Source organism: Pelmatolapia mariae, linkage group LG10_11 (assembly GCF_036321145.2).
Source record: "Pelmatolapia mariae isolate MD_Pm_ZW linkage group LG10_11, Pm_UMD_F_2, whole genome shotgun sequence".
Taxonomy (NCBI): Eukaryota; Metazoa; Chordata; class Actinopteri; order Cichliformes; family Cichlidae; genus Pelmatolapia; species Pelmatolapia mariae.
In genome coordinates, this window is record NC_086236.1 from 38416829 (window position 1) to 38675416 (window position 258588).

Below are 258588 nucleotides of genomic sequence, written 5' to 3' on the forward strand. Positions count from 1 at the left end.
CATTGCTTTGCTATGTTTTACAGATCTCACAGCTTGTGAGCTAAAATGCTAGACTGTTCCTCAGCACATACGAGCGCTCCAAACATGCCTAACAGTATGCCTTTGTTTTGATACCTTTGTCTTCTACAGCGTGTCACCTACATTGTTCCCTCTGTTCTGCTTGTTCTTGTATCTGTTGAACTGCAGGGCATTCTCAAATTTACTGTCATCTTTGAATTCTAACATACTGGTGGTAATACTAAAACAATGATCCAAATGAACAGAAACTCCTTCTGGAATATCCTTACCTGGATTACTGAGCATGCATCACCGATCATACCCTAATTTATTTATGAAACAGCTGGGAAAAATATGTTTTAAAAAAATACATTTAACAAAGCATGTCTTTGTTTCTTTGATAAAAAGCTTGACATATACTCAGTCACATTGTTAGGTACACCTTGCCAGTACTTGTTTGGACCCCCTTTTCTGTTTATACAAGCGTCAACTCACTGTGACATAGATTCAGAAATGTGCTGGAAACATTCTTTCACATTACTCAGAGTGTTTATCGACTACATATCCATGATACAAATATCCCACTCTACTTAAGAAACTGAAACAACTGTGTTCAAAGAGGAAGCCAGAAACAGTGCATGCCTTTGCAACACTAGCAGCCTGAACTGATGATACGAGGCCAAATTGTGACCCTCCCGTTTTTTTTCCAGTATTATTTTGTCCAGTTTTGGTGAGCAGTGTTGGGAAGGTTACTTTTAAAATGTATTCCACTACAGATTACAGATTACATGCCCCAAAATATATTTTGTAACGTATTCTGTTATATTACTCAATGAGAGTAACGTATTCTGAATACTTTGGATTACTTAATATATTATCATGCTGTTTACAACTACATGAATGTACTATTGCTGTGTGATTTATTACTATTACTGAAGGTTACTCACCATACCAATACCAACTAGATGTTTAAATCTTAATATAAATGAGTAACAGTAGGTGGACATTAGGTAAGGCTGCACTTTTTGCAGCGATCTTGTATAGAAAACTATTCCGCGCGTATATAAAACAGGTCCGCGGCTCCGAACCGTAGTAAAGGGACCTCTGGCTAATACGTCGGGTTCCGTGTCGGGCTCGTAGCCGAAAAATAGCTTTACTTTGTTGTCTGGGTCAACTTTGCTAGCGAGAGACAGAGAGAGGCGTTGAAAGGCTGCTCCAACGGAACTTATTGTTTCGGAGGAAAACACGAACACAGTGTACAGTCGAGTCTTAATAGCTTACTTACAGCTGGGCTACACTGCCCATGAGGCTACATTCTTTAGGGCGATGCCTGTAACACTCTGCCTGTTGCCTTCATATTAAATAATTTTTGAACAATAATTTTTAAAAATATTTCTTCACGTCATTATGCGGCCGCAAGTAGAGGTGACATGGACCGCGAGATTGAGACACAGACATTAGAGCCTCTTAATGCCTGTTTTGTTTTGGTTTCCACCGGCGTGGAAACCAAAAATAGAGAGAGCATAGCCTAACATATGAAACAGGAAAAGACGGCCATGTAATCCATTTATTTCAACAAAGTAACTGTATTCTGAATACCACCTTTTTAAACTGTAACTGTAACGGAATACAGTTACTCATATTTTGTATTTTAAATACGTAACGCCGGTACATGTATTCCATTACTCCCCAACACTGTCGGTGAGCTTGTCCAAGTTGCAGCCTCAGTTGTATTTACCTGAACAGCACCTGGTGTGATGTTCTGCCACTGTAGCCCATCTGCTTAAGGTTCAACGTTTTGTAGGTTCAAAGATGCTAATCTGAATACCTTGGTTGTAACCAGGGGCACCATTAGGGGGAGAAACGTGATAGATTCTAAGGCCCGGAGACTGACAGGGACCCTAGAAAACATTAAAACAGTCAAATAGTGCATTTTGTTTCCTTTCCTTTTATTTTCGTTTTTTTTTTTTAATGTAAATTATTAACCTGTCATCTGAAAAAAAACATGAAAACTGAAACAGCTAGAAATTAAACTCATAGCAAAGTCCACATGAAAGAAACTTCTTGACCTTCTTAATATGTATTAGCTTATCTTATTTCTATCAGAACACAACGTGTTTGTGTTATTTTAGCCAACATGTACATATGTACACTAAATCACTTATCTGTCGACCTGCTTACAGGCCAAACAGCTCAAACCTCTGGCTCACGCTAAGCTGTCTCACTCCCATCTTCCTGACACTGAATCAGCCCACTGATATCTGAAGAAGTGTGTATTGCTCTGCTTATATTTTGCACTCTGCATGTAATTTTTGCAGGTGTTGAGAGCTTTCAGTAAGCTAAATTTATTTAAAGCCTATTTGTGTTTCACTAGGACTCAGAACAGAGACGTATTTTAGTTGGCTATAATTCATTTCCAATGGCTTATTTAAGTTATATTTGCCAATACTTAATATTATAAATAAAAGAGTAAAGTGAAAACAAATGTACGCAATTTTATAAATACGATTTTAAATTTACTTCCATCTAAAAAGTTCAGATGTATTTTATTTGTATTTGGTGTAAAGTACCAATCAATGTTAGTAAAAATAGAAAATATAATAATGTTATGAAAAAAATATTAAAATGCAACGATGGCCTGCACATATCTCGTCAGTCTTTCACACAATCAAAAACATCTCTTTAGGTTGAATATTGATTCATGCACAGTATTTTAAGGCGTAGCGTGGTTTGCAATATTAACGTGTTGGGCCCTAAAGTGACATTTTTTATTTCACAGGGCCACGGCTGTAATAAGTGGTTGTTTGAGTTACTGGTGCCTTCTGATCAACTCAACCCAATTTGCCCATTCTCCTCTGACCTCTGGCATCAATAAAGCATTTTACACCTAGAACTGCCACTCCCAGGATATCTTCTCTTCTTTGGTCCATTCTTGTGAACGGTGGAGATGGTTGTTAGTGGTGTGCGGATCAATATTGAAATATCGATTCTTCCAATACCAGTCATTTATGTTCTAGAATTGATTCTCACATTAAAATATCAATATTTTAGTACTTTGGGGTAAATTTGTAGTTTTTCATTAACAGGAACACAGTGGAAAGAAACTATATCATTCAGATCGTCTAAATTGGAAGGAACTACTTCCTCTTCCGCCTTTGATAGTCATATGCGAATGTGTCGCAGCCCCTGAGCGTAAACGGAGTCATGTGTGGAAGTATTTTACCTCCACAAACAGCCAAGACGCGGTTTGCGATACATGTGGCAAAACCACTAACCTTGTCAAACACCTCAGAGTAAATCACATCACAGAATATGATGAGCTTATGTTGAGGGGAACTGAAGAAGAGGAGTGGAACAGGTGCTGCTAGGGCGAGACAGATGTCTCTTGCGGAGTCCTTTAGTGCTGCAGGCAGGCAACGTGTTCAAATAGCGCACAACTCCAGGTTTTTTATTTCTATACGATAATTCTGCATTATTAAGCAATGAGAACAAGTAGTCTGATGTTCTCTAATCATTATGAAGCTATGTTATTACAATTTCATAATATAATTATATATTGTATTATGAAATACAATGAAACGTTAAGTTTTTGTACAGAATATCGGTATCGGATCAGTATCGTCAATACCACCCTGAATTTTACTTGATATTGGATCGGAAAGGAAATCAGTGGTATCGCACATCACTAATGGTTGTGCTGAAAAATTCCAGTAGATTAGCCATCTCTGGAAAACTCCAGCCCGTCCGAACAACCATGACATAGTCAAACTTCCTTAAATCACCTTTCTTTCTCATTCAAATGCATGGTTAGAACTTCATAAGATTGTGTTGACATTGAGATTGTGTCCGTGTGCCTGTGATTGGCTGATTAGATATTTGTGTTACAAACAGGTCAATGGGTATACCTAAAAATTCCAAACGTTATAGGAAGCTCACTCTTGCTTTATTACACTGAAGACAGTTGACAACTGACATTTGTGGCTGCTGTCATGGTTATAACAAATATATTCTCATCAATGACTGCAGGTGATTGTAATGGGAGCAGAACAGAACGGCTTGCCAAAAGACTACCAGGAGAAACTTCGAGCAATCAAGACCAACATGTATGAGGGTCCCCTACCCATGATGGCTGAACTGGAGCAAGCCAGACGAAGAGCCAAAGAAACGTTCAGTCATCGTTCTAATGATGCCTGATTATCCAATGTAAACCAGGTCCACTTTTTACCTTAGCAAATACTTTATTGATTATAACACTGTATTTAAGCATGTTGTGCCTTAGTTAGCTGCTTCACCTAATGGTTAACCTTAATTATAGGAGCAAAGTTTATGATTCTACTACGGTCCATTGTCAGCCACAGGTACAATAGAATATTAATGACTTTGTTGTCTAATTTGCCATTAGGATTTAATGAAAACTTATTACAATATTCCTTAAGAAACAATATTACATTTATTTATTTTATGTAAACAGTTTTACCTTCATGTGTTGTGGTGAAGATATATTTCAGTACAAAAAGTCCAGAGACTATGGAATAATTCTATAGTTGGAGAAGTGTTTAAGAAAATGGATGGATGACAGTCGGTCTTCAAAAGGATACATATGGAATTACACAGAAACATTCGTGTCATATTTTACATTCTTCATACTCAGTGAGATAGGTGTTGGTGTTGTGGGAAACATTGTGCCAGGTGCTGCCTGAGATTGTGTGTAGATATCCGACAGTGTTACCAGGAAAGCCGCCTTTCTGACATTATATTGAGATGTGTTATTATCAAATTATTTTTGAAGCATTTGACCACAATCTTTTCTACCAAATATATTCTATATATAAAAGAAAAGGAAAGAACTTTGAGTAAAGTGTATGTTTAGTACATATTTTATCTCTCATGGTATTTATATATTTCTTACTATAGAATAAAGCATGAAGGAAAAATTATTTATAAACAATGCAGGAAAATTGATTTTCTTTTAAATGAACTCTTTTATGAGTAAATTATAGCGCAAAACAGTTATACACACACACACACACAAACACACATACGCACATGCACACAGAAACAATCGGAGCTGCAGAAAGGTGCAACAAAGAAGGTGGCTAAGACGTACAGCAAGCTGCCCATACCTGAGACGTCGGAAACTGCCAAGCAAAGACTCAAAGCCTTGGCCAGCTGTTTGAAGAGGTACACCAGAGAGATTGAAGGCAGGAGAATAAACCAGCTGTTCTCCAGAACCAACCAAAGTGTACTCTCAGTGGCAGGGGAACAATATGAGAACAGCACCACCAAGGCTGGAGACAGAGTAATACTGGAAGAGAATATGGGAGAAGGATGCAACCCATAACAGCATTGCTCAGGGGCTAGTGGATCTAAGAGCAGACCACAGCAAGCTCCCTGAACAGGGACCAGTAACCATCACAGTAGAAGACAGTAAAGGGTCTCCAGTATGAAGAGTTGGACAGCACCAGGCCCCAACATGATTCATGCCTCCTGGCTGAATAAGATGACTGCACTCCATGAGCATCTGGCAGCACAACTGAACCAGCTGCTAGTTGACAAGGGACACCTGGAATGGCTAACTGAAGGCCGGAGCGTCCTGATCCTCAAGGACCCCCAGAAGGGACCGGTCCCATCCAACTACTGGCCAATAAGCTGCCTAAGCACCATGTGGAAGCTCCTGTCAGGCATCATAGCGGCTAAGATCAATAGGCACATGGGTCAATACAAGAGTGGGGCACAGAAAAGGATGGGAAAGAATACCAGAGGCGCAAAACCCCAGCTACTGGTAGACTGAGCAGTCAGCCGAGACTGCAAGACTAGGCTGACCAACCTGTGCTCTGCCTGGATTGATTACAAGAAGGCCTATGACTCAATGCCCCACACATGGATCCTGGAATGCCTAGACCTGTACAAGATCAACAGGACCCTAAGAGCCTTAATCAGGAACTCAATGGGGATGTGGCGGACAACAGTAGAGACCAACTTCAAGCCCATAGCACAAGTCACCATCAAGTGTGGGATCTACCAAGGAGATGCTCTGTCCCCACTGCTGTTCTGCATAGGCCTGAACCCCCTCAGTGAGATAATTAACAAGAGTCCCTAGACCAGGACTTCTTAGACCAGGAAACTCCTTACCATGCATGGAGGGTTTCACCCCAAGTCCAGCACCCTGAGGCTGTATGCTAAGTGGAAGGAAGGAGGCCGAGGACTAGTGAGCATCAGCACCACAGTCCAGGATGAGGCAGTGAACATCCATGAATACATCAGGAAGATCACCCCAACCAAACGCGTGCTCAGTGAATACCTCAGGCAGCAGAAACCCAAGAAAGAGGAGGAAGGCGAGGAACCATCATGGAAGGACAGGCCCCTGCACGATATGTACCACCGGCAGATAAAGGAGGTGGCTGATATCCAGAAATCCTACCAGTGGCTGGACAAAGCTGGACTGAAAGACAGCACAGAGGCACTAATCATGGCAGCACAAGAACAAGCTCTGAGCACAAGATCCATAGAGGCTGGGGTCTATCACACCAGGCAAGACCCCAGGTGCAGGCTGTGTAAAGATGCCCCTGAGACAATCCAGCACATAACAGCAGGGTGCAAGATGCTAGCAGGCAAGGCATACATGGAACGCCATAACCAAGTGGTCTGCATAGTGTACAGGAACATCTGTGCCGAGTATAACCTGAAAGTCCCGAGGTCAAAATGGGAGACGCCCCAAAGGGAGGCGGATAATGACCGAGCTAAGATCCTGTGGGACTTCCAGATACAGACAGGCAAAAAAGTGATGGCTAACCAACCAGAAATAGTGGTGGTAGACAAACAGAATGTCAGGGTTGGACGGTTCCCCGACCGGTCGACCTGCCTGTGTTTGTGTGTGTGTGTTTTCCTCTCTCTTTCCTTTTTCTCTCCGGCTCCGTGTTGATTGTTTACTGAGGTCGCATGGCAACGAGTGACCTCCGACCCAGATGTGCTGCCGCTCTGGAGCCACCACACCTGCAACTGATCCAGCCACCAGCTGCCTTTAATCATCCACCATCTTAGGCAGAGCTATTTAATGGTGTGGCCGAACGACAGTCGGCGCTGGAGTATTGCACTAAGCCTGGTAGTATTCTCAGACCGTTTGCGTAGTTAAGTGTTGCCTGCCAGACGAGTAATTAACTGTTTGCTGTTCTGTGTGCGACTAGGAATAGGGATGGAGGAGAATCACGAGCATGGGAGTCTACCTGGAGGAGGAACGAAAATTCACTGCCACGCACTGTTTGAGCACGGGAAGGGGGACACGACTGACTACTTTGCACACTGAACTGTTGTTAACCTTTTACCACTGTAAATAAACGCACTGCCTTGCATTCAGAGCTCCATGCCTGGGTCCTCTCTTTCTCCAACTGTGAAGAAGACGGCCGTAGTGATAGATGTAGTGGTTCTGAATGACAGCAACATCAGGAAGAAGGAACACCAGAAACGTGAGAAATACCAAGGGCTCAGAAAAGAATAGGAGAACATGTGGAGGGTGAAGGTAACAGTGGTCCCGGTGGTAATCGGAGCACTATGTGCTCAGCAGATCCCAGGAACAACATCGGAGATCTCTGTCCAGAAGAGCGCAGACCTGGGAACTAAGATACTGCGCAGGACCCTCAAGCTCCCAGGCCTCTGGTAGAGGACCCCAGCTTGGAGGATAGACCACCCGCAGGGGCGGGATTGAAATTTTATATATTTTACAAACATGGTTTTCACAGTTTCAGTTATTCCTTACAAATTTTTAGTTTTCCTATGTGGATGCAGCCTTAGCTCATGGGAGGAGTTCATTAAGGTCATAGAAGAAGCCTTTTGGTCAGCCTCGAGGCAATTCCAGCAAACCATCAGGCTCTCAGTGTGGGTTGCTGACTTCAACCAAGGATATAGTTGGTTGGTGTTAAGACTACTTTTCTCAGTCCCACTGACATGCCTTCTATTGAAGAAGCATAGTCTGGGGACGAGACAGACAACTTCCGGATCAATGGGTCCAAGGTGAGTAAGGTAGTTAAATAACTCCTTAGTGGTAGAGCCCCAGGTGATTTGCCTTGAGTTACTATAGGTATATCTTGGTTGACACACCTCTGCAACATCACTTGGAGATCCAGGGCAGTCCCTCTGGATTGGCAGACTGGGGTGGTGGTTCCCTGTGTGGTCCAATTAGAGGGGGATCACACTACTCAGCCTCCCTGGGAAGAAAAGTCTATGCCAGGGTACTGGAGACGAGTTTGTCCATTATTCGAACCTCGGATTCAGTGATTGTCATCCTGGTCATAGACTGCTAAACCAGATCTTTATCCTAATAAGGAAATTCAAGTTTGAATGGGACTTACAGTCTACATGTGTTTTATGGGATCTGACCGCATCCCTCGAGACATTGTATGGAAGGTGCTTTGGGAGTATGGGGCATCTAGCTCATTGTTAAGGGCCATTTGGTCCTTGTGCAACTGCAGCAAGAGCTTGGTCTGTGTTGCTGACAATAGACTCATTCCCAACAAGTGTTGGGATTATAATTATGTTCAAAATTTTTTAAACAAAATTTCTAGGCAGTCTTAAGTAGCAAAAGGCCTCCCCTCTGGTTGTCTCAGGATCTCATCTCTATTTTTTGTGGTTCTGTTGGCTTCATCAGGTGGTGGCATCCAGCTTGCACATCAACAGTTTGCAGCCCAATGTGAACCAATAGGCATACCAATTAGCTCTTTCAAGTCTGGGGCTTGAAAGTTCTTAGCAAGAAAAGATTGGAGAGCCTTCTTGGGGTTAGGGACAAGTTGTTGCCCCAAATGGAGGAATTCAAGTATCTGGGGGTCAAAAGTGAAGAGAAAGGAGAGCAGGGGAGTGACAAATGGATTGGAGCCATGTCTGCAGTGATGCATATGCTTTACTGGTCTCTTGCGGTAAAGAGAGATCTGAATATAAATGCTAAGGTGTTGATTTTACTAGTTGATAATGTCCTCTACTGCCTGGCCATCCTGGCCCAACCCTCAGAGCTGGGTTTGCCATTCCCCACCTGCCGTGGTCACCTGCAAGCCATCAAACAGCAAACAGCTGTCCAGTAGTTAAGATGTGCGTTGACTTCCACACTCTGCTAGACCGTCCACTACCCCATGGTGGTAACTTGGCTCTTGCACACTTAAATCTTATAAATTTTCTTTCGTATAACCTGTCTCCTTGTGTTTTTCTTTACCTCTGACCAGAATCATTACCCACCACACCTGCAGCTGATTCTCGCGTTCTGGATTCATCTCTCCTCTCACCTGAAAAAGCTCATGGACTAGCTACTCCGACAGCGTTCACAGAAATTCCCTCTGCCTGCCCTGCTGCCTGCCACTCACCTCTGGATCATGCAAATTGGCTGGATTGCCTCACTCTCACCCTGTTGGACACTCACACCATTTCCTCCCTCCCTCCGGACCCCAGTCTCTCATCTAACCAGTAACCTGTAATTTCTTAATTCTAATTGAGAAAAGAAGAAAATAAAATTCCTCCCACTCCCTCACTAATCCCTCTCTCCCTTTGCTTCTAATGACTGCAACATCTGAGACCCTCACCTCTGTCACCTACCCCCCAAAGTTCTCCTTCTTTTTTCCTTGTGATTAAATAAACTTAAGTTCACTGTATCTCACTAGTCAATTGAGTTTGCTTTTGGGTTCAGCCCTCGTACCAGCCTAGTGGCCCCTGACAGATAAACATCCCTACCCTCACCTGGCTAGTGACCTGAAGTATGAGATTGCCGATACAAGCGGTGAAAATTTTGTTGTCTCCAGAATGTGGCTCAGTTCTCCTTTAGATATAGTTTGGGAAATTCAGTCATTTAGGAGTAGGGAAGGGTACCGATATCTGGTGCCATTATGGCACCGGTTCTGACATAAACCGTAGTAACCAGACCAAAAAGCAGCGCACATTTCGGCGCTTTATTTCGGTGCTTTTTTTTTCCTGAGATGTCATACACTTTGGACTCCAGCCAATCATTTTACCTTTCCAAGGATAGTAGGCGGGCCCAGGTACGTATGTTCTTTTAGAGCAGAGCTACAGATTAAAAATGCCCAAGGCGAAGCGGTCAAAAGTCTGGCTGTACTTCACAGCAAAAGATGCAAACTCAGCAGCCTGCAACAAGTGCTTTAAGGTGATACTGTGCAAAGGAGGTAACACCTTGAATCTGATGAAACACCTGGCGACGCATAGCGTTTTTTTAAAAGCCGAGAAATGCACCGTATTTGATAGCTTGACCTCACACTGAACAAATCTACTGCAGGTGTGGCAAATCTCCATTAACGGGATCGCCCCGTGCGTGGGGCTGGACCGTGCTTATCATTTTGCAGAAAAAAAGAGACTGCTAAAAATAAAAACATAAGAGGTTTTTGGACAAAGTTTGTGTTCTCCATTCTTTATGCACCAGTTCGAGCACCGTTTAAGCACCGGCACCGTTTCAAAAGTACCGATTTGGCACCAGTATCGGATAAAACCTAAATGATACCCATCCCTATTTAGGAGGGACCTAGACTAAAGCCGCTACTCCTCCACATTAAACTGTACCAATTGAGGTGGTCTGGGCATCTGACTAGGATACCTCCTGGCCACCTCCTGAGCGAGGTGTTCTGGGCATGCTGCAAAGCTATAGGGTATTGAAGTATGGCACTGTGAACCCCTTGAGCCTGCTGTACCGCCCCTCCCTTGAAGTTGAGCCATGGACCACACCGCCACCACAGGCACCTTTCTTTGATCACAAGTGTCATGGCTGTGTGCAGGCAGGCAGGATGATAGACCCAAACGCAGGCCTCATGGAGACAAACGTGAACTCAAAAACCTCAGCTTTATTTGTTGGCAATTACTAAACAGAAAACTAAACTGGTGAAGCTAGAAACATGTCAGTTTCTAGCTTCACCACATGGGCAATTATGAGGTTACGACACGACATAGGTCAAGGAAAACACAGGGCTAAATACACACTGGAGTAACCAGGGAATGGGAGACAGGAGGGAGACACAGCTGGGAGAAATCAGACTAAATGAGACAAGGGAAGCAAACCTAGAAGCACTGACATGAGACACGTACTTTCAAAGTAAATCAGGAAACACACCGACTTAACTCAAGATACGTAAACTTAACAGAGACCCGGGAGACAGAACATAGGAACCTGAAACGTGGGATAGGAGGGCACAGAGTAGACAACACAGAACACAGGGAAGCCACATAACAAAACCTAAGAACTAGTAATCACATAACAAAGAATTAGAGAGCTAGAAATACTGAGAAATAAACCTAAATACTAGTAGTGATAACAGTGATAAAAAAATCAATGATCAAAAAAACAGAACAAAATTTAAAACACTGGGTCACCAACCCAAGACCATGATAACAAGCTTGTAGAGAATAGCCTGCCAAAGGCAAGCCTCTAAGTAACAAATTTGAGGATTTTATAAATAATGTTAAATGATTTCTACAAAACATGAAGTGTGCCAAGGCTGAAGAGGCGTCTATAATAGCACCTCTTCTTCAGATAACAAGGCTAGGAGAATCCGATGTCCTCCGAGTCCAAGTGAATCTCAGGTCAGTTCTCTCAATCTAAATACTGCTTATTTAAGTTAAGTAAGTTGCAAATTCAACAACTCATTTTACCAAAGACATTTGTTTATGTCAACAGAATGACTACAAAAAACCTAAACCTCGTAGAGACTGTCTGCTTTCAGATCACAGTCAAAAATGAAATACCAGCAAAAAAATTTGTAATTATGACTTATTTCGATTGTATGAAAGAATAAAATGGAGTGCTGGTTTAGCTCAGTGGGTGAGCTATATGCCGTATGGCAGGACAGCATCTGGCCTGGGCCAAACCCGAGGCACTTTGCTGTGTGTCCTCCTCTCTCTCTCTCAGCTTTACTGCATTTATCTTCACTGCACCTGTCCCAAAAAAGGCTAAAAGCCAAAAAAGTAATCATTTAAAAAAACAAAGTAAGCATAAACACTTACGAGTGTTTCATTAAACTTCAGCTTTTTCTCCTCAACTTCCAGTTTTATAGAAATCTGTTTGGAGGAAGAATATTCTAGTTTAAATGAATCAGTAATAAACTAAGGACATCGACAGAGTTTGAATTCATTTGAATACCTGACTTAGCCTTTTATTTGTTGTTATCAATCGTCTGTTTGGCTCTTACTCTTACTCATAGTGTCTATAATTATTTTATCTGAACTGAGAACCAAATCAGATTTTTTAAAAGTCTGGGAAATGAGGTAGAAACCCTTAGAGTAAGGGCCAAGCATATGATAGATAACAACAAATGAAACAGTTCTTTGTTTGTTTGTTTGTTTAAAGGACTTCCTGTCTGTGATGCAGTGAGCATTTCTTCTCCACTCCTTATCTATTCTCCACTGTAGCATGTCATTAAAGTTTTGCCTTCTCCCTTAGTCTCTTTTTTGTTGTGTCTCCTCATGCTCGCTTTTTATTTTTTATTTTCTTCTTTTCTCGTTCATCCAACCCCCAACGAGTCACAGCAGATGGTCGCCCCTCCCCAAGCATTGGGTCACAGAAAACTGGGAGCTATCTCATATTTATATGGGGAGATAACCTCACATCTGGTGTGGCCTGAGATTCCCAGAGAGGTGGAGTCTAAGGCCCAACCTGTCACATAAACATAGACAAACAGCCACACACAGACACAAACATGCATTCCTACCCTCATGCACACATATACAAATACTCAGCACTCGCTCAACATGGAGACAAACAGAAATTAACCCTGTACACACACTCACACTCCCCAAATATACTCTATACACCCAGGTCTAGGCACCATCACCCCCAGCCCCACGCCTCAGATGGCAAACAGAGAACAGGGGTTTATCATAGTTTTATCATAGTATAATCTTCACGTGCTTCATCCGAAGCACACTCGCTGTGTACTCACTACCTAATTTATAGCCAAAGTATTCACTCACTGTCTCTCTACTGTTTCGCTAGCTTAGCTTAGCTTGTAGGCAACTCGCTAGCAACATGGCCTCTTCACCTGTCCCTCCTGCACTTCCCTGCTCATTGTGTCAGATGTTTAGGTACTCCTTGGCAAATGTAGCATATTTGCAGCTCTGGAGGCCAGGATTACTGAATTGGAGACTCAGCTTCGCACCTTTCATTCACCCGTAGCTAGTCAGGCCCCTGTAGCTGGTGCAGCCGAAGATAGCGTAGGCCCCGCTAGCTGTTCCCCGGCAGACCCCAAGCAGCTGGGGAAAGAGGGCGGCTAGGTGACGGTGAGGAGGAAGCATAGTCTTAAACAGAAGCCCCAGGTACACCACCAACCTGTTCATGTGTCTAACCGTTTTTCCCCACTCGGCGACACACCCGCCGGGGGTCAAACTCTGGTAATTGGTGATTCTGTTCTCAGACATGTGAAGCTAGAGACACCGGCAACCATAGTCAATTGTCTTCCAGGGGCCAGAGCAGGCGACATTGAAGGAAATTTAAACTGCTGGCTAAGGGTAAACGTAAATTCAGTAAAATCATAATTCACGTCGGCAGTAATGACACCCGGTTACGCCAATCGGAGGTCACTAAAATCAATATTGAATCGGTGTGTAACTTTGCCAAAACAATGTCGGACTCTGTAGTTTTCTCTGGTCCCCTCCCCAATCAGACCAGGAGTGACATGTTTAGCCGCATGTTCTCCTTAAATTGCTGGCTGTCTGAGTGGTGTCCCAGAAACGATGTGGGCTTCATAGATAATTGGCAAACCTTCTGGAGGAAACCTGGTCTTGTTAGGAGAGACGGCATCCATCCCACTTTGGATGGAGCAGCTCTCATTTCTAGAGATATGGACAAATTTAATAAACCCAACAAAATATGACCATCCAGTAGTGATGTGTTGGTCGCGAACGAAACGGCTCTTAGAGCCGGCTCTTTGAAGTGAACGACGCGAGCTGGCTCCTTATTGTCAGCCGTGGTTTTTTTTTTTCTTCTTTCTCGCACACTCTCTCTCGCACTTTTTTTCCGCTTCGCTCTGCACGCGAGCCTTGTGTTTTGTGCTGGGAAGAGGGGGGAGGGGCGGTAGTTACACTCGCAGTAGCACAGGAACAGAGCAGGAGGGAGAGAGAGAGAAAGAGAGCCAGGGACAACAACGTCACATTAGAAAGGTATAGTAATCATCCACAACTATTTTCAGTTGCAGATGATAAAGGATTCAGAAAGTTTAATCATGCAGGCCCATATGACAGAGAATATGCATCTTCTTTTTGTTTTCATATTTTAATTTATATTTAATTGTGTTGTGGTTTGCAGTGTTTTGTGTTGTTTCACTTTAAATTTGTTTATAAGGAAAAAGCTGAAATTTTAAATAGCTAAAAGTTGAAATGTAAATAGTTGGTTTTTGTATTATATGATTAATTTATTACATTTTATGTGGAGTGAATAAATAAAAGTAAATTTACGGTGGCCCCTAGAGACAAAGCACGTACAAAACACAACAGCAGTGCTCCAGAATGCTAGGGGGCAGTGTTGAGCTTTTGTTACCTAGTGGCTACACAAGCCAGGAAGCACCAACGACCGGATTTGGTGTGTGGTAGTAACAGGTAAATGAACTTTTTTTTTTTAATTATTTGAATATATATGAGTGCTTGTGTATAAATACACAAACCATACACATATGCTTTCAATTGTGTAATTTAAGTGATCTAGGTAGCTCTGTTTTGGAAGTTCAGTTAACGCCAGAAATGTGTTTTGGAGTTTGTACGTGCTTTGTCTCTAGGGGCCACCGTATATATTTATATATAAACATATATAAATAAAACCATGTTTTTTACATTAGTAATTCCTTTTGTGCATAATTTTATATTGTTGTTAATGATAAATTAAAGCAACAAAACAACCTGAAGAGCTGGTTGGGAGCCGAAAGAGCCGGCTCTTTTTAGTTATCCGAGCCGAAAGAGCCGGTTCTCTAAAAAGAGCCGGAATTCCCATCACTACTCTCCAGAGTTGGGACCAGGAATAGAGTTGCAGTCTTACACGCCTCTCTGCAGCTTCTCTCCTCCCCTTAGAGATTGTGTCAGTGTAACCACGGTAACTTCTGACCCCACTTCCGCCAGTCCCTTTATTGTGGCGGGAATGAACCCCGTATAAGTTCCGGGTCAATCAGCTGCATGTTCCCTGCTCCTCTGGCTGCTGTTGTCCCTGTGGTTGGCGTTCTTGTCAGATATTGACAACTTTTGCACTACATACTAGTTGACAGCGTGCAATAACCCGGCCGATTCATTCATCTTTACACCACCTCACAATCGACTCAACGGTGAGTTATTTGTTTGTTTTGTTTGGTCACAATTAATGAAAATGCGGCGCCGCGGTCGCGCATTCTAAAACGCCGGTAAGCTAATGCTAGGCTAGTGACTGAAAATACAATTACTAGTTTTATTTATCGAATGTTGTTGTTTTTGTTTATTCCACTATGGCCGAATGTTGAATTAACGTATCAAGAGTTGAATGAGTGATTTGATTTTTGTAGTTTTGTCCGTTTTGGATGTTTTTTGTTACTTTTCTGATTAAATGCCAAAGCGGCCTATGAGACTTTTGTATTGAGTTAACTTCCATTTCGATTATTGATCTTGTTGCGCAACACCTGTGATTAAATGAGTTTTGTAAATATATTTGATTAACTTTGGATAATGTTTATTAGCTTTATTGCTGATATACTTTGATGGGACCCATGAGAATGTTTTTTCTAAATTGGTATTTTGAATTATATTCATTATAAGAGATGACGACTATTGGTTTATTGATTGTTGTATAAAATACGACATTAATTATTTGACTTTGTTATTTATGGATTTATTTATTTATTTTGTCATAGCAGTAGAATGCTGTTTCATTTACTTCTGTGAATGATAATTTATGTTTTTGACCTTGTTTAGGTCAGGTTTTTTTTTCCCCGCGATCATCCCTGATCAGCGCGGGATGGCGAGCCACCCAACCACCGCTACGTTGCGGTAGGACTTGTAATCCTATGGATTAAATCGAACTGTTTCCACATGACCTATCACAGGTCAATGAACCTAAACTGATCTCATACCGAACTATACCTCATCCCACCTCCTTTTGGAATTTAATAAGTTGTTTTGTATTGTCAACATCATTATCGTTTGTGATATATATGCATATATTTTTTTTTATCTTTTTTGTACATCTGTCTATATAATTCCCATAACAAACATAATATATATATTTTTGAGCTCTATTTTTGTTTCCTGTGTTTTATTCACACACTCAGGCTCCATAGCTGAAGCTACTTCTGATAGCTCATTGTCTATGCAGCTGCAGTCAGGCGCTCTGGTCCTTTACCGCGTTACATCAGCTCCCAAACAGACAAAAAACAAACTAAAAACCAGCAATAAACGACTTAAACATAAAAAATCACAAAGAAAGAACAATCCCACATAGCAGACAGGTCTGGCCAGGATCTGGTGTCAAGCTGGCACTGCTGGCTGACTTCTGGCATAGTAAGTGATATGTCATCCAGATATGGGCCAGGCACGGCATAGATGGCACTGTTTATGTGATGGCATGCCACATCTGGCCCGATTATGGTTTGGTTTATGTGGCCCAGGCTCATGTCAAGAGTGTGAATGTGTGTGTGAATGTAGTTAGGAAGCACACAGTTTAGAGAAAGTGTGTGAATGGGTGACTGCGGCATGTTGTACAGAGCACTTTGAGTAATCCGGGAGAGTAGAAAAGCGCTATATAAGAATCAGTCCATTCACTGTCCGAACAGAGTTTCGTCATGTTGTGCTGGCCCATGTGTGGGCCACCTCTGGCAAACCAGATCTGGGCCACCAAAGGGCCATCATTCTTTGCGGTATGTGGGCCATATGTAAGCACATTGTGTGGGCCAGATCCGGGCCATACGAATTTTGCTATCTGGGATACAGTATCCACATCTGAACCAAAGAGTAAAACAGTGAAATGTGGATTATTAAATATTAGGTCTCTCTCCTCCAAGTCTCTGTTAGTACATGACTTAATAATTGATCAACAAATCGATTTACTCTGCCTTACAGAAACCTGGTTGCAGCAGGATGATTATGTTAGTTTAAATGAATCAACACCCCCGAGTCATTCTAACTACCAGAAACCTCGAAGCACAGGCCGAGGGGGCGGTGTGGCAGCAATTTTTCACACCAGCCTATTAATCAACCAAAGACCCAGACAGACTTTTAATTCATTTGAAAGCCTGATGCTTAGCCTTGTCCACCCCAGCTGTAAAACTCAGAAACCAGTCTTACTTGTTATCATCTATCGTCCACCTGGGCCTTACACAGAGTTTCTCTCTGATTTCTCAGACTTTGTATCTGATTTAGTGCTCAGCTCAGATAAAATAATTATTGTGGGTGATTTTAACATTCACGTAGATCATGGCTATTCAACTAAGAAGTTAGTTGGGCCAGATTTTCAAACCAAGGGGTTTATCTGGGCCAGATATTTTTTTGCAGCCAGTAAGCAGCAGATCATGATCAATTTCAAACCCACACAACTGTATTGAAAGACAAATCATTTTTTTTATTCCTTTTCCCCCTGTAAATCTGGTGACCTCTCACAAATGCACACCAAAAGGTCCATTTAAAAAAAAAAAAAAAAAAAAGGGAGCTATAACTAAACTATTATTTTGCACATTTGAAATAATAATAATAATAATAATAATAATAATAATAAACATTTTGATAATTCCTTTTAAAATTAAAATAAATATTTTGCTGACCACTCACTTTTCCTGCCATGGATGGAGCCCCATCCGTCACAAGTATACAGACACGCTTCATATCAGACCATTTTCCTCAAAAAGAGCTGAAATCTTCTCAAACATTATTTCGCCAGCTGTGTGTCCCCCTAACGGTAATAAGCCGAGCAGTTTCCCACCCAAAAACGGACATATATGCACAACTGTGCATTGTCAGTTCTGTCTGTGAACCCATCTCCTGCTATAGACATTACATCAGTTTTCTTCAGGTCATCTAACAGCATTTCAAACTCGTCTGAAGCCAGAACTTCAACTCTACAAATATTTGAACTGTCTGACAGGGGTACGTTTTTAATAGCAGATGTCACACTTACTTTAATTTTTCGTCACTTTTCACCGCATCCACCACGGCCAGCATGCAGTATTTCACTGTTTCAGAATCTGTGAAAGGCCTTTTCTTCTTCGCCAAGAAGCAAACACGAAGGGAAGCTGCTGCAGCTCTCTCTTGGGCTGTACAGGACCCTCACCATGGTAGTACAACTCTGGTTGTAAGATTATTAAACTCGCAATTAAACTGTACTTTTGCAGCCCTCTCCTGAGATTGCTCTGGAAAGTTTGTGTAGAAAGTCTGGTGTTTGTCATTGTGGTGCCCTCGTAAGTACCGCAACACACTCACTGCAAATTAAACACATAGGTTTGGCATTTGGATTTGGCGGTAAAATGAATAAGTATTTGTCAGTCCAGGCAGGGTTAAACTGACGGTTTTCATTGTCAATTTTACGCTTTTGGACTGAGAAAGACATGCTGTTGTCGCATCATATATTAGGATGATAGTTAAATATGTTTACATCACGGTGCATTGTGGGTTAAATATTGCTAGGCTACTAGGAGTGTTGCATTCACAGTCTACACTACTCTGTAGGAATTTTTAATTTTTTTAAATCAATTAATTAATTAATTTTCTCTGTGTTTCTGCCAGGACCACAGGCAGGGCCACTCGCAAGTTGTTTCTGGGCCGCATGTGGCCCGCGGGCCGCCATTTGAATAGGCTTGATGTAGATGCTAAAAATGACAGCCTCAACATTGCATTTAATCTGTTATTAGACTCAATTGGCTTCTCTCAAACTGTAAAAGAACCCACCCACCACTTTAATCACACTCTAGATCTTGTTTTAACATATGGCATAGAAACTGAACATTTAACAGTGTTTCCTGAAAACCCTCTGCTGTCTGATCATTTCCTGATAACATTTACATTTACAATAATTGATTACACAGCAGTGGAGAGTAGACTTTATCACAGTAGATGTCTTTCTGAAAGTGCTGTAACTAAGTTTAAGAATATAATCCACCCACTGTTATCATCTTCAAGCAGAGCAGCTATCTGAACGCTACTCCAACAGAGGTCGATCATCTTGTTAATAATTTTACCTCCTCACTACGTACGACTCTGGATACTGTAGCTCCAGTGAAAACTAAGGCCTCAAATCAGAAGTCCCTGACTCCGTGGTATAATTCTCAAACACGTAGCCTAAAGCAGATAACTCGTAAGCTGGAGAGGAAATGGCGTGTCACAAATTTAGAAGATCATCATTTAGCCTGGAGAAATAGTTTGCTGCTTTATAAGAAAGCCCTCCGCAAAGCCAGAACATCTTACTATTCATCACTGATTGAAGAAAATAAGAACAACTCCAGGTTTCTCTTCAGCACTGTAGCCAGGCTGACAAACAGTCAGAGCTCTACTGAGCCAACAATCCCTTTAACGTTAACTAGTAATGACTTCATGAACTTCTTCACAAATAAAATTTTAATCATTAGAGAAAAAATTACCAATAATCATCCCACAGATGTAATATTATCTACAGCTACTTTCAGTACCATTGATGTTAAGTTAGACTCTTTTTCTCCAATTGATCTTTCTGAGTTAACTTCAATAATTAATTCCTCCAAACCATCAACGTGTCTTTTAGACCCCATTCCTACAAAACTGCTCAAAGAAGTCCTGCCATTAATTAATTCTTCAATCTTAAATATAATCAACCTATCTCTAATAATTGGCTATGTACCACAGGCCTTCAAGGTGGCTGTAGTTAAACCTTTACTTAAAAAGCATCTCTAGACCCAGCAGTCTTAGCTAATTATAGGCCAATCTCCAACCTTCCTTTCATATCAAACATCCTTGAAAGAGTAGTTGTCAAACAGCTAACAGATCATCTGCAGAGGAATGGCTTATTTGAAGAGTTTCAGTCAGGTTTCAGAGCTCATCACAGCACAGAAACAGCTTTAGTGAAGGTTACAAATGATCTTCTTATGGCCTCTGACAGTGGACTCATCTCTGTGCTTGTCCTGCTAGACCTCAGTGCAGCGTTTGATACTGTCGACCATAATATCCTATTAGAGCGATTAGAGCGCGCTGTAGGTATTACAGGTACTGCGCTGCAGTGGTTTGTATCATGTCTATCTAATAGACTCCAATTTGTGCATGTAAATGGAGAGTCCTCTTCACACACTGAGGTTAATTATGGTGTTCCACAGGGTTCAGTGCTAGGACCAATTCTGTTTACATTATACATGCTTCCCTTAGGCAGCATCATTAGAAGACATATCATACATTTACACTGCTATGCTGATGACACCCAGCTCTATCTGTCCATGAAGCCAGGTAACACACACCAATTAGTTAAACTGCAGGAATGTCTTAAAGACATAAAGACCTGGATGGCCGCTAACTTTCTGCTTCTTAATTCAGATCAAACTGAGGTTATTGTACTCGGCCCTGAAAATCTTAGAAATATGGTATCTAACCAGATTCTTACTCTGGATGGCATTACCTTGGCCTCCAGTAACACTGTGAGGAACCTTGGAGTCATTTTTGACCAGGACATGTCCTTCAATGCACATATTAAACAAATATGTAAGACTGCTTTCTTCCATTTGTGCAACATCTCTAAAATTAGAAATATCCTGTCTCAGAGTGATGCTGAAAAACTAGTTCATGCATTTATTACTTCCAGGCTGGACTACTGTAATTCATTATTATCAGGAAGTCCTAAAAACTCCCTGAAAAGCCTTCAGTTAATCCAAAATGCTGCAGCAAGAGTACTGACAGGGACTAGGAAGAGAGAGCAGATTTCTCCTGTATTGGCTTCCCTTCATTGGCTTCCTGTTAAATCCAGAATTCAAAATCCTGCTCCTCACATACAAGATCTTAAATAATCAGGCCCCATCTTATCTTAATGACCTTGTAGTACCATATCACCCTATTAGAGCACTTCGCTCTCACACTGCAGGCTTACTTGCTGTTCCTAGAGTATTTAAAAGTAGAATGGGAGGGAGAGCCTTCAGTTTTCAGGCCCCTCTTCTGTGGAACCAGCTTCCAGTTTGGATTCGGGAGACAGACACTATCTCTACTTTCAAGATTAGGCTTCAAACTTTCCTTTTTGCTAAAGCATATAGTTAGGGCTGGACCAGGTGACCCTGAATCCTCCCTTAGTTATGCTGCAATAGACGTAGGCTGCCGGGGATTCCCATGATGCATTGAGTTTTTCCTTTCCAGTCACCTTTCTCACTCACTATGTGTTAATAGACCTCTCTGCATTGAATCATACTTGTTATTAATCTCTGTCTCTCTTCCACAACATGTCTTTATCCCGTTTTCCTTCTCTCACCCCAACAGCAGCAGATGGCCCCGCCCCTCCCTGAGCCTGGTTCTGCCGGAGGTTTCTTCCTGTTAAAAGGGAGTTTTTTCCTTCCCACTGTCACAGTGCTTGCTCATAGGGGGTCATATGATTGTTGGGTTTTTTGTCTGTATGTATTATTGTAGGATCTACCTTACAATATAAAGAGCCTTGAGGCGACTGTTGTGATTTGGTGCTATATAAATAACTGGGACCAGAGGTGAGATTGAATAAACAGACCGTCCTCTGGACGCTGTTTAGTGTCCCCACCCCAACAGGTCAAAGTACCCTCTCCCTGGAGCCAACTCCCCCGTTGACCCCATTAGGACCCCCCACTCCCTGGAATCCACCAAGGGCAGGAGGCCCAGGGCCCACAGTAGCAGCAAAACCCCGCAGAGCCTGGGGCAGCCCACCCAACCCCACCGCACAGGAAAACTACACCCACCCCAACATTCAATTAATTCCCAGACCACATGAGACAATAAACACCCAGGTTGAGTTCATCCTCAGCTAGGTAGGGGGTATCTAGCAGAGTTACCCCTATAGGCCCCCCTCGCCAAGGCTGGGTCCCCGTGCATGCACCCACTCACAACCCCAGTGACACATCAACGAGGACCCAAGGCCCAGCCAGAGCCCCAACCCGGACTCAGAGCACCCCCAGAACCCCAAGTCCCCAAGCCCACCCCAGACCCACCCAGGGGCAGCTAGGCTACCAGGCCGGTAACCTACATCCGCTGGCACAAACCCTCCCCCAGCCCTGCTGCACACAGCCGCCAGAAAAACACTACCCAAGAGCCACCAGACCCCATCCAGGTCATCTATCAAGACTAATATGATCTATTAGAATGTCTCTAAATTAGTTAGAATTAAGATTATTTTTATTTTTCCGGTTCATGAGGAGTGTGGTGGATTTTTGGATGGCATGTATATCTATAACTATCTATAAGTATATACACTATATATCTGTCTTCACTGAACATTGTTACGGGTCCGAAATTGGTGGAGAGTACAAAACCAGGACAGTCCAGAAGATTTGGGTCAAAGTAATCTTTATTGAAGTTCACGCGCGGGAAGACAATCACTGCATACATCAGCAAGGGTCTTCGCCAAAATTATACTTCAGATTGCTTTTATATCATCAGAGTATTATGACGCCCCCTCTTGCGTTTACAATCACATAATTTGCATGTACAGAACATTTATGTATTTTAAGAATTAACTGCAGACACAGGAGTTCCCCTTTTGGCATCTTCTTCCAAAGAAGGCAATAAACTCAGGCCTCTGTGGTCTCCAGGGGCTGGTCTTCTCCACTCGTCACCTGTTGTCAAGACAGAACCTCCAGTGCAGTATGTTAACTGAGTGCCTTCAGGCCTCTTCTTAAATCTGTTTCTAAGTTATATGTAATGTATATATGTGTTTTGTAAGCATGTGTGCAATCTTTCTTAAGCTCCCCATTTCCTTACCAATGTATCACCCAGACATCGCGCTGGATGAAGCTTGTGACCTTTATTTACCTGGGAAAGCTTCAACTCTTTAGGTCATAGAGCTGCACTATGTGTGTAAGGATATAACAATATAAAATGGTTATGACTGCACCTGTGAGAGATTAATATGGTGTCAGTATGTTTAAATGTTTCAAGGCCATCTTAAAGCTATAAGCTATGTGGGTAATGCTATGACAAAGCTATGAAATCTATTGTAATAATGAAGCAATTTTCCTTTATCCTCACAATCCTCCTTTTGACCTCTTCCAAAAGAGGTCACCACACCATGTGCTGTGTCACTCCTCGGCCCTCTCAGTCATTTCTACGTCCATCAATGGCATCATAGACACCGGGGTCACCGCCCCGGGGTCCACTGCCCTCGTAATTACCTTTTCCAACAATCCTCTGACACAAGGAATGAGACAGCATCCGCAGGTGACCAAAATCCCTAGAAAAGCAGATACAGATAGCATGGCAGACATTACAAACCCTTTCCACTGGCCAAACACGGATGTCATCCAGCCCTCAAAGGGATTCTCAATTCCAGAATCTTCATGCATGGTTCTTGACAACGTTTTAAGACCTTCCAGAGCTCGGGTAACTGAGCCATCTGGGGCAGTGTTATTGGGAATGAAAGTACAACACAGGTCACCAAACATAGCACAGACCCCTCCCCTCTCAGCCAGAACCATGTCGAGAGCGAGTCTGTTTTGGACCCCCATTAATGAGGTCGGGCCCAACTGCTCCGCCACTCCCTCAAAGGCATCCCTGGTCAGGTTTGAGAGTCTCAGCAGGTTATAATGGACATAATTTATTCTATCCACATTCTTGTTTGGGGTCACTGGAAAAAGAGCAGAAATGATTGGTAAGTTTTCAAAACCAGCTGCTACTTGATCTGCCAGTTTATACTCGTTAGGAACTCCCCTGGGCACTCCTATGGAGTCGATCCAGGTGGGTGAATTCATCCTAGGATCATATACATGTGTCCCCTTACCCAATACATGTCGCTTACGTCTGGCTGCCAGTGTGCGTGTGTTACTCTGGGGAATTGCTGTCACTCTGTTGCCGATTAATATCAGTTGAGCACCCAACCTTACCATTGCACAGGTCCCGACACTTCCCATTGGAACACGGACCAAAAGAGTTCTTTCCCCACAATAATAGTACAACCCACTTCTAGCCCAGGTACCTATTACTGTGTTCGAGTCATTCTTAGCATTGGTGGTTCTTCCTGTGAGTGTCGTAGCGCACCAGCTGGGATCGATATCTCCCAGCTTGTATTTCACTTTGTCTGTGGAGAACTTAAAGCAAGTATAGTTATCTTTCTTGGGTCTAAATGGTCCTACCTTTGTACCTTTATCAATTGGCGGGAAGAGGCTGGCCAATATTGAACAATTGCCAGTACTCACCGCTTCTCTTGTGATTTGTAGCATGCAGTCATATCCCCATTTGTCCTCTGGATACAGTGGAGCGGGTTCTGTAAACAAACGCGGCCTAGCTGAAGCACAAGCAACACAGTTAGATACATCTTGTTCTTTTGCATTTTGAGCCACCCAGTCCAGCCACAGGTTACTGTCACTGAAACCGGTGGCGCGTTCAATTAAGTCCTGAGGCTTCAACCTGGTGTAATCCACAATCAGGACTCGCCGCTTTTGCTCCTCACGGGCAACAGTTACCGACCCGTTTCCCCAATCCCCTGTACTATTTATGACCGGAGGCTTGGGCTTTGGGTTTACTAAATTCACTCTAATCACACCTGTCGGGTCTGTCCCTGAAACATCGACCCCAATCACCAGGTAGAACACGCCTCCCGGACTATTTGACCTGGGCAAAGAGCTCCATGGCCCCAGAGAGAGGGTGATAGGGTTCTGTGAGGCAGAAAAGTCCCTCTGGATGGCTATCCCTTTCAATCCTTCAGGAACGTGTGGCTCCCACTTCACTCCAGTCCAGGCTACCACCTTGCTCCACCCAGGGATGCACCAGTGCCCTGCGGTATAAGACGCTAGCACTGGGCGGATTCCCTGGCTGGAGTGAGGGTTCCCTCCCCGGGTACAAATATCCGGGTGACTGCAGATCCACACGTCATATCCCCTCCAGCTGCTATTTGCGCCTTTGCAGTTAATCACTTCACACAAATCAAAAGAGTATGAACTCGTGGACCCTTTAACGTAGTCCAATTCCATGCCATTATAAGCGCTGAGACACCCATCCCTTTTACCTGATACCCCTCGTTTGGGCCTCTGTAACGGCCACATTTCAGTGTTCTGTTTTTCAGTCAGTGGAGGGCTGGGCTGACCTCCGTGCTCGGGTGGGCTGTTCCAGGCTATCTGCCAAAAATACACAAAAATACATATTAGCAAAAGTAATACTATCTTATATAACAACCATGTGGTTGTGAGGAGCATTTTTACCAATTTTCTCTCCTCACGCCTCCTGCTACGTGCCTGTATGTCAAATGCGTGCATGTTGTCGTGTGAAACTTATACTTCTTTTATCAAAATATATTTATTTAACTGCTTTCCTTTTTTTTTTTTTTTTTTTTTTTAAATGTGTTACCACTCCCTTGCGTTGGCGTGGGGATCTCCTCCTTTGCTGTTCTTCTTGCTTCGGCCTCCCAGGTAGACTACTGTTCGGCCCGTTGCACGGGGGAGAGGATTTATTCTGCCTCTGGCTGTCGTCAGCTCCCGTGTTCGGTGGAGCTAGGTCGCTGTCCACCAGGCTCTCGTCTGCTGCAGCACACTGCGTCCAGTGATACCAATTTTCACCTTTTCCTTTCAGACGGACCGCTGTGGCCGTCCGAGCCGTCACCTCGTAGGGTCCGGTCCAACGAGGCTCTTTCCACTTCCTCTTTATGACTTTCAGCCACACTGCTTTTGCCTCTGGAACCTCTCCTTCTGCCGTGGGCCTCCCGGCGGTCACCTGTTTTGTAAAACTGGACACAAGAGCTTTTACTTCATTAAAATATTCAGCATGAGACTTGTTACTTCTCTTAGACTGTTCTGTCGCTGGAACCACCGTCCAAGGCGCCGGGAACTGCCGTCCTGTCAGCAGCTCGTAGGGCGTGAAACCTGTGGATTGGTTAACAGAACATCTTATGGTCATCAAAGCAATTGGCAGGGCTGCAACCCAATTCAACCCCGTCTGTGCACAGATTTTAGCCAATTTGTTCTTTAAATTTAGGTTCATTCTTTCTACTTTTCCTTGGGACTGAGGGTGGTACACTGTCCCGAATTTATGCTGGACCCCCAACATTCTCTCCACCTCTGCTAAATCCTTATTTCTAAAATGGGTCCCATTATCTGATCTAATTCTCTTGGGAAACCCATGCCTTGGGATGTAGTGGTTAATCAGACATTTAATCACACTTTTTGCATCCTCTCTTTTAGTCGCCCATGCCTCTGGCCAGCCGGTCAGAGCATCCACACATACCAACAAGTACCTCAGTCCTCCTGGTCCCCCATCCACCATGTCAGTGTAGTCAATCACAATTTCTTCTCCTGGTCTCTCTGGCATGAGGAACTTACCTGGTTCTGGCTTCACCGCTGGTTTTGGATTGTGTGCCCCACAGATCAGACACGTTCTGGCTTTTTCTTTTATCATGTCTCTCAGGTGAGGGTGCCACCAGTGACACAAGTTTCTCTCCATCTGTGCCACACCCACGTGACCAAGTCCATGTGCCTCACTTACCTTCTTTTCAGCCAGCTTGGCTGTTAGAGCCGGTCGCCCGTGGGGCCCTCTCCACAGACCTCCTTCTTTTCTGGCTCCTCGGGCCTGCCACACCTCCTTTTCTTCCTGGGTGACTTCTTCCTGCGCCCTTCTGGCTTCCTCCAACACATTAACGGTTGGCTCTTCTTCAGCAATAACCTCCACCATCTGTCTCCGTCCTTTGTAGCCTGCTGCTTCTTTGGCGGCTTCATCTGCTTTCTGGTTCCCTTTTGCTACCATTGTGTTTTCTTGAGAGTGTGCTTTACATTTTATGATACTTACCATGTCTGGGTCGTTCAGAGCGTCTTCCAGTTCCTCCATTTCCTTCTTATGGCATATTGGGGCATTGGTTGCTGTTCTGAAACCTGCTCTCTTCCATTGAGCGAGTTCCACGTGAGCTGCCCCGAATGCATAAGCTGAATCAGTGTAGATGTTCACCTTCATGTTCTTGGCCAGTCTCAGGGCTCGAGTCAGGGCTATTACTTCAGCTCTCTGTGCTGACTGCTGACCTTCTATTCTTCCAGCTTCTTTTACCTCATACTGTCGTCCTCTTCTGGAAACCACCGCGTATCCTGCTTTCAGTCCTTCTTCATCCCGGTGACAACAGCCGTCTGTGAACCAGTCCTCCGCACCTATGATAGGTTCTGCTTTCAAATCTTCTCTGACCTTCTCTTCAGCTTCAGCTCTTTTGGCACAGTCGTGTGGTTCCCCTGACCCCATCAAGTCTGCCATGTTTATGCCCTCATGTGTAAACGTCAAGTTTGGAGCATCCAGGACTTTGCTCAGTCTCTGTTGTCTCAGTGGTGTCATTGTGAAGGCTTGTGAGTTCACATATGCTACTACACTGTGTGTGGTGAGCACTTTAAGTGGATGTTCTCTTACTACATGTGCTGTTTTCTGAATGATTTTGGCTACCCCAGCTGCATGCTGTGTACATGGGGGATGTCTGGCCTCTGTTGGATTTAATCTTACACTGACATACATAAGCACATCCCTGCCTCCTCCTTTTTTCTGAAACAAAACGCCATTCACAATCTCATTTGTTTCAGAAACATCAAGATAGAATGGTTCATCATAGTTGGGTGTGGCCAGATCTGTTGCTCTGGACAGGTCTTGTTTCAGTGAGATGAATGCTGTCTCTGTTGGTGGTGTCCATGGTAGCTCGGCCTTAAGGTTTCGAACGCCCACCTTTTTGATCAGGTCCCTTAATGGGGCCGTCTTACCCGCATAGTTCGGGATAAACTGTCTGCTGTAGCCTGTTAGGCCAAGAAAGGAAAGTAGTTCCTTCACAGTTCTTGGTTTTGGGTGTGTCAGAATCTGGTCTCTGTGTGTGTTCATTAAACCCACTGACCTGTGTGCAATGACTCGGCCCAGAAATGTTACTTCCGGTCGGACCAGCTGCAGTTTTTCTTTACTTACTTTAAACCCACATTCTGCCAAGCGGTTCAGAACCACCAGAGAGGCTGCTGTGCAGGCGGATGCGGACGGGGCTGCTATTAACAAGTCATCCACGTACTGAATGAGTGTACAACCTTCAGGCAGATGGCACGGTGACAGCGCGTCTTTCAGCACCTGGTTGAAAATGCCTGGAGACAAGGCGAAACCCTGTGGTAGGCGTGTGTATCTGTACTGCTGTCCTCTGTATGTGAATGAAAAAATGTCCCTGAGTGATTCATGCAGAGGGAGACAAAAGAAAGCATTAGCAAGATCAATACATGTAAACCACTTTTGTTCCCACGAGATGGCAGTTAAAGCCGTGTATGGGTTTGGTACAGGCACGGTGTCTGTACGTAGTATTGCATTAATCGCTCTCAAATCATGTGCCATCCTGTATTTGCCTGTCCCGTGCTTTTCTACTGGCAGAATAGGTGTGTTCCAGTATGATAGAGAGGGCTCGAGCACACCTACTTTCAACAACCCCTCAATTGTTTCTGCAATTCCTTCCTCAGCTTCTGGTTTGTGTCTGTACTGAGGTCTCTCAATTGGCACTTCCGATTTCAGCTGAAACAGGACGGGTGAACAATTGGCCAGGCCAACATCCGTGGGCCCTGTTGACCACAAACAGTCAGGGAGCTGTGAAAGTGCTGCAACTGCGTCAGGGTGGTCTGTTTTTTCCCTGCCGTGTGTTCTTGAAATTTCTTTGTGTTCTACAACCACCGCGTCGTTGGACAGACAGGTGATTCGGTAGGTTTTGCACTGTGGTGCATACCAGACATTTGGGATTTGAGTACTTTGCCACCAGCTGTTATCCAGGGCTCGCTTGACCATCGGACCCAACTCTCTGGCCTGATGACCGACGTGGACCGCCAAAGTGACATGGGGAGCTGAATCGGAGCCCATCTCGTACCAAAGCAGTTGTTCTTCCGTCAATTTCGCAGCCGCTGCTACCCCTTCCGGGCCCACATAAATGTTATGGCAACGCACACTCCAAATTTGACCTTCGAGGTCATTTTCAAAATTTTCTCGGTACGTGTCATCGTCGTCCCTATCATAAAACAGAGTGACGTGGTAAGGGTCACGCGGCGGGGTGTAGACGGCCAGGCTCATTATCCAGGGTCTCCACAGCTCATATTGTCTCAGAATGCCGTCTTCCACCAGCCTCCCCCAGTAGATGTCGGCTGTAGCTTGTTCAGAGTCTTGGATCAGATATTGAGTCTTTGTGAGTGTCCCCAGGCACGGGAACTGATTTCCGCCTGGCAAAGTAACCGTCAGGCCATCCGCGGAACAGGTGATGGTAGCTCCTAGCTTCACAAGCAGATCCCTGCCCATGAGATTTACTGGTACCTGCGGCGACACCACATATCTGTGCTTCAAAGTCTGTTTTCCCAGCTCCGTCAGTGCTGGATCAGTTAGTGGCAGAGTCATTGGAACCCCGGAGAAACCAACCACGCTCACAGTGTGGTCAGAGATGGTTGCACTGTTTGGTGTGGATATAAGCGTGGAGTAGGTCGCTCCAGTGTCCACCAGGAAGGTCAGTGGTGTCCCTTCCACAGTCATTGACAGCATGGGATCTGCCATTCCCACACCGTCCGGTTTCTCAGGGCCCCGTCAATATTGCTCTTCCCAGCCCCAGTCTGCCACTGGATACTGGGCGAGTGGCGCTGCACCTGGGTTAGGAGCTTGGTGTCCACCTCTGTATACACCTCTTCCTCTGGGAGTTCCCCGTGCCTGGGTTTGGTAGCCTCGCCCACGGTAGTTTTGGGGCTGTTCCGGGCAGTCTCTCGCCCAATGTCCCTCTGCTCCACATCTCAGACAGGCATTCCATGACGTATAGCTGGGATTCCCCGTCCCACGAGCCCTTTGTCCTCTCCCGGCGTAACCACCACGCCCTCTGTACGGTCTCGCCACCCCCCAATTCCCCGCGGGTTGTCTCTGCCTTGGTGCGTTGGCGGGCCAGCGGTCATCAGGATAAAGGTTGGGGTCCAGATCTGGCCACTCAGGCACGGGATCAGGCTGTGGCTTCGCCACCATCATTTTCTTTGTGGCTTCTTTGGCTTCTTTCTTTTTCTCATCTACTTTAATTCGTGCCTCTGCCAGCTGATATTTTACGAGCGCCGCCTGCGCTTCCTCCAGCTCCCTTTTCTGCTTGGTCACATCGTCCCTTTCCAACATCAACCGATGCGTTACATGCCTCTCCCATTGGGTGGAGTCGGCCACAGCAAAGTCTGGATTTTTCTCCAAATCAACTCTCACCTGCTGAGGCAGCCCTGCCAGCACCGCCGCTCTGAACCAAGCTCTTGATTCTCCTTCTTGGCCAGGATGTATCCCTGTTTCTGACATCCACTGCTCTTTTGCTCTTGCTAGAAACTCTAACGGTGTGTATTGTGGATCCCAGACTATTTTAGGAATGGCTCCCGTGTTTGGGGTCGGGTACTTCTCACGCACTGCGTCCGCTAGAGCATTTCGCACATTGCGATATGGCATGTTGTTAGCGTATTCAGTTGTTCCTGCCATTTCCTCCACGTCAGCCAGCCCGCAGGCCACCATCGCTCTCCCAGCGAGGGCGCGGAAGTCTCCCAGCGCAATCTCCTCTCCTTCCGTCAACGCCCCCAGCTTCCTCAGCCATCTTGCTCCTCCTTCTGTCACGGGAGGTAATTGTCTAACCAATGCTTCCAGATCTCTTACCTTATATGCTCGGTATATTGGTTCATGTTTGGGTCCCATTATCAGCGGCAAGTTACGGCTTGGTCTTGGGGCTTCATCCTCAAATTCCACTTCTCTGCTCTTCCCATTCTTTCCTGAATTTCTTGACGTGTCAAATATGGATTGGCGCTCCCCTTTGACGGTGGGCCTAGGTTTTGTATCTGGGGCTCTGTACACTGTTCTACTGCGCAAATCCAGATTTCTGTCCTGCTCACAGGCGCCTTTTCCTTCAGTCTCCTCATGTTCTTCGTCCTCCTCTTCTTCCGATGAGGTCTTGCGATCTTTTATGTCCTCCTCCATCACTCTCCTCAGTACTTTCTTCCCTTTCCATCCAGGCTTGAGATCCTTCATTTCCTCCTCCGCAAGTTCCTTCAGGGCTTTTTGCTTTGCGGCGGTCAACGTTTCTACTACCGCCAGTAGGGCGTCTCTGTCCTCGTGCATACGCCCACGAACTTGCCCGTCCCAGAGGTCCTTCTTCTGTGTGAACTGATTGCCTGGGTGGCTCACTCTCTGTCCCATGTGGAACGGCAACTCAGCAAACTCTGACCTTCTTTCTTCTTCATCTGGTGAAGTCACCTCTTCAGTCGGGGCAGCAGGTGAGGCTTCGGTGTGAGACACCACCGTCGCTGCCGGTTCTCCTGCTGAGTCCTGCATCGTCCGGGCCAGGCGACACGATACCACACCTGGACCTGCGGTACAGGCCGTCTGTGTCCCTGCATTCTCCATGTGCTGCTGTCCCACCGCCGTCATTTCCTCAGCTTGTGTTGCCCCGGGCATGCTTGAGTACTGGACATTTACGAGTCCTCCGACCGCAATGCCAGTTTGTCCACCAGGGCCATGCACTTGTCCTCCTTCTATGGTCATTACCGGCATCACATAAGGGGGAGGAGCCTCGGCTCCACCAGGCTGTGGCGGGGCACTGGGAAGTTGAGTGATCCACGGATATATTGTTGGTGTGTGAGGGTTATTCACTCCTTCGCTTTTTAGCGTCAGTTTTATCATTTTGTCCTCCAACTTTTCATTATCTTCCTGTAATTTCTGCATTAATTTCATTATACTTGCCATTTCTTCTTCCTTTGCTCGATCATAGTCTTCCACTTTTTCCTTCATCCAGGACGACACTGCACTGCACATCATCATCCACTTGCAGCAGTTCCCATGCATTGCCTTCAGGGCCGTCATTTCCTTTTTTGTTTTCCGGTTGACTGAGCGGCCTCCTGATTGCTCCTGTAAGTTTTTCAGTATCTTCTCACATCTCTCTCCCTCTGTTTTAAGCACGGCGTCCAGTGGTGTCCTTTCATCTAAACCTTTGTGTTGTAATTCAAGAATTTTGCTTACCTCTTCTTCCATGGCTCGACACTCCTTCTCAGCTGCTTTAGATGAACCTGTACAGGCCATCCTTATGGCCTTTTTCAGCTCCTCCATCTGGTCTTTCAATGTTTTGTAGCGTCTCTGTCCGGTACCTGAGCTGTCAGCCATTTTGTGTCTTCCTGTAAGACAGCACTTACCTCTTCAAAATGGCTGCTGTCGGCTCCTCCCTTTCAGTCACCCACCGGCACTTCCCAGTTCAGCTCAGTGCTCGTCCGTCCGCTCTAACAGTCACTTCCTCTTTTTAATTCTGCTTGGTGACACACACACACAGTGAACTCATGATCCACCACATCATTCGTATCATCAGGCACCCATTCACCCCTTACCCAAAGGCAGTCAGCATAGGAAAATATAGAAAAAGTGAAATACCTACCACTCAATTAATCATTGTTATGTTAGTGTGTTTGGTTTGGTTTTGTGTGTAACAATGTGAATAAAACTATTTCTGCACCCCTCAAGGGACCTCAGTATGCCTGTCAGGAAACAGATGCACTGCCATTCACGCACCAGTGAGCAAAGGGGAACCACACCCTAGCTGTCTAGGGACCAAGCATGTCTTCAGCACATGTCATCTAATAATACATCAGACGTTATCAGCTAAAGCAATTATGCACAAGCTTCAGATCAATATTTCAAACTAGCACGTTATTACCGCAAATGCAAGGCTACTAAAACACCACCTTAACATTATTACTGTCACTCTCCATGTCCTTCATCTTGTGATGTCTCTGGGGAAATCTGAACGTCCTCGCACAAATCCACTATAGCACTAAATAATGAAAAGCTCGTGGTCAACCACCAGACAATTTCAGCTTCTGTAATAGTTGTGGCCACTTCAATATCCACAGGGTCGTCCGGCGCGTCTGCCCGTTCTCCATGGAAAACCCGACTCGCCCTGTAGAGACCCTCCCCCAGAGGAATAAGTTTTATGCTGCAGTAACCAAAAGTGAACATCTTCCTCTTTCAAAGTATTATGCGTGTTCTGAGAAATAGCAAACAAAATTAATTGACTTCCTACCATGTGCTAGGCTGCACAGCACATGTAATGAAGCTGAAAATGTAAACTAGACATATAACAGGAAATTAAACATAGGCCTATTACACAACAGTGGCATATAGCTCTACAGTTCTGCGGCCTCCTCGCTATTGTGTTCTACAATCTCCCGCAGGGAGGTTACCAAACGCAGGCAATCATGTAATAGCAGGGGGAATTCTGTTTCAGTCAAATTAAGAGTGATACTGAAGTAATGATCAGTAAGACCAACCTCACAGCAAACCCGCAGTTCAGTTTCTACCCACCACGTGTCACCAGAGGTCACTGGAGTCAACACCAGACTGAAAGTGAATCCAGTCATATTTCTACTAACCGACTCCAAATCAACATCTTGTGTGTCCTCCATTAAATGTACGTGTGCTCTTTAAGACTGACAGTCCAATGTCCTACACACACAAATACAATGCGAGCTATCCCGTCCACTGGAAGTTAATGTCAAAATCCTGAAAAGCGCGCTCACAAAGGTCCGGAAAGTCACGTTCCGCCTCAACGGGATTAGTATAGGGATTACAGTATAATTCCAGTGCCCGAAAAATAATCAGACTGCGATTGGTAAAGTCTAATAGGAGTTGTTGCGAATTTCTTATTACTGCAGTTACTAAAAAACCATAACGAACGTCTGAAAGCAGAGCTTCACAACGACAGGTGACGTTTGCAATATCACCTGTCCATGTATATTCAACCACACAAGAGCCGCTATCAAACATGCGAGCTAAATGAGGCAGGGAGTTATCCCCGCCACTCAAACAGAATGTTAAAGTCCCTGAATGCCGTTGCACAAAATATAGCAAAGTCCCGTTCTGCGTCAGTGGGGCTTAAGTTTATATGTTCTCTACAGTACAATCGAATAGCAGTAAATATAACGACACAACTGCATGCAAAGTCTACTAATCTGTCTTCTGATCTGTCTATCAGTGAGGTAACTTTAAAACCGTAAGTAATGTCTGAAGAGACAAGGTGACATCGACAGGTTACAACATAAAACTCACCTATCGGCGTATGTTGAAGTAAGCAATAGCCAGAATCAGGCATGTGTGTATGTGTAAAGTGTATATTATATACTTAAAATATTAAAAGTACAAAGAAACTACAAAACGCAAGTGCTATGAAGTACATCAAGAGTGAAATAGTTCCGGTACGAGAAAAATAGAAGCTAGAACAATGCACAATAATTTTAACAACCGTAATATAAACAAAGTAAAATAAAAGTTATTTCCTTAAAACACCATATAGAACAGACGTGCTAACAACCAAGTAAAAATTAAAGTAATTCTTTCCTTAAAACACCAGCAAGTCGTTTTTGAACCCAGGCTGTGCAGGCAGTCATTAGGCACTCATTAGTAAACCGGAAATGTAACTTCAAGTAAGTCAGAGACACCTAATTTACATAGACACAGACACACACAGTGTAAAAATAACCCGCTTGTTGCGTTGCACTTGGCAGGCAGACAACATATACAAACCCAAAATTACAGTAAAAATCTCACACACAGACGTCTTATAAAAGTCATATATACAATCATATATACATGGCCTTAAAAGTGCGTACCCTACAGAATTTAGACAAATTTTAAATTAACCCTCCAAGGGACAAACTCCAAGTTTTTGATAATCAATGACAGTATCAGGTCCAACCTGTATCTGTTCTAATTCCTAAGGTTCCTAAGTTAATTTAAAAGCGTCCAACGCCCAAGGTCCAACCTTTGCTACCCAAAAAAGTGCATAAACCGTTCCAAACGGTCAACTGATCCAATCAGTAGCTATTTTGGACCGTCCTCAGTTGTCCACGATTGCCAATCGAACTATCCCGTCCAACGGAAAATCCTGAGCGTCCCCAGGAAGTTGGGAGCGTCACCTCCGAACAATGCACTTCTTAGAACTCCCAGAGTTCCGTTCTACAGAAATTTAATTACTTTTGAAGACACCCTATGAAACCACCAAACCTACTATAATGATGTCCAAGCCCAGCTTTATAATCAATTAAGACTGTATTACCATATACAGATTTCAAATGACCTATATCCTAAATTCAGTAGTCCAACTACTTTACTTTGTCTTTTTCCTATTTCCGTTACTTTTACCTTTTCTTATTCAGCAGTCCAACTGCATTTAACTTATCCTTTTCTTATTTCAATGTATAAACTACACAACATCAGAACCTAAGAACACAAACAGTCATCAGTAATCTAATGAGTAGACATCAATTTCAATCATCCAATTCGGCACGCTTCGGAATATTTCAACAGGTAGTGCCTACCTTGTGAGATGGGCTGCCCTTTGTCCACTCAAATCGATCACTGCCTCCTGATTGTGCGACCCCCTCGGACGTCCACAACGCCACTCTCTCCTCAACCAACACCGGCCAATGCACCAATTGTTACGGGTCCGAAATTGGTGGAGAGTACAAAACCAGGACAGTCCAGAAGATTTGGGTCAAAGTAATCTTTATTGAAGTTCACGCGCGGGAAGACAATCACTGCATACATCAGCAAGGGTCTTCGCCAAAATTATACTTCAGATTGCTTTTATATCATCAGAGTATTATGACGCCCCCTCTTGCGTTTACAATCACATAATTTGCATGTACAGAACATTTATGTATTTTAAGAATTAACTGCAGACACAGGAGTTCCCCTTTTGGCATCTTCTTCCAAAGAAGGCAATAAACTCAGGCCTCTGTGGTCTCCAGGGGCTGGTCTTCTCCACTCGTCACCTGTTGTCAAGACAGAACCTCCAGTGCAGTATGTTAACTGAGTGCCTTCAGGCCTCTTCTTAAATCTGTTTCTAAGTTATATGTAATGTATATATGTGTTTTGTAAGCATGTGTGCAATCTTTCTTAAGCTCCCCATTTCCTTACCAATGTATCACCCAGACATCGCGCTGGATGAAGCTTGTGACCTTTATTTACCTGGGAAAGCTTCAACTCTTTAGGTCATAGAGCTGCACTATGTGTGTAAGGATATAACAATATAAAATGGTTATGACTGCACCTGTGAGAGATTAATATGGTGTCAGTATGTTTAAATGTTTCAAGGCCATCTTAAAGCTATAAGCTATGTGGGTAATGCTATGACAAAGCTATGAAATCTATTGTAATAATGAAGCAATTTTCCTTTATCCTCACAACATATATATACTGTAACTTTCATGTAGACTCGTAAGCACACCATGGTTTATTAAGGTGGTACAGTAACAGGGCAGTTAGTGCCGGGGAGAGTTCTCCTGAATAACTCACTCTCCAGCTCCGGTCACTTACCACGCCCCCAGTACACACTCATGACAGACATGTCTCTTAGAAAATTGTAACATTGTAACAGAGATACTGAAATCATCACAATAAAATCACCTGAAGTATCATTATAATACCACATAATCACACAAACACACACACACACACACACACTACACACTGGAATGTTTTATATATGATGATCACCATGTTACGCATGTAACCTATGTAGTTTAAGTATTATTCACATGTATTATCACTTCCGGCGCCCCCCGTGTGCGGCAGCCTGTTACAGCAGCTCTGCTCATTCCGAGTTTCTTTCTTTCTTATCTTTTCTTCTCGTAATTTTTCTATAACTAACGTATTAGTAATTAGACTCTGCAACCATGTTCTACCGTTTTGTGCTAGTTCTGGTCGTTTTTCTTAGTTTTTTTCTACTTTTTTCACCCGTGTGTGGGGACCCAGAGCAGGGATCCTTTGTTTACAGTAAGGATCAGCTGTCAGCGCTGCGTCCCACAGCAGTACTGCCGGCGAACAGACCCGACATTCCCAGCGAGCTGAGGAGGAAAAGACGGGGGTGTCGTGCTGGGAAGGAGTGCCGTCGCCCGAGAAGGAGACGTTATCGACCATCTCTTCCTTCTGTAATTATTGGAAATGTACGGTCTTTGCACAATAAATTGGATGAGCTCACGTCGCTAACCTGGTCACAGAGGGAATACCGGCAATGTAGCATCATGATGCTAACGGAGTCGTGGCTAACACCGCTAACTCCGGACACGAGTGTGACACTACCGGGATTCCAGCTGCTTCGAGCGGACAGGACAAGAGACAGCGGTAAGAGGAAAGGAGGGGGACTGGCAGTGTTTGTGAATGACAGATGGTATAACCCTGGGCACATCACTGTGAAAGAACAACTCTGCAGCAGAGACATTCTGCTATAGTCGGCCTCATCACTGATGGGGACGACAAGGAGTACAGAGGACTGACTCAGGACTTTGTGGACTGGTGCCAGCTGAACTACCTCCAGATCAATGCCAGTAAAACCAAGGAGCTGGTGGTAGACTTCCGCAGGCACAAACATCCTCCACTGCAACCACTGAACATCCAAGGTATGGACATTGAGACTGTGGACAGCTACAGGTACCTTGGTGTTCATCTGAACAACAAACTGGACTGGACTCATAACTCAGACGCCCTCTACAGGAAAGGGCAGAGCAGACTGTACCTGCTGCGGAGACTCAGGTCGTTTGGAGTGGAGGGCCCACTCCTGAAGACCTTCTATGACTCTGTGGTGGCCTCAGCCATCTTTTATGGTGTGGTCTGCTGGGGCGGCAGCATCTCTTCTGGGGACAGGAAGAGACTGAACAGGCTGATCCGAAGGGCCAGCTCTGTTCTAGGATGCCCTCTGGACCCAGTGGAGGTGGTGAGTGACAGGAGAATGGTGGCTAAGCTGTCATCCCTGCTGGACAACATCTCCCACCCCATGCATGAGACTGTGACAGCACTGAGCAGCTCCTTCAGTGGCAGGCTGCGGCACCCACAGTGTGGGACGGAGAGATTTCGCAGGTCTTTCCTCCCCACTGCTGTCAGACTCCACAACAAAGACTTTAACTGATCAAACACACACATCCACAAATGTGCAATAACACAAATGTGCAATAATCTTTCTGGCACCGTTGTATTTTTCACTCTGTTGTATATAGCATTTGTATTCTATTTTTATCCTATTGTATATTTTATTCTATTTTATTCTACTGTATATAGTATTCTATTTTTATTCTATTCTGTACAGTTGTGTACTGTATTTATTCTTATTTTATTTTATTCTAATTGTCCTTCATAACTTTTGCACTGTCCACTTCCTGCTGTGACAAAACAAATTTCCCACGTGTGGGACTAATAAAGGTTATCTTATCTTATCTTGTATATGATAAGAATACAACAAGCAGTCCCTTGCTGACTGCTTGTTGTAAGATTTAATAATTAGGAATCATGTGTGATATTTGACTATGTTGTGACCTGTTGTGATAAGCCAAAGCAAAGGGTAACCAGAGTCCTGATTGGCCCCTGACCAGGACCTTGGCCGGTACCTGAGCCTGTAGCTGCTGTTTTTGGTTGGAGGACCAGGGGAAAGTTACTCAGCAGCAGGGGGCGGGGCTACTGGTCCCTATATATTAGGGGGACACCTTTTTCCTGCTGCTTCTGTCTGTCTGTCTCTGTGTTGCCCTGCTCTCTGTGCTTAGGGCATGTATTTTCTTGCTGTTTGTATGATTCAGTGTATTCAACTCTTTTCCAAGAATTTGACTCTTTTCCAGAGGATCGTTTTGAGTGCACTGATTTTAACTGGATCTAAAAAAGTTGGATCTCCAAATCATTGGTCTGATAAGGTTATCATGATGGCATGTTGGTGAGAACTATGTGGGCTTTATTCATCTTTGTAGTAACGTAACAAGCAAACTAGAGAGGAGGCTGGAATATTACATTTCAGACACTTTGATAATTTGTCACACATCCAGCGTCAAAACCTCTGAATTGGTGGACAGAACCAAAAAGCGTGGATGTAATTGTCAGGTGTATTGCCTTGACCGTGTGAGCAGTTGTTAGAAGATGTAAAACCTGTCTTGAACATCCGTTAACCTGTATGTGGGGAATTATAATTTCCAAAACCAAAGGGAAAACCAAATTTATGTAAAGTTGCAAATAAAAGTTTCCAGTTAACTCTATCAAACGCTTTTTCTGCATCTAGAGACAATATTGTGGTTTCAGTGTTTTTACTACATAAGTAGTCTATTAAATTAAGTAATCTATGTGTATTTGTTGATGAGTGCCTACCTTTTATGAAACCAGTTTGGTCAGGATGAATTAAAAGGGGGGTTATCTTCTCTAATCTCTTTGAGAGAGCTTTGCAGATTATTTTGAGGTCTACATTTATAAGGGATATTGGACGATAGCTTGAGGGAAATACAGGGTCTTTGCCTAGTTTTAGCAGGAGACTAATATTGGCAGAATTCATATTTTATGGTAGTCTGCCATTTTCTTTGTTTTCCTGCAACATTCTGTGGAATACTGGTGCCAGAGTTATCCGGAATTCTTTGTAGAATTCTGCTGGAAAGCCATCTGGACCTGGAGCCTTATTATTGGGCGTACTTATCAGAGCTTCCTCGAGTTCACCTGGTGTCAGCGGCGAATCCAGTGCCATTGCTTGACTGTCTAGTAATTTTGGAAGAATTACGTTGTCAAGAAACTGCTCAATTTCATTATTATATGGGGTTATTTGTGGTGAATATAAAATGTTATAAAAATGTTGTTTATTCTTTCAGGGTCATATATTGTGTTCCCAGATAAATCTTTAACAGCACATATAGTTGTTAATTTATTTATTTATTTTAGCTGGTTAGCTAGAAATCAACTGGATTTGTTACCAGGTTCAAAATTTTGCAAGCGAAGTCTTTGTACTAAGAATTTGGGGTTTTTATATTATTAATTTCAGTTATTCTAGTTTTGTTTTACTTATTTAAATATTTAATTTTTACCCAAGTGTACCTTACTGAATATTTGTTTCATCCCCCCATCATACGCTGCTACCCCCTTTATTTTATTCTATTGCACAATACTTTGTCACTTTCTAGAATCGCCTGCACTGATAGTTATTTATTCACCAGGATATAGTTATATATTTTACTTCGTTTGAGTTATTTGATACCATGTCTTGCACTATCCTACTGTATATTACTGTACACTACTATTCTTATTGTATATATTGTATATCTTATATCTTATTCATCTGTTCCTCTGTCTCTCCTGCTGCTTTGAGCATGTACATGACAAAAGAATTTCCCTCGGGATAAATAAAGTTATTCTTATTCTTATTCTTAATACAGTATTTCCTGATCTTGGTGGGACACGTAGGCTCCTTCTAAGGATTTGATGTTTTTTTTCTAATTCCTGAATGTTTTTGTTTTCTCTTTTCTTTTTATGTGATGAGAACGAAATTATTTTACCTCTCATCACAGCCTTCCAGCTTCACAGAGAACAGACGCTGGTCATTACAGGCTAAATATAAAGTACACTCTTTATTAAAATATTTAATAAAGTCTTCATCTTTAAGCAGTGATGTATTAAATCTCCAGTTTTTATTTGGCAGAATGATCTTCTTATGTATTAGTATTAGAGATACAGGAGCATGACTGCTGACAGCTATGGGGTCAGTCTCAGTGTCTGAAATGTCACTCAGCAGTGAGCTGCTGATAGGAAATGATCCAGACGAGAGGAGTGATGGACATGTGAGAAGAAAGAATATTCCTTACTGTTGGGGTGAAGGAAGCGCCATGCGTGGCAAAGTCCAAATTTGCTCATGTACTGTTTAACTATATTTGTGGACTGCCAGTTGCACTGAGTTCCTGCTGTACTGAGCCTGTCCTTTTCTTCAGTTAGTCCAAGGTTGAGGTCGCCCCCAAGAACAAGTGAACAATCTAGGTGTTCACTAAAGGCAGTGCACAAAAAACGTGGAAGAATGAGGGGTCATCAACATTTGGGGCATATATACTTACAATACACAATGTTTGGTTAAGTACAGATAATTTAATGATTAGAAATTTACCCTCTGGATCTATAACTGCATTGAGTACTGTGAAATGAATATTTTTATGTATTACAATTGCTACTCCCCTTTGCCTAGAGTTAGAGCAGGCTGAGAATACATTAGGAAACTCAGGTGTTTTAAGTTCATCTGTAGCTGTGGCAGGTCTATGAGTGTCTTTGTCATTGTCTGGGCGGGTCTGAGAAACTTTCCACTGCATCGGCTCCCCTCCTCTCGGTGGAGTCCTTGTTGTTCCTCATTTGATGACAATCACACCAGCAGTGTTTATGACCAGCGCACACAACTGGTCTTCACCAGATTATCTGCTAACCTTATTGGCATCTGGAGCTCACCTACCAAGTCTCACCATAACAAGCTCTCCTGGATTCTGGTTTGCAGCCACCAGTAACTTCTTTCCTCCCAAAACTGCCAGCCTCTTCTGCCTGCCTCCCTGCATCGCACTCAGTACTTACCTGGACCTTTGCCTCACGCCTTCCCCTCCAAACAATCTCCAGCTGCAGGCACGTAAGGCGGCTCAGTGTTATAATTATCAGATTAGCTTGTCTTTTTGGTCCCTCTGATAGCTTACCACTACAGACATTGTGAATAAAGATTCTTTCAAAAGACGCTTCTGCACAGTTTCACCCTTTAATTCACAAACAAATCTGTCCCGTAGAGCATCTTCCAGATACGCGCCAAAGTCACAGTGTTCTGACAGTCTTTGCAGAATCGCCACATACTGTGTGACTGTTTCTTCTTCCCACTGATTCATCTTGTGGAACTGGAAACTTTTGGCTATGACCAGTGGCTTGGGAGCGAAATGAGCTTGCAAAACATCCACAATATTTTCGCATTGATCTGGGCTTGTTCAGAGCTACCACATTACACAGCAGGCAATACGTTTTGGGTCCCATCACACTCAGCAGCACCGGCACTTGTTTCCCAGACTGAATGTCCATCCATCCATCCTAAGCAGCCCCGAGGGCCATAACAAGCTCTGGTTTCTTTGCCTCACTTTTTTAATGGGAGTCACATGGAAATAAATGCCTGATACAGTGAATTTTCTATTACAAAAACAACAGACAGTATAACAAAAGTTACTCTGTTAATAAAGTTAAAAAGGCATTTAGTCCTTTATTCAAAATTTCACAAAAAAGAAAAAAAAATAGTTTTCTTATTTTTTCTCATTCTAATTTTTATTCGTCATCCTTTACTTTTAATAAGCAAGTCAACAGTTGAAAGTCGGCTTTTTCCATCTTTGATTTGTAGCAGGCCTGAGTTTTATGTGTCTGCCTACTTCTAACAGGTTTGTGTCAAGGCTGGCTGTGATGCAGCCTGTTTTTGCTGTAAAAACCAAACACTAAATATGAGGAAACAAAAACCTAAAACTAAGGAGGAACTAGGAACTGAGACTGGAACTGAGAACTAGGAATTACAAAGAAACCAAGGAGCACAGAGGAAACACAAAGTGGGACGATGTGATAACAAGCAGAAGAAGTCAGAGGACTAGACTAGATAGACAGAGGACAACAAGACGATGGGAAACAGCTGGAAGTACTCAGACACAATGAGACTGGGAGGAAGCAAAATATGCTGAACATTAGACAAGAGACTGTAAAAACAAAACAGGAAACACACTGAGACACAGACTAAAAGACAAAGGCTGAGACCAGGAGAAAAACAAGGGGAGAGCAAGACAGACTGAGGAGACAGAGAGACATGACAGGCTGGGGACGAGATCAAGACAACCAGAGCATGGAAGGGAACAGACGAAATCAACCTGAGAACTAGAAACACGAATGATTAAAGTAGGAAGAGCAAGGAAATGAACAACACTAAATCCAAGAATATCAATGAAACCACAAAAGCACAGTGGGTCACCGAGCCAGGACCATGACAGTTTGGCTCCATGTGACAGCTGCTGGGCCCAGTATAGTAATGCATGGCTTAGCCTAGCATTTCATTTTCCCTGGGGTGGGCCAGTCTGTCACAGGGTTGACACAGAGAGACAGAAAACTATTCCCACATAATAAGTTTCAGTGTTATTCTGGTTAAGAGTTTGTTCTTAGGTGCCTGTCATGTTTCCTGTTTTACTTTGAAGTAGAGCTGGGCGATAGAACGATAACGATATGTATTGCGAAATAACTTTTTCTCGATAGAAAAATTAAACTATTGCGATAGGCCTCATCTCTCTTGTCCGCTTAAAAAAAAAAGAACAGCCAATCCAAATTAAGTAGCGCAGAGCCGAACCAATCACAGCCGCAGCGTCACGTCACGTGACTTGTTACGTAGTGCCAAGGCGCACATGTGTATTTGTTTTTGCAGCCGGGCTGCCCAGGTAATGGAGGAAATGAGTTTGCCGACTAGAGAAAAATCAACCGAGAGCGTGAGCGAAGGTTACCGAAGAGAAAAACGATGATGGTTCCAGTTCCGGAGATCTTGTCGAACGGAAGGGCCATAGATGTTCCGTAGTGTGAAGGTATTTCGGTTATTTCAAGTCTGACAAAAAACAGAGTAGCGCGCACTGTAAATTGTGCCGAAAGCAAGTCTGGAAATACAATAAACCGGTGCATGCTCAATCTCTGACTGAAAGCACTAATTCGTCATTCGGCTTTTGTCAGACTAAAGTCACTGTTAAAACTGTTTGAAAAGCTAAGCTATACAACAAGGAGAGATTGACAATTTCCTTTTAGTTCTCAGTTTATTTGATATTGACAAAAGTTAGTCAATTTTGTCTGTTCTTCTGTAAAACAAACTAAGATTTATTTTTAGAATTAACATTTTGTTTCTAAGTGGAATTGACAATTTAGTCTGTTTTGTTTGTTCTATTTTGAAACTTAAACGCTTTAGCGGCTGCCTTTTGTGTAGTTTGCAATATTTGCCTTTATTTATCTGAAACTGAAGTCTCACGTTCCTTAAGTACATCTACCCTGTTGAACTTATTATGGGAAATAAATATTTAAATCAAAACAAGCTGCTGATTATTTCACATTTTACTCGTGAGCAACGGCACATTTAAATCTTACAAATATAGTTATTTGGCTTATATCGTGATATATATCGTTATCGCCTGAAATGAAAAAAACATATCGTGATATGAAAAAATCTTATATCGCCCAGCTCTATCCCAGGCTAATGTTATGAGATGTCGTGCGTTACCCAACTAACAATCCAAAACACTCAAAAGTAGAAAAAAACATGTCAAATCAAATGTGAATCAGTGAATATTTCCATAAAATCTTATTTTGTTTTATGCAAATGCACATGAGCACGTACTGTAGGTGACACAACACATTAGTATTCTCCCAAATGACAGCAGGTGGTAATGGGCTAAGATGCTGCAAAGACAGTTGAGAAGACGACTGAGAACAAGTAAACATTAATATAAATACTCGTGAATTTGAAGGAGGATTAAGAGGAAGGTCCCTCAAAGGTCATGTATTTTTTCGATGTGCACCCACTCAGATGTATCTTTCATCGTGAGAGTGTTACATGAATCTGGGCTGGAGTTTTGAGTTTAATTTTGAGTGTTGCTTTCCCTGTTTTAGCTCTAGATGTACCTATGAATCTGACTGTGACGGCTTCCACGGACAACACCATCACTCTGAATTGGGGCATAGTCCAGGGCCCCATTGACCACTACAAGGTCACCTACACATCAGCCTCCGGCGTCACTAATGAGTTAAACGATGATGAAACGATAACCGTAGCACAGTTACTGTAAATGTATATGTCCAATCTGGACCTTGTTTAACTCATCTTCCCTGTTCTAGCTGACGGTGCCTAAAGACATCAACACCACCACTTTGGAGGACCTGGAGCCTGGGACCGAGTACACCATCACTGTAGCAGCAAGAAGAGGAAGACAGCAGAGCACTGCGGCTACCATAGACGCCTTCACAGGTAGGGAGCGTAGTCTAATTTCATATAGTGAAGGACTAACTTTAAAGTTTGTAATGAAGATCAGCAGAGACGTGCATACAGATAACATAATGATGAGATCATTCCCTCGACAAACAGTCTCCCTTTGTCTTTTCCATTGCAACAGCTTCAACTAAACATTCCTAAACAGCACTCATTTAATCCGTTTAGATTTCATAAAGAGCTCAAATAAATTCACTCATGAGCGTCTCTGCACAGACAAACACATGAAAGATCAGCCCAATACTACAGAAAGCTGGGAACACTTCTAAAGACGGTATAGGGTAGAGCTGGGCGATAGAACGATAACGATATGTATTGCGAAATAACTTTTACTCGATAGAAAAATTTAACTATTGCGATAGACCTCATCTCTCTTGTCCTCTTAAAAAAAAAAAAAGAACAGCCAATCCAAATTAAGTAGCGCAGAGCCGAACCAATCACAGCCGCAGCGTCACGTCACGTGACTTGTTACGTACAGCACAAGTGCCAAGCCGCGCATGTTTTGTTTTTGCAGCCGGGCTGCCCAGGTAATGAAGGAAATGAGTGTGCCGACTAGAGAAAAATCAACCGAGAGCGTGAGCGAAGGTTACCGAAGAAAAAACCGATGATGGTTCCAGTTCCGGAGAGATTGTCGAACGGAAGGGCCATAGAAGTTCTGTAGTGTGAAGGTATTTCGGCTATTTCAAGTCTGACAAAAAACAGAGTAGCGCGCACTGTAAATTGTGCCGAAAGCAAGTCTGGAAATACAATAAACCGGTGCATGCTCAATCTCTGACAGAAAGCGCTAATTCGTCATTCGGCTTTTGTCAGACTAAAGTCACTGTTAAAACTGTTTGAAAAGCTAAGCTATACAACAAGGAGAGATTGAGAATTTCCTTTTAGTTCTCAGTTTATTTGATATTGACAAAAGTTAGTCAATTTTGTCTGTTCTTCTGTAAAACAAACTAAGATTTATTTTTAGAATTAATATTTTGTTTCTAAGTGGTATTGACAATTTAGTAGTCTGTTTTGTTTGTTCTATTTTGAAACTTAAACGCTTTAGCGGCTGCCTTTTGTGTAGTTTGCAATATTTGCCTTTATTTATCTGAAACTGAAGTCTCATGTTCCTTAAGTACATCTACCCTGTTGAACTTATTATGGGAAATAAATATTAAAATCAAAACAAGCTGCTGATTATTTCACATTTTACTCGTGAGCAACGGCACATTTAAATCTTACAAATATAGTTATTTGGCTTATATCGTGATATATATCGTTATCGCCTGAAATGAAAAAAACATATCGTGATATGAAAAAATCTTATATCGCCCAGCTCTACTTTGAAGGTCTGTGTCTCATGTTAGTGTGTCCAGTGTTACTCTCCCCTGTGTTGTCATTATGTTACATTCGACTCAGCTGTGTCCTCATGTGTCGCCACTTCTCCTGATCACCTCATGTGTGTATTTAAGTCCTCAGTCTTCCTGTGTTCAGCGTCGCGTCGTCTGTGTGACCTCGTTTCATGTATTCATAGTTATCATAGGTCCTCTGTATCGTCTCTGTTGGCTCAGTTATCTTAGTTTTTCCCAGTGTAGGTTTTCAGTTAGCTCTCTCCCATGTTTTCCTTCATTTGAGTTGTATTCATGTTATCAGCCACAATAAAGGCTCGTTTTTGATTTGCAATTCAAGTTCAGTCTCCTCGCCTCTGTCTGCTCCTGGGTCCACCTCACTCACTCCTCTCGGTCGGAAAGCTGGAGTAGCTGGTGAGAACCCACACAGACACGGGGAGAAAATCCAGACTCCACACAGAAAGGTCACAGCTCACCAGTGGGTTCACATCCAGGTCCTTCTCACTTTGAGGCAAAAATACTCACCGCTACACTCCGACGCTGCCCAGAATACGCATCTGGGAATAGATTTTTTTTGGCACATTTTTCTGAAAACATCATTTAACTGAAATTGATGGAACTCATTAAAATGAACATTTATATTGTGCTTTTCTACTAAAATGCTTACACAGTTGCTTTACACAATTTCTTTTGACACCAGACGCTGCTAGTGTAGCACTGTGTGTGGACACAGACCCTTAAACCAAACCCATCACAATTAACTGACTGCCTCTGGGTCAATGGTCCATGTTTTGAGGCACACTGTTGTCAGTGTTTATCTGCATGCAGCCTATGTGTTTGCTTAATACTAAAGAGGTTCTGGTACTAAAAACTGAGGCTGCATAATTATGTACAGATATCCTTGTAGAGTTTATTTTAAAAAGCTAATACCAGAGTTAACACTGGTCTGCATTATTTTCTTTTTCTTTTTCTTTTTTTTTTGCCTGTCCCGTTTGGATTTTTTGCCATTAGAATTATTGTCTAAAGGCGAAGAAAGATGCCCAACGGATTTACTTTACCAAATGGACCATCCCAGCCTTGCCGTAATGGTCCATTTGATTCACCTTTAATTGTTTATTTTATTTTTACTTGTTGTATGCGGGACAGACTTTACTGGGGGAAAGAAAGGGGAGAAAGAAAGAGGGAAAGAAAAACAGCTGGGAAGAGGGACGGGGAAAAAGGGCAAAAAAACCAAAAACCAACAAAATAAGCAGACAAAAAAAAAAATATACATATTGACCACCTGGATCACCTGTTGAGAAAGAAAAAAGAAAACAAGCAGAAGAAAACAAGAGTAATAGAATAAACAACATCACAATGATATATGGGAATATGGCAGTAAATATTAAATGTTAAACATTGTTGTGCAGCACGTAAGATTGACAGCGCACAGTGTGCTTTGAGGTAGGAGCCAAAAAGGGTGTAGTTTGTGTGTGTGATCACCTGTGTGTACACCTGTGGACATGGACGCGCTTGATTTTTTTAAAAGGTTCCTTCATGTAATGATCTGCTAGAGGGTGTGGGGGGGCCACTGCCCCGTCCTCCAGGGCATGAAGCAGGTATGGAGGAGATCAAAACTCCAGACATCCAGAGGCCCCCAGAACACAAGAGACCAAGGAAGACCAACAGAGGGGCAGCCGCGCCTCCAAACCTTGGAGGGCCTGAGATGTCCCCAGAGAGGTGGCGTCTGATACCCAACCCGACATATAGACACAGACATACAGGCACACACAGATACAAACATCCATTCCCACCCTCATGCTCTCATAGGCAATTACTCCACACTCAGCCAACGTGAAGACAGACATAGAGAGACACTGTACACACAATCATACTCCCCAAGCGTACTCTAAGAACCGGGTCTAGGTACCCTTGCCCCTGGAGGGGGAAACTGCACCCAGACCCAGGTGGTGTTACCCTTTTCCCTGCGGTGGAGAGAAGCAGACCGCCCCGACTCCGCAGCAGCAGGGAGGCCCCACATTCCAGACCCCAGTCGGACGGCCAACTCCTCCTCCTAGCCCCCCCCCCCCCACTCCAGCAGGCCGCAGAGAACGGGGGTGTGAGAAGACTCCAAACCTCCCTCCGCCCGCTCATATGTAGTGTTGATGTATATGTGTTCTAAGGTGCAATTAAAACCCAGGAGGGCATGGAGCTACCTGCCAGAGAGCAGCAGGTAAGCGCATAGCCCCTCCTGATAGCCCTCAATGTCTACGTGTATTTAAAATTGAGAGGTGGGCAACGACGCCAGGGGTGAGGTGTACACCCTGATGGTAATTTGGAGTCCGTGTTGTGAGCCCACCCCCAAGATCCTATATGTATGTGTTATGAGAGTGTGAGTAATGTGAATGTCTAAGTTGTGAGATAAAATTGAGGCAGAGGCAGCCAGAAGGGGACAGAGGGGGGGGATGTCTCCTCTGCACCCTGGTGACACACCCCTACCCCAAGGCCCTGCATGTGTGGGTGATTGTGGTGGAGTGGAAAGAGGGAGGCAGCTGGAGATGGGGAGGGAAGAAAGGGAGGGGCAAGTGATCCCTCCCTGGGGCCAGCTCCCCCGCTGACCCCAGTAGGCACCCCCATACTCCGCAACCCGCCAGGGAAAGGGGGCCCAGGCCCATCCGGACCAGGGCCCAGTGCAGCAGTGCCGCCCGGCCCCACAGAGCCCGGGACAGCCCACCTGACCCCACTACAGAGAAAACTGCACCCACCCCATCATCCACTCATCTTCCAGACTACACAAGACAATAGACGCCCAGGCTGAGATCTTCCTCCACCTCTCCTATATCTCCCCCTCCTGCAGAGAGAATTCCTGAGGAGAGGAAAGCTCCTGCAAGATGTGACAACCTCCCCCACCAGTTGAAGAGTCCCCCAGGTGGCTCGATGCACCGGCGGCACCCTGCGCCAGGGCTGGGCCCCCATACACCCACCCGCCCACAACCCCGGCAACACACCAACCAGGACCCAAACCCCTGAGGCCCGGCCAGGGCCCCAGCCCAGAGACGGAGCGCCCCCAGAACCTCACGCCCGTCCCGGACCCACCCAGGGGCAGCCAGGCTACCAGGTCAGTAACCCACGTCCGTCAGCACAGACCCTCCCCTAGCCCCGCTGCACGCAGCCAAGAGGAAACCGTCACCTAAGAGCCAACAGAGCCCTTAATTGGCCATGACCGCTACCCCGGGTTGAGCCCCCCAAGGAAGATGCTCCTGGGGAACCCCCCGACGCCCTAAGCCTGTCCCTACCCCCACACCAATCACAACAGTGAAGGTGGGACCAAACTATGGCCCCCCACCCCCACTAGGTGATGGAGCTGATCAAAGGAGCCCAGAGCAATTGATCTGATGTGGTGGCAGAGGCTGTATCAAGACTAATGTAATCTAATAGATCATTTCTATACTGGTTAGAATTAAGATTATTTTTATTTTTCCAGTTCATGAGGACTGTTTTCTTGGCTATGCATAGGGCAGTGAAAACCATATGGGCTATATTCTTTTCCGTAGTGACATTATCTAAGCTGCCCAACAAACACACTAAAGGAGAAGTTGGAATGTTACATTTCAGACACTTCGATAAGTCTTCACATATCTCGCGCCAAAACTTCTAAACTGGTGGACAGAACCAAAGAGCGTGGATATAACTGTCCGGTGAATTGGTTTGGCAGTGTGAGCAGTTGCTGGTAGATGTAAAGCCCATCCTGAACACCAGATGACCTGTATGGTGCACTCTATGTAGTATTTTGTATTGAATTAATTGAAGACTGGGATTTCTAATTAGATGAAAGGTTTTTAAGCAAATCTGAGACCAGAAGTTTTGGTCTAAGTTAACTGATAAATCCGCTTCCCATTTTGCAATAGGAAGTGATATTGATTCATCTGTTTTAGAAAGCATTCTGTATATTTTGGAAAGTAATTTGGGGGTTTTAAGAGTAAGAAATTGAACCACACTTGGTGGTGTTTGTAGTTCAACTTGACCCGGTTTAAATTTCTTTTTTACTATGGATTTAATTTGTTGATATTCTAAAAATCTTTTCTTGTTGATCCCATATTGTGTAACTAGTCTGTCAAATGAAATAAATTCTGTTCCTTCTAGTATATGTTCTAAATATTTGATTCCTTTACCACTCCAATCTGGAAAGTTTATCATATTATTGTTTTGTAATATGTCAGGGTTGTTCCAGATAGGTGTACGTTTGCATGGGATTAATGAGGACTGTGTCATTTTTAGAAACTCCCACCATGCTGTCAGAGGGTCTGCATTATTTTCAAGATAAAATGGTCTCAGCTCTCTCTCTCTTTTCAAGATTAAGTGTGCGTGAAAGGCACACGAGAAACTGTTCAGGACAAAACACTGGGCTTTGTTTTCTTCTGTTCAGTTACCAAAACACGCTCCCTGAGTCCTGCTGGTCATACTGACCTTTCCCTTTTCAGAAAAACGTTGTAAACTACACATATTTGCACCTTGACATAATTATTGTTGTCAGGTGATGTTGAATTTATTTGAATTAACAGAATTTTCTGTTTGTTTGGCCTCATAAACACCCGAGAAGAGAAAACAATAAATAAACAAAGTTTATTTACATAAGGCTGTGCCGTCTGTGGGGAACAGGCAAAACATATTCTTCTCTGGTTTGCAGCTGTAGTTTCTCTTCACAGAATCACATGACTTCTTTTCACGCAGACCTACAGTGAGGTCAGAGACCCTCGAGTGTGACATTTACAAAGTGCTTCTCAGAAACACATAATAATCAATAAAAATCAACAGGAAATCAACAGGAAATAAAAGCATAAATCGTACTCAGAGTGTCACTAAAACTGAGTGACCTGGTTACATTGTTTATATGTTTGTTAAAGGTGAAACTAGACTCAAGTAACGCACCTAAGTTTCTGACAGCTTGCTTTAAATGAACAGATAAAGGGCTGTGGATGGGATGTGATGCCCAGTTTGCGCTTGCCTCAACCAATGATGAGAATTTCTGTCTTATCTCAGTTTATTCTTCTTCTGTTGTTACTTTCTTTATATTGGTTCAACAGTCTGTAAGACTGGGGAGCAGCTACCCCCCTCAGACGGATGGTGCCATGGTTCGGGGTCTTTGACCCAGTTTTTGTGTTATTTCTACAGTGGTGTTTCTTGAGCTCTGTTTTCCCAACACACTCCTCTGTGTCTCTCAGTCTTCCCAGTCATGTACCCATGTCTCATTTGTCTGGATTAGTGTCAGCTGTGTTCCCACCTGTGGTCTATTCCCTCATTATCCGCTCTGTGTATATATTGTCTGTGGTTCCCGCTGCTCTCTGTTCTGTCCTCCCTCGCAATATCGTTTCTGTTTTGATGCAAAGGTTTGATTTGTTCAATTTGAATACAATGTGAGCAGAGAGCACAAACATGTTGAAGGATTGGCTGTGTTAGTATCTCAATTCAATTCAATTCAATTCAATTCAATTTTATTTATACAGCGCCAAATCACAACAAAAGTCGCCTCAAGGCGCTTTATATTGTACAGTAGATCGCACAATAATAAATACAGAGAAAAACCCAACAATCATATCATATGACCCCCTATGAGCAAGCACTTTGGCGACAGTGGGAAGGAAAAACTCCCTTTTAACAGGAAGAAACCTCCGGCAGAACCAGGCTCAGGGAGGGGCGGGGCCATCTGCTGCGACCGGTTGGGGTGAAAGAAGGAAAACAGGATGAAAGACATGCTGTGGACGAGAGACAGAGATTAATAACAGATATGATTCGATGCAGAGAGGTCTATTAACACATAGTGAGTGAGAAGGTGACTGGAAAGGAAAAACTCAATGCATCATGGGAATCCCCGGCAGCCTACGTCTATTGCAGCATAACTAAGGGAGGATTCAGGGTCACCTGGTCCAGCCCTAACTATATGCTTTAGCAAAAAGGAAAGTTTTAAGCCTAATCTTAAAAGTAGAGATAGTGTCTGTCTCCCGAATCCAAACTGGAAGCTGGTTCCACAGAAGAGGGGCCTGAAAACTGAAGGCTCTCCCTCCCATTCTACTTTTAAATACTCTAGGAACAGCAAGTAGGCCTGCAGAGCGAGAGCGAAGTGCTCTAATAGGGTGATATGGTACTACAAGGTCATTAAGATAAGATGGGGCCTGATTATTTAAGACCTTGTAAGTGAGGAGCAGGATTTTGAATTCAATTCTGGATTTAACAGGAAGCCAATGAAGGGAAGCCAAAACAGGAGAAATATGCTCTCTCTTTCTAGTCCCTGTCAGTACTCTTGCTGCAGCATTTTGGATTAACTGAAGACTTTTCAGCGAGTTTTTAGGACATCCTGATAATAACGAATTACAGTAGTCCAGCCTGGAAGTAATGAAGGCATGAACTAGTTTTTCAGCATCACTCTGAGACAGGATATTTCTAATTTTAGAGATGTTGCGCAAATGGAAGAAAGCGGTCTTACATATTTGTTTAATATGTGCCTTGAAGGACATGTCCTGGTCAAAAATGACTCCAAGGTTCCTCACAGCATTACTGGAGGCCAAGGTAATGCCATCCATAGTAAGGATCTGCTTAGATGCCATATTTCTAAGATTTTCAGGACCAAGTACAATAACCTCAGTTTTATCTGAATTAAGCAGCAGAAAGTTAGCGGCCATCCAGGTCTTTATGTCTTTAAGACATTCCTGCAGTTTAACTAATTGGTGTGTGTTACCTGGCTTCATGGACAGATAGAGCTGCGTATCATCTGCATAGCAGTGAAAATTTATGCTATGTCTTCTAATGATGCTGCCTAGGGGAAGCATGTATAATGTAAATAGAATTGGTCCTAGCACTGAACCCTGTGGAACACCATAATTGACCTTAGTGGGTGAAGAGGACTCTCCATTTACTTGAACAAATTGGAGTCTATTAGATAGATATGATACAAACCACTGCAGTGCAGTACCTGTAATACCTACAGCATGTTCTAATCGCTCTAATAAGATATTATGGTCAACAGTATCGAACGCAGCACTAAGGTCTAGCAGGACAAGCACAGAGATGAGTCCACTGTCAGAGGCCATAAGAAGATCATTTGTAACCTTCACTAAAGCTGTTTCTGTGCTGTGATGAGCTCTGAAACCTGACTGAAACTCTTCAAATAAGCCATTCCTCTGCAGATGATCTGTTAGCTGTCTGACAACTACTCTTTCAAGGATTTTTGATATGAAAGGAAGGTTGGATATTGGCCTATAATTAGCTAAGACAGCTGGGTCTAGAGATGGCTTTTTGAGTAAAGGTTTAACTACAGCCAGCTTGAAGGCCTGTGGTACATAGCCGATTATTAGAGATAGATTGATCATATTTAAGATTGAAGAATTAATTAATGGCAGGACTTCTTTGAGCAGTTTTGTAGGAATGGGGTCTAAAAGACACGTTGATGGTTTAGAGGAAGTAATTATTGAAGTTAACTCAGAAAGATCAATTGGAGAAAAAGAGTCTAACTTAACATCAATGGTACTAAAAGTAGCTGTAGATGATATTACATCTGTGGGATGATTATTGGTAATTTTTTCTCTAATGATAAAAATTTTATTTCTGAAGAAGTTCATGAAGTCATTACTAGTTAACGTTAAAGGGATTGTTGGCTCAGTAGAGCTCTGACTTTTTGTCAGCCTGGCTACAGTGCTGAAGAGAAACCTGGGGTTGTTCTTATTTTCTTCAATCAGTGACGAATAGTAAGATGTTCTGGCTTTGCGGAGGGCTTTCTTGTAAAGCAACAAACTATTTCTCCAGGCTAAATGATGATCCTCTAAATTTGTGACACGCCATTTCCTCTCCAGCTTACGAGTTATCTGCTTTAGGCTACGTGTTTGAGAATTATACCACGGAGTCAGGTACTTCTGATTTGAGACTTTAGTTTTCACTGGAGCTACAGTATCCAGAGTCGTACGTAGTGAGGAGGTAAAATTACTAACAAGATAATCGACCTCTGTTGGAGTAGCGTTCAGGTAGCTGCCCTGCTCTATGTTGGTACAGGGCATTGAAGATGATAACAGTGGGTGGATTATATTCTTAAACTTAGTTACAGCACTTTCAGAAAGACATCTACTTTGATAAAGTCTACTCTCCACTGCTGTGTAATCAATTATTGTAAATGTAAATGTTATCAGGAAATGATCAGACAGCAGAGGGTTTTCAGGAAACACTGTTAAATGTTCAGTTTCTAAGCCATATGTTAAAACAAGATCTAGAGTGTGATTAAAGTGGTGGGTGGGTTCTTTTACATTTTGAGAGAAGCCAATTGAGTCTAATAACAGATTAAATGCAATGTTGAGGCTGTCATTTTTAGCATCTACATGGATGTTAAAATCACCCACAATAATTATTTTATCTGAGCTGAGCACTAAATCAGATAAAAAGTCTGAGAAATCAGAGAGAAACTCTGTGTAAGGCCCAGGTGGACGGTAGATGATAACAAATAAGACTGGTTTCTGAGTTTTACAGCTGGGGTGGACAAGGCTAAGCATCAGGCTTTCAAATGAATTAAAAGTCTGTCTTGGTCTTTCGTTAGTTAATAGGCTGGTGTGAAAAATTGCTGCCACACCGCCCCCTCGGCCTGTGCTTCGAGGTTTCTGGTAGTTAGAATGACTCGGGGGTGTTGATTCATTTAAACTAACATAATCATCCTGCTGCAACCAGGTTTCTGTAAGGCAGAGTAAATCGATTTGTTGGTCGATTATTAAGTCATGTACTAACAGAGACTTGGAGGAGAGAGACCTAATATTTAATAATCCACATTTCACTGTTTTACTCTTTGGTTCAGATGTGGATTCTGTGTACACTAATGTCTGCATTTTGATTTTGTTAAATCCGAACACAATGATAGCTGCCACGTGTGTGGCCAGACAGAGAGGACCAATGTGTCTATTTGGTAGTTCAATGAAAGACTTCAGTTAGTTACGAATGTGTGACACAGGACCACGTAACACACACACACACACACACTGGCGTTATGTTTGGGCACCAGCCCTTTTATTAGTAGCAACACAAAGTGCGGTTTTGTTAGCCTTCCAGCTCAGGATGCAGACACTCCTTTATATTGTAAGGCAGACCCTACAATAATAACACAGAGAAAAACCCAACAATCATATGACCCCCTGTGAGCAAGCACTGTGGCGACAGTGGGAAGGAAAAACTCCCTTTTAACAGGAAGAAACCTCCAGCAGAACCAGGCTCAGGGAGGGGCGGGGCCATCTGCTGTGATTGGTTGGGGTGAGAGAAGGAAGACAGGATAAAGACATGTTGTGGAAGAGAGACAGAGATTAATAACAGGTATGATTCAATGCAGAGAGGTCTATTAACACATAGTGAGTGAGAAAGGTGACTGGAAAGGAAAAACAAGTCAATCAACCTGGCCAGGCACACCTGTTCCCACCACTGTGTCACCCCTCCTCTGCAGCAGGCCAGAGACAACAACTCTGCCAAAAGTGGGAAAAGAAAATGTGTTCATGTTTGCAGTTTTGTCTTGTTATACAATATTTGAAATTTTAAAAAAAAAATAAACACTACATTTTCAGAAATATTTGTGGCTGGGTTTTTTTGTTTGTTTTGTATTCCTTGAACACTAAAGTGGCCTTCACATGAGATGACAGTGCCAGCAGTGGCCACAGCTCATTTAAGTTTGAGACCCCTGGTTTAGACAGAGGAGGAGACACAGAGATATCACTGCAACCTCTTTAAAACATGGAGAGAGGCTGAAACCACTTCTCTGATGAGTCTAGTGAAGGAAAGAGATTTGTTGGGTCTTCGGATGTTGCTGCGTTGCAACAGCGTTTTTGCAGATGTGTTCTCCCCCCTGCCCAGAGCATCGTTTTGAAACATGCCCTGGAATGACAGTGTGATCACAGGCCTACAAATGACCTGAGCATAAGAGCCAAATTGTTCACAAGGATTTGGCTGAGATGCTGAAAACTGGAGTAATAGAAGAGTTTCACAGTGTTGACGAGCTCCTGGTCCGGTTAGGCATTGCTCGCTTTGTAACGACACTGGATTTAACCAAGAGCTACTAGCAGATTCCCTCGTCTACAGAGACCAATGAAAAAAAAGAGCTTCTCCACTCCGATTGCATTGTACCTATTCATCACACTTACTTTCACCTTGTTCAGAGCATCCACCCCTTTTCTATGCCACATGGACCGGGTGCTGCGTCCGCATGCTACTGCAACACAGCATCCATCATCCATAGTGACACCTGGGTGGAACATGTGCACCAGCTGGCCATGGTCCTACAGTCTCTGAGGCGAGTTGGGCTTATTGTGAACTGGAAGAAGTGTGCGGCTAGCTGGAGGGGGAGGTACAGTATCTGGGAAACCACTTGGGAGGCAGGCAGGTGCGCCCTCGGATGGAGAAAATGGCTGCTGTCGCATCCTGCCCGTGTCCCAAGACCAATGTGTAGAGTTATTATCGGACAGTGACAGGAGGCTGGCAGATCACACAAACAGCCGGGACTGATTGTGTGATCATGTACTCGCATGTCAGTAGCCAGCTGGGACCCAAGAGGAGAACTGCCACGGGAACAAGTTCACTGAAAAAACACTGTAAATAAATGCCACCAACCCAACAGTGTCTACTCATTGGGTCCTTTGTGTCACACGCACAACATGGTGTTTGCAGCAGGATGACAGAATTACCAGGTGGAGCACTGTTGAGTAAACCAGGCTGGGTAATCTGAGCTGTGCATAAGCGCAAACAAGGACTCGATCCTTGATCTGAAGGCACAGGAAAACAACCCTCTCATTCACCGTTGAAAACCCAATGTACTGGCAGATACAAGAATACCTACCCTGCCTGCCGCCCCTCACCAAGGGCAGCTCCAGACCCAGACAGACTTTTAATTAATTTGAAAGCCTGATGCTTAGCCCTGCTGTGAAACTCAGAAACCAGTCTTACTTGTTATCATCTATCGTCCACCTGGGCCTTACACAGAGTTTCTCTCTGATTTCTCAGACTTTTTATCTGATTTAGTGCTCAGCTCAGATAAAATAATTATTGTGGGTGATTTTAACATCCATGTAGATGCTAAAAATGACAGCCTCAACATGGCATTTAATCTGTTATTAGACTCAATTGGCTTCTGTCAAACTGTAAAAGAACCCACCCACCACTTTAATCACACTCTAGATCTTGTTTTAACATATGGCATAGAAACTGAACATTTAACAGTGTTTCCTGAAAACCCTCTGCTGTCTGATCATTTCCTGATAACATTTACATTTACAATGATTGATTACACAGCAGTGGAGAGTAGACTTTATCACAGTAGATGTCTTTCTGAAAGTGCTGTAACTAAGTTTAAGAATATAATCCACCCACTGTTATCATCTTCAATGCCCTGTACCAACATAGAGCAGGGCAGCTATCTGAACGCTACTCCAACAGAGGTCGATTATCTTGTTAATAATTTTACCTCCTCACTACGTACGACTCTGGATACTGTAGCTCCTGTGAAAACTAAGGCCTCAAATCAGAAGTCCCTGACTCCGTGGTATAATTCTCAAACACGTAGCCTAAAGCAGATAACTCGTAAGCTGGAGGCGACTGTTGTTGTGATTTGGCGCTGTGTAAATAAAATTGAAAAATCCATAATGAACAAATAAAATAAATTTTAAAAGTATGTTCTTTTACTAACATAATGTTTAATGAGAACTGAAGAAGCCTCTTGGATGAGAAGTGAAATGTCCTTATAAAACTTTCCAAGCTCGTTAGACAACAATCTTGAATGAATTGAATAAATATGGCTGCTATCGCTCCATCAGTTCATCCACCTTATGTTTTGTTTTTATCATTTTAAATTTAAATTAAACTCAGTGGATACACAAAATACTACATCTGGAAAATGTTTTTAAAAACTCACAAATGCAGTTAAATGTTATGTAAATGTATACAATCACATAACTGCCCAAAATTTGCAGAGCTGTTGGAATCTTTTGTAAAGCTGTCAAATCTATAGCTCTGGTTCTGAGCACCTGGTCCTCATAGTCATAATTTGACTGTGCCTGGCTGTCAAGATGTGTTTGTCCCAAATGGAATCAAACAGCAGAGTCTGTCAGCTGTTATTACTGAAACATAGACTAATTGAATTCTTTCAGAGCTGGCTCCTTATGCTCTTATTCACTGGCAGAGTCTGTGGACTCCAAAGTCACCTTTAATCTCTTGAACCCTGATTTCTTTTTAATAAATTATGTAAGAACTGTGTTGTCCATGGTGTATACAACATATTATGCTTGTTCATGGAGTTGGTTTCATTATTTTGATGAGTATCCTGTTGTGTCACAGCCTATAGTCCTAACAGTTAAGTGGGACACAGCAAGAAACTGCACGTGGGCCATTACACAATCAGCTGCATCACCATCTGATAATCATGGGGACCAGCAAGGAAAAGATTCACTGTTTTCTTTGGAGCAGCGTCTTTAAAAGAGAGCTCAGAGATCAACAGTTGACAAAAGCTTTGGAGTTTAAAGCACTGGGGAGACAGTTTTCAAATAATGGGCAAAAGAACCAACAGCAGACTTTGAAAATCCTCAGATAAATAAAGATACAAATGATACTTAAGCCATTTTGTACCAAGCTGCAAGTATGGTTTTTAATTTTGCAGAGTTGGAAATTTTTAACATGGGTGTCTATAGGGACCGACCTCCCTCTGAAACCAGCTTCAAGCGGCACTTATGGATCTGCAGTTTTTGATTCTTCCTTGTTGGTCTCATTTTCCATCTACAGAGGTTGTCACTTGGGGACTGCACAGCATTTTTAAACCTTTTCCATCTACTCACAAATTGAAACAATGTCCCAAACTTGTTCAGCCTTTAGTTTACAAAAGTTCAAACAGCAGAAAAGATACTTTTCTATGCAATTGTCACTTTTATCAGTTATTTTTCAGCTTCATTTGGATAATACATTTCAATTGTGTTAGCAAACAAAAGAGCAGCTATAGCAAACATGGGAGTGTAAGACTAAGGATGTCCTTATTGGGGTAACTCGGAAAGTTACATTCAGATTAAAAGGTTTTCACTGACATGCTTAATTTCTATTTTATGTCTGTTTATCTTTCTTTTAATTTAAAAATGTCTCAAAACTCTCACAGCAGTGGTATCTGCCGATTGTTCCTGGGAAACAGACTCTTTCTGTATCTTCATAGCTGTTCTTTGCTGAAAATAGTAACAATTTCCTTGTATCTATTAGTCTTCACATCAGCTGACTGTGTACCTGTATTGTCTGGCATCCTGAAGGTATTCGCTCAACATCACCATTTCACATTTTGTTGTGTTACAGTCTTATTCCAAAACATTAAATTAATTTTTCACCTCAAAATTCTGCACAATACTAAATGAAGAAAAGTTTGCTTCACATTCTTACAAATGTATTAGTATTTTTTACAGAATGCTACATGTTACAGAATGCTACATGTTACAGAATGCTACATGTTACAGAATGTTACATGTTACAGAATGTTACATGTTACAGAATGTTACATGTTACAGAATGCTACATGTATTTACAGGCTTTGCTCAGTGGCACAATGATTAGCACTGTTGCCTCACAGCAAGAAGGTCCTGAGTTCAGTTCCACTACGTGGCTGGTCCTTCTTGTGTGGAGTTTGCATGTTCTCCCTGTGTTTGCGTGGGTTCTTTCCGGGTACTCTGGCTTCCTCCGGCTAACAATTTACAAAATCCTTGATATAAATATGGTCTTCTAAACCCCATGCCCCCCTTTAGATTCATCACTGCAATAGAAAGTGGAAGGCTGCCTACAGCCTGCATTTAGCAGCCTGATTTAAAAATCATGTCAGACTAAGTTAACAGCTCATCTGTAGATTTTAATATAACTTCAATAACTTTACTACAAAGCATCCATCTGAGCTCTTCTTCTGTGCTCTTCGCAGTGTGTGTGTGTGTGTCATGGTTGTGGTCAATAGCCAACATATACTACTGGAAGTCTAACTAGTAACAGAACTAATAACTCAGGGGAATATAAGGACAATAAAACTAAAAATCAGTCAATGGGGGTCACTTTGGCTGTGACAATGAGATTTCTGTCCACTGCACTAAAATGGGGAAATCCCCCAGTTAGCCATAATGTTCGGGGTCTGTAAAGCACTTTATGAATGAGGACTGTGTGGAGGAGCCTGTATGAGTCAGGTGACAGGTGGTCCACCAGACTGACGAGCTGCAGCCAGAAACTGATTGTCCGTTTCTGGCCGAGTGTACTCAGCAGTGCAATCAGATGAAATTTGTGTCATTTTTTTCTGTTCATTTAATAACAGGATCCAGAGTCCACATTATTATCAACATTCACCCTGCAGAAAAACTAATAAGGGAGACCATCAGGACCAAGCCGGGTATCTTGGGTCTGGAGGTTTTGGAGAAATGTCCTCCCTTTCTTTCATCACAGCTGTCCCATGGCAGACGTTCTGTTGACTCACTGAGAGAGACATCAGTTCAGAAACCCCAGAAAGACTGAAACTTATTGCAGGGATCAAGAAGGAGTCACAGTCTTTACTAATAACTCCCTCAGTCCTGTAGAAAGGTACATAATTATGTCCACAGTTGGTTATAGCACATTGGGCTTTGCTATTTTAATCCTGTTTCTTTTATTGTGTGGACAGCAGCTGTGTTAGTAACAAACTGAGATATTAGAAACTACAGGCAGTCAGTGAGTGAAGAATACTGTGAGAACATTTTCATTCCTCAATGATTCATCTTCAGTTAAAAGTGTGTTAATGAGGAGATATTGAGTGCAAGCATTTTTTTAATTTGGTGTTACTGTCCTTACGGTCGTCAGGAGAGACAGAAACATGCTGCTGTTTGCACATATTCAACAATCAGCTCTGCACAGGAGCTGAAAGAGAGCCCAGTCTGTTGTTTGACGATCTTAACACTCACTTTGCTGTGGAGGAGCAGTACCTCTGATCTGAGCCCCTCCCAACCTCCTTGCTCTATCTGTATGGCCTTACCACGTGTATTTGTGATCTTTCACTCAGTGTCCGCAGGTAAGACCAGAAACACAGTCTGACTGGTAAACAAATATTTTCACTTTTCATATTCAGCTCATTTCATCATAGCAGACTGCAGACACTGTACCCCCCTCAAAAAAAAGGAACTGCGTGATGTCTTCTCTCAGCTGCTCCCTTTAGGGGACACCATAGGGCAGGGGTGTCAAACTCGCGGCCCGGGGACCAGTTGCAGCCCACGTCACTCCTACTTGCAGCCTGTATATTGACGTGAAGAAATGCAATTTGGCCAGTGAAGTGACTTTTTTTGTTAGGGAGGATTTGTTTGTTGTTGAGTGCAATAAGTTCTTTAAAAAATGATTTCATATGAAGGCAACGTGAGCAGAGAGCACAAACATGCTGAGGGATTGGCTGTGTTAGTTCAGTGAGAGAGTCAAAATCTCATGTGTACACTAATGTCTCCATTTGATTTTGTTAAATCCGAACACAATGATAGCAGAAGTGCTGCTACGTGTGTGGCCACACAGAGCACCAATGTGTTTATTTGGTAGTTCAATGAAAGGCTTCAGTTAGTTACAAGTGAGAAAAAAGCGTGTTCACATTGGCAGTTTTGTCTTGTTAAACAATATTTGAAATTTTAAAAAACACACAGAATGCTACATTTTCAGAAATATTTGTGGGTGTTTTCTTGTTTGTTTTTTGTACCCCTTGAACACTAAAGTGGCCCTCCAATGAGATGACAGTGGCCCACAGCTCATTTAAGTTTGAGACCCCTGCCATCTGCCTGTTTCATCCTTTTTAGTCACACCAACCCTCTGCATGTGCTCCTTAACTACATCCATGAACCTCCTCTGAGGTCTTCCTCTTTTCCCGCCTTCCTACCTGGCATCTCTGTCTTCATCATTCTTTGTTCACTACATCCACTCTGCCTTCTCTGCACATGTCCGAACCATTTCAACCTTACCTCTCTAATATTGCCTCCAAATCACTCAACCTGAGCTAATGTTCTCATTTGTAGCCCACTCTGGTCACTCCAAGTGAAAATCTTCCAATCCACCACTTCCAGCTCTGCCTCCTACTTTTTTGTTGGTTGGTTGGTTGGTTGTTAGCACCACCATCTACAATCCAGCATCTCGTAGGCCTGCTAACCAGTCATATCACCCCTGACACTCAGTTCCACCCACTCCACTCTGCCTGCACTCTCTTCTTCACCTCTCTTGTCCACTGTCAGTTGTTTTGAATGGCTGAGCCCAGGTACTCGTCTGGTTTCACTAGCTGTACTTGCAGCTTTGCTGTTACACCTCTCTCCCTCTCATTCACACACATTTATTCAGTCTTACTAGTATTGTGCTTCTTAAGGACTTTGGTTTTTCTTTGCCCCTCTCTCTGCAGTATGTATGTATGTATCAAATAAAAGAAACATCCACCTGGGTTATTTTCCATGCCCCACCCCCTTTACTAACACTTTGAATAACAGAAGCTTTTGGCTCCGCCTTCGCTACAGTCACAGAGGGCTTATAAGCCAGGCTCAGGTTGAGCACAGCTTCATCCACACAGCAGACACTAATTCTTTTGCGGGCTCGCTGAGGTTACACACAGGACCAAGTCATGGAAAAAGATGGAAGACCCAACTGGGACAGCCCCATGCAATTTGTGCTGGCGTGTGTATCATATGCAGTCGGACTGGGAAACGTGTGGCGGTTTCCATACCTCTGTCAATTACACGGTGGGGGTAAGTCCGTGTGACCCTCTTACACCAAGCCATGAGCAGCCCTTTCTTGTGCCTTTAACTACGGAGGGAGGTTTACGGAGATTATGTTTTGTGTATTTGATTTGAAAAGAAAAATCTCAATACTCTCTCTCTCTCTTCAAAGATTCAGTGGAAAGCAGTGATGTTGTACATAACGGTTTTTACTCACCTCAGCTGGTAAACGACAGTTATTACAGTCATGTGTCATGTAAACGTCCGTTTATAATTTTCTCAATACCATTGATTGAATTGTAAGTAACGTAATATTCTTTAATTGGTGTGAAGAGTTGTTCGAATAAGATTTTATCAAAGGGGGCGGGGCGTTCTCGTGGTAAATTTCCTACGGAATCCTTATGTGACTATTGTTAGCTCTCTCACTGCTGAAAACAATAATCAAAGTAGATGACGTTCATTGACCGTTTGGAGCGAAAAGCAAATAATAATAATCAGAAGCGGTTTTGAAGTAGGCTTGTTTAAACAGACTCCTGTAGCACCGTGATGAGAGTGATGAGAGTGCGCAATTTAAAGACGAACTAAAATAAACACAACGCAAGCATTCAGACATTTAAAAAAAGAAAAAATGTTTTCGCTTCTTCCCTGGAAATGTTTCCAACATATGGCACTTTATGCCGGGAGTGTTTTTCCCGATGTTTCTCTCTGACTGCCAGAATCTGACTCTGTGCGTCACCCGTCATTTACTGTGTGGATGTGGAATTTTTCAGCGTACTAATACGTACGACAGTACTGTGCTAGTGACCGACACCATAACACTTTTTTTCTTGGCAACAAATCACCTTTGTGAGTGTAATTAGAAACTCAGCACACTGTGAGTTGCAGAAGGAACAACGTGAAAAGATGTTTCACACATACAAGGTTGACCATAGCCAAGCACAGATAAATGGTCTTCTGCCAAGTAGGGAGACTGGTGCCAGTTGGGTCATGGGTTTGTTGGCACACTGTAATTCTCCAGACTGCTCAGAAGGGTACCATAAAAATCTAATTCAGAAATGCTTGTCCTCAGCCACTTATGCAAAACACCTAAAGGTCACAAGAGTGTCAGGTGAGGACAATCACCCCCCCCCCCCCCCCCCCCCCACACACACACACACACACACACACCATTTCCTTTCCACATACACAAATATATGTGCGCAAATATATTAGTTGCCTCCCAGATGAAGCCATAAATATAGCAGTACAGGTGGAAACAGACAAGGACAGAAAGTGTTGTAAAACATGTCCACAGATTAGATATGGTGCAATAAACACACATCAGCTCTAATTACTCTCTTGATGTGGAACTTCAAAGCTAGAAGTATTCAGCATCTTTAACCCTTAGATGCACACGTGGGATCAAAAATGACCCCATGGGTTGTTTTTCTTCAAAGTCTTTAAAATGAAAAGTTGTAATATAATCATATTCCAGGTATTCCTCATAAAATATGTTTGTAACATGAGGCCATTTGCATTTTTATTTATTTTTTCATTAATTAAAAAAAAATGCAGTTTTTGTATCACTACCCCACTCTTCCACAAGTGGGGTCAAAAATGACCCCAAACAGTGGAATCTTCTATGAACCTTTCATTCTTATCAACTCCGACTGTCCCACTTACACTTCTGATGGATCAGGAATTCATTTTTACACAGTAACATACATGATTTATAGTTTTCTGTGCATTTCAAACATTGTCCTTTCTGATGGGTTTTTTAATATCTAAAGTAACATGGCTGCTATGAGGACAGCTAGGATCCCTGTGGACCTTGCCCTACAAATGATCCAGGACGGATGGGATGAAGAGCCCATCGGAGGCACTGACTCAGAATCTGACATCTCAGATATAGAGGACCCAGACTATTGTCCCCCCCACTGAACAAGGCCAGTCAGATACAGAGGAGTCCTCTGATGAGTCCTCTGAAGAGGAAATGGATATTGAGTCTAACAGAATGAGCCCCTCTTACTCTTCTAGCCACAATATTCTGAATAGTCGGCCGGGGCTTGCACCTGGGTTTACTGCTGTCTCCCCAATAGATGCATGGAAGATGTTCATGTCTGATAATATAATAGAAGAGGTGCTGACATGCACAAACATGGAGGCACGAAGAGTAGCCACAGACAGGGGAAAAGATTGGAAACCAAGTTTATAGCAAAATGCATTGATTTTATTTGGGGTCACTTTTGACCCCACTTGTGGAAGAGTGTAGGTAGGTATTGGTAGGTTGTGCATCCAAGGGTTAATATGGCTCCTATCAGCTTAGAAAGTGTGCTTCTGGTTTACACTCATGGGAGTCTTAAAATGCTATGGTTGCATATTTTTTATAATTATTTGTAATTGTGGTGATGTTTATATAGCAAATTTGTCCACTGTATAACATCTGTACTGTATTCACCCTTCATGCTTTCAGGGGGGTTCTTAATCCCGTATCTCATCATGTTGCTTTTGGAGGGGTTGCCCTTATTCTACATGGAGCTCGCCATTGGTCAGAAGATGCGTTTAGGTAGCATCGGGGCATGGACTTCGATAAGCCCGTATTTGGGAGGATTGGGTAAGTGCTTGATTAAAATGAAGTCACAATGCATTTACTGCACAGCTGTAGCTACTAGACCAGGGCTGGGCAATCTCAGTCCACGAGGGCCGGTGTCCCTGCAGGTTTTAGATGTGTCCTTGAACCAGCACAGCTGATTTAAATGGCTAAATTAGCTCCTCAACATGTCCTGAAGTTCTCCAGAGGCCTGGTAACAAACTAATCATGTGATTCAGGTGTGTTGACCCAAGGTGAGATCTAAAACCTGCAGGACACCGGCCCTCGTGGACTGAGATTGCCCACCCCTCTACTAGACACTACTCGAGGTGTTATAAAGGAGCACCAAGGAGAGCCTTTCTGGTGACAAAACAGTAAGCAGTTTAAATGTTGCATTAGAAGAAGCTAAAAAGGAGTCTGTGCAAAGGAGCTACAGGCAGAGCTTTGTAGAGTGCTGTGGCTTTGTTTAAGTTTTAATCTTTCAAATGAACAGTTTAATTTTATGTAGACAATTTGATTCCATTTTATTTATATAGCGCCAAATTACAATAACAGTTGCCTCAAGGCGCTTTATATGCATGTACCCTACAATAGTACAGCAGGTATAAGTAACAAGTGTCAATGTGAGATTGGTGATTTTATTTGCAGTTCTTCTCTGTTTTAGGGCTTGCTAGCGTTGTGACATCCGTGTATCTCTGTCTCTATTACAATGTCATCAATGCATGGAGTTTCTGGTACCTCTTTCATTCATTTCAAGTGAGCTGCTAATTTTCAAACTACTGCAGTTTTTTCAAACACATGCTACATTGTTGTAGCTCATTTGGACGTAACACATCTCTGCTGCTCTTCATGTTTATGTCAATTGCAGTCAGTCCTGCCCTGGGCGGTATGCCCCATAAATTCAAACCGAACGGGACCTACAGAGGAGTGTGAGGTGGCTACACCCACCCAATATTTCTTCTACAGGGAAACACTGAACATCTCTTCTTCTATTGAAGAGAATGGAGGCATTCATACAGGACAGGCACTGTGTCTCGTGCTTGCCTGGGCAATAACCTACCTGTTCATTGTGCGAGGAGTAAAGTCAACAGGAAAGGTAAGGAGACTAATGAGTTTGTGTGATGCATATCAGAAGTGGATATGAGCACAACAATCGCCATCATGAAAATGCCACTTCATAAATTCTGATGCTAAGTACCATATCCCGAAATGCATTGTCACATAATTAAATGGTAAACAAACCAGTTCTTATATACCGCTTTTCAACTCTGCCTGAGCACTCACAGTGCTTTATACAATATAACAAATTAACAGTATAATTAACAGACCCACAGAATGACAAAATTCCCAATCCTAATGAGAACATATATCTTTTTTTTTTAAAAAGTCGTATCAACACAAAACCAAAAACAAGGAGCACAAAGCTGAAAACCACTCAAGGCAGTCCTACATATTTGTTTAATATGTGCGTTGAAGGACATGTCCTGGTCAAAAATGACTCCAAGGTTCCTCACAGTGTTACTGGAGGCCAAGGTAATGCCATCCAGAGTAAGAATCTGGTTAGATACCATATTTCTAAGATTTTCAGGGCCGAGTACAATAACCTCAGTTTGATCTGAATTAAGAAGCAGAAAGTTAGCGGCCATCCAGGTCTTTATGTCTTTAAGACATTCCTGCAGTTTAACTAATTGGTGTGTGTTATCTGGCTTCATGGACAGATAGAGCTGGGTGTCATCTGCATAGCAGTGAAAATGTATGTCTTCTAATGATGCTGCCTAAGGGAAGCATGTATAATGTAAACAGAATTGGTCCTAGCACTGAACCCTGTGGAACTCCATGGTTGACCTCAGTGTGTGAAGAGGACTCTCCATTTACATGCACAAATTGGAGTCTATTAGATAGATATGATACAAACCACTGCAGCGCAGTAACATTAGATGAGTCCACTGTCAGAGGTCATAAGAAGATCATTTGTAACCTTCACTAAAGCTGTTTCTGTGCTGTGATGAGCTCTGAAACCTGACTGAAACTCTTCAAATAAGCCATTTGTCTTTTAAAATCACTCTTTCAAGGTTTTTTGAGATAAAAGGAAGGTTGGCGATTGACCTATAACTGGCTAAGACTGATGGGTCAAGTGATGGATTTTTAAGTAACGGTAACAGTTAACTGTTTTAAGTTTAATATCAGTAGTATAAAAAGTGGCTGTACAGAATGTTCCATCTGTGAGATGGTTATGAGTAATTAGTTCTCTCAGTTCACTGTACTTAATATGAATCTAGCACAGTTCTTTGAGGTGTGGTGGAAGTGGAGATGTTCCTAGATATGGACCAACAGCAGCAACTGTGTGATGTTATGTCAATATCCACCAAAATCTCTGAGCAATATTAACAAGCCTTCTATACCACACAGCACATGGGGTATAACCCATTAGTAGCAATGTGTACGTAATAGAGGATTTGGTGAATGTAATTTACAAATATTTTTTAAACCAGCAGACCCTGGTGCCTAACTAAAAAAATACTGTAACACAAAGTTACAAAGTTATGATAAAATTCATTAACATTCCATCATCACACTTACACATTTAAACTTTTCTATAATTGTGCTGGTTGGCTTCTACAGGTGGTGTACTTCACAGCTACATTTCCTTATCTGGTCCTGTTTATCTACTTGATTCGGGGTGTCACTCTTCATGGTGCCATCAATGGCCTCAAATACATGTTCACACCCAAGGTAAGAGTGTCTAGGAAATGTGCTATGCAGATAAGGCTCTTCAGGTTTCATACTTAGAGTGGTTTATCTTTTATGTGTATGTACATTTGTCTGCTTTTAGATGGCTGAACTTGCCAATCCTAGAGCGTGGATCAATGCAGCCACTCAGATCTTTTTCTCCCTCGGTTTGGGTTTTGGCTCACTAATAGCCTTTGCTAGCTACAACCAGCACAACAACAACTTTCAGAACCAGGCCATCGTTGTCTCACTTATCAACAGTGGAACCTCTATCTTTGCCAGCATCGTCACCTTTGCCATCTATGGCTTCAAGGCTACTCTCAACTACGAGAACTGCCTGGACAGGTATGTATGTTTTGTGCTAATGCAGGGTTCCCGCTACACATGCAAGCATGCCTGTAAATTTACAGGTGTGTCCCTATAGGCGTGATATATTATACGGTTCAACAAGTTATTACAAATCCAGGCATGCGTACTTCAATTTCCAAAATTCAGAATATCACACATGCTTTGTAACATGCTGTTATACTAGCTCATTTTTAAAGAGGCTCTTTGTGGCCTCAAATCCAACTGAGTAACATAAAAAATACCACAAACTTTATCTTTGAACCAGTATTTTATATGTCAAAACAGCCAAATTTGTATGTTGTGATATGATGTTACAATTATAAAATCAGGATTGTAACAGTGTAAAACACTGGCATGGAAAATGTCTTGTAAATGACTTCTGGTTTCCAATACAAGCTGCAAACGACAATATTTAAGGCAGAGTGAGTAAACTATTGGCCTTAATTGGCATCAAAATATCTTGAATAAATCTTTTTTCTCATCTCAGAGAAAATAAGACATGGGGAATTTTTTTTCTTTTATGATATTTGTGAAAATAACGTGTGTCAGCTATTATTTTTAAACCATTCACCAAGCTAATCCCATATCAATACTATCCACATCAGCACAGTAGGGTCAGCAACATTTATGTCTTGTGCAGGAAAAGTTTTAAATTCAGCATAATTCAGCATTCCCGGACCATGAAACTGCAAACGCATTTGTATGGAGGTCAAACAAGGCAGTCTACATCAGATTTTTGGACTAGCCGTGCACATTACATTAGCTTGTTGGAGATAATACCAAGGACGAGTCTGTTTTAAGGTTATAAAAAAAATGAAAACAGCTGGTGCCCCAAACCCGGAAGCATTTGAGGTTTTAGTTTTGTTTTTCTTGGGTTTTCTTTTCATTCAGAGTGGTTTTAAATACGTCATAGAAATCTTAAATCTGACTGACTTTAAGCCATAGAAACCCTGCATGAGCTTCATTCAAATGAAATAAAACAAAACAAACAGTATAAGTGAGCGTAGAGGTACATATAAATCTGTTTGGTTTGTTTTTTCACTTGGACCCTAGACTGCAGTTTAAACATAGCTCTGGCCTGTGGGCATAAAATCAAAGCTAACAGTGACATTAGCCACATTAGCCATTAGCCAAACACAATGGATTTTCCTATTGTTGTGGGGACATTGCATCAAAATAAAAGTAATCCACTGGGTCTTCAGTTCCTCAGATGCCGGGAGTGCGTGAAGACGTCTGTGTTTGCGCTCGCAGCCAACAACTGAACATTTGGTGAGTTTTGTTTGTCGCTGAGACATTTTAGTGTTAGTTAGCTAAAGCGACTCTAGCAAGAAGTTAATAGCAGTGGGTGATGCAGCTGCTCAGGGATGGAGAGTGGGTCCTGGTTGGCCATGCTAGGGCAATGTCTGAGACCAGTGGCTGCAAAGCTGTGAGATCACAAGCTTATGGAAGTGCAACAAGGGCTCCAAATGAACAGTGTTTATTACTGTCGTCTAAACATCTTCATGCAAGTGCTTCTAAAATGACATGTATTAGTGCTTTTACATTGAAACCATTTTTAAAAAGTCTTCTTTAGGATGAAGGTGAGGTGGTATAAACACATCAATCGTTCAACCAGGACGCTCGAGTAATGCCTGGACCAGTATTTTGGGACCATTGTAAAACTGCGGTTTAGTCATTGTTTGGTTAGGTTGATGAACCGAAACTACTTGGTTATGTTTAGATTTAGAGGTTAGCATAAGGCTTGGAGAACAAAAACTACCTGGTGAGGATGAGGAAAGAGTTTGGTTTTGATTCTGTTACGTTATTAACAAAGTTACAGACAAGCTCAACAAAACTTATCTGAAAATGACGACACCAGTGTACATTTTGCACTTCTCCAATAAAGATTACATTGAAATGAAGCTGTATGTTGTGATAACAGCTGACACCATGTTCATCAAGAGCATAGTCTGTCACAGGTGTAGTTTCTGAAAACAGGCTGTGTGCATTTCTCTGTCAGTTGAGTAATTTTGTACTTTAACAACATAGCATGTTGCTTTGCTTTATCATTGAAAAGAAAAACCCACAAATGTTCTTTCTTTTACACAATAGGACTTTGGACCTAGAATCTGGTATACAGAACATGTGTCCAGTGTTAGATCACTTAATAACAAGACATAACAACTCTGAACAAATATGTGTGGTGTGGTGGAGGGTTGGGTGGATGGGGGGATTGGAGTTGATAGTAGTTGGGGGTTAGTGGTGGGGTGGGGGCTGGTATGTGGTAGGGGTCAAAGTACCATTCACATGAATGCCAAAACCCAACAGAACATTGTATTTCATTAACATAAGTGTCATTCACTACACCTGCCAGTGGTTGGTAGCAAAACATGAAGTGAATAAATGCAATGATTTTACAAAAGTAATACAAAAAAGTAAGAATGAAATGGTTGGTTTTTGCAGTTGAAACAACTAAGAACCAAAACAGTTAAAACTGTCTCTCATCTGCCCCAAAAACATAAGTGGACTGTAAACTTAGTTCAGTATCACATCAGTTCCCAGTCTAATAAAGGAAACACTTTGTGAAATACGTCTAAGTTCAACAGGTTGCAAAATGGCCTGTGCAATTATTGTTGAAGGTCAGGGTTAATTTGTGCTCCTTTTTCTTCGTTTTCAGAATGCGCATTCTGCTGCTAAATACCTTTGATCTAGCAGAAGACGCCATCAGCATGGACGGTGTTCTCGAGTGGACTGAGAAGCTGAACACAACATATCCAGAGCAGTTTGCCCAAATTGCTGACAAAGTAAGAGCGGGAGAGTGCAACCTGGAAAAGGAACTAGACACAGTGAGTTACACTCATCTACATACGGTAACCACACAGGAAACACTATTCAGTTATAAAATAATGGAAAGTTGGAAGTTATTTAAATCGGGAAGAAAAAGAGAAACGATAAATGATCAACGTTTGTCACCCAGAGTCTGATCGTACAGTTGAGTCAATACGTTTCTGGACCATGACACAATTTCTGTCATTTGGCCTCTGTACACTACCCCAGTATATTTTAAATAAAACAGTGAAGATGTGATTGACATGCACATAACACTTCAATTTAAAAAAGCTTAAGATCATGAGCTGTTCCTTTTGTCTGTCCAAGAACAGTGCACGCTTTTTAGATGTTTTCTGACAATCTAATCTGCCCTTTCTGTTTTGAGGGTAACCACTACCGTATTTTCCATACTATAAGGCGCACTTAAAATCCTTTAATCTTCTCAAATATCAACAGTGCGCCTTATAATCCGGTGCGCCTTATGTATGAATTCTGGTTGTGCTTACTGACCTCGAACCGATTGTATGTGGTACACGGTGCTCAAAAATCTGTCAAAAATGTTTCAGTCCGACTTTGGTAAGCTACGAAGCTGCACCGCTTGATGGATTGTTGGAACATTACGGCTGCCGTAGTCAGGAGCCTCGCGGAGTAATCTGGGTCCTAAACTCCGTCTGCTCCAGGTCCCAAAGTCAAACAAACACTGCAGCATCACTGAGAGTTAAAAACTGTCTAAATTCTTTCATCTTTAATAAAATGATCAGTGTTGCTGCTTTACCAGGTGTAACAATTAAGTTTAACATCCAGGCATCCATGAAAACAGGATTTATTACATTTAACGGAGTTAGAAGTTAGCAGGAAGTTAGCTCGCTAGCTTCCACCTAAACATGATATAGCATGTTCTGACTGAGAGATTTCTGAAACATTCAAACGTACAGCTCTGCTATCACTTCCAACATAAATGAGAAGAGAAAACTAAACAGCAGTGACGTTTGTAGGGTTACTGAAGTTGGGCTAGCTGGTATATAATGATGTGCTACGTGATCGCTAGCAAAACAGCTATGTTAGCATAGCATAAAGACAGTGAAGCTGGAGGATGAACGCTAACTTTTTTCCACTCGAGTTAACGTGAGGGTTCCCGATGGTCAGGGACAAATGCAATCGCATGGCAGGATGCTGTAAACGGACCAAACTTCAGTCAGGAGAACAACTGAGATAATCCATCCACAATACCAGGTTAGTCATTAATATACTGCAACAACATGGGAATAGAGCAGCTGCCAGAGAATTCAACATTAATGAATCAATGGAAGTGGAGGAAGCAAGAAGAATGAGTTGAGTAAAGTTTGACTTATCTGACTGTTTTGTTTACCTCAATGCGCTTTATAATCCGGTGCACCTTATGGTTGAAAAATACGGTAGTTTGCACTTTCCTATAAAGCCTCTGTACATGCATTGATAAAGGTAACCAGGTGTACCAGATTGCTGATTTGACCACTCCGAAGTTTTTGCCGTCTCTCTTACAGTTTTATTTTAGTTCTTCATCTTAATGATCTCCTCCTTCAGTTTGGAGTTCAAATTAAATCAAATAAAATTTGTTGTTGCGAGGTACTAACTAAACTACAAAAACGCTATGCACCCTCTAGTGTCCAGATGTTGAATAGCATTTTAATACCTGAAACTGCCACAGTCCAACAAGAACGTTTAAATGACAGGTTAACAAATACAAACATAAACAAACAAGCGAAAAACTTTAGGGTTGGCAGTTTTTCTCTGTTTGTTTTCAATGCCATGTTTTAACAGATAGCTATTTTCAGCTCTTTACACGGACACTAGGGAGAAATGCAAAAATAGAGCACACAGCATGAGGGGATGTATGACAGCGATGTGACACTGGAGACTTAAAGACACACGACATAATTAGGGAGATGGAACACACCAGGGAACACAGATGAACTAAAACTGAACAAAGAGACAGACATAAGTACAAATAAGGACATAGGGACAAATAAGATGGGAAGTAACACACACTGAGACCCAGACTAAGACGTGAACTAGACACTGGGACTAGGGATAAACAGATACATGACAGACTGGGGAGACAAAGGATGAAACAAGACAAGAGAGGAAACATAGACAGGTAGACAGAACACAGACCAGACAGAGACATGACTGAGCTGAGGGAGAGAGACAGACACAGAGACATGAAATAGATGGGTAAATAAACACGGAGACGAGACTGACTTTCACAGGAGACGCTGAGGAGAGAAAAACAGGCAAGACAAAGACACAGAAGGAACCTAATAATATCAAACAAGAGACCATGAACCAGAAAGACCGATAAACCCAGAGACACTAAAATAACTAAACTCAAGACTAAACCATACGAAGTTTGAACTTCAATCATCTTCTGAATGTAAAGGAAAGAATCATGAATCCAAAATAAAACTAAACACTGTGTCAAAGACCCAGGACAGAAACTGTCTGCCTGCAGGGCTGAACACTTGTGGGATTAGTTTGAGTCTGCTGTTCATGCCAGTGACCAGCACGACCACACTGACAGATCCTGGTTGAAAGTTTGAATGCCATCCAACAGCAGTGTTTGACCAAGCTGAGGAAAAGAATAATAATTTATAATAAAATAATAACATGCTACTGAGGCCCCTGTTTGTTAACTGTCAGTATGTGTTGTTTCTTTAATCATCCGTCCATCCAACCAACAACACCAAACAACTCAACTCAACTTGACTGCTTAAACCACAAATGTATTATTTTAGACTTGGTCTCTCCGTGGTATTATATCACTTCCTGTTCCTGTTACAACACACGGTGGTTTTTTGTGTAGTTTTTCTGTGTAGCCCATTTAATTAAAAACCTATAGCTAATGACTAAAATATACCACTTGTGCTGCCTGTCTGTACAACCCGATATCAAACACCCCGATCCACAGTGCCCATTTCACGCTTTGCCTCCAAAACGTAAAATCTACACGTTGCATTAAGTTGAAATAAGCTGCAGTACCAGCAGAGGGAAATATCTGATTTCAAGCCAACATGAAAATAATAACAGGAAAGCGTTTAAACAGATAATATTAACACATTCGCATGTATATCCATATTAGCCGCTTAATCGGGACCGTGATGATGCTGGGAGCCTGGGATGTACTTTGTACGTTACGATTTTGTGACGTTAAATATATTTTCTCCCCCTGCTGGTAATGCAATTTCTGCATGCAGTAATGCAACTCATGCATGTTTGTCTCTCTCACGTTTTAGAGAGGCAAAGTGTGAAGTGGACACGGTGGCCCGGCGTGTCTATTACACGTTTTGCTATGATACTGGGTTGGTACTTTACATATTTACACTCCACCCTGGCTGAATTGTAAAATATTTTTACTTATTTAGGTTAAAAAATATTTACTATATTACCAAAAATTGAAAACACCTCAGTACACTGTATTTTTGGAAAACTGTGCATAATATTTCTGCAGGAAATATGTTCCCCATCAGTATGATATATGATACAGTACATCGTCTCCATTTTCACAGACATGAAACCTCTTTACTGTAATTATAATTATTGAGATAAGGTTGTGGCATGTGCATCCATTTATAGGTATTTTATAAGAATGAATGATCTCTGTGAAACGTGTGTCTGTATAAATAATAAAGAGACATTTTGAAGTCATTTTATTTGACATATGAATGTAAAAAACTGACACTAAATTCAGTTTCTGTTTCAACTATAAACTCCCGTTATTTTTGTTTCAGGCAGTAGAGGGGACAGGCCTGGCCTTCATAGTGTACAGTGAGGCCATTAAGAACATGCCTTTGCCCCAGCTGTGGTCTGTACTGTACTTCTTCATGCTCCTGCTGTTAGGAATGGGCAGCATGTTGGGAAACGTTACAGCCATCATCACCCCGTTACGTGATTTCAAGATTATGTCCCGCATGAGCAACGAGTTGTTCAGTGGTAAGATCCGTACTGATGTTGGTGGAGAAGGTCTTCGTACTTTCTGCTGCTATGTATTCTCACTGAACTATTGCCACACTTTTCCTGTCTGTCTGGTTGGGTTACAAACACACTGACTGTGGTAAAGATCAGCATTTATGTTTATTGCAGCTTATAAAACTAGTTTTCAGCTGAGTGCACAAAGTTAAATAGAATTCAAAGTAGTAACTTGTGATGCTCCTACTTCCTACGACAGGCCGTGCAGATATTATCAAAGTCATTCTTTATGGTCCTACCATTCTGAGAAGGCAGATGTCTGGGAATACCAGGAGCTTTACGCTGTGTGAGAATTTGGCTTTTAGTAAAAAGAGCTTTGAGTGTTCAGAACAAAAAGGCTTTATAATAGTTGGTGTGTGAAGCAGGCAGGATTGGACCCAAACGCAGACACACAGCTTCATTGCTGGGATGCCAGAAATACTAAACTAAACTAAACTAAACTGGAATACAGGAACCTAAACTAAACACAGGGAGTAACACACAGCTCGGAGGAAGAGGATGGTGGGAGACGCAGACATAAATATGCACGAGGGCAAGCGAGGGAACAAACCACAGCAGGGACCACAGCTGAACATGATCTAACTAAGGAGACAGGGGTATACAGAGCATTTATGCATTTACAGTACACATTTAGCTGCAATACTCAAACGGGACCTTCATAATTGGTAACGGGCGCAAAGGTTATCCAGCTGACACTCCCCATCGCTGCACATCCTCCCAGATGCTCGGCCAATAGAATCAGGCCATGATTCGATTCCAGAGTTTTATCATATCCCACGTGACCAGCCGTCAGGCTGTAACGAGCCACCCGAAAAATCATTTCCCTCCAGCTTTTTAACACTTGAAACTGGTTGTGTTCTTCTGGTGTCTCAGTCACTCAACACAATCTGTCTCCAATGAACACAAAGTGCGGAAATGTTACTGTTACATTAGGGCACACTGTTTGACCATCAGTTTTCATGACTTGGTCAAAGGCTGAGTGTAGGGTGTTATTATGACACTGCTGCGGTGGAAAATCTATTGGAACCAACATGATCTCCTGTGAAGGCCCTGCTACGTCGGACGACCCCACACCATAGCTGAGTGCAGCAGAGACACCGCATGCCTCTACCAGCTGTGAATGCACCACTGCGCACTGCCCCATTAACTTACTGAACCCGGGCCAGTCCGTTCCATAGCGGGAGACGCCGAGACACAACAGAAGAAAACAGATTATTGGAGGCGGCGCTGGGGACTCTTGGGGCCCTCTGGGGCCAGGACCGGCCAACCTCCTGCCACTGGCTAAACAGTCATGGCAACCTCAAGGCTTGCCTGCCAGTGACTGCAGACCCACTTCGCTGTTGCCAGGAGCTCCTCCACGAATCGTTCTGGGAACACTGTGTTCAACAGCTGAGCTGCTCCTGGTACAGGGCCAGGCTGCAGCCACCTGACCAGGATGTGTCCTTCAGTGTGCATATTAAACCAATATGTAAGACTGCTTTCTTCCATTTGTGCAATATCTCTAAAATTAGAAATATCCTTTCTCACAGTGATGCTTAAAATTTAGATCATGCATGTATTACTTCCAGGCTGGACTACTGTAATTCATTATTATCAGGAAGTCCTAAAAACTCTCTGAAAAGCCTTCAGTTAATCCAAAATGCTGCAGCAAGAGTCCTGACAGGGACTAGAAAGAGAGAGCAGATTTCTCCTGTTTTGGCTTCCCTTCATTGGCTCCCTGTTAAATCCAAATTCTGAAAAAAATAATTCTGGAAAAGAAGGGAAAAAAAGGACGTGCCCACTTTTGTCCCTAATCCTCTTCCGTATAAAGCAGCTCATTGTGACTGGTGTTGTAATTTGGTGCACCAGTGACTGAGGTGTGAGCTTTTCTTGCAGGTTTGGTGTGTGTGTTTTGTCTGCTGCTGGGCCTGGGCTTCACCACCACGTCAGGGAATTACTGGTTTACCATATTCAACGACTACGCAGCCTCTTTCTCTTTGCTGTTCATCGTCCTCATTGAGGTCATAGCTGTTAGTTACATCTATGGAATTAAGAGGTATGTGTTGTCATTGTGATTGTTTCCACATTTGTTACTGTAGATTAAAACCTTTTTATTCTGGCTATAAATAATGTACTACTACTCTACTGCTGTAAAATTCAGTAATCGATACGAACATGTTTTCTACTCTCTTTAGGTTTGAAAAAGACATAGAAGACATGCTTGGTCATCGTCCCAACTGGTACTGGAAAATCATGTGGGCAGTAACCAGTCCCTTGCTCCTTATTGGCCTCTTTATATTTTACATCATTAACTACATCCAAGGAGGGACACCCACTTACCAAGCATGGAATAAAGAGCTGGTGAGTTCTGGTTTCAATATTCCCGACGTGTAGACACTTTTTCTTTCTCCTCAACAGACAGTATGGATTATAATTGTTGAAGGTTAGGTCATGTTTAACAAAGTCTCCTGTGATACCGTGCACTCCAAAAAGGAAATAAGTGGAAAAATCTGGTGGAAAATGGCAAAAAAGATGGTGTAGTGCACTATTAAATAGGATTGTTTGGATTTAAATGATGCTTTGAATCGACAACTTCCAAATAGCTCAACAAATCAAGACGCAAAAGTAAAGGAAACGTTTTCATTAGCTCATCCAGCCAAAGGACCAAAGTCCGTCTGCCATCCAACCAGAATCTGTACTCCTCCTACAGTATTGATCTGAAGTTTAAAGTGCACATAATTATCATGTAATAGGTGAGGTGTAAAGGCTGCTGTCTTTCTGCAAAGTCAATCTCTACAGACCTCCAAATATCCCATAACCTTCAGACTAACTCAAGAACATTGCACAGAGAGATTAATGCGCAGTGCAAAGTGTCTGAAGCAGTGATCTCAAAGCTTGCTGCCACTGAACTCCAGAGGAGTGCAGACGTGTTCTCTTGAGTGACGAATGACAGAATGTCTGGCAATCCAATGGACCAGTCTGTTTTGGTGGTTGCTAGGAGAAAGGTACTGTGTAACGTTTGGGTGGGGGAGTTTATGGTGTGGGGTTGTTTCCCAGGAGCTGGGCTCAGCCCCTTAGTTCCCGCAGAATTCCATTAATGCTTCAGCATACCAAGACAGTTTGCACAATTTTATGATCCCAACTTTGTGGCAACAGTTTGGGGATGTTCAATGAAGAACAAGTATCTGTCATTTTATTTATTTATAAAGCACATTTAATAACAAGAAAGAGTTGACCAAAGTGCTGTACAACATAATAATTAAACAATAACATTAACATCATCAAACACGTAGGAAAATGTGTATAAAAAAATTGGTAACTCTCATGCAGTATAGCAGTGGTTCCAAACTTTTTTTTGTTAGGCCCTCCTTTGTTTTACAAGAAAAACTTCAGGCTCTAGAGGGCGTATAAAGCTGCAAAAGGTCAGACAAATAGTCTGGTGCTTGGCCATTTAGCACTTTATAAGTCAAAAGATGTTAAAATTTAATTCTAAAATTAAATTTTAACATCTTTTGACTGTGTATGTGAGAGGCGTAAGAGTGAAAGCAGATATTATGCTTCCTAAAAATTAGGCCTGGGGGAGCATATAGATTGAAAATAGAATTGGGCCTAATACGGAACCCTGCAGGACACCACAAGTAAAAGGAGCTGTGGAGGACGTAAGTCCTCTCGGAGAGGTAGGACCTAAACCATTCCAAAGGGATACCTTTGATATCACATTGCTCCAATCGCAAGATCAGATTACTGTGGTCAACAGTATCAAAGGCTGCAGTTAAATCTAGAAGCAGGAGCACAGCTGAGTCACCTGAATCGGTGATTAATAAAATGTTTTTAACAATTTTTAGTGCTTTTGTGTGTGTGTGCTGTGGTAGGTTTTGAAGCCCGACTGGAATTTCTCAAAAATATTATGACTATTTAGAACTCAAGATTAGTCAAAGACTGATCTTGAGTTTATCGTGGTACAGACAAATGAGATTTGCTAAACTTTCTGAAGAGTTGTTGAAGCTCCTCAGACTGAAGCAAATCTATCATTCAAGAGTTTGAATTCCACCAAAATCCTAATCAGACAGAATCCTTGGAATCACGGAGATATTTTGATATAGGGAAGGAAGTTTGATGCCATCCATGTACACAGGGATCAAACTGAAAATTAGCAGTCAAAAAATTATAATTAAAAGAATCAGAAACAGGAGAAACACCCTTCTGACACAATGTTAGTGATGACATTGGATACTACTTTGGCAGAGTTGGCTGGAGTGTAAATGAGTAATGCAGTGTAACAGCAAATTTATTTTTAAACTGCACTGTCATATTATCTTATTTTATTCTACAATTTTATTTATAACGTGTTGTGATTTGGATGGAAACATGATATTATTGTACAAGCAGAATACACACTCGTCAAACTGAACATCAGTGATGACATTTTTATTTAGCCGTACCTTTCACGTAGTTATGAGTCCTTACCAAGATTAGGATCTATGTTTGCAGCTGTACCGCTCTACAGACTGATGCTGTTATAATCAGATTGAAAAGCAAAGTAAATATTGTGAGTTGATAGCAAAGTTTCTGCTAATGGTGAACTGTATGTGTGGTTTCCCAGGGTGAATCAGTAGTGACGGAGTACCCCGTCTTTGGTCAGGTCTTCATCGTGCTGTTGCTGGTGTCGTCAGTCAGCTGTGTTCCCCTCACAGCTCTGTATGCCTTCTGTAGGAAGAGGAAAGATCGAGCCTATGAAAAGCGTCCATCTCCTGTGAGTACAGTATCAGTGTAGGGACCAAACCTGTCATTTCCTGCTTCCTGGACCTCCCAATATCTGCACTTCAGCTGAACAGCAGGACTACAGTATTTCTTACCTAATACCGAGTGGGTCGGTGGTATTTGATTTGAGTTTCACCTTAGCGACGGCCCTTTTGGACTGTTTGTCTGCAAAAACGACGTTGTTCCCGTGTTGCCGTAGTAACAGCGTAGGCGACATCAAACACAGGCGTTCTTTGTTTAGAATCCTTTGAATCTATTGTTGTATTATTTCTCTCAGTATTAAAGTCAGACGTCTGTCAGTACTCAAGTCTACAACATTCAGAAGAATATCCTCTAAATCTCAACTGTGGAACATTATTGCTCATATTCTTAGATGTAGTTTGTCTGACTGTCAGATGTTTAAATATAGTTGTAATTTGGTATTTTGTTTGTCGTCATTTTTCTAAATAGTAGCACAGTATTATGAATGTATGTACATAAGCTACTATGAGTTTTAAAAGTATTGTTTTAATCATTTTTTCCCATCTTACACACTGTAAACATGCAAGCAGTAGTGCACAGAAGTGAGCACTAAAATATCGTAGGCATCAAAAAAGGAAGTCCTGTCCTGTCACACTATAACATCGCACTATAGTGGACTTTTTAAATAATTTCGACTCGCCTGTTTCTGTCTAATAAGAATAGTGGTTGGTTAAATTCTCACTCACATGCTAGATTAGAGCCTGTGACAACAATCTCATTACAGAGGTTCTACTTTCTGTTTTTAAGTATTTTTGAGCAAAGAGGCGTTTTTGTATCACTACCAAAAATGACACTTGATTCAAGACTCGAGCTGGAACTGTTGGACTGCACAACAGGAAGCTGAGACGTATCAAACCACATCGGCTGATTTTCTTTCTTTAAGGTAAATATGATGGACATATCAGCCATTGGGTTTTCCTGTCATCTAATTATAGCTGTGACTGATGTGTCAGACAGAATTATGTGTGTACGAATTATCTCTACATAAGTATTTTTGATAACTAGTTTTTTTATTCATTTTAAAAGGGCTGGCAGCTCATTGTGAACCAAAATACCTGTATGAGCCAATAGTGCTGTGCCAAAACACAACTGTAATAAAAAAATTTCTTTGTAGATTCCCAAATATGTCAAATGTGTATATACTGTTGGATATGTGTCATCGAATGACCGAATAATTGGACTAATCAAAAATGTGATTTTTGCTTTGTGCCAGTGAGTCAATAAACGATGAACTGTCAGTAGAAAGTAGTTTGTCAGTTTTCTTGAACATAAAGCATCTCGTAAGTCACTATGTTGTCTTTCAGCTTCAGCTGAAATTCATTTGGGGGGTTTTGATTAAAGAAGTAAGACATTTATGTGCGTGTGTGTCTTTTAGAAGACAGACGTCTTTTTTCTTGATGGATTCTGTCCCAGTACGTCTGTAAATACCGAGTTTGAAATCTTGAACTGCTTCTTATATAAAACCAGTTGACCTTTAACCATTACAAACATCAATGGAGTGATGTTTGTAATAATTTGGACACGTTTTTTGCACACTGCCACCTGCAGGTGTTCATACCTGACTGTAGGAGTCAAATGTAAATTCCATAATAAACTCCTGACCTGTCTGTTCCTGTGTCTTGTTTTTATTGACCTTGTTGCATCTAAATGTTCATGCATATTTCATATGCATCCTTGTTATGGAATACATTTTTATGAACTTCAGTTACAGGATAACAGGTGGTTTCATAGGTCAGGGAGGCGTTAACCTGTCACTGCTAAAAGGGAGTTTTTCCTTCTCGCTATAAGTGTTTGCTCTTGTGCGGTCGTCTGATTGTTGGAGTTTTCTTTGTAGGATCTTTCACTTATAATGTAAAGTGCCTTCAGACAACTGTTGTACTGATTTTGCTCTATATAAATAAAACTGCAAGGGTTTAGAAATATGCTGAAAACTAAATATCAGCAGGTCTATGACATGATGCTGACATTCTAAACAGATCATGGGGTAGCCGTGGCTCATAAGGTGGGTTGGAAAGTTGGTGGTTTGCTCCTCGCTTGAACGTGCAGACTGGAATAGCTATCCTTGGGCAAGAGACTAAAGCCTGAGCTGTTCCTGACGCACAGTGAATTGTGTGACTGTGAAACAAGGTGCATATACAGAAAAAAGCACTTTGAGTGACTCTTATAGAAAAAGCATCCCCAGCTACAATAGGAAAGTGCAGCGTGAATATACTTACAGTCAGTTTTACTTCATGAGTCCTCGTGATGCTGTTTGTCAAAGGATTTTTGTATGTTCCTTCCTTCTGATGATCATAGCACCTGTAATATCATAATGTACCATGATAGTATCATTGAGCAGAGTCACACTGCGTGGGGATGTGACTAATGTCAGCTGTAAAAACAAAGTGTCATCTGGCTCATTGAATCCCAATGTGTTTGCATTTATAACTGAAAACTGATTACACTGCTAATTATGTGGTTAGATTTCTAATTACAATTCACAATGACAGATGGACACATTTATTTATTAATGTGCTGTTTTTGGTGTACTGAAACTATTTAGCAGCTATTATACTTTATACACACGATACCTGAAAGCCTGTTTCTCTAAAGTGAAAAAATAAAATGTCTATACCCGTATAAAGACAGTGGGAGCCTTTATTTTATTCTTGGTTCTCGGTGTTTTGCAGGTTTGACTCGTGGGAGGTCGCCCAGCATTCTTGAACATTCAGGTTAATCTGATTTGGTATTTTAAGCTTCCTTGTTTCGTCATCAACTGATCCTCATCACAGCAAATTAGTCCTTGATTACACCGAGGTAATTGTTGTTATGAAATGACAGAAAACTAAATCTAATTCAATTTAAACAGTATGGTATTGCTGTTACTCCTAAAATCCTTTTGTTAAAAAGAGTGAAATCTTTGACTAATCAATAGTACAGTTTCACTCAAAAAATGTTCTTAAATTAATTATTCCAGCTCAAACAGTATGACATAGAGACATTTCACTGAATCAACACTATAGCCCCTTTTCCAGTAGTACCCAGTTTGATGGACTCATCACAGATCCTCACGACTCGCGGTTTTCATTACAACCCAGTACTACTTTGTGTGCGTGGTTGTCGTCATAGCATCTCATCTGTGCGTCCCGCAACGTAATTAATATGCGACATGAACGTACAACAAAGGTGGACATCAAGCCAACGATATAGCTGCTGCTCGCTCTGTGGCAGCAACTATATCGACTCCAGAATCTCCGAATTTGGATTTCTTTCTTAGAATTCTGGAAAAGAAGAAAAAAAAAAGACGTGCCCACTTTTCTTTTTTTCCAGTGGCCCTAATCCTCTTCCGTAGAAAAGGGGCTTATGTAATGACATCACATTTTAAATCACTGGGTGCTCTTTCTATGGCAGCAGTGCCCCAGCTGTGGATATGGACATGATGGAATAGATGGAGTAACATAAGCCACAGGACGTCCACCCAAACAGCTGTAGTTTATGGCCTGTGTAGGACACAGAAAGGTTTTACCTGTTACCTGTTTCTAAAACTAGATTAACTTTATTTTCACTGCAGCACGGTGGCACAGTGGTTAGTGCAGTGGCACTGTCGCCTCACAGCAAGAAGGTCCTGAGTTCAAGTCCACAATCAGTTTCTGTGTGAATGTTCTCCATGTTTGCACGGGTTCTCCCCGGGTACTCCGGCTTCCTCCCACAGTCTAAAGACATGTCATTAGTGGGCGCAGGTTAATTAATGATTATGAATTGTCCACAGGTGTGAATGTGAGTTGTCTGTCTCTATCATGTGTTAGCACTGCGACACACTGGCAGCCTGTCCAGGGTACCTGCCTCTTGTCCTAAGACACCTGAATTAGGCTCCACTCTCCCCCTGTGACCCTGAATTGGATAAATGGAAGAGATTGGATGGACCTCAAAAATCTAGCCTCTAGGGCAGTGGTTGAGCAGGTGAATATATATCATGTGGCCCAGGTTTGAGTCTGACCTGTGGCTCTCTGCTGTGTGTTCCCCTTCTCTCTTCAAACTTCCCTCTCTGTCTTGAGTGCTCCATTATCCAACAAAGGCTCAAAAAAGTCTACACACAATACCCAATCATGACCGAGTGAAAACAGTTTGAAATTCCTATAATAAACACCTTCATTTAGAAACACTTTTGGGCATCAAATGCTATAAAATCAAAGTTCAAAGTACTTCAGTCATTACTCTGATATATGACAGTAGTTAAGATCACATCTAATCAAACCTGATAAAGCCATCCTGAAATAGACGTCAGCAATAAACACTAGTCGCTGCAAGAAGGGAACAGATATTTTGCAGCATTCAAGGAGGTGAAGAAATATATAAAAAATATTATTATGCTCTCTTACACATTTTTAGTCAGCCAGACTCATCACAGGGAGAAAACCCTTCAGCTTAGACTGTCTGGACTGGAGCTGACAGTAACTGATGGTAGTATAATCTGAATAGCTGTCTTCAGAGTAGATTTCCCCCAGCAGGTGCACAGGTTTTGCAGGCATCTATCTGTAAATATCACCCTGAAGCATCGAACAATATGAATTAATTTGCCTGCAAACACGAGTCACACAGTTTTATGGGGTTCCACTTCTCAGCTGTTTTCTATAAACCTTTACATTAAACCAACAAATGATTTGCACTTCTTATTAACATAAACCACAGACCAAATCCCCCTCTGAGACCCAAAGATGGGAACGGTAATTCATTGGTGCTGTGCTGGACGTTCCTGAGGTACAAATTAAATGTTGAAAACTCGGCGTTCTTGTTCATCTCTGAGCTGATTTTAAGAACAAAGTACAAAAAGGCTCGTCTGCATTGTTTGATACTGCGACTCCACAACAAATGTAAAGGAAGAATTCTTTTAGTAACAGAAACATCATCAAAGACGGGCACACCTGTAATTACATAACTGCTTCATGCAGTCTCAGTTCAGTAGAGTTCATCTTGACAATAAAGAGATAAACAGTTAATCATTATGTACAGTTAGACAAGTAGGCCACCATTAAACACTACAGTAAGGTGTGACTTAATGATAAAGGGTAAAATCAAGGCTGAAGAGGCAGCAAGTGTTTGCACACACATACAGTTCCTTCTGCAGCAGTCAGAGCGGTGCCGTCACACTGATTCAGCTTTCTATAAATAAATCTCTATTTTTACCTTGTTTGGCTTTTCTATGTTCACGCTTGCTTTTTAAAAAACGTAAGGTGACCTTGAGGGTCTTTAAAGGCGCCTCCAAATAAAATGTATTATTATTATTATCCAAAGATAGTACAAATTCATTTAATTCCAAAGTACATAGGGAGCATGAGCTCTGCTAGTGTTTCACCATTCATTTGGTTTTACAGACTGGACTTCACAAAAACAAACTTCAACAGTGTTTAAAAACAGGAAAAAGGAATCTGAAACCAAACAAACACATTTGAAGCTGAAAAACCAAATTTATTCAAAATAAAATAATTCATTAGTTTTTTTAAACACATTTTTTAAATTTTAAATAGCAAAACTTTTCCCAACCCCGACGTAGCTCCACACGGGTCCCTCTGCTGTCCCTCACAGCCGCCTGCCAGCTGAGCTCGGGTTTGTTCTTCACACTGTCACAACAGTGCTGATTGTTGGGTTTGTCTTATTAATAATAATAATGATCATATAAAGCACATAAAGCATTTGAATTGAAATGAAGTGATCCTGAAGACTCCAGGCGTGTTTTCAAAACGCATGAACATGCACAGACCTAGAGGAGGAACATTTTTATAAATGTCATTTTTAATTTGGAGCCAAAGAAATGACACGGCCCTAACATCAGTACACTGTCAGCCACGATGGTGTCTCTGTGAAGAGAATAATGTTTCGCATAAACTGTGTAGATTTATCCTTTAGTACCACGGTAAAACAGATTTATTCAGATTAGGATTTCAAGTCAGAGGAGTATTTTTTCTCTGGTGACGTGACATGCAAAAACAGTTCCCTTAATGTAATACAAGAAAACAAGTTAATGACACAACTTTCTTTCTCAAGGTCCAGGGTTTCCAGAATAAATCCTCTTCTTAAAAGGTCCTTTTGGGTAATTTTCATCAACAGACCATTTTAACACCACAACCATAAATCATGTTCTAGCTGACTGGATTCTGAAGGACGAGCACACTTGGATACCTCCTTGCAAAAAATCCAGAAAAGAAAACACTCTGCGGGCCTCCTGTGTATGCAACACTGAGATCAGATGCAGCTTTGTTCACCAGCAGGCTGCTGAGGTTGCCCGCAGATACAACCCGACTTCTTAGAGGAACGTCTCCTGGAGACGGATGATGCCCAGGCGGTCGCCAAGCTGTCTCTCGAATGAGGCCGTAGGTACTTTAGTACCTGCTACAGCAGCTGCTACATTATTAAGAGTCTGGAAATCATTTTTTGAAAATTGGGTTCATTTGTGACTGATGACCTAATCACAAACACCTGTTGAGTATCACATGAAATGATAAAGACCACTCATGCAGATTTATACAGCAGAAATAGTTGTTGGAGCAGGAGAGCCGTTAAAGCTAATACTGATCTTAAAACGCAGAGTATGAAACACAGGCAGTGTCTAACCTCGGACACACCAGTTCTACATGAGAATGTGAATCGACATTTGTACATCTGCAAAACTAAGAAAGGAGAATTGAGAGGAATATCTTCACAGCTATGCTGTTTGAAGTCTGATTCCCATGTTTTCATAAAAGGAATGAGGTGGAGAACAACAAGAAATACATTTAAACAGGTCCACAGCATTCCAGTTAAATGAGGAACAAAGTCATCGGGTCAGAACAACTCCTGAGGTTCAGTGTCAAGTTCAGCCTGTGGACAGACCGTCAGTCCACTACAGTGTGGAGAGCAGCAGGCCTGTGCACTCTTCAGTCTCTCCTGCTGCCGTGCACAAAGCCACCCTCGCTGCCCACCAACCTCCTCGCTCCAGCGTTAGTAAAGGCTCCAGGCCCGCTGATGCAAATAAAGTGATGACGAGGTAGAGGATGAGGTGGTGAGTTCGCGAGGGCCCAGCTGCTTTCCACACACACGCATTCAGTCCAGCTTCTCCTTCTGGACCAGCTTAGGAGCGTCTACAAAGTCCCGTCCATAAAAGAGGATAAGCCCACCGGTTACTGCACTGGCTGTTCCCCAGAACAGGACGTAAGCCAGCGTCTCAGTCCACGTGTCACCTGACAGGAGACAACAGGTCGAACTGCGTCAGTGGAGGAAATTTAGTTTGCATTCAGTTTATTGCAGTTAGTCTTACCGGCCATTAGCAGGCAGATTATACACATGGAAAAGGCAACAACCATGATGATGGGCAACTAGAAGAAAGAAAAGCAGCGTCACATTAAAGACATCAGAAAAAGAAAATGTTGTGAGTCGAGCTTCTTGATCTCTTCTTACTGTCAGAAACTTCCAGTCCTTGGGGTCTCGCAGTGGAGTGGTCCAGTCAGCTTCATCGACAACATAGTTCCCCAGAAATAAATCGATGGAGTCCTGCAGGAAAAACAGCCCACCTGAACTCTTCTTTGCAGTGACATCATTACAGGTACGCTCTTCTATATGAATTACAGTTTTAACTGCTGGATTGTGTTTTGCTGCAAAAGATTTTGCAGTGACTTTGAAGTATTTTTGTATGCAGGTTTAAGATTTTACCGATGTCATTACTGATCTGTAGAATGCAACAAAACAATGAGGTCCACACTGAACACAGTTTAACAGTGTTTGTCTCTGCTTTAAAAAGAGCAATGAGTGTAAAAGCAAAGATGTTTTTAAGGGGATCAGAAGTTATTTCACTGAAGTGTCTGTAGGTCCTCGAGGTCACGGCTTTAAAAGAGTGAGACTGGACTTTCTGAAGACTTTTCACCTCTCATCAAAGAGGCTTCTTCATTCTGGACTGTTGTTAAAAGAAGAGGGAATGCTGCACAGTGGCAAACATGACTTCGTCTCTGAGCTTTTCTGAGCTCATAGCTCATATTTTTCTCAGTTTAAACAAGTTTCTATGTTTGATTCGGACTAAAAAATATGGCTTAATGAGATTTGCAAATCACTGTATTCTGTTTTCATTTACATTTCACAGTGTTGTGAAATCTCCACACCATCAGTGCTGAGCAGTGCTCGAGTTCTGCTGCTCATGACGTGATTTTAAAAGAATACATCCTGTAAAGCGAACTCTACCTGCAACGGTCTGATTACTCATAATGATTATGTAAGAGTCATTAGCAGCTTGTATTATTGTGATATTGCTGTAGTATCTGATGGAACAGATTCATTTCACTTTGCAATATGGCATTCATACTATTCATAAGATTAATGACTGTAAAAAAAGTCCACACTAATGAAGGAGCATATAAAGGATGACAACCTGAACCCACCAGTGACGTGTGGTCAGCAGAGGTCATCATAAAAAATATATATAATAATAATCAAATAAATGAAATCGTTTCTTTATCGAATGGTTTGATCTATAAACTATTTTTTATGAAAAAATCTGATTGCACACACTCACACAAACTGTAGCCTGCCATGCAACGAGGCACTGATAGGGGGCGCTCGTGAGTCCATGGTGCAAAAAAGGAACAAACATTTTTGTCCAGAAGGGTCGGCGCATGGACTTCATTTATAAGTAAAGGTGAGACCATAATAAGGTTAATTTAAACAGTTTGTATGTGTAAAGAACGCTGATATGAAACATGACCTGTTAACTGCTGCCAATCAAATGGGAGGAAGGACCGGCTCAATTAGTGGCAGCAGCAGGTAGCAGTGGTGCTTCTGGTCTGCAGCAACTCCTGCTGCTGTGATCATGTGTTTGTATTTGATAAGGCAGTCGTCATTGCTGCGTTAGACTCCATGGAGCATTTCCATCTGGTGATTTCATAATTAATCTCTCAACATCTGTCTCAACCGCTGCCGCTGTGTGAGGCACTGAGGCAGCTACCACTGACTTCCCACTAAATGAATGCAGAAATCATGTAACGAAATGCTACTAAAAAGTTATATCAAATGTCCAGAACAGCAGCAGCTGCCTCACTGGCAACATGAAGGCAGGAAGTGCCTCTACCAGCTGACTTGAGCCAAATGGTGAATAATTTACTCTGTTGGGTTCATATATTTGTAACTCTGATTCTGATGGACCATGACGCTCAGCGCACGTCTCTGGTACCCACCTGTCTAAAGCCATCAGAGAAGTTGTTTTTGTAATAGCGGATCATTGAGTTCCAGCCGTCCATCAGCAGTCCCCAGTGTGTTCTCTTTCCTGTCCTGAAATAGGAACATGAAATTGAGCACCATTAAGAAAAGCAGCAGCATTTACAGCTACTTTATCATTTTAATAACTGTTAAAGTACAGAACTCAAAGTAAAATTAAGGAGCTCGTGAACGGTCCACAGAGGAGAACCTATCACCAGTTAGAAACTTTCTTTAAGAGCAAGATCCAATTTGGGTTTTTGGTTTTGCCCTCGCAAACAAAACAAACTGTAATATTCTGATGTTGTGTGGCTGTAGTGATCTTTAAATATTAGACTTCTCAGCAGGCTAGAACCAGGTGTTAACCACCAACACTATTCAGCAACAGTTGCAAAGGCCAGGCAGGACGCTCTTCCCAATCACATCCGTCTAGGTCTCGCTGTCACTGCCCTCGTGAGCACTGAAGTCTCCCAGCAGGAAAACAGAGTCAGCAGAATGAACACCCTCCAGGACCCCGCCATGTCCCAGTAGCCAGCCTCGAAAGCTGCGGATCAGTTCACCAGGGCTCCTGCTCTTGCCCACTGCCCAACACACAATGGACCCAACCCCTACAGCATCTCCTGTGGGTGTCAAACCTACAAGAAGGTGGGTCATTTTCCTTCTTCAAGTTGGCAGGGAACAATGGCCCGGCCACCAGGCGTTCTCCGTCAAGCTCCCTCTCCAGGCCTGGCTCCCAGGTGGGGCCCCGATAACCCTACCCTGGGTACTGCACACAGGTCCCTTCTGTCAGTACAATCAGTAAAACTTACTGTTCGATATACGTCTCTGCCCTCACCTAAGCCCTGGGTAGTGACCAGAAGAATTAAATCACAGATACGAGCGGTGGAAATGAGCTTTCTCTGAAGGGTGGCTGGCCTCTCCCTTTGAGATAGGGTGAGGAGTTCAGAGGGTCTCAGAGTACTGTTGCTTCTCCTAAAAGAGCCAGATGAGGTGGTTTGGGCATCTTGCAAAGAGGCCCCCTGCAGGAGGTGGCTGGGAAGAGGGAGGTCGGCCATTCTTGCTTAGGCTGCTGCCCCCAATTTGTATTTTTAAGTAGGAAAACAGTTTTTATGTTGGGTCTGATGTTGACATGACAGTGAGACATAACATGTTCATTAATTACTGGTACTGTTCTCGATAATACTCAAAGCCAAGATGTTGGTTTTGTATTGAAACTGGAAAAGTTTGATCTGTGCGTCCCGATCTACAATCCATACTTTTGAAGACATCATTTATTTTGGCTTTTCTGGGAGCTTTTACTGTGTGTGTTCAATGAACACATGAAAAGCATCACCGTTCACTTTTTTTTTATTGCAACTCTAAAGACTCCTTGCATTTTAACTGAGTACAATCGACTGGATGCATCAGTCAATAGTGATCGGATTGATGATTGAACTGGACACGACTGTAGCACAAAAGTCAGAAACAAAACGCTAAAAAGAAATAGCTACTCCAAAGAAAGACCAAAAAGTCCTGGGTGTTTGCTTCCACCTCATTATGGAAGAGAAGACTGTCTGGTCTGATGGCACAACTTGAAGACAGGTCGGGCTAAAAGAAAAACTTGTTAGCATGTGTTGCAGGTGTTTGCTGTGTGAACACTCACCTAGTGAAGTCAGTCTTTAAGGCACCAGTTCCAGCATACTGCTTGGCACATGCGTCAGCATTGTCTGCCCAGGCTGTGTGTGAGACACAGAAGGGAAGGCAGAGCAGGTCATTTACTAATCAGAGAGTTTGTCGTTCAATCCCTGGCTACTCCAGTCTGCACGTCAAAGTATTCTTGAACGAGACACTGAACCCTGAGACGCTCTCCGATGCATTCATTGGAGTATGAATGTGTGGGAATGTTCTATGACTAAATGTTGTATAAAGTTGAATAGTTATAGTCTATCCATGAAGCAAAAATGTCAAAGAGTGCAATAAGTGACAAGTCTTCTGCTCAGTGTGTGTGTAGGGGTGTAAAACTGTGACAAAGACTAAATCATGCTGGCCAGATAGTAGCTAGGACAGAGCATATCAAACTGAAGCAGTGCTGGTGCCGTTTACCACACAATGCCCTTTAGAAGTCTTGCAAAAATCAATGGATCCAAAAGGTTTTGCGAGCATGCAAAGCACCAGCTGCATATTAGGCAGGGTTTAGATATAAAACACAACAAACTCTGATTAGTTGTTACTACTCAGGCTACAGCTGTGTGAGGAAACACCCACCATTCTTGTACATCTTCTCAAAGTCTGTCTGCTCTTCAATCCGCTGGCCTATGTGGAGAACTCCCATCCTCTAAAGACACACACACACACCTTTTGTCAAATGCTCTCAAGTCTGAAAGCCACTGTTTTCTAATACAGCCCTGATTTAACTTGTTTATGCAAAGTCTGTGTTTACCTGCTGCCTTCATTTAGAAGAATCAAAGCAAATATAATCCCAGTGCAAAAATGGTATGGAGTTATTTTCAGTGCATTTGCAGACAGTAGTGGGACTACTTTGACTATAAGGTGCCAGGAGGACCACCCAGATCTGAAGAATAATCACAGACAAAGCAGGGTTTCAAAATCCTGCTCAGCAACAAGTCTGCTATTCTCAGAGGAACAGGTGACCTTGGAGTGATGTGGCTTCTGTCCCTACGGACACAGCTGCAGATACTACAGCGCAAAGCAGTACAACCAGAACGTTTTGTTGTCATTGGTTAGCTTTAATGCACGAACTAAGGCCAAGAAGAATTGCAAACAGTTATATCTAGGGCAGATTAATCACATTTCAGGAGAGGAGACGTACTCCTGATCATGATCAATGACCAGTTTATTGACATCAACAGATTGCTGCTCCATATAAGCTCAACAGTCCTTCAGCTAGATGAACTAACTGATGAACCATGTGCTCAGATACTTTTATTTGCTCTTAGATATTTAGTTTATTTATAATTTGGACAGAAGCAGATGTTGGCATGATGTGAGAGTGTAAAGTAAAACACCAACATGAAGGTCTGGGACTGATTCAGTTCCATTTAATTTATTTATATAGCACCAACTGACAACAACAATCACCTCAAGGTGCTTTACAAAGTAAGGCAACGACCCTACAATCACACAACCCCCATGAGCAATTACTTGGCAACAGTGGGAAGGATAACTAATAAACTGGACTGGATTAAAAACCAACACTGCACTCTACAGGAAGAGTCGTCTCTATTTTCTGAAGCGATCTTTTAACATCTGTGAGACGATGCTGTCTGCTGTGGCAGTGCCATCCTCTCTGCTGCTGCATGCTGGGGCAGCAGGCTGAGGGTCGCAGATGCCAACAGACTCAATAAACTGATCCGTAAGGCCAATAATGCTGTGGGGACGGAGCTGGACTTCCTTAAGGTGGTGTCGGAGAGGCGGATGTTGTCCAAGATGAGGCTGGGCAATACCTCCATGACATGCTGGCCAGTCACAGGAGCACGTTCACTGAGAGGCTGAGATTACCCATAATGCACCACTGAACACCACAGGAAATCATTCCTGTCTGTGGCCATCTCCCTGTACAACTCCTCCATCGATACAATAGTACAACAGTGCACATCCTCTGCAGTGAAAGTAACAACGTTTTATAGATTAGAGTAAAATGTACACGATATATATTTAATCTCTGTAATATTCTGGATATTTAGACTTGAGCTGGTTCAGTCTGTTACTGTTCTTATCATCTCTAACCACACTGTTAGGGATCAGTGAAGTGTTCTGATTCTGGGGGGGAAACCCCAAAGCAGACGAGCAACCTGAAAGAAGCATTAAAGCAGAAAGTGCCCACTTCACGGCTGTTCACACTAAGCACAGTGCAAACAGCTTACAGAGATTTGAACCTTTACCTTTAAAAAGCCTTTGTATCAAGGTGTAATGTGTACAATTAATCATCACCAGTTAAATAAAGCAGTATCATGTTTGTATCAGTATCATATGCTGTTTATTTATTTGTGCATTCTTTCTGTTTAAACATGTTTGGACAATGAAAGCATTTCTGTAATTTGGCCTCTGCACACGTACCGTGTTAGATTTTAAACCAAATAATGACTTTCAGCTTAGATTTAAGGAGTTCAGCAAAATTATTACATTAAGTGATTTAAAGTTAATGAAAAATGAATTATAGCAATCTAAAAGGAATTACGGTCCAATGAAAGCGAGGGAGGCCTCGAGGATAGGTCGAGAACCCAAATAAACCACAGAGCTAACCAAACCTTCAGGGTAACTAGCTCAGCCAAACACAGTCCAACACAGCTCAAGAGCAGTATATGAAAAACATGGTTGTGCGTTGCTCTACCTCAAAATTTTGGGGTCCTTTCCACTGACTGGAAAAACTTCCTAAAACAGGCTGGGATTCCTGTTTTTGTTAAACCCTTGAATTAAAGCTAAAAGGCTGCACTTTAGTCACATATTGACTGTTTGGTTTAACATGCACTGTGGTGGTGAACAGAAACAGGAAACATTTATGACTCATGGGCCTAAATGTGTGTAAATGTGCTCGTACTGTAAAGTACTTCAAGGTTTTTTGATGGTGTTGAATGATAAGCAAGTTCTTGCATGTGAGAACCATTTAAAGGCCATTACTCACATACAATGACACAAAAAGCCAACCCACAGCTTTTTTTAGTTCAGCAGGCTGAAGGATCCCCAACAGTCCCCAAAGTTGAGCTATCCATTATTTTTATTATTATATGTGACTATGCATTTAATACCTGCAGCTGTGACTGAAGAGAGCGTCGGGCCAGCAGGCTCTGGATGACATTTGTACGATCCAAACAGTCCATGCAGTTGCTCCGAAAAGTTCCTTCCTGATTTAGCAGCACCTTTCCATCTGCATCCACTAGGAAATATCTGAATCCATATGCACACCATTACTTCTTATGAAGAGTGCATTGCTATTGGACAGACACAAGCTGCTATACTAACTCACTGACCCAAAGTCATCCTGCATTTCAGCAACCGTGTCCAGTAAGATCTGAAGGCGGTGCCACCTCATGTGACTGCACTCCTTATGAAAGTCAAAAGCTATGTACCTAGACAAAAACAAGGCTTTAATTACCTGAGGAAAACTGGATGTCGAGTAAATGCCAGACACAGACGAAGCCTTAGGCTGAATTAGTGGTAATCTTACCTGATCATGCCATTACCCAAGTTTGTGACCATCTTGTCAAATGCCAGCTCCAACGGCTTTTCTGAGCCTTTTTGGTTTATCTGGGAAAAAACAGAACAAATAAAACAAAGAGCCTTTGCAAACGATTGCATACGGGTATGTGTGGTTCTACTGTTATTTCATTTGACTGTGAAGGTTATATCATGGTCTTGTAAATGCAAAAATCAGTAGCTAGGTAGCAATCATCTAACGGATTTTTCTTACCAAGTTCAAAGTGACTTGTCTTCCATAGAGGATGATCTGGGAGTCAAAGTGTCTCTGGAATCCATCCAGCTACCACGAAAACAGGAAGATTTCAGAAATGAAGATAAACAACAGGCGCAGGTATTTGTTTTGTCATTTGAATCTGCATGTAAAGAACTTACATGGTTCACTGTTTTGCTGATCTGTGGTTTTGGTTTGTACCTGAGATTGGGCCTTTGGGACCAGTAGAAGGGGATGGAGCCTCTGGTCTGTAAACACACCATTAACAACGAGAATTTGAAATCAGAGGACAGAGAAGAGACCCAGAGAAGGCAGCAGAGTTTCTGCAGCTTGTCTACAGAATGAGCCCATGAAGCTCTTGTTGTTCCTCCTGTACAGCTTTGAGTCTTTGGTCGCTCAAAAAGACCCAACTGTAGAGACATGTATGGCTTAAGATATTCACTTTAATAGATTAAGCTATACATCCATACGTTACATTAAACCAGCGCCTGTGTGAAAATAGCTGAAATATCCAAACCAGCGTACAACATGAAGGGTCCCATATTTTATCAAACACATTATCCCCACTATGTAACTCGCATGTTAGGTAATCCAATGACACATATTCCAGTACAGTCCACTGTCACTGAGTTTTAGATGGGGCCTTGTCCGTGATCCAGTTCAAAAGGACGCACTTGCTTGCAAAGATGTTAACAGCCTGTAAAGCTGCTTTTCAAATTTCCCCGATTTTGTCATTCCGAGCAGCATACACGACGGGTTCAGCGACAGCAGAGATCTGATCCAGTTCACACTTTATGAACAATACTGTTGTATTTTTCTGCACGAGCACAGACAGTGAGTAAGGTTGTCCACCTCTATTTTACACTTAAGGCAGAGTAAGGCCTGAGTTCTATCGATGGTGATGCGTGAGCTCGGTGTAAAATTTGCATTTGGATTGTTTTTACTACATTACAGACACTCAGATATTTAGCATGCTCCCAGACTTGGTCCCAGGTGCCTTTGCAGTGATTTAGATGTTAATCTGTTGAATTTCTGAACACGATTTGTCTTCAATCATCCAGGTAAGTAAATACTACACTCGCTCAGAAGTCACTTGGATGAAACGCTTCGTCCAGATGAACAGAATCAACTTTTTGGAATTTTACTGTTTTTTCATCTTTTTACATTGTTTTAGAGTAAACTTAAGATTGTTTGCACCCTGGAAAGCCAACAGACGGAAGTTCTGAAGGAAGATTTTGGACCTATGTTCTTTCACTTACTGACCATTTTCCTATTTCCTATCGTTGGTCTGAACGGCAGATTTCATGTCATCTCTGCTGGAGCACGAAGTGTTTAGCTCACCTGAACAAATGAAGCCTTTGCACCGTTGTACTGCACTATCTGCTCTGTTTCCACATAGTTAGCAGCATGTCCTTCTGAATCAATGCCTATAACAAAAACACACACAAAAATACTGTTGACAAACTCAGAAATCTGAATCCTTCAAAGTCATGAGGAGCTGATTAGCTTGTCACTGACTTGAGGTGCAAACGCACTGACTCGTGAGCTCACTGCATGCTGTACCCACCTGCATGAGCAGGTGGACCCAGGCTGTGTCTGCTACACTGCTCAGGTGGACAGTATGTGTCAAACACAGCAGGATCCACATTCTCCCAGAACAACAATATCATCAACTTTCTCTGTAAATTCTTCTCATCTTTTTAGTGTTGTTATAAAAACAGAACTAAATACCACAAAAATGTATTTACTGAGAACACTTTTTCAGAGACATAAAGCAGCCAGAACATTCAGTCAGGGCTCAAAGGACAGAAATTACCTCGGACATAGTAGCGGACCCCTGCTCTGAAACAGCTCCTCCTGGAGATAACGCTCCACTCAAACACCTTTCCATTGATGCAGCTTGACTTCACAGTGATGACTGATTAGCACGTGTTAAGGACACAACAGTGCTGACAGGAAACATTACCACATGTAGGGATATGATATTAAAGACTCATTGTCATAAAAATAATAGAGTATGAAACATTTCTAAGGTTTACTCAAAGTGGAGAAGAGTTTAGTCTAATGGTACGAAACATCTAAACTGTGGTACATTTTTAAACAACGTAGTCTGGATGTTTTTCAGTGTTTATTATTCATCTGATAGTTTTCTGTCAAGAAGAAGAAAAAAGCACTCCAGTAATCACAACAAAGCATTTAGAGCGCACAGACCAGTCTGCATCAATGGTCATTAAATGACACCATCCAGTTCCACTTCACACAGGTAACATGAAAGCTTCCATTCGATAAGGAAACGGGAAAGGATACAGCCGTGGACAACAGGAAACACAAACATGTGCAGCTGTAAAAGGAGAGCAGTGGTAAATTGCTAAATGTTATTCTCCTTCTATGAACAGCAGAAGCAGAATATTTAAACATGCTGAAATAAAACTGTCTGCTACAGTCGGACCTTCTCCACAGTTTTAAATTAAAAATGGACAGTAAGCTCAGCAGCTTTGCTTCTGTGTAGAACTGCAGGAGACAAACTTATTAGCTGAAGCCGTTTTGCAGCTCCACATCTGCAGATGCTGTTTTGATTTTTCCTGATGACACGATTCACTGAAAACAGCATCAACTCCTTCTTAAGTCGTCTCGCTGGCTGACTTGAACATTTCAAAGTTTCTATGACACAAGCTCCTTGGTTACTTTGCCTACATGTTTACCATCGTTTTCCTGCTAAATCATAAAATGTTGCTGGAGTGAATTCACCCTGGTGCCTCTGGCAGCAGTTAAATGATTAGTAAATGAGGAAGTTTCATCAGATGAGAGGCTGCTGGAGCTCATTATCCTACCTTGTTTTGTGCCACACTTTTCCTCCCTCCATCACTCCTCATCAAGTCATAGAAATGCTTCTAGTATGTTTTGGATTACTGCAGCCTTGCCTCTCTCTTCTTTTCTTAATTGCTCACAATGAAACAAACTGTATAGAGCCTTATGGACTGAAGGGATTTCCTTCACCATGCTAAATTTTTTCTTGTGTTTTTTATAATCTTGGAAGCAAAAAAATAAATGGAATTTATTTTTCCTTACTCACTAAATAATTGGATCTTACCTCTGGCTGTGCTATGAATTCTCTCAACAAGTGTCCGTTCCAGACAAAACGCTGATCTGCCTGAAACAAGAACAGTTACAGAATTGTAAATCAAGCCGAAGCTACTACTATTAACTCAGATAACGTACAGCACTCTGTCCTAAACCACCACGTTCTTTATATTTTGTTAAGAAAACAGGAAATAGGTGCAGCAATTTATTGAAACATATTCTAGCATAAATGATAACACAGCTCATACTGAGTTCTTACAAACTTGAAAGTCAATATTTGGTATGACCAGCTTTAGTTATCAACACAGTCTCAATTCTCTTCAGCAGCTTCAGGAATGGGAGGCAGAGCCTTCAGTTTTCAGGCCCCTCTTCTGTGGAACCAGCTTCCAGTTTGGATTCAGGAGACAGACACTATCTCTACTTTTAAGATTAGGCTTCAAACTTTCCTTTTTGCTAAAGCATATAGTTAGGGCTGGACCAGGTGACCCTGAATCCTCCCTTAGTTATGCTGCAATAGACGTAGGCTGCTGGGGGATTCCCATGATGCACTGGGTGTTTCTTCTTCACTCACTATGTGTTAATAGACCTCTCTGCATTGAATCATACCTGTTATTAATCTCTGTCTCTCTTCCACAGCATGTCTTTATCCTGTCTTCCTTCTCTCACCCCAACCAATCACAGCAGATGGCCCCGCCCCTCCCTGAGCCTGGTTCTGCCGGAGGTTTCTTCCTGTTAAAAGGGAGTTTTTCCTTCCCACTGTCGCCAAAGTGCTTGCTCATAGGGGGTCATATGATTGTTGGGTTTTTCTCTGTATATATAATTGTAGGATCTACCTTCCAATATAAAGCGCCCTGAGGTGACTGTTGTTGTGATTTGGCGCTGTGTAAATAAAACTGAATTGAATTGAGCAGTTCTCCAGGCATCTTGGAGAACATTCAGAGATCTTCTGCTTCAATAATGTTGAGGTCTGAGCTCCGAAACAGTGTTTCGTGAGGTTTTCAGGTATGATTCTCCTGGACTGGAAGCATGTTTGGGGTCAAATGTAAAATGCTGCTGTCAATAGGATGTTTTCCAGAAGTTTTTATATAGTGGAGCAAAATCTGATGGTGCTTTTCTTCATTCATAATGCCATTAGTTTTGATAAGACGGCTGTAGACACTCACTGTTGGACCTCTCTTTTGACCTCCTTGTGCACAGCGATGATAATAAGAACCAAAAGTTTGGATTCATCACTTCATCAGACTTGTTGCCACAGATTTTCAGTCCTGTTCTTGTGTAATTTGGCATACCTCAGCATTTTCTCCTTGCTTCCCTTCCTTAACAATAAATTCTTGACAGTCACTCTGCTATCATTCCTGAGGAGGCTTTGATAAACAGGCTCAACTGACAATCCAGATGCATCTCTCATGTCCTGTGTCCAGGTCCTGTAGCTTTTACTCTTTCCTCTATTCGGCCTCTGATTTTTTAAGATCTTAGTATACTAAGATATGTTCAACAGCTCTTTGGCAATCAACGTGTTGGTGCAAAAACATTAAACTGTGTTATCTTTGCCATATTCAAGTAGAAATGGGAACAAATGATGTTGTTTTATGACAGGCTGACTTTAATATGAAACTGGTTCTCTTTGCCTTTTTGTGTGTAGACACAACCCAGGTTCATCCCATGAGTTAGGAGCCTGAACTATTGCTCAAGAGCACTTTTAACACAAAACAGTTTGGCTCCTTGGAAGCAAAATATATAGAATTTCCATATTATGATCATTTATCACTGTATGTCCAACATGTTTAACCATGATTGGATGGTCTCACCCTACCCTAGGTCAGAGATACAAGCTCTTCCTCGCTCACACTTGAATGAATTAAACAAGTGCAGCGTTAAAAAACTTAACTTTGCTGGTCAACACCCTGTTAGTGATAACTGGTACATGTGGAATTAGTGACTGAGACAGTTGCATACTTTAACAAAAAACCAACCTCTAGACCAGGGGTGTCCAACTCCAGGCCTCGAGGGCCGGTGTCCTGCAGGTTTTAGATGTGTCCTTGATCCAACACAGCTGATTTAAATGGCTAAATGACCTCCTCAACATGTCTTGAAGTTCTCCAGAGGCCTGGTAATGAACTAATCATGTGACTCAGGTGTGTTGACCCAGGGTGAGATCTAAAACATGCAGGACACCGGCCCTCGAGGCCTGGAGTTGGACACCCCTGCTCTAAACCATTATTGAAAAAAAGAGGTGCTTCCAGTTAAGCCCTGAACTGTAGCCACACAATCGTCCAAATACACAAAAAGTTCAAAGACTTTACATTAGAAATATCTCACCCTCTCCAGAAGGCTCATCTCCTGAAACTCTGGGCTGGTGTTTGCCAGGCGCTGCAGAGTGTGTGTCAGATCATAGTCGGTTGCAAAGTAGAAACCGTCTGTATGAAGCATGCTGTTAATCATGGACAGGAAGGTCTTGTTGTCTTGCATCTGCAACAAGAAATAAATCCAGCAACAAAGCAAGAGATAAAACCAAGCCAGAAATACTCTTTTTATACCCGACAATACAACCTGGGTGAAGCAATGCTGTCATCTCTGCTTGAGCAATAATACGTTTCACGTAAGGAACTTTTGAACATGAGTGCAAAGGCTACGTTCACACTGCAGGCGAAAGCACATCACCCTGTGTGACCCGTATCCGATCATGGTATGACAGTGTGAACGGCACAAATCCGATATTTTTAAATCCGACCTGGGTCACTTTCATATGTGGTTCTGAATCCGATACATAGCTGATGTTTCAGAAAGCGACTGCTGTTTGAATGGTCATGTCGCATTAAATCCGTCTTTTACGGCACTGACACAAGACAGACGCCAATTATCAGAGCGGGAGAAGACAAACGAGAGAGCGTGGCGGCAACTGGAGACGGAGCGAGTCAGTGGACAGAAACTGAGGTTTTGGACTTGATTAGCATATGGAGAGACAATTCTATTCAAGCTAAACTTGAAGGGTCGTATCGTAACCGGGCTGTGTTCGGGGTTAACTCTATGCTCAGACTACTAGCTGGGATTGTTACAAAGCTTTCTTCTTTGGAAATGAGCAATACATTTTTTAATTAAACATTTAAACATAATACAACACAACGCAGAGCGCAGCAGCCAGCGCAACACAAATTTTTGGTCCTTGGGTCAGTGTCGTGCATGCTGCATCTATGTGAAAGGGCTTGACTCCCACCCTTCTGCTGCACCTCAACCACCCGATTCATGCAGTCAGTGCCAAAGCTCATATCAAAGCATGTTCACTGGAACAAGTTCAACTACTTTGAAACTTAATATTCTAACGTGACATCATTTTAACTCTGAACAATAAAACAATTGCCAGAAATGTCTTCTTTTTTTAATGGAGAGTTTATTGACCCATCTGACAAATTTGCTTAAAAAATTAATTCAATTAATTGAATTTTAACTTCAAAAAAACTGTTCTGGGAGTGCACTAACTCCCAGAAGTTAATGAACTCCAAAGACACGCCCGTGGAGTTAACTGGTGTCCATCAGTGAGAAAGATTATCCACACGCTCGTTCTCGTTTCTTTCACAAACCATAAACATTACCGGTCAATCTTGTCGAATGGACGTCCCAGTAAATTTAACTTCATGTCAGATTGTGCAATACTCAGAGAAACTGCAAAAAACTTGAGAGGAGATGTTGGGCCGTAGTACACAGCAAACCAAACACATTAGCAAAAATACTTCAGGAGTCATTTGGACTTGTTTTCTATCCACAGGACACGGGGACCTCACAGTCACTGAGTGGACCATGAAGTCATGAGTGTACCAAAGTATCTACCGTCAAATATGAGGCCAACACATATGCTCCACAGCAAAGCCTAGCTAAAACTGGGTCATGCAACAGCACATCGATCTCAAGCTCAGCAGCAAATCTGTAACACAAAGGCTGAAAAAAGACAAGAAGGTGATGCAGTTGCTGCATTTAAAGTTCAAAACTCTCTGGACTTTTAGATATCTGTGTATAAACACATGCCTGCAAACCTCAGTGAGCTGAAGGAACTCTGTAAAGAAGACAAAAGTCCTCCACAATGATGTGTGAAAATGTTGTGTTACTGCTGTTAAAGGTTGTTCTGCTACGTTCTACTAAGGCGCAGAATCAGAAGACGTGCAGGAGACACTACCTGGTTGTCTGTGAGGTGCAGTATTGTCTTTTTATAGGAGATTACGTCAAAGTCCAGAGCCTTCCACACAGCATGGCCCAGCAGATCTCCCACCTTCCTCTTCTTTGTGATGACAACCAGGTACATGCCTTCAAGAAAAAGAAAGGAGAAAGCAGAGCAAAACTGCACTGGATTATCCAACTTCCAATATTTCACAGTAAAATAATGTATCTACATACTGTGTGCATGCTGAACTTACCTGCCACTAAGCGCATAGTTCCCATCAGTCCACATATTGGCCTGGTCTCAGCTGATGCAGGGACATCCTGTCTCACTGAGAACAGGGACACAACAATGGTTTTTATTGACACAAGAAATATATCAGTAATATCATCAAAACTGGGATTATAACTAAGGAGGGCATCTATTATCGTTTCATTATCTACTCTCCAGACTTATTGCAGCCCAACAGAGAAAAAAAGTTAACTGAAGATCAGAGAAAATCTTGGCACTCCCACAATTTCAGCCCGCGCCAAAAAATAAATAACCAAACAATAACAAATAAGAAGGAAAATACCCTCAAACGTGTTTAACACTTAGCCACACACTGCCAAAAGATTAAGATTAAACTTGTCTTCAGAATCAAAATAGTCTGTGGATGTTATGTGGTCACAGTTGCTCCTTTAGCTCTCGGAATTTCTCGGAATTTCCGGAAATATGCGCTTCTTTTGTGGTGGAGGAACACCAAAGTAATTGCTTACGGAGCTTGCTTCTTCGACATCTTTAAGAGTTCTGAACAAATGTCTGTCCTCCTCCAGAACATCTTCTGTACGCAAACACGCGTTCCAACTTCTTATCTGGTGCGCGTCTTTTATTTTGACAGTGAATGCGCACCACTTATGTGCAGCCCTGTAATACATATATATATATATATATATACACTTATACTCTACCTGAACACTTAAGTCACTTTATACAACATGCTTCTTTCACCCATTTATAGGTAAGTGCTTTAAATCAAACATTCACACTCTAATTGATGGATCAGAGAGCAACTTGGGGTTAGTATCGTGCTCAAGGATATTTAGCATGCAGACGAGAAATCTAAATCACTATCTGCCAAACCAACTAAATTTAATGGGATTTAATTTAATGGGAGATGTTTTTGTTTCATTTTTTATAAGATCTTGAAAACATTTCCTATTTTAATGTTCACACAAAATACAATTTAGCAAGATATATTGAAATGTTACTTAAAGTGTCTTTCTTATTGTATTTTTATATGTTTTTATTGTATTTTTTATATTTCTGTTGTACAGCACTTTGGTCGGCCATGTGTTGTTTTTTAAATTGCTATATAAATAAACTATGGCTATGGCTTAAATCAGAATCAGAATACTTTATTGATCCCTAGAGGAAATTATGTTGGTTACAGTGCTCCAGTACAAACAGTAACAAAAACAGACAATAAAAGAAGTAAGAAATAGCACAATAAAAAGTGTCTATCAAGACTGGCAAAAAAATCTTTTGAATTTTATATACTTTCTTTAATTCCATATTTAAATAACAATAAACTTAAATGCCATTTTGAGCTGCAGCTCAGCACGTAGAGCCGAACATCTGCTAACTGGAAGGTCTGTGGTTCAGTCCTTCAGTGCTTCAGTCTACATGCCAAATATCCTTAGGCAAGGTACCGACCCCAAGTTGGAGTGTGACTGTTAGATGGAAAGCACTTACATAGAAACATCTGCTGGGTGAATGAGGCAAGTTGTGTAAAGTGCTCTGACTGCTCAGGCAGAGCACAGAAGCTGTCCATTCACCATAAGGAGCAGAGATCGTCTTGGGGCATTTCATTAAAGGTTTAAAATGATCTCAGTCGTTTGTTTGAGGTTGTTTTCTTCTACATTTTTAGACAGCATCCCGACCTTTGGCAGGGGGCGTGTCTAGTTGCTTACCTGTTAGAGTCATCTCAGTTGACACCCTGTCAACAGCCAGGACATCCACGGAGCCATCATCACAAGCTTCTATGTAAAACTTCTCTGGTGTGGTGCGCCTGACGCAAAAGACAAGACCAGGTTTAAAAGCCAGCATGAGCCCATGAGCAGCTCACATTAACACCGACAGCGCTGAAGGAGCTGAAACATGGCTCCATCACATCTTCTAACCTCGCTTAGAAGCTCAGGTACTAAGCGTTGCGTTTGCTCACATCCATATTTAAATGTGATTATAACCAACTGAATGGAAATTGTTGGGATAAAATGGACGTTAGCGTCAGTTCCTCGACAGTTAACGAGAAGCTAACGTTCACCGAAGTCAAACGTGCGTCGTTGTAGTGACACTCCTACTAAAGACCGGCACGCCTCTCCATGCAGCGTGGACACTAACTCAGGCTGTGTGATGTGACTGTTTCATTCTGCAGCACTTACAAGTTGAAACTCTGGAAGGTGTTCGCCATCTTTGCTCCCGTAATCTCAGTGACGTCAGGCTACGTCCGTCGTCAGCTGTGCGCGCGCGAGCGTTTGTTCCACCTGCAGCGGTGAGCGAGCTCCACGTGCGGCCGGACACCGGAACAACACGGTCCTGTAGAAAAATAAGCAGCAGTGGTTAAAATGCCATCTTTCAGTAAGGCGTTAATGTAACGCATTACTGTACTACATTTAGTTACATCGCAGGTACAATTATATGTGTAGTTGCGTTACAAAGGTTCTTCAGGCGGATAGAAAGAAAAAACTTCAAACTTTATTTTTCCTTCTGCACAGCAGAGCAAAGCATAAGCAGATGTTAATTTCTTTGTAATATCTTGAGCATTAAGGCATAACAGAGACGGCTTCGACCTCACAGCCATCGCTTCATTTCCGAAACTGGACATAAACAAAAACACCGGCACAGCACTCAAAACACTGCTGCCCCCTGGTGGTCAAAGCCGTGTCCGCCAACTGTTACTTCATAATGTTCCTCCACCCTTTAACTGAAACTACTCTGTAGTTTAATTACTAAATAAAATACCCATATAAAAACTTAACCTTAAATTAAAATATAAAACAAACCCCACAAAATTTACTCAAATTTCACTCGCTACTAATTAACCAGCGATCCGACAGACTTAGGTTCACTATAACAGTAACATCCTGTCAGTGCCCCTTCTTGTTATTATCAGTCACTGCACAAAGTCTCTCATATGCTCCAGAGGTCTCCTGCTTCTTTGTAATCGTCAAAACTCTGTGGCTGGAAACTCCTGTGAGACACTATTCTCCGTTGTGGGCTCGTCCTGGCGGCCCTCAGGCATTCCTGCTGGTAAGTAAGGCTGGAGGCGGGCCCACGGCTGATCTATGTGCCGCTTCACCACCTTTCCATTGCCCAACATCACTGTGTAGGAAACAGGCCCGTCATCTCCTGTATAAGCCCTGGTATCCATTTGTATAGTTTCTGGTATACACTGCGTCTCTGATAACGAGTGCGCTCCTTGGCATCTGTCATGGAACCATCTTTGGATATCTTGTTTGAGGCCACGTTCTGTTTCAAGTCGGGGTGCATAAGATCAAGTGTACACCTCAACTTCCTGCCCATCATCAACTCGGCGGGAGACCTCCCCGTTGTTGATTGTGGTGTGATTCGGCCATGTTTAACAGTGTGTGTCCGGTACTCATTTTTTGCACCGCTCACCACTCTCAGGGGTGTAGCAGGCCTGTGTCTGTGTTCTTGACAAGTAATGCGGGACTTTGCCTCATGCTCAATGTCAGTCTCCATATGTGGCCACCACAGGTAACTTCTGGCCAGGCCCTTCATGTGGCTCATTCCCGACTGTGATGTAGCTGTTCCAGCATAGGGCAAGAACGTCGTTCTGGTATCACCACCTTCATCTCATGAAACAAACTTATCAATGCCTTATGATCCATGATAATCATAAACTTCCTGCCATACAAGTACTGATGAAAATACTGTACACCAAATATTACAGCTAACCCTTCTTTATCCAGCTCTGAGTAGTTCTTTTCTCCTACACTCAGCGTACGTGATACAAACACAGTGGGTTTCTCCTCACCATCTGGCATGCAGTGAGGACTCCAGTGCAGAAAGACACAATTTGTGTCCCAATGGCCGTTCCTTATGGGAATAATTTATACTGGGACCTGGAGTGGAAGAGAATTTGACCTTTCCATCGAAATTCCTGTTAACCAACAAAGTAAAGAAAATGTCTTTTACAATCATTCATCGTTTATACCCCACCAGAACTTTTCTTGTATGATATAAAAAAGACCCTGATGTTAACTTCATTTTGTTACTGTCTCACTTATTTGAGTCCTGCTCCTGCACTAATCTTTTCTGGACACATTTTTTTTACTTTTGTTGTTTCTTTCATCTATTCTGACTTCTCTCTCTGTTATGGGAAATATTGTTTGGCTTTTTTGATTAATCTGCAAATAGGGCAAACGAATTTTATTTGATTAATTCACTCATTTTACTGGCTAAAATTCATAGATATAAAACCAAATTTCCTAATGGAAAACCGTCTTTTCAATGCTGTATAAATGAAACCATACAATATTTTAAAACAATACAACATTTCCATATTGTAAAAGCAATTAAAACTCTAAACCTATGCTCCTTCTGTGATATCGTGTGATTCAACCCTTAGCCTGTGTCTAACTGTTATTACATGAAACTCCTGACAGTGTCTTTGGCTTATTTAACTCTGTAATGTTTGAGTTGCTAAAAAGTGCCCGGGCTGCGACTGATGGCCATGAGACGGTAACCTTCTTCTTCTTTTTAGTTTAATGGCGGTTGGAAAACCAGCTTAGATGCGCATTACCGCCGCCTGCTGGACTGGAGTGTGGACATTTTAAAGAAATATAATCGACTTAGTTTTAAGAGTTTTAATCATTTGTGTTTTCTTAAATTAGTCTTTAAATGTATAAATAGGATGTCTCAATAGATACATCCAGAGACAAGATAGTAATCGTATTACTAGGAGCAAGGTGAACGGCAACTGCAGATCTACATGTGGTCAGTCAGCTTTTTCCATAAAGGCCTGCCATCTGTGGAGCACACTTCCAACCGAAATCAAATTGATTACAGACATCAGATCCTTTACACTGAAGGTTAAAGTTTGGTTAAAGGGAAATCAGAGATGTAGTCATTTTAACTAATGATTTTAATTTTATTTAAATTTATTGTCTATTAATTGTAATTGTATTTATGATGTAATTTGGTTTTATGAAAATGTATGTTTTATTGTAAAATGTTTCTATTTTGATTGTAGCAATAGCTATAAACTTATGTGCGTTACATCAGTTTCATGTTTTGTACATGGACTATGTTAAACTGCACTGTCCCTTTTAAATAAATAAATTCAAAATTCAAATTAAGTGTTAAATCATGGTTTTTGCACTGATTGCACTTCTATGTACACCTAAATGCTAATGATAGCTAATTTCACCTTGTGTTTGTTTTGTGATAGGTTTTCTTTTTCATTTAAATCAATGCTACCAGCATCTCTGGACGGTCTCTGCCTCAGCAGCAACACAGATTTACATAAAATTGATTGATGGTAAATTGTGTTAATTCATCCGTTTTTGTGTGTGTAAAAACTGTAAACTTATATCCAATGAGTTTGTTCATTTTAACATTTTAAACTTGCATTAATGTGACACTGGAACTCACTGTTGTTGGAAATGGGCCTAATATTTGACTTGTTCAGTTTTATTTTTAGATTTTTTATAGTTTAATCAAGGTGCCATCAATCAGAGCTCCCCTCTGAACAGCACTTTGTAACCAGGAGGAGAAACCAGGGTCATGAAAGGGCAGCCACTGTGAAAATAGAAATATTGTACAGTTAATTTTGTAAGGACTATATCACTGTGTGTCAACCGTATTTTTCATTGTTCACTCTTATATACAGTCTTGGATATGCTATGTACTATATTTTATTTATTTATTTCGTTTATTTTTGTATTGTTATTTATTGTATATATATTCTTCTTTTCTTCTCTTAACAGTGTGCTCTTTTCACTTACACTGAGCGGGTTTGCATACAATTTCCGTTGTTCTTAAAGCACAATGACAATAAAGATTCTGATTCAGCCATCTACGTTCAGATGAGGGTGAAGAAAAGAGGAACTAAGATGTACGTTGATGACATGCAGTAGTGGCATATAAACACATGGGGAGTGAAAAGAGGTGTGGGGGATTCCCATGATGCTCTGAGCCTATATCAGAATAACAAATGACTCAGTAACTATTCACTGTGATTTCCAACATTTCTGCTCAATAGAAATGAATCAGAATCTGATTTCCTTTCAAAAACAATTATACTCTGCTCCTCTGAGCAGTAGTGATGTGCTTGTACGGTCTGTGTGTTCTGATCATTTAGCTAACATCAGTACAAAGACTTTCTTGTCATTTTGAAGTGGTCATTTAATAGTTGTCTCGTCTAAGGAGCTTGGAAGAAAACAACTGGACTTCTTTAAGTTTCTTGAAGACATTTCACCTGTCATCGAGCTTCTTCACTTCTAAAACCAAAGGCTGCAGAGTCCTGGGTATGTAATCCCATGTGGGAGCTGGCCCTTAAAAGGACCAACAGTACTGATCATCCACCTTATCACATGTACAGAGGTGTGAAAAAGGCCGTGGGGTCATTATTAGCAGAGGTTTTGGGTGAAACTATTGTGAGACCTTATGCGACCCATTGAGATCACCTGACACAAGATGTGACTGAGGGTTAGGGTCTGTTAAGCTTCTGGGACGGGATCTCAAACTGCGTTGTAGATGGCAGACAGATGGTGTCAAAGATGGCTGCTCACAGTGGACATAGGTGGTTCTCAAGTCAAGTCAAGTGGCTTTATTGTCATTCCAACCATGTGCAGTGGTACAGTACACATTGTGCTATCTACTGTACAATATAAAGCGCCTTGAGGCGACTTTTGTTGTGATTTGGCGCTATATAAATAAAATTGAATTGAATTGAAAGTGAAACGGAGCAACGTTCCTCTGAGACCACGCTGCTACATATAACAGACAATCAAACAGGATTACATAAAGTGCAAAAAAACAAAAACAAAGAGAGTGCAACACCAGACAGAACAGAATAATACAGACACAAGACAGCGCAATAGAAAAGTGCAACAATGACAGTGGGTTGTGCAAAAGAGTGAGCATTGTGCAAAAAGTAACTTGGTGAGTGTGTATGAGATTGTGCAGATAAGTGCTTCTTTTACTCTCTTTCAAACCATGTGAAATGTGAACATTAGCATCCTCGAAAGACTGACCGTTATCGTTTAGATGCAGATATCAATCAGAAATCAAAGACGGATTCCAGCTTCTACCTTGTGACAGGAAGGTTGTTTTGGCACAACATCCGGCCGCTGACAGCAGCTGTCCTCTGTTTGAAAACAAGATTTCCGCCTGTGTCCAGTTGGTGGCGGTAATGCGCCGTTTTGCTTGCTAAGCAACAATAGATTCGATAGAAGAAGAAAGTTTGCGCTCGGTCGCACAGCTACACGTGGGACGTGATCGCGCCGTGTCTGTTCACTGAGGATCAACACAGAAGAGGAGCGATTCAACTCCGCGGGCTGCGTTCATTTCAGTAGTTTACGCCAGAAACGATGAGGCCAGGTACAGTAAGATTACACGTGCTTATACTCGGTAACGCGGGCTGATGTCTGATCGTGGATTCGGTGAGCCTGTACAGTTAGATACACTGCGTGGACGGCCTACACGGCCACGTTATCCGTGAAAACTACAGCAGACTTAGGTGAACAGTGGCTGCCTGAGCGCGTGGATTGTTCACGGTGAGCTGTTGGTGTGTCCGCGCTGGCGGAATAACTGCTGTCTGAGTTGAACACGCGCTGTGTGCTCCTCGCACGTGTCCGGGACTCAGTGGGGCCCACACAGCGACCTCCGTTACAACCAGAGTTACGGTTTTATTCCGTGAGGAAAAGCCAAAGTCGGGTCACGCCGTCTGCAACCCGTTCGAGCCGTTTACAGCGCTGTTTTCTGCTCCACGAGACGTAGCTCGCGCTAACGTTAGCCCGGCCGGAACTTTGTGTTTGCGGTTCGGTGAAAGTGTCCAAACATCACGGGGACGGCCACGCTGAGCACGCCGCGAGCACGTCTGTCGTTCAAACCCGACACAGAAGTCAGTGAGTGGAGTCTTAGCCCGTTTCTCCCCTGTTACTTTTTATTAAGGATGTTTCTGAGTGTGGGGTGTGTTTGAACAGCCACGCACAACGTTGTGTGCGTGTTATGCTGGGTCCCTCAAGTAGTCGGAAGTTGGTATTTAAATCTGAAGCGCCACCTCGAGTCGCATTTCGCACTCGAAAATCCGGAGCAGCCCCAGCGACCCGGGTTAACGATCCAAGATGGCGGCACTGACGTAAGCAGCCATGTACTGTAAAGGTTGCTTTGGCTCAGCTGGGGTTTGGGAAAAACGTCAGGTCCCACCTTCATGTTGGCAACAGCTGTCTCACCTGCAGCGGCTCAAAGTCTCTAACGTCTGTTTTTCACTAGTGCCTGCTTGGCTCTGCGTTTAGGGTTTCCAGAAGTGAGCTGAGTGGGGTCAAAAATGTGACACCAGTGGCATGGTTGGCCCATCAGTGGCATCACTTAGTGAGTCTTGAGAGTAACTCATTCACAAAAATCTAAATTACCTTTATTTAAAAACACAACTAGACAAAGAACAACACCGCGGTCTCTGAGCCTGACAAGAAGCCATACACCGAGCAACAGGGATACCATCATCTTGATTTCCTCTTCTGTTGTGGCGTTTGTGGCATACAAATGAGATCGCGCATCGCTATAACGGCCCCTCCCACATCGAGGTGTTACTCTGCCGTAATGGAAAACAACCAAAACAGAATCTTTTGAAGACGAGTAGCTATGAGCGTAAAAGTGGCACCATCGTCCTTGACCTTCAGTGGTCTGGTTGCCACGTTACTGTGAATAACTTCAAGTTTGAGCGTGTTCTTCCAACATAGCTTGTTTTGAAGAGGTGGATATGAATGATGTGTTTGAAGTTTCTGTTGGTATTTCACAGCCTCCAGATCCGCATGTGGGGCGGCTGTGGCTCAGGGTCATCTATCAATCACACGGTTGATGGGCTGACTCACACCTACTCCAGTCTGCCAGCATCTTTGTGCAACATGTTGAACCCAGAGTTCCTCCAATGCACTCAATGTGATGTGTGTGAACGTCAATGGATAAAAGTGCTTAAGAGAAGACGATTGGGTGAATAAGTGTTATAGATGTGTCCGTCTATTTACACATATAATAATGATTCATGGTTTCAGGTTTCAGTCCTCGCATGGACAGAGGAGGAAGAGGTGGAGGACGCGGTGGAGGCAGAGGAGGGTTTGGTGACCGGGGAGGACGAGGAGGATTCCGGGGAGGATTCCGGGGAGGAAGAGGTGAGACTGGAAACGTGTCGTTTGTATCATCACATCGTGGATGTCATCCTCAAATGCCAGGATGACGACTTGAAGCAATTACAGAACAAAATATTTTTGTTCAGGTATCTGCTAATAATAAAATATTATAGGCTGTTAAGTTCAAATAGTGACAGTTTGTGTTTTGAACACACTTTCGGAGTTAAAAGCAGCTCACAAAACATTCTGTGCTCCACTTGATCACAAACAGCAGATGAAGTGTTGCTTTGTATTTCTGTTTCTCTAATTACCCGAGCAATCTTTAAACGCCGCCGCTTTCACCAGACCGCCGCGTTTTAACCAAGCATTGAGCGCTCCACTTGTTTCTTAACCCTTTAAGACCTTTAAGAACCAAGTCCGCCAGAGCTTATCTTTATACTCTTACATGCTGTAGTGCCATTTTTGGGCGCATTTCAAGTTGCTATACATCAATACAACCGTTATAGCCCAAATTTTATTAATATGTATGCATTAAGTCCATAGTAACTACATAAATTGCAAAAAAGTGCAATAAACTACAAAAAAAATCTTTTTTTTTTATTATATACTACTAGTTAGAGAAATTTAAGAGGTTTATCCCTCAAAACTGTAAATACAAAAAAGTTGCACAAAATAGTTTCCAACAACAGGAAATTTATTTTGAGTGTCTTCATAGTTTTATTTTTGAGATACACCAATTTTTATATACTGAAGGAAAAACAAAAATAAATATTATAATCCAAATTTGCATAAAAAACAGCATGTGCATCAAAATAAACTATTTCCAGCAGTGCAGTTTGAGTTCTAAGCATCCCAGAAATTATTCAGAAAAGCACAAAGTCAAACATGACTTTTAAAAACACCAGTACAGGCTTATAAGGCCCTGAAGGTAAAAAAAAAAAAAACTACTACATTTTCTGCGAAAATGACGTCACTTCCGGTTTCGGGCAAGTAATGGCGGACATGCAATAGTTCGCACTGACGTCTATTCCAATGTAGGAAGTGTTATGAAGAGCTGATCGGATGGGCAAAGCATGTTTCTGGAATATTATGTTTTTGATGCTGCAAATGCTTTTTATGCAATTTTTGGGAAGCTATATCTGGAAGGAAACCGTGACCTAGGGCAAGCTGATAGCATAACATGTAAGTACAACTCCTCCGGTTTCATATGCAAAAAAGATTATTGCGCTAGCTTATGTGGTTCAGATTCTACAGGGATTCAAAAATAGTTACGCAAAACGGAGCGTGCCGCTCCGACCGGTTTTAAAGGGTTAACATTATTGCAAATGTTTTGGTCTCGGCATCAGAGCAGTTATAAGTGATAATGCCTGCTAACCCACAGCACTGTGGATTTATTTCAATAACTGTGAGAATCTGAGCTGAGACTGACGTTTGCTTAATGAAAGACTTCACTTAAGCAGCAGTGAAACGGTTTAGGAGGGGGTCCTAGACTAAACCAACATGAACACTCATAGCTGTTTGTAACAAAGCCTTTGGAATGAGCACAAAGTGGATTTCAGATACAAGGCCCACAGAGTTTCTGTCCTGCGTTTAAGTGCAACGCTTGTCCACAGAGGTGTGTGTTGGCTCTGTTAGTCTTACAGCTGTGCAGCTGACATATGAAAGATTCAAACAGTGGAAAAGAAAAATGAGCCCATCAGACGGAGATGGTGATGAAGAGGTCCCACCTTCAGCAAACACTGGAGGTTAAACAAAAGTCTTACAATGCTGTGATTGCAGCCATTCCCCCGCTCTCTGTGAATGGTACTCATGAACATTGATTAGTGGTTGCTGATCAATGGTCATGAGAATTTGCATATCAGTGATCAAGGAACTGACCTCCCAGCCCATTGTTCCTTCAGTGGGCTGGTTTCAGTCATTATGCAAATGTGCTGTTTATAAGATTGGAAACTTGCAGTCAGCTGAGACTGAAGAAGTCACCTGATGATGATGATGATGATGACGAAACGTTTCTCCCACTGAAAACGTCCAGATGAACAGAATCAACCTTCTGGGTTTTACCTACCTGGATGATTAAAAATACATCAAGACAAAAGTTGCTACTAAGTATACAAACAGTAGTTAGCAGTCTTCAGTTCGTCTGTCCTCATTTTGGAAAGAAAACGTCAGTTTTCATGTAAGTAAATATGAGCTACAGACTCGTTTCACTTTGGCCATTACTGGACAAGTTGTTAAAAGCCATCATGGCAGTAGTGTGTACCAAGCTCGGACCATCTGCAGCTGTTAGCAGTGCACCTGTGAAAGGACTTGGTTGGTAACACTGAGCCAGCTGCTTTGCCTTTTAAATTATTCTGTATCTTTAATAAACAGTTATTTCTGTGTTAGTTGATTGGTACTTGTCGTCATTCTGAATAAATTGTTTTAGTGTAAAGCAGGGGTGGGGAGCCTTTTTCATATGATGGGCCATTTACATTTTTATATCGCTCTCCGAGGGCCATGCTGTTATAAACACACACCTGGGGATGTAAAAAAAAAAAAAAAAAAAGAGAGAGAGAGAGAGAGAGACCCCCAAAAAAGTGTATAACTACTTTTTTTGTTCTTTAAACAAAACAGTTACTTGTTTATTTAATGATCAGCAAAAGGTGTCCAGCAAACATCCCAGTGAAGGAGAGAAATGCATCACTGAGCGACGTGCTGATCCAGGTTTGGGAACTTTCTCTTGTGTGCGGCTGTTTTTCAGGTGGAGGCTTCCAGTCCCCAGACGGTGGAGGATTTCGGGGCCGTGGTGGTGGCAGAGGAACCCCAAGAGGGAGAGGGGGTAGAGGAGGGAGGGGTGGCCGAGGTGGTTTCGGAGGAGGGAAGAAGGTCCTGATTGAGCCTCACAGACATGAAGGTAATTGTTCGTATTTTAGAGGACTGAGGAATTTTCTGCACTGAAGGCTGGACTGTTTTGAGCCTCGGCTACAGTTTGTCACACATTTTATTCATCCTTTCAGCATTTGCCTTCATTTGGAAGCTTTTTCCACTTTGTAATTCCACTCTGTGTGTGTGTGTCAGGAGTGTTCATCTGCAGGGGAAAGGAGGATGCCCTGGTGACAAAAAACATGGTGTTAGGAGAGTCTGTGTATGGAGAGAAGAGGATCAGTGTGGAAGTGAGTCCAGTTTAGTTGTTCCAGTCTAGATCCTGCAGCTATGCCAAATATAAAAACGTGTGCAGCTTCCTGCTGTTGTGACCACACTTTGAGTCGATGTTTGCTTCGGTTTTGGTAGGAAGGAGAGACTAAGATTGAATACAGAGCCTGGAATCCGTTCCGCTCCAAGCTGGCTGCGGCCATCTTGGGAGGGGTTGACCAGATCCACATCAAGCCTGGAGCCAAGGTCATGTACCTGGGAGCCGCCTCTGGCACCACAGTGTCCCACGTTTCTGACATCGTTGGACCCGTGAGTACTGCACACTTTGTCTTTGTAGCTGCCAAACGGGCAGAGAAGTGACGAGTGAGGAAACTAGCAGACCACTGCTGGCCCGTAGTGTTTGACCACAAGGGAAATGTCAGGAGGTGGCAAAGGAATCAAACACAATAATTAAAAATGCAATCCTCATTCCTCCATCAAAACCTAGGGGGAACCGAATGGTGGGAAATCCTTATGTCATGGGGATGTTCCTAAAATGAAAGAGACTCTTACAAACACGGGTCACTGGAGTTTCTCTTCCAGTGGATTAAAAAATGGGGACAGAATTGGGTGGAAATAAAGTAATGAGTGGGCCAATGGGCTGCATCAGTGCAAGATTTCTAGGGTGGTGTAGCTCAAGTTAGGGCGTAGGGTCTCAGCAGAGTGTACTGCTATTAAAGTGTACATTAGTGATGTGCGGATCGATATTGAAATATCGATTCTTCCGATACAAGTAATTTATGTTCTAGAATCGATTCTCATATTAAAATATCAATATTTTAGTACTTTGGGGTAAATTTGTAGTTTTTTGATTAACAGGAACACAGTGGAAAGAAACTATATCATTCGGATTGTCTACATTGGAAGGAACTACTTCCTCTTCCGCCTTTGATAGTCATGTGCAAAATACGGCTGTATAAATGTGTCGCAGCCCGTGGCGTGCACACTCACAACAATGGCTGAACGTAAACAGAGTCATGTGTCATTTTACCTCCACAAACAGCCAAGACGCAGTTTGCGATACATGTGGCAAGACAGTGAGGTGTTGTGGCAACACCACTGACCTCGTCAAACACCTCAGAGTAAATCATATCACAGAATATGATGAGCGTATGTTGAGGCGAAGTGAAGAGGAATAGAGGGACAGGTGCTGCTAGGGCGAGACAGACGTCTCTCACGGAGTCCTTTAGTGCTGCAGGCAGGCAACGTGTTCAAATAGCGCACAACTTCAGGTTTTTTATTTCTATATGATAATTCTGCATTAAGCAATGTGAACAAGTAGTCTGATGTCCTGTAATCATTATGAAGCTGTATTATTACGATTACATAATATAATTATATATTGTATTATGAAATACAATGAAACATTACGTTTTTGTACAGAGTACCGGATCAGTATCGTCGATACCACCCTGAATTTTACTTGGTATCAGATCGGAAAGGAAATCAGTGGTATCGCACATCACTAGTGTACATACAGCATAGATTTAACACGGGAAACAAAAGAAGGTTGCGTTGACATAATGGGTGTCTTGTGTGACAGGAAGGGCTGGTCTATGCAGTAGAGTTTTCCCACCGGTCGGGTCGGGACCTTCTCAACGTGGCGAAAAAACGCACCAACATCATTCCAATCATCGAAGATGCTCGGCACCCACACAAATACAGAATGCTTGTTGGTAAGTAGTTGTGTCTGATGGAGCCGGAGCTGGTGAAATACTAACAGGTTTGTTTGCAATCTGCTCCTTGAAATGAAGGTGAGGGTCAGCCATCGTCTGGCCTCAGGAACCTGCACAGTAAACACATGCAGAGTATTCACGTGCCTTCTGTCCCTCTGCAGGCATGGTGGATGTGATTTTTGCTGATGTTGCCCAGCCTGACCAGACGAGGATCGTTGCTTTGAACGCTCACAACTTTTTGAAGAACGGCGGCCACTTTGTTATCTCAATCAAGGTACGCTGATAACTGCCGTAACAGGTAACAGCTCCCTGAACTCTTTGGTGTTTAAGGAGGAACGCTGGACTTTGAAGGTTTTAACGTTGTCTTATGCAAAAGTTCTCCAGGCTTTCTAAAAGTCTTTCACAGTTCCTCTTTGGCCAGTGGCTGCTGACCATTTTCACACAAATGTTTTAGCTTAAGCTTTGTTTAACCTCAAAAACCTAATAAAGGTATTTTCCAAGTCAGTTATCTCGGGATAATGAGTTACTGAACCACAAACATGAGTATGTTTCTCACCATATGCACCAATGTTGCTAAAGCTAAACAGAATAAAAGGACTGGCGTCTCCTGCTTTACTACGGAATGATGACTGTGGTGTTCATAGCAAACAGCTGTGATAGAAACATTTAACTTCGTCATGTTCTCCCGTGTCAGGAGAGGTGCAGTTCAAATCCTTATAAGTGCTCTTTGGCAATCACATCAGCATGCCGTGTGTGTCAAGTACCAGTGCAGTCTTCACCTGACACGCTGCGTGTGGAGACCGGGCTCCTGCACCAGACTGTTGGGAGTCACACCGGCAGTGATCCTGGGCGTGAAGCCTGGGTTTGTGTACAGAGTCTCACAGACTGTGTCACCACAGGGCTGCGTCTGAGCTCCCTGGTGACTCCATAAACGCGTGTTAATGGTCAGACGGCTGCTAAATCAGGTTATTTGTGACTGAATCCTTGATTTGGACTCAAACTAGTTTAGGTCGTATACTAAGATACTCGATGTGATGGTGAGAAATGTCTAGCTGTTCAGGACTTGTAGGACTTGTTCTGGTTGTTTGTGAGTCTGATTTCAGCTGTGCTTTTTCCTTAAGGCTAACTGTATAGACTCGACAGCAGCTCCAGAGGCAGTGTTTGCCTCAGAAGTGAAGAAGATGAGTGCAGAGAACATGAAACCACAGGAACAGCTCACACTGGAACCCTATGAGAGAGACCACGCTGTGGTGGTGGGCATCTACAGGTAAAGCGACCTCGGTCTGCGTCTTAATGAGGCTCTGTACCCAGATTCATGTCCCCTAACATTGGCGATCAGGAGAAACGGTCACAGGAAGCTGCTTAGCAACTCACCAAGTTGGAAACCAGTGTTTCCTTTGCATGTTCACATGAAGGGTCAAGGGTCGTTACTGCCTGTATGGGTTATCGGACCTGACACGCTGCCCTGAGGGCAACAGGTAAAATAGGTTCACTCATCATTTTCATCCCCCTGCTGAGATGGTATTTCTCTTCTATTTTTTTTTTTGTACTGTGGACGAGGAGTTTGCAAAACACACTGTGACGTGACATGACAGCAGGGAGGAGTGGTGAGACACCAGCAGCTCCGTCTACAACTCGTTCCTCCTCAGATCTCTTAGGAAGCGTAGGTGCTGCTGACCTTTCTTCACGGCGGCGGTGCTGTGGGCAGTCCACCAAATGTTCTCTATGTGGGAAATCCTGGATCGTGTCCACACAGTCTGCTCTGCACTTCCTAAAACCCACGATGACCTCTTTTGTTTTCTTGCTGTTCAGGGCACCAGGTGAACCTCGTCTCCTGTTGAGATGAGTCCAGCTATGCCAACTGTAACATGATTATTTTTATTAAAGAGTTAGAGGGGGGATGAGTTTGTAGTGAGTATAGAGCCGGGATCAGTACAGTCTTGTGGGGAGCCGTTACAAAGTGTGTGGAGGAGAGATGTGGGCCAAGCTTTACTGTTTGTGAGCGATCGGTGAGGATGATTTTAATCCACATGCAGGTGTGGATAAGGAAGCCAAAGGCTGTCGCAGTATGTCTGGGGTTACTGTGTTAAAGGCAGAGCTGTAGTCGATGGGCAGCATTAGCAGGTAGTTTCCGCTGCCCTGCCCAGATGTTGCAGGGCGGGGTGAGGAACCACACTGATGGTGTTCCTGCCTGTAAATGAACTGGTGTGAATGAGGGGAGGCTGGCTGAGTTTGAATACCAGCCTCTTAAAAGAGAAACAAAAAACCCCACTTGATGACAGCAGGCGGGCGCGCGACCAGTCTGTCGGTCGGGCAGCCATGGCTGCAGCTGCTGAACCTCCAGGTCAAAGGTTACATTTTCTGAAAGCTTTCTTTGAAGTGGATCGAACATAGTTGGACTGGAACAGTTGCTGAGTAACCTGTAACTGTTTATCAGAGTAACCATGTAATGTTGTTTTAATTTTTAAAGAACATGCAGCCCTAACATTACCATTATTATCAGAAAGGCGGAGCTTATTCTGCTCAGTTAATCAGTTCAGAGTTTCCTGCTTCTGCGTCAGGGCTCAGACTAAAGATTTGCACACAAGGCTTTTTGGCTCCTCAACCTCTGTGGTTCCTCAGGACAGACCTTTCAGCTCCTGCACTGTCAGCGCCATCTGGTGGACTATGTAAAAACAAAGGAAAACCCAGCTTGCAGCAGCATAGTGCGCTTTGAAGAAACAGCCTGCTGTCAGCTCCAGTCTGTAGAGTTTTATTAAGGTTCATTGGAGGAGATGGAAGGAAAACTTCTCACTACTTCCATTAAGAAGTTGCTAAATTAACATTCAGAGTTTAGGTAATGAGCCACATGGATGCATATGTGCATTTACAAATATGTATCTGTGTTTGGAACCAGATCAAGCTGCAGCTGAACTGCTTAAAGAATTGTTTCTGACCTTTTTTGGCTTTTACTGTAAGTGCAGCGGCTCACTGACGGGTGAACATGAGAACCACAAGACTTCAGTCACCAGATCATAAACCACTTAAACACCTCAGCCCTCTTACTAAGGACCCCCCCCTCCTCCCATATTGATTTTCATTGAATTTGTCAGACACAGACCTGCACCAAAAACACTGCATTTGTCTGTAAACATAGTACCTGCTGTGTGTATCGTGTGGTAACCATGTATTTTCTTTTTTGTTCTCAGACCTCCACCAAAACAGAAGAAATGATGTGTGCATGTAAGCTGGGCCAGAGGAAGAGGATGGATTTCCAACCATCATCTCCTGCTGGCACGTCTGCTGTCTGTCACCCTCCTTTTCGGCTTCAGTCACCGGTCTGCAGCTTCCTCCAAGCACATTGAAGCAAACCTTCAGCTGGGGTTTCTTATCCAAAGTCCTTTAATCAACCATCCATCTCCTCTGGTGCTTCCATTTCTCACAGATAAGGTGGAGAACATTATGTGATACCTGGGTCCATCGGTGCAATACCTTGTTTGTGCTGTAAAAAGGTCCCCTTGTTTGTAATGTACATGTATACAGTAGATGAGGTTACAAAGTAACACATAATGTGTTGTGTGCTGTGAAGCAGCCTTGTCCTGGGATTTTGGATCCACCAGACGTTGTGCTGAGGACACACTGCTGTGGTCTGACTGCAGCGAGGTTGCTTGTATGCTCTGTGCTGTTGTTTTGTTTGTTGGCTTCTGTGCTCCTGATTATTTTCTTAATGAATGATTCTTTTAGTAGTCTGTGACTGGCTCCATTCTTTTAAGCATATTCTAAACTTGCACCCACACTGCTGGTATTTTTAAATGGTTAACAGTGGGCCATTTATTTAAAGTGAATATTTTGTTTTTGCTTCTTCGGGTGACAAACAGCTTCCATTATACACACTTCCTGTTTTGTAGCCGTTTGTTTGAACCAGTTTAAGTATTTTTCTTTTTTCCCCACAGAGCTGCCATATTTGTTTTAATAAATGTTTTTGGTTGGTTATAATTGAACTCTTTAGCTAAATGCACCATCACACTGACAAACATTTATCTGACTGCTCCTGTCTTAGTTCGGTCCAGATTCACAACAGTGAGGTGGTTTTAAAAATGGCATTACTCGCTCTATTAGGTACACGTGGTCAACCGCCTAATCATCTGGTCACGTGGCAGTAGCCTGATGCATTTAGACAACACAACTTGCTTTAGTTCAAGCTGAGAAAGGTAATTTTAATGACTTTGAATGTGGAAGGTTTTTGGGCCCTGGATTGTACCGCACAGCTGTCCCACAGGTTTGCAGAAACTGGTCCCCCAACTAAAGAATAATGCAGTGAGCAGCAGTTCTGTGATAGCTTGTTAGTGCCAGAGGTAACAGTAACTCAAATATCTACTTGTTACAACAAAGGTATGCAGAGCAGCAGCTCTACTCAACATGTCAAAAGCTGAAGCAGAAGACCACACAGGCCGCTCCTGCCGGCTAAGAACGGAAACAGACTGCAATCTGCACAGGCTCAAACCGGACATCAGTCCTGATTCCTCCTGGCAAACATGGCAGCATGGATCCATAAATGTGGTGTCAGCATTCAAGAGCCCCTGAGTACCAACCGAGCATCATTTAAACGCCACAGCTTACCTGAGTATTGTTACCGTGTCATATCCACGCTGTAGCTATGTGACGGCTGTTTCCAGCACGATGACTCACCGTGTCACTAAGCTCACGTCACTTCAAACTGGTCAGCTGTGCAGCAGGAAAGTCTGCAGCAGGTGTGTCACGCTGTCAGAATCTGAGAAACGCTTCCAGCGCCTTATTGAAGAATTCAGGCAGCTTTGAACCAACAAGTTTGTCCGTGGGGTGCAGCTCCACGCTGACTTTGCGCGTCACTCAAAGACATCCCTGAGTGACCGTGGAGCGCACAGGTGCTGGGGTACTAAAGACCACAGCTCAGGTTTCGCGCTGTATCGAGCCCTAACCGCTCAGTCCTCCCCCTCGACGAACGGCCGTCAGGTTTAACGTTATGATGAACGTGGCCACCTGTTCTCAGGTGTGATTCACAGAGCTCATCTGCTGCTGCGGCGGGTGTTTGGCCGTTTAGCTCGTTGGTTTGCTACCTGTGCCCGTGCTGTCAGTGAAACTTCAGCTCTCACACTTTTAGTTACAGGAGAAACGAACTACTCGTACCTGCAGAGGAAAGGACGTGCTCTCTAAAGTGGTGACTCGTGCTAGTTTGTGACAACACTACCATCATCTTTTCGAAGCGTTACACGGTCTGCATCGGGCAGACCTTTAAAATGATTGCTTTAGCACCATTACAGCCTTAACTTTGGGAAGTTTGTATGATAGTATGCGGTACGGTTTGTTTTGGCAGCCATTTTGTGGGAAATTTCTCTGGAACGCGCTGGGCCGTACTTGCTTAGTGTCGGGAGTGCGCTCTCAATGCAGCCCCTCTCCTTTGACCGATATTAACATCACAGAGGGGCTGGCCAGCATAGAGTTAGCTTTAGCCGTGTCTGCTAAAATACGGTCTTTCTCATAGCGTCTGCAGGTTCGGTCCGTCGGCTGGCCGTTACTATCAAACAGCCTGCACTTTGCGGACTGTCTTCCTTCAAATTCCAATGGCAGTGTTTTAATCAAGACAGCTAGCATGCTAGCTACTAGCTAGCTAGCTAATGTTAGCATCTTGCCTTTAAATTAATTGAGAAGAGGACGAGATCGCCTATTCAGTTGCCCCACGCTGTGGTTGCAAGGGAATTTGTTGTGCACCTGAGAATAAATATCGATCCAGTACATTAAGCTCGCTTAACAGAAAGAAGACTGAGTTCGAGGTGTCCGTGTTTGAAGCGGCGGGCTGCCCACCTCCCCTTAGGCACGGCTAGCTGTGCTGCGCCGGCAATCAGTCCCCATCGACAGCCCCGCTCCTCGAGCTCCGAAGAACATAGACTACCATATTGTACTGGAAACGGGAAACCAGTTCCTGGCAAATAAATCAACACGACATTATTTTGGATTTCTGCTTTGAACGAAGGACAACTGACCTGGGGGAGGGGGCTCGGTTCGTGTGGACGAAGGGAAATAGGGGTTCCGAACATGGCTGCTAGTCGGAACTTGGTTCGACACACCGCCTGAGGTAAGAACTAGCCGGCCGGCGTTGGTCTTATTTGTGGAGGAGTTGCTGGTTATGGTGGAGGCTGCCACTGGGTTAGTGGTAACAGTGCTTGGTAGAAGAACGTTACCCTCTTTTCGCCCCTGTTACCGGCCTCGTGTTACCGCTTGTCCGGCGCGGCGGCTCAGATAGCTGATGAGGCAAAGAGGCAGGCTTCGACTGAAACAGGTTGGTCACCATTGCTGATGCACAGTGGTTGATGTTGAACAGCTTAAGCTGGGATGATGCGTCTCGGTGGCTGAGACGTGCCTTATGATAACTAGTCGTTACTCTGGCTTTTAATAGTGTGCAGCATTGCCAACCCCTGCTCCTCCACTTTAGCCTGTGACTGACAAGTAACCATCTGACGAGTTGACATAGTTGTGCTGGTTATTAAGGGACTACTGGTTAATTCGAACACAAGTGTCATACTGTGATATTGTGACCTGCCTCGCGTTAACGCGCGACATCCAGTAGACTGGGATGGGATGCCGGCGGAGCAAAACGGGAAAAGCGATGGGAGCTGAATGAGTGTGCTATTACACGATTGCATTAGAGACGTGTTGATTGTCCTCTAGCATATGTGCGAATATTCTGCTGTGCCGCGAGGACTCAGATGGGTTTAGGTGACATAGCAGCCGACCAGCAACCCCGGGCTGTCCTCAGCGGACCTGCAGCATTTCATCTGCTGTGGCAGCTAACATAGCCGCTAGCTTAGCTACCGCATCAGCCCCAGCCCCTACCCTACCCTACCCTACCCTACCTCAAATAGAGGCACACTGGCATCCAGTTGCCTGGAGATAGCTATTCGTAGCCAAGAACAGAACGACAAATGGACGGTGCCGAAGCACATCTGGAACAGTCATAACTTGACACCTTTTTAATCTATTTCCGTGCTCCTTTTCTGTTCTTGGTTAACAGTAGGCTGATATTTATCACTATTTAAATGTCACAGAATGCCCTCACTACATACACACCCAATTTAGCGCTCTGTAGGTTTTTTTTTTTGGGTGCTGGTGGGTCGGTCATAAAATGGGTGAAAGACAATTTGCTTAATTGTTTTCATTCATTCTTTGTGACATCATGTTGATACCTCAGTGAAGGTGTGCTTACTCAGTGTGTGAGCTTCCCGTGGAATTGAACCTGGCGTCTGGGCAGCTGCAGCCACAGTGCGCTGCATGGCTCTAAGAGAAAATGTGTTTGTCTCGTTTCTTTATTCTGTGTGATCGGGAATTAGGCTGAATGTTTGATGCTCTTTGCTTCACAGTTGCACATCACAGAAGACGGATTCAAAACTGTTACAGTATCTTTCGACCTGTCATTTGCAAACTTCTCTGACGTGTTCTCATTCAAACGTAATGTCATTTTGCATTAACGATGAGATGGAAGGCGGCAAATAAAAGAAGAATGCAAGCTGACTTTTAGTGAAATAAAGGAAAGCATTCACATTCATTCAGCTCAGTTTCACTGAATATCTTTTCCCTGGGTCATCAGCACTTACCATGTAGTGGCTATGTGTATGGGAAGCACTGTCCTACCCTGAGTAAAGTCAGTATGTTTAAAGATGCTGTGATACTGATATCTTTCAAACTATCATGAACCAATACTTTGTGATAAAACAAATCATAAGATTAACTACAATATAATAAAAGTCATCTGGATTCCTGGCAGGGTGCTCGGTGACATGGGAGCGCACGAGCCACTTTTATTAGTGTTCTGTCTTACTCCCAAGATAACGCCTCATCTCACTGATAAAATGTCAAGTAAATGTTCTGGTTTACTTTGACCACTGGAGTGGTGTGCAGCCTGTGTCTTTTGGCCAGAAATGGTCAATAGTCTTGTTCCCAGCTGATAGCACAGCTGTGACAACAAGCTAAGTCTGTTTGTGTGACAGCTCTTGCAAACCAGTTTAAAATTAGTGTCGACTCTTCACAGGTTCATTCCAAAAATTGATGGGGTCTTTTTGAACACACCTCCACATTCAGTGATGACCGAGTCTCTTTACATACGTAGTGCTGGCACTGTTACTCAAGCTGATCACACTTTTAGGAGTGGCTGTAGGTCAGGAGGTAGAGCAGGTCATCTACTGATCGGAAGGTTGGTGGTTTGATCCCTGGCTCCCCCTAGCCTGCATGCCAAATATCCTTGGGCAAGATAGTAATCCCGATCCATCGGAGTATGAATGTGTGTGAATGGTAGTTAGAAAGCACTTAAATACATAGAAGATGATGCTTGTGTGACTGGGTGAATGTGGCATGTTGTATGGAGCGCTTTGAGTATTCTGGGAGAGCGCTGTGTAAGAATCAGTCCATGTTGTGCAATTACATTGTCTGTTGCTTTCTAGATAGAACCTGTTTTCCTTTCTTTACACTGGTCATATATTTGGACCAGGGGAAGGATATATATGTATCCTCTGCAGCATTTCTTTTTGCCCTTGTGTTAAGGGTTTTCCTACATTTTTCTTTCCATAGAGGTTTAAGGCACTGCCAAAGGAGGAACCAGTGTTTTTGTAGGTATTAAGTGTATTTTCTTTTCTTTTTTTAAAAAGAAATATCACCACTAATCCTAGTTAAAGAGTTTGGGTCTGCTTGTTAAAAGTTGATTTCCATTGGATGGGCTTCTTTTATAGTTATATGAACTGAACAGTGATGTTCAGTTATATAAAGAACTGAACATCACTGGCCCATAGGAACTTAAGGCTATTTACCTCTAAAACACATGTATAGCTGGCTGCCTTGCATTTAAAAGTCTTGTAGACTTTAAACCACGTTCCAAAAGTAGCCACAGTATAACTGTTATAGGGTTTTTTTTTATGATAGGTAAATTTAAATAAATGCCCATTAATTTTAAAGGTGACTCCATCAGTTCAAATAACTGAATTATGCTGGGTGAGATAGAACCTTTATTTTTTCCACTATAATATTGTAACCTGCTGTCTTGTAGAAATTCATCTTCTTGAATTCATTGTGGGGCTTTTGTCTTAAAATGTTAAACTTTTCAACTTGCTGTTGATTTTAAAGTAGGCAGAGCCTTCAGATTCAGTCTCTTCTGTGGAACCAGCTCCCAGTTTGGATTCAGGAGATGGGCACCCTCTATACTATAATATTAGCCATAAAACTTAGGCAGGGCTGGATCAGGTGACCCTGAATTAGTTACACTGCTGTTGGCCAAGGCTGCTGGTGGCTCCCATGATGAGTGTTTCTCCTTCGCTCACTGTGGGTCTATACACCACTTTGAATTGAATTATTAGTTATTATTAATCCCCGGTGCTTCTCCAGTGTGTGAGCTCCTATTGTGGGGCAGTTTCTCTCTTTCTTCTTGACCCTGAGCCTGGTTCTGCTGGACTTTTCTTCCTCGTAAATGGGGGAGTTTCTCCTTCCCACTGTTACCACGTGCTTCCTCATAGGGCATCATCTCATTGTTTGGATTTTCTCTGTATTTTATTTATCCTACTGCCTTAAGGTGATTGTTGTTGTGATTTGATGCTATACACATAATACTGAATTGAAAAGGGAGAACAATGACCTCCATCATCCATAAATAGAAAAGTTTGGAATCACCAGGAGCTGGTCACTAGGCCAACCTAAGCATTCAGCTTGAAGATGCACTGCTCCGGATCTGGGACTGGGGCAAGGTTCATCGTCTAAAAGGACAACAAAAATGGGTGTGGCAAGGTTGTAGCATCATACTCAAAAAGACTTCAGACAAGACAAGATGGCCTTAATTCGTCCCAGATTTGGGAAATTCAGTGTTGCAGCAGAAGAGTGGACAGAACAGAGATAAATAGACGATACAAACAGTAATAATGCTATGCAAAAAAGAAAAGAAAAGAGCAAACTGTGTACCATGCAAGTCAGGAGAAATATAACTTATTTTTAATAGATTTGCAAAAATTTGAAGCTGTTTTTTTCACTTTCTCACTATGGGGCATTGTTTATCGAATTTTGAGGTGAAAAATGAATTTAATCCATTTTGCAATAAGGCTGTAACATGAGAAAATGTAGAACAAGTGAAGCACTGTGAAAGGAATCACTCGTGACTGTAAGAGCAGACTGATCAACCTTTGGACCACCTGGATTGACTGAGAGAAAGCATGTAACTCAATGCTTCACACGTGGATTTTGGAAGGCCTACAACTGTACAGGACCAACAGAACCATAAGAGCTGCAGCCTAAGGAGAGAAGCCCAGACCTCCATCTCCCCGGCCACCTTCTCTAGCCTTTCCGGTGGAACACCAAGGCTTTCCCAGGCCCATCAAGAGATATACCTTCTCCACTGTGGTCCTGGGCCTGCCCGGGCCTCCTCTTGGTGGGACATGCCCGGAGGCATCCTAGTCAGATGCTGGAACCACCTCAACTGGCTCCTTTCGATGTGGTGGAGCAGCAGCTCTGTTCTTATTAATATAAACTATGATAGTTGATGTAAAGAAAGATTTAACCCCAATTTCACAAGAAACCTGGGGAATTCTCCCAGTCAATTCTTGTTACCGATATGAGTCTTGATCCATTTTCTATGTTTTTGTTAATGTCATAAAAAATTCCTTATCATATAAAATCAATACAATTCTCCCAAGATATGTAAAAATGTCTATAATTGTGCCTAACATTAATTTATATGGTATTTAAATAAAAAATAGAATTAATGAATTTATTAAAAATGACTGTCAGCACTAAATGTTTCTTATTACCATAATGCGACTTCACCTGCTCATAAAGAGTACTGTCTCCCTTTAACCTGAGCAGCAGGCCAACACTGCAGCTCTCAGATCAGCTCTTCTCTCTTCTCTTGCTTTGTGATATTCTTGTTACTGAATCTCCTGTCTGTGACACTGCCCATTATCATTACCGATATGGGATTATACTCGATACTTTTCTAAATATCCAAAAATATTTTTTATAATTACAAAGAAAATGTAAGGCTTCAGCATGAAGCGGTGTTCAAGGTTGTGCAGTATGCTAGCATTTCAGGTTATTTGTGAACTTAGCCAAGAGCGTCTCATTACTGTTACTCGTGATTGTCATTAACACGCACTCAAAAGGATCTTAAAGGTGACGAGAACCTTTAATGCGGAGATGAGATTCATTTTAAAAGCAGTTAAGAGATTTTGTGTTTAAAACTTTTCAAACGTACTAATATTGTATTTTTAGATTAGCTTCAGAAACAAAGGGAAAAACTGTATATGAATCCTGAGCTGCTCGAGGAGTACAGGACAAATTTGGGCAAAGTACTTCAAAAACACAAATGATCATTTTGAACAGTAATAACAGTAACATTAGTCTTTCAACCAGTTGTTTTTACTTTCTTTTTACTTGTATCTTTTCTCAGTCAATTGGGTAAACTCAATTATTTTCATTACCATAATTCTTATCTCCACAAGAGACTTTTCATCACCGCTATGCATGAAAATGCGTAGATTTTTAAAATGTTTTATCTTTCAGAGACAAGAATTTGTCATTTTTATCAAAACATTTTCTTTAATCGTCACCCTGCTGGTGTTTTTGTGAGTCATTTTTGTGAACAATAAAATTAATTAAAAAATGAGCTCTACATTTACATGTTTGTGTGTCGGTCATGAGACTTGCTTGATTTGAAATATATAAATATATATAAATCATTAATTTTCATGGAGTGTGTTGTTCGTTTATGTGCTTATTTGGGTCAGTCTAAGAACTCTTTAAAAAGAGTTTTTTAATGAATTATTTCAGTTTGTTTACTATGTTGGTAATGAGAATTGTTTTGGATCATCTGCCATTAAATAAGATCACAGTTCCTTAAAACTGTGTTATAATAATACTTTTATCGAAATATGAAAGATCTCGCAGTCTTTGTGAGAATCACCCACCTTCATCATTCTTTAATCTATTATCAAATATTATGGTCGACAGTATGGAACGCTGCACTGAGGTCCAGCAGGACAAGCACAGAGATGAGTCCACTGTCAGAGGCCATAAGAAGATCATTTGTAACCTTCACTAAAGCTGTTTCTGTGCTGTGATGAGCTCTGAAACCTGACTGAAACTCTTCAAATAAGCCATTCCTCTGCAGATGATCTGTTAGCTGTTTGACAACTACTCTTTCAAAACATAGAGAGAAAAAGGATGTAAGAGATTGGTCTATGATGGGTTAAGATGGTTTTGTTTTTAGTAACTGGTTAATTATTGCCATCCTAAAGGCTTGTGTAGGCTTTAATTAGCTAGACAGATAACTTCAGTTTTTCTGATATAATTCTGTTATTGTGTGCAAATAGAAATAATTTGTACTTTATAAAGAAAACTATTTTGTTTATGGATGCTATGTTGTTGGACAAATTTTAAAGTTCATATTATCCAAAAGCATGTCATTGGCCATAATTCTTACAGTAACAGCTAAAGCACTTACATGATGCAACTGAAATTTAGACTTTTGTCTTTTCAAAGAAATTATGTGAAAATGATTTTATAGGTTTTGTCAAAAAGAGCAATTTCAAAGCTTATGCTTCATCTGCGTTCAGCACATTCATTTCAATTATTCGACAATAAAGGAAGTTTGGCGCTAAGCACGGGTGTAGTAGTGTGACATTTCCCTCTGGTCTTGTGTTGTGTGGACGCGAGTGCTGCTGAGCAGGAATGGATATCTGTAAGACTTCATTGATAATATTAGTGTCAGGGGTACTACTTATCAGCACAGTACACGTTTTTATTAGTTTGTTTTTTATTGTTAAGGACATGACTTTCAGATGCTGTTGAGAGATTTGTAGGCCTGCAGAGAGTCCAGTTTCCTCAAATTCTTTAAGGGCAGACTGCACACCATGCTGAGACATGGTAGTGGTATATGTAGGATACATTTGCAAAAGATAGGTGACTCTCTTGCAGTAGACCATGCCATACTAACTGATGTCAGTGGTTATGGCACTGTTCAAGCATCCATAGTGTAAAAACTGGGAGTTACTGGTCTCACTGTTTTCACCTAATATGCTTTTAGTGCATAGCTAGCAGCTAGTGCCACACATGAAATGAACCATCGTGATGCTCTGGGAATGAGGACAGGATTACTGATCAGTGGTGAAACCTTTATTATTTAAAAATAAATGAATAAATAAAAACATTTGACTGTCTTTTATTTAAGAGTACATGATATATAAAAGCTTATGTAGCTCATGTTTTATCAGCTATGATACAATGTATATTATTCATAGATAACGAATGATAATGAATTATAATTTAACTGGCTGTGCTGGGGGTAACGTGTTTCTGTAATCACATTACATTTTTCAGAGATGGCGTTGCGCATGGATGCAGCGGCTCGTCTAGGGACAAGTGAGAGTGGGAGTGGTGTGTTTAAACGTTCTGGCTGTGAAACGTAAGAACCAGAGACCTCACTAATACTCAGGGCAAAGTATGTGGTTGGAACTGCAAAGCTCAGCTCCGACTTGGACATACAAAGTCAATACGGCATCCTATCGGAGACTACGGAGAGGAGAGAGTGAAAGCGCTGTGAATGCAAACAGAAGAGGGACAGCTATGACAGACAGCTGTATAGTGACGGTGGGGGATTTTAACCATACCAGTTTAACAACTGTGCTTCCTAAGTTGAAGCAATGCATGGTGTGAACATGCTGGTGCCTGCTTGCAAACCACTCCTGAAGTGCAGCAGACCAGTGATAACACAGACCAGCCTCTGGCCAGAGGGTGGACCTCGAGACTGCTTTAGGCACACTGAGTGGTGTTCAAGACGGCAGCCTCACTGGGAGACCAGATAAGCATCAAGGAGTATGTGGAGGCAGTAACCTGCTACATTGCCAAGTGCACAGAGAATATCACTGTAGCTAAGACCGTCATGCACATGGCAACCAGAAACCCTGGATGACCACAGAACTGCGGGGCGGGGGAAGAAACTGCCACACTGGCCAGGTCGGCACTCTTAAAGGGACAAAAAATGGTGAAACGCACCGAGAGAATCCCGGGACAGCTCTGCAAGACAAGAAATATCAGACCAATGTGGCAGGGAGTGCAGGCACTGACCCATTACAAAGCTGTTATCGTAAGCAAGCAGATACCCAGAGGACCCTAGTCAGGGTCAACCCACGGAAAGCAGCAGGTCCAGATAAAATCCCAGGACGTGTGCTCAGCGACTGCGCTGGCGTGCGTGCTGATGTCCGGACTGATATCTTTAACCTCTCTCAGCCAGGCCACAGTAGCAAAGAAACCAGTTGTATCCTGTCTAAGTGACTACCGTCCTGTCGCATTGACACCAATTGTAATGAAGTATTTTGAACTGCTTATCAAACCACACATCACAGCCAGCCTTCCTGCATCATTTGACCAATTTGCTTGTTGTCCTAACCGCTCCATAGAAGATGCATCCTTACATTCCATATTAGGAAAATCTACAAAGCCATCAGGCTGAGCACTGGAAAGCTCGCCAGCGGCTTTATTTCCTGAGGAGGCTGAGGAAGTTTGGCATGAACGCCAACATCACCTCAAACTTCTACAGGTGTGCAATCGAGAGCTTGCTGACGAGCTGCATTACAGTTTGGTACGGAAGCTGCTCTGCCAGCAGCCGTAAAGCACTACAGAGGGTGGTGAAGGCAGCAGAGCACATCACTGGCATGAGGCTTCCTGCCATTCAGGACATTTATCTTCAGCGATGCCTCCGTAAAGCACACAGCATCATCAAGGACCACAGCCACCCAGCACATCAGCTCTTCTCCTTGTTACCATCTGGCAGACGTTACAGGAGTCTGTCTGCTCGGACTACAAGACTTAAAAACAGTTTTTACCATCAAGCCATACGACACCTCAACCACAACACTTAAACACACACAACACAGTCCACAGGACGCACTCAGAAGCTACCTGCAGCTTCACAAGTACTCTGTTTAATCTGTGCTGGTCACTCCACTTTATTGATATTTATATTTAAAAAGTGCAATACTGTAATAATTTACTACCACTAAAAAACTTTGTACTGTTCAGTTTGTACTGCTGCTCATTCCTGTGCAATATCCCATCTGCCCCCCCGTCATATTCCTTTTCAAGATTTCCTTTAATTAATCACTAGTGTACATATATTTATATATACATATATATTTAGTCATCTTTTGTCTTTTACTACGTCTCTCTAATATTTTGCTCTTACTATTTTTGCATTTATTTTTCTTTTCTTTTATTTTGTTTTTTCTTCTACTGTACCATGCTGTTGAGTGACTGTCTTCTGCTCGTCAAACACATTTCATTGCAATGTTGACCCTGTGCTAACTTGCATATGACAAATAAAACTGAAACTGAAACTGGATCTTCTCAAGGCTGTTTAAACAACACTGTTGTTTATGCTGTTTACACACAACTGTGTATCTAGATATGAGGGGAACCTAATTATTAAGTTTGCGGATGATACCACAGTGGTGGGACTGATTTGCGGAAACGATGATTCAGTGTACAGTAAAGAAGTTGAACACCTTGTAGGCTGGTGTAGGGAAAACAATCTGGTGCTAAATGTAGCCAAAACAAAAGAGATGATCACAGCTTCCATAAGACGCAGATCGAGCAAACTCCTCTGGGTATCAGCAGCTGCCCAGTGGAAAGAGTGGAAGTCGTCAGGTTGCTGGGGGTGCAGATCTCGAAGGACCTGAGCTGGTGCAAGAACATCTCCGTGATCACAAAACGGGTCCATCAGAGACCGCACTTCCTGAGGAGACTGAAACAGGCGTCTCTCCTCCAGCATCCTCAGGACTTTATACCGAGGCGTGGTGGAGAGTGTTCTAACTTACTGCACATCAGCGTGATATTCCAGCTGCAGTATGTCAGACAAAAAAGCACTTCAGAGGATAGCTAGAGCCGCTGAGAATGTCATCCGAGTTTTCCTCCCCTCCTTCCAGGACCTCTTTCAGAGCCTCTGCAGGATTAGGGCACTGATCATCATAAAGGACCTCTTACGTCCTCTCCACATATTCTTTGAACTGCTGCCATTAGGCAAACGTTCTGCAGTATAAAAGGCAGTACCTCTAGACTGATCAACAGCTTCCTCCCACAAGCTTTTTGAATGCTGAACTATTGATTACTGTACCCGGGAGTCCTGGTAGTGTTTCAGTCTAAAGTTTTAATTACCTGTAATTCTCACACAGTTATTTAATTATCATTATTATTATTATTACATTTATTTTCCAAGTGACTATTTTATAGCGATACAGCTGGGGTGTATAAAGTTCGGCGTTTCAGGTCATTTTATGGAGTAACAAGTAGTGTAACAAATTACTTTCTCCAGCGAGTAACGACGTAACTTATTGCATTACTTTTAAGAAGAGTAATGAGTAATGTGCAGTACATTCCTTTTGTTGATTAACAAACCAAACACTGCTGATTGGAAATAATTGTTTAATTAGAAATAACTATTTAGTAAAGTGTAATCAATACAAGTTCACAGTTGATGATTTTAAAGTGAAACAGTTTCCAGAAAAATTGTCACAATGAACGATGGAGCTCCCCTGACTGTCTTTTAGAGTTGTAGCTTTTTAGTACTGTGCACTTTTAGTTTTAGCAATTGAATTGCGCTTATCGTCTCAAGTTGCAACTCCCAGCAGCGGCACCTGCTGTACTGTTTTAACGCAGCTCTGCTTTGCGTTAGGATCATGGCTGCACGCTGTGGGCAGCTGAGTCAAAGACTTTTGAACAGTCAAGGAGTCGTAGATGGAAGCAGCTAAAACTGCAGTTAGCATCTAAGCACTGAAATCACAGAATGTGTCAGTTTAATAAAAGGCAGTTGAAATGTCACTTTAAGGATTGACATTGAATGCAGTTGAGTCTCACAATCACAAGGTGAAAATCTTGGAAAGTGAACTTTGACTGAAGCATCTGGAGGTGAAGTGATGAAACGTTTCCAATAAACTGGGTCAGCCTAAGTTTAAATGACAGGTACTGGGGTCTCTCTTACGAGGCGTGTTCATCATTATAATATCCACTATGAATCTCCGTTCAGAAATATGATGCATGTACTGAGCTGCTGCTATCTCTGTAGGTCTATGGTACACACATACAGGCTCTCACACTCTCAAGAGTAGTAGTTAAGAACGTAGAGGGGGTCATCCCCAGCTACTCCTGTGTGTGTGTGTGTGTGTGTGTGTGTGTGTGTGTGTGTGTGTGTGTGTGTGTGTGTGTGTGTGAGAATGTTGAAAGTGGTCAAAGACACAGGATAAAAAGAGCTGTGTGAATGTTTGTATGAATTCCTATCAGTTTACCATCATGTCTTCATGCTCTGCGCTGCATTTCACACAAACATGTGTGATTTTGCCCAGTAATCTGCAGCTAGGCAAATTTCTTAACAATCAGCCAAGTTCCTTAACAGGTGTGTTAGACACCTGCTGTCTGCTCAGTTCTCTGAGCTTCCTGTCAGTCCGTCTTCCTCTCAGTATATGTGCTGGTAATTTGGGCAAGCATGTTGTTGTTGCGCGTGGTCCTTCCACCTGTCCTTTCTGGTACTCTATTTTTTCAAAAAGAGATGAAACATGTTGCAAATTGATGCTATGTTAGATCTGTAACTTTATATATTTGGCATACCCCTGGACAATATAATAAATGAGAAATTGATATATTTATTAATAATTATGCTGCTGATTGCAGAAAACGATTGAGAAGAAAAAATGACAGCAAGACTACAGTTAAAAACAGACAGATCTGTGGATGAATGGTCAGAAAACTACCTCAGAATGGTAGTTGCCTCTTTTCTGTGTTATTTGTTTTATTTTGATGTTTTACGTTTCTATTTTTTTCCTTAAAAGTTTTAATAAAATCTCTGCCCTGTTTAAGACTTTCATATCTTTTCCATCTCACTTAAAACAGTTGTGATTTTTTTCATAACTGTTTTAAGTTATTTTTCTCACCCAATCAAAGAATATTTAATATATCATTCTGCTTTTCATATTATCAGAAATCACAGTTTGTGTATCTTCTTTTTACCCATATAAGTAAGCGTTCAGACAAATGTCATGGTGCCAGTATTTTAAAAGAACAATAATTGTCCATATATAGTCTCTAAGAGAGATTTGTCTTTGAGATGAAGAGATAAAGTGAAATAAAAAGAAATACATGCACCTTGAATTATTTGTTTTTACTGATGCTCAATATTTGAATTGAATCTTTTAATTAATTTTCATATATTAATACATTAAATTTAATGTTGACCATTTTTACATTATATTACCAACACTAGTCTCATGAACTACATTAGCTAACTGTTGTTCATCAGCTAATGTTAAAATTACTGCTGCCGTGGTCTCTCAGCCTCACATACATACCATCGAATTATGTCAGTAAAACTATAACAAATTTGTAAAAAATTAAGATTTTCACCTTCATTTCTGTCAAGCAATTCTGTATAAAATGTTTCTACCCGCTAGTGTCATGGTTGCAGTTAACAGCCACAGCTGCCTCCTTCAAAGGACCTGGCCTACTTAGATTGGCCTGGTCCTTTAAAGGATGCAGTCCCTAAATTGGGACACACCTCCTGACCGCTCCAATCTGAAGACAGAATGTGCGTGCAGCTAACGTGTCTGGAAGTGCTGCACCAGTGCAGGCATAGGGTGGTCAGGGTGGCAAGGATTCTGCATGCGGTGGCCACGTCCACCCCAGCCACCCTGACCCTCCGCCATTGCTAGTCGGTACCAAAGGTACTAGTCATTTACTAGTCATTACGTGTTAATTGATACCCAATGCTGATAAGTCCTGATGTTATGCAACCATCTGTCACCAAGTGGAGCATTGTTGGTGAGAAACGCCATAAATTGCTATTATTGCTAGTAGGCAAAACATTAGATACAAGGGGCAGAAAGAAGCTTTTCCTGGGGGGTTGATGAGGGCTTTCCCTTAGCATTGAGGTGAAGAGGAGTCATTCGGGAGGGGCTCAGAGTGGAGCCGCCATTGGAAGGAAACAGCTGAGGCAGTCAACTCCTGTGTAAGATGTTCCAAGCATGTCCTACCAGGAGGAGGCACGGCGTAGACCCAGTGTCCGCTGGAGAGATCCTATCTATCTGCTTGCCTGGGAACGTTTCCCCGGATAAGCAAGGAAAGCTGGCGAGAGGGAGGTCTGGGCTTCCCTGCTAGACTGCTGCCACCGCGACCCAATTTCAGATAAGCAGAATAAAGTGGATGGTAGGGCTGGGCCATATCATACCGTCACGGTAATACCGGTGTAATGTTAGGCAATGATAAGAAAATGAAATATCGCGATAGAATATGGGTAAAACGCGCATGTGCAGTGCCTTTCTTTTCATACACATATGGTGGAAAAAGCACGGCGGCGACGGAGAAGGGCGAAAGCGGATCGTTGAATGAAACGGATGAACCAGAATTGGTTTGTAAAAATGCTGCAACTTCAGTGGTGTGGAACTGGTTTAGCTTTCGTCCGTCAGATACACAACAAAGCACTATTTTTGGTAGAGCATGCTAGCGGGCCGTCGTTATTACCGTTATTACCGGACCGGTTTTATGTGGTACACGGCGCTCAAAAATCTGTCAAAAATGTTGTAGTACGACTTTGCTAAGCTACGAAGCCGCACCGCTTGATGGATTGTCGGAGCATTACGGCTATCGTAGGCAGGAGCCTCGCGGAGTGATACGTACTGTGCTTCAACATACTATTACCGTATTGTGTGTGTATAACCTCTTTTTAAGTTTTGTGGATATTATACATGGTTATGCTGAGGATATGTCGGCCAGTTTCCACTGGAAATGCCTTTTGGTTAAACTGTCAGCAAGGAATTTGCATTTGCACTGTTACATTTTTATATAACTTTAATGCACATAAAAAACAGCTGCTTGTTTAAGTGAAAATACATTGATGGGTTCTTTGCGCTAATAAAGTTGTGGCGTTGTAAAGTATTTTGTCTCACGTCAATTATGTCGTCAGTTATATCATTATCGCAAATTCGTGATAAATATTTTTGGCCATATCGCCCTGCTCTAGTGGATGGATAATTTATTTTTCAGTCTTTTTAGATTTTAACTTTTATTGAACTTGTTCTCGTGAATTTTGGAACAGCGTGCGTCGTTCATAATGTACAGCACAATACGCCACACTCAGTTTATTTGTTTTTTGGATGTAAATTTGTCATAATACAAAACAGAGTACAAACATAGTTCATACAATTCTAATAAGATTGAAAAGTCAGTATTTGGTGTGAGTATCTTTATGCTTGAACACAGCCTGAACTCTCTTCAGGAGCTTAATATAATTTCTTTTAGTCTATACAAATGATACTTTAGGCTTTTTAAAAGACATTCAAAGCTCTAATTTGGATGTTTCTGCCTTTTGCTCTGTTCTCTGGGAAGATGATCCCCACTTCAATAATGTTTAGATCCATGCTCTGGGGAGACAAATCCATGACTGATCGTTCCTTTGTAAGTTTGTCTGTCTGTGTATGCTTTTCTTGCATTGGCAGTGTGTTTGAGATCATTTTCATGCTGAAAGAAATGAAGCTGTTGCCAGCCAGATCCTCTCCAGGTGGTATTGCATGGTGGATCTGCATTCATAATTCCATCAATTTTCACAAGATCCCCAACATCACTGACTGAGATCAACCTAAACCCCGACCTCAGCTGTATTTCACATACCGCTGCACCACGCTCCTGACCTCTCCGTACACGGGTGATTCTCACGAAGATCAAAATATAAATATTCTCTCTCTTATTTAAGCGATTTTGTAAACTTGCCATACATTTTGATAAAAGTATTATTATTAAACAGTTTCATGGACTTTTTATTCTTATTTAATGGCAGCATGATCCAAAAATAAATCTCATTACTGATAGGGTAAATGACAAACTGAGACCATTAATTAGGAAAAGATTTTTAAAAGATCTTTTTAGATTTACCTAAATAAATGAAAATTAATGATTTATATATATTTATATATTTCAAATCAAGCAAGTCTCATGACCGACACACAAACATGTAAATGTAGAGCTCATTTTTTAATTAATTTTATTGTTCACAAAAATGACTCACAAAAACACCAGCAGGGTGACGATTAAAGAAAATGTTTTGATAAAAATGACAAATTCTTGTCTCTGAAAGATAAAACATTTTAAAAATCTACGCATTTTCATGCATAGCGGTGATGAAAAGTCTCTTGTGGAGATAAGAATTATGGTAATGAAAATAATTGAGTTTACCCAATTGACTGAGAAAAGATACAAGTAAAAAAGAAAGTAAAAACAACTGGTTGAAAGACTAATGTTACTGTTATTACTGTTCAAAATGATCATTTGTGTTTTTGAAGTACTTTGCCCAAATTTGTCCTGTACTCCTCGAGCAGCTCAGGATTCATATACAGTTTTTCCCTTTGTTTCTGAAGCTAATCTAAAAATACAATATTAGTACGTTTGAAAAGTTTTAAACACAAAATCTCTTAACTGCTTTTAAAATGAATCTCATCTCCGCATTAAAGGTTCTCGTCACCTTTAAGATCCTTTTGAGTGCGTGTTAATGACAATCACGAGTAACAGTAATGAGACGCTCTTGGCTAAGTTCACAAATAACCTGAAATGCTAGCATACTGCACAACCTTGAACACCGCTTCATGCTGAAGCCTTACATTTTCTTTGTAATTATAAAAAATATTTTTGGATATTTAGAAAAGTATCGAGTATAATCCCATATCGGTAATGATAATGGGCAGTGTCACAGACAGGAGATTCAGTAACAAGAATATCACAAAGCAAGAGAAGAGAGAAGAGCTGGCACCGTGTCCAGTTTGAATCTTCTATGTGAAAACATGCTGTGTTGGCCTGGTCAGAGCAGGTGAAGTCGCATTATGGTAATAAGAAACATTCAGTGCAGACACAGTCATTTTTAATAAATTCAAATGTTTTATTTTGTTAAATACAATGTATTTTAATATTAAACATAATTATAGACATTTTTACATATGTTGGCAAATTTTTATTTATTTTAGATGATAAGGAATTTTTATGACATTAACAAAAATAGTAAGAAAGGTGGATCCAGGTGCATATCGGTAATGAGAATTCACTGAGGGAATTCCGCAGGAATTTTGGCCGGACAGCCCTGATCTCCAAGGACCCCCAGAAGGGACCAGTCCCATCCAACTATCGGCGAGTAACCTGCGTCAGTACCACATGGAGGCTCCTGTCAGGCATCAATAGGCACATGACTCAATACATGAGTGGGGCACAGAAAGGAATTAGCAAGAATACCAGTGGAGCGAAACACCAGCTACTGGTAGACTGAGCAGTCAGCCGAGACTGCAAGACTAGGCTGACCAACCTGTGCTCTGCCTGGATTGATTACAAGAAGGCCTATGACTCAATGCCCCACAGCTGGATCCTGGAATGCCTAGACCTGTACAAGATCAACAGGACCCTAAGAGCCTTCATCAGGAACTCAAAGGGGATGTGGCGTACAACACTAGAGGACAACTTCAAGCCCATAGCACAAGTCACCATCAAGTGTGGGCGTTATCTAGGAGATGCTCTGTCCCCACTGCTGTTCTGCATAGGCCTGAACCCCTTCAGTGAGATGATTAACAAGACTGGCTACGGATACCGACTACAGAATGGAGCAGTTGTCAGACACCTGCTGTAAATGGATGACATGCCAAGAGTGAATGAGACATGGATTCACTGATTCACACCACCAGGATACACAGCAACAACATCGGCATGTCGTTCGCATTGGAGAAGTGTATTTGGATTGTAATGAAGAGAGGGGAGGTAGTCAGAGCTGAGGGGATCGAACTACCAGAAGGCAACAGTGGAGACATAGAGGACAGCTACAAGTACCTGGGAATCCCACAGGCAAATGGAAACCACGAAGACCCTGCTAGGAAAGCTGCAACCACTAAGTACCTGCAGAGGGTCAGGCAGGTCCTGAGAAGTCAGCTGAACCGTAAGAACAATATCTGGGCTATCAACACCTACGCCCTGTACATGATCAGGTTCCCTGCTGGGATAATAAGCTGGCCAAAGGAAGAGATAGAAGCCACTGACATCAACACAAGGAAGCTCCTGACCATGCAGGCTGTACGCTAAGCAAAAGGAAGGAGGCCGGGGGCTGGTGAGTGTCAGCACCACAGTCCAGGATGAGACAAGAAACATCTGCTCAGTGAATACCTCAGGCAGCAGAAACCCAAGAAAGAGGAGCAAGAGGAGGAACCATCATGGAAGGACAGGCCCCTGCACGATACGTACCACCAGCAGATAGAGGAGGTGGCTGACCTCCAGAAATCCTACCAGTGGCTGGACTGCAATACAGCACAGAGGCACTAATCATGGCAGCACAGGGACACGCTCTGTTACGTAGGAATATTAAAAAAAATCTGTGTGTGTAGGGGATGCTCCCCCACATCAGCGCCTCCTGGGTAAGGTGTTCTGTCCTACTGCGAAAGGGCACAGGGGTACACCCAAAACATGCTGGAAAGATGATATCGGATTGCCTGGGAACACCTCAAGGTTTCCTTGGACAAGCTAGTGGAGGTAGCGGGCAAGAGGGAGGCTTCCCTGCGTAGGCTGGTGTCCCTGCAACCTGACTTCAGATAAGCGCAAGAAAATTGATCAGTCTCAATTTATTCGTTTTTGGATATTTTTAATATCCAAAAAACGAATATATTTGTAATCGTTTAATCTTTTGTCGTAACATTTTTTCATATCATATTTAACATTGGTGCTGCACAGTTTAAAAAAAAAGTGGGGGCATCAGGGAAACCAATCAAAAGCACTGTCCACATTAAAATCAAATGCTTTGACTTATTTTTTTTTCTTTTGGCAAGGATGGGACAAAGTAGGTGGATATGACATAGGATTTGCAAGTAGTATGATATTATAAGTAAAATAGTCTGGGAATACTATTAGTATGAGAGCTCATCTCAAGCACCACCATCCTGAGATAATGTTAGCTTAGGACACCAAAGCTAATGTTGATTCAGCTCAGTTGAAAAACCAACCACCAATAGACACACTTAGCCTCACAAAGCTACCTCCCATTTAAGAGTGAGCTACACAATCCATCATCTACCTTATGTGCAAACACCTGTGTTTGACGTTGTTGCAAAATGACACTGGGACCCAGGTACTGACACTGTTTAAATGTTTTTTCTCACAGACACAGCTGTCATAATCCTCTACACAGAAGTGAATGGTAAAGTTGAGGTACAGTACAGCTACAGCTGGTTGTATGATCCATTGAAGAAAAGTGTTTAAATGAACTGATTCTTTTATAGCGCTTTTTTACTCTTTTACTTTTTCTTGGGATTATTAAACTATTCTGATACTCTCTCATTCACCCATTCATACAAGCACTTCATCGATAGAAGTACCTTCTATCTACCATTCACACACATTAATACTCCCATGGATGCATCAGAGACCAACTCGGGGTTAGTATTTAGCATGCAGACTTGGATTAGCCAAGGATTGAACCACTAACCAATTAGTAGAGCACTCGCTCTACCTCCTGAGCTACAGCCACCCCAATATATGTTATTGCAGTACTTAGCAATAGCAAAGTGTTTACATTTGCAACACATATCACGAGTGAAGTACTATAATAAGTTTTTGTCTTGATGCATGCTCAATCATCCAGGTAAGGGTATCCCAAAAAGTCGATTCTGTTCATCTGGTTGTAGCGTCTTCAGTGGGAGAAACATTTCATCACTCATCCAAGTAACCTCTTCAGCTAGTCACCCTTTCTTGCATCCCTTCACTGGCGAAATTTAGAATCTACTTTAAAATCCTGTTATTAATAAATATGACTCCAATATGTGCTCCTGCATATGTAGCAGAGTTTCTGAGACCTTATCACTGCAGCCAACTTTTTCTAGTTTAACGTTCCCGTAATCTTTCTCTCTTATTTTCAGCCATAGTTTTTGACTGTTTGCATGTGTGTTGGAATGAATGTCTGACTGTATGGTTTAATATGCGTCTGTATGTTTGAACCACTGATGGTGATGATGGCTGTAGCTCAGAGGTCGAGCCGGCCATCTACTAATCAGAAGGTTAGTGGTTCGAGCTCTATTCTAGTCTGCTTGGGCAAAATACTAACTCCAAGTTGTAAATTTCTCTGAGTTCTCCAGAGAAATAATTTTCCCAAAGATGTTTTCTGCCATTATTAGTAGTTCATATCAAACTGATTTGTGTTGAGGGGGGTCTCCTTTCTCATAAATTTGATTTAATTTGTTGCTGTAAAATTTAGGTGCAACAACATCATGATATCAAGACTTTGACTGGCAGCTGCAGTCGCAGAGAAACTTGCGTATATTTGTTTGGGAATAGCAGATAAAGCAGGGACACTGAGAGGAGGTCCAGCTTTGACAAAAAGTCAAAGGGATTTATCATCCGTGTAACTGGTGTCAGTATACAGGAGCATAAAATACTTCAGTGTCATTCATATCAGAGTAATCAGAGAGAGTAATGTGCATATTTTATATGTATATAACTTTGTACAGGACTGAATATAACATTTTTAAAAGTTGAGAGCCTCTTTGCATTATATGAGGATGATGTGAGTATTTCTAACATTACAACAAGCAAAGGTCAGTATCACACTGTTCATGAGGTGCTGGGTTTGTCCATGTTATGGGGTGAGCCTATGGTTGAGGTCTGAAGTTGCTGATAAAGATTATGAGCCCTCCTTGATCCTTGCGGTGAGCTTCAGTCTTCCTGAGGTTTCTCAAATGATATCTGTCAGTGAGTCAACACAACATCTGGCACGGGACAGCTGTGATGAAGGAAAGGGAGGCCATTTCTCCAAACCTTGGTGCTGATGGGCTCCCTCACTAGTTTTCCTCCAGGATAATTGTTAATAATAATGTGGACTCTAGATCCTGTTATTAAATTAATAGAACAAATTACACTTGTATGAAACCTCCTGCTGCTGTGTTTTCAATCTAACATTTTATTTAAAGTTTCCATGTTACCGGGCTGTAGAGTGCTCTGTGAGTGTACCGGATCTTAAACTCTTCAGTTTTATATCATCGTCCGACTTGCGTCTCAAATCTCAACATTTAATTTCCAGATAATTCTGATATTAACAGTAACCTCTGTCTAAAATACGACAACAAAGGAGTGCCCAATTATCCAAACATATAGACATGCTAATGGCTGATCTAGCTAAAGAATTAACAACAGGAACTACAGAGTGATATTAGACGTTGTAGAACTATAACAAATTAAGATGTGTGTCTCTTTAATTATGGTGATGTGCTTGTACTTATCCTAATTTAGCGATCTGTCAGTCGTGGAAACCCCACTCAGCAGATGTCCTCAAAACTGGAGCAGCCAAGCTACGTAAAAAGTGTAGAGGGGGCGTATTCGCGTGCAAGTCCAGCGGGCGTGTGGGCGGGGTTTGACGCAACTCCACCTCAAGTCGATACTGCGCAGACTCTGGCTCCTAAAGTGGAACATGGCTGCCCCCACAAACAAGTCGTCCATCTTTTCTACAGTTATTGGTTCACACATGTCTACTTATCTTTAGTGTGTGGCTTATTTATTAGTTATTATTATTAATAACAAATAGTTATTATTACTAAAACAATAGCCAACTGGTAAGTTTCTTTTTTCCTAACATTTCTAAATAAATGAAATCAAGATGCTGTTAGAGGGCATGTCATACAGAAACTTTCTAACCCTGAGCTAGGTGGAACCCTACGTGACCACATAATAATAAAGTATTCTGATGCTGATGATGTGAGATGACTGGATATGTACATGGGTGACTGTTTGGTAGAAAAATAATGAGGTCATGTGCAGTTCAGGTTGTACAGTTGAAACAGAAAGTTCAGTAGCTTTTGGTCTGGCTAAGAGCCTGTCTGTAATTCCTTTATTCCAGGTATCATTTAACTGAACTGAGCGTTTGAAGTAGATCACAGCTGTTCATATGTGCATCACTGTCATCTATGCAATATACCGTGTGTCCTGATCTGCTAGTAAGTACTGTAGGCTTATAGTAATGTCACTACATGATTGTTTTAACCATTATGCTAAAGCACTATGTATTTTACTGTGTTATTGTATTCATTAACATTAATCTGTTAGGGTGTGTTACCCACATTTGCTGAGTTGTACTGAGGCAGCTTTTTTTCTCCTATGGAAATGGACATTTTCATTAAATCAGTAATATTCGGTTTGACACACACACACAAAAACCTGGAAAACGTTACTGTTTTAAATTTTTCTAAGGAAGCTCTCCCTATGGCAGTGCCATCCTCACCAGTCCAATATTTATCTCTTTTTTTGACTGTGTCATTCCTGCTTCGTCTTCTCTTTGTCTCTATGGCACCGCCAAGTGCTGAGAAAGAGAAGGGTATCTCCGACTGTAAAGTGCTCTTCCATTCCTTGCTTAAAGCACCCTGCAGTAGCAGCATGGTAATTCTGCTCCTCTATCTTTCCTCTGCATCATGTTTACCTAGCAACAAGCATCACCCGCGGCTGGCCATCCCATTGGTCATTTGAAAACGCACCGGGGACCAATAGCAGGGCTGTTGCCATGGTACAGTGTATAGTTGCCGGGTGGAATTTTGCTGCAAGGCACGTGAGACTCAAAGTCTGCTTGCCTCCATGCACTGCTGCTGTAATCTCCGCTGTCTGGTCGTTAGTACAGCTGAACGTGATTTAGTGGAAGACAGTAAGTCCATGAAGGGAAATACTAAAGTTTATTCACATATTCGGAAATATAGTCACAGCAGTAGAGAAATAAAACACACACACACACAAAAAGAACAGTTCAGCAGGAAATGGACGCACATAATTATAGTGTACTTGAGCTGGATTTTAGTTTTAGAATTAATTATTTTACATCAAAGTCAAAATCAAAAATACTAAGAGAGAAAATCTATATTAAAGCCAATTGTACCGGGTTACTACAGGTCAGGATACATTTTAAACGGCTGTTCATCAAGTACCGATTAAAATCAAGCACAAAAAATGTAAAAAAGCAAGACTCTGAGAAAATACCATCTATGATCAAAACTCCCTGTACAAAGGAACTTAAATGAAACTAGTGCTTAACATACACCAGTATCCACGTAGTAATGAAGTCCTGAGTGTACAGTACTGTGGAAAAGTCATGAGCCACTCCACGTTTCTTTATATTTTGTTAGGAAAATGGGAAATAATGCTGCACTTACATGGAGATATAGTATGTACATACAGTTCTAACTAGCTTGAGCATCAATATTTGGTATGACCAGTTTCACTCTTCAAAACAACCTCTCGTTACTTTCTCTCACTGCTCTCTTCAGCAGCTTTCCGTAACTTCTTTAAATAGTTTTCAGGAATAGTTCTCCGGGTGTCTTGAAGGACATTCAAATCTCTTTGGATGTTTCTGTATTTGCTCTGTTATTTGTCAAGAAGAGCCCACACTGCTTCAGTAATTCATTGTATGTTTCCAATTTCATTGTATGCTCATGCTTACAGTGGCAATAAAGCTCATCTTAGCGTATCTTATCTTATCCTGTTTTAATGATGAGGTCTGAGGGAACCCAATCCTTGACTGATAGTGTTTCATTGTGATGTTTTCTATCCAACTATGCTTTTACTGCAATGGCAGTGTGTTTTGGATCATTGTCATGCTGAAAAACCAAACCATTTCCAGACTGAATCCGAATGCTTTTCTACATTTATACTTTCATCAATTTTGACAGGATCTATAAAACCACTGAGTGACATGCACCCCATGACAGAGCTCACATTTGGACCTTTCCCTTGACCTCCTCATACATACTGATCTCAATTTGAACTGATTATGACATTTGGATTCACCACTCCGTCAGACCTGTTCCACTGATTTGTCAGTCCAGTTCTTGTGTAATTTGGCATACCTCAGTCTTTTCTTCCCATTTTTCTTCCTTAAAAATGGTTTCTTGACAGCAACCCTTCTACTGAGACCATTTCTGATGAGGCTTCAGTGGATAGTAGATGCATCTCGCAGTCAAGGTTCATGTCTTTACTGGACTCCTTCCCTTGTCCACCTTCAGTTTTTTAAGGACACTGCAAACACTTAAAAGACCTTCAGAAAGTCAGAAGAAGTTTTGCTTAAGACCACTGTGAAAAAAAATGACAAGTAACTCTGGCTCCTTGGACGATAAATATAAAGAAATGTGAGTCAAGACTTGTATATAAATGTTATAGTTTAGATATTTGTATTAAATGTTTTTGTTTTGTTTTGATAGTTTTGAGGGGTGGCGGATGGCATCATGAGAGTAGAAATGTTATAAGCTCTGGGTTGTGCAATTCATTCTCCCAAAGGGCCACATAAAAAACCAGGTCTGTTGTGGAGTACCAATAAGATAAATTTGTTTATAATCAGTATTAATTTTTATCATTGTATAAACCTACTGGTAAGAGTAGATGTTACAATTAAATTGTCATTAGTTGCTTCGCACATCGCCGTTAACATCATCACTGAATAATGGGCGTGGCCTCTCAGACAGTAACTCCCATCAGCAGTGGTATAGCAGGAGAAACACCTAAAACTGGAAGCAAGGAAATTGACAAGGTTTTTTTCCCCCAAAAATCTCAGATTTTCAAACTGTTGCAGCACATCTTTCTGTATAATCTGTGAATCTCTGATCTTTGCACTGATTATACAGTTGTGTGTTCAAATCAGTGGTAGCGGCACAGCATGACAGGTTACAAGCATTAAGAGGTGCATGACCTGCAAAGTGCTGCTAGTGACCGCAGATGTAACATCAATTTGACGTCAACTTTGTCATAGTGCTGTTTGTCCTTGGCCAATGAAAATGTGAAATCAGCACAGCAAAAACCAACATATATTACCCTTTTCAGTTTTCCTAAAATCAATTATGAATAAAATGTGCATGTGACTTTTAACTGTATATAAAGTGTTACTGCTATTTTAATTGTAATTCAGTTGCTTCAGCTCTCATTTTTTTCAGTTCTTTCTCCTTATCCCCTGAGAGAAATCTCTGATTTGGGCTTGAACTAGTACATTAAAGTCAGGTTCAGGGTCTGAGCAAATGCACCATCGCCCTTCCACTCTGCATCTGGGAGATCTGGAATGTCCTTGCCTTACTTCTCACAAAACTCTTGAATTCTTTTTATCACTTTGGCTGAGCCACCAGATGTGTGGTAGCCTATGTCACCGTCGACTGTATCATGCTCAATAAACTGTCTATGATCATTGCTCTTGCCTAATGAAGTTAACTATTTTGATTTTAACATCAACACTATGCTATACAACATCTGCTGGTGTATAATAAATGCAAAAATACCTGTTTCAGTTCTGGCTTCATTTTTTTTTCTTGCACCTGCTTCAAAATGTTTTGTTTTTGTCAGATTTGGACAGCCATCGTTGTAACACCTGCCAGTTTGATCCATTTCAGCCCCAGCCTATCCGTAATATCAAAAACTTTTGTTATCCCACATACAAAAACGAGAAACTGGGCTGTGTCTCAAATCTGAAAGTCCTCGTCCAGTGTCAAGGAGAAAGTCAAAACTGAAGATTTCCCACCTTCTCTGTCCACTTTGTTATGGTTCAGCTGAAGAGGGGCACGTTGTCTAATGCGTCTTTTTTCCTCAGGGTTTATTTAGCAGTCTTTGAGTCACACAGTCTTTGATAAACTCCTCATCAGGAGGTTTTTTTTTGTTTGTTTGTTTTTTTTTGTACTTTTATGGAAATTATAATACACCTTTGTTGCTTTTATTTTGAAGGTCACATATAAGCAGAACCCATTTTCTGATGAGGAGTTTATCAAAGAGTGTTGAATGCCCAGGTCTGGCTTTTTAATTGTTATGGATACATCTGGCTGTAAGGTATAAACCTTCCTTACTCATCTGTCTTTATTATAAATCCTGATCTGCCTCTTTTATTCACTGTTGTTTTTACAGCTTAGTTTGGGGCTTTTCTTATTTTTATTTCCAGCTTTAGATCCAGTGAGATTTCTGGCATTTGCACCCAAATATCAGCTTAATCATTGTTCAGGAGAAATTCACTTTAGGTTAGATCATATTTACTAAAACCATCATACCTGCCAAACCACTGTCTTCCTGTAGAACTTTGGGGGCCTGCACTTTTCCCTTTGTAGCATGCTTTACATTGCACTGGTTCCTACACAGGCCCAGTCACCCTTAGCTGGGCATGAGTCATTTTTGAAGTAGAGCACCTGTAGCAATAAATTTTCATGTAATACCCTGTTGCCACTGTCTTGCATTTGTCGGTTATGCCTCTTATTTTCATTGATTTTTTTTAAATGCAAATTTGATTATTTAGCCAGGCTGTCTTAATTTAACTGTGATTGGTCTGCTGTTTTTCATCATGTGATTGTGAGGGGAATTGGAGATGGCTGCAGTCAGAGGAACATTGCAAAGGCATAAATTGGGGACTTTCTGATACATTTGGTGTGAAATTTAGCTTGGTGTTCAAAACTAGAGTATCTGTCTGTTGTTGTAGCATGCCCTTCATAGGACTGTATTAACAGCATTTGCCCATAAATGAATTACATACTGGAGCTAATAAGCTGTGTCATCTCAAAATAACAGAAATATAACACCACTACAACAATCAGGATGTAAAGCCCAACAGTAACCAGTAGACGTGACAGAAGATTCTGCCCTTTTGAAAGGGCACTACATTTAGAATGATGAACCACTGGGAGGTGATTACACAAAGCTATTGTGAACTAGTTAGGCTGTTACTTTTTTAAAACCATATATGACTTCGTTCAACACCAGTTCGAGAGTCAGCCTGTATTTAAAACAAATCCTAAAAACTGATGAGCACTGACACATTTGTTGAGGCAGTTGAGTTTGAGGGTGATTTTAATGCAAGGAGCTATCAGCTGGTTTCTAACACTGCTGTTCCCTAACACTGCTGTTCCCAGGCAGCATTGTGCTTGATTTAGCCAGAATGCTCGGATAGCAACAGGAACAACTTTTAGCTTTGGCTGGTTTGTAAAGACAAGTCAAACCTCTCAGCTGTAAAGTCACTCAGTGACCATGTGCTTATTGGAACCTTTTGCCCCTTTCTCTCCCCCGCTGTATTTCCACCCCCACCATTTCGGTCTGCCTGTCCTTCTTTCCATTTCTACCTGACATCTTCAAACTATTTCCGCGTCACCACTGCCTCGCGCCGCGCCGTAAGAGACCCAGGGAAACTAAGCCGACCGCCCCGCCCACAGAGCCGTTGCTACCCAATTACAGCAGGGGATGGGACTTTATGTAGCCAATTGCATTGCAGCTGCCATGGCGTCGGGTAGCAACAGAGAGTGTGCGTGCAGAGTGAGGGTAGAGGCTACGACTGCCAGAGTACAGAGAAGTTAGAACATTTTGAAAGCCAGAACAAAAAGAGCCTTTGTGTGTTATACGGTAGCAACATAAACGTGGCATTTGGTTCATTTCTGACAACCGAATAACGCATTAATTAAACTGTCATTTTAACTACTCGTTTTTACGGTCTCACAGGCTGCTGTCCACCGAGAACAAACTAAGGTTGATGTAGTTTGAAGTAAAACAGAGCAGTAGAGACAGTAGAGAGTCTGTTTTACTCATTTTAACACTGTTAACACGGACTAATGTTATGTCAGCGAAGTAGCGCTTATGTAAAACAGTCGTCCGTCAAAGCTGTCCCATGTATACAATGTTCAATCGTTTTTCGATTTTCAGTGAACGTTGTCCATGTATGCCTGTGTATAAACTTCCAGTATATATATCCCGCTGTTACTATAAATGGACAGGACGGGAGAGGTTTGCTTGGAGCAGACTACTGCTGTCAGAGGGAAGGCAGCTGTACCGCTAACTCACTTGATTTGTTGATGCTGTTTCGTATAGTTATTTGAAATACTTTTGGTAGTTGATATGACAGTCTGTGTGAAACGTCCACAATGCCACGTGTTTAACCTGTGTTCGCATCTCTGCTGGTATTAATAGTACTCGGTGTATCTGTGCCAGACACACCAGCCCCGACCCCTGCCACCGGCACATGGTACAGTCCCTATCGCAGGGTGGGGGAGCGTGTGGGAGAGGCGCACAGATTCTGTCTAACGGAGAAGGAAACGGGCGAAAAACATGACTCACAATCGCCCCGGAGAAGGTTTCCACCTTGAAGGAATAAAACTATTTTTCCCGTTCTGAGAAGGACGAGTATACGAGGACAGTAAGTGCGAGAGAAGAAAGCGGAAGCAGACTGACGAGTGGGCCCGTCAAGAAGCGAAAGGCAGCAAGCTCAGGAACTCTGGAATTGGTTTCTTTTGTTTACTCCGAGGCGACTCTGAAGTTTTGGCTTGTTGCAGTTCAGTCGCTGTTTGCGATATTACTAGCGAGTAATTACCTCAGAGACTCGACCTCTTCCTGGACCGTGTTATTGTGCCGGTGTTTCGGAGTGTAACGCGGCCCGTCGTCGGCTTTTGTCTAACGCGGGGAACATTCGGCCCCAGCGCACAGACCCTGGAGCTATACTGCCTCTCGATATTTCCTCCGCTTCTGAACCGGAGCTGAAAGAGTTCCTCGGCTGAGGTGAAGTGTTCCCGTGCTGGTGGTTCGTCACTTTGCGCCAGCCGGCGGTCCCGTTGACTCGTGAATGCTCAAGTACAGTTAGAGTAACTTTGTGTGGAGCTACACACCTCTGAAGCAACAAGGCGCATTGGATTGCGCAAAAAAGTGCTTCTTGTTAAGGCTGAGTGTATACTAATATTGTTTGGCTAATAAAAGGGCGCCTTTTTAGCCTGACAGAGGGCAGCCACCTCTTGCTGTAGGCTTTGAAGGGAAACGGCACAGGACTCCGTGGAGCTCAGGCTGAATATACTGTGTGACTTTCTCGGTGCAGGCTGTTTGTGTCACTGGATTAGTCTGAGTGATCACATCACTCTGTGCTGTCCTACTCTGTCTGGCAACGAGTCCCCCAGAAAGCACCAGTAATTGGGGCTATTTTTAGTGTCAGGGATGGGGTAAAAGCAGGCAGCTGGAAACCCAACTCCCCTCCATCTCCTTCTCTTCCATCCCATCTATCATCCTACCTCGCTCGTCCACCTGGCAGTATGCTTGGCGAGCCTGGTTAGCACAGGTTCCACTTACAGCTAGTTGAGGTGGCTTATAAGTAGTCTGGAAAAACAGCAACAACTGGACATACTCTGCTGCATAATAATAATAATAAAAAAAAAGATGTGCTTGAATCATACTGACCATGTAGTCTAAGGAACCTAGCAAAACTAGCAGTCCTGTGCTCCACTAGTCAAATCTGCAGCGGACACAAAGCCCGTTCTGGATTGCTCCTGAAATGGCTGAAGAACTAGCTACTTACTTTTGGTTTATTCTGGCCAGGACTTACTGAACGTATCAAAGAGACTCTATGCCTTTATCCCTGGGACGTTTGGCCTCAACGCGTAATCGCAGTAGACACTAGATTCGATAAAACGCTTGCTTTTGACTACCTGAAAGATCAGTCACCAGCGACCTGGAGTGATATACACCTCCAGCGCACAGAAAGAATGCATGAAACTGCCAAAACCAACCTAACGAAAAACTGACCTGACTAACCAAATATTCTTTCCCTTCCACTCACATGTCTGCAGAGAGACAGAATATATATCTATATGTACCATGAGAGATCTATATATAGTGTAACACCACAAAAGACAGAAATTACATCCTTTATATTTTTACTTCCGAGAGACAAGCTGCCTGTACACCATTTGGTTGCCTTAGAAACCACAGTCACAAAAGATTAAAAAAACATTTTTTTTAAAAACAAGCCAGAGAAGACGGTGCCTTTTGATTGGTTGGTTGGTTGGTTTCCCACCACGTCAAGATTCCTTTTTTAGTTGGATGTAAACTTTTGAAGCAAACTCTGGGATTGATGACAGTTACCTGACCCGCACGAGTTCTGCTCGTCTGTCACAGCTTTTTGATTGACACTGTTTCCCTGCTGCATTGGACATTTCCAAGCATTTCCATGGTTGTCACGTCATCATCTGTGGAAGACCAGACTGTGCCCACTTGCAGGATGGTCCAGTCAGAACCTTGGATCGCCTCAGCCCTGCTCCGCAAGAACAAGAGTTAGTACACACCAGAATATACACAATCCCACTGATTTCAAAACAGTGGAAACTCTTCTTTACTCACAGTATAGTAACCTGTGTGTGTGTGTGTGTGTGTGTGGTCATTTGTGATCATTTATATATACAAAATTTTAGGAGCATGTGTTGACTTTAAATTGTGCGTTGACTGTGACAGGGTCCTGGCGTGTGACCCGAGCGTTCTAAAAGTGGCCACATGTCTGTCTACAGTCGGACCGTTAGCGTTTCGATGGGCTTAAAAGAGCAAATAAACAAAAAGAATGGTTTTGATGCGCCGTAACTTTTCAGTTTCTATTTAGTAGTGTTCAAAAAGTGCAACAAATGGCTTTTGTTTTCTAGCACATGATCAGCATGAATTATAGTTACTCTGAGGTCTGTCTGTGCTTCTCGCTCAAACTAGTTAGACACATTAATGAACACAACTGTGAGGACTAGACCAGAGGGCCGGCTGATGTAGCGAATACTTACTTCTACTCGCATGAAGATTTCAGATGGGTCAGTGCTAAAGCATCTTAATACTTCTCATCGCTGTTTCTCCAGTCAGTGAGTTTATAACATTTTATTCACCAGCAAGTGCAAGTTGTTTCATATTGTTGTTTCCTGTGTTTGATGCACCGTTCCACTCCTGCCAAATACTCTGCACCTGAGTGGACTTGAGTTATGTGTTCACACAGGTCAGTGTTTCTCTCAGTGGGTTTTTTTTTGTTGTTGTTGTTGTTTTTGTAAGAACAACATCTATATCACATGTGTTTGATGGTAAATCTATAACAGAGTCCTTGCAGTGGATTACCTCTGGGTTGAGATTAAACATGCCAAAGTTTGGCCTTGATGTTCTTAGGCTCAACAGTCCATGTATACCTGATGTTTAACAAAGATTGGTTAGTCAGACCTTTAATAGTAATGAGCAACGCCATGTGAGACAGTCTGGACCTCGCACCAGAAGTGTGCCTTTAGGACTTTGTTAAACCAAATGACAATGAAAGGTTACCTGGTTCAAATGCGACTGTGTAATCTCACACACACACAACACACACACACACAAAAGCAAATGCTTCTACTTGATCTATGCTTGTGCGGTGAACCTATGTATAGCCTTTAATGTAGCCTACACAAGTAGCTCTGTCTACTGCTAGCAGTTATATGTACAGTGGGGCAAAAAAGTATTTAGTCAGCCACCGATTGTGCAAGTGCCCCCACCTAAAATGATGACAGAGGCCAGTAATTTGCACCAGAGGTACACGTCAACTGTGAGAGACAGAATGTGAAAAAAAAATCCATGAATACACATGGTAGGATTTGTAAAGAATTTATTCGTAAATCAGGGTGGCAAATAAGTATTTGGTCAATAACAAAAATACAACTCAATACTTTGTAACATAACCTTTGTTGGCAATAACAGAGGTCAAACGTTTACTATAGGTCTTTACCAGGTTTGCACACAAAGTAGCTGGTATTTTGTCCCATTCCTCCATGCAGATCTTCTCCAGAGCAGTGATGTTTTGGGGCTGTCGCCAAGCAACACGGACTTTCAACTCCCGCCACAGATTTTCTATGGAGTTGAGGTCTGGAGACTGGCTAGGCCACTCCAGGACTTTCAAATGCTTCTTACGGAGCCACTCCTTTGTTGCCCGGGCGGTGTGTTTTGGATCATTGTCATGTTGGAAGACCCAGCCGCGTTTCATCCTCAAAGTTCTCACTGATGGAAGGAGGTTTTGGCTCAAAATCTCACGATACATGGCCCCATTCATTCTGTCCTTAACACGGATCAGTCGTCCTGTCCCCTTGGCAGAAAAACAGCCCCATAGCATGATGTTTCCACCCCCATGCTTCACAGTAGGTATGGTGTTCTTGGGATGCAACTCAGTATTCTTCATCCTCCAAACACGACGAGTTGAGTTTATACCAAAAAGTTCTACTTTGGTTTCATCTGACCACATGACATTCTCCCAATCCTCTGCTGTATCATCCATGTGCTCTCTGGCAAACTTCAGACGGGCCTGGACATGCACTGGCTTCAGCAGCGGAACACGTCTGGCACTGCGGGATCTGATTCCCTGCCGTTTTAGTGTGTTACTGATGGTGACCTTTGTTACTTTGGTCCCAGCTCTCTGCAGGTCATTCACCAGGTCCCCCCGTGTGGTTCTGGGATCTTTGCTCACCGTTCTCATGATCATTTTGACCCCACGGGATGAGATCTTGCGTGGAGCCCCAGATCGTGGGAGATTATCAGTGGTCTTGTATGTCTTCCATTTTCTGATGATTGCTCCCACAGTTGATTTTTTCACACCAAGCTGCTTGCCTATTGTAGATACACTCTTTCCAGCCTGGTGCAGGTCTACAATACTTTTCCTGGTGTCCTTCGAGAGCTCTTTGGTCTTGGCCATGGCGGAGTTTGGAGTCTGACTGTTTGAGGCTGTGGACAGGTGTCTTTTATACAGATGATGAGTTCGAACAAGTGCCATTCATACAGGTAACGAGTGGGGGACAGAAAAGCGTCTTACAGAAGACGTTACAGGTCTGTGGGAGCCAGAGATTTTCCATGTTTGAGGTGACCAAATACTTATTTGCCACCCTGATTTACGAATAAATTCTTTAAAAATCCTACCATGTGTATTCATGGATTTTTTTTTCACATTCTGTCTCTCACAGTTGACGTGTACCTCTGGTGCAAATTACTGGCCTCTGTCATCATTTTAGGTGGGGGCACTTGCACAATCGGTGGCTGACTAAATACTTTTTTGCCCCACTGTATGCTAGCTGCCTGACGTCGGCCTGTAGTTGGATTTCTGCTTTTAGTTGTTATATACATATATATAACAACTAGACCAGTTGTTATATCAGCAGCTGCCAGGATCTCTTCCTTGCACGCTGTCATAGCCAGGCTGTACTCGATAGTGTGTGTTTGAGTCACATGGTTTGTTGCTTTTTTGCATATTTTTCCAAGTATTGTGAGATTGTTCAAGAACCTCAGTTTTTATTGACTAAATCCTCACTGGAGACGGACACGTTTCTGTCTCTCTCAGTAATATCTTAGCTTGTGCCGTTGTGTGCGCTATGAAATGTAACTGGATGCCGTTGCTTACTATTATATTGTGTTTTGACATGTTTATATCACCTAAAATGTGTCCTGGTATTATGACAGGCGATATCTGACACACAATACAGAGGTATAAACAGGCCGGTATCCTACAGAGAAAAGCTCAACACTAGGAGAGGCCATTTGGAAGTGAGGGCACGGCTGCCCATAGATGAGGATCAAAGTTAACAAATTTAACTCAAGTCAAAATAATAAGCAGACTTTTGGAAAAGATGCGATTAGTGTTTAGTACAGTGTTTTAGCTTCTTCCCACAGTACAGACATCTGTTAGCTTCATTGGTGATTCTAATCAACTGTACTCGTGAATGCAACGTGCATAAAGCACTGATGTGCGTAAAATTATTAACATGGGTAATGAGCTAAATGTGGCATGCAGTTAGTTTGAATGGTCAGACTACAAACGCACATAAATGAAATAACAATGTGTGCTTACAAAACTGGCACAGCGTAAAAAAGCCAACATGAGCTAAAAACTTGGAGTGGAAACGTGTTCCTTTAGTCTGTGTCAAACCGATCAGCACAGCCATGATGATCATGTTTACTGAGGCTGGGATGTCTGCGTAACATCAACTGTCGTTTGTGTTGGAAGTTCTCTGAAATCTTCCTGTGCAAATATCACCCACTTTACAACAATAAAAAAAATTCAACCGATATTGAAACAAATTAAAATGACAGTGCAACAAGCAAAGTCACACCAGAAACTAACCAAACATATTCTGAATAGGTCAAATCAAAAAACCTAAAGTTCTACGATGCTAAGAGAGCAGCAGTAGAGGGGAGTCTGATGGGAGGCATGGGGTGTACTAGACCACATTTCAAAGCATTTGTAACATCATTTTTCAGTTTTAAAGCTAAATTAAATCAAATATTAATAAAACTGTGTTAGTGTTTTCCAGTATAAATAGAAAAGTTTTTTGGCAGGTCAGTAGAACTCTGGTGCTCTTATGTTGGACACTGAATTACAATCACCATTCATTCTGAGCATCTAACATCTTGTTTTCAACAGCACAAAATTTAGCATCACAGTGTGAACTTTAGCTAATACGCTCAATTTTCTTTGTTGTAGCCTGACGTACTCTTTTAAAATCACTCATTCACTAATACACTTCAACATGCAGACACACACAGATGCAGACAAACACATACACATGAAACCTACCTCATCTAGAAGATACAATACTATCATAAAAGGGTTTGGTGGGTTTTTGACAGATGTGCATTAAACCATTAAAACATGTCCATGTCTGAAATGGAAATCCATGAGCAGTTTGTTTTGAGAGACCAGTGGTTTTTGCTTATCCCATTACTCAATGAATTGATGGAATTATCAATAGAAATTTGATTACTAAGTTATAAGTAGCTTCAATGCAGCTGGTTAAAAAACTGCAACATCCTAGCTAGAAAGGATTTTTCACTTTTATTGTATCATGTATGATTGTGTATTTTGTAACAATACTGAAGCATTACAAGGATGAAGTTACTTTATTGTTAAATTAAAGTCTTAATTAGTAATTTAATACGTTTGCTGGAAATTTCCAGGGAGAAATCCCTCTAACCTACTTTTGTGCTTACATTCAGCTAAGACAGTGTCACTATCATGCTGCTGCTGCTACTTATTTCAGTAGATTCATGATTCAAACCTGGCAGTGTGTCATCAGTGACAGTAACTCATTACAAAATGAGTTATATTAACGTACACTTGTAAATGCAAGCTGCACGCATCAATAAAACAAGTTGTTGCAAATTTTTCCTGAAAACTCGTGGTGTTATTTTGAGGCCATATGACCCACACCTAATGTCCAGTGTCTTAATCAGCGTTCAAGGTTGCTCGTTAGTGTCTTTGTGTTGCTATTTGGCTGCACAGAGTGAAAGATTCTGAGTATGCAGTGTGCCATTCCAAGGGATTGACAGCATAGTTGACAGTGTAGATGGACGTGGGGAAAAGGACAGAATGTGGCTGCAGTAGACGCAGCTTTGTGTGTGTTAGAACTTCACTCTTCTTCAGCCAGCTGAAGGACCAACAAGAGCAAAAGCAAGAGGAGCCCACAGAGCGTGTTTGTGACAGAAAACAACCTGTAGACGAGCTGTCTGTCGTTTCTCCATAGGACTGACAACCATGCAGGTCCCTTTACTAAACTGCTGGGCCATCATTTAATGTGTTGCATGTTCACATTGATTCATAGAGTCTCTGAAAACTACCAGAGGAGTGCAACACTATCCTTTCTAAAAATACTCTTTCAATTGTTTTCTTTTTTTTTGTTTTTGTATGTTTTTTCCAGATGGAGCTAAAAAGCATCATCCAACACATGGATCCAAAATGAAAGACTAGGGTGCTCTGCCTTTTAGATTTAATCCTCATTTAACTAATGTCGTCATAGTTTTGGTTTCTGTGTACAAATTCCTTGTTTGAAATTGTTAAAAAATAGTTTGTCAATATCTTTTGATTGAAAAATGATCATTGGACTGGTGCTTTCATGAAAGCCTCACTGACCCAGTCACATTCATACATGCACTTTTCTGTCTAATGTTCACAAACACACTCGTGTTCCAGCATCTCGGGTCATCAGCTACCTTTTCATACTTCAAACTCACTAGATGCTGGTGCTTCTTGACTACAGTGCGCTGTTGTCCCAAACAACAGGTGCAGAGCGACTGTATGGAACATTCCAAGGATTTCATGGACCTGTTTGCTCAGAGCAGTAGCTGTGTTTCTTTGTAATTATCTGTTGTGTATGGTGTGCCTGTAGGACTACTTTAGGAACCAGCTGTGTCACTTATGTAAAGCATTCACAGAATTGAAATCCAGAACTCTTGTTGTGCTAGTGGCACACACAGTAGGTGTAACAGATTCTGCCATCTGCTGGCATGTTACCGTCGAACATTTAAAAGACACACAGACATTTGTTTGCTTTGTTGCTGCTGCAGCGCTTACTCTTAAAAAGAACTTATGGCTACAGACAGAACGGCTTGAATCAGAGTTGAGTGTTGTGACATTACTGAGGACCAGTAGCTTCAGACTGGTCATGACCACAGTACAGGTAAGGGCCAAGTAAAGATTCTAATTCCTCATCGACATCAAATACTGATCAAGCTGTCACTGTCAGGTCACCATGTCTGATGCTGCAGAGCATCAACCTACAGATATGACATTCCTAATAAACTCTAATGCATGTTTGACTGCTTTAGAAAAGCACGTGAGATTTATCACACTAAAACATGACAGACTCAACTTCAAGTCAGAGCAACACTCAGGTTTTTTATTGAAATGAGTCCGTGTTAAAAGCTTGGGTCAGAGTGGATAGCAGACACAAATATTAGCCCCATTTTCAAGTGCAAAATAAGTCTGTACAGACGGTGAGAGGTTCTTATACCAGAGTAATGCATTAGCATTATTAGAGTGAACATTGGTGGTTAGAAAAGAAGCCCAGCGATATTGATGTATGGCCATCCACCTCAGACTTTATCATTTTTGTTCAGATGTGTGTGGCAGGTAGAAGACATTTCCTGGGTTTATTTATCATTTAGTTTTATCATAATTATTGCCACGTTTTAGAGGGGTTTTTTGGGGGGGGGGGCGGGGTCTGTAGCTCAGGAGGTAGAGCACATCATCTGCTAATCAGAAGGTTGGTGGTTCGATCCCTGGCTGCTCCAGTCTGCATCCCAAATATCCCTGGGGAGGGGGGTTTGCAGCCTACACACAAGTCCAGTTTCTGTAGGTTGAAGCTCTGTGTCATATTGCACCGGTGCAAAGTAGTGTGGTATGATGGATACCAAGAGAACATGAGCTACTAGCTCTATGAGTTGCATGTCAGTCCTCAGTGTACAGGTACAAAACATGTAGTGTTTTTGGTGTTGGATGTCATGTCAGCGTACAGTAGAGTTAATTAGATCTGACTCTACTCTGATTGCTGGTTTGTGTGTATACACAATGGTAAAAAGTACACTTTCTGTTAGAGGTTTTACATCAAGACATCATAAAAATAATCTGGTCCTTGCTCATCAACATCAGCAGTGATATCAGAGAAGCGGCTGTTGCTGCCCATCAATCTGAAGGTGATGCAATGGCTCATTCAAAGCTCACAAGTTTCAATGAACTGAAGCAAAGCTGTAATGAAGAGTAGACCAGAATTCCTCCGCAATAATGTGAGAGACTGAAATCATACAGAAAAGAACTACTTTGTTATTGCTACTGAAATAGATTCTACAACCTACTGAATCACAGGCTGGGATCTTTGATTTTATTTGGTTTTTTGTAAACATTTTAAACCATTCAACACCATCGGGCCTGCAGCTGAAAGAATAAAAACTAAGCTGTGCAAGTTAGAACATGAATTTAATGGAACCCATCAGATTCTCTCATATCTTAATGATAAAGCTGTAATAATATTAATAAGTCTGTTAATTCACACCAGTGACCTTTTGCAGGCTTTCTTTGCTGCCTTCAAATAGGCCACACTTTATTTATATATTTATTTATTTTTCCAGTCTTACTGACCAAAACGATTCAAACATACACACATTCATACAGCACTTTTAACACTAAACTCCTGTACGTGCCAGTCCTCGTACACAGCTGTGTTAGCTGCATTCTGTATTAAGTTTACTGTAAAATCATTCGCTCAGCTGCTGATACAGTTACCAGTGTAACTGGTCAGATGATGCCAATCCCAGCCCATTTAACATCACCTAGACCGTTAAACTGTGCGTTGACTTAAGGTGCCGCACTTCATCGAGTAACACAAATAAGTTCATTATAAAAATCCTTGAGGCAAAACGTTTTGCTTCAATGCTTTTTCAAAACATTTGTTTTGTTATCTTTTTAGATTTAAAGTGAAATAAAATAAAATATTATATTAATACAACTTTTTTTAGAATACAAAAATAACAGGTTTTTTTAAGGCCAGTGAAACTGAGCCGCTGACCTGGGGCTGTGAGGATGAACATTTAATTATTATGAATTATTAACATGTACACCTTAAGAAGGTATTGTTTTCAGCAGCACAAAATTTAGCATCAAAGCTCAGAGTAAACTTCAGGATTCAGATGTGCTCGCCTTTGTTCATCGCAGCCAGGTGTACAGACACACAAACACAAGCACTGCTAAGGACCAGATTATTTTCTATTATTATATCAAACCTTAGAAGGTGAAAGGTGGTGTCTTTGTGTTTACCATAATGAGGAGGCCTTTCTTCACTGGGCTGTAGTGGGAACAATGGTTGCGTTACACGACCAACTTGTTGTGAGCATGTAGCCTTTGCTTCTGACTGTGCTGTGTGTTGCTGTGCTGCCTGAGGTAACTCCTCTTTGTTTCTCTCATTATTGTTGTACAACAACACCTATAAAGACATGAAACAGCGGTCAGGAAAGGAATAGAAAAGATGACTCTGTTTGAGATGCACTGAAGTCGTGAAGCGAGAAAGTGAGGGATGAATGAATGATGGATGGATAAGTAGGACAGAAGGCATATTCAGAGGGAGTGAGATTTGAGAAAGTAGGAAAGATGACGAGGAGAAGAGGAGGAGGAGAAAGCGGCTGGTAGGGTGGGTTGAGTTGCTAGGGGAGAGTATGTCAGAGTGTTGCTGAGAGCCAGGACTGCTATTGGAAGCTACTTGCTTAGCAGGGGAGAAGGAGAAGAGGAGAGAGAAGTAGCTAATGAGTATTGTAGCCTGGCTGCTGAGACAGCACTGGGTTTATTTATAGAGTGCTGGCCAGCCAGCCCTTAGATACCAACAGCGAATCAGCCGAGAGAGAAAGAAGGCGCTTCAACCAATGGCAGAACAGGCGCGAGGGGGGGGGGCCGAGTGAGGAAGTGCTGTGACTGCCTCTCAGTCTCTTAAAGAGACTGTGCAGGTTTCTCAGTACTAGGCAGATATTCTCTCTCTCTCCCTCCAGGAGTGTCATGTTTGTAAGCAGGCCAGGACCTGGACCACAACAGTCCCACACTGAATCACTGTTTCTACCTCATCACACAAGCAAGCACACACAGTTCAGCACAGAGGTTCGAAGCTACTCACAGCTTTCTAGGCCCTTCATTCAGCTGCACACCTCCGTTTACATTCTCATTGAGCCATTTAGAAAACAATGAACAGAAGAGCTCTTCATATTGTGGATGGAAGGTGATAGTGGGGGCAAACCTAGAATTACAAGTTGTTTTTCCATGTTGACTGAGAATGCTTGCCCTGATTAGAAATATAAATGGTTGATATACTTGAACCATGAAGCCATGAAATCTCTTTTACTTTGATGTAGTGAGTGCTGGACTTTTAGCACGACTGCTGCTTTCCAAACTGTTGTTGTGAACCGCTTTGAGTGCTCACATAGAGTAGAAAAGCGCTGAATAAGAACCAGTCCACTTGCCATTACCATGATGATCTAAACTGATGTTTGGCCTTTTCCATGAGGCTCACGATCAGCAGCTTTAGCTTTTCTGACCTGTATTATCATCAGAGGGTGGGCCAATCGACACTGGGCGCCTCCACTAACAACATGTTGTTTCTTAAACTGATTTGCTGCATTCCGGTAATTGCATGATCAGCTCTCAGTACTTCCTGTAATTTGGAGTTAAAACTTTGCTTTCACCAGGTTCAGTAGAGTCTGAATCATCTTCTGATGTGCTAGCCACCTATCATCATTTCTGGTGCACTGCCTACTGTGTCTAATGCCTCACAGTTTATACTTTGTAAAGAGGGATACAGATCGAGGCTCCATATTGAGATAAGTAATTCCAGTTGCATTCCCAAACAGTATTCCCATTTCTTACTTGCAGTAGCTTCCTATCACTGCACGCTTACTAGAATTGTGAAAGAATAGTTACTAGAGATTACTACTGAATCTCTAAAACCACTGTATTTGGGGCATCCCTGTGATGCACCTACTCACTCTCGGTGAGTGAGAGAAGAGCCCAGACAACAGGGACCAATCAGGGACACACACTATCTAAACAAGTGACACTAAACTGTGTGAATGAACTCTGTTCTTGCCTCTGCTCCGTTCTCCTGTACTTGTAAACATTTGAGTTCATGTTAGCTCCTCTGTTTTTGTCGCTGGTGTGATTACGTCACTGAAGTTTTAGTTTCATCCCATTTTGTGTACCGAGTACTTTTTTCATTTGTATCTTAAGTAACAATATCGAATTATTATATTTAAGTAAATAAAATAAATACAGCAAAGGATGATTTTGACAATCAGTATTATTATATTCTCTTAAGTAAAAATCAGATGTTTTATACCAGTCTTTGCTGTGCTGTCTGAATAATGAAGACACTAGTGCAGGTCCCTTAATTATTTTCCATTTCATGTTAAAATCACTGTTACACTTTTCATTGCAGAGCTTGATAAGGCTGTCAAAATGCCTACTGTATGCAACGTATTTTTTCTAGTTTAGTTTGTTATGTGTACGTATATCATTTAAAAGACGTGCCTGTGCTGAAGATGATGGCAGTAGTTACATCTCTGTTGGTCTGGCCTCTTGCTGACCTAATGTGAAAATTGTTTGAATGGTTTTGACCTGTGTGCCTGATTATCTACAGAGTACCGTGTGGAGTTGCGTGTCACCTGAAGGAGGCAAAGACCCGAGAATTTCTAATTTGATCCCATTTTTAGTGACTCTGCGTAGTGAGCGGCCTTATTTTTAACCACATATCTAAATAACACTTTTCTATTTTGGTTTTGGTATTTGCCAGCTGGCAGAAGGGAGACATGTTGGAGCGCTTCTTATTGCGTCTCTCATCCTGAGAATAGTAAGAAGAGCAACCTTTATCACTCATCTCATTCTTGTAACTTAACTGGAGGAAGAAACATGGTCAGCAGCTGGGCCACTCCCTGTTTATTCTAAAACCGTCATTAATTATGTAAAAAGACCAGGAGTATTATAAGTCACACGTCCTGTTTTGGTAGCTAGCTGACTTACTGTGCTATGTTGAGTAGGTTCATAGCCTAGATGAAGACACTTAAACTGTGATATTTAAATAAAAGGGTCGCTCAGCAAATGTATTTTTACCTGGCCTTTCTATGAGGCTCATGGGGTTAGACACAAGACACAACATCCTGATAGATCTATTGTTCTGATCGGGTGTTTGTATAAATTGAATTGAATTGTTGCTCTGGGTCTGAGCCTTAAATGCATAACTAGAAGGATGAACAGAAATTAAATGAATATGAAAATGGCACCAGTGCACTTGGTTTGGACTTCCAAACACCTGTTTGTTGCTTGGCCAGAGAAGCAGACTTACTTTGCATGCTGTTGGCAACACATACAATAACTGTTCAAAAGGACTGAGCCACCCCGGTTTATGTTTTAACAGGAAAATGCAAAAGGGGTGATGAAATTATTTATTATTATTAGGGAGAGAGATTGAGGGGGGAAAGATGTGTAGCAGGTTAAGGTGACCAAGGACAGAAATGGAAAAATCCAAAAAAGTTCAGAAGTGTGCTGAGAAGATGGACAGAGTGGACAGAGGAGCTGATGAATGTAGAAAATCAGAGACTGCAGAGGAAAGGGGAAGCCAGGGCAGCTATGAAATGTGGAAAGGTGATTGGTCCAAATTACATACCTGTGGAGGTGTTTGGGATAAATATTGCTTAACACAGTCCGGGAGAGCGAGAGGATGCCTAAGGAAGTGCACTGGTGCCAGTCTTCAAGAACAACCATGATGTCCGGAGCTTTTAAGAAAAGAGGTGATGATCAGTGAGCAGCAGCATGGCTTGATGCTGAGAAAGAGCACTACAGATGTGATGTTTGCATTGAGAATATTAATGGAGAGCTATAGAAGAGGTCAGAAGGAGCTTCACTGTGTCTTTGTGCATGTAGAGCAACAGAAGATCGGCTGCCAAGTGAGGAACTGTTGTACTGCATGAGTAAGTCAGGTGTGGCAGAGAAGATTGTGAGGGTGGTGCAGGACATGTATGAGGACAGTGAGACAGTGGTGAGGTGTGCAAAAAGAGTGACATATGGGTTCGAGGTGGGGGTGGAATTACATCAGAGATCTCCTCTAAGCCTCTTCTAGTTTGCAGTGGTCATGGACTGGACTGGATGGACTGATGGTTTGTGCAGTGGGTATACTGGACAAAGGATGTTGAAGATAATGTTCGTTTGTGCACCATTTCAAGTGTCTGAGGAGCTCATTAGAACGTGTGCAGCATTTGTGCATTTTTCAAGTATCATGATGTGCACGCAAGGGAGGAACTTCCCTCGAACATGGATTAAGTGACAACATTAGGCTTGTATCTATTGACTGTTTCAGTAATTGAGTATTCCATTGTTTAACTGAGTAATTGGGTAAGAAATATTTTTGGTGCATGCCAGAGAACAAACTAAGCCATCGAGTCCGAGGAATCGTCTGTAGGCCTCCGAGACAGGATGGTGTTGAGGCACAGGTCTGAGGGTAGAGACAGCAACACCGAAGCTCCCAGTGAGCACAGAGGGCTCCAGCTTTGTTACATGGAAGAAGTTTAAACATGATCACTTTGAGCTCTTCATTAGTCGTGGATGCTTGCAACGAGCTAAAGTTGTGTTTGTCATGCAGATAATTAAAGAACCTTGTAATGCAAGTAACAACATAATTGTAACTGTAATCTGATTACTAAATTTATTACAGTAAAACATTACATTACTGTGTTGCTGAAAAATGTAAAACAATACTGTAACTGCGTTTTACCTCGGATCACGGCTTTGCTCATGCTGCTGAAGAGACCATTTAAAATGGGTTCTTTCCTCAGCTGTCTTTATGTGCAGACACTGTTCATCTTTTAAGTCGGGGCTTTTACATGCTTGGATGATTCACAGGTCACTGTTAAGTATCAAACAAAACACTCCTCTGGAAATGGTCAGGTATAAGGACTGGACTAAAAATGAGACCATGTCCAAAGAAAGACCTTCAGAAAACCTGGAGAACTATTTCTCAAGGCTACTTTAAAATGACAAGAACGCTGATATATAGAAATGACAGTCTCAGCTAAATATGGACTCTGACCATGAAATAACACATGCAATCAGGAGAAAAGGCTGATTACGTGTGGAAAAGACCAATCTTTGGCATAGAGGTGTGGCAGGTTATCCAGTTAGGTAGTTGCTTTAGCTATGCAGCGGCTGTAAACAAGGGCTGCAACTAACGATTATGTTGATGGTCAAATAATCTGCCTAATTTTTCTTGGATTGGTCGATTAGTCAACTGTAATCTCTGCTTAATGTGGGCGAACCGCCTGTTGTAGGCTGCACCCCTGTAAATATCACCCTGTTGTCTCGTCCCAAAGCAAATTAAATTATTGCCATATATAGCAAATTGATTATTAGGTAATACAAATCAAAGCGCGAGTAGTACTTAAACAAAAGTAATGTGCAAATAGGAAACTATAGATGACCTCTGTTCTTAAGTTCAAATAAAGCTTCAAATTAAAAATTAAAATTAAAAAAAATTTCCAGTTCAAAATAAAAGTTTCCAAAGTTTACAGATGATTCCGTTCATGAATTCACAACTGCAGCGTTCCAGCTGCTGATAACCATGTGAAAGATGACTTGGTGCATGAGCCTCTTTACAGGACAAACCCATCTGTACGCCTCCAGAAGGTGTAGTGTTCAATACCAATTCATTTGTAATTAATTAATGATATAGTCCGACCCACAGATTAACAAGCGAACGTTAGGTGGAAGAGGTTTACTATTCAGAATCAATGCTAAAATGAATGTGAGAAGAACAAAAACTCAGATAAAAATGATCGTACACAAACATGAAGGTGTCAGCGTGTCACACTAAAACTGACCGTTCAGAGCTGATGTCACAGCTCCTGCGTGCCGGTGTTTTAAATGCTCGTGCGCTGCAGCAGCGTGCACAGTCTGCATGTCACGTAGTTTTTTAGGAAATCCTTTTTCTTTCTCCTGTTTTGCGGTTCACAGACGATATAGGCGATACTGCCCCACGGCTTCCTGTAGTGTAACTGCAGTTACAAAAACACATTTACCTGGTTTTAAATAAGACATCATCGATTATGGCGATGAATCATAGCAGCCTGCTGTAGACATAGTCTTGTGAGGTTTTTTTCATTGCTTCAGATAAACGTCCTTATCTGATGGTGTAAAGAGTTCTAGTTTTCACACATAATATTTGGACTTGGTCCTGTTAGAAGTTTCAAAGTTTAAAATCTCTCTGTTTTGCGCTGTTTTCTGTGAAACTGCTGATTCATCTTCTTTACTCAACCAAAAGTGAACACAAATATTAGCTTTGAAATGTAAGAACGTAAAAACTAGCTGCTTGAAAGTTATTTTTCTGCAAAGGTAACTGAACATCGTGTTATGTTAATATGATAATAAAATAATATCAAGTCCACACGTCATAGTAGACCTGTGGGATGAATGATGCAGTGTTGATGGTGATGAGCGTGGTGCATTGGGATACAGGAACGAAACATTAGTAGTTCTGATGTACCCATAATGCAAACAAAGGTGTCGGGGTTCCCCTGTCTAATCATCTCTCTCTGTCTTCTTAGGTGTAAGCAGCTCAGGATGTCCGCCCACCTCCTCCTCCTCCTCCTCCTCCTCCTCCTCCTCCTCCACTGCCCAGGGCTTCTCCCTCGCTGAGCCAGCCATGACCAGCCAGCACTCACATACACACCCCTCCTTCAGCTCCATCCACTCCATGGCCGAGCAGCAGCAGGTACCACCACACATGCCTTTGGCACAGTACCAGAGTGCCAGAGGGAAAAATCAACATTTTGTATTCATTTTAGATGTTCAAACATTGTTGCTTTGTAGAGCTACTGAACATGAAATGTCTTCATGAGGTCATGAAGGTTTAATAACAAGTGCTATTCAAAAGGATCCGTTCCTAAGCTGGACACTTTCTGAGGCACAACCAAAGTCTGCAGTAGCTAATGTTACCATCAGCTGTGATACGGCTACTCTGTGAAGATTTACAGTCACTCTGAGGTCAGCGTTGTATTCTGTAACTTTAAACATCTGGATCTGCTCCGTACGTGGCGTTCCTCCTTTGCACATACTGCAAACTACAGGGAGGAGGCAGGGAGGAGGCAGGGCGTTTTGCGGCGTTCTCACCCACTATTTTCACAGTGGGGATATGTATATATGTGTGCGGGTGTACAAGTATGTTTATATAAGTATATCTTCTCACGTGTTACTGGAGTTATTAAAAAAAAATCATGTAGCAAATTGTAATGAAGAATTTCTGATGGATGCATAAAAGGAAGAGAACGTGTAGACTATGAGTTACTTAATAGTGGAAAGAGGGTGGGATTAAATAAGCTTATGCTTCCTCCTCCTTTTTAACATGTAAATTATTTATAATGATTCTTATTTTGTTTTCTTTGTCTCAGTTGTTATTGTTGTTATACTATTTTAACATGTTCAGAAATACATCTCCAACCAAGTTTCACCAAAGTAAAGAGGAAAGCATGTAAACCTATTTATGCCTAACGCTAACCCTACTGCTATATAAGAACCAGAACCATTCAAACTGAAAGTAGGTTAACCTTTAAGATAACACGACTACTCTAAGTATCTCTAAATGTAGCCAGCATTTTTCTAAGCTGACTAGAACGATTTCAGAGGCATTTTGAATTTGATGATTAAAATATGTTTCCTGGCTCAGTGGGTTTCTGTCATTGAAATACAGTTTGAGATGTCTCCACTTTATGTGTTACAGATTTACCCATTACAGCTAAGAATAGAATAGAATAGAATAGAATAGAATAGCCTTTATTGTCATTGTACAGGGTACAACGAAATTGGAGTGCCACTCCCTTGGTGCAAAATGCAATAATAAATATAATAAAAAAATAGTAAGATATAAAAGGTACAATAAAACAAACATAAGTACTCAAACAAAAGTAAGTATGATATTTACAGGATAGCAGCATTAATATAATGACAGTATGACAGTATGAATAGCAGCATAATAATAATAGCATAATATAATGGCAGTGACAATATGGTATGGCTAAGCAGGTTCAATTGTTTTTGTGCTTATTTGCAATGGTGATAGCTCTGGGAAAGAAGCTATCCCTGAATCTGTTTGTTCTGGTTTTATGTGACCTGTACCGTCTGCCTGACGGTAATAGTTCAAACAGTTGATTGCTGGGGTGAGAATGGTCCTTGATGATATTGCCAGCTCTGCTGAGGTATCGAGAGTTTGCAATGACCTCCAGGCTGGGCAGAGAGCAGCCAGTGATCTTCTGGGCTGTGTTGATGACCCTCTGCAGTGCTTTCCTGTCTGCAGCTGAGCACCCTGCATACCATGTTGTTATGCTGTACGTTAGGATGCTCTCTATGGTGGCTCTGTAGAATGTCACCAGCAGCCTCTCCTCCAGGTTGTTCCTCCTGAGCACTCTCAGAAAGTGGAGACGCTGCTGGGCCTTTTTTACCACCGCCGTGGTATTTGCAGTCCAGGAGAGATCATCAGAGATCTGCACGCCCAGAAACCTCATGGAGTGTACCCTCTCCACACAGTTCCCGTGAATGTAAAGTGGGGCCGGGTCAGCTCTTCCCTGCCTAAAGTCCAAGATGAGTTCTTTAGTTTTTGTGGTGTTCAGTTGGAGGTTGTTAACTGAACACCACTCAGTCAGTCTGTTGACCTCATCTCTGTAGTCTGACTCATCCCCCCTTGAGATGAGTCCAACCACAGTGGTGTCATCCGCAAACTTTATGATGGTGTTTGAGAGATGGGTAGGGGAGCAGTCGGATGTGTAGAGCGTAAACAGGAGGGGACTCAGAACACATCCTTGTGGAGACCCGGTGCTGAGTGTGATGGTGCTGGACAGGTGGGGGCCGAGTCTGACAGACTGAGGTCTGTTTGTCAGGAAGTCCTTAGGAAGTCCTAAGGTTAGAAGATAGACGTTTGCTTCGTGGTCACTGTAATCGATACTGACATTTGTATGCCAGGTCTCCACCCACATCTTATCCCTCAAAATGTGAACACTTAAGGTGTTTTCATAGCAAACAGCTACCGGGCATTGTAGGTCTTCTGTAAACTGAAGCGACAGCAGCAGCAGCAGGACACATCATAATCATCTCGCGGCTGTCTCATACACAATTTGCTTCTGATTCTGATCTCAGGTCCTACCAGCCTGTATGCCAAAGGGCACTGCTGCTCTCCTCACACAGCTAAATAGAAAACTGTAGTTTACATTAGTGAACAGTGGTAATGATATGAATAAATATCGCTAACTAGTATGAGCAAAGTTGGAATCTGCAGTTGATCCAGTAGTGGTTACTAACTGCTCGTGGATTCCTCAGGAAAGCTAATGCCATGGGTCAAAAAATAATAATGTTATACCTTATCTAGGAGAAAATGATGGGTTGATCCATCTAGGGCTGTGCGATATGACCAAAATCTCATATCCCGATATAAGACATCTGTCGTCCCGATAACGATATAAATCACAAAAATGTAACATTTTCTGTAAATTCTGTGAATCTCGGGCAGCTCGACTTGAAGTGTTTCCAGCTGCGCGTCGTGTACCTGGAGTCGAGTGTTTTAACCGATGCATGAAACGATACATTTTTAGACATAAGTTGTAACGGCCGCCGTTTTCTTTGTGAGTATTTATTACACGGCGTGCTGCGGGGAAAAGCCTGTTCTAACGTTTGAGTCTCAGGTTTATTTTTTAGCACCTGACGGCTCTTTTTTGCTTCTCATCCGTAAACTCTCTGATCCTCTTTCACGTGATTCAGTTTATTTTGAAAAGTCTCAACAGGATCTTGAGCTTTATTGTGAAAGGTTTATGTGGAAAATAAACAAGCGGACACGCGATGGTTTTACCGTCGTTGTTGCTAACGACAACGCATAAAAACAGGCGCTTGTCCGTCCGTAGTGTGGTTATATTAAATATAAGAGAAGGAGAGAACTTCAAGAAATTAATATAGCCACTACAGCGACCATCAAAACCATGAACAAATATTGTCGTAAACAGTTTATTTTGTGACACCACGAAACAAACGATAGCGTAAAATGAAACGATAGACGTTTTTATATCGTCATCCGATACATATCGTTATATCGAACAGCCCTAGATCCATCTGAACCAAAGAATTTTCAGCAGCTACAGATGCTCACGATCTCAAACACATTCCCAGAACCTGTTTGTGATGAGCACGTATGCATCAAACAAGTTAAAGTTTAGAAATGGCTTTCAGCACACATTCATGAGTGTGGGCCTCAGTCGACTGAGCCGTAGCTCTGTAATGTATGCAGACAAACCTGCAGGAGCTTGTAGTTCTCTGGTCAGAGGTTGCCACAACAACTTGTCCAAGGTATTGATGGTACCCGGTATTTTAAAAACAAAAGCATATAGAGTTTCTTTGATGCTGCCATGTAGCAACCACCAAGCTAACAGCCACATCTAAGGTGTGTAACCACATGAAAACTACAAGAGGTAACAATACCGTGATTTTCCCAAATGTTGTTTTAGGTAATGTTTTTCCTGCTTCCAGCTGTTGCCCAAGCTGTTGTTGGTCTGCGACCCTAACTCTTTGCTGCTGCTTCCAAACTGGAAAGAGCAACAAATTGTACTCCAGTCTGTAAAGAACTTCCATTCGACTCATATGGTGATGTCACAGTCCCAAGCTCTTCCACATATTAGAGCCTGACGTTATCTTTTTGTAAATGTATCAGCATTGGAATTTATAAAGAAGCAATCAAGCGACATGGCTACCCTAATGTGGTTCTTCTGGCCTCAGTGTGGCTTTCAGCATGTACTAAGGCTAGGGTGAGCAGTGTTGGTTCTAATGCATTACAAAGTAACAAAGGTTTTTGGGTGATTTGCAATCTGGGTGGATAGAAGAAACATCAAAGATGCTTTTTTTTCTTCCTGCACGCTCCTGTTAAAGGTCAGCTGATTTCAGTTCATGTATAGTGGGAGGAAAATGGTGGAGCAGTCTACAGCAGATTGCTTTTATTACACTAAAGGACACCAGCACTATGGTAAAGTGCAAGCTGCACTGTGCTGCTAACACAACTTCAGCTCTCTGCAAACATCTGCACAGACCTCATGCTAACGCTAGGCTAGCCAAGAACCCAGAGTGACGTTAAAGCTGAGTGTTTGCAAACCTCTGATCTTCAACAGGTGACAAACAAATGAGCAGTCAGGCTACCTGTTCATGTTTCGAAAGTAGAACCTCTGTGGTGATCACTTGCATTACATTTAAGAAAAGTAACAAATAATGTGTAATAGATTCCTTTTTTTTTTCTTTTTTTTTATTTATTTATTTTTTTTTTAAACCTGTCCCGTTTGGTTCTTTTGCCATCAGAATTATTGTCTAAAGGCGAAGAAAGATGCCCAACGGATTTACTTTACCAAATGGACCATCCCAGCCTTGCCGTAATGGTCCATTTGATTTACCTTTTATTGTTTATTTTATTTTATTTATTTTTTTTACTTGCTAGATACGGGACAGGGGAAAAGAAAAGGGAGAAAGAAAGAGGGGGGAAAAAACAAAACAAACAAAAAAAAAAAAACAGCGGAGAACAGGGACGGGGATAAAGGGCAAAAAACAAAAAACAACAAAATAAGCAGACAAAAAATACATATAGATTCCTTTTTTGACTAATGATCCCAACACCAACAGCTGCTGACACCAACAGGCAGAAGATGGACGGGTGGACTGGTGTGGCGTCTGTCAATTGTGGTGAAGAGAGTCAAGTGTGAAAGCAGAGCTGTGGATTTACCAGCTGAGCTATGTCCCAAGCCTCGATATAGTCCTGACCTCTGGGTCACTAACCAGAACTAGTCTCATTTCTACAGGTAGTGGCTGGACACTCGCTTAGAGAGCTCAGACACTTCAGAGGGGCCCAAAATATGAGTTGTTACACCTCTAATTAGTAAAGGAGCAGGTTTAGGTGGTTCAGCTGTGTGACTAGGATGCCTTCTCTCTGCCTCCTATGTGAGGTGATTCAGGCGTGTCCTAGACAGCCATTGCTTCCCAAACCCAGACGAGCAGCAGAAGACAGACAGATGAAAACTAAAACAGCAAGAAAAAGATGAGACTAACTCCCTTCAACTGTGTTATGAGTGTTGCTGTTGCATAGTTTGTCCACCAGAGGGCACTTTGCAGTTTCCCTGCTGGCAACATGTTTAAAATGCCACAAACACAACAACACTTGATCCAAGCAGAACATCAATTAGTAATCCTCCTCTTTCTATGTTTCTGAGGTGAGGAATCTGTCAGAAAAAAAGACCAAATATTAAAATCTTAATTTTAAAAATCCTCAGTCAGTCAGATTCTGTTACCTGACCTTTTAAGAAACTGGCCTGTATGTGAATAAAAAACGAGTGTGTGCTTTGCCTGATGGTCTGTGTTCCCCTCAGACTACCAGCAATTTAGAGTTTGTATTAAGTTCTGTTTTGTTAAAAGTTGGTGCAATGGAACAACTTATTATGTATTAGTTGTAATAGCAAGCTAATACAGCTGGTACAAACTGCAAAGGTTATTTATGTGCAGTTACACAGAATGAACACATTTGTTTTTAGTGTGAAGCTGTCCTGATACACTCATCAGGAACATCTCCTGCATCAAACCTGAGATGAGTTTGTGAAACGTTGTTGTTGTTGTTCTCTGTAGGTGCTGTCTGATATGACCATACTCCAGCGGAGAATTCCCCCTAGTTTCAGAGACCCTGCCAGCGCTCCATTGAGAAAACTCTCTGTTGACCTCATCAAAACTTATAAGCACATCAATGAGGTATGAAACAGTAATATTACACACACAGATCCTTTTATTTTGTACTTTAAATTGTGTCGCCATGATTTCCCAGAGACATACTGTAAATCTTACATGTGATTTACCTAAAAATGGAAAATGTAACTGTCTAAACAGACTCTGGTCCCACTGCATTTGTAAAAGCTGGACTACACACACAGTTACAGTCCAAAAGTTCAGAGGACATCACCTTAAATTTCCTGGAGACTGACTGTGTAAAGAGATTGCTATCTTGATAGCTAACCAACCGGAGGGAGAAAGCTGTTGTGATAGATGTAGCTATGCCAAGTGATAGCAGCATCACAAGAAGGTTGAGAAATGCCAACAGCTGGGAGAGGATCGCAGGAAGACATGGAAGATGATGGCAACAGGTCCCTGTGGTAACTGGACCACTGACCCCCAAACTGGGCGAGTGGCTTCACCAGATTCCAAGAAACAACATCTGAGATCTCTGTCCAGAAGAGCGCAGACCTCGAAACAGAACAAGCTTTTATAGCAAGGAAACAAAATATTCTCTGAAGCAAGGAAACCCTCAGCAGTGCTGATCTATGGTTTTTCATCTGTGTAGAAAAGCGTTAGTTATACTTGTGCGCCACAGGTCATTGATGTGAACGTCATTTTTTGCACTGAAATCCAGCATCCACTTAAGTGACGGCTAATCTAGGCAGTCTGTTCTACTGTTGCACCCCGAGAAGAACAGAGCAATAACAGCGCAGTGGTTGCTGGTGCACAGGTGATTTGGGGTTTGTTGCTTTCAGTTGTACTGTGAAGCAGAGCCTGAGCTGTGTTTGTGTCCACAGGTGTACTATACTAAGAAGAAGCGGCGGGCCCAGCAGGTCCCTCCTGAGGACAGCAGCACGAAGAAGGAGAGAAAAATCTATAACGATGGCTATGACGATGACAATTATGACTACATTGTGAAAAATGGAGAAAAGTGGCTGGACCGCTATGAGATAGACTCACTGATTGGGAAAGGCTCTTTCGGACAGGTGAGGTCTCCACTTTTATTACTACTATGGCATAGATAGACACAAAGTCCAAAATGTCTGAACTGACAAAATTGTTGAGTTATTTGACGTCTCAGGTGGTTTCTGCAGTTAGTGAAATTTGGTCGTGTCTCTGTGAAAAGCTGAAAGTAAACTCGTTTCCGTGTGAAGGATTAGTAAAAGCTGTCATGTACAGAGCTAAAGTCTCGATATGGCTAACCCAGCGACAGCCCAGCAACACATCTGAAGGTCACTGATTACAGCAAACAAACCAGTGTGCTTTTACAGGGAGCTGCACTCGGTAATTGTAATTAGTAGATTGCGTTACATTAACATACCACTGATTGAAATCAAAGGCATTCTTATTATGACACTGGCTACATGTATTGTGTACATAACAGGACAAAGTCAGACAGGAAGTGTTTGGCTGTCCTTCAACTGAGTGACTCACTGCATGTGATGTAACATGTGTTCATGTGTCCACAGGTGGTAAAGGCCTACGACCACCATGAGCAGGAGTGGGTTGCCATTAAGATCATTAAGAACAAAAAGGCATTTTTGAACCAGGCACAGATAGAACTACGCCTGCTGGAGCTCATGAACAAGCATGACACTGAGATGAAATATTACATAGGTAAGATACACACTCTGTACACTGCTGTACAACACAGCTTCTCTTGGTTCATTACAGACACACAGGGGGACCTTTAGTACATTTGTTCTCTGTTCACACAAATCTGTTAGTGTGCACACGCACTGTTGCTAACACTGGCATATAACAGACGGCTGAAAATCAGAATTGAATGGTTTGGATTTACTGAATTCAAAGAAAATCAAACATACGAGGTATTTATAGTGTGAGCTCTCCTATCATGCTGTTGTGTTTATACTGAGGCAGTTTAAATACAAAGATCTGTCTATACAAGCACTTCTCCACTTACTACCTGCATTTGAAATGACAAATAACAACTTCAGATATTAAAAAATGAACTCCAAATTTCCTGTTTCTACACAAAACCTAGCAGTGAAATACGATGGAACAAAACGATGCAATAAGACTAAACAAATGTTTGAAGGGCTTCTTCAAGAGAATCTGTCTCGTTAATGTTCACATAGATGGGAATGCCGAATAATCCAAAAACATATTTAATATTTCACCTCACCTTTGAAATCTGAAGCTGAAATGTCTGAAAGCTCAAAACTGTGGTATTTTTAAATGATTCAGTGGATTAACTTTTCCCCATGTCTCCCATTTGTCTCTTTGTGTCTGTCTGTCGATCTGTCTCTGTGCAGTCCACCTGAAGCGTCACTTTATGTTTAGGAACCATCTCTGTTTGGTGTTTGAGTTGTTGAGCTACAACCTGTACGATCTGCTGAGGAACACCAATTTCAGAGGAGTTTCCCTCAACCTCACCAGGAAATTTGCACAGCAGCTCTGTACAGGTGGGTGCATAGAGATGCAAGTAAACCTGGGATGACACGTGCAGCTGCAACACTGTGGCTGAGCGTTTGTACTTGTGATACCACAAAAGGTGCTGGAAGCATGTGTGATAGTCGTCGTCTGTAGTGGTATTCGTTAAGCTTAAACGAAGATCGAAAGCACACAGCTGGCACAACAAAGTAACAATAACACATTTGAATAAATGGTTGTAAATGTTGTATGGTTGGGCAACACGGCAGAGCGGTGACTAGCCTCACAAGGAGAAGGTCCTCAGTTCGATTCCACTGTGTGGAGTTTGCGTGTTCTCCCCGTGTTTGCGTGTGTTCTCTCCGGGTGCTCCGGCTTCCCCCCACAGTCCAAACACATGCAGTTAGTGGGGTTGGGTTAGTTGCCTAACCCTGCAGCCTCTCTCAGCCAACGTTCACTCCTTCAGCTCTGCTCTTAAGGATGGAAACAGGGTGTACAGCAATCCCTGCTACTGTTTACATGTTTGGTCTTACATGGAATAAAAAGATGTTAAAACAGTTCAGTTATTCATGTGTAGTGAAGGCTTGTCTGAATACATTTACTGATCAAATTGATTTGTAAACAGTGGTAATAATTCTGGAAATGTCTGCAGCAAATGCAGGTTTAATGCTGATGATGTGCACTTATTTAGACTATACGTGTCTTCAGTTTGCATAATATTGTTGACATACACATGTTGTTGTTTTGTCTACAGCACTATTATTCCTGGCCACTCCGGAGCTGTCAATCATCCACTGCGACCTGAAACCAGAGAACATACTGCTGTGTAACCCCAAGAGATCAGCCATCAAAATAGTCGATTTTGGATCCTCCTGCCAGCTTGGACAGAGAGTGAGCACACTTATTCCAAATATGATTCTTTATAAAATGTGCTCACCTACTGTCTACTAGGATCACTCCCCATTACTCCCAACGTTCAGATTTGGAAAATAAACCAAGTAGCATGGCTTGCACGACGGCAGAATAATTAGGACTGTTGGCTCATAATAAGAGGTTTCCTAGTTTTTCCATGTTTTCCTTCTGCCTGTGTGGGTTTCCTCCCACTGCCCAAAGACAGGTTAGGTTAGCTTTAGTGGGAATGGAGAAGAGACACAGCTGTCATCATCTCATCGGCATGAATGTCATGGGAATTTTGGGCTTTTTTAAAATTTGACTGTCCTTTTTCCGTGATGGAATAATTGTACAATACTGCAGCTTGGAAAACAAAACTGAGTGCACAAGTTTGATCCACACAAGGCTCAAAAGTTTACATACAGGGACAAAAATCAACATAGACTCATTTAAATCTTTAAGAAGTGCTGCTCTACACTCTACACTGTCTTCTTGTTAATCATGAACAGTTAGCTTCTCTCTGTATTATGGGAAAAATGTTGAAAAAATTAAAAATCAAGTTACCATGACATTCATGCCTGTTATGACCACAACTCTTGATAATGTGCTTAAAGTGTATAGAATAAAGAAAGGTATGATTGTATGGTCAAATGTGATTGCATTGCTTGTGTTTAGTTAAATAGCTACATTGTAAAGTCTTGATGTCAGGACCTTTTCTTCAGATTGCTAAACTCCACTTCCTTCTTAGATCTATCAGTACATCCAGAGCAGGTTTTACCGCTCTCCCGAGGTTCTGTTGGGAATGCCGTATGACCTGGCTATCGACATGTGGTCTCTGGGATGCATCCTTGTGGAGATGCACACAGGGGAGCCTCTCTTCAGCGGCTCCAATGAGGTAACAGCAACACCAGCGTAAACACATGTGTCGGGTAGGGTTGGGGTTGAATCGGTGATATCCTTCATCCGTGTTCAGTGTTTTATACTACATCCATTTAGATGTGTTATGAAGATAGTGTAGAGAGGTCACATTGTAGACATGATTGTTACGATGACATAGAGTCTGTCTCTTCCAGTCTACTCTTAATTCCTTTGAGATTGTACTGAGAAGCATTAATTTGAAGACCGCATGTGTTTGCAACAGCATATTTGCTGTATGCTCTTACTTTGGTCCACATTAAGAGTGTGTGTGTGTGTGTGTGTGTGTGTGTGTGTGTGTGTGTGTGTGTGTGTGTGTGTGCGTGTGTGTGTAGGTTGACCAGATGAATAAAATTGTGGAGGTTCTGGGAGTTCCACCCAGCCACATGCTGGATGCAGCTCCTAAAGCCAGGAAGTATTTTGACAAGCTGTCAGATGGTCTGTGGACGGTGAAGAAGAACAAGGATGTCAAGAAGGTAAAGTTTGCTTCTGTTTTGACTTCACATGTGGAAAAAGTCCATTTTAACTTGTGTGTTTAGTTCAGTTCAGTTCACTTTCCAAATGTTGACTAATACAGGATATCCAGGTGGACTCATTCTTCTACTCTACCTGAGCACTCGAAGCACTTAAGCAACTTGCCTCATTCACCCGTTTTTTCATTCAAGTCCTTTCTGTCGTTCTGCTGTCACACACACGCTCATACTCCAGTGGGTTAGTATCTAGCCCAAGGTTATTAGGCCGGAGCAGCCAGGAATCAAACCACCAACCTTCCAGTTGGTAGATGATTCATAGATGACCTGCTGAAGTTCAAGCTGAGCATCAGATTGGGGAAGAAAGGTGACTCTAAACACGCTTCTGGTGTGTTTTGTTTCTACCTGAGGATCCACGGGGTGTTCTTCTCTAACCATCAGGTTTACCTGAAAAAGAGAAAATATGCAGTGAGCAGCAGCTCTGAAAATGCTTTCTTAATGCCAGATATCAGAGGATAATGAGGAGGCGACAGTAACTATAAATAACACATTAACACCTGTTACGACGAAGCTATAACAGGGGCAGAAGAGTGTTTTTGAGTGCACAACACTTGGAATCATGAAGCAGATGAGCTACAGCAGCAGAACCACACTGACAAAAGAAAATGGAAAATGTTTCATTATCTGATGAACCTCGGTTTTTGCTGTGACATTTGGATGGTCGGGTGTAAACGTAACATCACCCTTCCTTGTATCAACAATTTAGGCTGGTGGTGGTTTAATAGGTGCAGAATATTTTCTTGGTGCACTTTGTAGCCCTTTGTATCGATTCAGTACCACAACAACACCACATGGTACCTGAGATTGGTGCTATGTCCATCCCTTTATCAGCACATTACAGCCATCGTCTGATGATTTGCCTGTCACAAAGCTCAGCTCAGACTGGGTTCTTGAATGTGACCGTCAGTTCACGGTACTCAAAGGGCCTCCACATGGTCTAGATCACAAACTAATACAGCACTTCTGGGATGTGGTGTAATTGGAGAATTGCATCATGAATACACATGATGGCATACACTGTTATGCCAGTATGGATCAGAATCACTGAGGCATGTTTCCAGCACCTTGTTGAATCTATGCCATTAAAAATTAAGATAAAAACAGGGCCAACCCAGTACAAAGTGAAAAGCACTGAAAAAGGTGAGGACTCCTTACAGGCTTTCTGTGAAAAAGGATTCATACACTTTATAGACCATGTAGGACCTTTGTTTCCTGGTTTTTCAGCTTCCTAGAGTATTGTGTCTCCGAGACGACAGATTTTGGGAAATGGAGCTAAATGAATGAAGTTTTTTTTAATTAGAAAATGAGTCTCAGTGTTGAACCTCAGTATTGTGTCCTGAGCAAAGTGTTAAAGAACAGTGTGCCTCACTTCATGTTGTTATTGGAACTTCACAGACTTTCCTTAATAGTCATAGCGTGTGTGTGTTTTTGTGTTTTCTAGGAGTATAAGCCCCCAGCCACACGGCGTCTACATGAGATTTTGGGTGTTGAGACTGGGGGTCCAGGGGGCCGGCGGGCAGGAGAACCAGGACACGCCCCTTGTGACTACCTAAAGTTTAAAGGTAGGCATTTGCATGATTACTGCAGGACTGAGGATGACACAGGTATTAATATTCATGTAAACGACTTCCATGGACACAGACACAACATGCACAGAGAGGGAAGTAAAATATAAATAAGTGAAACAATAAATGCAGTTAAAGTTATGTAAATTATTCTTGCAGTAAATGTCCTCATGAGGTTGTCTCACACATGCTTCTAATGTGATGTGTACAGATGAAATCTATATTCATATTTAAGCATAGCATATAAAGTAGCAGCATGTAGGCCAGTATGCAGCCGTCAAAGGTGAAGAACTCGGCAGTTTATCCCTGGTTGATCAAAATGGCTGTGGAAATATAAAAAAGTCTCCTTTCTGGTGGGGAAGGAGCCTGAGCTGTTGAGTGAGGTTAAGAGATACCAGAACGCTATAGCTGGGCTCACCTCAGGCACAGCTGGCATCCTGGAAGCACTGTCCTGGAGATGGGGCTGGATTCTGTTCCACTCTGGGGTGATCATCGGTAAGAGACGCTATACTTGTGTCCTCCCAGTTCGGTGCGCTGGGGTTTTCCCAGTGGACAAAAGGGTTGCTTCCCCACACCTTTGGCTCAAGCAGAGTGGGTCCTGGCTATCATTCTCTCTTATCGCTGAGAGTGTTAAGTGTGAAAGCAAAGCTGTCAGTTTAGTGTTTGGTTTATGTTCCTCCCCTTGTCTTTGGCCTTAAGCTGTGGGAGTTGACTGAAAGGATGTGGTCGTGGATTAAAGCGCTGGAAATGAACCTCTGATCTATGTGGAGTTAGCATGAGGAGCGTGATCACTTGGCAGATATCAAGTGAGGGCGAGGGACACAAAAAACATCACGGGGGTGGACACTACAATTGTAGCTGGCTGCTTAGTTCTCTGTTGGTGCCAAAATGTCATCATCACCATCATTATGTCAATGTTTGTCCTCTTCCAGACCTGATCCTGCGCATGCTGGACTACGACCCTAAAAGCCGCATCACGCCATTCTATGCCCTGCAGCACAATTTCTTCAAGAAAACAACAGATGAAGGAACCAATACTAGTTCATCTACATCCACCTCTCCTGCCATGGACCACTCTCATTCTGCCTCCACTACTAGCTCTGTTTCTAGCTCTGGTAATGTAGACTCTTCTCTTTCTGCCCCAGCTTTCCTTGAACTTTTTTTCCGTATCTGTTAGAATGAGGAATATGTCATCCTTGTCACAGGTCCAAAGAAATGGTAGCGATTTAGATTTCATCCCTAAAATGTCTCAAGCAGGATTTTGTTAGGTCTTAGAAATTCAGGTCCTAGATAAAGTAGACAGGGACAGGAGTGTAGTGAAACCGCCGAGAGGATGCCTGAGCATGTGTGTGAGATGCTTCATAATACAGTTTTGATGTGACCAAGTGATATTCTATGGAGGGTCTATATGCTTAAACACTGCAGCATGGTCACCCTCACTGTCCCTGTCAGCCCATTACTTTATTTCTCAGTCAGATTTTCATAATTTTCTTGATGAACATAAAACTGACGAGACAGGTGAGTTCATTCTTGGTGACGGGAAAAAGCAGATCGACTCTTTAGTCTTCTTCAGGGTCGGGCAAACACGCTACGAGTCAGAACTGAATTCCAGGCCTGGGTGGCAAACGCCCAGCGTTCGTGGCGGGGTACATACCCGACAGAGGCGCTGGACCTTCTAACCACCCTACTGAAGCCACGCCCCTCCTCTTCTTCTTTTTTGTAAATTTAGATTTTTTCTTTTAGTTCACACAAAATGAATGCATTATTTCTTGTTTTAGCTAAAAATGTAAATCCATAAAGTAAAGCTGTGCACAAGTGTGAATTTAATGTTGGTGTCAATTATTTCCAGGTGGCTCCAGTGGTTCTTCCAATGACAACCGCAACTACCGCTACAGTAATCGTTACTACAACTCTGCTGTTACACATTCAGACTATGAGATGACCAGCCCTCAGGTACCACTGTCAGTGTTTGCATACACAATAACAGAGAATTATTGAGACGATATGAGGACCTTTGTGATTGCGTCAGACACTCGCTGCTGCAGGAATGTTTATTCCGGGTCAGATTACTTTAGCAGCTTCATTCCTGTTGGCAGTGATGAAATATTTGGCCACACTAGTTTTTTCTGACCGTAATCCTTTTTGAGTAGTTTTATTTTGAAAATCTGCGTATTGATTTTAAAAATTGTGAAAGACAACAGTATAAGCATAGCAAACTCTTCACTTCCATCCATGAAAATCAGTATTCATCATGATATATTTGTCCTTAAACGCTCGTCCTCCAGCCTGTTTGTAAAGGAGTTCTCTGTAACTGAACCTTTTGATGTTTTCATCCATCTTACTGGTGTTCCCATAATATTCATCAAATAAGCCTCTTTTCCAGTAGCACCTGCTGGGCACCATTTGACTTCTCTACTCAACTCTACTCTTGGTTTCAGTTGTTTTCATTACAGTTAAGCACCACCTGAGTGTGGGTGGGGTTGTTATAGCAAAGCAGCCTGAAAGTCCCGTGATGTCATTTGTATGTAAAACAGTCGACTTTGGCTCGCTCTGTGTGGATGCTGTCATCAGCCGCCGGGCACAAAAACGTCTGCGCCTCATCGTCGGAGCGCGCGGTGTTTGTGGTTTGCATGTAGCCGACCAATCCACTGATTGGTCGCTTCCTGGCCAATCAGTGGCATTTAGTCTCTTCACGTCACACTTTCATCTCTACACGGCTCGATGGGAACCCTGGCCGACTACCGCGTACTACCACAAAGACAGAGCTGAGTCGGTGCTTGTGGAAAGAGAGGGTGCTGTCACTGGTCCCATTATAATCCCAACCCACTGACCGTGTCTCTCTTCTTTTCCACCTAGGCTCCCTCACAGCAGCAGATGAGAATGTGGCCAGGCAGTGATGGCGGAGGTGGGGGTCAGGATCCAGGATACACCCAGTTGCTGCTCCATAAGCCAGCTGCCTCCCAACAACACCAGCGCCACTTCTTGGACCCGCCCCACCACCCACACCCAACTTACTCCCACCATGGGAATGGTGGCCGTGGCCTGAGGCAGGGTGGACAGACAGGCATCGGCGGAGGGGGGGGCCCACAGGGATCCTCGCCCCAGATGAGTGACAGCATGGATGTGAGTGTATCCCTGGGGCTGCACCACCTGGGGGCGGTGTCTTCCATGGAGGCCTCTCAGTTTGGCTCTGCATCTCTGCCCCTTGCTCTGCCAATCGGACTGTCTGCCTTCCGGACTCGGACGGCTCCCACCGCCCCAGGGCCACAAGCCCAGCCCCCTGAAGACTACTACCCTGCCTCCAACAACAATAACCCCACTGGGGGAGGCAGAGGGAGGCCGGACTCAGACGAGGGGCCAGCCAACTCTTGATAAAACCTGAACCATGCCCTAAAGCCATACAATTTTAACTACAACTACTACAACTACACACATACAGCCAGAGTTCAGAGACAAAGAGGTGAACTTTGTGCTGAAGGAGACTTTGTACTGCATGAGAGGAGGAGGAAGAAGGAGGAGGATGCTGGGAAAACTCCTTTTTCCTGTTTTAGTTTGTCTTTGTCGCGCCTGTAACTGGAAAGGAATGATTGTGACGAGTTTGTTTTTATTAATTTTAGTGTTGATTAATATCATTTGATTTTTCTCGGGTTTGAGGAGTTGTGTGTTCTGTGTGGTTGTTGTTTGAGTCTGGAGAGGAGGAGGAGGAGGATGAAGGGGAAAGAGAGAGAAGTTCTGTTTTTCCATTTTATTCCATAAAGTAGCTGTAAGCCGAAGGAGGGCTCATGCTCACGTTAGTCTGTTCATGTTTGCACACGTGCGTGCGTGCATGTGTGTTTGTAAGATATGAGATCAGATTTGTAGCAGGCCCCCCCCCCGTGCTCACGCTGATCTGGGACGGACGGTGTCTATTGATCAGTCTGACATGTCGAATTCAGGTCACAGTTGAAGTGAAAAGGACCCATTTTGAAAATAGGTGTAAATGCAGGCAGGAGGCTATACATATATACATAAATATATATATATATACATATATATATATATATATATAATATGCATATGTATGTGTGTATATATAAATGTACTGCTACACGAAGAACACAGAGGCGATTTGAAAGGTTGTGATTCAGGACTGGTGGATTCTCTCTCGTTTTTCTTTGCGTTTGTGTTCTTCCTCTGATGTTCTCTTGGTCGCAACAGCACGGACAGCGAGAGGGAGACGGAGGGAGAAGGTGGTCACGGGACACTGATGCCTTGCTGACACTCACAGGGATCTCCTCCTCCTCCTTCTCTGCCTCACGCTCTCCCTGCTTTCCTCTTCCTCTCCTTCTCCTGTTGTGTTTCTCCTCCAGACAGCTCCTCCTCTCTGTGCTGCTAATCACCATGACAACTGGTCCGGATTGCTGCTAAAGATCCAACACAGATCAATAAAAAAATAAAAAGAAATAGAAACAGAAATTTAAAAAAACTTTTTAACCCTTCTGCTTAAGAGAAAAGGATAAAGTAAGAACCACTGCATCTCAATGTATTTATTACTATTTAACAAGAAAAAAACAAACTGAAAGTAACCCTTTTTTCTGCTCTTCTTTGTTTGGTTGCCTTCTTTCTGCAGGTGAGCTCTGATTGGCTATTGTAACAGTGACAGTAACTGGTGACATGGGAATGCCACTGGTTGTGGGGCTGGGTGGAGGGTAAGGGTTGGGGCAAAATAAAGTTGGATATATAATAAGAATAAAGAGTATACTTTTGCACACCAAAGTCAAACAAACATCAGCTTTCTGCTTTTCTTCCTCCTGATCTGATCATCACGCCCTGTCAGGTTGATTTTGCACTTTTCATTTTCCGACCTTGCATTACTCCTCGTACAGCCACCACACTTTATAAAGAAGTGTGGATATCCACTGAGTTAATGAAACATGGAAAATGTCATCATAAGAACTATTACACATAAAACAGTCAGGCTACAATAAGGTTTTTGTCTTAATTAAAGGTGATGAAGAAGACCAGAAATGTGAAAATGAGCTATGGTACACTTGTAGTTGTTAGCTCAGTGCTAATACTACCACAGACTAAGTAGGAGAAAGGAACTGGGCATCAGGAGACTTCCTACTGCATGTCAACCATTGCCTGATCACTGACCTTACAAAGGTGAGTTGTTGTTGTTCTTTGAACTTGTTAAATTGTAGCTATGCGCTGGCTCTGATGTCTGCAGCATCCTGCACTTATGAAGATCATTGCCAAGGAAATTGGATGTACAGTATGTTGGCCCTGCAAGTAATGGACCTGTTGTGATGACCTGATGGAAAGAAGCAGCCACACTTCTGAGTAAAAAGCTCAACCCTCACCCGACTCATTCATACGTTAGGACTTGGGAACAAAGATTGTGTAGATCACGCTGCCGGGCTGAGTGATTTCCTCAAGACTGCTGCTGACTTTAAATCTTACAGACTTGCCTCCTTCCCTGAATGGAGATTTTCAGCTGTGAGTGAAAGAGAGCAAACATTCTGCAGAAAAAGTTCATCATCAAAGCAGACGCTTTTCCAAGTCTGATATTTAGGAATCTACTGGAAGTTTTTTTTTTCTTTAATTGACAGTTCTTCAAGAGTACTGTCAATTAAAAAAAATCTTTACCCCTATGAGTAGACGATTGCCTTAGGCCATGGGGCCTGGCTCGGCACAGCCCGAAAAAGGGACATGGGTCCACCACAGGGCGCCGTAGTGGTCGGTTGCAATGTGTGTTGGGAAGCGGGCAGGAGCGGTGGCCCTGGGCAGGAGCGGTGGCCCTGGGCAGGAGCGGACTGATCCCTAGTTAACGAGACTATTTATTGGGACGTGGAATGTCACCTCTCTGGTGGGGAAGGAGCTTGATTTAGTGCGTGAGGTTGAGAGGTGCTAGCTGGATATAGTCACACAGCTTGGGCTCTGGAACCAGTCTCCTGGAGAGGGGCTGGGCTCTGTCTCAGTCTGGAGTTGCCCTTAGTGAGAGGCGGGGGGCTGGGGTGGGTATCTTAGTATACCCTTGGCTTGCTGCCTGTAGGTTAAGGTTTCTCCAGGTGGACAAGAGGGTTTGCTCCCTGCGCCTTCAGGTCAGGGAATGGGTCTTGATTGTCGTCTGCTCTTATACGTCCCTCGGATTGTCCTGTGCAAGGTGCTTCGGGAGTATGAGGTGTCTTGCCCATTGCTACAGGCCATTCGATTCTTATACAGCCATTACAAGAGCTTGGTCCTCATGCCTGGCAATAAGTCGGACTTGTTTCCAGTGGGTGTTGGACTCTGCCAGGGCTGCCCTTTGCCACCGATTTTGTTCCCCTCTGCACTTACTCTAGAACAGCTTGCAGCCAAATGGGAAAAAGTGGGACTGAGAATCAACACCTCCAAATCTGAGGCCATGGGTGGAGCGCCCACTCTGGATCAGGGACGACATCCTGCCCCAAGTGGAGGAGTTTAAGTATCTCAGGGTCTAGTTCATGAGTGATGTGAGAAGGGAGCGAGAGATCAACTGGCAGGTTGGTACTGCGGCTGCAGTGATGCGGACGCTGTTGTCGTGGTGACAAGAGAGCTGAGTGTAAAAGCGAAGATCTCAATTTACCTGTGGATCTACATTTGTCCCTCACCTGTTGTCACGAGCTTTGGGTAGTAACCAAAAGAACAAGATTGCATATACAAGCGGGAGAAGTGAGCTTTCTTCCTGGCTGACCCTCTGCGATTAGACAGGTTGAGGACTTTGGCCATCCAGGAAAGGCTCGGAGTAGAGCCGCTGCTCCTCCACATCAAAAGGAGCCAGTGTGAGATGGTTTGGGTAGCTGACAAGGATGCCTCCTGGGCGCCTCCTGGACGAGTTGTTCCAGGCATGTCCCACTGGGAGGAGGCCCCGGGGCAGACCCAGGACACGCTGGAGGGATTATATATCTCAGCTGGCCTGGGAACTTCTTGGTGATCCCCCGGACAAGCTGGAGATGTGGCTGGGGGTCTGGGCTTCTCTGCCTAGGCTGCTGCCCCCGCAACCTGGCCCCGGATAAGCAGAAAAAGATGGATGGATGTACTGACAGTACTTTGTGCTGTTGAAATTTGAGATATCGAAGTTAAAAGACACAGCTGGCCAAAAGGCATTAAGTGGAAGAGAAGTTAAACTTAAGCATGTTAAAATGTTTGTATTATATTTGATTGGATTGCCGATGTTTGAAGAGGCAAACAGGAGGCTGATAATATCGTGCATATTAATTTATTTAAAAAGTGACAAGATTCTTTAAAAAATGTGACTATATTTTTATTCAGAAGTTCATCATTATTCTAAAGACATCACATTGACAGGCGTACAGTGATAAATAACAGCCTTCAGAGTGTATATGACCACTCTGGTTCAGTTGTTTTTGTTGGAAACACATCACCCGTCTGGTTTTACAGTGAATCAAACTAGAATAAAAATTTGTTTAGACAAAGTCTTTGAACTAAATCTTGCCACTGACAGCCATTTTGAAATGCACACGTACTCTTATTTGAGGAGTTATTTTTATCAAAATGTACTTTCAGTAGTTCCCTGAATATAAACAGGCTCATACTTGTGTGGTGCTTTGAGCACTTTCTTCTTTCCAGCTGCGTTCACATGCACACTCATACCAGCACTTTTTAGCTAACATTCAAACAAACAAAATGGAGGTTGTACTCTTTATATACTACAACTGTCAGATGATTGGTTTAAAAGAATCACATGTCAACCTGTGCTTTTAAGATTATGGTTAACAACAATAACAACAATTTTAAATCTTAAAACAGGTGTTTACAATTGAGGTTACAAGTTTTGCCATAAACATTCTGTCTTTTTGTGTAAGTTTTAAAAGCTTGTTTACAAAAACAAGGTAAAAATCATCATTGAGACCAGCAGGTGACGGATGCTGAAACACATCTGTCTCTGAGAAAGCAGCCTAGGTAAACTGCCTGTATGGCTTAAGGAGACGATTGCTTTCATTTTGATGTTATTCACTGGATTATTTTTTTAGCCCTTTATAGCTCTCTACATCAAAAGAGATTATTAATGTGCTGCTTAGTTTGGAGTTACCAGCGCCCTGTCCTACAGGAGTGGGGGCAGGGATCAGGGGAAGTCCAAAGCTACTTGGTGAGCCAACAAACAATTGCTAAAACATTCTTGGGAACACAGAATGTCAGCTTTCTGGGTGGAAGGTATCTGAACTGCTATCTGAGGTTGAGAGATATTGGCTTGATATATCCAGGTGCACCTCAAAGCAGAGGTTGGGTTCTGGAAACCAGTCTCCCTGAGAGGGAATGAATTCTGCTGGACTTGGGGGTTCCTCTCAGTGAATATGTGCCGTGGTGAGTATCCCTATATCCACTGGCCTGAATCCTGTATGTTGGGGTTTTCCAAAGTGGATAAGAGAGTTACTTCCCTGCATATTCGGGTTTCGTCCTGAAGATTTTATTATTATTTTTTACTAGTCCTTTATTTATCCAGGTAAAAATCTCATTTTCATGGCAGCAAGGTCAAAAATACAGGTACCACATAAGTACATAAGAATTCAAACAAATACAATATCCTGTACAAACGTGAAAAATTTACAATAACAGATCATTAAGAGCAACATTAAAAACAATCACACTCACAGTTGTTCTCTTGTTCCTTTAAGATGGACTTAAACTCCCCTCAGGTAACCATTTCTGACTATTTCAGTTCCTTCTGCAGATGATTCCAGGAAGCAGGGGCAGCGTATTTAAAAGCCCTTTTTCCTAATTCTGTTCTGATTTTTGGGACAATCAACTGGATGATATTATGAGAACGAAGCCTGTATTGGTTGTGTTTTTTCCACATATAAACACACAGATAAGAGGGAACCAGCCCAAGGAGAGATTTATAAAGACCAACCAATGGGAAGGTCTGTGAATATACAGAGATGGACATTTAGTAGCAGCATACAAAGAACAATGATGTACACGATTTCTATAGCCAGTAATAACACGTAAAGCACAATGGTGGACGGTATCAAATTTCTTTAGATAGTGTGCAGGTGCATTCATAAAAAGCACGTCACCGTAATCCAGTAAAGGTAAAAAAAAAAAAAAATTGCATGAATCAAGTGTTTTCTCACTTGGAGGGAGAAACGGGATCGATTTCTAAAAAAGTAACTTAGTTTTAGTTTAAACTTAGACACAAGCCTTTGAATGTGAGTTTTAAAATGATAAATTCTGATCTATAATGATCCCTACATACTTGTAAGAACATTTCAATTCAGTTCCTTGAATTGTTTTAATCTTAGGAGACGTAGCTAACAACTCTTTGCCATTTAAGAATAACATGAACTTGGATTTCTCTGCGTTTAACACCAACTTAAGTTGAGTTCAAGGACTGAACGACATCAGAGGCAGACTGCAGAAATTGCAGGGTTTGTGCTACTGAAGGAGATGAGCAATAGATAATTTATTATCTGCATAAAGATGGAATGCAGCATTTGATAAGTTATCACAAAGGTTGTTTATGCAAAGAGAAAAAAAGCAATGGTCCTAGTACGGAGCCCTGAGGAACTCCTTTAGATAGTGGGGGGAAAGAGGAAGAAGACCCAGCATGGACACAGTGTTTTCTTGCTGACAAGTAATTTGATAACCAGCTTACAGCATTTACAGATAGACCAATATTGTTTAGTCTGTTTACTAAAATAGCATGGTCAACTGTATCAAAAGCCTTTGACAAGTCAACAAAAACAGCAGCAGTCCATTACATCAATAATGTCATTAACCACTTTAATGCAGCGGTTATTGTGCTGTGTTGTTGTCTGAATCTCGACTGATGTTGGGAAAGAACTGAATTTTTGTCCAAAAAAGTCTTTTAATATTAATAAGCTTTTCTAGAACTTTTGCAAAAACAGAGAATTTAGATATGGACCTGTAGTTATTAACATCTGAAGGATCACCTCCTTTCAACAAAGGCAGATTTCTATATTACAGGGATCTCACTGTCTGAGAGGCTAAGATTAAAAAATGTAAGTTGGTGGTTCAGCTATAAAATCTGCAGCCAACTTAAGAAGAGGATCAAGTTGATCTGGTCCTGCAGATTTATTTAGCTCCAACAGATTTAAAGCCCTGTGGACCTCATAAACATTTAGAGGAGAAACACTGAAGGCTTGGACCACAGATTCAGTCTGGTTGGTTGCAGGGACAGCCGCCTGTTGATTAAGCTGTTTTAAATGCAGTTTAAAATGTCACATTTTTCAAAGACTGGCATCTCATTATGTCCCCATAGGAAGATTTTATTATTTTCCATTTTTAGGATCATTCAGATGTCTAGTAGTTTTTGAAAGGTAAAATTCTGATTTTGTTGTTTTTGTTTTTGTTGCCTGTCCCGTTCAGCACTGTAGCATCAGAATTATTGACTGAAGGCCAAGAAAAAATGTCCAACAGATTTATTTTCCCAAGTGGATCATTACAGCTTTGCTATACTGGTCCACGTGATTGATCCTTATAATTTATTTATTTATTTTTTAACTTTGAAGTTATTACAATCAGAACAGACATGACTGGGGTTAGGAAAGGGAAAGACGTAGACAAGAGAAGTTTGAGAAAAGGAGAGGGAAAGAAAAACAGAGGGGAAGCGGGACAGTGAGAAAAGACAGTAAAGATCTGTACAGTGTGTACTCATTGCACAGACTGTCCGATTGTTGTTGTTGTTGTTTTGTTTTTTTAAACTTTAGTGGTCCTGTAGGGGCATGTTGGAATTTTGTGGGTGATTCTACCTCACTAAAAAGCTGAAGCATGCACACTGACTGTGCTCTAACCCTAAAACTCAAAGCCTTAAAGACCGAGGAGTCCTAACTGTCAGTACTTGTCTTCACCTCATGCCAACTGAGCATTTCTGATGAAACCTGAAACCCAGAATAACATGAGTGATCAGGTTTGAACAAACAGCTTCAGTGCACATAAATAAAGCAAATACTGACCTTTTCACCTGCACTGTTAAACTGTGCTGCTGTTATTTGAGTCACACCTGAACCAGTTGGCAGCAGTAAAGTCAAAAACGGGAAACTCTTTCCTGTCAGGATGTACTTTTATTCTGAAGGAGTCTGGAAGTTGGAAGCATTCCAACACAAGGAGTAATCAAACCTTGCTGGGAGAAAGAAAGGCGGGAAACAAAGAGCTTTGGATGGATTGTGGGAAGGCGAGCAACAGAATTTAAAGTGGATTAGTTAGACATCAGTCAAAGAGTGCCGTTACCAGCTACGCCTCCATGGATACTTCCTGATGCCACAGTAGATTTCACATTATTGGAAAAGAAGAAGAAGGATAAGGCATTAATTTTAAACTCTCATACAGTACAGGCTTATATTGACCAGTTTTATAATTATGTTCAAATATATACAGACACATCAAAGAACACAGCTGGTCAAACTGGTGTAGCAGTTGTGGTCCCGGAGTTTACGGTTGAAATAGGGAAAAGGATTAATGATGGACTTTCAGTTTACACTGGAGAAATGCTCCCAATACTATTAGCTGTTCAGTGGGTAGAAGACATGAGGCCATTACATGCAGTCTTTTGTTCAGATTCAAGCTCATCATTGGTCATTCTGCAGCATGGTCACTCAGACGGTAGAGCAGAGATTCAGCAAACACACATGATGGGACTTACAGGTGTGTTTTTATGGAGTAAGGGCAAATGAAATGACAGATAGAGCTGCAAAGGAGGGCACAAAACATGGGTGGTTGACGTGGCTGTTAGCTTTGGCCAGGCAGAGATAAAGACTATTGTCAGGCAAGAAATGAGGAAAAGATGTCAAAAACAGTGGGAGGAAGAAAGGAAGAGACGATGGCTGTATAGAATTCAGAGGAGGGTAGGAGGAATGAGAACCACAGAGTAGAAGAGGAGAGGCGGTCATATCAAGAATGAGATTTGGACATACTGGTTTGACCACTACACTATTCATGATGGGGAAACATAATACAGGGGAGTGTGACTACTGTGGGGAAGAGGAAACATGATCAGTAACATAAAAATCAAATAAGATCTTTCTGATTGATTGCAAAAGGAATCGGGACGTAAAGGTCATCAGGCCTTATTTCAGTTTTAAAAAGAGGGGAAACTGATTGGAAGGATTTGAGTTGTTTTTTTGTTTTGAGCGACACACTCCACACCAGTTGGTGGCGGTAATGCACCATTCAGTTGTTTGCCAACTGCCAATAAAAATCTAAAATCAAGAAGAAGTCGGAAGCATTATTGTGGTCGTGAGTGGACGCTGCGGAGCGCGGACTCGTTGCCGTGCCTCATCTACAGGTAAGCCCGAGCTCGGCAGCAGGACGCTGACTGTGAAGCGGCTCTGTTTGCGCAGACTCTGTAACAGCCCGTGTGTTTGTTTCACGGGAATGGTGTTGGGCATCGTCCTCCAGCCAAAGTAAAGACGCTCGTTCACACTTTCCACTGTGACCTGTCGTTTCGTCGGGTTGTTTGGAAATGTCAGCAGCGCGCCGCAGTTCTGCTAACATGTTTATGCGGCGCGTCCAGCCAGCCGCCTCTTATCCGCCGCATAAACTTTCTTGCGCTTCTACACTAGGCTGTGCGGCAGCGTCTGTAGACTCGCCCACGCATAAAAACACACGCACACATTGTGCGTGGGTGGCTGTTGCTCAGGTGGCCGAACAGGTCACCTACTGGTAGAGCAGCTGGTTCGAGCCTAGTCTGCATGCAAGATACTAACCCGTGTTCCTCTCCGACGCATCCATCGGACTGTGACGTGTGTAGATGTTAGTTAGCTAAGCAACCTGCAGTTACTTAGCAACAATAGAAAAACGTGCTGGTGTGAATGCGTGAATGCACAAGTTACATAAAGCGCTTTGAGTGCTCAAGATAGTGTAGAAAAGCGCTCCATGGGGAGCCTGATGGATAGTTGATGTGAAACTTTCTGCACATTGTTCCTCTGGTCCAATAACTCTACAGGTTTCATGTCTACCAGCTGCAATATTAAAACAAAATTAAAGGGCAGTTATGCTCAAATTCCATCTACATCTGTGCTGAATCATGATTTAAAAAATCATTTTAATAAAATGTTAACATGACGTTATCAGATTCTTTAAAGTTTTTAAATTTGAGCAGACTTGTCCTTTCATTTCTTGCTAGAATGAAAGCAGTTTGAGATGAAACTCGCCACAGATGAGAGAGAAAATGTGTTGAAAGTTTCACGTCAACTATGAATTTTTGAATATGATGCAATCAGACTCTCCCAATGCAACGTGTGCACGCGCATGTGTGTGTGTGAGTCTGATGTTTGCGATCATCACTGAAGGAGACGAGGCTGTCCTGAAGCTTACATTTATGCGTCAGATAAGAGGCAGCTCGTCTCACAAATGACAGCTCACTGCGTCCTAATCCACTGAGGATAAAGGCCACACACTAAGAACAGAACATTCCGTTGGAATTCTTTCCTTTATTTCTGCTCTTTTAAGTATCAACTACACAAAAAGCCTCCTGCCAGGCCGCAGGGCTCTTTGTGTGAAGGTGGGCAGTTGGACAGACTGCTGACAGGGTGTGGAGGGTGACAGAGTGAGAGGCCTGATAAACCAACTGTCGTCTATATCTTTACCAGCTCTCGGCTATCAGCTACACTCAGGTCCAGGGCTGGAAATAAAACTTTTCCAAACATTTTACCAGCCACTAGTTTTCTTTTTTGCGTGTAACATTTGGCTTGGTTACAAATCCGCCCAGAACAATCAAACCTTATGAATTGTATCATTTATTCTTAACTCTGTTACATTTCTGTACAGTACATTTTTTTTCTACATGTGTACCTATACATACTGCTGTAACACAACACAGTATGAACACCTTAATTTAAACCTGCCACGGTGGCTTGTGCATTGTTTTAAATTTACACGCCACTTCATAAATTTACCCGCATTTGGCCAGTGGTGGGTGCTGATTTCCACCCCTGCTCAGGTCCATCAGTGTCTTTCACAGCTTGCCTATCCTACAGTGTGTTTGCCATGAAGCAGAGGTTCAGCTTTAATCTCTAATATTGAATTAAACATACAGGATTGTTAGCCATTTTTCCCAGACTCACATGGGCAGGTGTTTCATTTCCCCTCAAAAACTCACAACAGATAAGAGTTAAGAGGTCTGGAGATGGAGGGTTAATCCAGTCATTTTAATGTTAAACCTTTAAGTTAGGTTCACTTGCATCTTGAGTTCTTCATTTCACGTCCACCATGGTGGTGTAAAAAACCCCCAAAACAAATGTGTGTCCAAAAACTGGACGAGCATATTCACTCTATTCACTCTTCTTGATCTCATTTGTGTTTGCAGTTGGCCAATGAGAACAGTTGCTGTCCTTGGAGGAGGGATTGGGGGTTTGGCTGCATCCTACTACCTGTGCAAGAGCCCCCAGGTTACCAAGGTAACACATGCTTTGTTTGATTAGGAGAAAAAAGTTGGGAAAAACCCTTCATGTATGAAGCAAGTTTCTCGAGCGCCCTTATTACATCTGGCAGATGTTAAAATTAGAAACAGCCTGTGACAGTGTGAGCTGAAAACCTACTTCTTACTGGTTGAAGTTCATTATTATCGCGCTGTTTGAAAAGCATGCTTGAAAGGGAGTCAGTGGATCCCACATGCTGCAGTGTAAGTACTGACAGGAACAAAGGGACGTCGTATTTCCCCCATACTAGCTTCTTTTGCTGGCTCCCTGTTAAGTCCAAGGTTGGATTTGAGACCCGACCCCTCATTTTTCTAACCCTTATCAAACCAGGAAGTGAAACCTCGAGATTTGATTAGGAATTTCATTTGTAAAATGTCCTCAGCTAAGACGGGCAGGAATGTGTTTTTTCCAAAGTCCTGCGTGCTCAGTTCTGTTCAGTTTTATTTAAGGACAACACTTATCTCAAGACACTTTATATAAAAAGGAGAAAGATATTAGAGAGAAAAGCACCTACAGTCCTACTGCCAAAACACAAAAACCTGAGGAGAGAATAGATAGAAATGTATGACATGGTGATAATAACTGAGTAACTAAGGGATTTTTCGGGAACCTGCTTAAAGATGTAATGGACCTGGTCATCCAGGACTTTTTGTGTGAGAAGGAGGATTTTAAGTAGATTTAACAGGAAGCCAAAGAAGAGGTGCTAATATGGGAGAAATAAGACCTCTCTGTCAAAGTCATCTCTTTGCTTTGGTCACTGTTCTGGCAGCTTTTGGAAGAGCCTGATAATATGGAATTGTAAAAAAAGTTTTTTAGGCACCAGTCTGAGACCAGGTGTTTGTATTTTTTAGCAATAATTACACAGATGAGAGATATTTGTTTAATTAGTGTTGACTCAAAGGTTCCTCAAAGCGTTGGCCTGCTGGAGACCGAGGTGATGCCATCCAGAGTACGGATCTGGTTCGTCACTGTGTTGCTGAGATTTTTAGGGTCGAGTCTAATTAATATCAGTTTTGTCTGAATTTAGAAGTAGAAAATTAGAAAACTACAGAATATTAAAGCACATTCAGGCCGTTCTGTCTGTAGTTTAAATATTTGACTAAAGGCCGTTTCACATCAGTGTGTGGACCTCACTGCTAGTTAGAGAGAATGACCCAACTTTGTGCTCTGCGGCTGCTCTACGTGTACGAGATGCTCCTTCATTTCAAAAAATTGTATCCTTCTTTGTATCCGCTACGAGAGTCTGTGTCGTTTTATATCCAAATGTTTAATAAAACATGTATCGCTCATTCATCCACACGAAAGCTTTGAAACTGTGCCGACTAGTGAAGAGTGTGTCGTTTCCACAATAGTCCCCCCGAGGTCCACAGAGCCGTTGAAAGGACTCTGGAGGTCCTTGTGTGTGGAAACGTTGACCAAACTTGGACGTGTACAGAGTGTTCATGTTCTGCAGGCTTTGCTTCTATTGGTGCGTCACCACGCGCCGCGGTCGATGCACGAGTATTCCACGCTCCACATTTGCGCTCGTGATGCTCTTTCCTCGGCGCAGCAGAAAACTTAATGTGCGGCGAAACGTGTAGACATGAATGGGTCCAATGTGAAAGGACATAGTGATTAAAGGACATTTCCTTTGGCCTGTACAGGTGCAGGGCTTTATGTCCTCCAGGAACATCTAAACCATGAGATATGCAAATGAAGATTCAGGAAGGTTATTAAGATGCTTATATGAAATGTTGTGCCTCTTACTACTGTTTAATTTGTCTTTCATTTCTTGGCCATCGCTGCGTACATCTTGAGACGATTTAAACCTAAATATCCAAACAGGTCATTCTTTTAGAGGCAAGCAGTCGTTTTGGAGGTTGGCTGTGGTCCACTCGGAGATCAGATGGAGCGGTGTTTGAACATGGACCCAGAGGGATTCGACCTGCAGGAGCAGTGGGCTCCAACACGCTCAATATGGTGAGTTCTATCATAACAGCAACACTGTGACCAAATCACAACAACTGTTGATAAGAGCTGAACTGACCACGACAGACTGACACCTGTGTGTGTGTGTGTGTGTGTGTAGGTGGATGATTTGGGTCTTGGAGAGGAGATTCTGCCGGTCAGCTACAGCCACGTTGCCTCCAGAAACAGATACCTGTATGTTAATGGGCAGCTGCACAAGATGCCGTCAGGAATCAGGTGAGTGTTTACAAACATTTACTGTTTGAATCAATCCAAACATGTTTGATTTTGCATTATGTGCTGCTGAATGTCGATTGGCTGTATATTTGTCCATTTCAAATGAAATCACGAAGCGTAACCTGTAACTTTCCGTTTTCCTCTCCGTCTCTTTGTGCGTTGTTCCTTCAGTGGGATTGTGCGGACAGTCCCACCTTTCTCTCGGCCGCTGCTGCTGAGCGTCGCTGCTGAGATACTGGTGAATAAAACCAAGAACGACGACGAGTCAGTCCATTCGTTCGTTTCTAGGAGGCTAGGAAAGGAGGTGAGAAGAACTTTCAGAACTTTGTGTCAGTAAACAACCCCACACACACACAATTGTTGCAGTCGCTTCAATAAACCTGTGGTAACATGCCAAAAACAAAAATGCAACAGGAGCCACAAATCAAACGGCATTATTGAAACCAAGTTACTGACCTAACACCAGCTAAATATAGCAACAAAGAATGCCGAACAAAAGTGACCTGATGTCAGTCTCAAAATGTTCAGCAGTCTGGAAAAATTTTGCTGATTTAGTAACTTCAATAAGACTCCTTTCATCAGCAGTATACTTACCATCTTATCAAACCCAGACAAATGTTTTGCAATTGCATTTTTGCTTTTGCAAAGGCCCACAAAAAACCCCTTACTAAAAGAAACAAAACCCCAGCGTTGTCCCCGTGTCGATTAGTGCATTAAAGAGGCAATTCAATTAAAGTGAAAACTCCTGTCTGCTTACTGCCTGGCCCAGCTTGCCTAATCATGAACCCCAGTCATTATTCAGATTAGTGGTGAGCTACTTGAACATTCAGCCCAGTCACCCATGTAGGCAGATCTAAAAGTTCTGAACCAAAGAGCTCACGCGTGACCAGGAGGCCACCAAAAACTCACAGCCTGAACCAAAGTCTGAATGATCAGGTGTGTATCAGCTACAAGTGCAAGCAGATACCTGACAGCTGTTTATCTTGTTTTTTATGAGTGAGGGAGGCAACACACTCATGATGGACAGGAAACATGAGTGTGTTTATTAAGAAAGACATGGAAACGTGAAGCTAACGGTAATTACATAAGATTCACAGAACTGAAAAGGTAACATTGTGTGTGTGTGTGTGTGTGTGTGTGTGTGTGTGTGTGTGTGTGTGTGTGTGTGTGCGCGCGTGTGTGCGTGTGTGTTTAGTTAGCAGACATAGCTGTGGACAGTTTGTGTCGAGGTGTATTTGCAGGGGACTGCAGGAAGTTGAGTGTGCGCTCTTGTTTTCCTGTCCTCTACAACGCAGAGCAGCACAGAGGTTCCATCGTCCTGGGAATGCTGCTGGGCTCAGGTACACTCCAACACTTCCACTGTGACAATTTCCCACTACGTGCAGCCATTTACCTGTACTGCACTTCTAGTTTATCTTAAAATCACTTCCAGGACTTTCTGACTCACGTGTTTGTCAGGACTCTGATTAAATGTCTGTGTTTAGCCTTATAAAATCAAATAATTGATTTGAACTCATTCTGGGTCCTGGTTCTACACGCTGGCTCTTTGGTGGCTATTTTTCTGCCTGCATTGATGCTAACAGATGGTTGTGTTGTGTGCTGTCATCATTTGTTTGGCCTGGATTCAGTGTTTTCAGGGTGTCTCACTTTCCTCCGTGCTAAAAGTGAAGTGTGCTGTCTCTATTGCAGGACTAAGGTTGTATGTTTGAAACCTGCAGGTGAGGCTCAGGTGATTACCCGCGGCCCTCTGGCTAAAAGATCGAAGAAAGAGTCGTGGGCCCAGTGGTCGTTGAAGAGGGGCATGCAGTCGTTTCCAGAAGCCATTGCAGAGTACCTACAGCAGAGTGGGAGAGTGCAACTTCACAAAGAGGCTGTTGTTAAACAGATTGATCCTTCAGCCTCTGGTTGGCAGGTCAGTGCGGAGGCTAAAGACGTTTAACTAAACCTTAGGTGGTTTGCAGTGGTGTGTTATGTTGGTACCATCATATCAGACGTGATAGTGTCGGGGGAATGGCAGTTTGTTTGCACTTTGGCATCATTTGGCTTTTTGCAAGGTTTCACATTTTCTGAAGAGAATGTGTAATGTCTCTACTGCTAGCACGAGGACGTAACGACAGTAAGAAAGAAGAATGTAAACTTGGACTGTATTAGTATGAGGTTTTGTCAGGGAGCTCAGATAAATCTCTTCTCTTCTTATTTCTGCATCACCAGCAGGTTGAAATCAGGGTAATAATGTTGTTATTTGGTCTACACACGTTAACCTCATTGAAAATACAGTGAACAGTGAAACTTTTGTTTTTAAGCCTCTGCACATCAGCAAGACGTCAGTGACTGCAAAGTTTGAGCTTTAATTATTGCTTTGAGTGTTACAGTTCAACATGTCAGAGGCCGTAGAGTCTAAGATGACTTTGATAACCTGTGTGTGGCTGTGTGTGTCTGTCTGTGTGTGGCTGTGTGTGTCTGTGTGTCTGTCTGTGTGTGGCTGTGTGTGGCTGTGTGTGTCTGGCTGTGTGTGTCTGTGTGTGGCTGTGTGTCTGTCTGTGTGTGGCTGTGTGTGGCTGTGTGTGGCTGTGTGTGGCTGTGTGTGTCTGTGTGTGGCTGTCTGTGTGTGGCTGTGTGTGTGTGTCTGTCTGTGTGTGGCTGTGTGTGTCTGTGTGTGTGTCTGTGTGTGGCTGTGTGTGTCTGTGTGTCTGTGTGTGGCTGTGTGTGTCTGTGTGTCTGTCTGTGTGTGGCTGTGTGTGTCTGTGTGTCTGTCTGTGTGTGTCTGTGTGTGGCTGTGTGTGTGTGTCTGTGTGTGGCTGTGTGTGTGTGGCTGTGTGTGGGTGTGTGTGGCTGTGTGTGGCTGTGTGTGTCTGTGTGTCTGGCTGTGTGTGGCTGTGTGTGTCTGTGTGTGTGTGTCTGTGTGTGGCTGTGTGTGTGTGTCTGTGTGTGTCTGTGTGTGTCTGTGTGTGTCTGTGTGTCTGTGTGTGGCTGTGTGTGGCTGTGTGTGGCTGTGTGTGGCTGTGTGTGGCTGTCTGTGTGTGGCTGTGTGTGGCTGTGTGTGTCTGTGTGTTTCTGTAGGTCCATTTGGAGGATGGAGTCATATCAGCCGACCACATCATCTCTGCACTGCCTGCTAAAGGCGAGTATGATTGTAAAGCCGCCATCAGCACTGATGGTGCAATAGCAGCTTCACTCTGAGCTTCCCTGAATGGCTGTAAGGGATTTCCACTGCTTTGTGTTTCTTTCTCTCACTACCCACAGCTTGTGACTGTACAGTGGGTAAAATCATTTCCTACGTGTATTTTTAAAGGTGCTCTTGAAATTGTTGCTCTGTGGGACCAGCACCCCGACACAGGAAGTCTGGATCGGCCGTCAGTTTAAAAAGTCCTATTTCTGCTCTTCGGTTCGTCCTCAGTAGTCGCTGCAAAACTTGGATGCAGTCGGCGGGGTGAGGGAACTCAACCAGTTCAGACTGCCGCTCTCCTCCAGGTGTCTGCCCCGCTCCCTTTGACAACAACCGGGGTCCTGAGCAGCCTCGCAGACCCGTCAGCGACAGCTCCGCTGTAGATCGGTGCTCTTGCAGTACGACTAGGTTTAGTTTAGTGGCTCGGGAAGCTGAGCCACTAGGGTTTGTTACTTTTAGAGACTGGAGTAACCTGTAAGAGCTATTTATACAAATGTAGTTTAATACTCATTGTTAGCTTTATTGTTTTACAAAGGGTTGAAAGGGAATGTCCACAATGCAAATATTTTATTAAAGCATTTTAAAAAGAACAAAGCAAAAGCTGAATCAAATGGTACGAATCACAGAAGCAATCACTGACATGATTGAAATCATACTTATTTAATGAGCTTGCTGTGAACTAATGCTGACTTTGTTCTGATCTGTGGGAGGTAGAAGAAGAGGACACACCACATCTATGTGGATGTAATCTGTCGGCAAGGAGTCGAGCTTTTGGAAGTAGTTTTCTAGACACAAACAAAGGAAATTCAAATCCTCTTGAATTTCTACGCTAACATGGCAAAAATCACAAATCACAAACGTTGGCGTCTCAGAGCCAAATGATCTTTCTGGACACCCAATCACTGTTGATGACCAGCAGTCGCCCGACGTCCAGCCGCACCTTCATCTGACCTCTTACACGTGTGTGAGTCAGAACTAAGTTTTAAACTTTAACTTCATGACATTTTCTTCATGTTTGTTTTATTCTTAGTGTAGAAATTCAGGCACATATGAATACACTTCACTTAGTTTCACTCAGTTTGTGTCATTTCACTCAGATTTATCATCACATCCATTTGAACATCATCTCCTTTAAATTCAAATACATAAGAATACTTCCTCTCATGTTTCTCTTCATAACTACGTGTGGTCCAGTCACAGTATTATAAGGTTGGATCATGTCTACACACATTACTCATTTTCATTTAACTGCATTTATCATTCATCATATTAACTGGACTCTTACTTTTATTACATGTTGGATTAAGAATAAAGATGATTAACTCTTAGCAAGATCAATAGATAAACTCTGTTATAGCGCTCTGTATAATCTTAAAGGCTGGATGATGTAATGAGAGGTAAGCTGGGTGGGGCTCAATTTTTCCTTTAGCTCACTTCTCACCAAATTCAATTCAGTTCAATTACATTTTATTAATATAGCACCAAATCACAGTCGCCTCAAGCTGACTCACAATATTGTGAGATAAACACAACCCAGAGAAAGCCCAGCGATCAGACGACCTCTGAGCAAACACGTTGGCGACAGTGGGAAGAAAAAACTCCCTTTGAACAGCTTCTTGGTCATCTCTGAAAATTAGTTTCACTCTGTGAAGTCTTGCAGTGAGCAGCTGGTCGTGGTCGGTTTGTGGTGAGATGATGTTTGTTGTCATGGCCCCAACACTGGAACCTTTAGCAGTTTGAAGTCCTTCTGTAACCGATGTCGTCAGTATCAACAACGAGGCTGTGATGGCTGAGAGAGCTCGCTGGTTTTACATCATGAGATGTTTCTTGTGTGACACGTTGGTAATGACGCTCTGTTTTTGAGGCCATCAGTCGCGCCTGAACCCGCTGAGTTAGCACTAAATGGCAGGATCGTTTCTAACTGCTGGTCGATTTTATGAACATGTAAGCATTCAAGGCGGCCCCATTTCAAAAACCTGCCTATGTGACACCAAATGTTCTGGATCATTTGAAGGATAACATTAAAAGTTTCCTTTTTTGAACCCTCTGTGTTCACAGCTCTTTCTTCAGTCCTGCCCCGCTCCTGCCGACCTCTTACCCAGCAGCTGCAGGACATCTCCTCAGTAACAGTAGCTGTGGTCAATCTGGAGTATGACGGCTCCATCTTGCCTGTAATGGTGAGAATACAGGAGAGCACAAAAAACACTTCTTTGAATTTTGAGAGTACCAGATATATGAAGATTTTCACTTTGTTGTAAAAACAAACTATATTGAACCATCACTTTCATTCTGTGAGCCACTGAAGCCTCCAGTGCAAACAGTGACTTATCTTTCTGGTTCACAATAATCCACAAATTCATGTGATTTTGGAGTTCCTGGAGAAAAGAACATCAGACAGACTGCACACAAGCTTATTCAAACCTGGGACTCTAGGTGATTGTGTGTGTCTGTGTGTGTGTTGGCAGGGTTTTGGTCACCTCGTCCCGTCATCAGAGGATCGAGGGTTGCTCGGGGTGGTCTATGACTCTGTTCCCTTCCCTCAGCACAACAGACCAGATGGACAGACTACTAGACTGACGGTACAGACGAACATCACCTTTCATCACAGTGTGTTTCTGTGTATAACAATTGGTTGATGCAGCCTTGTGGAAGATTTGTTGCCTGCCAGCATCTTTACTGTGGCTGATACTGGATTTGTGATCACGGTCGTCTTTTCTTGTTACACTACTTTTTCTTTTCAGACATTTATCTGTTGCTATTACGTCTCACAGCATGACTATTATGTCATTTCCTCCTCGTCTTCTTCTGTTTTACTGGCAGTTGGCAGCACATTTAATTAGAGCAGGTAGTTGTACTGCCCTCTAGTGGAATAAAATGTAACTGCCTGTTACTCACACTGATTGCTTACAGTACTAATCAGTTGGAACCAGATAATCTTCCATGGCACAGTGGTTGGGAAACACTGCTCTGATGGATGCATCAGAGATAATTTGGTGTTCAGTATCTTTCCCAGAAACACTTGGACTGGATGGACTGGATGCCTGATTACCTGTTTATAAGTATAACTGTGCAGGTTCTCATCCAGGTCATGGTAATCTAAGGAACGTGAAAGATTGTACTTCTTTAACTTAGAATGAGAATGTGAATTTACATGAACTGTCGCTGTTATTTGTGTTGACTTGTTCTGCACACCACACTGCTTTGGAGTATCCTGTGTACTATAGGAAGCACTGAAGCGTATCTCCATATAGCGTATTTGAAGAACTCAGCCAGCTTTTATAATAACAACAACACTTCCACTCATTTCACATGTGATTATCTGTCCATATCTTTTCATCATGTTTTCTAGGTAATGATGGGTGGGGCATGGTTCCAGGAGGAGTTTGGGGCTCCAGAAGCTGCAACAGCCGAGCATCTCTTATCAAGAGCCACTGAGGCGGTGCGCTGCCACCTAGGAGTCACTGCGGCACCCCGCTGGAGTCGAGTGATTCTACACAGGGTATGACCCCACTCCTGAATATTATATAGGATACACACACACTCACACAGGACTGTGCAAAAGTCTCCAGCCACCTCTTCTTTCTTTCTGTTTAACTATGAAAATGAGAAGTAGGTGCAGGAATTTATTGAACTGTGTAAAGCAACAATGAAAAGTTTTACATTTCTACAAGCTTGAAAGTCAATATTTGGTGTAAAGACAAACACAGTGGGATTTTTCTTCAGCAGCCTTTTTGTATTTCCACCATTCTGCAGTGGGTTCTGTTTGTTTGCAGTCTAGCATCCATATGTGGTGTATTTACACAGCATGTAATCGTTCAGGCTCGAGGGTCAACATCAGCGTGTTGTAGTAAAAGCAGGCTGATGCCAGGACTGTGTATTAAAAGCAATTTGAACTTCAAATTTCACACTTTTTATTTTCTTTTCAGTTCAGTTCTTGTGTAATTCGGCGTAGTTTAGCCTTTTCTTCCCTTTTCCCTTCCTTAAGAATGGTTTCTGGACTGCCGCTCTTCCACGTGGAGTCAGATGGATCTCTCAAGTCGGATTTCATCATGGCGGGATCTCTTCCTATTTCTGAAGGACAATAACTTTCAGTCCTTTCTTTGCATATCGTCATGTATACATGTTTGAGACGAACCCAAACAAATACAAACTGCAGTTTTGAAATAACGATTTCATTTATTAATAGAAAAAGGCCATCCAAACATTCCTGCCTTTGACTGGAGGAAGTCATTCCACCTGAAAACTAATGACTGTTTGTGCCACCATTGGCAGCAAGAACTGCAATCAGCTGTTTGCAGCATAACTGGGATGAGTCTTTTCACATCGTTGTGGAGGAATTTTGTCCCACTCTTCTTCACAGGGTTGTTTTAATCGGACGGCTTTTTCCATCATGGAAAAATGTTCTGTTTAGGTGACTTCTTTAGTCCCTGTGTTTGGCACAATTAGCTGTTAGTAAAGTTGAACTCAGCTTCACAGTTAATTCATGACGTTTCAGGGGCAACTACTTTTTCACATCAGGAAATAAACTTTGCTCAATATTAAAATGTGATGATCTGAAACGTGTGAAAAATATCTAAGAAAACATGTAAAATGTACAAATATGTTAAAACAATGAAATTGGAAATGTGGGTGTTCTGCGCAGTATCTTAGCTGTTCGTAGGACTGCGCTCGTCTGGACACAAACCTCTGATGCTGTGTCTGAACTCTGCTGTTCAGGGTTCATCTGTTACCATTGGGGCCACTTTGAGGTTTAGCTTCCACATCTGATCCAGCTGTTCCTTCAGACTCTATCACTTCTGTCTTGTTCTTTCTCAACTTCTGCTTCTTGTCGATCACGACTGCCTGGTTGGTTGGCCAGGAGCTGCTTTTCTTTCTGGAACTGCAAGGAAATGCCTTTGGTGGTATTTCCCATCAGGACTTCTAAATCCATGTGCAGTACAGATTTCCCTGTACATTATCACAGTGGATTTGTAGTGCATCTTAGTGTATGCTGTCCCAGTTTACAGCTTATGTCCTGCTGATATATGTTGGATAGTCTTTGAACCTTTGCGTTGGATTCATAGCATAGATGTTCTGTGTGGTAGACTCCTGATTACATGTAGCTATACCGAATGGTAGCAACATCAGGAAAAATGAACACAAAAACCTCAAGAAGTACCAAGGACTGAGAGAAGAGCTCGAGAAGATGTGAGGGTCCCAGTGGTAATCGGAGCACTCGGTGCAGTGACCCCCAAGCTAGTCGAGTGGCTCCAGCAGATCCCAAGAACAACATCCGAGATCTGTCCGCATAAGAGTGGAACAGCTGAGATACTGCACAGGACCCTCAAGCTCCCAGGCCTCTGGTTGTGTGTGCATATGAGAGATACCAATACTGCACTTTGAGTTGCTTTAATAGAGATAAATTATATTTGATAATCTTTTCAACAGGACTGCATACCTCAGTATTTTGAAGGACACTTTCAGAGAGTTGGTAAGTATGAATCTGTTTAAATATTATACATTAACAAGGTGTGATGACAAATCCTTTAATGGTATTTTGTCTACTTTCCAGAGTCCATGCGCGGCTTCATAAAGAACAATAACCTAGCCCTGTCTTTGACTGGTTCCTGTTACGATGGTGTGTCAGTGAATGATGTCATCTTCAGTGGACGGACGGCTGTGGAGGAGTTGTTGGGAACTGTAGTATGATGAAGCTGGTTGCTATGAATCATGGGATTCGTGCTGGCGTTCCTACAGCTTTAATCTTCTACCACCTGTAATGCCTTGAATCATATCTGACATTGTTTGGAAGAAAGTGCGCTCACGAATGTCCGCTGCAGGGGTTTGAATCTAACATGCATCTTAAACTTTATATTTTTGCCTGTATAACTCAAGATTGTGTTAATACACGCCTGAATGTCACTGCTGAGCTGATTGTGCAGTCTTTGCTCCCATTGTTTTGTTTTTATAGGATGGTCTGTGGCGACACAGATTAGAGAAAGTTTCACTTTAACTGGCCAACTTGCCTACTGACATAATTTGTAGTTCTTTGTTTCTGTTTCATTGCATTTATTTTGAATGTAATTGCTGATAAAGATAAGCTGATATAACCTTCACATACTGGCACCAGTCGAGTTGTTACTGCAGCGCTGTCATAAAGCTCTTCCCTCAAATCAGTGTGTGCATCCAGCCTTTAAATTCCTGCCATGACAGTAAGTAAAGGCTTTTACTTCTCCCTGTAGATACTGACAGTTAACCATGTCACATGCTGAGGCCTTTTCATTGAGCCAGTGTTAATTGTTAACATTCAGACGTAGGCCCGTGTTTCTGAGGTTATAAAGTGATTTTATTTCTTCAGCCCTTAATTGTTGAAATGAGGATTTTCCCCTCTTTAGCTTTTGAGTTGTTGTGGTCTGCAGAGCCTTTTCTAATGGGTTCCAGTTCAATTGTATATTGCACCAAATCATTATTGTAGAGTCCCTTCAATAATTTTCCAAGGCAAAAGGAGACTGAACCACTGCCTCGTTCAAAATAAACTGATTACAATGGCAGTCAGTATGGATACAATGTAAGCACATCACGTAAAACGAACAGCTTAAAAATATTGGTTTTATTTTAGAAGGCAAAAAAAAAAAGTTATGACCGGATCCGGTCCAAGGACCGGGTCATGATCTCACACAGTCTGGCCTTGAGGCCACGCACAAACACACACACTTGCTGGAAACTATCTGAGGCCCAGTTTCTTCTTCTCTTTTTGTTTCTTGCGAACCACTTCAATGTTGCGGTCCTTCCACATGCTCTTCCTCAGTTTGATGGGACGGCTACCAACGTACTTCCCTGGACAAACACAGAGAGGGATACAAACAGGTTGCTGTCAGAGACAGAACTGTAAGAGTGCCAGGATGGTAACAAATCCCCTGTAACAGCTGTAGCGAGAGTTTAGCCCGTGTGTGGAGACTCACCGTTCATCTCTCTCATGGCTCTCACGTAGTCATTTGGATCTTTGAAGCTCACAAAACCGTAGCCTTTGGTTTTTCCAGTCCGTTTGTCTCTGACCACCTGGTGACACACATAGTAATGTTACCCACCAACCGGTGACACGAGACACTTCCACAGAGAAGTGGACTAGTATTTTTAACAGTACTTTATACCCTCACTATCGATCACCCAATGCACCTTAATAATTGCTAATTAGATAACATGCCTTTGGGCTGTGGGAGGAAACCAGTATACTCCGAGCGAGCAGGTGCAGCCACTCCTTACACCAACAGCAGGAGTTTGTTGCAGATGACAGTCAAATATTTTGGGGTTCTGCAAACTCCTCCCATCCCAGTCAGAGGTCAAACTGCCCAGGCACCTGCCCTGAAAATCCACTGGTTGCTAGATCAGCGGTTTCCCCTGAGCTAACCTTGAGTTCAGGTTTTTGGTTACATGTGAGGCACAAACAACAAACATGCAGGTTTTTACTGCCTCTTGAACAGCGTTCCTTTTATAGAAGCTGACAAAGACTTTTTCATAAAGGGCGACATGAACCGTTTAAAGCTGAAGAGTCTCCAACTCTGCTTTCATCTGTTACCAGACATTAAAAAATCCAGATGGAAGACATCGTTTAACTACAGCGTATGTGTTAAATGTTCAGGGAATTGATATCCTATCAAACTGAATTTGACAGCATATGATTTCATTTGAGTGTCTTTTGACTAAAATCTAATTTGGTTTCAATCATAATTTAGAAACGTACATTCATTTAGTTTTAGTCGACTAAATACAGTTGATGAAATCTAAAGTTTATTCAGTTGTTTGTGTTTTTACTGGTCAGTAGCTCCACAGTTTACAGAGCTTCTCGTTTTCCTTCACCTGAGGCGTGTCTGCTCGTCTCTTCCTTCCAAGCACTTTGTTGCTTATTTCTCATGAAAGTACAACTAAATGTCAGTGGTCACCGCCCACAGAGGATTACTTCTGACTGGATCATTTCCACATTCGTCCTGCCATTCTACACAACTTCAGTTCTAATTTGATCTCATCTAGCCATAACATTTTAATCTTTTTTTAATTCTCTGACAAAAGCGTAATACATGTGCATTAGTTTCTAACTTAGTTATCGTCTTTTTGTTAGGGGAAGAAAAAAAAAAAGATGAACAGACAAATGAGCCGACCTTAGCTTTGAGGAAAGATGGGTATCTGCTGAAGGCTCTGGCCAGTATGTCATCATTAACCTCGTTACCAAGATCACCGCAGAAAATACGGAAGTCATCTGCAACATGGAGACAATTCTGCTGATGTTACACATGAAAAACTAAAATCACCACGGCTACTTAAACACACCTTTTTAAAAAAAAAATTATTTACTTTAGCTGCATTCAACTGATGTAAAAACATCACTCTGCTAAAAATTAACTGAAAAAACAAACAATGACTCTGAGATCGAGCTTTCTCTCTTCTGTTATTATTGTTAGTAAAGTTGGTGGAGCTGTACCTGATTCCCATTCCAGCAGACTCTGGTCCTCCCAGGTCGTCCCTGCTGCTGTGCGGATACACTTCTTCACCTTCTCTGTTTTTGCCTTTTTTTTGTCTTCAGTAGTAGTTTCCACATGCTGGGACGAACACACACACACACAGACACACACCTCAAGTTTAACTTTGGGTAGAAAGTGCTGTTGTCAAGCATCATCTGGATAACTAGGACAGTCAGCAGCATTAAAAATGAAATATTCTAATAATCTGATATATGCTGCTGATAAACCACAGTCAACAAAAATAAAAATCTTTAAATATTTTACATTTAATGAATATGAAAGTTTACCTTTTTGAATAAAATTATTAAAAAAAAAAGACATTTACTTTTTCCACACTATTCAGTCTGAGATGAGCACTCACAGTCATCACTGTTAATGCAGTACCAGGGACAGCTCCAGAGGGCCATAACAGTAAACTAATGCTGTGCTGTGGGTAGCTAGCATTATCGCTAACAGCATGCTGTTCAGCAAAGCATGGTCCTCCTGTTAAATTCCAGCGAGTATCCTGGTGTTTTGAAAATTTGTTTTGCTTTGATAATTAGCAAATATTTGACTTCTCATATACTGTAATAGTCAAAATATTTTCATTGAAATGTATTCTGATTGTATGCATTTTGATTTTAGATGAATAATTACCTTATAAACATTGTTTTTTTTTTTTTATATTGTTTACCATTCTATGTTAACGGTTTATCATTTGTAACAGCACCTAAAACACTAAAATGTAAATTTAAACAAAAGAAATTCCCAAATCTGTGACAGATACTTATTTACACATTATTTAATATAAATACATATCTCATTTGTAAATGTGCAAATTCATAAATGTCATCACATATTGGTTGGGTCACGATGTTAGATGTTGAAGGCAATTAGCTGTAGAATAATATTTATAATTCTATGAGTTTAAAAAGTATGACGTGTCCCCTCAAAATACGCCCACAGCACTAAACTTTATAAGTTTTCCATTCACCAGTATTTTAAAAATGCATATAACACCTGAAATAGCGGTACGTGCAGTGTTACTGCCCAGCACGTCGCCTGCTATGTGGCTTCACAGTCTAAATATTTACGGGCTCTCGCTCCTCGTTACACAGTAAAGAGCAAAGTGTTTTGCAGAAATCCACCTCAGTTTGGGGGGGTTCAGGCTCCGGCATGCTAGGTCCAATCACCGTGCTGCTGTCCTCGCTCTCCTTCTTGCTGAGCAGACCTGCAGCCATCACTGCAGCCTGCTGCTCGGCCACCCGCGCTGCCAGTTCTTCCTGCAACACCCAGATCACAAGGCCTCAGAAACTACAAGTTCTGTACATCTGAAAGAATCCAGCGTAAAACAAATGTGTGTTCATGCACGGATCAAAATGAAAATACCATTCGGGCCTGTCTCTGAGCGTGAACTTCATTTCTTTTTAGTCCAACATGGGCAGGAGGAGCAACGTACACAGTTGGTGCTGCCTGGATGATTGATGGTGTTGGTTTGACAGGAAGTGGGGCTACTTGTCGTGTAGGTGGGCCTGACACCATCGAAACCATATCACCAACCTGAAAGAGACAAATTTGGACGAGAGGGTTCGAGGTGACGCTCGTCCATTTTACATGATCTCAGTAAGACATGAAGCATTCTGCACACACAGACTTATGTTTGCGAACCTGAGGTGGAGCAGCCATGGGCTGGATGGGCTGAGAAGGTCCCTGAGGCATTGGGCCCTGCAGGGAAGGAGGGAGCATCATGGGTGGAGGTGGAGGAGGTCGTGGCAAAGGAGGTGCTACTGGAGGACCACGCATCATCTGTAACCTCTGACCACCTGACAACACAGAGTCAAACCCACAATCCATGTTCAGCTGAGACAAACTTCATCTACACTGGTTTATGAAACCATTTCAATGCTTCCCAACACTCTGCAAACCCATCTGACTGGTTTGTGTCTTAGAGTGTTTTCAGCAGATTCCTTTAAACTCCGTCTTCGGGTGGAGTTTAAGTGATCAGCCTGTATCAACACCCTGTCCTGAAACACTGACCATCAAGTCTGCATGTTCTGTTTGCTCCAAATAAGGCAGATTTCAAACACTATATGCTACATGTAATGTTCAGACACAGCCACAAGGCAAAAACACCAAGTCTTCAAAAATTACCTGGTCTTTGCAGAATATGTGGAACAAAAGCCGGTCTCATCATGGGAGGAGGAGGACGTACTGGAGGAACTGACAGAGTGAGCACAGCGTGAGCACAGCATGGCGGCATCTGAAAACTGCTTAAGCCTCTAAACTTTGGTCAGTCATAAATGAATCTTAGCACCACAACATGCATCAAAAACAACCAGAATACTTTATTGATCCCTAGGGGAAATTATTTTGGTTGCAGTGCTCCAGTACTTTTTTTTTTGAGGAAACAGCTGATATCGTTATCCATTCCAACTACAGCTTTCATCAGCTTTGGTTTCCATCCAAATATTTTGAAACACAAACCAAAGCAGCCGGATCGAACCAGCTGGCAGCAGATCTAACTGTCAGCGTGCTTCGAGGTGAGGAAGAGTTTTTACTGGAAGGTGACACTCTTGTCATGTGAGCATTTGTCTTTACCTGGTCCCACAAAGGCTTGTGGTGGAGGTCCAACAAAAGTTGCAGCTCTGGCTTCTAATGTCTGCTGGACCTGAGAAAGACCACAGAGTGTGTGAGCGAGAGAGGGTGCTGTTTTTATTAATCACATCGAGATCAATACTTTTATAACACACAAACCTGTCTGTAGGTGTTGGTTCCTATAATGGGTCGCACCACTGGAACTGTTGGGACAGCCAGAGCTACAGGTACTGCCTCCATGACAGGTGGACTTCCTGATACTGGTACTGGCCCACCGAGAACCTCCTGCTCAAAGCTAGAGAAGCAGAGTGATGTTTGTATTAGATTTCATTTTTGATGGTGAGCATTCTTCCTCCTCCGAACACTCAATTTTAGTCTCATCTGACCACAACACTTTCGCCCAATCGTCCTCTGAATCATTGAGATGCTCAGTGCCAAACTTCAAACGGGCCTGTACGTGGCCTTTCCTGAGCAGGGAGACCCTGCGAGCATGGCAGGATTTCAGTCCTGTCACCGTCTCACCCAGCTGCTTGGTGATGGTCCTGTAGCCTATTCCTTGTGTAGGTCCACAATCTTCACCCTGACATCCTTGGAAACTTCTTGGTCTTAGCCATGGTGCAGAGTTTGGAATCTGGATAGATTGATTGCGTCTATGGACAGCTCTCTTCTATGCAGGTAACTTTTTTTGAAATGGATTGTTTTGATTATTGTTGTCTCTCACTGTTCAAATAAACCTACCACTAAAATTATAGACTGATCATTTCTTTGTTAGTGAGCAAACTTACAAAATCAGCTGGGGTTCAAATAATGTTTCCCTGACTGCATCTATCAAACTCAACCCTTCACTTCATTTTATGTGCAAACAAGCTTTTCCACCAGAAAGTTCCATTCCACAGCACAGGACACGTTTGTGTAAATGCAGCAAATACACACTAACAGATGGCCGATACACAAAGCTGTGGAAATAAACTTGAATAAAAGTCATGAAACATCCTTCATGCGTGACAGTGAAGAGCAAAGTGAGTAATCTGTGGATCACAGATAAACTAGTAAAGAGAAAGGGCAGCAGCTCACTGGCCGTTTTGTTAGGTACAAGTGTTCACCTGCTTTTTAATACGATTATCTACTCACATGGCTGAAACTCAACACATTTAGTTTTGTAGAGACTATCAAGATGACTGCTGATGTTCAAAGCAAACACCAGAATGAGGAAAACTGGAGATTTGAGCTTGAATGTGGCTGGATGCTGATGTCAGCTGGGATTTTCCTGCACAGCTGCCTGAGGGGTTACCTGCACACTGGATGCATCTGTGTCTCTTCCCAGAGGCAAACTGGGATCTTTTGCTTGTTAGGCAAATGGGCACCACAACACTAGTTTAATTTTGTTATTGTGACATTTATTGCGTCGACATGCAAACAGTCACATGAAAAACCTGCGACGTAATCTAAGAGGTGCTAGTACAGCTCTGCGGCTTGTGTGTGCAGTGAGGATGTTTCGGGCTGACTGGTTGTACTTACAGCGCCATCTCAGCCTCCATCTCCTTCAGACGCTCCTCGCCGGACTTGAGCGCCATGCTGTGAGAAAAACACAGCCAACATGAGCTCAACGCTACAACAGCCGCATTCAGAAAAGCGCCTCCGTGTACACACGCTGGCCGCTGTGAGCCTTACCTTCAGCTGGAGTTTGTACGCTGCCTACGTTCACAGACTGGGCTACAAGCTAACAAGTAATGTTTAGCTCATTAGGCTGGAGCTAAACCAGCAACGAGCCCGTTTCTGCTGCGGTCCTCAGCCCACTCACTTACCGCACTAACCCACTTCCACACTAACAGTACTAACTACCTAAAGAGGAATGGGATTATACACTAACAAATACACATTCACGGGCTACTGAACTACCGTCCTAACGTTCTTCTGCTTTACCTTCTTCTTCGTCTTCTTGATGTTTATTAGCGATTGACAAACAGCGAAACGGTGCATTAGCGCCACCAACTGGTAGGGCGTGTGAATCACGTCGCTCCAAAAACCAAAACCGAAACAAACGAGTCTTAAATAACTTTAAGTCAGCTTTCGTTCTTCTAACCCTGCTCTCAGCTTCATAGCGTAATACAACTTGCTCTATGGTTTCCTCTTCTGTACAGCACTCACATTTGTCTGAATCACGTTTGGCTGTTATGAATAATGTTTAAAACTGTGTGATATGACTGTCTCCTCTCTCCTGTTCCTTCCTGTGCTTCTCATTCTCCAGTTTTCCTTTGGCATTTGGAAATCTGGTGTCCTCTCCTTTCTTCGTCTCATGTTTCTTTTACTTCATAAAGTGCTGGAAAAATAACTGTATATCCCATTATATGGACCCTGTAGTTTTTAAACAAAGGTCAGACAGAAATCTTGTGTGAGATATAATTACATTTTTTTTAGTTTACTCTCAAAGCTGTTCCAGTTAAATTAAGTCGAAATTAGACTTTTGATTTTTAATACAGCACAATAATAAAATAACTAAGTTGCTTAGACTACCCTCCACAAATCCCCAACTTACTGTGGTGGAAGGGTTTGTGTGTTCCAGTGATCCCAGTGTCTATGTTATCTGATGGGTTCTCATAGGGGATGAGTGCCTTGGGTGGGGACTGATCACTGATCTGATCACCACATGGTGCTGAGTGGGTAGTGGGTTGATGGCAAGAGAGGACACTGGACAGACCTGGTGCACCTTAACGTATAGTGAGGGTTCAGTTCCTTTCCTTAATATTTAGAGAATTGGAAGAACTCTTATTTTTGCCACCATATCATTGTTTTGGGGTCACGTCTATCAGTGAGGAACCTTCCTGAATCTATTGGAACGAACCCTAGATCTGGATTTAAATGCAAGCAGGTGAAGAAATTATGGAATATATAAATAAAACTGAACTGAATTGAATCTAATAACTGCTGAACCATCCATTGAAAAAAAAACATTAGAAAATTCTAATGTATTGGAGCATCTACTGTCTACTTTATTACATATGTCTGTTCTACTATAAACAACTTATATCAAGTCAAACGAAATAAGGCTCAGAGATGTTTGTCTTTTGTTTTTAAGCTGGGTTTAATAACTGCAAAAAAAAGTTAACTGTCACAAGCTGGAAACTTCAGTTGCTCACTGGGCTGCTCAGTGGGCAGCGTTTATTGATTCTGCTTATCTTGAACTGCCTGCAGCTCAAACCCATGGAGCTAAAAGAGACGCAGTGAAACTTTGGGCCCAAGCCGTGGGCAACACTAGAGTGCTCCCTTATCTTTTGCTCTGGGCTGTTTACCTTTCCCTTCTTTCTTTTTCTCATGCTTCCTTTCAGAGCAGCTTTTTCCTTTTCTCTCTGGTTTCTGAAGTTGTCTTTCTTAGATTTTTTCTGTTGTTGATAGCTTAACTTTTATTTTATTTTTGATAATAGTGATTGTATGTTTGTGTTTGTCTAAAAACAATAAAAGTTTGATTAAAAAAAAAAACCCTCTTGTGACATCAGTGTTTCGCAGTAGGTGATGCAAAGTCCTGCATACGGTTGAATCTCAGTTTAACATTTTGGCAGCAGCAGAGTAAACAGAAGGAACAAAATATTGCACAAGTCAGGTTTTGCAAAAACTAGTGTGACTGAGTACTGGTGTGATTAAAGCCAAGATTTGGAAATTCGTGCACTTTTTATCCAGACAGAGGTATACTGTAGTAGCCTTAAGATTCTGTGCAGCTTATATGGATATAAATAAAATAAATTCATTTAAACTGACAGTTATAGCATTAGCATTAAACTGGTATTTAAATGAAACACCAGCGCACTTCACACCCTGCTGTAATGTGAAAAGTACAGAAAGACCTTGATTGGGCTTCTTGTCACTGGTTGGCGACGACAATGAATGAAAATCCGCTGAAAACTACAAAAATGACTGTAACCTTGACCTCACTGAAGTGAAGGTCCGTTAGGAGTCACTGTAAGTTTGAAAAAACTGACCAGTACACAGACTAGTGTAATGGCGTGAGCCCAGCAGAGATCTGGTGGGTATGAAAGGTACCACGGGTGATCCTCCAGCATGATTGACAAACAGACTGGGCTTTTGATTCAACATGACCCGATCAACGTGGAAAGTGTTCATAGGGGTCAATACAAAAAGCAGTTTTCACAGACTTCTACAGGACCGGAAGTGTCTTTGCGGTCTTCTTCTGGTAGAGCGCAGGTTGAAGGCACTTTTTGCTTTACCTTCACTTTTCCCACCCTCGTCTGTCTTAATCCGTGTCCACGTGACATGGCGTCACGAAAGTGGGCGGCCCTGAAGGTGCTGCTCAGCCCCCGCCGCTGCGACCTCCACCCACATCTCCCGTGTTTGCACACACTCGTTTGCAGGTCGCAGTCTCGGTGTTCAGCAGCAGGAATCATGCTTCGCGCTGTGCTTTTTCGGAGCCTTCCAACACTAAGACGACTGCCGGTCTGTCACTACTCTGCAGCCGCCATCCCAGCACCCAGCACCCAGCCGGAGGTCCACTACAACAAGGTAGAGTCGCTCCAGCGGTTGTTACTGCGCTGACGAGATGTTGGACGTTAGCCAACTGCGTAATCAACAAGATCGCGCACAGCGTGACAGGAGCGCTATTAAAGCGCTATAAAAGTGTATAAACTGCGCTGTGCTGTGCTTCCAGGGCAGCCTGCATGCAGAGCTATGATAGGAGGGACGAGCTGCTCACAGAGCTAACAGTGAAGCAGCAACAGGTCACAGCTTTCACTTGGAGCTTATGTAACTCTGAGCGCTGCGCCACGCTGACTCTCGGAGTCCGTGGGATTTCACAACATGACCATGAAGATTTAATCTATGCACGACAGAAACAGCCAGTATGGGACATCTCATATTTGTTATGATTATTATTGTTTCTCCAGTATTTGTTGTGAAAACTCAGTCTTCACTCAGCTGAGCTGTTCTCCCTCTGTAGTAACTGAGACCTCCTTCAGCGTGGTGTACAGTGACTGAGCTCACAGGCAGGAGGACGGAGAGGAGGAGATGGCCAAGACTGAGACAGTCAAAAGAAGTCCTCTCTTTAAATGTTGTCCTTGTGCTCATTGGGACTCTCTCTGAAGATGCACGGGTCAGACATGTTTCTTGTATCAGAATGGTCCCTGTAACCTTTAAATTAAACCAAAGAGAAGAAGATGAAATCAATGATATATTCGAATTAACAGGAAAGGTAGGTTACTACGGTCCGTAAGGTAACATCACCTGTAACTTGTCTTTTGCCTTAAAACGCAAAGCTCAGGCCTGTTACACGGATCATTGACTGATTCAGTACAAAGCAGAGCTGCAGCTGTCGATTATTTTAGTAATCAAGTATTGTATCAAATATTTCATCGATTAATCAGATAAGAAACACTTTTGTCTTAGTAATGGGCAATACTAAATATTCCACTGAGAGAAATGTAGGTTTTTCACAATAAAAGCCTGCTCCTAACTATTGATTTCCATTTTAGAAACTGCAATGTTTTAATAGTTCAACTGCCAAACAAACAACAAACAAACCGCATCTTTTTATAGTTTTTGAAGAAGAATTTTCTTGAATACAAATAAACAATCTCCAGTATGGTAATTTCAAATCAAATACACAAACTCAAACTCTGTGTAACTGCTTTACACAGAGGTTTACTGGCCCAAGTGCATTTTTATTGGTCTGCAGAAAAAAAACCCTTTTATTTATTTAAAAAAATATTAATAAAATATTTCAGTTTAATTCTCATGAAATCTAAAACATAACTTTGCAAAAGTTGATAAATGTGGTTGTAGTACACCCCATGCCCCCATGTAGGCTCCCCCCTGCTTGCTGCCGGTGTTGTGCCAAAAACTGATTGCTGGTATTTAAACTGCTATAAGTAACTTGTTGGGCTATAATATGTGAAACATATATCAAATGCATCCCTCATGGATGACATAAAGTCATCTTGAGCCACAAACAACATTCGTGTAACAAGGTAGAAGCCGCAATCAGTTTTTGGCAGTGACTTTTATATAACCTTTATTTATGCAGTTAACATTAAAAATGTCTTTTGTAAGAGTAAGTTGGCCAAGAGGACAGCAGCAAATATTACAATAGTTCTGTAAAAATATTTTAAGTGGGGATAAAGGACCGGATTGGTTATAATGTAAGTACAATAACACAGAGTTGTAAAGATACTTGAAAAACAGAAATCAGTTTTGGCACAACAGCTTGTATCACTGCGATAGAAAGTGGACGGCTGCTGTCGGCCTGCTGCTGTCGGCCTGCTGCTGTCGGCCTGCTGCTGTCGGTCTGCTGCTGTCGGTCTGCTGCTGTCGGCCTGCTGCTGTCGGTCTGCTGCTGTCGGTCTGCTGCTGTCGGCCTGCTGCTGTCGGCCTGCTGCTGTCGGCCTGCTGCTGTCGGTCTGCTGCTGTCAGCCTGCTGCTGTCGGCCTCCAGCGGGCAGCTGCCTGATGTGAACACTGTCGATTTCTCTGTAGATTTTATTTTAATATCTGTTTTCTCTGTGGAGCACGTGCTCTTTTTGGATCCATATAAACTCTGACATCATCAGTGCTGTTGTTGTGTTATCAGTTTGTTTGTTGAAATTAATGTTGTCGTACTTTTTATTCACATGCCTGCGCCTAGTCGTTATCGTTTTCTGATCGAAATTGCGATTTCAGGCACCGCGATCATGCGATGGCCAGGCTCTGTAGTGTTATTCATGAATTAATGTATTTTACACAAACACGTGTCTCTCTATCGTCCTGCCAAGCTCACCAATCAGAAGCTACTGGACACGCTAACCAATCATAATTAGCCGGCCGCTTTGAAATGTTTACTTGTTCAGCGGAACCAGACGCGCAGTTTGAGATTTAATCCCCCCAAAAAGCAGCACGTCGGTCATTTGCGAGTATTCTGGGTTTGGGGCTGCAGACGTGTACCAGAAACAACTGTGCTAAAGTTTCAACATCCAGCGGAAACACAACCAGCTCGACGCTTGAACAATCACCGCAGGCATTTGTGTTCAGCTCTCAATGATACGAGCAGCTGAAGACATCGGGAGATAACGAATGCCATAACACGCTACACTGCCAGGGACGTGGTGTGTTAACACGGTCACTAAATACAAACCTCCCCACGCTGGACAGCAGATATGCGATACCCTCCCACACCTACTGTCCAGGTTGCCATCCCACAGCTGTGTGCAGAGTGTAAAGAACAAGCGGTAACAGAGCTGAACAATGTGGAGTGTTACTGATATGTGGTCAAAGCAGAGGCTTTTTCCTTTATTGGAACTGTTGAATTTTGTTTTTCTAATTAGTAATTATTTAACTTGATTCTTAAACTTGTTTAACTTCACACAATTAAGGACTTTTTAAGTTAAGACATTTAAAAATGGCCCTTTTAGTTCCTCATTTGTAATAACTGCCATTGGTCAAAAAAAAGAGTTACATGCATGTTTCTTATTAATAAATACGTTTGAAAGCACTTCTTACCTTTAGTTTTCATGCTACATTAGAGTAATAGCATTATTTTTTTGACGATATGACGTCGTTTTCTGTCATGTTTGTTAATGTTACTGTTCGCTGTGCTGAAGGTTAATTTGAAGAAAATCGTGAAATGAATTGAAATCACAATATCGGCCAGAAAAATCGTAATTCGATCATTTCCTAAGATCGTTCAGTCATAAACCCAGCTATGGTTATGTTTCCATAGTCACTACTGAGCGCGTCAGAGCTGTGCGTTAAATGAAGCATCAACACAAAGAATTGGCTTCGATGAGTTTCTTGATGAAGTTTCTTGATGAATCGTTGCAGCCTTGGTATAAACATTTACCTGCCAGTGTAGCAGCTGGCTGTAGTGTATGTCTGTCTGCATTTAGCTGGTGTTAAAATTTGGACTTTGTGGCTAAGAGTTCAGTTCTGTGTTATTTACTGAGCACCAAATTACAACAACAGTTGTCCATAGGCACTTAATATTAGAAAGCTAGTTGGTAAACTGGTAACAATATCACATGCAGTGTCATTGTTTCTATTAGACACCAGTAAATGACAGTTCTGACTTTGTGTAAGCTCTTTAAGAACACAATAAAAAGTCAAGCATGAAAACAAAATTCATTTTTAAAAATCACAGAAGTGGAAGTTCCTCCTTATCCTGCTACATTTAAAGATACAAAAGGAAAATGTCTTCATCAACTTCATATGCAAATGGATATTAAAGTCTGACAGAAGTCTGCAAGACTTTTGTCTTTATTTCATTAAAAAATTCAATTGAAATCAGTGTTTTACAGTTTTACAGGAAATGGTATTGAGTGTTTTATTTTATCAGAGTCACTGCACTCGTAATGATGTACTGACCTTTTTAATGTTTCAGCTCTTTATCAACAATGAGTGGCAGGATGCAGTGAGTGGGAAAACGTTTCCTACGATAAATCCGGCAACTGGTGAAGTCATCTGTCAGGTTGCAGAAGCCGATGAGGTAAGAGTCTGTAAAGGTAAAAACACAAAGATATCCTGCAGTCGGTTGTTAACCATCTAAAGTCTACATTCTTCCACTAACCCATAACCTGTGGGGCTGTTACTGTAGCAAAGTGGTGTGTCTGTGTGTAACCAGATGTGAGTGGACACTAAAAATGCAGACAAGTTATCCGTTGCAGTCACCTGCCTTTTTGCCCAGCTGTTTTTACACCTTGTAAGTGACGAACCTTACAGTGTCTTTCAGGGATCATCAACCCTGAGCTCAGACTTACAGGCTCAGGCTGTACCATCACCAGTTCTCAGCAATTTAACTGTGACACTGAGCAGCTGCTTAGTGCTGGCTGTACTGTTGAAAGGCAGGCTCAGATGGACTGACCATAATGAATTTACCATATGCTTACTGTAGGCACATGTTTATGTGTGTTCATATCTAGTTAGTATTGGAGCTTTGTAAAGACCAAAATGTTATCTGTGACTGGGAGCAGCAGTGATTGCTGATGAACCAGATGAAGAGCAAACTCTCAGATCCATGTAAAAAACATACATTATAATAGTGTGGATGATTTTTTAGGACTGAAGTACAGCTACAGTTGCGTGTCAGAAGGCTGTGTGACTTGTAGCTGATGACTTGTCTGTATTTTTAAACTTTTAGGCTTTTCTGTGATTAAAATCAGTACATGCTTACAGATATGCAGAAATCCAGAAAGTATTCACAGCGCTTCACTTGTTCCACTGAATGAAAAAAGTCTGCTTAATATATTTGCACATTTATTTAAAATGAAAAACAGAAATATAATAGAAGTATTCACAGCCTTTACCTGAGACTCAAGCTTGAGCTCAGGTGCTTTCTGTTTCCACTGATTATCTGTCAGATGTTTCTACAATGACTTGATTGGAGTTCACGGGACACTGGACTTTCCTAGACCTGACCGTCCAGCCAATCTGAACAACAGAAGGGTCTTAGTCAGTGAGGTGATGGTCACTCTGACAGAGCGCCAGTGTTGCTAACTGGAGAGAGAGGAGTCATCTAGAAAGAGCCATTTCTACAGCACTCCACCGGCCACATGGAAGCCACTCCTCAGTAAAAGTCACATAACAGAAACAAAAATCTCCAGTCTGATGAAACAAAGATTGAACTCTTTGGCCTGAATGCTAACATCTTGTTAAAGACGTCTGCTAGGACATCAGTCAGCTGGTCAGCACAGACTCTGAGCACACATCCAGGTATATTCTCTGGTCCAGTAGCTTTGTGTGGGTCGACCGTAGCGAGAGTCCTTCTCACACTGGCTGCAGTCAGGGACAGCACTCGGTTGTCTGGCGAGGGGATGGTTTTCCGTGCTGGCTCGTTGTTTTGGGTCTCAAACCTGCATAGAATGTGTTCAGTGCGTTTGGAAGAGAGGTGTCGGTAACACGCATACACGGTGGGGCCTTGTGTGACAGCGTGGATGCCCTGACACATTTGCCTCTTCAACATGCGTGGGGACTGGGACGCTACTCAGGGTTGATTCAAAATAAAATTCTATTCTTGTTCTTATGAAATAACACATTCCATCCATGAAAACTTATTTTATCATACAGTGTTCATAGTTTTCAGTCATGTGACCTAGTTGCTACCCTGGTGGATAAAACATTACTCCATTATGACAGCCAGTACTGGACAGTGAGTAGTACTACTTGGATCATCTATCCATGAAGGAAACATTAAGATATGAAGAGAAACTAGGAATTTTGGGGGCTTGTGGTCCATATTTCGTCCCTGCAGCTTTATAAAAATCCCTGAAGGTGGTCAAATCTCTACAGAGCTCCACTGCTCAGATCCAATTGTTAGAAACCCAAGAATACATGTCAGACTCTACAGATGTCAGTGAGCATGTTAAATATTAAAGTTCATGACAGTGCATTTAGAAAAAGGGCTTGTCTGGAAGGTTTTCCAGGAGAAACCCTCTTCTCTAATAAAAAAAAAGAACGTGGCAGCATGGATGAGGTTTGCAAAGTTGCATCTGAACAAACAAACAAGCTGCTGATTCATGGGGAGTGCTTATGACTTTACATTTATGTGTACATTTGACATGGTTCCCTGAAAACTTATGTCTGATCATCTGCTTCCAAATAAGTTGATTATCTGGTTAACAGTGTTACATCCTCACAGCATACGTGTTTGGATACTATGGTCTAAAAAAGAGCCTAAAATCAGAAGTACTTGACTCCCTGGTGTAATGCTCAAACACACTCCTTAAAGCAAATTTCCTGTAAGGTTGAGAGGAAATGGGATCTCACTCGTTTAAGATGGAAAGTTTCTTGTTGTAAAAAGAAGCCCTCTGTAAATATAGGACATCTTACTATTCACCACTTATTGAAGAAAAAAGAGTAACCTCAGGTTTGTCTTCAGCACTGTATCCAGGCAGAGTAAGAGTCGAGCTGTGGTGAGCTGAGTATTCATTTAATCTTAATTAGTAACAACTTCACAAATTTCTTCACAAATACAATTTTAGCAGTTGGAGAAAAAAATATTCATAATCATCTCACAGACATGTCATTACTTACAGCTACTTTCAATACTATTGATATTTAAATAGAGTCTCTCTTTGATTGATCCTCCTGAGTTAGCGTCAATAATCACTTCCTCCAAACGTGTCTATTAGATCCCATTTCTTCAAAGAAGCTACTATTAATTAATGTTGCTTAAATATGATCAGTCTATCTCTGTGAATGGGGTATGTACAACATGCCTTCATTTAATTAAACCGTTACTGATTGCATAAAGCAAAAATGAAAACCAGCACAAGAAAGTGATCACCACGGTGATTCTGCTGTAGAAATGTGAACAGGTAGAATGGGAGGCTGCAGCCCAACTGCTCATCTGCTTGTTAGCTGTTGAAGTCTGGGTGCTGGGGTCGCCATTCACTCAGCTTTGACTCTGGCTTCTTGGCTAGCTTAGCGTTAGTATGCTGTCTTAGCAGATGCTTGCAAAGAACTGAACTTGTGTTAGCAGCACAGTGCGGTTGTTTCTGTCCTGGAACCTGTTTATCTCGTCCTCTTGTGTGCAGAAGTAAATGTCCATATCCCTGCTCTAAACTGCGTCGCTATTTTTGTCCTCTGACACGCAATCTGAATCAGCTGATGTGGGTCTTGGTCCTTACTCCCCACGCTCCCGTCCATGGCTGCCCCTCCCTGAGCCTGGTTCTGTGTGTTATTGTAGGGTCTTTACTTTACAACACAAAGTGTCCTGAGACTTTTGTTGTTGTGATTTGGCACTGTATAAATATGTATTAGTCTCAATTTTGTCTTTTCTATTTGATTGTAAATGATTTTTCTTTCGTTATGGATATTTACAGTATCATATGAATATTGACGGATCAACCAAAAGAGGACTGGTGAATTATATTTTGTACCTTAACTGAAGCTTTTTGGCTACTGACCACAATTTGAATGCACATGAATTCCTTCATTTGACTTTTCGTAGCCCTAACCAGTGTTTGATGCTGTGCTTTATAACTAACTGCTCGGCTAATCCTGCACTGCTGTCTTTCCAGGCAGATGTGGAGAAGGCAGTGAAAGCAGCGGGTAATGCCTTCAGGTTGGGATCACCATGGCGACGGATGGACGCCTCTCATCGTGGCTTGCTGCTGAACAGATTGGCTGATGCTATAGAGAGAGATGCTGCCTACCTCGCTGTGAGTGATTATTAAAGGCTGAAACTCTAAAAGCAGCTTTTCTTTTACTTCTCTGTGTTCATCGTTACCACAGTCATGTGGAAAAGCATCTGATGGAAATATTTGGCTTTGTCTGAGATAGTCATGCATGAGCAAACGTTTGTAAATATATCTTTTGGCATTTTTCAGCTTTATTTGATAGAAACAGTGAAGAAAGGACAGGAAAGCGGGGGGCAGAGCGAGAAGGGGCCGCGGGCTGGCCGCCCTCAGCCGTATGGCATGTGGCCGCCCGCTCAGCGCGCTGAGCTAAACCGGCGACCGCACGAGCAGACATTTAATCCTCTTTGATACATTACCTATATTTGCAATCATAAAAATTTCAATGTTCTTGTGAGAAGAGTTGGTAGCACCTTGATCTTCAGAAATAACTTTTAGACGTCTTCCAGATCTTGGGACTGCTTTTTCACTTAGAACGTAGCACACACTTGCGTCGGTTACATCCACCGCTATGCTGTGTTAGTGTCAGGCATCATAATGATAGGATTTAAAGAGCTGTCATTCAGAATGAAGTTTGTGAATGCCTGTGACTCAACCCTGTCCAAACTAAGCAAAATAAATGATCGGATTACTGGGAAAATATTCTACAAACCAATGTGACAACAGTCTCTCTACAACCATCTGGCCACGAGAGCAAAGTCTGTGTTCTTTATTTTTCACTTCAATTATGAAAAAGTACAAAGCATAAGTGTCATTTTTTCTGTGCACTCTCATTTCTGAAATACTTCCTTAAGAAGCCCGTGTTCCTGTGGGAAACTGGACTTTTTCACAGGACTGTTTTATCGTTTAATGTGATCTGTTTAGTTGTTTTGATTCCATTTTTTGTTTAGACTGTGTTTGGTACAAGGGAACCAAAGTTACTCACATTCATCAGGGTTTGATGATTCACTGTGGAGCTTGGATAGCATTGCTGTTATCTACAGCCTCTCCCTGCAGCACAAACACAGCATTAGTCATTGTTCCTTTATACGACATTTGCAGTACATGGAGCCTCATGATGTTGCACTTTTGTTATTTCAATGTTTTATATACCATGTGAAGCTGTTGTGTTGTTTCCACAGGAGCTTGAGACCCTTGACAATGGGAAGCCCTATGCTGTTGCCTATGCAGTGGATCTGCCCACAGTAGTGAAATGTCTCAGGTAACAAATACACAACAAAGTTTTAGAGCATTTCAAAGCATCACTGGCCTCAGTGAAGCAGAACATATCTGAAATGATGTTACAAAGTGCAATCATTTCCTTGTTATTTCTTACTGAAGCATTCAGCTGCCTTCTTATCCAACCCCGCAGTGTGTAAATCCACTTTTATTGTGTAGATATTATGCAGGCTGGGCCGACAAATGGGAGGGAAAGACCATCCCCATCGATGGAGATTATTTCTGCTACACTAGACATGAACCCATTGGAGTCTGTGGACAGATCATACCGGTAAGGAAGTAGGCAGGAAGAAGAAAAATGCTTCACATATTCTCTTTACACCTGCAGAGTGAAGGCGTGGTTGCAGAATCACCTGTGACCTCTGTGTACATACAGTATGGCATGAAATGAATGCCTCAGTGAGCATGTGAAACGCTAAGTTAATGACAGCATTATTAAGAGATGAAGGAGCAAGTATCACCTGTTTGGAAGGGTTACCATGGCAACGTGTCTTACGTTTAAAAAGTTGCATCTGAAAAAATTTCAAGACTTGACTGAAGAAAAGTCCAATGATATGAGATACTGATGAAATCATAATTTTCTGTATCACTTTAAGTTATTGCTGATAAAACAGGTTCTGCATTTGGTTTGTCACATTTGTGGTGTGTTGTGCAGAATGACGTGCACCAACATACATGAAGAGTTTCAAAACCTACAAAGCACCAGGTCATTTCTTTATTCCGTCCTGATAAGAACAATCTGAGCGCTGACAGAGGGTGTGCTACTTTTTTACATGATTGTGTGTTTGTAACAGCTTTTGCTACAGAATTGTAACAAGGTAAATGTCACTTGGTTATCCTGTGATTGAAAGACACAAAGTAGATTTATCCTCAGCCGAGCTCTACATACACTCACACCGATCCATGTTGTATTTATAATCTGCCCTTTCCAGGCTCTAGTTGCTGCTGGGTCACAGACTGCTGTTTGGCTCTGTTTGCTCGTTCTGACAGTCTGGACAGCAGACAGTCCAGCTCCTCTCTCTCCCAGGTCCCAGCATGCTACTGAAATAGGGTAGCCTTCCAGCCCCCCTTGGCACTGCCCCCTGAACCCAGTGTACCGCCCCTCCCCTGCAGCTGAGCCACAGACCATGATACACCAGATATAGCTATACAGATACAAAGCATTATTGGATATTAATACTGAAACAACAGTTTCTGCACTGGTTTATGGTAGATAATGGCCGTTTAAAGCCTGCAAAAGTCCATATAATAGTAGTAAAAACTAGTGATGTGTCGGTCGCGAACGAAACGGCTCTTAGAGCCGACTCTTTGAAGTGAACGATGCGAGCCGGCTCCTTATTGGGAGTCGTGTTTTGTTTTTTGTTTTTTCTCACCCTCTCTCTCGCACTTTTTTTCACTTTTTTGTCTCTGCTTCACTCCGCACGCGAGCCTTGTGCTTGCGCTGAGCGGGGGTGGGGTGGGGGTGGGGGGGGGTGTAGTTACACTCGCAGTAGCACAGGAACAGAGCGGGAGGGAAAGAGAGCCAGGGACAACAACGTCACATTAGAAAGGTATAGTAATCATCCACAACTATTTTCAGTTGCGGATGATAAAGGATTCAGAAAGTTTATTCATGCAGGCCCATATGACAGAGAATGTGCATCTTCTTTTTGTTTTCATATTTTAATTTATATTTAATTGTGTTGTGGTTTGCAGTGTTTTGTGTTGTTTCACTTTAAATTTGTTTAAAAGGAAAAAGCTGAAAATTTAAATAGTTAAAAGTTGAAATGTGAATATTTGGTTTTTGTATTATATGATTTATTTATTACATTTTATGTGGAGTGAATAAATAAAAGTATATTTATGGTGGCCCCTAGAGACAAAGCAAATACAAAATCCAAAACAAGTACAAACTCCAAGACACAACAGAAGTGCTCCAGGATGCTAGGGCGCAGTGTTAAGCTTTTGTTACCTAGTGGCTACACAAGCCAGCAAGCACCAACCACCGGATTTGGTGTGTGGTAGTAACAGGTAAATGAACATTTTTTTAAAATTATTTGAATATATATGAGTGTTTGTGTATAAATACACAAACAATACACATATGCTTTCAATTGTGTAATTTAAGTGATCTAGGTAGCTCTGTTTTGGAAGTTCAGTTAACGCTAGAAATGTGTTTTGGAGTTTGTACATGCTTTGTCTCTAGGGGCCACCGTATATATTTATATATAAACATATATAAATAAAACCACGTTTCTTTTTTTACATTAGTAATTCCTTTTGTGCATAATTTTATATTGTTGTTGATAATAAATTAATTAAAGCAACAAAACAACCTGAAGAGCCGGCTCTTTTTAGTGAGCCGAGCCGAAAGCCGAATTTCCATCACTAGTAGAAACAATATGGATGATTTCCTTTGTCACAGAAGCGTTAATAGAAGCAGGATGTGGATATTTTATAGGTGAAGTGTCAAATTATCTTTACTTATAATTCACTCCTTTCCTCCTGCAGTGGAACTTCCCTCTGCTGATGCAGGCGTGGAAACTTGGCCCTGCCCTGGCAACTGGTAACACTGTGGTGATGAAGGTCGCAGAGCAGACGCCGCTCACTGCGCTTTATGTAGCCAGCCTAATCAAAGAGGTATGTTTCAGTTTGTAATCGCAAAGTATTAGTCATCAGAAATGTCGTACAGAGGAACGTCGACATCAGTATTTCAGTCTTTTTCTTTGTTATGAACTTAAATTGTGAAATCTTGTTACATAATGTAGAGAAATGTGTTGTTGTAAAATCAAAAGAAGTCCTCAAAATATCCATAAATATTTTTGTGCATCTTAACCTGGTCTGGGCCCGGGGACACTGCAACATAGACCTCGTCAGCCAGCCACCTCCTCTGGGGGACACCAGGTGCTCCAAAGCCAGCACAGAGATGCAGCGCTGCAAACAACCCCACTGCAAGCTGTCTGCTGTAGCTTGATGAAACCAAAGGAATCAAAAGCAAAAAGCAGAGATAAGATCCTGAGCTCGCTGAACCTGAAGCCCTCTGCCCCCTGGCAAATCAAAATTTATTTCTATAGCACATAATAAACAACAAAGTTGCCCAAAGTGCTTCACCGTCGGTCAGAGCAGTAGCATAAGACAGAATAAAAGAAACCGTTAAAAGGAGGGCAGGAAACAATATGAACAATATGGGTAAAAAAACCCCATAACTAGCCATGAAATAACATACTATACTGAATCAAAAGCCAGACTAAAATAATAAGTTTTAAGATGCAATTTAAAAGACTGGATGGACTCGGAGGAACGAATATAAGGAGGGAGGTTATTCCAGAGTCCGGGAGCTACGACAGCAAAGGCCTGATCACCTCTGGACTTCAGACGAGACCTCGGTTGCGTCAGGAGCATTTGATTGGAAGATCTAAGTGCCTTATTAGGGATATACAAATGGAGGAGTTTGCATAGATAGCTGGGAGTCAAATTGTTTAAAATTTTAAAGGTATGCAAGATAATTTTGAAATTGATAAGTTATTCAATAGGGAGCCAATGTAGGTTGGCTAAAACTGGTGTGATGTGGGCATCATTTCTAGTACCAGTTAAGAGACACGCAGTTGCATTTCAAACTAACTGGAGCCGGTGAAAGAGGAAGGTGGGAGGCCCAAGTAGAGGGAATTACAGTAGTCTTAATTTGGAAGTGATAAGAGCGTGAATAAGCTTTTCAAGGTCCTTCAAAGGGAGGTATGGCTTTGCTTTAGATATCTGACGCAGCTGGTAGAAACAGTTTTTTACCACAGAGGAAGAGGAGGTGTTTCTCAAGTTTGAAAGAGCTGTCCAGGAAAACACCAAGGTTTCTAACAGTGAGCGAGAGATGGCTAACAAGGGGCCCTAAGGCATCAGTTAGTTGTTCCAGCGGGGTGTGACTATCAAAAACTGTAACTTCTGTCTTATCTTCGTTCAGTGTGGGAGAGTTATGTGATAACCAAGTTTTGACCTCATTTAGACAGTCAAATAGGGGTTGCAGAGAAGTAGAAACATCCGATGTCAAAGGGAAATAAATTTGTATGTCGTCGGCGTAGCAGTGAAAGGAAATGTTATATTTTTAAAATATTAATCCCAACGGCAGCATGTACAAGGAAAAAAGAACTGGGCCGAGCACAGATCCTTGAGGCACACCACAGTGAATGGGGGCAGAGGCCGAGGAGTGCTGCCCCATGGCTACGGAAAACGACTTCTCTGAGAGATAGAATTCAATCCATGAAATCATGAGCAATTGGTGACAAAGAGCAAACTCCCACCCAGCCTTCAACGGCTGACTGAGAGAGGAATCTCCTCTCCAGCGCTGGCACACACTGTAGTCTGGGAGGTGTGATTTCCTCGGAAGCTGGAATACAACCTTTGGTACCACTATAGGGAGGAATGCACTCCAACAGCCGTTCCATAACATAATTAGGTTTAATGTCATCTACCAGAGGGGCCAGGACACTGGAGAGCTTATTTTAACTACCTCAGTAGTCAAATGTGCGGCCATTTGTCAGTGAGCTAAAGCCAAAATGCATCAAGCAGCAGGACAAGGATCCCAAGCACAGCAGCAAATCTACAACAGAGTGCCTGAAAAGGAAAAGAATTAAGGTCCTGCAATGGTCTACTCAACACCAAGACCCTAACCCAACTGAAATATTGTGCTGGGACCCTCAAAGAGCTGTGCATAAACAAATGCCCACAAAGCTCAATGAATTAAAGTATTGTTGTAAAGAAGAGCGAGTAAAATTGCTCCGGGGGTGATGTGAGAGATTAATAAATTCACAGAGAAACCATCACTGCGACTCATTGCTGCTGGACCCCGGGGGGACGTCCTACATACTGCTGCTGCATTTTGGTTTCAGTTTTGGGAGGTAAATAATGACATGGTTTAACATTGTGTATTGTTATTCATCTGAAGTTGTATTTAAATCGTATAGGACCTGGTAAGGACTCCAGGATTTAAAAAAATGTCCTGATGTGTTAAATTTTAGAATTGAAAGAGAGAGTAATGTATTTTTCATGTGACTGTATACACAAAAAAGCCAGGTTTTACTAAGCCTTGGTTCTGCTTCCAGGTGGGTTTTCCTGAAGGTGTTGTGAATATCCTGCCTGGCATGGGACCAACAGCTGGTGCTGCCATTGCAAGGCACATGGATGTCGACAAGGTGGCTTTTACTGGATCCACAGAGGTATGACAGTTATTGCCTTTTGTGCCATGAGTTGTTGGTTGGACAGTAACATGCTGTATGTTTGCTAAAACTGATAAATAATTACTGGCATGGCCGAAAGAAGGAGCGGCAGAAATGGGCTTCCTTCAAAGGGTGGCTGGCCTCTCCCTCAGAGATCGGGTGAGGAGTTCAGCCAATCCGGGAGGGGCTCAGAGTCGAGTCGCCGCTCCTCCACATTGAAAGGAGCCAGTTAAGGTTGTTCAGGCATCTGATAAAGATGCCTCCTGGGTGCCTCCTGAGTGAGGTGTTCTGGGCATGTCCCTCCGGGAGGAGGCCTCGGGGCAGACCTAGGATTATATCTCTCAGCTGGCCTGGGAACGCCTTGGCGATCTCCTGGATAAGCTGGAGCTGGGGAGAGAGGGGTCTGGGTTTCTCTCCTTAGGCTGCTGCCCCCGTGACCCAGCCCCAGATAAGCAGAAGAAGATGGACGGAGGGAATTATTGGCATGAGGGGCCGGAAAACTAAAAACAAGTCAAAATATTCAAACCCTCTTATTCTGCAACAGCTGTCGGGCTATGTGATTGAAGCCAAACATGATATGGAGCAGAAAGTGACCATGGCCCATCAATGTGCTGATCCCGGCTTTTAGTTTAGTTTGTTTCTGCAACATAAAAAGGAGAGGTTTAAATGAGTCCACCACAGGATCAGAATGCTGAACCTGTCTATAAAACACTGATATACATAATTAGAAGACATAAGTCTTCTAGAGTGCAAGCTTCACTTTTAGTTTGTGAAACATTAAAGCATAAAACAATTATGCCATTGTTCTTACACAAACGCTAAAAATGAAATATTTGCTGGGTCCTGTCAGAGAGAGGTGCATTTTAGATGGACTGCAAATGGACAGGTCAGGCAGAGAGCACTCAGACTGCATAGCAATAATGAACATGTGTGTGTAAATGCCAGAAATATGTGGAGCTCTGTTCTAAACATTTCAGGTGATATACAATGATGGTAAAATGTTAAATGAGCTTTGCCATTGTGTGTACAACCATTGGTAATCCTCGTCATTTACACTCGTTTTCCAGATGAATTATCAGTCGTAGCAGCAGTGATCACAGTCAGCACACTTTCCGCATTACTCGATCGGACAGCATTCAGCCTCAAAAGTTTGTCCCCAGAAAGGGAGAATCCAAATGCAACCGCAGATACATGTCCTGCAAAAAAGCACTGCAGTAGTCAGTTAGTTACAGGTGCAAAAACTCCATTTGATGACAGGTAGGGAGAACCAGCCCATTTAAACTGCTCTTAATGAGGGACCATGCAAACCACAGACTACAGCTGTAAAAGGCTGATGGGGTACTGCGAGCGGGCACGTGGTGTGGACACCCACATCTGTGAATGAGAGAACTCGAGAACGAAGCAACATGGGATTGAGATTAGAGCAACAATTACTGATGAAGAATTTTTTTTAATGAGCAATAACAAAAACACAGGTCTGCTCCTGGGTTTCCATTTCAGACATTACAATGTTTACTGGTTTAAATGAGCATCTGTCACATCTGTCACATCTGTCAGCGCCTCACAGTTTTACTGGTTCGTGTACATTTTTATTGGTCTGCAAAAAAACCTTTTATTTGTATATCTTACAAAAGCCTTGACCTGTGGTCTGGTCCACCCCCAAACAGTAAAGGTTTTACTGGGAAAAACATGTTCTTTGTCTCTCCCTGAGGTCAATGTCTCTGTAAAGGCTCCAGCTCTTTGCTCTTTGCTGTGCATACAGACAGACTTCACTCTGAGCTGTAACAACATCATCACTGCTGCTGTTGTGTTACGAGTCTTCTCATCAAAAACTGGGCCTGCTTGGGCTTAATGTTGTCATACTTTATATTCACACACTGCTCGTAGATACATTTCTATTGCTCGTCTATTTTTAGTCAGAAATGTGATTAAACATCATCATCATCATATGGATCATCATCAGATGTCTTAACGGTAGTTTTACTAATAATTTGTGGATTTGTTTTTAACTCTCCTTCCACACTCTGAAAAATGTCAAACACCACTACTTACTACTACTACTACTACTACTACTACTACTACTACTACTACTACTACTACTACTACTACTACTACTACTACTACTACTAATAATAATAATAATATTAATCATAATGAGGCCTGGCTATCAAGTGTGGATTCTTTTGTCACAGTGTAAAATAAACACTGATAAATAAGACAAATGACAAATTCAAATTCAAATATTCTCTCTATGCCTGGCTGTGATTTTAACACAGTGCATGTTCTTCTGTGGAGGAATCACTGGCACAAAGTATTTACAGAACATTATTATAAAAGTACTCCTCTTCTTTGTGTTTCACTGAACTTTATGACTATATGTTAAAATGAGGAATTTTTGCTTTTCGCATTTCATTGCTTGTCGTTCAGCATCATTTGCATCACATTGAAACTATTACTATTATTTTTTTTTACTGTTGAAATCCCAGTCCCAAAAGTATGCAGTCTGGAATACATTACTGAAACTGGTGTTAAGACATCTACAAACTTTGGGATATCATGTTGAATTTATAATAAAGTATAACTCAAAAATGTGGAGAAGTCATTTCCACTTGATGGAATGATCTAAAAAATCAGAATATACCTGTTTATAAGCAACAAACTTATATACAACTATTTACACAAAATGCAGCTAATGCCTCAGCAATGTTTGTGCAACTATTTAAAACTATTTACAGAAAACTCTGATTCAAAATTTATCATTTCCTCTGGGAAGTGTTCTGATTGTGTGCTGTGTTGATCTGGTGGAACCAGCACACAAATACAGAACGTCTGGATTGGCTGTGATCCTGATCCCTTTGCGTATTACCCAGCAGGCAATGCAGAGTTTACATGCAGCTGATGGGTGAGGGGACTCACCTAATTCTGCAGTAGCCTTACAGCCACACCTGTTCCAGCAGCTCCCTTCTAGAACAGGTCACCTCAAACGGGCTCTTACCTTTAAAAGGCTGGAGTAACCTGTAAGAGCTATTCATACTAATGTTTCACAAAGGGTTCAAAGGTGAATGTCCACAATTTAGGCTTTAATTGCAAGATGTTTTATTAAGAGAGGAAAGCAAAAGCAGAAATAAATAATAGTCAAACAGAATCAAATCACATTTTCTTTTTACAAAATCGCACATTTTTAAAGTAAAAAGATTCTTTAGATTAGTGGCTACTCAGTGTCTGTCACTTCCTCCTCCTGCTCCCAACTATCCAGAGTTGGGAGCAGGAAGCAGAGTTGCAGTCTTACACGCCTCTCTGCAGCTTCTCTCCTCCTGCTACCCCCCCCAAAAACCCATCTCCATTGAGACTGTGTCAGCTCCCAAACAGACAAAAAACAAACCAAAAACCAGCAATAAAAAACTTAAACATAAAAAATCACAAAGAAAGAACAATACAGAATCCACATCTGAACCAAAGAGTAAAACAGTGAAATGTGGATTATTAAATATTAGGTCTCTCTCCTCCAAGTCTCTGTTAGTACATGACTTAATAATTGACCAACAAATCGATTTACTCTGCCTTACAGAAACCTGGTTGCAGCAGGATGATTATGTTAGTTTAAATGAATCAACACCCCCGAGTCATTCTAACTACCAGAAACCTCGAAGCACAGGCCGAGGGGGCGGTGTGCAGCAATTTTTCACACCAGCCTATTAATCAACCAAAGACCCAGACAGACTTTTAATTCATTTGAAAGCCTGATGCTTAGCCTTGTCCAACCCAGCTGTAAAACTCAGAAACCAGTCTTACTTGTTATCATCTATCGTCCACCTGGGCCTTACACAGAGTTTCTCTCTGATTTCTCAGACTTTTTATCTGATTTAGTGCTCAGCTCAGATAAAATAATTATTGTGGGTGATTTTAACATCCATGTAGATGCTAAAAATGACAGCCTCAACATTGCATTTAATCTGTTATTAGACTCAATTGGCTTCTCTCAAACTGTAAAAGAACCCACCCACCACTTTAATCACACTCTAGATCTTGTTTTAACATATGGCATAGAAACTGAACATTTAACAGTGTTTCCTGAAAACCCTCTGCTGTCTGATCATTTCCTGATAACATTTACATTTACAATAATTGATTACACAGCAGTGGAGAGTAGACTTCATCACAGTAGATGTCTTTCTGAAAGTGCTGTAACTAAGTTTAAGAATATAATCCACCCACTGTTATCATCTTCAATGCCCTGTACCAACACAGAGCAGAGCAGCTATCTGAACGCTACTCCAACAGAGGTCGATTATCTTGTTAATAATTTTACCTCCTCACTACGTACGACTCTGGATACTGTAGCTCCAGTGAAAACTAAGGTCTCAAATCAGAAGTACCTGACTCCGTGGTATAATTCTCAAACACATAGCCTAAAGCAGATAACTCGTAAGCTGGAGAGGAAATGGCGTGTCACAAATTTAGAGGATCATCATTTAGCCTGGAGAAATAGTTTGCTGATTTATAAGAAAGCCCTCCGCAAAGCCAGAACATCTTACTATTCATCACTGATTGAAGAAAATAAGAACAACCCCAGGTTTCTCTTCAGCACTGTAGCCAGGCTGACAAAAAGTCAGAGCTCTGATGAGCCAACAATCCCTTTAACGTTAACTAGTAATGACTTCATGAACTTCTTCACAAATAACATTTTTATCATTAGAGAAAAAATTACCAATAATCATCCCACAGATGTAATATTATCTACAGCTACTTTTAGTACCATTGATGTTAAGTTAGACTCTTTTTCTCCAATCGATCTTTCTGAGTTAACTTCAATAATTACTTCCTCCAAACCATCAACGTGTCTTTTAGACCCCATTCCTACAAAACTGCTCAAAGAAGTCCTGCCATTAATTAATTCTTCGATCTTAAATATGATGAACCTATCTCTAATAATTGGCTATGTACCACAGGCCTTCAAGGTGGCTGTAGTTAAACCTTTACTCAAAAAGTTTGCAAAGAAAAGCGTCTGGACTTCTTTAAGTTGCTTGAAGACGTTTCACCTCTCATCCGAGAAGCTTCTTCAGTTCTAAGGTCAAATGGCCGAGAGTCCCAGATTTAAACCCAGTGGGAGTATCCCCCCAAAGAGGGACAAAGGACCCCCTGGTGATCCTCTAATCACATGAGCCAAGGTGTGAAAACGGGTGTGGGACCTAATCAGCCAGGGTTTCGGGTGAGCTCATTGTGAAACCTGGCCCCACCTTGTCATGTGAATTCCTGAGGTCAGATGGTCCAGGATGTGAGTGGGCGTTAAGGCGTCTGGGGAGGGAACTCAAAACTGGATTATAGATGGCAGACAGTTGGTCTCGTAAACCACCGCCTCTGTTCAAAGATGGTCGCTCACAGTGGACATAGATGGCCTCTTTCACTCCTCTTTCAAACCATCTGTCCTCTCTGTCCAAAATGTGAACATTGGCATCCTCGAAAGAGTGACCTTTGACCTTAAGATGCAGATGGACTGCTGAGTCTTGTCCTGTGGAGGTGGCTCTTCTATGTTGTGCCATGCGCTTGTGAAGTGGCTGTTTGGTCTCTCCGATGTAGAGGTCTGGCCATTCCTCGCTGCACTGTACAGCATACACCACGTTGTTAAGTCTGTGTTTTGGAGTTTTGTCTTTCGGGTGAACCAGTTTCTGTCTGAGTGTGTTGCTGGGTCTGAAGTACACTGGGATGTCGTGCTTGGAGAAAACTCTCCTGAGTTTCTCTGATACACCGGCTACATAGGGGATGACAACGTTGTTGCGTCTGTCTTTCTTATCCTCCCTCGCTGGTGTCTGATCTTCTTTTCTGTGCCTCTTTGCTGACTTTATGAACACCCAGTTAGGATAACCACATGTTTTGAGTGCTTCCTTTACGTGTGTGTGTTCCTTCTTTTTCCCTTCAGGCTTAGAGGGAACATGTTCTTCCCGGTGGTGTAGGGTCCTGATTACTCCAAGTTTGTGCTCCAGAGGGTGATGGGAGTCAAAGAGGAGGTACTGGTCCGTGTGTGTGGGCTTCCGGTAAACTTTGATATTGAGGTTGCCATTCTCTTCAATGTGCACAGCACAGTCCAGGAAAGGCAAACAGTTATCCTTTGTGTCTTCCCTGGTGAACTTGATGTTTTTATCCACGGTGTTAATGTGCGCAGTGAAGGAGTCCACTTCTTGTGTCTTGATTTTGACCCAGGTTCATCTGGATCCAGGGTAAGTTTCTGGACCTTGTCGGTGAAGTCGGTGGAGTTCTTGATGTGGTGTGAGGTGTTCCCCACGAGAGGTGCAAGAATGGTAGCAAGGTGTTTCGCAATGTTATAAGTGGCTGAGTTTATGCTACTGACTATGGGTCTGAGTGGGACCCCTTCCTTGTGGATTTTAGGAAGTCCATAAATGCAGGGTATGGCATCCCCTGGATAAAGGCGGTGGTATGTAATCCGGTCAATGATTTTGTCCTTTTCAAGGTCTTGAAGGCAAGCTATAACTTCGTTTTTGTAGCTGCTTGTGGGGTCTCGCTTTAAGGCTTCGTAGGTGTTGTTGTCACTGAGGAGAGTAGTGATCTTTGTGTGGTAATCTGTTGTGTTTAGGACCACAGTGCACCTTCCCTTATCCGCTGGTAATATAGTGATGTTGTGGTCTTTGCTCAGGGAAGCGACGGCCTTCTTTTCTTGTAATGTAAGGTTAGACGGAGGGACTTTCACACTGGAGAGGGTGGCTGAGACTTTCTTCCTGATTTGCTCTGCTTCTGTCTGTGATAATTTATTAATCCGTATGGCGGTTTCTGTGGCTGTGATGAGGTCCACTATGGGCAACTGTTGCGGAGAAATGGCAAAATTGAGTCCTTTGGCTAAAACCCTCTTTTCAGGTTCAGTGAGGTTCCGGTCTGAAAAGTTCTTTACCCATTTCTCCCGACTGTCTTCAGGTGTGTTTTCGTCTCTGAGTTGTGTGGGTTCAGACTGAGCAGTGAGTGTTTTTGAAAGCAAGGTGTGAAATTTCCTGCGTTGTCTTTCTTTTCCTTTAGAGTGTTGGGCCCGCTGAGCCTTGTCCACAAACTTGTAAACCTCTTCTAGGATTGGAGAGGGTAGAAGGGTTTCCAGTTCCTGCAGAGTCTGGCTGATCTTGATCTGGAGGGCATCTATAGTGAAATGGACCTTAGAACTGAAGAAGCTTCTCGGATGAGAGGTGAAACATCTTCAAGCAACTTAAAGAAGTCCAGACGCTTTCCTTGCAAACTCCTTTGACTACGATGACCTGGATGACTGAGAACCTTCACAGACACTTTACTCAAAAAGCATCTCTAGACCCAGCTGTCTTAGCTAATTACAGGCCAATCTCCAACCTTCCTTTCATATCAAAAATCCTTGAAAGAGTAGTTGTCAAACAGCTAACAGATCATCTGCAGAGGAATGGCTTATTTGAAGAGTTTCAGTCAGGTTTCAGAGCTCATCACAGCACAGAAACAGCTTTAGTGAAGGTTACAAATGATCTTCTTATGGCCTCTGACAGTGGACTCATCTCTGTGCTTGTCCTGCTAGACCTCAGTGCAGCGTTCCATACTGTCGACCATAATATCCTATTAGAGCGATTAGAGCACGCTGTAGGTATTACAGGTACTGCACTGCAGTGGTTTGTATCATATCTATCTAATAGACTCCAATTTGTACATGTAAATGGAGAGTCCTCTTCACACACTGAGGTTAATTATGGAGTTCCACAGGGTTCAGTGCTAGGACCAATTCTGTTTACATTATACATGCTTCCCTTAGGCAGCATCATTAGAAGACATAGCATACATTTACACTGCTATGCTGATGACACGCAGCTCTATCTATCCATGAAGCCAGATAACACACACCAATGAGTTAAACTGCAGGAATGTCTTAAAGACATAAAGACCTGGATGGCTGCTAACTTTCTGCTTCTTAATTCAGATCAAACTGAGGTTATTGTATTGTTTCTGTTATTCGGGATTATGCATAATGTTGGGTTGGCCACATATTTCTTATTCTTCACATTCATACAGCCACACACAGACACAGCTGGATCATGTCTGTGCACACAAAATCTGCATATTAGAATCATTTTCACTACTCAAACTGCATTTTTCATTCAATATTTTAATCAAACTTATATTTTGAATAATATTTTTTTCAAATAAAGAGGGTTTACTACTAGCAAATATGGATTTACTCAAAGCTCACAGCCGGTAGCAGCAGTTCTAAGTAGCTGTATCTGTATTCCATGGGAAATATTTTCTACTAACTAACATTTTAGAGGAGGTGGAGCCTCTCGTCAGGAGCCACAAATTGTATTGGGAGAGCAGCCTGTTATGCCTGACAGAGACATGGCTGACAAACATCATTACCGACTCTGTGATGAGTTTTAGTGGCTTCAGAATGAGCAGACAGAGCCAGAGTGAGTGGTGAGCAGAAATGAGTGGGGCTTAATTTGCTTGTCAGTAGCAAGTGGTGTAACCCTATGCATCATACCATATCCATCACTGACCAGATATGCAACAAGGGCATTGAGCTGTTGGTGACTGGCTGTAGGTACTTGACTTGATGGCCTGAAGAGTTCAGGCAGGAGTCTGATGTTCAGGTAGACAGGGAACAGGTGGAAGAGGACCTGCAGAGGTTTAAGTATGTGCTGGAGAGAAGAAGAATGAAAGTCGGTAGAAGCAATGAGGGAATGAGAGGGAGATGGAGGGAAAGGTGAACATGGAAAACATGGAGGTACTGAGGGTAGACGAGTTTAACCCTTTATTGACCATGGGCCCACCGGCGGGCCCATTTTACAGGTAAATTTGAAGGGCCGGTCAATAAAGGGTTAAATACCTGGAGTCCAACCACCAAAGCAACAGATGGTTCACAAGAGAGGAGAAGAAGAGAGTGCAGGCAGGCTGGAGTGGGCGGAGACGAGTGTCAGGGGTGATATGTAACCAAAGGATAGCACCAGGATGTCATGTGGCGATGTGAAGCAGGCAGGATGAGGACCAAAAATGCAGACTCATAGGCAGGACTTCACTCAAACACAGCTTTGTTGATGGAGTGCCAGAAATACAAAGCTAGACTTGGATACACAGGAATACAAAACAGTTTCATTTGGTCATTATTTAAAGTATTGTTTTGATGTTTCTGTGATATTCTAGAATAGAGTAGCCCTTTTTTGTCATCGTACATTTACTCCACGCTAATTCAGAGCAGCCTACACAATCCATTACCTGCTTTATGTGCAAAGACCTGCATCCATACTGTTGATGCAGGTCTTTGTTAGATTTGTAGAGTCAAGTAAAAGAAATAAGAACAAATGATGTGTTTTTGTGACAGGCTGCTAGTAACAAAGAGCAGAAAAGACAGTTGAACCTTTTGACTGTTGAGTGTAGATACAGCACTACGTTAAGTGTGTCATAGGTAAGTGTTACACATCTTAACCAAAAGAAAGCTCCTTTGGAAATAATACCTGACAAGCATGGGTCTGAGTGAGTGAACAAGCAGCCAGTGTGCAAAGACAAATTTTGAATTTTGATTAGAAAGCGGGAAAAATGTTAAGTACGTTTTTTTTTCTGCAAAATTGACAACGTATTTTTTAATCCACATGCCTGGTGAATTTTAATGCTCACATCATAAGTAGCAGTGTAGAATAGCAATAGCTCTGCCTTTCCTTCTGTCTGTCAGGTGGGTCATCTAATCCAACAGGCTTCAGGCAGCAGCAACCTGAAGAAAGTCACTTTGGAGCTGGGAGGAAAGAGCCCCAACATCATCCTGTCTGATGCTGACAGTACGTCCTCTGACTTACTGTGCAGTACACACTGTATATAGTATGTTTAGAAATCTGTATCCTATTGTTGAAGACACTTTCTTCCCATCTTTGTGTAAACTTTGTTAAGGCCTTATTAGGACTGAGCAGTTGGATACATAAAAGTCTTCTGCTTTGTGGCAGTGATTGCTATAATGTTACCACTGGACAATCTAAGAATCTTAGTGTTGCTTCTGTTTTAAGATTGTCTCCAGTGAATGTAAAGTTTTTCTGTTTCTTCCCTGATTCAGTGGAGTACGCTGTGGAGCAGTCCCATTTTGCTCTGTTTTTCAACCAAGGCCAGTGTTGCTGTGCTGGCTCTCGGACGTATGTCCAAGCTGATGTCTACGATGAGTTTGTGGAGCGCAGTGTGGCGCGAGCCAAGAAACGAGTTGTAGGAGATCCTTTTGACCTTAAGACAGAGCAGGGACCTCAGGTACACATATATAAAGTCTGTGTTGTTCTCAGAGTCGAGTACTCAGCACCGTCACATACAGTCGATGCCCTTTCTTCCAATAAACTCTCCAGATAGATCAGGAGCAATTCAACAAGATTCTGGGATACATCAGCAGTGGCAAGAGAGAAGGAGCCAAGCTGATGTGTGGAGGAGGAATAGCTGCAGACAGAGGATACTTCATCCAGCCTACTGTGTTTGGAGATGTCCAGGACAACATGACCATTGCCAGAGAGGAGGTAGGATGGAAAATAAATAACCATTATAACTGTAACTGTTTTATTGTAACTGTTTTATATCAGTGTACTCTAGTAGTCCAGACAAAATCATGTAAACCTACACTGTGAGGACAAACACACTGACCCTCACCACTTAATTTGCAACAGGGCTTAGGCTGCTGGGAATTTCCCATGATGCACTGAGTGTTTCTTTTTCACTCAGCATGTGTTTATAAGCCACTTTGGATTCAATCCTTTGTTATTATTCACGTCTGTCTCTCTTCCACAGCATGTCTTAATCCTGTCTTCCTCCCCTCACCCCCAACCGGTCACAGCAGATGGCCCCGCCCCTCCCTGAGCCTGGTTCTGCTGGAGGTTTCTTCCTGTTAAAAGGGAGTTTTTCCTTCCCACTGTCACCAAAGTGCTTGCTCATAGGGGGTCATCTGAGACTTCTCTGTTATCTTTGTATTATTGTAGGGTCTACCATACAATATAAAGCACCTTGAGGCGACTGTTGTTGTGATCTGACTGGATTATTTACATAAATAGACTCTAATTGAATTGGATTCATCTTAATTCAGGTGTCAGTCTGTTGCCACTGGTGCAGTCTGGCTTCACAAACATCTGAGGGTCACTGTGGAGTGCTCACAGGATTAAAGTGTGGTACCATCGCAAAGCTCCAGACGTGGCTGCTGAGAGCGTAAAAGTTGCCTTCCTGGGGCTTTTACATCGTGCAATTAGCACACACACACACACACACACACACCTGGTAATTTCTTACTGTTGATGTTTCTAAAATACTTTTTTGCTTTTATGTCTCTCTTGTTTTGACTTGCAGATTTTTGGTCCAGTGATGCAAATCTTCAAGTTTAAAACCCTCGAGGAGGTAGTGACAAGAGCCAATGACACAAAATATGGGCTTGCAGCCGCCGTGTTTACTAAGGACATCGATAAAGCCAACTATGTGTCCAGTGGACTTCGTGCTGGCACAGTCTGGTAAGGAGAGATTAATAGGATCACTAATGTGCAAACATTCACAGAGGAGGGAAAGTTGTGTGTTTGAGTGTGTGCACTGAGAGCCTGTCAGAGTACGGCTTTTCATTTCTCACCTCTTGGATGGACTCTCAAACTCTCTGTCCTGAAACATGAGGGGGAATACTGACTTTTCTAATAAGGCCAGGTTTTCCAGTTATTTGTGTAGCTGCACTTTATTTTCCAAACACCTACAAATCCAGCTGCTGAAGGACATCACGCAGCAATGCGTCATCACTGGTTGGATGTCCACAGTATGCTGCTGTAGCTCAATATTCATTCAGGCTATGTTTAACATCAGCGTTTGTTCCTGTGTGTGTTCTTTTGCAGGATTAATTGCTACGACGTGTTTGGGGCTCAGGCTCCGTTTGGAGGCTACAAGGCTTCAGGTGTCGGCAGAGAGCTGGGCCAGTACGGCTTGGACAACTACACAGAAGTTAAAACGGTAATCACTGCTGCCATTTGGTGCTTACAGGCTTTGAATAGGTGGCTCCGTGTCGGCATGTATGCTTGCCCAAAATCTCATATCTTTAAGCTGGGAATCATAGGTGAGGTTATCATTAGCTTTTGCCTTTATTCTGAGCCTTAGAGCACATGTGTCAAATTCAAGGCCCGCCAGCCAAATGTGGCCCGCCACATCATTTTATGTGACCTGCGAGTGATTGTGCAAGATTGTCTTAAAATAAATTTACTGTATGCTGCTTAAAAGCACAGAGTGACTGCAAAATACATCTCCCACAATGCATTTCAATTATTTGACCCTCAGTGCCCCCAGGACCAGGGGTGAGAGGCAGAAGATAAGATAAAAGGAATAAAAGACACACAGATATATACAGTTGTAAACAAGTTATACCTGCTGTAAGGTGCAGTGTGATCAGTAGTAGTCCACACTGAGTAAGCGGTAGAGACCAGAGGTAGGAATGTTGGTTGCATCATACTATAATAAATATGGTTTATAAATAGCAGGGAATGTTATTTATAACTACAGTGTAAAAATGTCCATCTAGTTTATCGTGATGTCCCGGAAGATCTGTTAAATATAGACATGTGTGGTATCCACAGAAATGTCAGAATCTCAGCTAAAAGCTCGTCAAACCATTTCAACGACCAACAAAAAGCCAAAACAGCAAACGATTAAAGAGCAGGTAAACAGATTGCGTAAAAAGATGTAAACACAAAACATGGATCCCACGTACAGGACAAGCCCACTGGGTGCAGGAAGCCGACATCTCACATCGTCACCCTCCAACCAAAATTCCCTGAACCAGCAGCAAAAGAAGACCACACTACACATCTGAAAAACATTGAATTCCCTCTTACCACCACAATAAAATCGCACAGCTCTATCTCTGTGTGCTTCGAGACCAGGTTCCCATCAAAAATCTCTGTTTTCTGTTATTTGTTTGCTTATTACGCACCAGTCTACCGTTGTGTACAGTGCTGTCAGCTGCTGTTTTTTCCCCCAAAAATGACAAAAAAGCCAAATTTCTGCTATTTAGTACCAAAAAATTTCAACTTGCAAAACACTTAATTATGTCTCCAATAAAACCTCTGCAACTACTATAGAAATCTGTTCTTTATGACTACAACAATCTACAACAGCCAAAAACTGGGCAGTCTGAACAATGAGCTACCAGAACTACGCCTATACATGCATCTCATGCAGCATATGTAACTTGTATTTTACACATTTATTTCTTCCAATTTAAGTCCAAAGAGTCAAGCTGACAGATTTCTTTCTTTTTCACAGCAGCTTTTTCTTTATTATGTAGAAAAACAGTTAAATATGTCTGGCTGTTTAAGATCAAAGTGGGCTGTATGCCTTAGAGGCTGATACAGGAGGGAGAGCGTGTGAGTCTCAGGAAATGATCTAATTACGGTTTTTCTGGCAGATATTGCGATTTCGGTTCAATTCATGATTTTCTTCAAATTAAGCTTTAGCACAAAATTCACAGCGTACAGTAACGTTTACAAACATGACAGAAAATGACGTCATATCATCAAAACAATAAATGCTGTTACTCTAATGTATGATGAAAACTAAAGTGGTTTCAAACATGCATGTACATTCTTTAAAGTTTTTGACCAATGACAGTTATTGCAAATGAAGAACTAAAAGGGCCATTTTTGACTGTCTTAACTTAAAGTAGTGCAAAAAATCCTTTGTAATGTGAAGTTACAGTTGAGTACAATACAAAAAGAATCGTATTTGGTGACCGTGTTAACAGACACCATGTCACAGTGTGTTATGGCTCCTCCTAACTGTCTTCTGGTTCTGCTAAATAAATAACACTACAGATCCTGGGTCAGTCAGGAGCGCTGCAAAAAAACGCAGCTTTGGCCGTCACATGATCGCGCTGTCTGAAATCGCAGTTTTGATCAGAAAACGATCAATCGTTCAGCCTTCTGTGATTAGAGAGGAAAGGCTTGGCCTTGGATATCTTAAACTCGGTCTTCTAATCAGGGTCGTAATATCAGCTGAGCTTTTAATTAGACTCAGTTATTAGCATTAGTTGTTATTATGCAGTATGTTAGAAAGGATTTAAGTTATATAAAATCGATTGTTGTCAAACCCATGAAGAGTAATTTTATTGTGTTCAGTCAGCCTGAGTTACAAATATTTGTGTCAAAGATTTGATAACTGGGAATAATGTTTCTGCACCATGTACAAAAACACGAGATAACAGAGTCATCCTTTAATATTAAATATAATATTAGGTCACAGTACGGATGGGACTTTTTGAAAACACTGAGTGCAGCGATGCACTCCTCAAACACGACTCTGAAGTTTGCAGACGACACAAACGTTGTGGGTTTTATACCAAACAATGAGAGGAGATCCAGCACCTCTCCCTGTTTGTTGAACAACCTGCTGCTTAACATCAGCAAGACCAAGGAGGTCATAGTCGACTACAGGAGGTCCAGGAGGACAGAGCACCCACCTCTCATCCGAGGGCAGTGAGGGGATAACGTCAAATTCCCGGGCCTCCACAAAGCCTCTTCTTCCTCAGCAAACTGAAGAGGGCTGGACTCTCCCCCCGTTTGCTCAGAGCTTTTTACAAAGGAAGGCCAGTCGTATTGCTGCTGACCCCGCTCTCCCGCGCTGCCATCTAGGTCACGGCGTAGTTATATAGAAACCCCCACCACCTGGCTGAGGGACAGCTTTCTGCCAAGAGCTGTGAAAGCCATCTGTCCACCTGCCCTTCCCTCTGCTTCCCTGCACACACACTCACATCCAGTCACTGTACTTTAGAGACTTCTGCCTTTGTTTTTGATTTTTTTTGCCCTTTTTAAAAATCTTATTTATGTATTTATTTATCTTTTGTTTTCTTTATCACCAAGGGCATCACAGTAAGTTTTGTAATGTTTTAGTAACATAATGACAATAAATGTGATGTACCCTGTGATGCAGTGTACATTAGACATTTCTTACATGTTGAAACCCTGCTCGTGCTTTCAGGTGACCATCAAGGTACCGCAAAAGAATTCTTAGACGTGTGCAGTGAGACGGGACGACAGCTGACTGAAAAAGATGCTGAGAAGATGTCAGACGGAGAAACTGCCCTCTGTTACACAAACAGTACAAACCTGCTGAAGCGAGGTGGAATCTGCGCTGTGGATTCAAAAAATCATCTCCCCACTTAAAAGTTGATCTGAGTGAAATATGTTAGTGAATGAAATCACCAAACTCGATTACAGTATTCAGTCATGGCTAAGATCAAATACTAGAATGTAATCAGAATTTCATCGTATTACTGCAATTGTATGTAGAGACCAGTCTGTGGACTTGCCTCTCATTTTTCATAATAAATTGATTTGAGTCGCTCTGCTTTATGTGTGTATGTACAAACTCACAGACGACCAATTACACTGTTGAAAAATGAAAACACATTTTAATCAGAGTAGCATCAATCAGGTAAACATCTGTGTAGCGGTGAGTGTTAAACAGTTTCAGCTGCTGTGCTGTCAATGAAATGAACAACAGGTGCAACAATGAGACAAACCCTAAAGCAGGAGCGGTTTAACAGGTGGAGGACACTCATGTTTTTCTCTGCTCATCTTTTTAACTTTTTTTAAAACTAGTTCTGAATTTGGCTCAGGCCAGTTTCACTACTGATATCAAGAGGTGGTACCTGGACACAGCACGGGCTGCACAGGTAGTCTGCTCCAGGACGGCACATCAACACGTGCCGTACAGTTTGCCTTGTCTCCCAGCACAGTCTCCAGAGGATGAAGGAGATTCCAGAAAACAGGCAGTTAGGAGAGCAGCTTTGACTTAGTCTCTGACCAGAAACAGACTTCATGAGAGTGGCCTGAGTGCCTAATGTCCTCTAGTTGGCCCCGTCCTTACTGCCTCGAGTAGCTATCAGTATGAAGAAGTGAAGCTTTTTCTTCATATGTGAATTATATTATTTAACTACTTAGAGCCATAGTTATGCTAAACACAAGTAGTCATTGAATTCAACAGTTACCATTACATCAAGAACAAAGGATTGTGGAATGACTGCTTCAGCTCTAGCTCTGGCTCAGCTTTTACATTTAAACATCGTGGGCTTCATGTGAGCCTTTGACTGAAACCTTGCACTGCAAAAAAGAAAAGAAGAAAAACCCGCCAAAAAGCCCCGAATCAGATGTTACAGTCATGTAATCCAAGTGCAATACAGTACAAAAAATGACTGTAGCTGTCTTGATGCATTTCACCTGAACTACCTGAACTTGAAGCAACACCGTGGAGTCTGCTACCAGTAAATTCATGTTTGGCTGCCATTGCTCCTCCAGTAAAGAGCTTCAAACTCCGCTAGTACAGAATTAAAGTTTAACTCAGCAGATAACTCGTCTTTGCAGATTAGGTCCTGCTCAGCTCGATACCTGTCTGCATATGCAGTTGTTCCTTTTCCGTTAACAGAAGTTCCTGCTTGTTTTGTCATCCTGTTCGACATTGTGTCCACAGATTTATGAATGCACTGAAGAACTACCAATATGCATACTACCGTGCCAAGCACCATTACTATCACTTTCATGCTGGATTGTGATGCTGGCAGCACACTTTATTACCTTTGGGGCAAATTGGAACACTGCCATAAATATTTAATACCGAAACTTGAACTTCTTGCAGTAATAGTGGTGCTGCTGATGCTAGATAAGTCATCATTGAGAGTTTGGAGCCTTCACCGTCTCCTGAGCAGATTTATTAGTGTGTGGTCTGCTCATGTCTGCCCTTATCATTCTGTCTGTTCTCAGTTCCTTTATTAGCATGTGTGCCATTCCCATCATTTCCGTCAGCTCAGTTTCTGTGTTTCCTGTTCACCACCTGCATCCAGTCACCAGTGTTTCTCAGCATCATCATCTTTTTCCTTATTGTGATCAATCTTTGTCTTTCATGGAGGAACAGCCATGATTTCTTGTCCTGGTGGACTCATTCTCTACATGTTTATCCAACAAACCACATTCCTGCCAACCCAGATCATTTAATCCTCTAAGCCACATTAAATTAAAAACAAACAAACGTATCAAATGCCAAATATTTAATGCACTTTTTACTTTGAAACAGGACAACAAATAACTGGAGATGGGGTATAATGTACATATATAAACTGATGCATATTTCAGTAATTCAGTGTCAAACGACTGTGCACAACAGCATGCCTTTGTTGGAAAACAGTCATAGTGCTAAACTGGCCCGTCTGCAGTCAACACCTGTCATCCGCTGAAAACATCTGGTGTATTATTCATCAAATTCAAAATGATCAAAAAATTTTTCAGAACAAAAATTCACTTTCAACATTTGATGTCTGTGACACTTTCAAAGAAATATGATTTAAATGTTTTTACGTTTTCATTTTACCCATCCAAAGTTGTTGTGTTTAATTATTTCTGTCATGTGTTTACGCATCTTCTGTAACCAGGCGATGTAGGATGATTTCGTTTGCTCAGTCTGCGTTGTGCATCCGTGCACTTGGAATCACACAGGAGCACGCTGACGAGGAGGCTTCTAGCTCCGCCCACCTACAGAATCCAAACACCAAACAAAACACAAGGCATGCAAGGAAACACCAGTCTTATAGCATCGCTTCCTGCATTTCTAATTAGATTTACATAGCACTATTCCACAACAGCAGCCTTCTCCAAGCTTTTTACATTATAAAGGTAAAGAGCCGACAGCATGGATGAATGAGGAAGTGAGAAAACAGAAAAAGTACAGCATAAAAAGATTGCAGACTACAACAGGACGGGGAGTTTTGTCCTTGGTATGAACCAAATTACTGTCTGAGGGTGTGACTGGGTCTGAAGTGCAGAGAAAATTCCCCCGAGCTACGTGAGGAATGACAATGTTTGTCGTTCCGTTTCTCCCTAGTTAGTGTCTGACCAACTCTGAGTTATGATTCCCAGGGGCAGTAAGGTTCAAAGCAGTGTTATGATTTAAGTCAAAGCAGTTTATTACTGGGAACAAGGAAAAGTCCCTGGGAAACTTTGATTTGATTTTCAAGCTGCTTTTTCCCCCCCCAGTTTCTGACTCCAGTAGAGCTTATCCAAAGCTCTTAGTTTTTGAACGCAACTACCTCTTATTGTACATCAGGAAACTCGAACCACAGGGACGCCTGCAGAATAATCGCAAAGTATGATACTAAAGAGCGTGGGTAAGCATCTGGTGGCTGGGCCTTACGGTGTGTTCACACCGAACGCGATAGAGGCAGCCAGAGGGTCAGTTTTACATGTAAAGTCAATGGAAAGAGCGCGATGACACGCGATTGCGCGTCCGGCGAAAATTCGGAGGCAGATTTGCGTCGCGAAAACGCCAAAACGCCTGAAACGCGCGTCAGTGTAGCGCGTGGGGCGCGTTTGACTCGCGAAGAAAACCACGCGTGTCAGATTCTGTGTTGCATTTTGTGCACACGCGCGTATCGCGCCAACCGCTCGAGTTGGAAAATCTGAACTCCGGCGTCAAATCGCGACAACCAATCAGGAGCCTGGTGACGTGGCTGTAACTAGGTCAAAGGGGCAGATCCAGCCAAAGCCCTTCATTTGTCATTCAGTATGGAGGAAAAGCTCATCAGTGCCGTGGCTAATCATCCAGAGCTATATGATGCTAGCTGCTACTTCTACCGAGACAGGAATAAAAAGGACCTAGCTTGGAGGCACATAAGTGAGGAGATTGGGCAACCTGGTAAGTTCATTCATTCTTCTTTTTAATTTTCAGACTGACCCGATGAAGCCGCGCAAAAGCTAGCAAGCCCGCCTACTGTCCCGTTATTTTCCCACTGATGTACAAATACCTTTCCGCTAACAAGATAATGTGTTTATTCAGAGGACATCTGCAGCAGAACACATCTGGCACAACTTCCTCCCACATTCCTCCCACATTTCCGGTTCACGCGCGTGAAAAGATGCAATTTTGCGGCACGATGGATTTTTCTTGGACACACGTTGAGGTGCGAGTGTGCACGCGTCAAATTGGGAACTGATCTCTAGACCCAGCTGTCTTAGCTAATTATAGGCCAATCTCCAACCTTCCTTTCATATCAAACATCCTTGAAAGAGTAGTTGTCAAACAGCTGACAGATCATCTGCAGAGGAATGGCTTATTTGAAGAGTTTCAGTCAGGTTTCAGAGCTCATCACAGCACAGAAACAGCTTTAGTGAAGGTTACAAATGATCTTCTTATGGCCTCTGACAGTGGACTCATCTCTGTGCTTGTCCTGCTGGACCTCAGTGCAGCGTTCCATACTGTCGACCATAATATCCTATTAGAGCGATTAGAACACGCTGTAGGTATTACAGGTACTGCACTGCAGTTACAGGTTATCTTCAGAGAAATAAAATGAAAAGGGAAACACAGCAGTACATTTTGTTCAAATGACACAATTTTGCACTTTACATTTAGGCCATATTTGCTAACCTGCCAGCAGCCTCATTGTAGTTTCAGGACTTTGCAGTGCGCAAAGTAGTAAAACTAACTGACACTCAACAGCAGTGCTTCTGTAAAATGAAATTTCTAACCACATTTTATATGATTTGCCAAATGACTTTTTTAACAAGTACTAAATTGGTTTATTTATTTTTAAAATCACTCTTTCAAAGTCTGCTTTGTCACTGTCAAGCTCCAAACAAACTTGAAATTAAAATTTCATATTCATGTATCAGACAAGGATGGATGGTGCAGCTGATGGTTTCAGATTCACGTTAGCATGCCATGTTAGAAATAACTGTCACTGGCACTTATATACATTATAGTTTCATTTTACTTTACCATTGTCCCGATGAAATAAATATATACAAGCAGGACCACGTGTTTACTTTAGATGTAAATGGGCACATAACATAACAGACTATGTTTAGCTTTTAATCTGACCACTCATCATTTTGGCTTTATAGTCAGTACTCTATAGACCACAGGTGTAGACAAAAGCTCACATACCTAAAATAAAGTGTGTGAAAAAGGTCAGTGTGGCTGATGTAGAGTGCTTTAGTCCAGATTCACTCAATCATCGCTGTGTCAGAGACAGAATCGTGGACCTTGGATCATCTCCTGAAATATCCATCCATCCATCCCAGCTCCTCTGTCCTTATTCAGAGCACTCATATACACCCTGCACGGTGGTTGAGGGGAATAATCAAATAATAAAAACGGCTTGGCAGTGGTCATTGTTTTTTCACAGTGTTACATGGTGGAAGTTCTTCATCTTCATGGTGGAATGAAACTTAGAATCGCCACCTAATGCAGAGCTTAGGAGGCGCTGAGGAGGCGAGTCTCCTCCTCAGCGCCACCTAAGCTCTGCATTTCCAACTAGCTAATACTCATAGGATCAGAGATTAGAACTTTTTAAACAGACAGCCAGTTCCAGACCTTCCCTTACTGGGGTGGCTGGTAGAAGACCCACACCGTATATTAAAATGACCATAATTTCTAAACAGTTAGTGTAGTAGTTTCTTAACCCTCTTGAATTAAAGCTGAAAGTCTGCTTTTCAGTCACATCTTGTGAGATTGAATTCAAACTTTAGTTCTGTAGGCGAAATAGTAGAAAAGTGAATACCACAAGAGTCGACCTAGCAGGACTTCAGTCACAGTAATGACAAGTCAAGTCAAGTTTATTTATAAAGCACATTTAAAAACAACCGAGGCTGACCAAAGTGCTGTACAATAAAATACAAATATAAAATACTATAAAACACAGGTACATAAAATACCTCACAGATAAAACAATAAATTAAAAACAATAGGTTAAACCTTGCTAAAAGCCAGTGAAAATAGGTGAGTTTTAAGAGCAGTTTTAAAAGTTCCTAGGCTTGTGGAGAATCTGATGTGAGGGGGTAAACTGTTCCACAGTCTGGGTGCAGCCACAGCAAAAGCCCTCTCTCCCCTAGTCTTTAATCTGTACCTGGGAACATCTAAAAGCATCAAGTCTGCTGACCTCAAAGATCTCCTGGGGCAGTAAATGCTAAGAAGCTCTGCCAGGTAAGGAGGTGCAGTGCCGTTAAGAACCTTAAAAACCAGCAGTAAAATTTTAAAATCAATCCTAAAAGCAACTGGGAGCCAGTGGAGAGAGCACAGGACCGGAGTGATGTGGTCTCTCTTTTTGGAACCGGTCAGCATGCGAGCAGCAGCGTTCTGCACCAGTTGGAGGCGATGCAAACAGGAACGATCTAAACCAGCATAAAGGGAGTTACAGTAGACCAGCCGTGAAGTAATAAAAGCATGGACCACCCTTTCTAGATCGTTCCTGCACAGGTAGGACTTGACTTTAGCTAAAATCCATAGGTGATAAAAAGATCCCTTGACTACGGAGCTGATTTGTTTATCAAATTTAAAAGCACTGTCAAAAGTAACACCGAGGCTCTTAATGGAGGAAGTACATTCAGAAGTTAGGGGTCCCATAAAATCAAAAGAAGGGTTAGGGTCTTTAGGAAGCCCAAACACAATGACTTCAGTTTTACTTTCATTTAGATGTAGAAAGTTAAGAGCCATCCAAGTCTTAACGTCAGACAGACAGGAGAATAACGGCTGCAAAGAGTCCTTACAGTCTAACCTCAGAGGGAGGTAGATCTGAATGTCATCAGCAAAAAAGTGGAAGGACACATTATGTTTGCGCAGCACATCGCCCAGAGGGAGCAAATACAAAATAAACAGCAGGGGGCCTAGAATGGACCCCTGAGGTACACCACAAGTTAAAGGAGCTCTGGGAGATGACAGTTCACCAAGGTGAACAGAAAAACTCCTGTTATCCAGGTAGGACTGGAAAAACTTCAAAACAGTACCTTGCAGACCGACACAGTGTTCTAGGCGGGATAACAGTATGTTATGATCGACAGTGTCGAAGGCTGCTGTCAGGTCTAAGGTTACTAGGACAGCAGCACGACCAGAGTCTACAGTTAAAAGCAAATCATTAAAAACTCTCAGTAAGGCGGTTTCAGTGCTATGACGAGCTCTAAAACCAGACTGAAACTTCTCATAGAGGCTGTTGTTGTCTAAAAATGACTGGAGCTGCCTGAAGACCACTCGTTCCAATACTTTGGACAGAAAGGGCAGATTGGAGATGGGCCTATAATTAGAGAGTATAGATGGATCCAGATTAGGCTTTTTGAGGAGAGGTTGAACAACAGCATGCTTAAAAAGTGTTGGGAAACAACCAGAGCTGAGACAGGCATTGATCAGGACCAGAAGGAAAGGTCCAACTGAGTCCAGGACCTGTTTCAGAAGACGAGAGGGAATAGCGTCAGTGGAACAGTTGGTGGACTTGACCTTACAGACTGTTTCATGCAGCTGAGAAAGAGAAATTAGCTCAAACTGATTAAAGGCAGATTGGCACGGGAGAGAAACACAGGGATTTAAAGGTGGAGGTGGAATGACAGACTGCAGAAGGGAAATCTTATTAACAAAGAAACATAAAAAGTCATTGCAAAGGGTGGCAGAAGGTGTGAGGCAAGTGGACGTATGAGGATCAACAATGGAGTTTAAAACACGAAACAAAGTCTGAGGTTTATGGACATTACTGCTAACCAGGTTAGATATGTAGGTGGACTTAGCGTCTTTAGCAGCTTTCTGATAAGTTAAAAGAGAGTCTCTCAGGATATTGAAGGAGATTTGCAGCTTGTCCTTTTTCCACTTTCTCTCAGCACTCCTGCAGGAGTGCCTGAGAGCGCGAACAGAGTCTGTAATCCAGGGTTCAGCGTGAGCTTTGGGACGGAGTGATTTTAGGGGAGCGATGGAGTCCAGAATAGAAGTGCATGTTGAGTTAAAAAGAGCAGTTAAATCTTCTGCACACAGGGAGTCAATCCAGTCCACCGTGGAGAGCTCAGAGTTGTTAAAAGCAGCAGAAAACTGGGATGGTACATGGGTATTGATGATCCGGTGGCGGCGTGAAGGAGCTTTAACTGCAGCAACAGAACATTGTGCAGTGGCAGAAAACAGAACGGGATGGTGATCAGAGATACACGCACTCTCACAGATTTCAGAGACGTGGATACTCAGGCCGTGAGACATGACAAGGTCCAGTGTGTGACCTTTCTCATGTGTGGAGCCAGACACACACTGAGTCAGGTTAAAAGAGTCCAGCAGTGATACAAAGTCTCTAACCAGAGGTTTAGATGGACAACACACATGGATATTCAGATCGCCAACAATAAGAAAATGATCAAAATCTACTGAAAGTCCTGATAAGAATTCCCCAAACTCACTAAGAAAGTCTTTCTTGAATTTGGGAGGACGGTACACCACTGCACACAGTAATGGAATAGATGAGTTCGGTTTAAAAAGCTGCAGTTCAAAGGTGGAAAAGGAGGAAGATGAAATCTGATGACAGTCAAACTGATTTAAAAACACAGGCAAGGCCTCCACCTTTACCAGAAGACCTGGGAGAGTTGAAAAAACGACAGCCTGGCGGAAGAAGCTCAGAGAAAGCCACAGTCTCACCAGCATGAAGCCAGGTCTCAGTCAGGAACATAAAATCCAGTTCATGAGAAGAAAAAAAATCCTTAAGCAGAAACGTCTTATTGGAGAGGGATCGAGTGTTGATCAAAGCCATAGATAAAATGAGATCAGTAGCTGTCATCGGGATTGATGTGCGGCTGAGTGGGCGGAGGTTTGAAATAACAGTACCAAATCTGCGGATCCGTGGCTGTAGAGGAGCCGATGACCCAACACCCGGAACAGGAGCAACCAGCGACATACTAGGAGAATCACGCAGGAGAGGAGCAGGTATCAGGCACGGGCCGGAGGTGGAAGAGAGTCGCTCACCTGGGCAGAACGCCACCGCCGGCATGGCGAGGAGCGAACCAGATGACTGAAGAAGGCGCGGGCCGAGAAGCAGGTCCACCGGTGAAACAGGAGCAGCGTCAGGCGGAATTGGAGAGACAGTGCGCACCCAAGGTCCTCTGGGTTGGAGTGTGCCTCTCACATTAGCAGAGTAGCAAAAACCCATTAGTACAAGTAGAGGATCAGCCAGGCAAGAAAGTGACAGGAATGCCTTTGTACGAGCCAAGAGACCACTTCGCTTCCCTCGTCTTCTCCAGCGTTTTCTCCGGTGTAGCTTGGGAGGGAGGAACCAGGTGCGACGTAGATAAGGCGGAATGCCATCGAGCGGTGGAGGGGCACTGCTTGTTTGCCCATCAAAAACAAAGGACGAAGGTGCTGTCACTGCTAAGTCTCGGATAATAAAAAGAGTTTTTCGGTCATAGGTCCGGAGCGAATTAATTTCCACAGTTAAAGCAATGAACAGCAAACAGAAAACCAAAAAACAGGTCGAGTGACGGCGAGCCGAACATACTGGCGCCATCTTGCAAATAGACAACAGAACAAGTATTCAAGCATTCGATGTAGACTACTCTCACTTCAAGGAATGAAAGTCTTCTTATTCCTTTGATGTAAGGTGTCATCTCAAGGATGGCAAATTTCTGTCAGATTTTGGAGAACAAAATAAAAGCTCAGTTAAAAAAAAAGCCACAAACAAAAATCCAGTATGCTTCACTAAAAGCTCAGAGTTCAGAAAGACCGTCATTAATAATGACAGTGGATAATAATTACCTGTTATAATAGCAGTGGACGGGAAGGTTAAGAGGTACTAATCTGATGACATGGCTTTGTGAAGGTGGACCATGTTGTAGAAAAAGCTACACGCCAGCTGACCGTTATTGACCTGAATATGGTGAAATATTTGGATGAGAAAAGAGTAATCAAGCTTCTGAAAAAAACCTTCCTCACATTCCTATTTCCTCTCCTTGCACCTAGGAGGAGGAGACAAGAGGAGGAGTTGAGGGACAGAATTTAACAGAATGAGACATCCTTCCCTCATAGCTGCATTTTAAAGTTAGGTCAATTACATATGATGTTGGCAGGTGTATTTTATGACCTCAGATTTAATATAGTTCATGAGATTTCTTTTTATTTATGAATACTTTAATAAAGATCACAATATAGTGCAATCTGACAAGATATAGCTTTATATTAAAAAAAACGGACAGTGAAGGGCTGTTCTATTCAAGCCTGATCAACTTAAATGGATGGAAGAGCATATGGATAAAGAAAGAATGACTTTTCTAAAGGGTCCTCCTCCCATCATTATTTTTTCTACAGCTTTCACTTTCCAAAAGCATTTTCACAATAATCGTGTCTAAAAAGAAGAAATTTGAGCCTGTTTTGTCACGGACCCGGGTCTGGTGACCCAGGATTCATGTGTTTTGTGGGCTTGTTAATATTTCAGGGTTTTGGGTTCATCCTGGGCTGGCAGTCCTCGCTGGTTGCTCTGCCACTGTGTCTGTTTAGCATGCCTGTCGTGTGCTTTGTCTCGGCTCCTCTCCTGGTCCTCTGTTTCCCTGTTTATGTGTATAGGTCTTTGGATGTAAGTGTGTTTCCGGAAGTCCGGTTTCCAAGCATCATCTGACCGGGAAATGTTCCCGTACTGGAGTCAGCCACACTTGCTGCTCATCAGCAGTCGCCAGCTGAAGCTGATTACCTTCGGTGGCGGCTTTCCTATTTAACTATGTGGCTGAGCTTCAATCGACGCCGGATCGTTGAGTTCACTCTGTCACTGTACAGATTGGGAGTTGCTCTTCCTGGACTCACGCCACAGACACAAGCACTGAGTGGGATATTTGGGAAAATCTCCATGGGAGCCACAGTGCACAGTGTCACATTAGCGTTCACTATTTCTCACTGTAAATAAACTCACTGTCTTTATTTGGAAGAGCTATGCGTTTGGGTGCGCTCATTACCTCAGACCTGCCATGTTTTTGATCTGAGGGTGGGAAATTCAGGAAGAAACCTGCTACAACAGTTCCAAATCATCTGATCAGCTGATAGTTCAGACAAAGGAAAGTCTTAAGCTGAATCTTCAAAGTAGAGAGTGTGTCCGTCTTCCAGTTCCAAACTGGGAGCTGGTTTCGTAGATGAATGGTCTGATAGCTGAAGGCTCTGCCTCCCAATCTATTTTTAGAAACTGCAGGAAGCACAAATCACCAACCAACACTGAAGTCTGAGGTGGGATCATGGTGCAGGGCTGGTTTTCAGTATATGGTAGCAGCAATTGAATTATTTATATAGTGCTAAATCACAACATGTTGTAGATAAAGACCCTACAAAATACAAAAAAAAATCATAAAATCCCAACAATCAGATGACGCCATTTCAGCACACACTTTGGCAGCAGGCTCTGGGAGGGGCTGCCTTCTCCCATGACCGTTTGGGGGTGAAGGGAGGGAGGGAGGCAGGACAAAGATACACCATGAAAGACAGCCAGAGGCTAAAAAAGCAGCATCAAATCACTGGGATTGTGCTTATACAAGCTAGACATACGGCAGTATAACTAAAGGAGGATTCAGGGTCTCCTGCCCTAAGTATATGTTTTATAAAAAGAAAAGTTTTAAGCCTTAAAAGTCGAGAGGGTGTCTGTTTGGTTCCACAGAAGAGGGGCCTGGAAGATGAAGGCTCTATTTCTACTTTTAAGTACTCTAGGAGCCACCAGTAAGCCCATAGCCTGAGAGTGAAGTGCTCCAATGGGGTGATACAGTAGTATACGATGATTAAGTTCAGATGGGGCCTGATTATTCAAGACCTTCAAAATCTTTCACATTTTGGAGCTACTGCATAAAAGGAATTCAGCAGTAAAGGTTAACAAGGTCCTGTGAGGTCCTGCACACTGTAACCAGCAGACTCCAAACACAGCACCCTCTGGCCCTTTTCCTGATCTCTGGGGACTTTAATCACATCTCCCTGTCCTCCACTCTCCCCACCTTCACCCAGCACGTCACCTGCCACACCAGAGACAATAAAACATTGGACTTATTGTATGCCAACACCAAGGAAAACAGAAAACAAAAGCAGTCCACAGGAAACACTGGAGCCCAAGAAAACAGTCCAAACGCAGTTCAGGGGGCTGGCACAGAGCCCGCGGCACAACAGTTCAACACAACTCAGTTCAGGGAGCTGACCGGGAGGCCAGCAGCACAGGGGTCCAAAACCGACCAGTTCAGGGGGCCGGCCCAGTGGATGGCGGCTCAACAGTTCAGGAGGCTGCCCACGGCAGTAATGACGCCCAGCCAGTGGCCTGGATAGTGGCTGGTGAAGTCGAGGTAAGGTCGGCCATGCTGGGCGTGGACGAGGAAGTGGTGAGTCAATCGCAGGACCAGACGAGGCAGGACCAGACGAGGCTGAAGGCGCAGACGAGGCTGGACCAGGCGACGCTGAAGGCAAAGGCGAAGCTGCAGGCATGGACGAAGGCAAAGGCGAAGCTGCAGGCGTGGACGAAGGCGAAGCTGCAGGCGTGGACGAAGGCGAAGCTGCAGGCGTGGACGAAGGCGAAGCTGACGCTGCAGAGGCTGGAGTGGACGAAGGCGAAGCTGCAGGCGAGGCTGGAGTGGACGAAGGTGAAGCTGCAGGCGGGGATGATGAGGCTGCTGCAGGCGGGGATGATGAGGCTGGACCAGACGAGGGCGAAGACACGGAGGTTGGACCAGACGAGGCCAGCATTGTCCCCCCTGCTGCAATCCCCCTCATCTTCAGGGCCTGCCTGTACTTCATCTCAGGACTTCACACCTCTCAGCTTTACACCTCCCAGCTCCCAGCCATCACACCCACCCCCGGCTTCTGTGGACTCCAACATACACCCCCCTGCCCCAAAATCCACTCTTTCTATCTCAGCACTTCAAGTGAGGAACGAGCTTCGCAAGATCAAGGTGCGGAAGGCTGCAGGTCCAGATGGCATCAGCTCCAGGCTCCTGAGGTGCTGCGCAGATGAACTGTGTGGCATCCTAGGTTATCTGTTCAACCTGAGCCTGTCACTGGGGAAAGTACCACAGCTGTGGAAGACATCCTGTGTGGCACCGGTACCAAAGACCTCCCATCCCAAGGACCTCAGCAGCTACAGGCCGGTAGCCCTGACATCACATCTGATGAAGACCCTCGAGAGTTTGCTTCTAAACCATCTGCGCCCCCTGGTGAGGTCTTCATTGGATCCGCTGCAGTTTGCTTACCAGCCTGGCATCGGGGTGGAGGACGCCATCATCTACCTCCTGCACCGAGCTCTGACTCACCTGGAGAAGCCTGGAAGCACTGTGAGGATCATGTTCTTTGATTTCTCCAGTGCTTTCAACACCATCCAGCCACGACTTCTGAGGGACAAGCTGGAGCTATCGGGAGTGGACCACCACATGTCCCAGTGGATAGTGGACTACCTCACAGGACGCCCACAGTATGTGAGGACACAGGGCTGTGTCTCTGACACGCTGGTCTGCAGTACGGGGGCCCCACAGGGAACTGTGCTGGCACCGTTCCTCTTCACCCTCTACACTGCAGACTTCTCCATCAACTCCCCACGCTGCCACCTACAGAAGTTCTCTGACGACTCTGCCATAGTCGGCCTCATCACAGGTGAGGACGACTCAGAGTACAGACAGTGGACTCTGGACTTTGCGGACTGGTGTCAGCAGAACCACCTGCTGATCAACGCCGGGAAAACCAAGGAGTTGGTGGTGGACTTCCAGAGACGCAGACCCACCACACTGACACCGGTGAACATCCAGGGAGTGGACATTGAGATAGTGGACTCTTATAGGTACCTGGGTGTTCACCTGAATAATAAACTGGACTGGAGCCACAACACTGATGCTCTTTACAGGAAGGGTCAGAGCAGACTCTACCTGCTGAGGCGGCTGAGGTCATTTGGAGTCCAGGGAGCGCTTTTAAAGACCTTCTATGACTCTGTGGTGGCATCTGTCATTTTTTACAGTGTTGTATGTTGGAGCAGCAGTTTATTGACAGCTGAGAGGAAGAGGTTGGATAAACTCATCAGGAAGGCCAGCTCTGTTCTGGGATGCACCCTGGACCCAGTGCAGGTGGTGGGAGACAGAAGGACTCTGGCCAAAATAACATCTCTGATGGACAGAGTCTCCCAGCCCATGCATGTAAATGTTGCTGAACTGCAGAGCTCCTTCAGTGACAGACTGCTGCATCCTAGATGCATGAAGGAGCGTTTCCACAGGTCCTTCCTCCCTGCAGCTGTCAGACTGTACAATCAGAACTGCTCCCAACAATCATAGATGTTTACATCAGCACTGTAACTGCAATAATTTAATCAACCGATTCGCACTACAACATGGGTTTGCCTCTTATCTGTAGTTAATTTTATTTAATTTAATAACTGTACAGTACATTGTTTAGAGCAGACCTTCCCAAAGTGTAGGGCCCGCCCCCTAGGGGGGTGCAGAGCCATTGCAGGGGCGGGCGCGGTATGAAAAGGGGAAAAAAAAACAACGCTTGGACACTGCTAGCACTGGGCGCCTACACAAACGCAAAGCAGGAGATGAAACATAGCTGAATATGTTTCCAAACCAACTTCATTCTAAGCCAAAATATGGTGAAGCATATCTTCCCTTCGGCTTCACCTGCACAAGTGCCAAGGTAGGTATCCCCGACAGAATTGCTTTTGTAGCAATTCGTCTCCTGTCTCAGACGAAGGCCGGAGCGGTCCCTCGGACCCTCCAGCGGAGACAGGAGACGAAGACCGGACGGACCCCTTGGACCCTCCAGCGGAGGCTATCACAAAGCCAGCAGGCACGGAGACCTCTGGCAGACACGAAGGTGATTGAAGCTGCTCAGGGCATTGGTTCTGCCTTGGCAGCGCTAACACGGTGCAGTTCTCAAGGGGCTGCTTAACCTTCAGGGGTAACTGTGCCAAAAGCAGCTAAATCATGAGAAACATCCTGGGTTGAAATTAGATTTTCTCCCTGCATGGAGTGAATGAGTGAGACTGGTGACAGAATGAGTGACGGAGCTAGCGGTGACACTGGAGCCTGAGCTACGGGTAGCGGTGACACTGGAGCCTGAGCTACGGCTAGCGGTGACACTGGAGCCTGAGCTACGGCTAGCGGTGACACTGGAGCCTGAGCTACGGCTAGCGGTGACACTGGAGCCTGAGCTACGGCTAGCGGTGACACTGGAGCCTGAGCTACGGCTAGCGGTGTCACTGGAGACTGAGCTACGGGTAGCGAGGCTGGGGACACTGGAAGCTGAACTATGGGAGACACTAGAGACACTGAAAGCTGAACTACAGGAGACCCTGGAGACGGTGCTAGTGGAGACTGAGCTACAGGTAGCGGGGACACTGGTGACTGCTGGGCAGCTAAACGAGCCGAAGGCTGCTGAGCAGGTGAGAAGCTGTTCATATTATTTTCTGCCGCACAAAACACAGCCCCGGAATAAACAGTTCCGCAGGCCAAAACAGAAAAAGAGTCCTCACTCACCACAGCCGGCAATTCTGAAATCCTAGGGTCCGACTGTGGCGAGAGGCGTCGACGGCGTCGACGTCGCTTCCCTCTGGAACCCGGTGTGGAGTTTGTAGAGGTGACCAGAGAAGGTGCAGAGATAGAGGCCGGCTCCTCATCCTCTGTCCACATCGCAGCCAAGAAGAAGGCTGGCGAACGGCGGTCGGAGGATGATGTGGAGGGGGGGTTATTCTTTGGGAGCGGCGTGGAGATGTCCCTCCCTTGTGCGGGCTGCTGCTGTGCCATGGCGAGCTCCGTGTGTTGCTGCTGTCGTGGCTCCGTGGCGCGCTCTGACTGCGGCTGCCGAGGCTTCAGTGTGGACTCCAAGGAGGGGATGACTTCAGCGAACTCACGTGCTCATGTCACCTCCTGAGCCTTATGCAGTTCGCTGATAAGTCCAGAAAATCCAGAAAGCTGGTGAAGATGGGGATTGCCCACCAGAATTGCCTCAATGGCATTAATCCCCACCGCCTGGAGTCCGAGGCACTGGCAATTCGCCTCACCAGATTCTGTACCCGGAGAATGTCCTTCTCACGGGTGGAGCCTGCGGGGTCCATAGTGGCTGGTTCGTACTGTCACGTCTGCTATGGCAGACGAGTGGAGGTGGAAAGTAGGACCCCAGATGCAGGCAGCTTCTGATGTGAG

The 258588-nt window shown here is 42.5% G+C and overlaps 9 protein-coding genes across 12 annotated transcripts in view; 6 read left to right on the plus strand and 3 right to left on the minus strand.

Annotated features, from left to right (window-relative positions):
* The window catches only part of ggctb (gamma-glutamylcyclotransferase b), an 8633-nt gene extending 4442 nt beyond the window's left edge, over nucleotides 1-4191 (plus strand). The window contains exon 4 of the mRNA XM_063484781.1: nucleotides 4024-4191. Within this exon, the coding sequence (XP_063340851.1) occupies nucleotides 4024-4191 (168 nt within the window). The remainder of the gene's footprint in view (nucleotides 1-4023) is intronic.
* Nucleotides 4192-23187: 18996 nt separating this feature from the next.
* Nucleotides 23188-29598, minus strand: LOC134635399 (uncharacterized). Its single transcript, XM_065471712.1, has 4 exons — nucleotides 25432-29598; nucleotides 24632-25202; nucleotides 23365-23716; nucleotides 23188-23323 (listed from the first exon to the last, which is right to left on the minus strand). Exons 1-4 carry the CDS (start codon nucleotides 29596-29598, stop codon nucleotides 23188-23190), a joined length of 5226 nt encoding a protein of 1741 aa, XP_065327784.1.
* A 33124-nt stretch (nucleotides 29599-62722) lies between these two features.
* LOC134637700 (sodium- and chloride-dependent transporter XTRP3A-like) lies at nucleotides 62723-81726 on the plus strand. 2 transcript variants are annotated; one of them, XM_063488190.1, is made up of 11 exons: nucleotides 62723-62927; nucleotides 65350-65490; nucleotides 66131-66222; nucleotides 66335-66562; nucleotides 68089-68199; nucleotides 68300-68541; nucleotides 71201-71369; nucleotides 75120-75321; nucleotides 77233-77392; nucleotides 77532-77697; nucleotides 79940-81726. In XM_063488190.1, the coding sequence occupies exons 1-11, from the start codon at nucleotides 62804-62806 to the stop codon at nucleotides 80108-80110; spliced, it is 1806 nt and encodes a 601-aa protein (XP_063344260.1). In that variant the 5' UTR covers nucleotides 62723-62803; the 3' UTR covers nucleotides 80111-81726. The 2 variants fall into 2 exon arrangements, with proteins under 2 accessions (XP_063344260.1, XP_063344261.1); XM_063488191.1 differs by having other exon boundaries at nucleotides 79979-81726.
* Nucleotides 81727-85551: 3825 nt separating this feature from the next.
* LOC134637701 (phosphatidylinositol-3-phosphatase SAC1-B) lies at nucleotides 85552-104493 on the minus strand. Of its 2 annotated transcripts, none has more exons than XM_063488192.1 (20): nucleotides 104372-104493; nucleotides 103901-103998; nucleotides 102205-102279; nucleotides 101967-102094; nucleotides 100118-100267; nucleotides 97809-97868; nucleotides 97025-97058; nucleotides 96534-96635; nucleotides 96059-96144; nucleotides 94879-94965; nucleotides 94718-94786; nucleotides 94475-94554; nucleotides 94278-94376; nucleotides 94056-94194; nucleotides 91555-91624; nucleotides 90953-91025; nucleotides 89292-89385; nucleotides 87529-87621; nucleotides 87389-87446; nucleotides 85552-87311 (listed from the first exon to the last, which is right to left on the minus strand). In XM_063488192.1, the coding sequence occupies exons 1-20, from the start codon at nucleotides 104398-104400 to the stop codon at nucleotides 87175-87177; spliced, it is 1761 nt and encodes a 586-aa protein (XP_063344262.1). In that variant the 5' UTR covers nucleotides 104401-104493; the 3' UTR covers nucleotides 85552-87174. The 2 variants fall into 2 exon arrangements, with proteins under 2 accessions (XP_063344262.1, XP_063344263.1); XM_063488193.1 differs by lacking the exon at nucleotides 104372-104493 and adding an exon at nucleotides 104111-104342.
* A 4924-nt stretch (nucleotides 104494-109417) lies between these two features.
* On the plus strand, nucleotides 109418-119884 carry fbl (fibrillarin). Its single transcript, XM_063487815.1, has 9 exons — nucleotides 109418-109556; nucleotides 111230-111346; nucleotides 114045-114197; nucleotides 114362-114456; nucleotides 114575-114745; nucleotides 116019-116151; nucleotides 116313-116425; nucleotides 117273-117418; nucleotides 119340-119884. The coding sequence occupies exons 1-9, from the start codon at nucleotides 109547-109549 to the stop codon at nucleotides 119362-119364; spliced, it is 963 nt and encodes a 320-aa protein (XP_063343885.1). The 5' UTR covers nucleotides 109418-109546; the 3' UTR covers nucleotides 119365-119884.
* Nucleotides 119885-121174: 1290 nt separating this feature from the next.
* On the plus strand, nucleotides 121175-183122 carry dyrk1b (dual-specificity tyrosine-(Y)-phosphorylation regulated kinase 1B). 2 transcript variants are annotated; one of them, XM_063485203.1, is made up of 13 exons: nucleotides 121175-122242; nucleotides 165850-166016; nucleotides 171935-172054; nucleotides 172873-173061; nucleotides 173545-173692; nucleotides 174352-174501; nucleotides 175221-175357; nucleotides 176106-176252; nucleotides 176608-176748; nucleotides 178244-178364; nucleotides 179300-179482; nucleotides 180217-180320; nucleotides 181224-183122. In XM_063485203.1, the coding sequence occupies exons 2-13, from the start codon at nucleotides 165948-165950 to the stop codon at nucleotides 181737-181739; spliced, it is 2025 nt and encodes a 674-aa protein (XP_063341273.1). In that variant the 5' UTR covers nucleotides 121175-122242; nucleotides 165850-165947; the 3' UTR covers nucleotides 181740-183122. The 2 variants fall into 2 exon arrangements, with proteins under 2 accessions (XP_063341273.1, XP_063341272.1); XM_063485202.1 differs by lacking the exon at nucleotides 121175-122242 and adding an exon at nucleotides 149206-151250.
* Nucleotides 183123-190568: 7446 nt separating this feature from the next.
* On the plus strand, nucleotides 190569-204017 carry ppox (protoporphyrinogen oxidase). The gene is made up of 13 exons (XM_063485651.1): nucleotides 190569-190632; nucleotides 192655-192745; nucleotides 194591-194725; nucleotides 194835-194950; nucleotides 195122-195254; nucleotides 196146-196290; nucleotides 196669-196862; nucleotides 198011-198071; nucleotides 200175-200293; nucleotides 200582-200695; nucleotides 201466-201615; nucleotides 203544-203586; nucleotides 203668-204017. The coding sequence occupies exons 2-13, from the start codon at nucleotides 192662-192664 to the stop codon at nucleotides 203802-203804; spliced, it is 1431 nt and encodes a 476-aa protein (XP_063341721.1). The 5' UTR covers nucleotides 190569-190632; nucleotides 192655-192661; the 3' UTR covers nucleotides 203805-204017.
* A 673-nt stretch (nucleotides 204018-204690) lies between these two features.
* rbm42 (RNA binding motif protein 42) lies at nucleotides 204691-211123 on the minus strand. Its single transcript, XM_063485652.1, has 12 exons — nucleotides 210857-211123; nucleotides 210704-210760; nucleotides 209345-209480; nucleotides 209189-209258; nucleotides 208742-208810; nucleotides 208259-208413; nucleotides 207980-208150; nucleotides 207739-207873; nucleotides 206572-206689; nucleotides 206252-206349; nucleotides 205058-205154; nucleotides 204691-204932 (listed from the first exon to the last, which is right to left on the minus strand). Exons 2-12 carry the CDS (start codon nucleotides 210757-210759, stop codon nucleotides 204820-204822), a joined length of 1218 nt encoding a protein of 405 aa, XP_063341722.1. The 5' UTR covers nucleotide 210760; nucleotides 210857-211123; the 3' UTR covers nucleotides 204691-204819.
* A 2313-nt stretch (nucleotides 211124-213436) lies between these two features.
* LOC134635715 (aldehyde dehydrogenase, mitochondrial-like) lies at nucleotides 213437-243018 on the plus strand. The gene is made up of 13 exons (XM_063485191.1): nucleotides 213437-213697; nucleotides 217538-217642; nucleotides 221175-221315; nucleotides 222413-222492; nucleotides 222669-222780; nucleotides 225000-225128; nucleotides 227579-227692; nucleotides 237369-237471; nucleotides 237741-237925; nucleotides 238018-238182; nucleotides 239000-239157; nucleotides 239524-239638; nucleotides 242654-243018. Exons 1-13 carry the CDS (start codon nucleotides 213452-213454, stop codon nucleotides 242684-242686), a joined length of 1686 nt encoding a protein of 561 aa, XP_063341261.1. The 5' UTR covers nucleotides 213437-213451; the 3' UTR covers nucleotides 242687-243018.
* Nucleotides 243019-258588: the final 15570 nt, after the last annotated feature.

Excerpts from the sequence above, each read along its gene's own strand:
- LOC134635399 (XM_065471712.1), bottom strand. The coding sequence starts at position 29,598 with ATGGCAGATCCCATGCTGTCAATGACTGTGGAAGGGACACCACTGACC. Across the intron at positions 23,717-24,631 it reads TTCAGGGACAGACCCGACAG|TGACCCCAAACAAGAATGTG; the intron begins GTGTGATTAGAG and ends CTCTTTTTCCAG. Across the intron at positions 23,324-23,364 it reads GTGTTTGGCCAGTGGAAAGG|GGATTTTGGTCACCTGCGGA; the intron begins GTTTGTAATGTC and ends CTGCTTTTCTAG.
- LOC134637700 (XM_063488190.1), top strand. The coding sequence starts at position 62,804 with ATGGAAAAAGATGGAAGACCCAACTGGGACAGCCCCATGCAATTTGTG. Across the intron at positions 71,370-75,119 it reads TGGAAAAGGAACTAGACACA|GCAGTAGAGGGGACAGGCCT; the intron begins GTGAGTTACACT and ends TTTTTGTTTCAG. Across the intron at positions 75,322-77,232 it reads GAGCAACGAGTTGTTCAGTG|GTTTGGTGTGTGTGTTTTGT; the intron begins GTAAGATCCGTA and ends CTTTTCTTGCAG.
- fbl (XM_063487815.1), top strand. Across the intron at positions 114,457-114,574 it reads AGAAGAGGATCAGTGTGGAA|GAAGGAGAGACTAAGATTGA; the intron begins GTGAGTCCAGTT and ends CGGTTTTGGTAG. Across the intron at positions 117,419-119,339 it reads GTGGTGGTGGGCATCTACAG|ACCTCCACCAAAACAGAAGA; the intron begins GTAAAGCGACCT and ends TTTTGTTCTCAG.
- dyrk1b (XM_063485202.1), top strand. The coding sequence starts at position 151,148 with ATGGTTGTCACGTCATCATCTGTGGAAGACCAGACTGTGCCCACTTGC. Across the intron at positions 173,693-174,351 it reads TGAGATGAAATATTACATAG|TCCACCTGAAGCGTCACTTT; the intron begins GTAAGATACACA and ends GTCTCTGTGCAG. Across the intron at positions 180,321-181,223 it reads ATGAGATGACCAGCCCTCAG|GCTCCCTCACAGCAGCAGAT; the intron begins GTACCACTGTCA and ends TTTTCCACCTAG.
- LOC134635715 (XM_063485191.1), top strand. The coding sequence starts at position 213,452 with ATGGCGTCACGAAAGTGGGCGGCCCTGAAGGTGCTGCTCAGCCCCCGC. Across the intron at positions 221,316-222,412 it reads GAGATGCTGCCTACCTCGCT|GAGCTTGAGACCCTTGACAA; the intron begins GTGAGTGATTAT and ends TTGTTTCCACAG. Across the intron at positions 239,158-239,523 it reads CTTCGTGCTGGCACAGTCTG|GATTAATTGCTACGACGTGT; the intron begins GTAAGGAGAGAT and ends GTTCTTTTGCAG.
- ppox (XM_063485651.1), top strand. The coding sequence starts at position 192,662 with ATGAGAACAGTTGCTGTCCTTGGAGGAGGGATTGGGGGTTTGGCTGCA. Across the intron at positions 192,746-194,590 it reads AGAGCCCCCAGGTTACCAAG|GTCATTCTTTTAGAGGCAAG; the intron begins GTAACACATGCT and ends ATATCCAAACAG. Across the intron at positions 200,696-201,465 it reads GACAGACTACTAGACTGACG|GTAATGATGGGTGGGGCATG; the intron begins GTACAGACGAAC and ends CATGTTTTCTAG.
- rbm42 (XM_063485652.1), bottom strand. The coding sequence starts at position 210,759 with ATGGCGCTCAAGTCCGGCGAGGAGCGTCTGAAGGAGATGGAGGCTGAG. Across the intron at positions 208,151-208,258 it reads CCATGGCTGCTCCACCTCAG|GTTGGTGATATGGTTTCGAT; the intron begins GTTCGCAAACAT and ends TGTCTCTTTCAG. Across the intron at positions 206,690-207,738 it reads CTGAACCCCCCCAAACTGAG|CATGTGGAAACTACTACTGA; the intron begins GTGGATTTCTGC and ends TGTTCGTCCCAG.
- LOC134637701 (XM_063488192.1), bottom strand. The coding sequence starts at position 104,400 with ATGGCGAACACCTTCCAGAGTTTCAACTT. Across the intron at positions 97,059-97,808 it reads AATTCATAGCACAGCCAGAG|CTGCACATGTTTGTGTTTCC; the intron begins GTAAGATCCAAT and ends CTCCTTTTACAG. Across the intron at positions 87,622-89,291 it reads TCTCTGATGGCTTTAGACAG|GACTCCATCGATTTATTTCT; the intron begins GTGGGTACCAGA and ends TTTTTCCTGCAG.